Below are 243,793 nucleotides of genomic sequence, written 5' to 3'. Positions count from 1 at the left end.
TGCAGTGAGGGAGTGGGACTTGGTTTCTTTTTGCGTGGGAAACGGGGCAGCGAGGTACCGGGTCTGTTACCCGACACACCGGGCAGTCCCAGCCCAGCCAGAGGAGCAGCCACCGGATCTCAGTGGGTTTCTGCAGGGGAGGAGAGAGGAACAGAGGGGAAAAAACAGAGCTGTTTCTAAAAGGGGAGGGGCACACTCTTTTATAGAAACTCCTTCATCAAGGGGATGCCCCTGATCCTCCGCTGCCCCCCAGCTAGATCCCACCGTGCGGCACTGGCAGCAACCTCCGAATCATGCAACGAATTGGGGTTTGCGCTGCGGCGGCGCCCGCTGCCCTGGAAGGGGCTCCCGCTCCTCCGCCAGCGCCTGCTCCGCCGGTGCGGCGTGTGCTGCTGGGGTGAGAGGGAGGCGGGAGGACGGCGTCCGGGCGGGGCGGCCCCGGCGGTGTCACAGCTCTAGGGGCCGCGGCGCCGCTTCTCCGCCGCCGGGCGCGGTGGCGCGTGCCTGTTATCCCAGCTGTGCTGAGGGAGGCAGAGCCTGTCGGATCGCTTGAGTCCAGGGTTCGAGACCCGCAGAGCGGCGCTGAGGCTGCCGGAGCTGTATTCGGTGTTGAAACCCCGGAGGGGTGGGGCCGGGGGCACCAGTGTAGTAATTGAGTATTGATAATCGGAGTCCTGACGCAGAGAAACGCTTGCGGACCTGGGCAACACAAAGAGACGCGGGCTCACTTTTGCGCCGTTCGGGGCTTATTTTGACACCCGCGCCCCATCTTTTGCCCCCCCCTCCCCCTCCCTCACGCTACCGCCTCCTGCCGGCCCGCGGCGGCGCCGCCACCCCGCACCCCCCTCCCTCCCGGCTCCGTGTCTCTGCGCATGCGCGGGGAGCGGCGGAGCGGAGAGAATTGGCGCGGGGCGCGACCCGTAGCGGGCGGCGGCGCAGGCGCGGTGGCCGGTAGCGCTGTGAGTCCCACCGGGAGGCGGCGGCACCATGAAGTCCCGCTTCAGCACCATCGACATCCGAGCGGTGCTGGCCGAGCTCCGGCACAGGTACTGCTCCCCTCGGCGGGGCCCTGTCCGCAGCGCCTCATTCCCCTCAGCGGGCCCGGCCCTGTCCTGTCCCCGCCACTGCAGGGCCTGTGGTGCTGCCTGAGCGGCCCCGGCGCATCTTCTGCCACAGGGCACCGAGTGCCCCACGCCTCCCCCGCCACGGCAGGCCCGCTGCCCCCCCCAGGCTCTCTCCGGGCAGCAAGGAGCGCTGTTTCCCCACAGTGTGCCCGGGGAAGGTGCTGTGGCCTGTCAGCTGCCCTCGCACTCTGACAGCCTCACAGCTGTGCCCTGTGGAGCTCTCGTACCCTCCTGGTGCCCAGGGCAACCTGCGTATTCAGCCCCACACTGAGGAAAATAACGAGACTGACCCTCCAGACCGTTTTGGTGCTTGCACAGGGAATACTGGTGCTGGCCAAGGGCTCCCTGAGCAGTGCAGAGGTCAGCCCGGAGGAGCAAAATGTTCCAATACATTTTATATCCTTGCCCCAAAAAGGGGTGTTTGCAGGAGCCAGAACCCTCCACCCTCAGCTGTGTTCTTCTTCAACTTATTGCACCTTATCCATTAACAGCAATTTCTCCACCTTTTGGTTTTTCAGCTTCCAGCTCATTCCATTAATCTTCCTTCGTTGCCTCCTCAGTTCCTGCCTGGCAATTTATCATAGCGTGCGCTTCTGTATATTTTGATTGACGCTGAGGTTTTTTTCAGCCAGTTCTATGGTTTGTCTATCGTGTTCTCCATGTATTTTCTTTTTGACAGCTTATTGGGAATGAGAGTCAACAATGTTTATGATGTGGATAACAAGACATATCTTATCCGCCTTCAAAAGTAAGAACTTTAAATTTCTTCATGCTGTTGCCGTACATATGAGACTAGATTTTGTTGTATGTATGTAATTTCTATTGATAGGTGTTTGACTTTCCTGACTGTTTTTCAGTGAAATTCTATTGTTCTTGTCCTGGTGGACAGCAGGGTGACCATGAGCCAGCACTGGGCCCTTGTGGCCAGGAAGCCAATGGTACCTGGGGTGGGTTAGAAGGGGGTGGTCAGTAGGTCAGAGAGGTTCTCCTGCCCCTCTGCTCTGCCCTGGGGAGACCACACCTGGAATATTGTGTCCAGTTGTGGCCCCTCAGTTCCAGCAGGACAGGGAACTGCTGGAGAGAGTCCAGCGCAGCCACCAAGATGCTGAAGGGAGTGGAGCATCTCCCGTGTGAGGAAAGGCTGAGGGAGCTGGGGCTCTGGAGCTGGACAAGAGGAGACTGAGGGGTGACCTTATTAATGTTTATAAATATATAAAGGGTGAGTGCCACGAGGATGGAGCCAGGCTCTTCTTGGTGGCAAACAATGATAGGACAAGGGGTAATGGGATCAACCTGGAACACAAGAGGTTCCACTTAAATATGAGAAGAAACTTGTTTGGGGTGAGGGTGGCAGAGCCTGGCCCAGGCTGCCCAGGGGGGTTGTGGAGTCTCCTTCTGTGCAGACATTCCAACCCGCCTGGACATGTTCCTGTGTAACCTCATCTGGGTGTTCCTGCTCCAGCAGGGGGATTGCACTGGATGATCTTTTGAGGTCCCTTCCAATCCCAAACATACTGTGATACTGTGAAATGCAATAATTTTTACCCAAGATGTTCTCAAGAGAGAGCATATGTAGTGTGAAATCCTGCAGAAAATATACAAAAGGCCAAAGGTGTTAGTGTAAAAACGCACAATCGTCATTGTTTCTTTTTGTGGGGAGGGAAGAGTTGGAGGAATGAAGAGCAACATTTAGGAAGTGGCACTGGTGCCCGGGCCACATGGGAGGCGGGGCTCATGTCACATTGCTGACCTGACCAGTTTGGGCAACAGTATTTTTTGTAGATAGCGCACTGCTGGTTTATGGTGTTTTGCTCTGGTCCCAGTGCAAACCGGTGTGTGTGAGGGGTGGCCGCTCACGTGCCCAGCGCTGAGTCCTTGTTTTGTTAACAGACCGGACTGCAAGGCCACGCTGCTGCTCGAATCCGGTATCCGCATCCACACGACCGAGTTTGAGTGGCCGAAAAACATGATGCCATCTAGCTTTGCAATGAAGGTAATCTAACCTGCGATTTCTTTTGAATGAGGTGGCTGGATATCAGAAAACAACGTTCATGTTCTGTCTCTGGAGAGAGAAGAAAATAGTGGAAGGATTTGAGACAGAAGAAAGTAGTGGAAGGATTTGCCTGGTGGATCCTGATCAAGTGGGTGACTAAAGACAAGGGAAAAGCAAGTGTGGTCCAGGAGTGACATCACTGAAGTTCAGTGCCCAAAACAATGAAAATGTGAATTTATGAAGACTGATATTAATATGCTGGATGTTTTCTGCCTCACCCAGATCTTTTGGAATTTTACTTCAGCAAAATCCTTGTCATTGCAGTTGGATTGTCCAGAGTTTTAGGCTCTGGATGGAGCACCTTATGTTAATAGGGTTCTCCTGTTCAGTCTTCTGGCCTTTGAGGGTTCAGATCTCGCTCCACCCTGCTCAGTTGCGTTCTGCGGGTAGATCTGCAGGGATCCAGCCCCAGTGGTGACTCACACGGGTCTGTTTAGCCCAGCACCTCTGGATTTCACCTCAGTGAAATGACTCAGCAGAGATTCTCCAGGATGGCTTTCCACGTCATATATGGATGCAGGATAATCCTGCTTCTCTTTATAGAAGAAACCCTTTGAATTTTAACTAGCTGCTTACTTGTTGAGCTAAATAAATACCAGTTTTTAATGGCAAAAATGGCTTAACCGTAAGAACTTTTAGCAATTATATTACCTATTAATTTTAAGGTATTATTTTGCTAAGAGCTGCCACACCTCTGTGTTACCAAGATCTGCGTTTTTACCCTCATGGTGTTTGTATTACATAAGAAGTGATCAGTGTAACAGGAGGGATCTATATCTAAGAATGTAATTCAGTATAAAATGTCACAAGCAGCTCTGTTTGCATCATCTCACAGACGTTTTCTCCATTACTGGCAGTGCCGTAAGCATTTAAAGACCAGAAGACTTGTCAGTGTGAAGCAGCTGGGCATAGACCGGATTGTGGATTTCCAGTTTGGAAGCGATGAAGCTGCTTATCACCTCATCGTTGAGCTGTACGACAGGGTGAGTGCAAAGCGTGTCCTCCGTAAGCAAACACCTGAGCACGGCCCTTGCTGATGCTCCCCTGTGCTATCTGCAGGGAAACATTGTCCTCACAGACCACGAATACATCATTTTAAACATTCTGAGGTTTCGCACGGACGAAGCGGACGATGTGAGATTTGCAGTTCGGGAACGATACCCTGTCGACAATGCAAAAGCAGCTGCACCTCTGCCAACCTTGGAAAGGTAATTGCTTTTAGATGGTGTGATATATATATTGGAATAAATCCAAATTGCTTGGAACTGTGAAAGGCAGCTTGTCTTCGGGTAGGCTTTTCACATATTACAGGCCATTTTGCGCTGCTTTTTTTAAAACTGAAAATGTTTTTTAGCTTGCAAGCAATACAATGTAGTGTTAAACCCCATTCTTCTTTGGAATTACAAGTCTCCATTATATTTTGTAGGTTAACTGAAATAATATCAAATGCACCCAAAGGGGAACAACTGAAGAGGGTTCTTAACCCACATCTTCGTAAGTAATTGTGTTTTGGGAGAAAATAAAGTGAGGTCAATACGCATTATGATTAGATGGTGCTGAAAATTTGAACAGCTTCAAGCAGTCTTTGTTTTGATGTTGTTCATGACAATCTGCTTTTCTGTATGTTTGAAGAACAACCAAAACCGTGAGCCTTTGAAAGCAGAGTAGAATTTTTTGACTCTGAGCCAGATGCATGAAGATTGTGATCCTGCAGCGATGAGGACCTGAGAGTAGTAACACCAGGATGCTCGACATGGCCATCTGGGCGTGCTCTGGTAGCAAAACACCCTGTGCCTCCGTTTTTCTGACCACAGAAGGAAATTTGACTTGTGTGGCGTAGTCAGAACGATTTTGATTTATCCTCCTGATTTGGCGGTGCTGATCGAGCACAGGATTGCCTGGCAGGAGCCTCTGAACAGCTCAAAGCACGTGATTTGCAGACCTCAGTATTACTTTCCTCATTTCTTGATGCTCTTTTTTCTGCACCCATGTCCCTCTCTTTTTCCACCCCAGTCTCCTCCTAAATAAACCGCACTGCTAATTACTTTCCTCTGCTGGTCCAGTTTTGCTATATCCATACCCAAATTTGATAGTTCTGATGCCGTTATCTGATCTGGCTGCCCTGGCACGGTGGTCTGGCAGAGCTCCCCTCTGAAAGGTCCAGAGTTCTTCCCTTCAGCTCCCATGTGAATTTGGCTGTTTCTCACCCCACTTCTCCTTAACCATCTGTGAAACGCGACCATCCCTCCTGCCGCTTCCCTAATTTTTGTCACTTCTCATGCTGGTAACCATCGTGTCCAGTTCTGTGGCTCCTCAAACCCCATGTGGTTGCTTGACCTCGAGCCAGTGCCTGGTCAGCAGCCCTCTCATTAACCTGTGGCCCTAACGAGCACACTGATATTTTCCCAGAAGAGCCTCAATCCCAGCAGTTTTACGTATTAGAGATTTCCCATGACTGATCAGCAGGCAACTTTATAGCTTGGGTTGGTTTTTCCTTCCACGCACTTATCAAATCTCCTTTCGAACCTGTAGGAACTTGTGGCATCCGTGGTTTTTGCGGTGAGGTGTTCAGCTTGCTTCATGTCACATGAAAAGTCACCTTTGTTTGTTCTGAAACTCGTCTCCTTAGTTTTACTTGGTGCCCTAGTACTGGATTTGCAGAGGTGAGCAGTTGCTGCCTATTTATCAACTCCACACCGCTTATTGTATAAGTTTTGGTGATTTTTAGGCTGAGCAGCCTACTGCACAGCGCACAAGCCTTTCCTCGTACAGAATCCCTTCCAAGCCTGTGATGACACTTGTTGCCCTTCTCTGAGCCTTTTCTAGCTCTCCCTGTTTTGTAAGTAAAAGTGTACAGAACGTTCGCCCCATGGATTTATACCGTGGCATGATTTCCCTTGTCTGTTCGCTATTCCTTTCCTACTAATTCCCAACGCGCAGTTCGACTCTTTTCTGTTTGTTGACAATAGAGCTGGTGTTTCCACAGGACCATCTGTTTTTAGGTCTTGCTCCGAAACAGAGATGATCAGGTGGAAATACACACAAGCAGGGTAGTCTTTCCTCACGTAGATCATTTAATGTTGTTTTACAGGGAGTTTATGTGTTAATTCTTGATCTAATCACTCACTATCGCTCGTTTTTCTCCAGTTTTTCACAGCTGGCTGTTGTCTTTGTTCCTTAGACAAATTGTGTTTCACCTGGCGGCTTTGCCCTTTGTTCACCCTTCCCGGGTCCGGTAGGTGTATGTTGGTCAGTGCAGGTCCCTGGAGAGCTCAGCTTTCCTCCCCTCGCTCCAAACTGACAGTTCATGTCTCCTCCGTTACCCATTTTACCCGTTTTTCAGCCACTTTCTAACCCAGACAGGGGTCATCCTGTTATCCAGTGGCCGCTTGTTTTCTCTCAGATCTTTGCTAAATGCTTTCTGCAAATCCAAGCAGACCGTATCTACGTGACCTCTCTTGTCACCATGCTTTTTAACTGCCTTGTAGAGTTATGATTCAAAATACAAACCTGCTGCATCTTTTATGTCTAGTGCAAACCTCTCTGCTCATTTTAGTCTTTAGGCTAAAAAGAATTTGTAGGTTTTTGGTTCCTTTTTAGTATGACCAGTGCATTAACCTCCTTGTGCCTGTTGCTGCTAAGGCAAGAGAGATGTTGCAAGCTACAGATTGCAGTTTGGCATCTCCATCCTTGAGTCCTTTTAGACACCTGGCTGAATACTGCGTGATCCCGAGGATTAACTGCTGCGTGTTTTGTCTGTTGAATCCATCACCTCTTCTGACAACTGGATTTGAGGCCGATTTTCTGACATATTGCCCACAGAGGAATATTCCAGCCAGAGCGTCCCTGTGCCCCTGCACTATGAATGAAACTCAAGACGTTAATTTAATTGTCCTGCAATGGTCATATCTGAGTGTTCCTTGTGCACTTTGATCACTTCTGGAACCTACTGATCCGAACAGGTTTCCTGCTTATGATGTATCAGGAAAACGCTTTATTATTAATCTTTATTTTTTTTTTTCTGATTTTCTCAAGATTAATTTTGGCCGGTGTTGCTGTGTTTTACGTTCACCTGCCAGGGTTTGGTCTCAAGGGGCACAACCTCAGATAACTTTTTGCTTTTAACAGTTTCTCTTTACCCACTGCTTAGTCATGCCAGCCTTTCTTGGATCTTTTTCAAGCTTCCTTGGTTGATGTAATCTTCCCTTTTGAGCTGAGGGTGCCCATAGATTTCTTGGGCCGTTGTTGTGCTAGCGTGGATCCAGGTAAACTTGAGTGTCAGCCTTGCAGCAGGACGTGACATCTGTCCCGCTGGGCTGGCACGATCGAAACCTGATTTAGCCGCTCTATGTCCAGCTCTCTTCGTGTTTCTGCTTCACGTGTTCCTAGTTAAACCTGGTTTTCCATGGCCCCATCTTGTTTCTTAGTCTTTAAGGATCTTTGTAGGAGCTTATATGTTTTCATCTGCTGCTTCTTGGCACCCTGTTCAGACGGGGCTGCATCTGCTTCTGTTGCCACTTGTTTCACGTGTGGCTTTGCCAGCTTTTTCCTGATGCTTTATCTGAAGCTGCAGAACTCATGTGTCTTCACCCCATCCCAAGCCAGGCAGTTTGGTTTCTTATGCTCTTCAGTTCAGAATCTTTCCTACCCCCTTTTAAATGTAAAGCTTTCATTCCATTTTAGCCAATGTGAAGCCCTTCCTGTATATCCCCACTCTGTCCTAGACCTTTCCCAGCTCCAGATGAACCTCAGCATCCTCAAGTTTTGGAAGAAGGGACCAGATGTGAGCTGAGACTCAGCTGCCCTGGGGACGGTCACCACGTGTGTCCCGAGCATCTGCTCCTCCTGCACCGGGACCACAACTCCCTGCCCATTCACTGCGGAGTCACAGCCATGGCTTGTTGATTTTCATGTGAATACAAGTTTCTTTGTGGATGTTTTCTACAGGTGATTCTTTTATTATTTTTTAACAGCTTATGGAGCCACCCTCATTGAGCATTGCCTTATAGAAGTCGGATTCTCTGGTTATGTCAAAATAGATCAGCATATGGAAAGTAAAGGTATGTAGGAAATAATATTTTAAAGGCTGCACTGTATATATTGTAATTTTTATGTCTGTGTAGTATTTTTTTCCAAAGAGATGAGTAATCCTTAAACCTATAGTACTGACTTATATACTGTAATATTTTTAGGTTGGGCACCAACCTTGTTCACATTAAAACTTTGGAATTTTGCTTGTATCACAATTAAAACCTCAGGCTCCTCTTATAGTCTAAATGGTTTTATAATGAGATACACCCTTAAACATCAGCTGAACTCTGGCCATGTAAGGGAATGTTCTACAAGAATCCTGTATAGAAGAGTGAGCATCAAACTCTTCCATTATCTATAGCAAACGTGGTGGGGATGTCATTGAGTAGCGGCTTTACATTTAGTGGGAAATTATGGATTTGGGTAGCAAAGTTAGAATAGATTTTTTTATAGTCTTATTTTTCTTGTGTGCTTGATATTTGCCATAAATCAAGAGGATATTTACTTCCTACTGCATTATGGTGCTGTAATAAATCACCTTTGTAACAAGCAAATAACTTCTCACAGCTACTAGTTTATGCTTTGCAGTCTGATTTTTTGCAAAGTGCAATTTTGTGGTCTCGTTTTCATGAAACTTAAATAGTTACGTCTTAGAAGTACCTATATAGATATTTTGTTAAGAAGTTCACCAAGCGTAAAATGTGCACTAGGGCTCCTGTTTAAAATGAACAGTAATTGCTGTAGTGAAGCACCAGGGGTAAAGAATACCTGCGATTTTATTTTTGAGACGTTCTAGAATCCTACTTCACATGGTTAAGTTGGCGCGTCATCGGAAGAGCAGTTGCCTTGGCCTTTTGTGGCTTTGCTGTTGCGTTGTGTTTATATAAAAATATCTTTCTGCTCTGGGTGTTTTAAAATACTCTTCTCCTCCCCCTTCTCTCTTTAGAAAATGTTGAAAAAGTGCTCACTGCTTTAGAGAAAGCAGAAGAATACATGACACTGACCGACGACTTCAGCGGGCAGGTGGGTCTCAGTTGGGCACCTCGGTTACCAGTCGTGCAGGAGTTGCAGGTTTAAACTGGCCGGCGGGTGTTGTTGGGCGCGTGTTTGCTCCTGGTTTTATCAGCTATGGGTTTTATTCTGTGAGCTTGGGCGCCAGGTAGCGACGAGGAGTATAAATTCCTTCCTTGCACTGGATGTGCAGCAATTGAATCATTTACAAGCAGATTATGTAGGTCCTGTGCACTCAGTCAATCACATCACTTCTGCCACAAGGTCTCCGTGCTATAATTAATTACTGTCTCACCCTGATGAGTGGGTCAGCACCTAAAACTTCCTGCCTTGCCAAGATAAGGGGCGTCCTTTTCAAACACAAATGCTGATAACGTATTTATATATCTTCTTTTAGGGTTATATTATCCAGAAAAGGGAGAAAAAGCCAAGCCTGGAACCAGACAAACCAGCAGAAGATATCTACACGTAAATACTTGAAGTCTTTATTTCTTTCTTACTAGACTGCGTAACATAAATTAGTTTTCAGGTGATAATATCAAATGTGTATTTTACAGATATGAGGAATTTCATCCTTTCTTGTTTTCTCAACATTCAAAATGTCCGTACTTGGAATTTGACTCATTCAATAAGGTACAGTGCTTTTGCTGATACTGTACTTAGAGCTTTAATTGACTGCTGCTAAAAAGAGTAACGAAAATGTAGTGCGGAAGTTGTTAATGAAAACATAGATTAATTTTATGGATAAATGTTTTATGTGGAAAAGGCCAATTAAAACAGGGCCTTTTGGTACTGCTGAGCAGTGTTGTCTTGGTTAACTCAGCTCGAGCCGAAATACGGCGCTGAGCGTGTCCTGAACGGCGGGGAAGGCGGCTCTTACCTTTCCTGGTCAAACATTTCATTAGTGGGGAGTTCAGATGCTGAGTTGTCACTGGAGCCAAACAGTCGTCACATTTATACGTTTCCAGTTACAACTTTGAAAGCTTCAGGCACCTGACTTAATATTTCCTGGAGTGGTGTCCTTCCTGGTCCTTGACTCCTCAACATCTGAAATCATGAACTGCACGTTTTTCCCGACCTGGATCTCCAGAGTTCCCGTTTCACTTTCCTACCCTGCTGCTCGGCTGAATCTCTGTCCTCTCCTTCCCAGCACTGACGATCTGAACAGCCCAAACCCTTCTTTAGCTTTAAGCAGCTGGAGCACCAGAGCAGTTCATAGACATACTTCCTAGATTTTTTTGTGGTTTGTTGACTTGCTGAAGCAGCAGGAATTCAGGGCTGACAGGTCTGCAATTGCAAGCATTTAATCTGAAAAGCGCATTGTGTCAAACAGCAGCTTCCCTTTCATAATTTCTTAGCTGTATTTTGGCCGCTTATTTAGTTGTGTGTAGCCCTGGTTTGTGGTGAGACGTATCCTTGAGTATCTTGCTGAACTCATCGCATGCGAAGGTAAAACGGAGGAAGCTACTGAGCCCCGTTTTAGCATCGGTCTCTTCTAGGGCTTTGCAGCCACCTTAAGCAGAACCTCTGCTTATTTCTGCTTTAAGTTAGTGCAGTTTGAACATCCTTAAAATTGATTTTCTCTTGCAGGCAGCAGACGAGTTCTACTCCAAGCTAGAGGGACAGAAAATAGATCTGAAAGCGTTGCAGCAGGTACGCGCTCGGCCCAGAGGGGAGCAGCTCGGGGGCCTCCCTGAGCTTCACATTTGGGTCTTGTAGCCTGGGGTGAGGGGGGTGTCACTTCTGCTTTGGTCAGGGGGTGGATTTCTAGATGTATGATGTAGCAGTTGGTTCTGCTTGGAATGCAAGTAGCATTAACAGTATTTTGGAGATTGCGTCTTATGCTGCTGTATTTTTCTGTGTTGGAGTGTTGTGTTGAATGTCTTGCAGTGATGAGGTGATAAGATGTCGTTTGCTTATGTATTTTTCCACCTTTCTTATTTTTGAAAGGAAAAACAAGCATTGAAGAAACTTGAAAACGTCCGTAGGGATCACGAGCACAGACTAGAAGCTCTTCAGCAAGCTCAGGTAAGGCTGAGATGATTTTTTATTATAGTTTTTTTAACTAAGAAGATACTTAATGTTTCTTGAGGAGTTGTACCTGCCCGTCCTGCTGGCTACAGCCAGTGTCAGACCCCAAAGCGAAGCTTCCCCTTGGCTGTGAGCGCCCTGTAGCCCCTTGGGGAGCCCAGGCCTGCCTGGTGGGTTCTGCTTCCTTCCAAATGCTTTGTACCTCGGCCAAAATTTGCTCATGCCATTGCCCTTTGTGATCACTTCCGTGTCATTCTTGGGTTTCATCCCAATATTAATTACTATTATTTTTGTAAACTATTGCTGACTATCTTTTTAGCTTCAATAGGCATAAACTTTTTTCTTTCCTTAAGGAAGCTGATAAGATAAAAGGAGAACTTATAGAAATGAACCTGGAGATCGTTGACCGAGCCATCCAGGTGGTCCGGAGCGCATTAGCCAACCAGATAGACTGGACTGAGATCGGGGCGATTGTTAAAGAAGCTCAAGCCCAGGGAGACCCCGTTGCGAGTGCAATCAAAGAGTTAAAGCTTCAGACGAATCATATCACGATGCTGCTGAGGTAAGGACGTTGCAAATCACTGTTCTTTGATCCAAAATTCACGAGATCCTGCTCCTTTTGATGCTGCCTGTGAAAGGCTGGTGGCTCAAGACTGAAGCAGTTGGGAGCCTCAAGTTTTGATGCTGGTTTTTGTGGAAGTGGCGATGAGCGAGCCGGCAGTGGGGCAGCGTGTGGAGTGTCGTTAGAAACCTGATCTGACGCTGTATCGGGATGTTAGAAAAAGGGAGAATTTATTTTCTATAGCTATGAACTTTTGGTTATGCGGCAAAGCTAATTTATGACTTTTTAGTTACCTGATTTTCAGAAGTGTTAATGTATAGAATAAGCTTGTTACCAGGAGTGAGTTCTGTGTTGGCAGCCGTGTCATCAGTCGCTCTCTCCGTCTGTTTTATACTGAGCAACAATCACTTTGCTGATCAAACCGCTCAGTCAGTGCACCCAGTGCTGCCTCAGTACAGAGCACTTGGCGATCTCTTTCCCTTTATGAAGAACATTGTTTTACGCTGCTCCACCACCTTTTGCTACACAGACTCAGTACAGCTATTTTGAGGAGGATTTAATGTCCTGGTGAGAAACAATCACAAATCCAGCGTGTGTGTGCTCAGAGTACCTCTTTGAAACCAGTTTTAAACCAGCACTTTGCGGTCGTGTTCACCGTGACTGTTCTTTTTTCATGTGGTGTTCACACATAGAATGTCTTGTGTTTCTTTTGCTTTAGGAAAGTAGATCTTTGGATTGTTCTTTATTGTAAGTCCTGATTTTTCTCTCGGTTGATAGCATGGATGTGTGTCTTTTGATAGAAGAAATTGCCTTGGAAAATGTCACTTCCTTGGATTGGAATGTTTGTGCTCTTTATCTTTTGCTTTCTTTTTCCCCAAAACTTTGGGTGACTCCAAGACATAAACCAGGTTGAATTTAAGGCATCTTGCAGCCTTTGTGAGAGAAGAGGAGTGCATGGAGTGAAAAATAACCAGTTCTCGTATCTTAATCGTATGATGTCGTGTGTTTTTAGGAACCCATATGTGTTATCTGAAGAGGAAGAGGAGGAGGAGGAGGCTGATGTAGAGAAGGAAGAAACGGAAGAACCAAAGGGGAAAAAGAAGAAGAATAAAAACAAGCAGTTGAAGAAACCTCAGAAAAACAAACCATCTTTAGTTGATGTTGATCTCGGTTTGTCTGCCTATGCCAACGCCAAAAAGTAAGTTTTACAGTGAACGTGGGTAGTAGAAGTTTCTGTATACTCGCAGTTATTGGTGATAACGGCATTGGAAGGGCTCTTTTTAAAAATCGAAGTTAGCAATTGAAATGGGCAGCTCGCCCTGAGCCCTGGGACCTGCATTTTCTTGATCCAGAGCCAGTGTCTCGCTGTTGCACAGCGGCTGCTCTCCAGCCGTCCCATTCCTTTAATTCTGAGTACGGTTCTGCACAGTGACACCTGGGACAAAGTGGCTGTTTCGCCGCACTTTAACCCAGGCACCGTGTTCTGTCTGAGGAGGGGACTTATTTCATCTGGCTCCTTTTCTTGCGGGAAGACTAAGCTGAAAATCTGGGCTAAAAATTAAAATCTCGAAACTGACTGCTTAACAGCAAATGTAGAGGACTGTGATAAGTATGTTCTAAAAATGAGTGGATCTGCTGGGATTTGAGATACAAACCACTTGTGTTTCGCAGGTACTACGATCACAAGAGACATGCAGCTAAGAAAACGCAGAAGACAGTAGAAGCTGCAGAAAAGGTACTTTTTCTTGGGTTTCGAAGGTATTTAAAAACAGAGTCCTTGTCACTGATAAGTGGAAAATCCTGTCTTTGTCTAGGTAGTCCTAGTGAGACGTGAAAGATACAACCAACCAACCAGGGCTGTTTCATTCTTGAGCTTTTAAGGAAAAAGCTCAGAGTAGTTTCCTACCAACTTCCCTGCTGTTCATTTAGCAGTTTTGTGGTTTCTCTGCTGGTGGATTCTGATCCTGGTTTGTGTCTAAACAGGCATTTAAATCGGCTGAGAAGAAGACGAAGCAGACGCTGCGGGAAGTTCAGACAGTTACCACCATTCAGAAAGCGAGGAAAGTCTATTGGCAAGTACAGTTTAATTGTCATTATTTAATATACTGCGAATGTGTGTGAATTTCGAGTGGCTGGAAATGTGGGCTTAGTAAAAAGAGGGAACTTCACTGTTATTAAAGCTTTCTGGCAGCTCTCTGAAATATTAACAGCAGATTAAAAAAAAAATCGCACAAAAAGCCTCAAGCCCAAAGGTTTTTATAGACCACTAACTGCATTGTTAAAACAAAATAAATAGGAGGCCGCTGGACTTTGTAGTGATTGTACTTGTTTCATCTCAAAATACCATTGGCAGTGATATTATATTTGTACCATGTTTTGTTTTTAAGCCTCAGACATATGGATGGGTGTGAAACTATTTGCAGTGTCTTTTGTAAGGACTTGATGCCAAGATGCTTGGTATAAATATACCTCTGTAATGTTCTGGTAGTTCCAGGCGTTTTTCACACTATGATGTAATTTGGCAGGTTTGAGAAGTTCCTGTGGTTCATTAGTTCTGAGAATTACCTTGTTATTGCTGGAAGAGATCAACAGCAGAATGAACTGATCGTAAAGCGCTATCTTAAACCAGGTCAGAGTCTCGTTAAGTGAATTATATCCCGTCTCCTTCCCGTCTCCTTCCCTTCTCGTTTTGTAAATGTAAAAGAGTGATATGGGAAGGTCTCTCAGCTTTATCATTGAGCTGGGTCTTAGGTAAAAGGGATCTTTGATGATGGTGAGTCCTGGAGAATGTGTGTATGTTGTCTGTAGGGTGCTGGGGGCTCTGCTGGGACAACTGGGACGGACTGAAAGGTTCCTGTATCCTCTTCCCATCCTGCTCCTCGCAGCCAAAACAGCCGTTTCCAAATCTTCTGCTTAGCTCGAGTGATCTCTGTAGTTAACACATATGGGACTGATTTGAGTGGCTTCTTTTCCAGGGGACATATATGTGCACGCCGATCTCCACGGAGCCACGAGCTGCGTGATCAAGAACCCATCAGGTACCTTGCGTGGGGCTGACGTGGGGACTCGTAGAAGCCTTGGGGACACGGCGCTGCTGAGCCCTGCGAGCCGCCTTCCCCTCGCAGTGGTGCCAGCTCCTGCAGACCTTTCCCTTAGGGAAAGCTCACACGCTGGATTACAGCGCGTGTGGAAGTTGCAGAACTTCATGTTGTGCGTGATCCGCGTTCCCTGACGCGTTGGGTGTTGTTTGTAGGTGAACCGATCCCTCCACGAACGCTGACGGAGGCTGGCACAATGGCCTTGTGTTACAGCGCGGCCTGGGACGCCCGCGTTGTCACCAGCGCTTGGTGGGTCTCCCACAACCAGGTGAGGACGCTCCTGCGTGAGCTTTGGGGACAGAACATCCGAAGGAATTGGTGTGTGACCGCAAGCGCGTGTGGGAACGGGTGGAGGCTGAGGGGAGACTTTTCTCCCAGGGCAGTGCTGGAGTCACCGTCCCTGGAGGGTTGGACAGATGGAGATGAGGTTCTCAGGGACATGGAGCAGGGACAGGGGTGGGTTATGGTTGGACTCAATCATCTTGAGGGTCTTTTCCAACCAAAATGATTCTGTGATTCTGTGATGCAGGCGAAACTTGTTCTCTGATACCGTTCCTTGCGGGTTCTCCCGCTCTGCTGCGCTTCGGGCGGAGGGGTTACCTCTGATACGCCACGGGCATGACAGAGGAAATGTTACAAGCTTGGGTTCTTACTAACAGAGACAAGGACTTTTATTGAAAAGGGAGTTTTACTTTTTTTCAGTGTTGCTTCTAGCTTGTGTATCAGTCTTGCTGCAGTCTTGCTGTGCTTCCAGCCAGCTCAGGTGTGACGGTGGGGAGATGACGGTAAACGGGAGGTCTCAGTACCTTTAGTGTTCTGATTTCCTGATTAACCCAGTTACTCACCCCGGGCTTGTGAAACGTAGTGCCAGGTGTGAGTGATTGAATTGAAACATCTCTTAGGAAAATGCCCTACAAAGGACAGAAAAGCCTTCAGGAACAGAGTCCTGCAAACCGCTCCCATGAGTTAAACGTGCAGCTTGCTGAGTGTTGCTTCTGTTCATGCCGTTATCACACAGTGCTGGCCTGTGACTGATACTCTTTATTGTATACCGTGATTATTTTAGGTTTCTAAAACGGCCCCTACAGGAGAATACCTCACTACGGGAAGCTTCATGATCCGAGGTGAGATGCGAAGGAGCGGTGTGAGTTTGTCATGAGGCATTTAATGTGAAGAAGCTGCGCTGTGCGGCGGCGGCAGCCGGCAGATCCCGCTCTGCTCCTCAAAACCTGGTCAGGGCGGCTTAGGGGGACCATGGGGCGGCTGCAGCAGCGTTCGAGCTGAGGCCCTGGCCAGGAGACCCTTAGCTAGACCGCTTTTGAGTTTCTCCTCTTCCGTTGTCATCCAAGAGACACCACAAGCCCCGGGGTAGTTTTTTCTTAGCCTGAAGCCTGTAATAAAAACGAATTTTGAAAACACATCATGTAACGTAGCTGTTAAACCTCCTCATGAGAATCTGCCTTTGTTTTTCAGGGAAGAAGAATTTTCTTCCACCTTCGTATCTGATGATGGGCTTCAGCTTCTTGTTCAAGGTACTGCTTTCTCTGCGCGGCTCCTGCTGGCTTCTCTAATTTGGTTTGAGCTGTAGGAGGCTTATTTTCTGCTTCTTGCTTATCAGTATATTCCAAATTACTTCTTTTCCCACTGGGACAAATCTAATAAAATGCTACTGGCTGAGAATTCCTCTGCTTTCATTTCCGTTTTCCCCCAGTTTGCACTGTCTTCATTTAAATCAGACAGACGCTGTGCACGTTCCTGCCTCTGGTAAATTTTTGTACCAGCTGTTTGAAGCATGTGGGTTGTGGGTCTCCTCACTGACTGTATGTTCTGGGTGGTCAGACCGGGGTTTAAATGTGCTGGTTTAGTTTTCTGGCCTTTTGAATGGCAGAAAGTGTTCAAAGGGAAAGAATAAACCTGAGTCGGGTGTTCTCTGAATGGGTGGCGAACATCCCTGGAGCTGGTAGGGGAAAGGGAGCTGGGGGTCCTGGGGACAGCAGGGTGACCATGAGCCAGCACTGGGCCCTTGTGGCCAGGAAGCCAATGGTACCTGGGGTGGGTTAGAAGGGGGTGGTCAGTAGGTCAGAGAGGTTCTCCTGCCCCTCTGCTCTGCCCTGGGGAGACCACACCTGGAATATTGTGTCCAGCTGTGGCCCCTCAGTTCCAGCAGGACAGGGAACTGCTGGAGAGAGTCCAGCGCAGCCACCAAGATGCTGGAGGGAGTGGAGCATCTCCCGTGTGAGGAAAGGCTGAGGGAGCTGGGGCTCTGGAGCTGGACAAGAGGAGACTGAGGGGGGACTCATTCCTGGTGATCAATATGGAAAGGGGCAGTGTCAGGAGGATGGAGCCAGGCTCTTCTCGGTGACAACCAATGATTGGACAAGGGGTAATGGGTGCAAACTGGAACACAGGAGGTTCCACTTAAATTTGAGAAGAAACTTGTTCCTGGTGAGGGTGGCAGAGCCTGGCCCAGGCTGCCCAGGGGGTTGTGGAGTCTCCTTCTGTGCAGACATTCCAACCCGCCTGGACACCTTCCTGTGTAACCTCATCTGGGTGTTCCTGCTCCATGGGGGGATTGCACTGGGTGAGCTTCCCAGGGCCCTTCCAGCCCCTGACATTCTGGGATTCTGTGGTACTGGCCTGACCTAAAGGCATCTCCATTTTTAGGTGGATGAGAGCTGCGTGTGGAGACATCGAGAAGAAAGGAAGATCAAAGTGCAGGACGAGGATCTGGAAACGGTTTCCAGCAGCGCCAGTGAGCTGGTGTCGGAGGAGGTGGAGCTGTTAGGTACGGTGGCTGTGACGGGGGCTGCGTGTCCTGCTGGCACACAGGACCATTCTGGGTTTAACATTTAGTCCCCTGCACCGTGTTCTGGGTTGGTTTGGTGTTTCTGATGTGAACTGTGTTTTCCTGACCCGTGTGCCCCAGAAGGAGGAGGCAGCAGCAGCGAGGAGGAAAAAAACGAGTGTCAGGAAGCACCAGAACGGGTGGAAACCATGTCTGAGAGTAACCGTGACGAGGGCGCTGCTGACCCTGACCAGGGCAGAGCAGACGAGCCTGTGCCGGAGGGCGACTCCGAAGAGGATGATGGAGAATCTGAAGATGAAGCGGAACATCCAGAGTCGAAAAACGAAGTGAAGGAGGAAGAGATAAAATACCCAGATACAACAATCGACCTGTCGCATCTTCAGTCTCAAAGGTAAGCGAGGAAGCAGCTGCGTTTATCAGCGGCGCGGGTGCTCCTGCGGATCTCCGCGCTGCCAAGACGAGGGCTGGGATGAGTTGCTGTTGCTTCTTTCGGTGCTCAGGCTGCCCCAGTTTTCTTGTCAGGGCTGTTCAGACCTGAGAAACTTGAGCTCTGAGTAGTTTCAGCGGGTGCTGAGTTACTGCTCGGCGTGCAGCTGCGAGGTGAGCTTGTGTCCCCCCATCCCTGGAAGGGCGGGATGGAGCGGGTGGACGCGGCCGCTCTGCAGGAGCAGCGCAGCGCGGGGAGCCGGACATCGGGGGTTCCTCTGGCGCATCCTGTTCCCGGGCTGTCGTTGTTACTGGTCTGTGTGTGCACATCAGAAAAACTGGCAGAGATCGTACTTGTTTTGTAAACCAAATCCCGGTGCTGCCGCCCTTTTGAATTCACCAAAACCGGGGATTTCAAGAACTAGAAAGCTGAAAACGGCGTGACCGAGTGAGCCAGTGTCCGGGCTGTGGTGGTACGTCCGTGGTTGAGCTTTCATGAGCTTCATTTTGATCTCCCCACAGATCCCTGCAGAAAATCATCCCCAAAGAGGAAGAGCCCAGCTTGGTAAGGTCCCAGCTCAGCTGTTTGGCACAGGGCGGTGCGCGCCCTGCCGCGTGATGTGCTCTAACTGCGTTTCCCTTCTCAGAGCGACAGCAAATCCCAGGGCCGGAGGCACCTGTCTGCCAAGGAGCGGAGGTGAGAACCGCTCCGTGTCTGGGCCTGGCCTTGTCTTACGCCTCCCAGTCCGTGCCCATTGTCCGTCGTGCGTCTCCGCTGTGGGGTGGCGGCTGTTCCCATCCTCTGGTTGTGAACAAACAGTTTCTTGTGCACTCGTGGACTCGCGGTTTTACTGAGGAGGGTTCATTTCCAGCGGACGTGCCGCAGGTTTCCCCGCAGCGGGGATGCGGGGTGGTAATGCTGGCAGGGGAGCCTCTCTTGTCACAACAGTGTGTCAAGTGATGGTTTTCCTTAGAGAAATGAAGAAAAAGAAGCAGCAAAACGACTCGGAGAACGTGGAGCCGCTTGAAGAGAAGCAGAAGGAGACGGAGACGCAGCCTCCCCCTGCTCCCAACGCCAACAAGGCTGCGCCGGCCCCTCCGCCCGTCAAGCGGGGCCAAAAGGTGGGCAGGGCCCAGGTTACTGCGGGTTGAGCCGCTGCCGTGTGAAGTGTGGACAGAAATAGCAGTTTTCTCTCAGAATTCTGTGGCTACCTGATCGTTTTAGACTCTTGGTGGTGAAACTGGAGTCTCTTGGTTACTGATGAACTGCTCCGAAAGAGGTTCGGGAGGCCTGGGAGGAATGAATGTGTGTGTGCGTTCGGCATCTTGGTGTTTGTGGACACAAAGTCCTGGTTGATAAAGCTGTTGATGTGTTTCTTCTGCAGAGTAAAATGAAGAAGATGAAGGAGAAGTACAAGGACCAGGACGAGGAGGACCGGGAGCTCATCATGAAGCTGCTGGGGGTGAGCGAGGGGAGGGAGCTCTGTCCCCGCGACACGGTCGCCTGTGTCGCTGGCTCTGAGCTCCGTGTGTACCCGCAGTCTGCAGGGTCAACCAAGGACGAGAAAGGGAAAAAGGGGAAAAAGGGGAAGACGAAAGAAGAGCCGGCGAAGAAGCAGCAGCAGAAACCCAAGGCCGTGCGCCGCGGTGCTGCGGGGGGCAAGGAGGCGCTGCCCGCGGGAGTGCTGCTGCACGACTCGCAGGAGCCGGCGCCGGAGGAGCCGCAGGACGAGAAGGTGAGCGGCACGCTGTCCTGTCCACACCTCTGTCCCTTCTCACTGTGCCCTGGCTGTCCTGGCGCTGCCGAACTCCCTTCTGCCGGGAGCCTGAGCAGCTTTCGTTGGTTTTGGGGCGCTGTGGCAAACACTGTGTCTGATCTGCCACTCTGGAAGCACGTTGGTGTCAAGAAGCAGCAAAACCCCTGCAGCCATTGTTGTGCATGCACACTGCCCTCCCAGCGCCGCCGCACCGGGGGCTTGGGGGAGAACCGAGGGTTAAGTCCAAACCTCCCACCCTCTGCAGCTGAACTGTACCCAGGTGCACTCCAGCTGTGCTGTGAATCAGTTTCTGAATCACAGCCCATCTCTCTCCGCCCAGCTTGGCGTGTGCTGAGCAAATTGGAGTGTTGAAAGAAATATTCTTCGCCCCACCCATGTGAAAGTGCTCTTCTTACTGTTGCTTTAAAACAGGTGAAGTGTGCTTGGCAGTGAGAATGTGCCTTTCCGTGTACTGCTGATAAAGGGACTTTTTCAAAGCAGTCGTGTGCTCATTTCAGCTCTGCTGTCTCCCTTGTTTGTGCAGGAGGAGCAGGACCAGGATCAGCCGGGAGTTGAGGTAAATGCTCGTGTTTGGTAAGGAAAAGGTTTTATTCCGTGTGACACAGGCTGTGCTGTTCACAGTCCCCTTCTTGCTACTTGAACCCAACTTTCTTCTTAAAAAACATGATTTCTTTTAATTCCCACCTTGTTTTACCATGTACAACCCCTGTAGAAACCAAGGGCTGCCAAAATGGAGGTTTGTCCCTTGTCTTTGTGTCTGGAGGCGTTTGCTCCCCCGGTGCCGGTGGCTCTGGGCTGGAAGATGCCACGATACGATGCAGCGCAAATCGCTCTTTGGTTTAGAAATGTATTTACATCTAAAATTACTTTGAAGTTACCCCTAATCACAGGCTGTGGTGTTCCCCAAGGCTGGAAATAAGTCCATTTATTTAGATCCTTTACGGAAGGATGATAAGGGGGAGAAGCCTTTGGGGACTGTGAAGATGTAACCGCAGCTGGGGACGCTGCGGAGCAGGGGAGGGTGCGGGACACGCTGCTTTGTCCCCGCTCAGGACAGCGAGGCGCTGCTGGGCTCCCTGACCGGGCAGCCGCACCCCGAGGACGTTCTGCTCTTCGCCGTTCCCATCTGCGCTCCCTACACCGCCATGAACAACTACAAGTAAGTCCGGGGCGCTGCGGGGGGCTCGGCGGCGCCGGCCCTGGCTCACACCACCTTTGCTTTCGAAAGGTATAAAGTCAAGCTCACTCCAGGCACCCAAAAGAAGGGCAAAGGTATGTGGTAAAGCACAAATCCTGCTCAGGCCCCTACCTGTTGAACCAGCACCTTTCCACGTCCCGTTTAAATCTTTCCCATGTTTTTCCAGCTGCAAAGATCGCCTTGCATAATTTTATGCAATCCAAAGAAGCTACTGCAAGAGAAAAAGACCTGTTCCGCAGTGTGAAGGTGACTTGTTCTTCTACTCCTTTCTGTTGTACTAACATAACAACAGCAGCAAAATGTCCCCGGGTACCGTTTGAGGGTAGATACTCCCAAAACCAAGTGTCCTGTAGTTTTTAGCAGTATTGTATTTGTCAGTACTGCTGAGACTGGAGAAATCTTTCCAAGTTGAGCCTCGGTGGTGTCGCTGACCCTCAGGTTTCTGTATTGTGTTGTTCTTGATCTAAAATACATCCGGCAAAAGCATCGGCTTCCAGAAAGTCCTCTAGTTTTGGGGAGGGAGGAGTTGCTCCCATCCCCGTGGAGCTGACGGAAGCTGCACAAAACAGCATTAAGTGGTTCATCAATACAACGGAAAGCTGACATCAGCCGTGTGTTGGCTGGGGAAGCCAGCAGAGAGAAAATGTTCGTAAATGCTTTTCTGCTGTGTTTAATTTCTCATTTTTCATGTTTGGCAGGACACCGATTTGTCAAGAAATATTCCCGGTAAAGTCAAAGTGTCTGCGCCTCATCTCCTCAACAGGAAAAAGAAGTGAGCGGGTGTTTGCGTTTCTCAGCCCCGGGATTGCGCGCAGTCGGAATCCAGCACCTGCAGCTGGGACGGACGGACGGACGGACGGACCCGCGCTGTTAATCTGACCGACCGGAGCTGCCGTGGCGGCCGGCAGGCCAGGACCGCTTCCTGCGTCGCGGTTTAGACGGACTCGTAGCAACTCCCCGCAAATGGCATCAAACCACGCGCGTAGCCCGCTGGCCCGTCCCGGCGCGCTGTCCCGGCGCGCTGTCCGTTCGGTGCCGGGGCCGAGCGCTCCCTCCCCAGCAAAACTCGCGTCGTTTCGTCCCAATACTTGTACCTTTCTTCAGCCGGGGCCTGGAGGGTGTGGTGGGAGAGTTTCGGTGCAAAATGCTGTATTTGAGTAAACGCAGAGTTCTATTTTCCCCAGCACAGCCTGAGTGCTGCGGTTGTGACCCTCACGGCTGGAGCTTGAGTCAGAATAAACCCAGCTCATCCCCACCCCGAGCCCGGCTCTGCCAGGCTGCACCTCCCCAAACTCAGCCTTACCAAAGAAACCGGCGCAGGAACTACAATGCAGAGATTCTTTGGTTTTACAAGTCAAAGATTTTATTTTTATTTTATTTTGAGGACAGCTTAAACATGATCTCACCCCTTTCCCCCAGCAGCACAGCCCGTCCTTGTCCCCAGTGTCACCTGCTGGGCTGTGGATGAGCTGAGGCCGCTTTTCGGGGTCCCTGGTGGCTCTGGCTGTTCCCGCCATACACGAGCTCCACAGGTGACAGACGCGGCCGCTAACGGCTCAAGCGCTTCCGTTCCCCCTCTCAGGGCAGAATATCTGCTGCCCAGGGTTCACCATTGAAGTTCCACAACACCGAGAGTTCCAAAACAACAAAGCTACGAACAAGCAGAGTGGCGGTGCCCTCACAGCTGCAGCGTTACAACACTGATCAACTCTGACAAGGTACAACTTCCAAACCCCATTTCTCTGACCTTAGAGCATTTGTGGCACAATGTTAAGCAGTTTATTAACGCTGTAGACTAAGCCAGGACTGCGATCTTGAGCCCAGACTAAAGCTGTGCTCCTCTCCTCTAGTCTGGGTGCTTCCTGCACAACCAGTAAGTCCTCAAGCCCTGTGCTGGGGCCTCCACCAGTATCTCCACACACACACACTCGCTCTTCTCTCGCGGTGTTGGCCCCTACGCCTACTTCAACGTGGCCAAACCCAGAACTAGTTTTTAGCTTAAGCACAGCATACATCTCCACTTGCATTAAATACATTTATTGCAAACATCTTTACACAAAAATAGGTTCTCTCTAGGCCATTCACATGCAACTTAAAGGCAAGAAGCACCTACCTACGACAATACAGCTATTTAACCTATACAAGTTGAATGGTTGCCACGCTGGGTACAATTATTACACCTGCTCAGGAGCCCGAGGTGTTGTTGCTTCCGAAACGCTGGTTGACGCTGTGCAGCAAGTGCTTGGGGAGGCAGTTCCAGGAACTCGCCAGCATCTCCTTGAAGCAAATGACGGCTTCGAGGCACAGCCTGCGGGAGAGGAAACGCCACACGGGTCACCTCCTTCCTACAGCTGCTTGGCGAGGGCTTGTTACCGTCAGCAGCGCCAAATTCCTGCTTCTGGAAGGAATCTTGTGCTACCTCGCGTAAGCAACTGCGGTTATTTCAGCGTTCTTTAGGGCAAGAAATATTTTCACTTCTTTTAAGAACATAGGTCTGGTGGCATAAGAAATATTTTCACTTCTTTTAAGAACATCATCAACAGGTCTGGTGGTATAAGAAATACTTTCACGTATTTTAAGAACATAAGAAACAGGTCTGGCGGTAAAGCCCTGCACTGCTTGTCTCAGGTGGGGGACACGATGGTCTAATGCTGAAGCCTGGAGTTCTTACCTTACGAGAGATCGCGGTTGTAGAGAAAACACGAGGATTTCATTACTGTGAGCCTGGGGAGTGGGGACAGAGAGAAGCGGTTTGGTTATGTGGATTCGCATCATTCCGGGAGGCAAAACTCACACAAACACACCCTGGAAAGGACCCAGTGGCCCAGTTTGGGAGACACTGACTGGGGGGAGCAGACTGGACGTAAATCACAAAGACTGAATGCAGAATCGCTCTCCACATTGTACAATGTGGGAAGTTACGGGCACTAGAGATGAATGAAAAGCGCCCCTTGTGCCGGGGGAGCCCCGGGGGCTTGTTCCCAGTCTGCCTGTGTCTTCGCAGCCCTGGGGACGTCCCGTCCTGGCCGCAGAGCCCCGCTCTGCTCAGCCCCTTCTCACCAGCCCCCTCTGGAGCAGCGCGTCGGGGGGTTCCCCAAAAACACCCCCAGGAGCAGCCCAGCGCAGAGCTAAAGGAGCTGGGACGTGAGACCTTGTTTTCCAGTAAAGCAGCAAAACATTTCCCCTTCGAGCTTTGTTCACGCAGCGCTGAGTCCTCACGGGGTCACCCCGCCGAGTGCAAACAAACAGGTGGCGCTCGCCGGAGCGATGAGACGCCTCCGGTGGGAAGGGAAATCAAAACACACTCACAGCTTTCGAATGGGCGAGTAAGTTGTTGGCGCAGCCCCCGAAGACGATCACCTCTCCCTCTTCGCTGGCGCAGGCCGTGTGCCACAACCTACCAACAGAAGGCAGCGCTGCGTTAAACCAAGAAAACCCACCCGGGCCAGTCACGCATGCTTGGGGTTTGTATCTAAGGTTAACACGTGCAAGTTTGTGCTTCCACTTGGGGACGGGATTAATCCAGCAGTTTACATTCACAGAAAGAAAACTGGTCAGCAAACCCCGGGCTGTGTGGGGCGTCCTGGCGCTGCTGTCGTCACCGCAAACCTCATTTTCATGTCCCACTTGTGTCAAACGCGGGTTTGTGCTGCTCTCCTCATGCCCAAGGTTACTCATGTAACCCCAACCCGAACTCTTCCCCAAACAAGCCGGAACTCACACGACACGAGTGTTTTCAACGCCACACACGTGCATCACAGCAACTTTGATGCTTTTAAATTGCAGCTCGTCAGCGCTAATTAACTCACAGGAAGACAAAAGCACCTCGGGCATGAGCAGGAACGCGCTGGGCCCAGCGCACCCCGATCAAACCAAAATCCCCCGGTTTCCTGCTGCTTCAAACATCGAGCTGACACACAACCAGGTGCTCAAAGCGTATGTTGTGCGCACGCTCTACACCCACAATTCTGGGGCAGAAGCCAGAATTTGTATTGTGTCCCTAAGGAAAACAAGCGCCGTATAGAGGAACGTGTGTCCTCTCCCTGACGGCCGCTGTGAAAAGCTTCCTCGCTATAAGTTTCCAAGAAAGTGTTGACCATACCTTGGTTTTTCAGAGTAGTTATGTTCAAACGGTATCCACTCATTCTTGCTGATACAGTAAATCCAGGCGTCACCTGAGAACAAGCAAAACCCCAAATACAAACAGCACTTCTGCCATGTTTGCTGCAATAAACACGGAATTCGGTGTAAAACAGTTATTTTCTGTTCTTAAATAAATCATGTGTTTTAGGAAAAACCTTATGAAACGTTGGGCTGCCTGTTGTGGTTTATGGGAGCCAAGTCAGAAGGGGAAAACGGAGAATTACAAAGCTCTCACTAATTGCAATACACATTAGATGTATTTTCAGAGCAGATGAATTTCTATAAACGCGTCTCCACACGCGCAGTGACTCCTGCTCTGTGAAACGAGCAGCTGACCGTACGGAGCTGCGTCACAAGAATCCAGAAAGAATTTAAGGCGAGCGGGCAGTAATTGAAGCTTCTGCGCACAACAAGAACACAAAGACAACACAAAATCCCTTTGGAATGACTCACTCAGCGGCTGCTTGTCCGTGGTGAATCCTCCGAAGAGAAAGAGGTGGTCGGAGGAGATGGGCGTTAGGGAATGCCAGGAGCGGCCCACGGGACACAGGCCCTGCGTGGTTCTGCGGGGCGAGAGAGCACCGGGAATTACACACGGGCTACGATGAAATCCCGCTGCTCTCTCCCGCTCTGGTTATTTTTTGGCTGCAGCTTCGCACTGCACATCACTCGTGACCCTACAGCGAGTTTATCTTGAGACACACTAGGAGAATTTTACTCGTATCAGTGCTTAAAAAAGCCGGACAGCAAGTCAGAACTGCTCGGGCCGCTCAGTTTGAGTTACCACATTTCACTAGAATGATTAGCGGCGATTTCCTATTGCGTTACAAACAAAAGAACTCGAGTGTTAATACCTACATTTCATTCCACTCCCACGTATCCAGATTCAGATAGTACAGGTCGTTCATCCTGGACTCCTACAAGAAAGAAAACACTTGAAATGCTGAAAATGATACTGAAATTGCATTACGCGGCTGAAACTCTGGGTCGGGCTTGGGACGCGCGGTGACGCCGCGCCGGGGCTCACCCTGTATCTGCCGCCGAACACGAAGCCCCGGTTCCCGACGGTAGCGCAGGCGTGAGCTGCTCGTGGCGACGGGGTTTTACCCTGGGAAAAGGAAACGCGAGGTACGACGGTAAGTTCATCGGATACATTCACCAAAACAATAAATGCCATTTCAGCAGAAACCTGTGGGCAGAAACTTGCTTTTTGTGGGGGAAGATGAGAAAACTCACTAGAAATGGGATTTTCTCCCTCTGAGTGTCAAGGTATCAATGTCGCTTTTAGAAGAGGGTTCTGTGACATGAGACCTTGGACTGCAAATGAGGCAATGACATAATAAATCATTAATATTTCTACAGAGTTACTTCTGAAATCTTTGGGATCTGTATGTTCTAAGACAAAGTGATTCTTTGGTAGCCTAAACAAGAAGTTACTTCTCTCAGATTTAATGTCCTCCAAGCCTGTGGCAATATCACTGTTCCTGAGTACGTCAGAGACACTCGCGTGGTTTATATTTGCAGTTCCGAGGGTTTAGTTTTGTTCTGACCGCAGTTCAGCACACAAGTGAAACGCACCAAACCCCGTCTGGGTTGGAAGGGACACTCAAGGCCATTTCATCAGCACCCTCTTCTAACTCGACACCAATTAAAGCAGTGAAGCCAGGCCTAGCAAAGTCAAGCTTATTTTCAGAGTGTGCTACAAGAGATAGGGCACACTGCACATATTTCTTAAGAGCTGTAACCTGATTAACTGACACAAGATGAATAATTACCGTAGTTATAGGCTGGCTCCAAGTAAAGGTTTCAGTGTCCAGAACATGCACGTGGTCATTCCACCCTCTAGGAAGACCTGAATTCTTTAAAAATATTAAACAAGCAACAACAAGTTTTAATAAGCACTCATTAATTATTAACGTTTCAATAGAAATTACTTCCAAGTTTACTTACCCAAAAAGAGGTTTCATCAAATTCAAAAGTTCCCCGTTGCTTCCCCTCAGGAAAATAACCATAGCCTCCAAAAAATATCAGCCTGAAACAAAACGTGCATCAAGATCTATTAGAAATGTTTTCACATCTGTCGCTACACACTGAAGTTCTGTAAAGGCCGCGCTCAAACAGCAGATAGGAAAACCAGGGGAGTTATTTTGCCTTCGTTACTTCCATCCGCGCTGCACGTTTCCCAGGTGTGGGGCCCCGTTTCTTGCCCAATCCACCCAACCACCCACGTTACATCCCTCTGCTGCTGTTGCCCGGGCCTCGGGCTTCCAGCTCTGCTCTGGTTCCAAACGCGTGAGGCGCGCGGGGCTGCTGCGCCTCGACCGCGGCCGCCGGAGCTCCCACCCCGCGGCCGCCGGGTCTGTTGCTGCCGTTTCCCACCTCCGCCCTCACCAAACCCTCTGCCCAAAGATTTCCCCGAGCCCAAAATGTCCAGACACCCAGTTGAGAAGCAAAGGGAAGGCGTCCCAGCGCGGACGGACACGGTGGAGACGCGTGCGAGGGGACACCGGCCGGGGAAGCTTTCCGTTTTTCTGGGGAAAGGTTTTCCTTTGTACTTGCTGCGTTTCATTTCTAAGCCTGGAGAACAGCTACCACGAGCAGTCACTCATCTGTTTTTACTGTTTGTTTGGTTTTTTTTAAATATAATTATCTTTATGTTTGGGTTTTAGCACTTACCAGAACTGAATGGTGTTGTTTTGCCAGAAATTTTTAGACTTGTAAACTAACAGAAAACAATCCACAGCACCTAACTAATCACCCACAACTCCAGCCTTGTACAGATTTACATCTAAACTGACACCACTGAGCTTTCTCTCCACATCAAGAACCTGAAAACAAGAACCATGGGCAATTAATTTCTTTATCTTTTGGAAGTGTCTGCGGCAAATTCTATAACACGGAGCCTTCCCTCCACGGAAGGGACAAAGCAGCACGTCTGTGGTGGTACAGACCAAAATCACTGTATGTGGCTCAAACGCAAGGACATATAGATCTTATTTCTGCTGATTAGTATCTCAGGGTGGGTGTCAGAGGATGGACCAGACTCTGTTCAGTGGTGCCCAGCGCCAGGGTGAGGGGCAACGGGCACAGACTGAAACACAGGAGGGTCCATGTGAACATGAGGAGAAACTTGTTTGCTGGGAGGTGCCAGAGCCTGGCCCAGGCTGCCCAGAGCGGGTGTGGAGTCTCCTGCTCTGAGACATTCAAACCCCCTGGACCCACTTGTGTGATCTGCTCTGTGACCCTGCGGGAGCAGGGGGGTTGGACTGGGGGATCTACAGAGGTCCCTTCAACCCAAAATGCTCTGTGGTTCTGCAGAAGCCAGGAACCCTCTGAGAAACCAGCCCTGGGGAGATGCTCCAAAAGCCCATTTTCTCCCTTGAAAGAACTCATTTTCATCCCCAAACTCCGCAGCAGCTGGGTACAAGAAGTTTGGGGAAGCAGGACACTCCCCAGCTACACGAGGGGCTTTTCTCAGTCTACCCTCCCGTGCCAGAGGCTGGAACACCCTCACCAGCCACCTCCCTGCCCAGCACGGGCAGGAGGGCGCAAGGCAACAGCAACGTTTTGCACGTCAGCTCGTTTGGCTTCAACACCTTCTCCCCCTGTTCCTCATCTTTTCCAAGGTTTGCGGTGCCAAGAGGCCTCCTGGCAGCTCTGGGACACCGTCCCAACATGTTACATCAGATAACAGCAATCCAGCGCGCACTCCTGGTTTTGTGCAACCAGCACAAACCGCGCTGGATCCAGCGCGTGCACCGCTCAAAAAGCCACAAGCAATTTTCAGAGTAAATGGCGATCAAAGAAACACAAGCTGCCCCACAATTTGTGGCCAAGGGATTGCGTTTCGTGTGATACGGGGAGTCCTAGAAAGGCTTCTGCGGAGAGTAATTCCCAATGGAATTGCCAAGAGGGTGATGCTGATACAAGTAACCATGGCGCAACGTCTCTATAACAATGTGCTGGTGGAAGGTTTGCCTGTAAGGAGCCCACGTGTCGGACTGTGAGTCACGCAGACACGTTGCAGCTCACATACACCCAAATCAGAGCGGGGTTTTTCACTCATCGACCGTTAGAGAACAGAACGCTTTTAAAAGGCTGAGAGGCATGACAACGACGGGACCGAGAGGGATTAAAAGCCAACACACACTCAAGGACAGCTGGGCCTTACTTGTTTTTGTAAACCCAGACGCCAAGTTTGTCCTTTGACGAAGGGGGAACCCCCTGACACTCCACTCTGGCCCACTGCAGCACTTTGTCCGTGGATCTGGAATTTAACATGTAGAACTGTAGAAAACAAAGAGATTGTTTTTACCCACACAGTTAGCTTCAAGCTTAAGTCTGACTGATATTAAAATATTAACTTTTAATCAGCATGTACCGGTACAGAAACACATTAAAAGCTTTTTCCCTAGTTGCACAGAGCACTGACAACGTTTGGAACAAAATGTGGATCCAAAGATCTGTTTGCAGACTCAAGCCCCAAACACTTTATACAAAAGTAACAAGGCTATCAACATGGAGTTTTACCATCCAAAAGCTGACATGGGATACAATGAAGGTGTGTAGAAAGTAGCAATTGTCTTACAATTTTAAAAAAATGGTTAAAAAAGGTGCTTTTTTTACAGTATCATCCCTTCTCTGCGCGTAACATCATTTTACATGGAGAGAAATAGCAGACACACATATATAAACTAACTGAAATGTACGAATACCACAGCAGGAAGGAAGCAAATCACACTTTAGAAATGCAGCTTGTTTCAAACTGTTTGCAAGCATCGCATCAAGCTACTTTCTAGTTCATATTTAAGATCGAGGCAAAAAAAAAACCCTGTTTAATTTGAACTACACTTCAGAACATCAGAAAAACATTACCAGAGATGAATACGATTTCAAATAACTACAGAGCAGTGGCAAATCAGCTCCTGATATCATCTCAGAGCTCTGCAAATCCCCATCTTTCAAAAGAAGCAAACTCAGCAGCACCTATGGTACAATTTAGAGGGTGAATTGCACAAGAATCACTGTAACCAAAATAAATAGCAGGTCCTGGTGCTTCTCCAGTGCTGTAAAGCTACCAGAGCACGTTGTGTGCAATGATTCAGAGCTGAGGGCTGGTCAGTTCTACAAAGGTCACGTTAGCTGACCTGTCACAGAGAAATGAATACACTGAACTGGGAAGGGTCAGGCAGATAATCCCCTACATGGAACAAAACCCAAGCGGGGATGTAATGTAACCAATACGAGGTAAGCACCATGTATTGTTAGTCAAAACTTCTTAGGCGAGCAAAAAAAGAACAGGGTGATGAGAAAGCCGGTCATCTGCTTTCAGTAACCAGAGATAGCGCCGGCAGATGAAAATATTCTGCTGCAGAAGCTGTGGAGGACGCAGCGAGCGGACACACTATTAGCAAAACCCTGTTATTAACACTGAAGCTCTGCAATGTCCAGTCATCCACAGGAAGATGTTTCTGTGGTTTGTTAGGATGATACATTTCTTGCTTTGGATGCATTGCAATTAACTGAAAAAGCCACCTCTAGTTTATAAAAAAACAGGAACAAAAGCTAATGAGGATAAACTCATTCGCGAGGAGGGTTTTACGTTCCAAGGACTCACCTTGTTGGTGTTGCCGCGGGCATGGTGCCCCCCGAACAGGTAAACCACCCTGTCCACGCACACGGCGCAGCTCCCGGACATGGAGGGCGGGATGTCACCCTCTGTTCTACTCTTCTTCCTACAAGCACAGTTTAAAACCGTTCATCTGAGAAAAACTAATGATGATTTCATCCGGAGTGGGATTTTCTAACGCTACCAGTATTTTTAATTAGAATAGGTCACCGTGGACCATTCAGTCACCAGCTGTTCACACCCTTGCAGGTTTAACAATTTACGACGAACGCAGTTTGACAGCGGGGTGGGGAAAAGGCAATTTAACGAACACGTGTTTTGTGGGGGAGGAATCCCGCCCGCCCAGTTTGGGAGTTTGTTATGCCCTTCACGTTCAAAATCCCAGAAAGATCCTCAGGCAAAGAGGATGCACCTGTCTAAACTGAAGGTTTCCAGTTTGCTACTGGGTTTGTAATGTTTCTAAACATCATAACCACAGAGATGAGCTTCCAGCCCAGGGCCAAGGCTCTCCTGCTATGCAACAGTTTGGTATGTGAGAACAAAGAGATCGGGAATTCTCTCTCTGTTCACAGACCCTCAGACTCGCTATTCCAATTTAAGATTTTATTTTTGTCCCCCAAAACCCCACCATTAAGTTAATTATTTACCGTACCATCTTCCAGTTTCCATGTTGTAGATCCATATTTCATCTCTAGGCAGATAGAAGTCATAAAATCCCCTGACTTGGGCATTCTGTGCAACAGGTCAGAAGGAAAAAGCAACATCAGAAGGACGCTTGACATACCGAATTACAGACTCCGGTGAATGTTTGCACCCCCTGAGACCTAATAATGGAATAAAGAGCAGCAGGAGCAGCGCCTGCTGCACCCCAGCCCCACTCACCTGCCCTGCAGCCCTTGCAGAGCAGGGATTTGCCTCTTTAACTTTGCTGGGGACCAGCCGAGCTCCCAGCAGACACAGACTGCGCTACAGGGACGTTAAACCTTTCCACAGCCCAAGCAGGTTATCTAGGGTGCAGAAATGAGTCCAAATTTCCTTTACAGTTCCCCCATCCCCTGCATGACACCACCATACAGGAAAGGTTTGTCTTGAGCTACCCATTTATTTACTGAAATCACTGACAATTCATCTTCATTCCTGTCAAAATTGTAAAACGACTTGGTTCTGCTGGCAGTAAACACATAACCCGGTGCGATAAATAACCAACCTGTGGTCATTAATTTGTAATATATAGTTGTGCTGATGATGTGATAAATAAAAGCACCATTTTACGGGGCGTGCATTTCAAACCAGACAGCATTTCCTTCTCCGACAACAGACACATGAGTCGACAAAGGCCAACAACAGCCTGCACCCCGCTCGAGTTATCTGTTTGCATTTAACACTCACCATTTATTTCAATATTTCAAAACTCCTAAATGTCACAGTCTAATTTGATAACTGGAGCTTTTGTTTTCTGGGAAGGGATAATTTGAGAGTCACACCCAAACTAATGGGACGTAATTACCAGCACCATGGGTGGCAGAAGGGCTAATGAGCAAGCACAGCGTACCTTGTAGCCTCCCCAGACGTACATGCAGCGCCCGTCGGTGACGGCCACGTGCCCGCTGCGCTCGGCAGGGCTGTCGTTCTCCAGCTGCTCGAACGCGTCCTCGGCCGGAGCCGGGAGCTCCTCATCCGCCTGCAGCTCTTCGTTGTCGTCGGCCATGGCGGTACGGCGCACAGAGCAACACGCAGCGGGGAGCTTGGAAACCACCGCAGGGAAAAAGAAAGAGAAGCTACACTCCGTTTCTTTCACAAGGATGTTTTAGCGGAAGAACTGATCCCATCAGCTGGGAAAGTTTTGGATGGGGGTTCCTCAGTTGCGTGCAATTTCTAATTATTTCACTTGCCAATTTAAGCCAAGGAATGAATTTGAAAGCTGTGCTTACAGTGTGGTTTTCACAAAAGTGAAAATTCCTGCATCTTTTCAGATCAGTCCCTTTGCGCTGCCTGAGCCAAAACCTCCCACAGCTGTTAAATGCAGGACACGTTACCTACGCTAAAAACAACCCACAAAACAGAGCCCCCTGCCCCAAATCCTGCTGGCGTGGAAAAGCCAAACCCCAGCGTGTCCCGGAAAGACAACAGCCCAGGGCTGCTGAGCGCCGTGTGGTGCGGGGTAGCTCCCTGGTACACGAGGCGCGCGGGGCTGGCGCTGGGGTCACTGGTGATCCAAAGCCCCAGCGGCGGGAGGAACCGATCCAGGAGGAGAGGCTGAAGTCAGCCCGGCCAGGTCGTGCCCGGAATGCAGCAAAAATCAAAGCCACCTTCCACTTCGGAGCTGCTCCCAAGTCCCCTTCTGCTTTAGCTTTTCTACGGTTGTGGGATGAAACTGTCAGCACACCAAGATTTTAAGACACAGATCAAAAAGCCAGGGCAGCTGGACACTCCAAGCGGTGGTTTTGTGCAACCGGGCGAAGCAACAGGAGTGAAAAAGACCTTAATGGGACTGTCAGACCCTGCGCTCACACCAGATCCTGGCACCTACCCCTCACCTGACAGGTTCTGGTTTAATTTGCATCACTCCAACAGCAGAGACACCACATCACCCTCGGCAGTCTATTTTTGCCCTTTAACTACGCTTTAAACTAGAAAGTCTTACTCACATTGCAGTGAGATAAAGTTAACCAGGTTTTTACTGACCTCTCCGCAATGAGAAGCGTTTTTAATTTTTTTAAACAAGCTAAGACACACTGGACAACTATTCCCCTTTTAGCCACTTTTCAGTCCTGCAGTGAAACACAAGATTCTGCAGTTCCCAGTTCTCCAGGGCAGTGGTGCAGTCACCATCCCTGGAGGGGCTGAAAATACACGGAGATCAGGTTCTCAGGGACAGGGGGCAGTGCGTTATGGTTGGACTCCATGATCCTGAGGGCTTTTTCCACCCAAAACGATCCTGTGACTCTACAGCCCTGCCCCGGCTGCCCACACGACACCCCGACCGCCCGGACGCGGCGTCCCCACCATTAACCTCACCTGTCGCGACATCCCCCCAACCCAGGGCCGCAACCCGCCCTCCCCAGGCCCGTTAACAGCCGCCCGGCCCTTCCCGCTTTCCCTCCAGGCTTCAGCCCCCGCACGCCGCGGCGCCCCAGCCCCCGCACCCGCGCTGCGGAGCCCCAGCCCCGGTCCTACCGCGGGGTTCGGGCCGGTCCGCACAGCCGCCCCCGCTCGCTGCTCACCTCAGCGGGGCCGCGCAGCGACAACATCCGCGGGCGGGCGGCGCTTCCGCCGGCGTCGCGCAGGCGCGTCCCGCCCCGCTGGGCCGGGAGGCGGCGGGGAGCGGGCGGGAGCGGGACCCGGGCAGGGAAACCGGGATCCCCGCCCCGGGTGCTGCCGGAGCTCACGGAGCCTGATCCCCGCGGGGACCCTGCGCCGTGTCCGCGGGACGGGGCCGCCGGTCCGGGAGGGAAAATGGCGGCGGTGCCGCCTCGCCCCCCTCAGCAAACGGGGGAACCAACGTTTCGGATAATTTGTGAAGAGAAAAACGCCGTTAACTAAGACATCACAATTCCTCAGTTAAACGAAACCCTCAGACAAAGCCCGGCACTCCTCGGTTAAATTAAGCCACCAAAGCGCTTAAGTTTACCACATACAGCTCTGCTACAATACCCAGTCACAAACCCGCCCTTTTTGAGGTAACTTTGCTCCAAAACCCCTTTCCCCGGTTAAGTAACTTTAGCAGATTGTAGGAACATCAAAAACTAGTCAAAATGGGTCTTGATTCAACTCTATAAAATTTTAATGACTGTGCTCCTGTTAACTAAATCTTTGGAACAGAAAAATAGCCAAGTACTACATAGCCTCTTTTTAAACAATAAATAAGCATTTTTTTTAAACAAGAATTAAATATAAACTTTACACATCCAAAATACCATATACAACCTATTTCAAAAAGGACTCATTGATTACAGAACCATAGTAAAACCGTATTACGAACTGTCAGCTTTCCTATACAAAGGGTAACGCTGCTCACGGCAGCTTTTTCCTCAAGCTGCAGGGTTAATATATTGATTTTCCTACTTTGAGTAAGAGTTCTGGCTCCATCACTTGACTAGACGGCCAGATGACAGAGTCTGGTAGAAACAAATAATCAGATTTGGTGGTGTTAGCAAATTAATTACCTTTCTCAAGCCTGACAAGTGTGAACCTTCCAGAGATAACGGTGTGGAACTCATTTTGTATTTTCAGAAAGGCCGATGTGATAAGGCTGTAGGAAGATTTTAGACTCAAGCCACATTTTCTCCAACTGAAAACATTTTGTACCATCTGTCACCTTCAAAAAAGAACAAGTTGTACGGACTGTCCCATTAAGACCACAACAGCAGAAGTTAACAATATATACAAATGAAGTTCTATCAGTTCTCTAGAATGCCGAAAACAAAAGAGACTCCCATAAGAGGGATTTCTTTGTTCTCAAACTTCACTTAGAAACTCAGCTTAACATACAGTTGTTCTGTAGCATTAGTAAAGTTCACTAACAAAACACTTTGCTTGTACGCTGTAAATAAAGCCAAGTGTTCAACAGTTTTGCTGCCGTTGTTCATGTGGAATTTAGTTGGCTTTGTCTTTCCGTTTCAGCTTTCTTCTCTTGCCGGTGGTTCACTGCAGCCCAGAAGGTTATTTTTTTGAGCACCTGCTCCAAAAGTTTGGACGGCAAACATGGTATTTGGTTCTCCAGGAGAGCGGCGTTTCTGCCAATGCAGTCAAGACACAACCTGAAGGAGGAGGAAAAAAATAAAGAAAAGTTAAGGAAATGGTCTATAACCTGAAGACCTGAGTGTACGAGCACAGTGTCGTAATGATTTACACCGGAGTCGTGGTGCCAATAACCTCGACTCACCTGAGGAGCGAATAAGGTTGAGTCTGAAATATCAACAAATCACTGCAGTGACCCTGATCAACAGAAGAAAAACAACCACCGTTAACACGACAAAGAGCTTCTCTCAGAAATACTGCTACTTTCTACATTAGCGCAGCATTTATTACCACACGCACAATTTAAAACTGAGAATAGTTAATAATTATTTATAAGTAATCTGAATAAATTCCTTTTTATGAGCCTAACAAGGGCAAGAAAAAACCCTCATCGATTATTCCCAAAGACCACCTAAGGTCACATCTCCCAACACCATACATGAATGAACCCAACTGTATCAACAGTATTTTATTTCAGTTTTAATTATTCTAATGCCAGGATTTCATTATTCAGTTACTGACCGTGTCCATGAAATGCAAGTCATCTTTGCTGCCCCCAAACACCATCACCTCTCCTTCTTTTCCCAGGCAGGCCGTGTGCCACAATCTAGAAATAAGATTACAAATGGAATTAGTGACCAGGTCCCAACAGGCAGTTGTGTGTTATCAGCGAAACAAACCTCAAAACAACATATTGAAGGGTTTCAGAAAAGCAGCAAGTTCGCTTGCATGTTCACCTCTTCACCTCACACAGACTCTCCTCCACTCTTCCTATTCAAGTTTCTTTTCAGAAGATATTTTTGCTATAAGGATACAAGCTCCTTTTAACTAAAATGCAAAGGTCACTTTTCTAACCCTGTGATTCCACAGCTTGTGCACAGCACCTTCAAAGTCTAATCCTGGCCTCACTACTTACCCAAGGACAATTATTACCATTTAAAATAAGGTATTTCACAAGTTGCTCTGTGAGCTGCAGAACAACGAAGCCCGTTGGTCATCGACCTTCTGTTCACATGGGAGGATGGAGAACAAGCACCGAGCGCAGCGGTTACCACAGTCTCTCTTTTCTCTCTGGCCATTTCTTTGCACAGAGTATGGTGGGACTTAATATCTCTGAGCTGCCTATTTATTTCTCAAATATTAATGAAATGGGTCAATCGATTCACAACGTACACGGGCAGGAGGGGCAGCCACACCAAGCACAGCGCACAACAATGTAACCCTCACTTCTCAGGAAACCAAGACAAATATTCTTTTAAAAGTCTTCAGAGGTGAAAAATAATACCTTAAAATATGCTATGACTAATTGCTTTAACAGTGTAAAAGGAGAGAGCAATGTGACTATCCATCTCATGAGAATTCAGCTCAATTATGACATTTCATGCAGAACAACATTTTTTGGTCATTATTTGACTCTTCTGTACTCTAGTTGTATATCTTTGTCTATTTTCAAGTGGAAAAGTTTTAGAAAACAAAATAACTATACAAGCAAAGCTTTAGTCAATAGCCAATAGCTTTTTTTTAAAAAAAATTATTGTACATGTTCCACTATTTCTTTAGTCCATAACTACAATTCTAATGGCTTTAAGGCCGTGGGGTTTTCAGTACCGACTCTCACCCTGGAGCTTCGGAACAAACGATCCCATTGCAGTGTTACGTTTCCCCTCGGGATTCCTGGGGAGCATTTTCTGTGTGTCAAGTACTTACATCCCGCCCACCAATTCTGTGCTGTGCACAGGAAAGCACGTGGTATAAAACCAAACCCTGGCTTGTAAAATCTTGCTTTAACAAAGATTCTGCTACTTCAGAGCTACACCTTGCTCGGTTTTTTATTATTGGTAGATTTTGCCATGATTTTTCTGCTGGTGTATCAGTGAACATCACAAGATGATCATCACCACACCCTTTACGTCCATTTAAAACAATCCACGCCACTACAACTTTCATGCAAAAACAATAAAAATAAATCAACATTCTCGCTTTCTTACTCCATTCACATCAGGAATTATTCACCGCTCTCCTCAGGCTAAACTGTAATCCCACCTTTTCTCCTCCTCGTACCTGTGCATAGATCTGTGCCTTATCTGCTTTAGGGAAAGTCTGGCCTGGCGTTGATGAGCGCGGAACCTTGGGGAGCCTTTCCTGCCTCCACTTGTTGCCATCCTAGCTCCCAACCTGGGGCTTTTTTTGTCTACAGGCTGCCAGAGTTTACTGTCCTCTCACAGCTGCTCTAACTTAGCACCTAAACATTCTAACAAAGCACGTTATTCAAATCATACAGATGCTGGATTGATGTCCCCACAGCTCTTCTAACTACAGCAACAATTACATGGGCATGAAAACAGCAGGAATGGAGCGGTTAAGCAGGCAATTTGTTCTGTTTTAATGTGGCATGCAGTACAACTGGTGGACAGAAAGAAGAAAAATATCGTCTAGCAAAACAGAATCACAGAATAACCTGGAAGACATTTCTTTAGAAATTACTAAAAATGCAGGAAATTATTCTCTACAGAATTTAAGGACAGAATCGATTTTGCAGAGCGTCAGGAAAATACACTAATGCATGTGTGATATACCATATAATATTATAAAATAGAAATAAGCACACATATCTATGCTTGCCAGAGCATTTTAAGTCCTGCTGTAAAGTCATATTAGCGATAGAACTGACTTAAAGCTTTCTCAGCTGCAGAGATACTGCAGTAATCCCGTGTGAGCACAATTACGCTACAACTAAGTACTTAACACTTAAACTAATTCAATATTTACACAGGCTTTTGGTACGGCTCCATTTACCCACGTTTCCAGGTCTTCCTGAAAAAGCTTACTGAAATGTGTATATATCTATATATCTATATATCTATATATCTATTTTGTTGTTGTTGTTTTTAAGGGAGGGAGGTGTTTTAGGTCAATGAAAGCCAACCAGGCTGCATCTTCAGATGGTGGAGAAGAACATGTTTGGACTTGAGGGACCTCTGAGAGTCTTGGCAGCAAAAATCTGTCTTTATAGGAGGGTCTGGGCTGTGTGTGCAGCGAATTTCGCAGTGTCGCCCTCAGGAACCCTCTTTGGCACAGCTTCCAAACATCCAGCTCTACCACCATCTCAGGCACAAACCTTAGTCCAGACTAACTGCAGAGTAAAGCTGAGCTGCAGCTCCCTAGGCTGGAGTTAAAGCCCTTCCTGATCCTTTTTCATGATGCACCAGTAAAAATAATGACACAAGGCGAGGCAGCTCGCTTCAGCAGGTAACTTTCATGAGACCTGCCGTGTAAGGAACTGAACACAAAGACAAACATGATCTTTGAATGCAAATTGTCATTTAAGGCAGTTGCTTCATGTATCAGTTCACGGATTGTAAAAGGAAAACACTCTGTGAAGCTACGGTCTGTTTGGACTTGAAAGAGTTTGAAATTTAAGACAGCCGAAAATTTGGTCTAATGGTGCTGTTGTATTTAAAGAGCCACCCTAGAATAGGGTAAAACAGCAAGAATATTAATTGAGGTGAAGATATTTCAGTAATAGCAACCAGAACATAAGGCAGGAAGCAGGCAAGTGCCAGACCAGAATTGGACACTACGCTAAAACTTACTATCTACAGCAAATCAATAGTATCTATGTTATAAATATAGAGAATGCTTCAAACACTGTTTAAAAATAGGAATAAGTCTGTGCTGTGTACAGCAAGCGCCTGTTTTCAACAGCACCTTCTGGTTCAGAACATGAAACTTGACATAATCTTGTATCTTTTTGTAGTCTTAAACTAGAGAGGGAAGGGGAACAGAACCTGGAAGAGACAAGTTGTTGCCAGTAGGAACAACATGTCCTAGAACTTGGTCCTTTTTGTTGGCAGTTAAGTCCTCAAAATAACAAAACTCCAGAGTCACTTAATGTGCTGTTTAGTACGAAATTAAGATTTGCAAAACCGTGATCGCAATTAGGTACTTCTGCTCAGGTAAAAACCCAGCCAAGCAAGGTCTTTTATTACACTGCTGAAGTCTGAACGGTCCATCAACATTTTCATGGTTGTCTCCCCTGTATTTCTAATAATGTTTGGACATTAATAAACTTTTCTTATTCTCATAGGTTATTAATTCCTCAAAAGTTACGTGATATATATTTTCTTATATAAAAGCAATTTGGCTGTAGAACAGCAGGTTAGCTGGACACCCAGATCCTTCATCACAAAAAGGTCTTTTAATGCAAGCAAGCATCAGCTATAACACATATAGAAAGTAATAGTGCTGTATCAAGTATGAAGGAATACAAGTTAGTAAAGCAAACTATTAAATACTGCATTAATTTTCTAAAAAAGCCCCTTATAATGTAGTTTAAAAATACTGATTGATAATTTAAAATTAGTTAATTTATTAAAATGCCTAAATTTCAGCAAACAGGAGCTATTTTGTGTACCTAGGCCTACTCTTGGGCAAATGGGTGAGTTGTTTCCAGCCATTTGTTGTAACGCTGTGAATCCAGCCATCACCTGCAATGTAACAACACACATTAGTCCTTGTTCTTGGGACAAAGTCTCACCTTTTTTATTCAGACAAAAAGCTCTGTGCTCTAAGAGCACATCACAGTAAGATAACAGTCATGTCACTGCTACATTCACTTGTATCTTGTCAACCTTCGTAATGTAACTTCACCATTCAGTCACACAGAGTTCACTGCATTAAAATCTGGACTTCAAATACACTTATTTTTTTCTTTTGGATATATTGAGAAAAATCACCCGCCCCCCCAGCAGAATATACCTGTCACACTCAAAACTATTTCCACTAATTTCACATCTTTTCATGAAAATAAGTTGCCTTTTCTAGAAAAGGAACTCAGTATAAGACTATCCTGCTTCCTAGTCAACATTTGGTAGCTGTGATTTGTTATTCATCCCACAATCCACATTATGTTGGCATTATCATTTGCATCTTCTTCCTGCACCCTTTGTTCATATCAAAACGCATGAGACTCTTGCCTTTACTCTCGCAGATGATAGTTTGAAGGTTTATTACCATACATCCGCACTGTACTACACAACGTGCTCTTATATTTTAATAGAAATAATAAGATATCTAGAGAAATATTCAAGCAGCATGAAAATTTTGCAACGAGATTCAGGTCTAAGTAGTTTGAGAACGACAAATGCGCACGCTACACGAGGTTAGTACTGAATTGCACCATAGAATCACAATCTCTGGATTACTTACTTAGAGGGACATTATCAGAACTTAGTCCACCAAAGAGAAAAAGTCTGTCATCTCCTATGGGAGTCAACGTGTGCCAGGATCGATCTTTCGGTTTCTCTCCGCTGATATTAATTCTTGATGAAACAAATAAACAAAACCAATTTGTCAAAGAATGCTGAAAATTAACCTGCCAGAAAATGTAACAGTTAATTTGCTTTGTCCTAGAACAAGCTTGGATATTTTCCCAGTGAAAACGCTGCACTTACACAACTTGGATTCACTTTGGAGCGGTGATCAAATCTAAACAAAGTAATTCCTGGCAGCAACTGTTCTCTGAACCATCAATTATGTAAATATCGAACAGCTGAAGGCACTGGGGACAGCAAAGAAAGGACTATACATTCAAATAAACTGTACAGAACGTGTATGTAAATGGACTCTGTTATTGGAGATAAAATGGAATGAATCCTGAGGGGCTACAGTCTCTCTGCTCCCAGGAAAACGATCTTCAATGGCACAGGGATTGTGGCTTTACCTTTTATCCAAAAGTTCTCTCTTCACCCATTGTGCCTTTTAACACTTTGAGATACACTTCAATAAAAAATTGAGTTTCCTATTCCAAAAATCTGCTCGTGTTAACAAAAAGAAGAGTTTTCTTCCAGATGTTATCTATGGGTTTCACTTTATCTGCACAGTTAGATATGCTTGAGGCGAGAATGTGAACAGCAAAGAACCTGAACATAAGGGATTATCTATAGTGGGTGTCTGAGGAGGATCCCGAGAGAAGGGACCTCCAGAGGGCACCAGCCCACCTACTATCCTGATACCAACTCAGCAGAGAGGCAACTCCTCGTGTAAAGCCCTTAACCACGTAGAATCCAGGACACCACACGCCCGGTACATCCTCCTTTTGGAAAGATGATGCAAAAAGCAGGTGCAAACACCTGTAAACTCTCTTGCAGGGTCAGAATCTTAGTCGGAGACTGTCCAGAGTGGGTCAGAAAGGAATGGCCAGTCCAGGTAGGCTGGATCTCAAATCAAGTTACTTTTTCTTCCCCTCCGCTTCACTAGTGAGTGTAATACACACAGAAGTGCTCAATCTGCAATATGCAGAGTGCAGAGAGTCACCTGCATTTCCTTTATAATCAGTGAAGAGAAACAGGTCCTTGGAAAGCACAATCTGTGATTCACGTTCCGAGTCTCCCCCGGCAGCAGCTGCGCCTGTTTCTCTTCACTGAGCGTTCCTGGGGTGAGGAATTGAGGCGGTTCGGTTACAGGAATTTCAGTACTGGTGACTGCAGTTCTGCAGCTGGAAGCAAAGACCGCAGCATCGCGCCTAATTAAACAGCGACTGCAAAACCGCCCCGCTAAATCTGGCGCCCAAGTTGAAGCCAAGTCACAATGTGTGAGTGCGGGCTCTGCACAACTCCTGTATAAGATGCTTCTGAAACTGGAAAAAGAGGCAGACTGTGCTGAGATACAATGGGCTTTGATGGTTAGAAAAATATACCAGGTACTGCCGGGTGATAACGTTTTAACCTTTCACACTACTGATACAAGAAGTTATCACAGTAACAGAAATAACATAACATTGGACATTTTTAATAAGAGGTCAGTGGAGCTCAGGGAAGGCAAGATAACTCCTGGGTAGTGGCTACCAAAATAAATACTGTGATCTCATATTAGAAGATATTCCTGGATTAATAGGTTAATATTAAGCAATTCCTTAAGGAATCGCATAGAGTCAAATAAGAAAAAGAATTTGACGTGACTGGTTAATGAGAAGCCACGAGGCTTTAAACAAAATCATCACTGCATTTGGAGTTTTTCTTTTAGGAGAGGATGCCCGAGAAGTTAATTTGGGTGCAGGACTGTCCACCCCAAGTCCTCTGTGCTGGGAGATCTGGACTTTACGGAACTTCAGACACCTGCGGGTGACTTGTCTTGGTCAGCAGCATTCAGCCCAACTTTTTAATCTGTATTAAACCCTCAAGTCTCATTTGGTGATCACTCGCATGGGCAACTTCTCTGCAGCTGCAGAGTGGCCCAGATAATTCTGTTCTCGAGATCAGAAAGGTCACATCCTGCCCAATTGTTAATTCATGATCAGAAATTTCAGTAGAAAGGAATCTGAAGCTACAGCGTAAGGAAAGGCTCCTCACAAGAAACACCGAGAGGAGAAAATAACTCAGTCAGACAGCAAACAAGTCAGAAGGAATTTCCCCACCTGTAAAATGCTGGAATGACTCCAGCGCTTTTTAGAGGCAGTTTGCAGTTGGAAATGGGTTGTCTGATTAGAACTGTTCAAAACTATTGCTGGAACTCAAAGGACAGAGAGTTATTTTCTTTACTTCACACTCTCAAGACATAACTTTATTGGTCCCAGCAGCATTTCTTTGCTATATACATTTCAGGTAAAACCAAACCAGCCTGTTTATCTACTCTGTCTTATTTCACAACGTTTATGTGTGGAATGCCCCATTTCTAATACAGCCACTACTCCTGATTTTAGGAGAGGAACCGTGTAGCCAAAAATAATTTTCCAAACAATCTGTGCAAGGACAGACTGTAAATTGGAATAAAAATGATATTGTCCTGAAAGACACGCTGGTTTTTGCTCCTCTTATAATTAGAAGATAAAAATCACACTACAGAGGTATTGTAAGTGTGTGCATGCTGGCAGGTGGCCTGGAAATACGAGATGGTTTGACCAGAGCAGATAATTAATAAATTGTTTGGAGAAAACATCATCTAGCCCTAGGAAAGTAGCCTTTTTTTTCCCTCCTGACAATGGCTCATCTAAATTCTGCCATCTGTGATAGTCTCCATTATATTTCTCAGGCTTCCATAAGTCACTTTAGTACCAGTGTTCAGGCTTTTGAAGCTTCCTCAAGTCCAGCCTTTAATTAATTACCACTCTAGATATGAATTAAGATGAACATTTGACTCCTGCAAGGTGCCACACAGCAGCAGACGCTCTGCAAAGACTCTTTTTATTCCTCATCTCTTCAATCTCATTTTCAGTCTCTCTTAAATCTCTCGTTTCAGTCTCTCAGAGACTCCTTGCAGAGGTGCTATGGACCAGCTGGATAGGAGGCTCCTACATGTATAATGATCAGAGTCAATACAAAGTCACGGGTGTGATTTAGTAGCTCAGGCGAGCTGTTCTTGGATTGCAATATATTAATAGAAACAACTGAGTATTGGAACAATCTTTAGCTTTTCGGAATGGCTCCATTTACTGTTATCATCCTCAGCCTAAGGACGCGTTTGTGTGTCCGTACGGAAAAATCAGCCTCTTCTATTCAGGTCAAGAACAGAAAATACTTTTACAAACTTCAAGATTAGCTTTACATATGCCAAACAAAAGGGGTCACTGGCTGACGAGGACGTGGACAAAACTTTGACACTGACAATTCTCCTTCAGGGCCTGAAGTTCCTCTCATTGACTTGTCATTCAACTGTCACAGGTCTTTTTAAAGGAACATAAAGCAACTGCTTATGCAACAACAACAAAGCAAGCAGCTAAAGCAATAATCTGAATAATGAATCCACTCAGAGGTAAAGTTCACAGTCTCAGGGGGACAACGCTATCATTTAGGTAAAGCATTGCTAATTATGAAACCCCCAGCAAAGAAAGAGGGGAATTAAACTGATTAGTTAATCCTAAGTGCTAATTAAAGAAATCTTCTAAGTGTTTTTGAGAGGATGCTGTGGGACTTCCTTGTCCATCGGGGTGGATGGAGGATTCTCTGCTCCCTCTCCTCGCTCTGAGCTCAGAGAACACACTTGGTGCGGGATCAAATCGGTCATGCTTTTCACTTGATTAAAAAAAGAAACACTTAATATGCTTATCTTGGAGGAGGAGGAGCTATTTCCTCATTCTGTACCACCATGAGCCAGATCCAGACAGTAAAAACAGTATTCGGAGAGACACCAAAACTAAAACTCCATATGGACAAATGTAGCCGGACTTGAAAATGAGGATGTTCAATCACTACCTGCTGTGTTTAAAATAGCATCATCAACGCTTGGGCGCAGAACAGAAAGAGCTTAGTAACCACCATCAAATTAAATTAAATTGAAACACAACCTAACAGCTGTTCAAATAGTCCCCAAACTCCCATTCTCCTCTCAGAAAAGCTACAAAATTAGCAGTGGAACTACAATGTGTTTCAATATACTACAGTGGACTTGTAAGTGTTATGAGAGAAACCCACCTTCCAGACCAGGTCCAAGTGTCTAAATTCAGGCAGTGCAAATCGTTCATCCTAGTTTGCTAAAACAAAGAAATAAAAGCCCAGTTGTGTTATATTAAGCAAACAATGAGCAAAATATTTCAGCAAGGCCCTTCCAGGACAGAATATTCCAAGTAACAATTATTTTGAAGAAAACTCCACCCATGTGCCTTAAAACAGCATTTCTTCTCAAAAACCCCATGCAACCCTCAGAAAATTACCTGTCGGGAATATTTACAGTAATGCAACTGCACTATGGGACCTATTTTAGCTTTTACTAGTGAAGAACTATGTGATATTCAGTTCCTGCCAATGTATTTCTTTTTCATGCATAGAATTCATGGTAGGTAATTGCAGAAGGTATAATTCTCTACGTCGAGTTTCCTCTCGTTATTTGTCTTTGCATTCTGATCAGAACTACGCATCCTCCTGCCTGGTCACTTACTCCTTGAAATACTCTCGTAGGTACTGGCCTGAGCACACGACATCCCACAACACGGTCATCACATCCGTGTTTTCGTCCCCTTTCCGGAAGGCAAACCCTTTCACAACGTCATTACTTGCAACAACAAGGTTTTATGACCCTTTAGCATTTGCCATAAAAACAATAAAATGTGTCAACAAGAACAATGGGAAATCAATACATTTGCGTATCTGCCTGTGTTCTGAGATGAAGAAAGCCATTGCCTTAGAAATATAAAGGGGGGAGAGAATATAAGAAAGAATTTCTTTGCTTTAGATTGCAGCAATATTTTCAATGCCTCGCGACACACTTGATGGATATTTGTGATTCCCCTGGGTGCTACAAAACAATTTCTGAGAAGTAGGGAAATATATCTTGCCTTACCTTCCAATTTCTTTTCTCCTAAGGTAGTCCCGAGATCTATTAGAATAAGCCTTTCTCCAGCTTGCAGATCCTTTGAGGCAGAAACTAGACTTGTCATTTAAGTCAGAATAGAGTAGTTTTACCCCTGAGAACTCAGCCAGTGAGTGAGTTTGAGACTTCCAGAGCTGTCCATCAGAGCTATGGAAAATCTCAGGGGGTATTTCAGGTTTTCAGGATAGCTGTGGCCTCCTCTTACCAAGCCCTTTTCTGTCCTAGGGGAGAGAACGGTAACGAGCATTTTGGAAACGCCTTCAGAGAGGCCAACAGGCCAAAGAACAGCAGAATGCGAAGGCTTTTGGGCATTGTCTGAGAAACTTTATCCCCGCAAGAGGGTGAATATAACAATAACGTGCGGTCCAGCTGACCGCTGGCGGAACAGATCTGTCTTGCATGACAAGTCTATTGAGTTTCCTGCTCCTTCAGGTGGCTTGGAACGGGATGAAGAACAGATTATACAAGCAGAAAGCAGAATGGAATTACTGACTGTCTTCTGCTGTACCAGTACACTCGTGGGTAGGGAGGGAAAAAGCAACATCCCGGCCTCTAGACCTGAAAATATGTAATCATCTTGGAATAACACAGTTCCATACAGAGGACTTCTATTAAAGAAAGGGAAGAAAGTCGCTGTTATGCTGGAAATTAAGGTTTCAAGAAGATGCTGTTCAAGACTTCCCCGCTGACTTTCCTTTCCTAGGCATTAGGTAGAAGATGGAGTAGTTCTCAGTTTCCTGGTCCCTGGGAAATCAATGTATTACAATCTTTACATTCTCATGATTCAACAGATTGACAGATGCGCAATTACATCAACCTCATTTTGAATTCAAAACACAGCATGAGTTGGACATTTATGTCTAAGATTCAGTCCTTTATCACAGCTTTAATAAATGAAAACGCCTTTCTACCCGACCCTTATTTGCAAAACTATAAAGCACACAGATTATTATATCATCACTTGCCACAGGCAAAGTTTTCGTGCAGTTCCTCATCTATTTCTAAATGCTACCTACTATATTTAATCATTCAGCTGACAGTCCTAAAATGATTCTTAATTGGCTTAAAAGCATCAAGCCTCATAAGAGGGTTTGCATTTCCCTTTGCGCTACTCCTTCAACATCCTACTTATCTGCAGCATGTTCATTTATTTGCAGCCCAGTAAACATTAACTTTGTCTCAGGATTAGCTTGCTTTCTAGCATGATCAAAGGTGTAAGGGTGATATATTTACAGCTCACTGCTGTTTCAGTCAACTCTATGCAGCTCTCCCATTTGAGATTTACAGTCGAGCAGCGATTACAGCTCAAATCTTTGTAAGAGAAGGACTGCGGCTCAGTGTATCTGCCGATCTTCAGCGCCAGAAAGGAGACCAGGAAATACAAACATGCATTAAGAGCTGCTGGAAAGACTTTGTTTTATTACTTCATCATTCCACTTTCCACTTAAATGACACAAGAGACTTGCATCAACTTTTGGACTAACTCTCCTTCCTTCCCACTGTCTCCCGTTTCTGTTGTTTCAGGGGCTTACCTGGAGGAACAGAATCCACATAACACTTCTGAGCCTGTTTGCAAATGATTCCTGGTACAACTGATTTTGATCATCATCACCATCATCTTCTTTTACCAGTTCTAGCTCCAAGTTTGGAAAAAGGTGCCCTTTCCTCCCAGAAAGATGAATAGCAGAAGCCTCATGACACTCCTGGCCCTTTCTGGTTCCTTGTAGAGCCTTTTCCCTGGGAAGATTTGTATTATGGTGAACTAGAAGGAGAAGGAGGAGCAGAGCAACCCCCTATTTGCTCCTTTATTTACGGAGAAAAGCAAGACTTCATCCTTTGGGGAGGAGTTACTCCCATTGTCAGGAAATTTAGGGTTTTTTCCCTGATGTCTTTAGCCTTCCCTTCCTGTTTCACGTCTTATGTTAATTCCTCAAGCCCCACTAAATGTTCCCCTAACTTTTGTAAGTTTCTATTTACTTCTAGGATAGAAAGCGAATCAATATTAATCACTAAAGTGAAAATTACACTTGCTGCTCTCCCACAAAATGAAACACATCTTTCCAAAAATTTCACTTTTCTCTGACATTGTTCCCAAGCGGTTTCACTGAAATTTAGCAAATGGTTATTGAGGAAACTGGAGCTACCTGAGGAAGAGAAAAACCTTTTCAGATCAGAGCCCTGGATTTCTGAATAGTCAAAGTTAAATAGAAGCCAGAGGGCACGTCCTCTCAGGGCACATCTAATCATGCGACAGCACAGGGGAGAAGTGACAAGCGAGCTACTAATAATTTCACTTGCAAAGGCCGGCTTGAGTTGTAAAACAGTTCATTTGCAACAGGCACAGCGCAACAACCCTCACTAGCTCAGACACAACGCCATGTGATTTTCTCTGTGCCACGTAGAGACAGCCCTGGCTAAACAAAAAAGCCAGAGGGAGCAAAGCTCTGAAGGCCAAGGAAGCATTCAGAAATAAAGGGTCGGCCAGAAGGTCCTGAGCTGCGTGTTTACTTCTTGACATCTGCATTCCTTTCCCTCGCACACCTGCGGGGCTGCTAAACGAGGAGCAGGACTCCGGTCAGCAAGAGTTCGTTTATGCAGCAGACACGAAAGAGCGAGTTCATAGCAGAGGTACAGGACTCGGCCTGGCACAGCTCACCCTGACACCCAAGATTCAAGTAACATTAGATACTTTTGCAATCTTTTCTAATAGCCCTTTATTTCCTTAGTTATTTCCAAACCTACAGCTCCGGCACAGCTACAGTGTGCGGTTCCCTCAGCCAGAGCTGGGGCTTTAGCAACAATTCTATGGGGTACGAGCCCGTAGGAAAGGCCGCATCACGCAGAATAAAGAGGATCGATCGTGGTGACTTTCTTTCCTGGTCGCTCTGAAGAGGTATTTAGGTAAAAACTGTTCCTGCAGCTGTGGGAGGCGATTCAACCTGAAAAACTGGCTGGACGTCGCGTGGCCACTGCGGACCTGCCTCTGTGTGTGTTGGTTTCTGTCTGAGCCAGCAGGAGCAAGCGTTTTGTAACACTGCAGCACAGCTTTTACAGCACGAAAAACAGGGGATAGGGAACACAGCGCAATTTTACACGGTTTTATTTGCAAGTACTTGGGAATGCAGGGCAGCTTTCCAAGATGAAGTTGGCGTATGTTCAGCGTAGGGCATCTCCAACCAACAGTTAATTCCTTCTCTTTCATATAACAAAACTATAGGAACACAGCAATGGGGGCTTTCAAAAGCTTCTTCGCTGTTACTTTTCATAGTCATAGAGATATAAAATCTAGTCTCATCCTTCAGCGGAATATGATTAAAGACTCTAAATTAGATGTAGGTAAAAAAAACCCTTAAATTTAAAAAAAATCTGGAGGAGTACACAGTAACCTGGGTTTTTTTAACTTGCTTTACAGAATCTGTTTCTCCCATTCCTGATAAACTGCAGCTCATACAGAGACCTTTAAAAGTATTATCTTCCCTCTGCTTTTGCAACAGTTTAAAAAGGGCTGGTACGCTTTCCAGCTGATAACAAAACTATCCTTGCAAACAATCTCCAAGGCACAGGGGAGCCTGCATTAGTTAAGACTACTTACTACCATCCTTGTGTTCAGACGTAAGACAGGAATATGGCTTTTGTATTGGATAGCTGCCTCGGGCTTAAATTCTTACATTAATCATTCAGCAGAGAAGAACTGATAAGAAAATCTCCTCTGACTAGTACTAAAAAAAATTCAGTGTGTTGCTGAGAGGTTTTAATATCTCCTTGCTGGTTGTGCCTTCACGTTTGTTAGGCTAAGATCTTTTTTTAAGTTAAAAAAAAGATAGGAAGAGTTAAGATTATACAGCAAGAATCTCACCTTGCTTTAAATATGCACTAAGTGCATCCTATACAGACAGTTCTTTGTTACCTAAGGGACAAGAGATTTAAGTTTCTCCCACAGTGTATTGAATAGCAGAGTCTTGGATCAACTATCAAGAGAGCAAATCCAAGCGGTGATAAAGAGCTTATACAGGATGCACAGAATGAAGCTGCTAACGGCAATGTGCCCGTGTGCTTCAGGTATTCTGTACCCAGGGCATCCTGACGCTGAGACTGCAAAACTGGCATTGAGAGGGCAGAGGAGAGGCTGAACGGGAGGGAAGGGGCTGCGCTGCCAGGTAACGCGCTGCACGGCCGGTACCAGCCTCAACGTACACAGGCTAATACCTTTGTATCCACACACCGTATTTCAGTCACTTACAGGCAAAAAATGACAGCAGTTTCAATTATTAAGCCAACTGCAATCTGTTATTTCCTACCCTTCATGTTGCAGCTGCAAATATAAAATCCTGTAACCCAACAGCTGTTGTGAACTTCACTTTCCCAGAAGGTGAACAGCAGGGTATGAGATGTGTATGTGAGTGACTGTTCTTACACATCTCCTCTTTCTTCAGCAGTGGGGGGAAGCACAAGCTAAAATCCCAGTTATATTTACTACTTGCTAGTGTTTCACCAAGTCAAAGCGGGGAAAAAAGCCAGCGGATTTGATGTATAAATCTGCTACGCGCTGGCAAACACACGGTGCCGACATCTCATCAACTATTTAAACCGGGTCTATCGGTAGGCTTGCTTTGGCTCCGCTCTCAAAGAACCATCTCCTAGAGATGTTCCGCACACATCAGCCACCTCTGCTGACCTATAAACATTTGCATTTACCATGCAGACATCTGGTTTTTCCCCATTTGGGCCAATGTTTCTTGTATCGTTATTACCACAGACAGAAAGACTCATCTTTTTGTAAGGTAGAGAGGGATGAAAAGAGGCATCCTGGATTCAATGCCCCTAACAAACAGGTTGGATATTTTTCTACTACAAAGTAATCCGCTACAAAAAAACATAGCTGCCAAGAAAATAATATTACTGCCAATAAAATGTTTTAATTCAACACTAACCAGCACTCGTCCTCCAAAGATGTAACCTTTATTTCCCAGCACAGCACACGTATGAGCTGCTCGAGGCTGAGGTGGATCTCCACCCTGAAAAAAACCAACGAAATAAGATCGTTCAGAACAGTCACCAAAGCACCAGCCAAGGAGAGCGGCAACACAGTAACACAGAGATCGCAAAGGTCAGGCCAACATGCATCAATATGCAGACAGAACTGCAATTCTAAAAGCAAATAATTTGTAGTCATGTCCAAGATTCCACAGACATTTGAAAATACACATAATTGCCAAGGACAGCTTTGAGTGGGTTCCCTCAGTAGCTAATATTTACTATCTTCCCTCTTGGTCTGATTTACCATTGCTTTACTTAGAGATAAATTAATTGAATTTCACTTAATTCCTAAGCATAGAATTACAGTAACGTGCAGGTTACTGTTGATATCTCTTGTGCAGCTCTATTCTCCAAAGTGTGAACCATCAGGAACAGGTACTAAAAATCTCTGGAAATCAGACATTAAAATGTAATGCTACTTCCAATAGCCACATGCCAAAAAGTCTTCCCTGTGTAAATGAGAAATAAAGACAGCAAAATTGGCTTTTACTTTTCAATGGTAATTTCAGGTTTTTTCCATTTAATTTTATAGGAATTCTAGAATATCCTATAAAGACCATAAAATGGTGTCAGACTACAATATACTCCTCCTACTGAGTTCTTACGTAAAATCACCAGGATTTATAAAGCCTTATACTTTACTATCATATTAATATCAATAAATAGAAGTGTGTGCATTATTAATTTACTGCAAAAGCAAGTATAAATGCTGTTTTAGAGGATGATTAAAATAACGTATTTGCTGAAAAATACCTGATCAGTTTACCCTAACAACATAGCATGACTGGGAGATACTTGTTTAATGGATGTTTTTAACATGAACCCTTGCAGAGAATAGAACTCTATACACACAACGCTCAACACAATGAGTGTACAACCCTCACATACTAAACACGTAATTTTACTTCAGAAAGGAAAACTGAAGGCCTAAACTCGCAATAGAGTGAGTTTATTACCCCTCCCCTGCCTTATTTAAAGGTGTGAAAGCTGAAGGGTGAACGCAGAGTCTGCATGTACAGATCGCTCTGGTTCTTGCGGCCCAGGATGTGATCCTTCACACTGACCCAGCAGCTTCAGGAAAGGGGCTGGAGGTGGAACAAGAAATCCCGGGGCAGTTTAATCTTTTTTATCTCTGATAGTTTATCTATGTTGCACATTAATTATATACAGATGCAGTCAAGCTAATGGGCTTCATATCAAAACACTTCAGTTTGTTAACCTCAGTTTGGCCCCGCTAAAACCAGTCCTGTGTTTGTACCACCTTCGTTAGGCATTAACCCAGCTGGCCTGGGTTAACGGCTGTGCTCCAGCCATGAAACTCTTCCAGAGCCAAAGCCCGGTCAAGGCCTACAAGGATACCCCAAAATCAGTGTAATTGCCATCATCCAGTTCTGCAGGAGCCAACGTGCTGTGTGAGGAGCCACCAAAACACCCCCGCACCCGGCTACTCAGCACCACTCTGCCGTGCCCACTAAATGCTTCTCTGGAGAAGCCCAGTGCCGTGTCTACCCAGTAACAGAGACACTCATTTTGTATTCCCAGCAGTTGTCTTAAAGCTTGAGCACAAAGCTTTATCTCAAAACTATCCCCTCGATACAGAATACTGTATCATCTTCTAAAGCATTCAGATTTCTAGTGCCTCTCTGAAGCTTATGGGATTTTTTGCATCAGAACCACATTACAGAAAAACCACCCGTCTAAGAACACCCTGTGGGGAAACAAATTCATATCAGTTCTGAATCTTCCACACTGCAGACGCACTGAGCATCCTCCTGTTTAACATTATAAGCAATACTAAGCGTATTCAAATTACTTTTCCCAATATCAATTTCTAGAGCACAATAACGCTTCAAAATGCAGTAAAATCACAACTGTGTCAAAAGATAAGGCTAAAAACCACTCACCCTAATTGCTGGTTGAGACCAAGTTTGTGTGGTTGTATCAAAAACATGAACATCGTTATGCCATCCCCAGAATATCTGTCCTTCCTAGAAAAGAAGTTCAAAGATTAAGCTTGTTTTATTTGAAAATCTTCGTGCTATTGAATGATACAACCCCAGAAGTGATCTATCAAAAGAGAAAATACAGACTTTTATTAAAAGAAACATATGCTAATATTTTTAATAACGAGGCAGCAGCTCAGGTCTAGTTGAAGGTCAGCAGCATTTAGGAATGGACAGGAATTAATTTCTGTCACTAAATGCCTTAATTAGTCTCCTCTCTATTAGCTGTAAGAAATCATTATGAGAAACTATCGAATGCAGGCATCTTAAAGCAATGGCATTTGCTCTGGATAACAAATCAAAGCAATTCGCTGGCAGTATTTGTCAGTTAGACTTGTGAAGTTATAAATTGTCTACTGTTACTTCGAGGAAATAAATTCTACAGTTTTCTGTGAGTTTCATATTTAAAATATGCCTTCAAATTTAAAATACTGCCTTTGTTCCTGCTTTGACAGCATTTGGTTTCATTGTGCTCAAAGACTAGTGCTGGGTGCTTGGAACACCCTGAGCACCCAGCGCTCCCAACATGCAGTATCTGAAATTTCAGATTCAAGCAGAAGATTTTGATTTGCGTTTCTGCTAAATGCTACAAATAAAAGAAAATCCTAACAGATTTTCTTGCTTACTGAGTATAGTATAAAAGGTCGTGTTTTGACAATCAGGAAGGACAAATCCCTCTGAATTGTGACAAATCTCTTACCCAAAATGCATCATGGACATCAAAACAATCACTCAGTTCATTGTGCTTCCTACAGCCATAGCCACCAAAATATATTAGCCTACAAGAACAACAAAAAATAAGTTCAGTGACCTGCTTTGGAAATAACATTCAAATGAATAAGCCGTAACAATTAATTTCAAATTTTAGTTTACCTACAGTACTATTAACAATATAAACAGCTCAAAATATTTCATATTGCACCTGATTATGTAGCAAACCTTACCAATATTAATGTAATTACTGTTACGCTCCTCAACAAGCCTGACAGGAATCCACAGAAGGAGGGAGGTTCAAGATCCCTCCAAGTCCCTGTTCTCTGTTTCTCCGTCTACAAGCTTCTCACAGTCACATCTCCACGCACGAGTCTCAGAATGACACAGAACACACAGGACAGTGAAATGCCTCCACTTCTGCTACGATTCCTACCCTTTTCCATTGAAATTCCTATTTCTTAGCCTTCTGTATACATTTTTTTTCACAACAAATGCTCCCAAAGTTCAGCCCAGGGACTGCTTGGGACCTACAATGTCTTTCTCAAGCTTATAAAGAGATTTTTTTTACTGAACATATCGCATTGCAAGTATCGTTACACACCTCCCAGCCTAATATTCCACCCATGAAATGGCCATCCATAAGTAAGGCTTCCTAAAGTTTTGTTTAACTTCAACATTTGAGGAGATTTGGCATAGTTGTTAGTGATCTCGGGAGAAGGCAATTTAGGAAATGATGGGATGGTGAAGGTCACTCCAGACTGACATTCCTAGGGAAACAGAGTTACGGAAAGCATTGTGCAACACACCAACACATCCTGATCTGCAAACTCACAGCTTGTAAACCGTTACGGTAAACTCCTGCCAAGGTGCATAGCTTGTCCCCAAATACTTGTGTTAAATGGAACAGTTACCCTCTGCCACCTGAAATAGGTCATTTCTCAGTATGTGCATTACATGATACTCAGAATAATTTAGTTCTGAATAGTGTTAACAGCTACAGAGTTGTCCAAATATCTGTAATTTCATATGTCTTGCAGTTAGGTTAGAATTACAAAGCCAAGATATAGTACTGAGAGGCGTTATGCAGTATATGCAAAACCTCTTTAGATGCAGAGTCCAGAAACGGAGAAATCGTTTACATTGTATAGTGTTCACTGTATATCTCAGAGTCATCTTGGTTGGAAAAGACCCTCAAGATGATGGAGTCCAACCGTTAACCTAGTGCTGCCAACTCCACCTCTAACCCATGCCCCTGAGAACCTCATCTCTGCGTCTTTTAAACATATTCTTATTTACGACGACTTCTATAACAAATCACTGACGCGTCACTTTGACCACATATGCCACAATATCCAGACACTTTCCATAATAAACACAAAATCTCAAGTATTCATTTTATCTAAGTATTTTTTCTAAATACACTCGGGAACTTTTACAACACAAATATCCAGGCTGACTTGGTTCTTAGTAAACAAAGATACTCACTAAAATGCCTTTGTCATTGTCAGCATTTGTAGGCTATTCAAACCCTTGAAAATATACTAAATATATTTTATTGCATGTGATAATGCAATGCTTACATAATGTAACAAAAACTTGTAATTTTTACGCTGATTTTTACCATGTGTTTCAATTAAAACCATAAGTAATAGATGCATAATAATATTTATCTCAAGTCTCAAAGCATTTCACAAACTTTCACTAAATTTCCCAACCCTTTCCTCACGTGCGTTTATACTCACCATTCATTCAGCTCACATGTGAGAAAACTCGGGTAGAAAGTTGTTAGGAGAGTTACACAAAATCCCACAGCAAGTCAAGCTAAGAATTAGAGTTTCCTGAATCCCAAACCTGTGTTCTCTTCACTTTCTAGTACTTCCTCTCTGCAATTAACACATATTAAATATGTTTAATGTGTTACCTGTCCTTATACACCCAGCAGGAAAGCTTGTCACGTGGTGTAGGAGGTTGACCTTTAAAATTTGTAATTTTTTTCCACCTATAGGTTCCATTTTTTGTTCGCAAATTAACATAATACAGCTTAAAAGAAAAGAATTACAACATTTTCAGTATAAATGATGTCGAAGAATCCAGCACAAATCACCAGCAAAAAGAACAGCCCACCACCCTCAGAACACACTAGTGACAGTAGTGGAGTTTACAATATGCAGCAACGTATGGGAAGAATGTGATACACACCAACAACACAAAAAGTTCTGTTCTACTGGCAGAGGTGTCAGTAGCTTTGCCTAAACTAACTAGGAAACCATGTAAAAACCAAGCAGGCTTGTGAACCCTAAACTGAGATGTGGTTACGGGCTCCATTTCAGTGAGTTTCTAATCAGGACTGAGCTCAGGCTTCATTTAAACGAAACGATAAACCAGCTCACTTCCTCTCCTTTGCCACTCCAGCCCTCAATTAGAAGGAAAACTGACATCTATATTTTAATTTTATGCACGAAAGGTAATCACTATCAAAGAGCAAAAGACTTCTGAGATCAGTTTGAATTACAGCTGGCAACATATTAGAAAGAAATAGGCAATTGGGAAAGCACTGGCAGTTTCCAGAAATAAATGGAGTTTTATGCAACTGGTCTCATTCTGAAGCTACAACTCAGTGACAAATACCAGGAAAAGAATATCCAGAGCTGAACATTGAAACAAAAACTAAAGGTTTTTGTCAGTTTAAAAATGAACTTTTTCTACAAATATAAACTTCTCAATTCAAACACAAAGCACACCAGACAAAACAGTAAGGTCAGCGTTGTTCTTCATTCAAATACAATGTGTGATGAAAGAAAATACTACAATACCCGATTGCTGTATCCTTTATCATCAAATCCACCAAAAATGTACAGCTTCCCGTTGATGCTCGCCCCGCAGCTCCCCGACATGGAGGTCGGTAACTCTCCTTCCATTAGGTGCATCGTCCTGCAATTTAGCACATACGTTAAGTCTTAAAATGCGCTTTCAAACCTGCTAAAAATAACAAAACCAAACCAGATGTAGAAATAATTTTTAGACTTAAAGCTAAAAATACAGTTTTGGCCATAACTAGCACTGATATATGAAGTCAGGCTCCTGTGGTGGAAGAGAACTTTCAAATGAATCTTGTGCATACGTTTATAAAACATCTCAATCTCTCGGAAGGTGAAGCCCATATTAAAAGAGCATTAGCAGAGCTGAAACGTTAATTATTCAAAACCTGGAAATGCTGTTAACGCCAACAACTCCTAAAATGAAAATGTGGTATTGCTATCATTTTACAAATGGAAAACTGAGGCAGAAGTAGAAATAAAGGTCAGAAGTACTAATTTTAGTCCCCAATATGCCACTCCTAAAGCTGTATCTTGCACTGCATTTAGCATAATTTTTAAAAATCTTCAATAATGCCAGTTTTAGCCATGAGATCTCTGTTGTTCAGCAGCAGTTCCTGGCCTTTTCCTTGCTGTTCTCACTTAAAAAACAAGGAACCCCCTGTGATGCCAACTGTAATATCACGAAATCTCAAGCACTACACAACTAGCTGATGAAATGATTTCTGCCGAAGCCACGAGGCTGAGCGCTGGGCCAAGCACCCACATCAAACTCAGCTTCCCTAGGCTCTCAAATTCTAGTTCTCTCCGCTAGGTCCAGTATCACCACACAGTCAATTCAATTTATTCCATCTACATCAGCCACCTTCACTGTCTACTGCTGAAGAAAAGGATTCTCACAGCTTTGAGTTCTGACGCTTGACCTTATCCCAACCGAAAAGAACTAGAGGCAGCCGTTCAAAGGAAAAGCTCTTTATGTGCTAAATCACAAGATGTCAATGGTAGGTGTGTGGTCCCTGTGGAAAAGGCGCTGGTTCCGGACACCTTTGTCCCGGCTGGTGCCCCAGGCCAGCCCACCTTCCCTGGCCCTGCTCTGGACAGGACAACGGCCTGGGCTGTAAACCAAATGAGATCAGAACGGATCCAGGTTAAAAATAACCCTGCAAAGAAACAAAAGTTATATTTAACCCAGGTCACTTTTCCTGATCCAATTTCCTGTGTGATCATATAAACAGCTACGCCAGTATAACCAACATAGGGACATCGGGATGAAAAACAAGAGAGTTGCTTTGGCCAATACTTTCAACAACAGAAGAAGGACAGCAACCCACAGTCTGAGTGAGGGTACATTTTTTTTATGTTTTAGGGTTTTATTTAAAAAAACTTGCTAGGACTTCACACTAAGCATACGCAAAAACGTTGTTTTCAAAGCCAGTGACTTGACCGCACAGATGTGGAATTTCACCCCTGCTGTAAAACGCTTTCCCGGTCCAGCCCTCCCCTTCTTCCTCCATTTCAAATTGCTCTCACTACGGGGATGTAACGAACCTCTTGAATATGGGTATGTGAGAAACATATAAACACGTGGGAGACTAGAAAGGCAGCTGGCAGAAAACACATCTAGGCCCAAATGGATACGACTTTACCAAACTGACCTTATTTATTGTAATGGGAACCACTGGAAAACTTTAAAAAGCGGTGTTGTTATCTCTCCCCACATCCAATACGTGAATGCAATGAATGCAAAATGTAAATGTTAAATTGCTAGTGATGTGCAAGATATGGTTAGTTATGAGTTAGTTATGAGTTTAAATATTCATTTAAACATAAAAGTTGATGTATGGAGAATGAAGCCAAAACAAATGTCCAAACAAAACACACTTGTTTTAACCACAGAGCCTGAAGCCGACCATTTCAAACAGCCTCTTGAAAAAAACAATTATACTTAAGGAATTAATGTGTTTCCTAGAGTTAATTTGTAAGTACATATGTCTGTTCTTCAGTCTTTACATGAAACATCTGCTATTTAAACCTCAGGGAACACGACCAGTAAGTAACTCATGTAACCAAAGTCTTCTCACCACAGCTAATTGCAGTCTATGCAAGGATTAACTTCATACATAAAATAAATAGGAATTATGCAACTTACCACAACCCGCTATCCATTTCATAGATCCAGAGCTCATCATTAGGCAAATAAACTTCATTTTCTTCAATTGACTGAAACCGAAAAATAATTGCAAATGTTAAATCAATTATGCATTATACACCATACGTTTTAAAACTAAATACCAAACCATGTTACTTAGCAACACGGAATAATCTTAAGGAGATGATCTACCAGAGCATAAGTCATATCCCAACATTATTGTTCTGATCATTATGTTTAAACAGGCAGCTCAATAATGCTAATACTTTACATTTTATACCAGAAGTTTAAAAAAATATGATTTTTCATGTTTTGAAGCTATTAAAAAGACTCTGTTAGGCATTTCCTGATGTCATTGAGCTTGGCTGATTGTCTTTAGTCACTCATTTGAAGGGTGAAGATGATAAAAAAATGTTTGTTGTATCAGAAGTAGGGATAGAAGTGTTCCAGTATTCAAAAAGCAATGAATATAATACAATAGCCAATTTCTAAAATTAAGAAGATAGCACAGGCAAACAATTAAGTCATTAGGAAACACACAGAACTGCTACTAACAAGAAGCACAATGGTATCATAACATGATCATGGATTTAAAAAACCCCCAAATCTTAAGAGAGACTGTCAAAGGTGCTTCCCCCCTCTATTAAAATGCTGTTAATAAAGGAAGTATTTGCTTCCGTCACTGGTGTGATCACTTTGAGCAAATTTTGCTGTACTGTGAGCCTTCACACCTCCAAATACAGAACAAAGATGAGCAGCAAAGTATTAATGCTCTTCTTTGGGGCTTTCTGCAGCTTTAAGGAAAAATGGTTCTCCTTCACCTGAAGGGTTTTCTCCTTAATCCATAAGCCCTTTTCATCTTTTCCAGAAACCGAGATTTTGCCAGGTTGTGCAGATGGGTAAAGAACCCAAAAACTAAACAGGAAGTCAGAAAAAAGTACTAATTTTAAAAATAAAGCACTGCATTCCTCAGGTCTGCTCATTAAAGGCAGAGATTTACCAACCTAATGGGTTGCCAGGAAAGATGCGTAAAAGCATAAACTGACCAGATCTGGAGCTTCTGAATGGAAACTTGTTATGTTTTGCTTTAGGAGATACTTTTAATGAGGTGGCAATTCTTGGCATAATGGAAAAATACAGAGAAAAGTAGAACTGCAAAGCACAAAAAGAACAGTTACTTGCAGCAACTGAAGAAACTTGAAAGAACACGATGTCAGATATAAAAGATCTTAACCTATGCCATAAGGTGAAGGAGAAAATTAATTCCTCTGTGAAAAATAGATCAGTAAAGACTCCCAAACAGAGGCCGTACATGGAAGAAAAAGAAATTGGGAAATAACAACGAGGAAGAATAACAAACAGGAGAAGGAAGGCCGAAAGAATGCAATTGCAGCACTCAGGCTGAGTAACAATTACATCATCAATTGTTGTCTTAGCATTAGACAGAAATGAAAGACTGAGGTAACAGGCAGTCAGTAAATTACAAAAAAAAAGATCAAAATGAAATGAACACGAGCAAAAGAAGTTAAAAACAAAACCGAAAGTTAATAATTAACAGTTCAGTTACTGATATTGATGACTTGCCTTTAAATGATACTTTACATTTACCTTCTCATTTTGAAGGGTGCCGAGCAGGCACGTACACCCTGTGCTGGGGACAGTTTATCCTGCCGGGCGCCTTTCGCAAGGTGGGCTCTGCCGGCCGCTTTCGCAAAGCACAGAGGTTTACTCAGTTTAATCCACATGCAACAGTGATCAGAGCCTGAGCGTTTGCTACAGAACCAGCCCTGAGCAAATACACTGACGCCAAAAATAAGTTAGCAGGGCGGTAGTCCACCAGTGTGTAAAATGTAAACGTGTAAAATGATTTACCTGTCTACAGAGCTGCTTAAAGAGTAACAAGGATTTTGATGATACTCTCCATAAATAAATACATAAAACTACTAAAAATTTTTGCAAAGTTGATCTGCTAAACTGAATATACATTGTCCTTTCTGAATGTGTCATGAACCCAGGAGCCCTTATTAGAAAACCTTTGAAAACACTGTGCTAGCCTGTCCAACCTTCGTTTCTAAAGACCAAAGCATAAGAACTACTGACTGTTATCAGTGATTTAGGTATTGCATAGTTATATTATGGACTTTAAGGCCAGAAAATGACACTAAATCTTCCTGTATGTCACAGGCGGCTCACATTATTTAAATACATGCTTATTCTACAGCTGACTAACTTCTTGATACTACAAAATATGTATTCAAAGCCTTACATGACTTGCAGTCACAAGAAACACTGCCTATCAAAGAGCCCCCAAAGGGAAGAAAAGCTGTGGGAGCAGTTTGCAGGTCCCAAGGGCTCCCCAATTCCATTCCAGTTTGGTACTGGGCAAGCCCGGCCATGCAGGAGGCTGGAAAGAGCCTGTCAGAAGAACCCCGGCAGTGAAACCGGCTGCCTGGCTTCCTACCGCAGCCAGGGCTTGTATTTCAACACACAGTATCTGTATTTTCAGTATTTCTGCAGTCACCAGCAGCACAACCTTTTCCAGGTCAAATGAATCAAGCTCAGGAGCAGAACTCAAATACCGCAAGCTGCCCAGCTCTATTCTGCCTTTTAAGTCCAATGTTTTTAGTTATAAAAAGAGCATTCCCGTTTCCAGAAAACAAACTATAATGTGAAGAGACAACCAGCCACCAGTACCTGAGAGCTCTGGAAATGTCCTTCCCACCGCTACTGCACGCACTTATAACATACAATGTGTTTGCAAATTGAAAGCCAGGAGTTCCCGAATAGGCTTGAATACAGAAGGACAAGCTTCGCACATGTCAAAGCTTACCTTAGTCATTGAAAAAGACAGAACATGATATATCATAGAGTCATATTGGTTGGAAAAGACCCTCAAGATCAACCAGTCCAACTGTTAACTCAACACTGTCAAGTCCACCTCTACCCCATGTCCCTGAGAACCTCATCTGTCTGTCCAGCCCTCCAGGGATGGTGACTCCAGCACTGCCCTGGGCAGCCTGTTCCAATGCCCCACAGCCCTTTGGGGAAGAAACTGTTCCCACATCCAACCTCAACCTCCCCTGGCGCAACTTGAGGCCATTTCCTCTGCTCCTGGCGCTTGTTACCTGGAAAAAAAGAGACCGACCCCACCTCCTTTCAGATAGAAATATGTTTTCAACCCAATCAAGACCAGCAGTAATACCAAGCACAGCGACTTTCACATTTTAAGGCCAAAATGCACAGACACTGTGGATAAAATGAAACAGCTGTAGAACCATTAATTTAGTATCATTCATAGCTCTGGATGAATTCAGTACAAGAGATAAGAGTCACAAGGATTTACTTATGCCAGAACTAGAACTGATCTTTCAATGGAAAAAAAATAAAGCAGATGTGCTCTCTTTTGAAGTGACAGAACCACTTTGAGGGAGGAAAACACATTGCACGCAACACACAGCTACTAATAAGCAAAAAATGCAGCGACTCAGGAACTAGCACGTGAATTACACCCCAGAAAAACTGCAAATTATAGTTGTCACCCCACAGAGGAAGGGAGACAAGAGCAGCATTCCTAGAACACAGGGGAACCACTCGTTTGTTGGAAAGGGGAAACAAACCGGCTCCACCGGCCCTTCCACCACACGCGCAGTGTGATGGAGGCAGCTGAGAACAGAAAAGGGGGCGGCCATGGGTTAAGGGGCATGTATGCTTAGAGGGGACAGCAAACAGCCGCTCACCCCGTCCCTTCACGCCCGTCACCTCAGCACCGCCCCGACCCCGCTCCGCCATTTAAAACGCCCGCCCCTGCCCCGCCAGCCAATCAGCGCCCGCGCTGAGGTGACCCGCGCTGCGCTCCGGGCCGCCGAGGGGCTGCACCAGCTGAGGGGGCGGTTGGGGCAAGACATGGCGGCGGGGGAGGCCCCTCGCTCCGCTTCCCGCCCGCCCTGGGGCCCCTCAGCCCGGCTCTCCCCCCTGCCAGCGCGCCGCTCCGCTTCTCGCGTCCCTCCTCCCGCCCCCCTCGGCTTCTCTCCCCGGCTCGTCCTCACCCCCAGCGCCCTCCGGCCGCCTCCTCCCGCCTTACCACGTATCCCCCCCACACGTAGAGAAAGTTCCCGTCCACCACGGCGCAGTGGCCGCTGCGCTCCTCGGCCACGCAGAACTGCTCCGCGGAGTCTGCCGCCATCTTGGGAGGAGGAGGAGGAGGAAGCGGCTCGCCTGCCTCAGTGCTCGCGTCCCGCCACCGCCTCCTCCGGGAGAGGCTGCGGCTCTCCGCCGGGCGCTCCCCTCAGGCGGACGGGAAGCGAGGAGGGTCCAAAGTGTGGGGCGTCACCCTCCCCTCAGCGCAGGGGCCATGGCGGGCGCTGCCGCAGCGCTCTCCCCGCCGCGTGCGGGGCCCGGGGGTCGCTCCGCGGCCGGAGCCGCCGGGCGGGGTTTGGGGGTGGTGCGGTGCCCCCGGGCCTCCCGCTGCCCCCGGCGCTGCAGCCGCACGGAGGCGGCGTGTGGGTGCAGCGCCTTGCTACGTTCGTCCGTGCGCTGCTGCGGGAAGGGGCCCTGGGAGGGCGGGCAGAGTTCCGCCGTGGGTCAGGACACTGAGGCACAGTGAGCGTTACGGTGTGAGGTTTAAGGCCTAATAAACCACGTAAAGCCTGTGGATGAAAGGTGGGAAAAAAATCACTGAGAATAAAACTCCTAAACACAACCCCAGTGCAAGAATGGAAGGACGAGCTGGGTCTGTAGAGAGATCTACATGGGAGGTGCTGTAAGAACCACAGCAGAACTCTCTGGGGGGTGAGATAAGTTATGCTCCTGCCAGAAACAGCAGCTATGAAATAGCTGGTATTAATTAAAACGCTTGTACAGGGCTTCAAACTGTTGACGCCAGAGAAAATTACCCTGTAATTGCTGTCCCCGAGCCCCCAGCCTGGGAGCAGAAGAAGCAAGGAGCTACAGGGAATACTCAAGTAGATCCCAGAGGTGCAGGTGACTCACCTCCCATCATGTCCCAAACGACACACTTCTTATTATTCGAGGGATCTCCCCTCCCTGTTAACCACACCATTATATAGTTTTCCTCTGTGTTGGCCTGTCCTTAAACAGGAGGCTGGGAAAAGCAATAGCCTCTTACACTCTTAGAGCAACAACCTGTCGAGTTCCAGCTGAACTGTGGATTCAAAATAAAACAAGTACAACTCTTAAGAAAGAGTGGTAAAGTAGAGCTTGTGAGAAATGAGCCCTTTAACGTCTTGTGGAAGGACCCCAAAAAGTGATTGTAAAGATTTTCTTGTGAAAGCAGGACATGTATTAATATTTCGTCTATGGGATCCAGAAGTGAAGATGTTAACCATTCCTGTCAATAACTGCTAATATTAAAATAAAGAAATGTAATGATGGTTAATGGTTAAAACATAGGAATAAGCATTTGGAAGAGTTAAGAAAACCATGGGTGACAGATAAACTCTGTTTATAGATCTATAGGTCAGGCAGAGCTACAGTGCGATGTCTGAAGCTCAGGAACAGTGCAAAGTCAGCAGCCCATGGTTTTGCCAGTGGAGCAGTGATAGACATCAAAACGAGATATTATACTTGTTGCGCTCAGTGTTACAACACAATGCCATCGAGTCACCTTTTGCCGTCTAACCAGAAACCATTAGGCTGCTCTCAAGCCACATGTGCTGGGACCGTAGCTGAGATGTCCAACAAAGCCATGGCAGACGGTGGGGACGAAGAGCTGGGCACGGCTTCCAGAGCCCAAAACAGATGGTTCGGTGGAACAGAAAGTCTACAGCTCATGCTGGAACACTTTTATATCTCTGGTGGGAGGCTCCAGGCAACCTAACAGAGCCTCGAACACAGCAAGATGCTGTAGGAGTGTGCTTTATATTCCCATTTTGGTCAGATCTTAAAAGAAGTTTCTTTTTAGATGAGAGGTACATTTCTTCTCCAGGTGTTCCTTCCTTCTTTGTGGGAGACATGTGCTCAATGTCAAATTCAGATTTTCTTGAAAGGAGAATAAACAATAATCTTAGCAAATAAACTTATGTAAGGATTTGGTTCATAATTTGCACCTAGCTGCATGCCTGAAATGAAAAATAGATCATATTTCCTGCCAAAATAGCTGAGACCTGTCAGATGGCAGCTTTTCATCTAAAGAGAGCAGACGCAGCTTCACCCATGAGCTCGCTCCCAGTTGAGGAGGAGTGGTTATAAATTATGCAGTTGCGAATGGACTATAGAAAACAGGCTGATATTTTTTATCCATCTTTATATCCTCGCAGTCTTTTGATCCAGGAATGTTCTTTCAGAGTTGCTTTGTGAGCCTTCTGTGGAATCAAGCTGCACTTCGAGAGATGGAGCTGAGTGCTCGAATGCAACATCATGGCATTTTTCATCCGGAGAGAAGGCAGCAGCCCCACGAGACTGGAACCGTATGAGGCGCAGCGTATTTATTTATTGTGCTTTATATCGGGATGTGATATGTCACAACAAAATGCTCATGGCCAAAGGAAAAATCACGTACAGCAGTGGTTCCCTGGATTTGTATAAAAACAGCCATGGAGACCATCATAAGCTCATTGGCCAAGACAGAGTCAATTGGAAGGGATCTGCATCTGGCAGTGCTGGCACAGGAGTAGATGAACTGAGGAATTAAGACTTTACCAGGCACTAAACTAAGAGTTTACTATGCGCTAAAGTAAGAGTTTACCAGGCAATAAACTCTCAGGCAACTAAGAGCTGTCCTGGGAAACTGGGCACCCGGGTAGGCCGGTCACTGTCAGTGTAAGAGCATAAGGGCTCCGGGTGCCAGTGCACCCGTCCAGCTGGAAAAGAGTCCTACAAAGCGCTGGTTAAAGCCAGGGCAGAGTTATAAAAGATATTATACAACCAAGCAACCAACTGCAAAACTACGGCAGGCTGCTAACTGCCCGATCCAGGGCTGGTGAACCTTGGGAGAGAGATCAACGACTGAGAAGAAATAAAGAATGGGAGAGCAGTGTCCTGTGGCATCCAACAGACTGAAGGTGTCACTGGGTGACAACAAGGCTCAGTCACAGGAGTACCAGCGAGACCGGTTCACAGCTGATGATGTTTGATGGATGTTTTATGGCAGGTAAAACTGGAGCTGGAGAGACTCTGGACTATGAGAGATGCAGTGGAACCTTCACAAGGGTAGGAAGAGGGCAGAAGTATCAGGAACTACATTGCCTGTAAGGTGATAAAATCATACGCTGGTAATTCTGCTGGATATCTCAGCAGCAAGAGTATTTGGTGTCCTTAGCATTACCTTTTTTCTTGTGAAACTCACGGAAAAACTGCGCCTTAGCTGTGGTGTCAGCAGGTCACAAAGTGGTGCCGTTCCCGGGTGGGTGATGCTGCAGCCATCGCTTCTTCCAGAGGCCGAGCCGAGGGGCACCTCAGCCCCGCGGTTCTCCTCACGGAGCCCCGAGGGGCGCGGCGGGGCCGACCCGGAGCCTCCGCCCTCCCCGGGGCCGGGCGGGGGCGGTGCGGAGCCGTTTGGCGCCAACCGCCCGTCATGGAGCCGGAGCGGCTGCGGCGCCGCCTGAGCTCCGCGTTCCGGCTGCGCGGGCTCCTGCTCAGGGCGTGAGTACCGGGGGTGGCGGCGGGACACGCTGCCCGGGACGGGACACGCTGCCCGGGACGGGACACGCTGCCCGGGGCGGGACACGCTGCTCGGGGCGGGTCCCCGCTCCGGCCGCGATGGGGGGCTGCTCATATCCCCAGCCCATCTCCTGCTTTCGGGGTCTCGCCGTGTGGGAGGTGGTCAGGGACAGGTCCGCACCCCCCGCGTCGCCTCCTCGGGGATGCGGTGGTTTCTTTCCCTCCGCTTCCTCGTCCGCACGCTCAGGCGCTTGGAGTCTCCACACCCCTGTTGATTTGTCTGTCCTGCTGCTGTGGGCCTCTGACATCCATCTCCACACATGCAGCACCTGCCGTGGGTTTAGGTGGCACCAAAACCTGCCCCGATGTCCCTTTGGCCCCCTCCTTGGTGTTTTGTCTTTTTTCTTTTTCTTTCAATCTGCCACTGTCCTTTTACAACTCTGGCACCTCTTTCCCAAGTTGCACTTTCCCGTTCTGTGTTCGGCATCTCTTAGTAGGGGAAGAAGTGGTATTTCCAGAGGTAGATAATAATGTGTGTTGGTTAGAAATTGCAAGGGCAAAGCAAAGTGATTTTGCTTGCTGTGGAAGGTGTCATGATTTATAAGAGTGCCTGGGGCTCTGTTGCTCTTATTTTTCCTTTCCAGATCATGCGTTAATATTTGTTCCATTTTGTCCCTGGCATGGATGGGATGTGATTATTTTGGATGTGATTATTTTGGACAACATCCTGGCAATTTCATTAGTGAGGAGGCAAGTTCAGAGCTCTTGACTCCCACAGTTAAATGAACCGAGACGTTCTGAAGGTCGGGCTGGTAACCAAAATGCCAGTTTGGATTGGCTGACAGATGACATTAAGAAGCAAATAGTCATCTTTAACTGCGAGACTGTAGTCTAAGGATGAGGAAAGAAGCAGATTTCTAATTCTTGTGTTATTTGGAATTTAAATAATTCCAGTCTCAGAGATACTGATGAACTGTAGCAGGTGATGCGGGGGCTGTAGAGGTGGATGTGGCTGGAGCTGGTGGTGTGTGAGGGAAGCGGAGGAGCTGGGTGTGCTCAGCCTGCAGAAAAGAGAGTGAAGATGATCCAGCTGCCTAATGAGGACTTACCGAGACGGACCCAGAGCACAGAAGGAATGCCCTTGTCCAGTTCTACTCCGCTCGGTTCAAAAGACATTAAGAAAAAGGAGAGGGTCTAGAGGAGGAACACCGAGATAATCCAGGTCTGGGAGCCTCAGCACAGGACAGACATGGACCTGCTGGAGAGGGGCCAGAGGAGCCACAGGAATGATCAGAGGCTGGACCAGCTCTGCTGGGAGGACAGGCTGAGAGAGTTGGGGTGTTCAGCTGGAGAACAGAAGCTCTGGGGAGAACTTAGTGTGGCCTCTCCATACTTAAAAGAGACCGATAAAACAGATGGGGACAGACTTTTCAGCAGAGCCTGTTGTGATAGGACAAGGGGTGATGGTTTTAAACTAAAGGAGGGAGATTCAGGCTGGACATGAGGAAGAAATTGTCCCTGAGGGTGGTGAGAGCCTGTCCCAGGTTGGGCAGAGAGGTGGTAGATGAACCATCCCTGGAGACATCCCAGGCCAGGCTGGACGGGGTCTGAGCAACCTGAGCTGGTGAAGATGTCCCTGTCATGGCAGGGGGCACAGGGTGAGCTTTGAAGGTCCCTTCCAACCCAAACCGTCCTATGATTCTATGATTAGAGTATTGGAGAACTTGATGTGGAAAAAACGTGAAGGATTTGGGTTTATTGAGCCTCAAGAAGGGAAGATTCAGGAGGATCTAATCCCAGCCTTCCTAAAAGGTGGTTATAACAAAGACAGAGGTACTTTGTTCTCAAGGGTGCACAGTGAGGTGGCAAGAGGCAATGCGCACCAGCTTAAAATAAAATCTGTAAGAACAATTAAAGTTTGGAGTAGATTGACTAGAGAAGTGGTGGTATCTCCCTTACTGGAAATACTTGAGACTGGGCTCAGTGAGGCTCTGGACAGTGTGATCTAAGGCCTTGCTTCCAGCAGAAAGTTGGATCACATGGTCTCCAGAGGTCCCTTCCAACCTGGACTTTCCTACAATCCTATAGAAAAATTGTTGACGAGGAGAGTAGTTAAGCACCAGATGTTGAGAATTTGACTGAACAGTGCTGTGAAAAATGTGACCAGCCAGAGCTCTTGGGGCAGAAAACTGGACCAGGAGACTTCATGGGTCCCTTCTGACATGAGTCTGTCTATGATTGCATGAAGATGACGTTCTCTGTATCTGCTTCTTATCCTCAGTGCTTTCAATTGTGATTTTTTTTTCTTTGACTAAAACTAGTGCATTACTAATAATTTCTACTTTTTAAACCACAAGCTGTTTAGTGATTATGGGCACATCTGCCAGAATTGGCATAGTTCGTATAAACTGTATTGAACATTAATTGCTTTTTGAGCTGATGTTCTTCATTGGAACTAGGGATGCTCTGAAGTATCTTACCGAAGCTTTTCAGTCCATCAGTGAAGCAGAACTTGACGACACAATTGAAAATGTCATCGATGCCGTTGAAAAACAGCCTTGTAAGTAATCAATTTATTTTTCCTAAGCTTGCTAAGTTTATCTCGTGCTTATAATGTTATTTAGACAAAGACAGAGTTACTAGCAGCATATACACTAAGCTATCGTTCTAGTCTACTGGGTTGATCAAGATAAATGTACTTGTTGACTTTTTGTTTTGTTAAATACTGCAGTTTGTACAAAAAGTTGGCAGCCTGGTACCTCCTGATTGTTCCGAGAGTAGTGAAATTTTTCAATGCTGATTACTAAAAGCACCTCGCTGAGTTTGTATGAGCATCTTTGCATCTGAAACTATCCTTTAAAAGATGAAAATAAATGAGATAAATAATGATAAATTAATTCACTTGTTATTTAGTAGTCCAGGTCCAGAAAAGGGTTCAAATCGATATAAAAATGTGATGTAAAATAAGCACTAGGCCTTAGATGAGTTCAGGAAACCTTCCCAGCCTATCCTGTTTATATTGAATTAAATCAAGGGTGGGGACATGCTCGCCTTGTCGCTTTACTAGAGCACAGACTACGGAAGTTTTGGCTTTGTGTTCTTATTCTGGCTGCGGGATAACAGGTCACAGCTCATCAGCCAGGCAGGAAAAGCAGAGCTGGTCCTGATGTACCGTAAAGCCTGATGGTTCAAATTAATGCATCCACATTTTTGAACGAATCTGAATCTGTGCAGAAGCTCTAGGGCCAATGTAGCACGTGCAGTCCGTGCACTCGCCCACACTGGTCTTTGTCCAGGGTGGAATTTTGTGCTATAAATCCCATATTGTCCTGTTAACATCCGTGAGTTGTTTGAGGTTTGCGACAGAGATGCGATTCAGACCCTCTGGTCTCTCCTGTGGGTCCTGCTCGCACCCTTAGTGCCACTTTTGCTCTGACTTAAGGAATTGCCATTTTAAGTCCCGTTTCCTGAGCAGGGAACTCGAGGGCAGGATTTGACGTGCTGGTTTCTGTGCCAGGAGCTCAGCAGTTTGGCTTGGAAACGCTGACCAAGCCCTTTGTGAATCTGCATTCATCGGTCTTCCCTTTACATTCAGCCAAACATTAGTGTTTAGAAATATTATTTAAGTTAAATGATCAGTTTATATCCATGAAGACAACAATGTGCCTATCTCCAAAATTATGTTGAACTGTTTGAATACTTATTTATGACAGCAATCTGTGTGATAATGTTCTGGAACAAAATTAACCTCCAAAATGTGAAAACTGAGATCTAACACATTTGTAGTATATTTGGCAGCTTTGCATAAACTAAAATTGTCTTGTTCTCCATGTTTAGGGAATTAATGGTGGGCACAGTATGTGTGTGGGTTATTTTTTGCTGGAAATTTATCCTCCTGGTAAGAATATTAAGAAAACATTGTGTGTCATTAGCTCACTGAAAATATGCTTATTTGTGTAATATATTCCTCTGAGAAGACTGAACCATTTCTCATATAATATTTGAGACCTCCTCGCTTTCTTACTTCCCTCTTTCCATCGGCTGCAGTTTTAATACTTTGAAATTTTCTTTTCAGTGTCATCTGACATGATTGAACAATGCACAGTGGAAGCAGCGGTCCAGGAGTGTAGCCAGGCGGCAGATGAAACCATGTGCGGTGACATTATTGCTTTATTTGGGGTTTACGGGAGTTGGTGTTCATTCCCTTAATTCTTCCTGGGAAATAAATGTCAGGCATTTTCTGCAGCGCTACACATTATTCATCAATGATTTGGATGAGGGAACAGAGTGACTGTCAGCAAGTTTGCTGATGACACCAAGCTGGGAGGAGTGGTGACACTGGAAGCTGTGCTGCCATCAGAGACCTGGACAGGCTGGAGAGCTGGGCAGGGAAAATGTAATGAAATATAACAAGGGCAAGCGTAGAGTCTTGAATCTGGGCAGGAACAACCTCAGGTTCCAGTGTCAGTTGGGGAATGACCTATTAGAGAGCAGTGTAGGGGAAAGGGACCTGGGGGTCCTGGGGACAGCAGGGTGACCATGAGCCAGCACTGGGCCCTTGTGGCCAGGAAGCCAATGGTACCTGGGGTGGGTTAGAAGGGGGTGGTCAGTAGGTCAGAGAGGTTCTCCTGCCCCTCTGCTCTGCCCTGGGGAGACCACACCTGGAATATTGTGTCCAGCTGTGGCCCCTCAGTTCCAGCAGGACAGGGAACTGCTGCAGAGAGTCCAGCGCAGCCACCAAGATGCTGAAGGGAGTGGAGCATCTCCCGTGTGAGGAAAGGCTGAGGGAGCTGGGGCTCTGGAGCTGGACAAGAGGACACTGAGGGGGGACTCATTCCTGGGGATCAATATGGAAAGGGGGAGTGTCAGGAGGATGGAGCCAGGCTCTTCTGGTGACAACCAGTGACAGGACAAGGGGCAATGGGTGCAAACTGGAACACAGGAGGTTCCACTTAAATTTGAGAAGAAACTTGTTCATGGTGAGGGTGGCAGAGCCTGGCCCAGGCTGCCCAGGGGGTTGTGGAGTCTCCTTCTGTGCAGACATTCCAACCCGCCTGGACACCTTCCTGTGTAACCTCATCTGGGTGTTCCTGCTCCATGGGGGGATTGCACTGGGTGAGCTTTCCAGGGCCCTTCAACCCCTGACATTCTGGGATTCTGTGCTTTTGTCTTGCTGCTGCTGTCTCTGAAGGCTGGTAATGTTCCTTCTTAGGAAAATTGTTCTCATGGATCGGCCTCCAGGGGATCCTAAATATAATGCTGACATTCTGGGATTAAAATGCTATGGTTATATGTTACGTGTGATACTGGTTGAATATTAACCAGTAAAATAAACCAGTGCAGGGAGAATGTGTTAATTCTGTTCATTTCTTTATTTCATTTTCTCTAGTTTAAAATTATCTAAGGTTTTATAAAATACTTATTTTCTGAAAGCACATGGAAAAGTTTTTCTCCATGGTGCTTGTTTCTGCTGTTTTGTGTAGTGGATTTTCACTCTCAGATAACAAAATGAAGAGCAATTAGTTGAGTTTCTGAGAACTTTAGTTGTGATTGTGAGGAATGCATTTCCTTTAGTGTTTACCTTGTGTATTGACATCGTATTGCAAAGAGAGAAAATAAATGGTTTGCTGGGCATGTCCGTTAGATACTGTGATCCCACAGTTTCTCACTGTATAGGAAAGTTGTTTTATACTTTTCTCCTTCTCGTTGGAACCTTTATGATGCAGATGGCTTGAGTGTGACTTTTCTTTGTGTTGCTTTATATACTTCATGTATTTTTCACTCCAGAAGTGAAATCTGTGTGCGCAGATTCTCAGCACAGAGTCTTCTTGAATTATGCTCCAGAAAGCTTGAAAGTTTGGTCTAAAATGCTCTGAAGCCCAAGACATCAGTGTCTAATCAGCAATGACGGTTGTCCTGTGCTCGTGAGCCCTAGTGGAGGTTCATGGGGTAATTTTATCTACTGTGGTGGATTTGATCCACTTGCACTAAGAGAGGCATCAGATGAGAGAGCCAAACCAGGAAATTCAATTAAATTAAATTAAACCTATTCACATTAACCGTGCAAAGGCTGTTCTGTTGTCAGAAAAGACAGCAGAGGATGGTAAGGGGAGATGTATCCCTCTCTCATGTCTGAACAATCTTCTGAAGAGTGTCCTTTTTTGAAGTATTAATAGAAGATGTGGTAGTATCCAATATGTAGAGTGTTGTGGGAGAAATGGTGATAGTGAACAAAGCAAACATAATGATATTCAACAAGTTTTCTTACTGTTTGTTTCATCTGCTTCATATAACGTCGTACATATATTCTTATTTCAGAGAAAATGTTTTCAACATTATCGGAGCCTTCGATATTCCACGTTACGTTTATAATTCAGAAAGAAAGAAGTTTCTACCGTAAGTCTTACCTGTTTTAACTTTCAACCACTTCTTGTTTTAAGAAAAAAAAGTCCTCTATTTCCGTATAGTTAAAAGCCTGTTTTCTGGTCTTTCCCTCTTGGATCTGCTCATCTCGAGCTTGAGTGAGAAAGTGAGGCAATCGTATTCCTTAGTCTCTAAAGAGCCCATCAGGCTCTGTGATAAATGCCGGCTCATAAATCCAATGATCCATGGGGTGATGCTTAGTCCGGTAGGATGCAGCAGAAATGGGGACCCGTATCTGCAACTCCCCGAAGCTCTGGAGGGTTTCTAAGAGCTGCCAAAGCTAAAACAGAAAAATGAGGAGCAACTGATGATCCCCCCAGGTGGGAGAAGGGAAGAAGGAGTTGAAGGAATTGGTTGTAAATGCTTTGCTAGCTAAAGCTTTAAGAGCAAGCAGCCCAGGCTGCTGAGCCAGAAGGAGCCCGTGCTTTTAGAAAGCTTGAACCCCATGAAGATGATCTGCTAACCAAGAGGAAGAAAATCCTCCTGTTCATGGCCGCTTAAAACACACAACTGCTCTTGTAAAAACTGGTTTCAGCAGAATCCCGTTCGGGTGGAAGGATAAATCTAAAGGATGTAAATCTAAATGGATGTAGCCTTCAAAATGCAGAGAGACAGGAGGAATCTTCTTCATTGAGTAAATAAATTATGCAATAGTGGTTTAGCTTTTGCAGCCTCCTACAACTTTTAGATCAATACGTCGTTTTTTGTGTCTGGAATGTACCTTTTGGAATCCTGATTGTGTTCAACTTCTTGCAGGCTGTCCATGACCAACTTCCCCGTGCCCAGTTTATTTGGAACTGCCAGAGATAAAGCGGAGCTGTTCCGTGAACGCTACTCCATCTTGCAACAGGTCAGAAGAAGTTTTGCTTTGTGTGGTAAAATACACAAACAAAATGCTGGTTTTTATGTTCTTGGGTGTGCAGCTGTGCTGTGTGTTGAGGTGCTTTCGTGAGGTACGGTTGAAGTACAGTCTGAATAAAAATGGGATCTGTACGAAGGTTTAGCAGCTTCTCTGTCACCACACAGCATCATGGGTTTGTGTGTTAATGCATTTTAGCATCATGTTGTAAGAGGGGATTATGTATTTTTACGTGTGTCTTGCTCTTTTCCGTCCTGTAGTCTGGCTCCACGCTACGTTTGATTAGCGTGTCATTGTATGTCATGCTTGTTGAGATAATGCAAACCCAAAGCCCCGGGAAGCTCTTGTTCAAGCTCTCCTTGAAGCTTTGAAATTCGCTTTTGCTTTAGTTCATTTAATAATTTTCCAGTTTTCAAAACGGTGAGAGCCAGCCCCCCCTTGTCATCTCTTGGTGACACACGTGTCTTGTCTTCTGTTGGAAGCAGCTTCAGAACAGGGTTTCCCAACAGGACGTGCTCTGTGTTGCCGGCAGCTGTGGGTCGTGGCTCCGGACCGGGCTGTGCTCACAGCTCCTGGGACTCAGCCCCTCGGCTCTCGCCGTCCGATTGTCCCTCAGCACAGGCTCACAACCCTCTTCTTCCCGTCCTTCCCCTTGCTTGATTAGTTGGGTCCAGCCCCATTTCACCCCCAGCCTCCGTGGTGCATCGCGGCGGGAGCAGCGGTGGGACGGGGAGCCAGACGACTTGGTAGTTGTTTTCCAGGTGTCTGCACTACCTGCAGCGGCAGATCCACGGTGGTACAGGGAATTAGCTAATTAACACTTAAAGACTTAGAGAGCTAACCCTTAACATCACAATTGCCTTGCTTAGCTTTGTGTAACTTATTATGTGAGAAACAGGAGTTCGCTGATGACTTCACAGGCCTTGCAAAGATAAAAAACCTTGGGTGCATCCTTGGGTGAACCAGATAACAGAAACTTGGGCACAGGACGGGAGATACGCCAGTTCTAACCAACCCATCAGTTTGAGTCCCAGCCAATTCAGCACACCAGGCCAGAAGCAAAAGTGTACAGCAAAGAAGAGCCCGGTTCACGATCACTGTGCAGGGGCAACCAGGAAGGGCTGGACGTGGAGACTATGGAAGGGATTTCCTAGAACTCATTACAATAAGAACCGCCTTCTCGGGGACAGGTTATGAATATGTACAGGCGTTCCTAGAACTTTCATGAATATATAACACTTTGCAGCATTTAACCAAGCTCACAGCTACTGGAAACTTGCACACATCTTATGTGGAATTATTCCCCCGTGTGTCCAGTGCTGTAAGTACGTATCTTCTTTACAATCTCATAGGCTGTAAGGTCATTTCCGCGCCTCAACAGCACAGATCCCACTGGGTGCTCCAGGTTCTGTGCAGCCCTGAGGTGTGAGCGAAGCTTTTTGTCTGTGCCAATGTGATCCACTCGTCCTTTGGGCCGTGCGGTAGTTACACACACAGATAAGCAGCAACAACTGTCTGTCTACCAAGGGCTTTGCTGCCCCTAGGAGCACGTGTACTGCAATTTGGGAACATCTACCCTGCAAGAGCAGTTAACCATTAACGGAAGAAGCTTTAGTTCGTACAGTGACCAGGATTAGTGAAATCTGCTGGAACTGGCGCACTCACACAAAACAGTTTCTGTGAACAGCAGCTGGAGTTGTCACAGAATCACAGTGGTTGGGCTTGAAGGGACCTCTGCAGATCCCCCAGTCCACCCCCCTGCTCCCGCAGGGTCACAGAGCAGATCACACAGGTGGGTCCAGGGGGTTTGAATGTCTCAGAGCAGGAGACTCCACACCCGCTCTGGGCAGCCTGGGCCAGGCTCTGGCACCTCCCAGCAAACAAGTTTCTCCTCATGTTCACATGGACCCTCCTGTGTTTCAGTCTGTGCCCGTTGCCCCTCACCCTGGCGCTGGGCACCACTGAACAGAGTCTGGTCCATCCTCTGACACCCACCCTGAGATATTGATCCCATTGATCAGATCCCTCTCAGCTTCTCTTCTCCAGCTGCACAGCCCCAGCTCTCTGTCTTTCCTCATAAAAAGGCAAAATAAGTGCAAACTTCTACAATGCATTTTCTTCACGCTCTCAGTGGTTTATGTGTTCATGTAGCTTACTCCTGTAATTAAAAAAAAAAATAAGCTTACTTTTAATAGGCCCAGCCCTGAAGAGGAGCCTTCTCTTTTCCTCGTAGTCAGCATTTAACACAGTTCACCTTTCCTTGCTCACTCACCGCTTCCTTCCAGGTTGTCAGAAATAGCTTATTTTAGAAGCATTACAGATACTTCACTTTTTGGGCTTCGTTTTGTTGTCCAGTATTATTGAATATCTATTTCTGAGAAGCGAATTCTTGTCAAACGAACCGATTAAGCTTAACAAATTAAACATTGCTGGATATTATAGACTAAGAGAACTTTAAACAGTGCTTTCTTAGTGGTAGTCATGAACTGGCTTTTTGACAGTGCTCATTTATTTTTAAACTGAATTGCTTCAATTTTGGTCTCTGCAGAGGACTCACAGACATGAGCTGTTCTCTCCTCCCGCAGTCGTTGCTCACCCTAATGACAGCACGAGCAAATTCCAGGTAAAAACATCTGATTTACTTTGCTTGCACAGGGAACTGTGCTTGTGTCACTCTTTAACGAAGCAGGAGTTCTGCAGTGCCATCTTAACCTTACATCCCATACGGGTAGTCAATGGAAATGAGTTATTTTTGATCCTTTTTAGCTTATGTGTCAAAAATGCAGTTATTTGGCTCAGATCAGCAGGATGACCAAGTCACTCAAAAGCTGGTACGAAGTGCAAGAGAAACGTGTCTTCAACGTCTGCTGTTCAGCTTATTACACTTTGCCTCCCTCTGCATGGGGATATTTCCCCTGCTTCTTTCTTTCATAAGAAATCACTAAATTCACAAACTCACAACTGAACAAGGTCATAACTTTAGTGTCTTCTGTTCCCATCTCAGCTTTCTCATGTTAAATACTCTCCCTATATTATGTAGTTATTATATATTGTTGAAAAAAGCCGAATGCGTGTGTGTGGCTGGGTACCCAATAGCAGCTGTGTGGGTGCAGGCTGGTCCCGCTGAGGCTCCAATTACTACAATTGACATTCTTAGGCAAGAGCAGAAATTGCCGCTTGTTCTTTTCAGTTTTAAGCCACTTGTAAGCAAAATAATCACAAGAAATATTTCCTTGCTAAGCAGTTCTTGATGCTAGCGGCCATTATTGGAAATCTTTTCCTAAATTGTGCTGTTCAGAAATGTGTCCCTGATGTTCATAATGAGCCTCAATTCTCTCCTAGTTCGTTTGTGTATTTATGTAAACACAGGTGCTGTTGGTGCTTTGTCTTGGTTGCTGGAGAAGAGATATATGGAGAGTTTGATTTAATTTTTATTTCATTTTTTGCCTTTGGATACAGCTTAAAACAATAGAAACTCTATTGGGCAATACAGCTAAAGTGGGAGAAGTGATTGTGCTTGGGATGATAACCCAGCTCAAGGAGGTAAGTTGCTTTTTATTGTGGGTGTCTGGGTCACTGTTCATTCTGTGTTATAATACATTAGAAAATGAGAAGGCTTAAATGTCTCACCGCTTTCTCCTGCCACGTGAGTCAGAGGCAGAACCCACGTCAACGTCAGTGGTGCAAGATCCGTCCCTTAAGAAGAGACTTTTCCATGAGCAGTTGATGCTGGTGTGTGAGGGAAAATGCCTTTGTCTTCTCACTATGGAATTTTGTGGCACTTTATGTCAGCAGCCAGAACCGCTGACGTTTTTTAGGCATTTCCCTTCTCGAAATGCTGGTGCTTCTATTTGGACTTGCCATGGATTTGGGCTGTGATTGCAGGGGAGGCCGCACCAGAAATCCAAACTGCAGCAGCTGCAAGAGAAGGCGCTGAGATACACCTACTGTAAACTACAGAGTTTTCGGTTCTGCCAGTGTGTTCTAACCTTACGATGTTAATAACGGCTAAATGATTTCTAAGTGCTGACTGATGCTTCTGCTTGAAGCATTTATGTGTTTGGGTGTATTTTGCTTTATTCATCAATCCTGTTTTTTAGGGGAAGTTTTTCCTAGAAGACCCTACAGGAGTCGTCCAGCTGGACCTTAGTAAAGCAATATCCTTTTTCCGTGATGAAGCAATTTCCTATGGACCTGGAGAATTTGAAATTGAACAAGAAGCCCATTCTGACCATTGAAAAATACGTATTGAGAACTGCAGCTCTTTTTCCTTCTTTCAAATGGGTTGCTGCAGCTCAGTGCCCTTTCACCTTTAGGCCAAGGTCAGTGTTCCTGCTTGGAGAAGCAGATGTGTCCCTGTTTGGGGGCTGTTTGCCTGGCTCGTAAAGCAGCCTCTGAATTTTCAGTAGTGTCAAAGTGTATCATACCAGCTGCAAAGCAAACATGGGCTAAAGAACTAGTTTAAGAGCCCTAATCTAAGAAATATATATTTCTTAACCTTTCCGCACCAGTTCCACAGTGGTTTATACACTGAATCGTGCTTTGTTCTGGCAGAAGGTAAAGCAGACTATTTTTCTTACCTTGTAATAAATTATTCTGTTAACGGCTGTTGCTGCAGTTACATGTTGATGAGGTTTGAGCGTGAGCTGAGTTTGCGACTGAGATTTTTGGCCATAAAGCTCCTGTGTTACACCCTGGGGTCTGTAGGCACAGCAAAACTTGCCCTTTTTAGTGGTGTCGGTGGGACGTGAGTATCTGTAGCAGCTTTGAGGCCTGGCCTTAGTCAGCCTGGCTCCAGCGCACGCGAGGAGACGTGACTAGATTAGGAAGACAGACTAGAACAGCCCAACAGGATGATTTCACAGGCTGAAAACGCTGCTTTCTGTTGGCAAAGCTTTGGTCCTTCAGAGGCTTTGGTGAGTCTTCTCATTAAGACGATGGAAGGGCTTGTTTTAGCACAACACGGACGTGTTTTGGCGAAATGACGGGCGTTTCAGTTTGTAGGTTGTTACTCTGTGCAAAATACACTATCCCAGTCTATTTTCTTATAATGTATTCTAGGTCTAAAATTTGTAAGGTAAACCAATAGAAGTCAAGATCAAGAATCACAAGTATCACAGAGCTGTAGAATCACTTTGGTCAGAAAAGACCTTTAAGACCATCAACCCCAACCATTAACAATGTTGATATCCAGCTGCTTGAAGGATGATGCCTGATCTCAACGGAAAATGGGGCTTTTGTCTGGAAAGCTTTTAATAACGTTCCACACAAAATTTGGGTTCGATGCTGGCACTTCCCCTTCGTATGAAATTTCAGAGCCTCTATTATGCAGAATATTTAAACTGCTTTTAACTTCATGATGCCAAGGAGCACGTATATTCATTAATGGGAGCTTCAGCGTAGGTGAAACTATGACATTTGTCCACATCCAAGTTGAAATCAAAGAAATAAGTACAAGAAGGGAGATGAACAGGGACTTTATGCTGACAGGATCCAGGGATTAAGCTGGGGGGTTGATTTTTTGCGCTGCTCTTCTGTTATTCTGAATACAGTGTAGTGAAAAAAAATCTCTGAAACTGAGTCCACGGGGCACGGAAGGGACTCGGTTTTATCACTAAAAGTGATTCGTTTCAGCTGCAGCGTCTCCAGAAAAGGTGCAGTTTGATGGACACTTCTAGGGCAGGGCGGCAAAAATCATTCCTGTTCACCTGCATTCTTATTGGGTTGAGAAGGTTCTTCACGTGGCCGTGCAGCACATCTATTCAAAGTAGTGACCGGGTGAAAAAACAACAGTTGTTTTGTCGCTCAGCCTGTTTTTCAGCCATACATCTCTGGTTTGGTTCGGCGCTGTCACAGGGAGGGGTGGATGGACCGGCTGCCAACCGCCTGACTGATGTCTAGGATGTGATGTTGGTGGAAATAACAAAAGGTTATTCTGTTGTTTAAAAATCCCTCAGGTTGGTACGAAGATGAAGTTTTTCACGTGAACGCTTTTGGATTTCCGCCTACTGAGCCTTCTGCCACCACGAGGTATAAAACTGGCTTTCCGCAGCCTTGCTCTGTGCTTTGTTGTGCGTTTCTAAGTAAGCACGTTATTATTTTATCATTTCTGTGACATTAAAGCATGCTGTTCTTCCCCCTCTCCAAATGCTTCAAAATAAATACAGTTTTAAGGAAGCAATTCTGGGCCTTGCTGGTCTCCTTGGACCAGGACTAAAGCTTGTAGCATCAGCAGGAAAACCCTTCCAAAGGCCCTTGGGTTCTGCATGTTGATAACAATTGAGATCTAAACCCTTCTCAGTTGCAAAACCAGATAACTTCTACATGGGAATAAGAAATGCCGTGTTGCTCTAAGCATGGATTTGGGAAAGAACCCGGGATAAATGTTACCCTGAGACGAGCTGTTAAATTATGGAAAGGCAGCACCCCTGCTTTATATCTGAGTGACTGCTGTTTATTTGTTTCTCCATGAAGTTCCAGGTGGTTATTGATACCATCTGAGCCACTTATCATAATAAAAATAATAATTAAAATGGCTCTAAGTGAGTCATAATCAAAACTACTAACGATTCGGGAAGAAAACAGGACTAACGTGAGTATTTTACTGATGTAGAGCCTTCTATGGGAATGTGAACTTCTTTGGAGGGCCTTCTTCAGCCTCGGTGAAGGCTTCTGCAAAACTGAAGCAGCTGGAGGATGAAAATGAAGATGCCATGTTTGTGTTTCTTTCTGACGTCTGGCTGGACCAAGCAGAAGTACTGGAAAAGCTGCACACGATGCTTTCGGGTAGGTCAGAGCCGCTTTGACTCCAAGCCATGGGTTTTGAGGGATTTTTCCCATTTTTCTTAGTGCTCCGCAGCGCTGACGGGTGGAACAAGGCAGCGTGATGGCTCTGTGGCCTCCGGGGACACCGTGGTGAGATAATTTCCTGCAGAAAACTCATGGCCTTTGTTGAGAATGAGTTTTATGCTGGTTTAGCTCTGTGAACTCCTCGTGGTGGACTGTGAACTGGCTGAAGGGAAGAAGCCAGAGAGTCGTGGTCAATGGGCAGAGTCCAGTTAGGCCTGTATCCAGTGCAGTGCCTCAGGGGGCAGTGCTGGGGCCCATGTTATTCAATATATTCATCAATGATTTGGATGAGGGAATAGAGTGACTGTCAGCAAGTTTGCTGGTGACACCAAGCTGGGAGGAGTGGTGACACTGGAAGCTGTGCTGCCATCAGAGACCTGGACAGGCTGGAGAGTTGGGCAGGGAAAAATTTAATGAAATAGAACAAGGGTGAGTGTACAGTCTTGAATCTGGGCAGGAACAACCCCAGGTTCCAGTGTAAGTTGGGAATGACCTATTAGAGAGCAGTGTAGGGGAAAGGGACCTGGGGGTCCTGGGGACAGCAGGGTGACCATGAGCCAGCACTGGGCCCTTGTGGCCAGGAAGGCCAATGGTACCTGGGGTGGGTTAGAAGGGGGTGGTCAGTAGGTCAGAGAGGTTCTCCTGCCCCTCTGCTCTGCCCTGGGGAGACCACACCTGGAATATTGTGTCCAGTTGTGGCCCCTCAGTTCCAGCAGGACAGGGAACTGCTGCAGAGAGTCCAGCGCAGCCACCAAGATGCTGAAGGGAGTGGAGCATCTCCCGTGTGAGGAAAGGCTGAGGGAGCTGGGGCTCTGGAGCTGGACAAGAGGACACTGAGGGGGGACTCATTCCTGGGGATCAATATGGAAAGGGGGAGTGTCAGGAGGATGGAGCCAGGCTCTTCTGGTGACAACCAGGGACAGGACAAGGGGTAATGGGTTCAAACTGGAACACAGGAGGTTCCACTTAAATTTGAGAAGAAACTTGTTCCTGGTGAGGGTGGCAGAGCCTGGCCCAGGCTGCCCAGGGGGTTGTGGAGTCTCCTTCTGTGCAGACATTCCAACCCGCCTGGACATGTTCCTGTGTAACCTCATCTGGGTGTTCCTGCTCCATGGGGGGATTGCACTGGATCAGCTTTGAGGTCCCTTTCCATCCCTGCCATTCTGGTGCGGTCATCCTGTCCAGGGACGCTGGCCGGTGAACAGCTGACAGGAATACAGTGGGTTTTGTGCCTTGTTTTAAAACTATTCCTTTAAATGAAAAAAGCAACAACTTTCAAGATTCCTGTTATGACTGGATTGTGCATTTTTGATGAGTTTCCATTTTGAGAGAGCTAGAATAAACCCACCTGCTGCATTTTTGGTAGCATCCTGCCGATCCCAAGCCCAAAGTGAATTCTCACTCTAATCTTAGTGACAGCTATTTGCATTTCATTGTTGCTATCGTATTTCATTTGGATCTTCCTCTAGCAGTTTAAAAAATTGGATTGTATTATATTTTTGCAAGCTGGCACTTCCTTTTCATAAATCACTTAGTACTAATATTGTTTTGGACAGCAGCCATTCTGTGCGCCGTGACAAGAATGTTTCCCTTGCTTGTCAAAACTCTTCCTAGGCTTAGTTTATAAAACCTTCTCACTTCATCGGAGATCAGCCATCCCTCGAATGCTTTCTTGTTCTACCAGTGAAAGAATGCCAGTTATTCTTAAAATATGAACTGTTCTTCCGTGCATTATTACATGAGTAATGCTGACAACATTTGGAGAGCACGTATCTGCAATATATGTGAATTGTTGGTTTCTATTCCAGAGCAGTTTTGGAACAGCTTGTCCTGTCTGTCTCAGGTAGAATGGGAGCGCGAGAGCGGTGGCTGCTTTAAGAATTAAATGTAAAAGTTAAGAGTGGGAAACTGCTACTCGCTTAAAGAAAATTGGCCACAAATTACCACCCTCGTGCAGAAGTTACGAAAGCGGTTCGTTATCTCGATCCAAGTTGAAGCAAACCGAGCTCGACCTGAGATTGCGTGTGCTGATTAATAAAGGGACTTTGGTCAGTGAGGTTAAGAAACCGAACTCAGCTGGCAAAGATCGACTATTTTGAGACTGTTTTTTAATAGGCAAGTGACAAGCTTCATAATTATAGACTAAAAATTATAGTGGAATAGCAAGGAAAAATAAAACCACATTGATGAGCCATTTCACAGTATCACAGTATGTTTGGGATTGGAAGGGACCTCAAAATCTCACCCAGTGCAATCCCCCCATGGAGCAGGAACACCCAGATGAGGTTACACAGGAAGGTGTCCAGGCGGGTTGGAATGTCTGCACAGAAGGAGACTCCACAACCCCCTGGGCAGCCTGGGCCAGGCTCTGCCACCCTCACCAGGAACAAGTTTCTTCTCATATTTAAGCGGAACCTCTTGTGTTCCAGCTTGATCCCATTACCCCTTGTCCTATCATTGTTTGCCACCGAGAAGAGCCTGGCTCCATCCTCCTGACACTCACCCTTTATATATTTATAAACATTAATGAGGTCACCCCTTAGTCTCGTCTTCTCCAAACTAAAGAGCCCCAGCTCCCTCAGCCTTTCCTCACACGGGAGATGCTCCACTCCCTTAATCATCTTTGTTGCCCTACGCTGGACCCTCTCCAGCAGTTCCCTGTCCTGCTGGAACTGAGGGGCCACAGCTGGACACAATATTCCAGGTGTGGTCTCCCCAGGGCAGAGTAGAGGGGCAGGAGAACCTCTCTGACCTACTGACCACCCCCTTCTAACCCACCCCAGGTACCATTGGCCTTCCTGGCCACAAGGGCCCAGTGCTGGCTCATGGTCACCCTGCTGTCCCCAGGACCCCCAGGTCCCTTTCCCCTACACTGCTCTCTAATATGTAATTTCCCAACCTATACTGGAACCTGGGGTTGTTCCTGCCCAGATGCAGGACTCTACACTTTCCCTTGTTAAATTTCATCAGGTTATTCCCCGCCCAACTCTCCAGCCTGTCCAGGTCTCTGATGGCAGCACAGCCTCTGGCGTGTCAGCCACTCCTCCCAGCTTGGTGTCATCAGCAAACTTGCTGATAGTGCACTCTATTCCCTCGTCTAAATCGTTAATGAATATATTGAATAATATTGGCCCCAGCACTGCCCCCTGAGGCACTGCACTGGATACTGGCCTCCAACTGGACTCCGCACCATTGACTACCACTCTCTGGCTTCTCTCCTTAAGCCAGTTTGCAACCCACCTCACTACTCTATTGTCCAGACCACACCTCCTCAACTGAGCTGTGAGGATGCTGTGGGAGACTGTGTCAAAGGCTTTACTGAAGTCAAGGTATAAACAATTCACTCCTGTTTACCAAGTGGATTGAAAAATAGCGAAGTGGATCCAAGTCTGGTGCTGCACGGTAGGAAAATGGAGAGTGGCCTCAAAAGCCTGAGCAGACGTTTTTATTTGCCTCTTAGGGATGGGACTCGGGTTTGGTTTTCCACTCTTTGCTATAGAGCACATGCCTCTGGGTGATTAGTGATATTGTGAGACTCATCAGATCCTTAAATGCCCAGGAAATTCCAGTTACTGTTGCTTTATAATGGCCAAAAAGCGAATTAAATGAAAGAGGTTAATAGTAATCCATTACTACCTACTCCCTATTTTTCTCTCTAAGGAAAGAGCGCATTTTTAAATGGTATTATTTCTTCTAATTGTATTTTGTGTAATTACGTGACTGGGCCAGTATTTAGTTGGATACACAGAAAAAATGTTGTTGGAACTGGGTGTGGAAATAAGTGGCATTTGTACATCACTGCCATCCTTTTTAAGCTAAAAAAAGCCTGTATCGAGCAAATAGTTCAGGTGTATTCATAGCAGCAGAGCTTGAAATGCTGTTTCAGTTTTTGCCCTTGGTTTTGTGGACAGGAGTGGGGGAATGGATGTTACACTCGATGATACATACTCACTGATACTCTTATTTTCCCAGGTTATTCCTCTGCACCCCCAACCTGCTTTTTCTTTTGTGGGAATTTTTCATCTGCACCCTATGGCAAAAATCACGTTCAGTCACTGAAAGGTAGGGAGGTGTTTGTAGAGTTGGACATGTGCCCTAAATTAAAACGATGGCAAAACAAATCAAGAGGGCAGAAAAAAACCCCTTATTTTCTAAGTGACACGTTTTAATGTATTGAAATATAGAGGTGATTCATATAATGTGTTTATTGTCTAACCAGGTGTTGTATCATCATCTTTATTCTGACTCTAGGTTCTTTGAAGGCTCTTGCAGATGTTATCTGTGAACATCCCAGCATTCACAAAAGGTACCCAGGGAAACGTGTTTATTTTGTGAAACCTTCGCTTTAATGACTTTGACAAACTAACAGCTACTACGTTTCCTTGTTATTGTGAGCCAGCTGTGGTCAGATAGCAAGCAAGGCCTGTGAGTTTGTTTTGGTAGCAGCATAAGCTTTTGATTTTATCTAAAATACATCATGGAAACTGCTGTTGAGTGAGCAAAGGTGAAGCTGCCTCTCCATGGAACATTTTCCGCATGGATTAAACACGATGCCCCAAAAGTGCGGTTTGGGGGAGCCCTTTCTTCCTGGGAATTCCTGTTAAATCAGGAGGGTTCTACCCAAGCATCGCTGCTCTATAAACTCATGTTGAAGTCTTGACGCTGCTATTAGCACCTGTGGGCTACCCAGCCAATGTTTCCATACTCCTGGGATCCTTTCGTATTAAAGTGACGCGTTGTACTTTTTCCAGCAGCCGATTTGTGTTTGTTCCTGGCCCTGAAGACCCTGGTCCTGGTTCTATTTTACCCAGGTCAGTTTGCTTCACTTTCTCAGATTTTGGAGCTTTGAGTTAAGATGCTCTGCTGATACATCTATTGCTATTTATTTTAGGCCTCCCCTGGCTGACAATATTACTGAGGAGTTCAGACAGCTGGTGCCATTTTCAGTTTTCACCACAAATCCTTGCAGGTACCAGTACAACTTCAAGACGTTTTCAAAAATGTAAAAGTTCGGTAAAATTCATCTTGAATATTTCAAATTATTAGATTTCCTCACTCACATTAATTGTAACTTGTTTTAAATACATCAAGATGTAAATAAATTAGTGACGAAAGGAAGTATTGCTAAAAGTTTGATAGGGAGTGTGAGAATCCTGCTCAAAAGCATCATGTTTTTTCTGAATCTGGAGACAGTTATGGGACGATGGGAAAGTATTATTTTAATTGAAATGCGCTTTTTCATTTTGCCATGTTAGAGCTCACCTTTCTAATGCAGCTCCCTTTTAGTTTCACCTCAATTAATTTAACCTCATTAACGTTTCCCACTTAGGATTCAGTATTGCACCCAAGAAATAATCATCTTTCGGGAAGACTTGGTAAACAAAATGTGCAGAAACTGCGTCCGCTTCCCGAGCAGCAACATGGACATTCCCAACCACGTGAGTTGTGCTCGGCGCTTCTTGCTGGCATCGGGTTCTTCATCAGCACGTCTGTTTTTAGGATGCTCTGCTCCGCTTTCTCACGACACGTTGCTACAGTAACCGAGAGGGGTTGTGAGAAGGATCTATATATTTAGGATTATCACCTTCATTTACATCTTGAGAGTCAAATAACTGAAGCTGTGATGCTGATGGATGGCACTGAGTCATTCTCACTGTCCCACCACAGGTGCCCTTTCACGCAGAACTTCGTAACGCCAGCGACGAACGTTGTACCAAGAAACACTGATTCCTAAAGGCAAAGCTTAATATAAATTACTTTAAAAAAAAATATCCCATCAATTGACCATCTGCAGTAAAGCAGCGTGTCGCTTTTCCAAAAGATCTGCTGCTCCTGCCTTCTCACTTCCAGTTTTAATCCTGCTTCTGATACATCGCCACAGCTCCCTGAGTGACGATGCCGGCTAACGAATGCACAGCAGGACGTGATGGGAGTTACTGATGTAGCTGAACCAGAGCGACCCAGGCAGCACGGGCTCATTGCAGCGATGCATGGAGTCTGGCTCTGTTTATTTTATAGGGACTTTCAAAATTTGTTTGACTCAGAAGCTTCTTTTAGCTCTTTATTCCTTTGCTCCGTCACGACAGCGCTCGGTTTCTTTGTGAACACAGAGAGGCCGTTGCGGACACCGGTGCAGGTTGGTTTTGGGGTGGTTTGCACACGTGTATGTGTGCACAGCAAACTCTCGCTCCCCTGTGCTCACACGGGGCTCGGAAAGGAAGGAATCATGAAGAAAATGTCGAATTGTGCGTGACAACGCTTCCTGCACATGAGAGTATTGGGTTGCTTTTGCATACTTTGCTTTTTATCCACCTGTCACTAGTTTTTTAATTCAGCCATCAGTGTAAAACGACGAACGAGAGAGGGGAATTTCTTTAGTAACATTACATTGAATTAACAGTGGCTTCAGGCTTCATACAGCATTGTTGGAATAACCGGGCTGATGCTCGGTACATCGTTTTCTTTCAACACCAGACCCTTTCCCTAAGTCGCCGTGGTGATTTTGGCTCTTTGGGGAAAACGGAGCCTAATGGCAGCTCCGTGATGGGCTGGAGATGAGAAAAACTTTAGTGCGGCTTAAGAAGAGAGTTTAGGAACTTCAATACCCTGCGGGGAGTTTACCAGATGAAAAAGCAATGGCAAGGGGGTGTCTGGAGGAGGGCAGCTCACAGAACAGCCAAAATCATCAAAATCATTTGGGAATCAAGTGATTTCCCCAGTTCAGGGAAAAGACCGTATGTAAGTGTGAATCTCGTGGTTATCTGGTGTTTTGAGGAAAGCCCCGAGGGGAAAGAAAGCACAAAATATAAGTTATGATAGTGTTGGAACTCGCTGGGTTGGAGAACTCAGCAGATTCTCTCTGCTGGAGAATCTGATTGATGAAATAGTTTTGACATCTTCAAATACTGCCTGATCTGCTTTAGTATTAAAAAGACCCCACAACACAACAAGCAAACCAGCTTGTAGGGGAGTTGCTGATTTAGTCTAGAAATTGTTAATAATCAGAGGGCGATACGCAGAAGGTTCAAAGCTTCTTTATTAACATTTGCGTCGGCAGGAATGAGTTTGCCTTGAGAAAACGGTTCCAACGCGCTATTGACGTTTCTCTTGCAGTTTGTAAAGACGATCTTATCGCAAGCGCACCTGGCGCCGCTGCCGCTGTACGTCAGCCCCGTGTACTGGGCCTACGACCACTCCCTGCGGGTCTACCCCGTGCCAGACGTGCTGCTCATCGCAGACAAACACGACCCCTTCACCGTCACCAACGCCGACTGCCTGTGCATAAACCCTGTAAGGTTTCCTCGTGCTTCGTCAAAATAAGCAGGGGGTGCAGTCAGATCCAGGTGCGTCTCTTACTATTTCTAAGGTATTTTTACTTACACAAGCGCGGTATATACGTTTTTCTTTACAGGGTTCATTTCCAAGGAGTGGATTTTCATTCAAGGTATTTTACCCGTCCAACAAGACAGTTGAAGACAGGTAAATATTTCAGTTTTTCATTTAATAGGAAGTATCTTTATTCGCTGCCTTTCTAAATATCAGGAGGAACACGAAAAATTGAGTGAATGTTCTAGCAGTTTGACGTAACTTATGCTTCGTACTAAACCAGTGTAAGAAATGCAACTGTCTAGAACTACAATAATAAATCTAGAAATTAGTCAAGAGCAATGATGACGAGCATGATCCAAAAGTAAAAGGAAAGATGGACTATACTACATGATTTCCAATAATTGAGACCCAGTTGGGAAACAGGTTTGTTTCTGGGGATGATGCTTGTTACAGAGATTAATTACACTTAGTAATAATTCATTTTGTGATCATTATCAAGCCCAAAAGCCGCTTTCCTGCTTTGATTTCGTGTATTTTAAATCGGTGCTTATTCATCTCACCTGTGGTTGTCCAATGACTGGAAAAAACTGATAACAGATTGACCCGTGTAACCTTTACTTGAGTATAGAAAATATACCATGAGATGCTTTAGCTCTTTAAATAGCTTCAAACATGATCAGGCCTTTCATAAATCAAGAAATAGAATGATGTGTTGTCTTTTAAAAACCGAAATGTTGGTTTTGTTTGGTATTTTCAGCAAACTTCAGGGGCTCTGAATTTCTGCAAAACCGGAGTGAGCCTTTGTGAACCCCCCGCCCCGCTTGTTTTACATGGATCGATTTTGTGGTGTATTACGGACTGTTTAGAATAAATGTCAAAGCCAAAAATGGTGTATTTTGTGTACAGACTTTCACGGGAAAGGTACTGTTGCTGGTTTAGATACCTAATGTAGAGTCACAGTGAAGATTAATTGGCAAAGCATAATAAAAGAACACAACCGGAGGAACCAGATGGGTGTATCAAACAGGAAATATTTAAAAAAGAGGTTAAAGACAGGGAGAGTTTGTCTTTCACCGTGCGGATAGCTAGTAATCTATGGGAAATACTGGCAATGTGGGCTGGGGTTTTTGTTTTGGGCGGGAAGGGTTTAGAGGAGGTTTGTGAGGTGTTCCTGCGGGCAGTGTACCTGTGTGGACAGAGTTACACAACGAAATTAGGAAAAACCTGCTCTAGCCACTTGTGGGCACGGAGACCAGGGGAGCAGACTGTTGGTACCCAAAGTGCCCAGATCTGGTGTAGGATGGGGGGTTCTCATTTTGGTTGTATGTGTTGTTTTTGACAGCCCTACGTGTTGTGCCAGCACTGACACGACTGTGGCTCGGGGGTCCAGACAGCAGTGGGTACGGGCCCAGGAGGAGCCGCTGTGGGTGGACACTGGTCCAAAAGGATCTAAAGCCAAACCGCAGCAGTGTGCCGGCACTTGAGAACGTGCTCCTGCCCTCAGCCCTGAGGGGAAGGCCGTGCCAGCTCCCAGATGTGGCCGGGGGGACAGCAGGAGCCTTGCAGAGGGGAGATGGTGGAGAACCGCTCCCCTGGCTGACAGAGCAGAGAGCTCAGAGACAGCGTGAAGCGCTCAGTGAGGGCAGAGCGGCGGGCACGCCGGTGGAGGACGGGGACCTGAGAGCACCACTGTGGGACTTACTGCCATGTTGGTGTCTCCACAGCAACTGACCAGGGCAAGTTCTATTCAATATATTCATCAATGACTTGGATGAGGGAACAGAGGGACTGTCAGCAAGTTTGCTGGTGACACCAGCTGGGAGGAGTGGTGACACTGGAAGCTGTGCTGCCATCAGAGACCTGGACAGGCTGGAGAGCTGGGCAGGGAAAAATGTAATGAAATATAACAAGGGCAAGTGTAGAGTCTTGAATCTGGGCAGGAACAACCCCAGGTTCCAGTGTAAGTTGGGGAATGACCTATTAGAGAGCAGTGTAGGGGAAAGGGACCTGGGGGTCCTGGGGACAGCAGGGTGACCATGAGCCAGCACTGGGCCCTTGTGGCCAGGAAGCCAATGGTACCTGGGGTGGGTTAGAAGGGGGTGGTCAGTAGGTCAGAGAGGTTCTCCTGCCCCTCTGCTCTGCCCTGGGGAGACCACACCTGGAATATTGTGTCCAGCTGTGGCCCCTCAGTTCCAGCAGGACAGGGAACTGCTGGAGAGAGTCCAGCGCAGCCACCAAGATGCTGGAGGGAGTGGAGCATCTCCCGTGTGAGGAAAGGCTGAGGGAGCTGGGGCTCTGGAGCTGGACAAGAGGACACTGAGGGGGGACTCATTCCTGGGGATCAATATGGAAAGGGGGAGTGTCAGGAGGATGGAGCCAGGCTCTTCTGGTGACAACCAGTGACAGGACAAGGGGCAATGGGTGCAAACTGGAACACAGGAGGTTCCACTTAAATTTGAGAAGAAACTTGTTCCTGGTGAGGGTGGCAGAGCCTGGCCCAGGCTGCCCAGGGGGTTGTGGAGTCTCCTTCTGTGCAGACATTCCAACCCGCCTGGACACCTTCCTGTGTAACCTCATCTGGGTGTTCCTGCTCCATGGGGGGATTGCACTGGATGAGCTTTCCAGGGCCCTTCAACCCCTGACATTCTGTCATTCTGTGACCCGAGGTCCGCCGCCGCCATCTTGTTTACTATCACCATAGCAACGAGCGCGGCCGGGCGGGAGCCGCCATCTTGTTTGGCGTCTCCACAGCAACGAGCGCGGCCGGGCCGGAGCCATGGCGGGCCCGGGGCGGCTGGAGGAGCTGGAGCTCAGCGCCGAGGAGGCCGAGCGGCTCCAACGCGCCTTCCGCGACGAAAAGTTCCGTGCGCTGTTCGCCGAGTACGCGGCGGAGCTAACCGACCCGGAGCAGCGGCGGCTGTACGAGGAGGAGGTGGCGGCGCTGGAGCGGGAGCGCGGTGTGGAGGTTCGCTTCGTCCATCCCACACCGGGCTACGTGCTCCGCACCAGCCAGGCCGGCTCCCGCCGCTGCTACCTCAACATCTGCAGCAACCCGCACATCGGGGAGCCGCGGGCGCGCCCGGAGCCCGGCGGCCACCGCTGGTCGCTGCCCTACAGCCTGGCGCCGGGCCGCGAAGAGCTGGGCCGCGGCGGACACCGCCGCCTGGTCTACGACGTGGTTTTCCACCCGGCCGCGCTCCGCCTGGCCGCCCGCAGCGCCCGGTTCCGCCGCCTGCTCAGCGACACGGCGCTGGAGGCCGTGGAGCGGCACTGCTCCGCGCAGCTGGACCGCGCCAACGCCGCCGTGCTCCGCCGCGCCAAGTACAAGGGCGTCCCGCAGGCGCCCGTCATCCGCACCCCGCTGCCCGGCGGCGCCCCCGCACCGCCCGCCGACCGGGACTCCCCGCTGCCGCCCTTCCCCGCCGCCCGCGACTCCCCACTGCCGCCCTTCCCCGCCCCGCCGCCGCCCGCCGCCCGGGACTCCCCGCTGCCGCCCGCCGGCCCCACCACGCCGCGCTGGAGCATCCGCCACCGCTCGTACGTGGACCTGCAGGACTATCGCTGCTCCCGCGACTCGGCGCCCAGCCCGGTGCCGCGGGAGCTGGTGGTGACGGTGGAGCTGCCGCTGCTGCGCTCCGCGGCGCAGGCCGAGCTGGAGATCCGCGGCCGGGAGCTGCGGCTCGACTCGCAGCGTCCCGCCTACCGCCTGCGCCTCCGCCTCCCCTACGACGTGGACGAGAGCGGCGGGCGCGCCGCCTTCAACAAGGCCCAGCGGCAGCTGCAGGTCACGCTGCCCGTGCTGCAGCGGCCCGGCCCGCGGGAGCACACGGGAACGGGCGGGGAGCGGCCGGAGGAGCCCGGGGCGGAGGGTGCGGCCGAGCCCGGTGCCGAGGATCCGGCCGAGCCCGGTGCCGAGGATCCGGCCGAGCCCGGTGCCGAGGATCCGGCCGAGCCCGGTGCCGAGGATCCCGCCGAGCGCGGGGCGGAGGGTCCGACCGAGCCCGGTGCCGAGGATCCCGCCGAGCCCTGGGCGGAGGAACCCGTCGATCCCGGTGCGGAGGGTCCGGCCGAGCCCGGGGCGGCTGAGCCGGACTGTGGGGCGGCTCCTCCCCCGGTTCCCGCCGAGCCGCCCCCACCCCGCTCCGGCGCCGCTTCCCCCGTTCCGAGCGCCAGCCCCGAGCCGGCCATGCCCAGCGGGGCCGCCCCTCCGTCCCCCCCCGAGAGCCCGGCCACAGGGGGCAGCCCCGGCGAGGTGACTGTTGGCCGGGGCTCCAGCAGCCCCGGGGCCGCCGTGTGCCCGCCGTTCCAGTGCCGGCAGGACGAGGCGTCGCTCACCCTGCTCCTCCATGTGCCCGGCATCCAGCCCCACAGCCTCAGCGGGGACGTGGGCACCAACCACTACAGCCTGCGCTTCTCCACTGACACCGGCACCTTCACCCTGTTCCTACAGTTCCCTCCCGCCAACAGGCTGCTGTCCCCCGAGACCTGCGTGAGCGTGTCTGCCCACAACGCGGCCATCGCGCTGGCCAAGGCCCCTGGCGGCGCGGGGCCCTGGGAGAAGTTCTGCTTCGGCCTCGACGCCTCCGCTCTGCAGGTAAACGGCTTGGAAACGGCTCCCCGGCTTGTGCTGCTCGGATCCCTGCGCGAGTGGTGGCTCAGGGAGGTGTCAGGTTATCGGTCTGAGTTTGGAAGGAGTTTCTAGTGATGGAAACCGCTTCCCGAAAGGGAAGGTGAATGACCTGGTTAGCGCTGGTCTCACAGGAGCATCACAGAGCTGACGCCTTCATCGTAGAATCGTTTCAGTTGGAAGAGACCCTCAGGGTCATCGAGTCCAACCATAAACCGAGTCTAGCACTAGACCATGCCCCTAAGAACCTCGTCTAAACGCCTTTTAAACCCCTCCAGGGATGGTGACTCCACCACTGCCCTGGGCAGCCTGTTCCAATCCTGACAATCCTTTCTGGGAAGAAATTGTTCTGATATCCAGTCTAAACCTTCCCTGGTGTAACTTGAGCCCATTTCCTCTTGGCCCATCATTTGCTACTTGGGAGAAGAGACCAACACCCCCTGGCTCCAACCTCCCTTGAGGTAGTTGCAGAGAGCGAGGTCTCCTAGCAGCCTTTAGGACCATGTAAATCGCTCATTCACATGAAGAAAGGAGATGTTTATAACACACCAGAGTACACACGTGTGTGCGGTGTCAGGGAATGCAGACGTGTGCGTGGCGTGCTGCTGTGGCTGGATTTGGGGACAGAATTCCCACGCAGAGCTGGAGGAACAGCCGTTAGTTCAGCCAGCAAACAGCAGCTGTGAACTGCTGCCTCTTGCCATTTTGCTGGGCTAGTTCTTCATCTTTGTGCCGGTCTGAATATGATTCTAGTTGAGAGGTTTTATTATTTTAAGGGCCTTTGGGCAGCGATGTTTCCGGGATGGCACATCTGATCGCTGCCGGTGTCCCCGCAAAGGGACACTCCACACGTTTTGTGGAGAAATACATTTAAGCTCAGAGTTTCAAACAGCTTAACACGAGCAGGGATTAAGGCTGCACAATTCTCATGTAACCTTCCAGCCCCGTGGTTTTGAGTCTTTATTTTAGAATAAACCCCTTTGCAGACTGGGTGACCAGGGGAGCGCAAGTCCAAAGAACTGGCGGGCTCACAGTATTTCCACTGGGACGGCGGCTTGGAGTATCTTAATTACTCCGTCCCCGCAATTAGAAAACACTGCATGATTCTGAAAGATATTTATGCAATTAGTGGATGTGCAGCCGAATCGTCACGGTTTGTTTCCCATAGAGCAGGCTGCTTACCTTTCCTGTGATAGTGTTGGGTAAGTACCAAAGATGATGAATCTATTGAGAACCGCCCACATTGAACTGTTTCCAGGGTATTTCCTTCGCTTTTTCTGGATCGTGAGCCTGCACGTTTCTGCAAATGGGACCACAAAATATTTGGCATTATTGTTAATTGGTGTGATCAAATACCGGTACAGATGTGACATTAAATAATGTGACATGGTGCAAACTACTGCCTGTTTTCTAGATAGGTACAGATGCTTTTTCTGGTAGTCTGAACAGAGTATGAATCTCTTTCATCATGTGCTGTGGCGTGTGTGCGTTTGCTGCTTGTTTTATGGTTCGCAGGCCTAAATGCAGATTTTAACCATAGCATCATGGAATGTAGAATAGGAAACAACAGCTTTCTGTGGCTCTGTGTGGGGATATGGCTGGAAATTCCGTTTGGGAACAGGAAATTCTGCTGCAGTATCTTTCACACTGTGATGGATGGACGTTTCCACACACTTTGATCTCTGTGGTGACTGAAAGTGTTTGGTATGCGCCTTCATTATTATGATTGAGGGAACATCTTTTGATTGCAAGTTGTTAAAGGCCATCCAGTAATGAGTTTGGTTAATGTTACCGTTTTGTGAGTTAAAAACAATCTTTGAATGTGCTGAATTTATTCCATATTGCAAAATCTTTTGGGTGGGGTCGGAGGATGAGGAGCAGACTGGCCGTTAGTCATAGGCCTCCCAGCCATTCATTCACATATTTTTCTGTTTGCTGCGTTCACTCAGGGTGAAGTGAGAAAAATTAATGTTTAATTAGAGCTGCTGTTGCATGCTGCCTTGTGTCCATTAACTATTTCCTCGTGGTGGCTTCTCTTGGTTTCTTCCACTTCCCTGCTGGTGTTTTCCCGCTTTGGGTCTCGTTCTGTACATCAGAGCTACGGCTCCAGCTCTGAGATCTGCAAGAAGTTCCATCTGGAGTGTTTTGGGAACGCACCCACCCTGTTCAATCACTTTGGGGAGCTGCGATGGTCCCGTTACCGCACCGGCCCCTTGTCTGCTTGGAAATGGGTCTGATACCGGTATTGGCAGAAGAATGAGTCGGCTTGTCCTTAGGAAACCATCCTTGAAACACGCTTTCAAGGGCTGGTTTTCCTTTTGTCGAGTCAGATACATTTGAATCCCTGTGTCGAGAGATGATCTATTTAGAGCTCAGTTTCCATAGATGCTGAGCAGCCTGAATTCCCACCCCAGCAAGCGCTTATTTTCAGCGAGTCTCTCCAGCACAACTTTAACTGTGTCATCGCAAGGATTCCTTTGTCTGGGAGCTCTCGGTGTTGCTTTGATTTACCGCTTTCCCATACAATAGCCGGCTCTTTGCCAACTCTCAGCCCTAACTTACCAGCGGCTGCAGCCATCGCGTCTCTTTCCTATGAGTAGTTTTGCTCCTTGGCTAAACTGTAACGTGCACAGATTTGTTACGCTGACCAGAAAATCTATAAAAATAAAGATGCTGTAACTTCGGACTTTGTGGGCCGGGGTCACATATTTCAAGCATTTTAAAATTCCCTGTTGTCGCTGCACCGGAGGCCACACAGCGCTGACTTTTCTGCCTCGAAGGACCAGCTGTGAGCTGCTCCGTTACTCGCTTCATCCACTAACGCCTGAGACATTATTCATTCCGTTTGGTTAAATACTGGGAGCTCAGGCCTGGGAAACTCCTGCATGAGAGAATTCCCCTTCGTTCGGAGACAACACAGCCTGGGGAGTCAATGATGAAAATAGAGCGGCTGAGGGCGAAATAATCATCAATAAAATTTGTAAGCCTGCCAGGCAAGGTTTCCAAGAACAGCGCGTCCCAGCGTGTCCTGGCTGTGGAAATCACGGCTTTGTGAAGCGGCGTCTTCGAGTGTTTGATCTCCTGGGGTTAAATGCTCCGTTCTTAACAGAAATAAACCCCGGTTTCCTGGTGGGTGTATCTGAACCGCTGAGACTTGGAGCCTCGGTTGTACCGGCATGTAAAACGTTTGGGGATAATGAATTCTGCCGGCCGTTTGGGGTCATGCGTGCTCGTTTTCATGTCAGTTAGAGGAAAGGTTGGTGGGAGTAATAATTCCCTTTCATGCGGATCCACACCCTTCCTGCCCTTCTCAGCGCACTGGATGATGTTTTTCGCTCTCCGGGGTTGTTGGGTTGCCCATCCCTTTTGTATTATAACAAAACCCCGCGTTCTGTCATGGAGAATATTAAGATTTAAAAACATAAACCCTTCCAGAGAACAGCAGGGAGCAATGTTTGCTTTACTATGCATTGAGATGATGCTTTTTTTAACGTTTACATTGTACTAAACATTCCTGGTTGGTTCATGGTTTGAGCTCAGCCTGAGTTGCGCTGTTTGTGAGGATCGCTTAACACAGGGAGTTTTAGTTGTCTTTACGACACAGGGGCTGGCTGGCTTTGTAATTAATCCCTCCATTCATTATCTCATTGAATATTTGGCGTGTATGTGCTGTCCGGTCTGTCTTGAGAAGGCAGGGTTACAATTTTCAACTTCCAAGCTACTATAAAGAGTTAATATCGTAGTTAGGGGTCACTGTGCCAGAAACGAGGCCCGTTGTGCTTCATCCTACAGCAGTTTATTTCTGGTCCCGTTAATTCTGCGCTCAGGACTCTCGGCGAGTGTTTTGGGAGGTCAGAAGAGGACAGAAAAGGAGAACACAACAAACTTATTGTCTGATATTTATTTTTTGGAGTAATCTCTTTCCCAAACTACTTTAAGAAACATAATTAGTTTGCGTCTGCTATACAACAAACGGATTTCTCAATAGCCTTTGACTGGTAGATGTGTTATGGGAATAACGTACTTAAAAAACCAGTTATGTCAGGAAACATTATTAAGCTCATGAAAGCTTCTCTTGAGCTGTTTAATCTTTGCAGTCGTGAAAACCTTATAAAAGCTTTCACCCCCAGTACAGGTACAGTACAAATAACTCTGGATGGTAACTATCTATAAAGTGATAGAGAACAAACTATTAATATTTGAGCGTCAAGGGCATCGTGGGGACAGGAACCACAGAATCACATAATGTGAGGGGTTGAAGGGCCCTGGAAAGCTCATCCAGTGCAATCCCCCATGGAGCAGGAACACCCAGATGAGGTGACACAGGAAGGTGTCCAGGCGGGTTGGAATGTCTGCAGAGAAGGAGACTCCACAACCCCCTGGGCAGCCTGGGCCAGGCTCTGCCACCCTCACCAGGAACAAGTTTCTTCTCAAATTTAAGTGGAACCTCCTGTGTTCCAGTTTGCACCCATTGCCCCTTGTCCTGCCACTGGTTGTCACCCAGAAGAGCCTGGCTCCATCCTCCTGACACTCCCCCTTTCCATATTGATCCCCATGAATGAGTCCCCCCTCAGTGTCCTCTTGTCCAGCTCCAGAGCCCCAGCTCCCTCAGCCTTTCCTCACACGGGAGATGCTCCACTCCCTCCAGCATCTTGGTGGCTGCGCTGGACTCTCTCCAGCAGTTCCCTGTCCTGCTGGAACTGAGGGGCCACAACTGGACACAAGATTCCAGGTGTGGTCTCCCCAGGGCAGAGCAGAGGGGCAGGAGAACCTCTCTGACCTACTGACCACCCCCTTCTAACCCACCCCAGGTACCATTGGCTTCCTGGCCACAAGGGCCCAGTGCTGGCTCATGGTCACCCTGCTGTCCCCAGGACCCCCAGGTCCCTTTCCCCTACACTGCTCTCCAACAGGTCATTCCCCAACCAGAGTCATTCCTGCTATCGTTTGTGTTCATTTGCTTTCAGTTCAGTCACAGGGAAAAACCAGTGCGGACCAAACAGCAGATGACAGTATGTGTGGGGAAAAACAAATTTACTTCTAAGTTGCTAAGAGAGTATCATAAATACCAGAAAATAGACTCTTTGAACGGAAGGATTATTTCCCAGGGTCACTGCAATCATCTGCAGATGCTTGTCCTTTGCTGCTCTTCCAAGCCAGAGCAAACAGGCTTTAAAATAAATTCCTGAATCGTGTTTTTGCCAAGGTCTGTGCTTTGATAACATCTGTAGCAACATAAACGCCTCGGTGTCTACTCACGGTGAATGCAAAGGCTGAGTTACAGCGGCTGGCTGGGCAGGCTCATGATAATCATTATATTGATAACGAACAGCGCCGCTTGTGCGGTACCGTGATTTATGGCAGCCCACTGGGTAGCGCGGTGCTGAAATTTTAAATGCTTGCTTGAAATGTAAGTGTAGAACTCTGGGAATGCGGCGTTGGCGTGAAACCTGGTCTGATTGGTTTGTAATAATTAGTCAAAACGATGGGAACATCATGGCGAGCGGTTGCTTTGTATCCTCCTGTAAAATATCCTCTGGTCACTTCAGACAAAGTGATCTAAGGATGCGATTTGCCATGTTTAGACCTAACAGAAAGCTTTCCATTACCTGTTGGCTTTTCAAGCATCTCCTCTCCCCATTCACAGAATGACAGAATGTGAGGGGTTGGAAGGGCCCTGGAAAGCTCACCCAGTGCAATCCCCCCATGGAGCAGGAACACCCAGATGAGGTTACACAGGAAGGTGTCCAGGCGGGTTGGAATGTCTGCACAGAAGGAGACTCCACAACCCCCTGGGCAGCCTGGGCCAGGCTCTGCCACCCTCACCAGGAACAAGTTTCTTCTCAAATTTAAGTGGAACCTCTTCTGTTCCAGTTTGCACCCATTGCCCCTTGTCCTGTCCCTGGTTGTCACCAGAAGAGCCTGGCTCCATCCTCCTGACACTCCCCCTTTCCATACTGATCCCCAGGAATGAGTCCCCCCTCAGTCTCCTCTTGTCCAGCTCCAGAGCCCCAGCTCCCTCAGCCTTTCCTCACACGGGAGATGCTCCACTCCCTCCAGCATCTTGGTGGCTGCGCTGGACTCTCTGCAGCAGTTCCCTGTCCTGCTGGAACTGAGGGGCCACAGCTGGACACAAGATTCCAGGTGTGGTCTCCCCAGGGCAGAGCAGAGGGGCAGGAGAACCTCTCTGACCTACTGACCACCCCCTTCTAACCCACCCCAGGTACCATTGGCTTCCTGGCCACAAGGGCCCAGTGCTGGCTCATGGTCACCCTGCTGTCCCCAGGACCCCCAGCTCCCTTTCCCCTACACTGCTCTCTAATAGGTCATTCCCCAACTTACACTGGAACCTGGGGTTGTTCCTGCCCAGATTCAAGACTCTACACTTGCCCTTGTTATATTTCATTACATTTTTCCCCGCCCAGCTCTCCAGCCTGTCCAGGTCTCTGATGGCAGCACAGCTTCCAGTGTCACCACTCCTCCCAGCTTGGTGTCACCAGCAAACTTGCTGACAGTCACTCTATTCCCTCATCCAAATCATTGATGAATATATTGAATAACACTGGCCCCAGCACTGCCCCCTGAGGCACTGCACTGGATACAGGCCTAACTGGACTCTGCCCCATTGACCACGACTCTCTGGCTTCTTCCCTTCAGCCAGGTCACAGTCACCTCACTACCTGATGGTCCAGACCGCACTCCCTCAGTTGAGCTGTGAGGATGCCGTGGGAGACTGGGTCAAAGGCTTTAGTGAAGTCAAGGTAGACCACATCCACCGCTCTGCCATCATCCATCCACCTTGTTATGTCCTTATAAAAGTCAATGAGGTTGGTCAAGCACGACTTCCCCTTGCTGAAGCCATGCTGACTGCCCATAATGACCCTCTTACCCTTGATCTGCCTTGAGATGGCACCAAGGAGAAGCTGTTCCATCACTTTCCCAGGGAAAATTCCTGTCCTGTGGTTTCTTTTGTGGTTCTGCTGCTTATGAACACGAGCAGGGTCAGGGACCAACTTTGTCAAGAGCAGAAGTGCGCACTAAGAGAATCCTTTTGCAAAAGGCTTATGCTTTATGTAGACAAAATAATTTCAGCAGAAAAAGAATTGTTTTTCTCATTTTATATGGGAAAAAGGCGGCAAAGAGACTTGCTCATAGTCTCACTAGTCTGGGAGAGAGTATTGGAGGAAGATTGCTGAGCCCTACAACTCATAGTGGTTCTTTTCCCACGTGGGTTTTGGAGATCCTGGAGGAGGAAAAGCAGCAACACACGTGCCTTCTTTTTTTCTTCTGCTTTTTCTCTTTTTTCTTCAATCACTTTTCATATGATGATTTCCAATTATTTAAACGGTGAAGAAATAGGACGCTCTTTTATTTTTCCCGTACAGATTTTTCTTGTTTCGTTTTTAGGACGATGGTTGCATTTCGTCCCTCGCCCAGCGGCATCTGGTCGTGCATGGGGCCACATCCCCAGGGGGCCCAAAATGTGCAGAGTTGCCTTTTTGCTTCTCAATCCGCCAGACGTCAGTGAGAACTGAATTTTGCTTCTATTGGGATGCCAAGAGGGTAGAACCGGACCGAGAAATTCAGGAGTATGACTTAAAGTAGAAGGTTTGCAACTTTTCCCTGCTATGTCCCATTAAACAGTTAGTTGTTAATCAAGAAAAGTAATTTGTGAACATCATAATCCTCTAGGTTAGAGCATTTTATTGTGCCAGCGCCTGTCCTTTCGCACAGCGGATGATTGAGGAAGAATACGAGGGCAGGGCAAGCTCTGTAATTCTTATGAAATGGCCCCTCCAGGATATCTTTTAGGACCTTTAATTACCTGTGGCTGATTTAAATCTTTCAACCTGTAGCAACATGTTTCGCGGCGTTTGTGAAACTGCTTATTAACAGCCTCAAAACACGTCCGGTCTTTAACCCGGACACCTCTCTACTGCTTCCAACGGGGGTTTACGCTTCTCTCAATGGATGTGACGTGGATATTGTCTTGTGTGCTTTGTAGCTTTTGCTTTACAAAGTCTGATCTTTGAGGGTTCAAAGATCCTGCGGTGACAGCGCGAGGAGACGCTGAGCTGTTGGTGCAAATCATTCCTCGGGGGGAGTCAAAGTCCATACATGAGAGCAAATCCATTTATCTATGTGTGATGCAGGTCTGTGCTTCAAATTGAAATCGCCTAAAATCGAGGCGCGAGTGTGGTGTGAAACTTCTGTTGCGAATCAGTGACCTGGCTTTGCGCTGAGTTCCGTGCTCCCTGAAGAAAAGCACTAAAAGCACATAACCTGCTCTTTCTCTTCTGCAGGAAAGACTGTTTGTCAGTGAGGAAAACGTTGATGGATTCCTAGGCAGGGTTTTCTGCCCTTCCTCTTGCTCCCAATCAGCGCTGGAAAGTCAGCCGTTAATTGAAGTGCTCCATGTTGCTGAGGACAGAATGCAGATGAGGTTGCAGGTGAGGATCTCCCCGGCGCTTGTACGAACTGCCGACTGATTGGTGTTCTCCAGCGAGATCGTATCAAACCCGACCAAAACACCTTTGTTCCCGTTTTGTCTTGATGCAACAGGGAAAGCGGTGGAGTGGGGGGGTATTTGCACGTCTAAATGTCAGTTTTTAGAAACATAAGTTCGCGTTTGTGCCATTTAACGTGACCGTGGGACTGAAACCTCCTGTATGTTGTTGGGAAGATGGAGAAGTGCGATATGTTAAAGGTGGTGCTTCCTCCGTGCAGGAATCCGGCATGGCATGGTGTTAAAAGAGAAAAACAGAGTAAATAACTACCTAGTATCCCTCCTTCAGCCCCCAAGTGCCTTCAGGTCAGAGCTGGTGACCACGTGCTGCACAACCATGGCAGATGTCATCAGAACAAAACCAGAATAAAGAACTGAGACGTCTCTGACCTTCAAATACTCAAAAGTTTGGCTTTGTATATGGTTAAATCGCACCGTCTTTTGCACAAACACTTCTCCAGGTCCAGAGCGAACTGACCCAGAGGGATTTGGGGGATTTTGGGTGCTGGGAGCGGGAATTGGAGAGGGATCCCAGGCCGGCTGTGTCCGAGGGCTGGCGCAGGGTACAGTGACCTCCCTTCGCAAAATCGGAGATGGACGGGTGAAGAAAGCAAAACGTTAGTTTTGTAAAGAGGATTTCTCAGTAGACACTGCGTTAGAAATTAATTTAAAACTGTTCTTAAAGGAAGATAACACACCGGGACAATGAGGTTACTTCTGTGGCCCTAAACTGAGACTGTACATACAGTAAATGTGTAGAGGGAAAGCAAGTAGAGGTGAAACAGCGACTTGTGCAACTGTGCTGGAGTTCACCCTGAAGACACCAGCCCCAGCATTGCTTAACTCGTGTCGCTGGTGTGGATTGTACGTAAAAGTGTAACATTTGGTTGTCGGAGGGCAAACGTGGATGTTCTGGTACCTGAGAAAGGGAGGCTGAGGTGTCTTAAGTCACTTGCACGTTCGTGTGGGAGGATCTCCCAGTGCTGAGGAGGGTTTACCGGCGTGTCTTTTGGTTCTGGCTGGAGGGAGCGGTGGTTTTGGGGTCAGAGGGGTTGGGGGTGTGAGAGCGGCTCAGCCTTTGGATCCATGAGCCCAGCTGAGATGCCCCCCCGATGCTGACCATCCACTGCCAGGGACGCACGAGTTACCAGCTGGTTCTTGCTAAAACTGACAGTAAATTGGGAAAGTGCTCTTTAGACAGCACCGGGTCTCACCCTTCATCCCAACTCAAACCGCAAGTCCTGCATTAACTCCCTGAGGCCGAGTGAAGGATACAGCTCGCTCCCCAGTTTCGCACACGACAGGGCGGTGATTTCCGTGTCTGCGGGGTTGGAACACATTCATTGCAAGGAGAGTTCAGATCCCTGGCCCGATTTTGTTCCAGCAAACAGCCTGGGTGCGGCGACTCCCGCTGTTAATCGCGACCGAGGTCGGCGCCGTTTCCTACGGCACAGGAAACCTCGGGAGCCAAAGGGGGTCAGGAAAACCTCAGCACGGCGCTGACTCGGCTTTCGGGGGGTGGCTGTGGGAGGAACAAGCACCTTGGCCGGACTTTCCGGCAGTTCTGCACGCCCAGACCGTTTCAGCTGTAAAACAAAGCGTTTCTTTTCTCCACAGCCGCAGGAAGCAGCAGCGTGTTCTGGACAGGGTGGAAAACAAGAACAACTCAGCAGCTCAGGAGGGGATCTCGCTGGAAAGACAAACGGTGACAACCCGCAAGCAAACGCAGAAACAAACCGTCCGGCGGCTGACGCAGACAAAGGAGAACACGCTACAGAACCCAGCAGAACTTCCACATCTCCCACAACAGCTGAAACAATAGGAAAAGTGGGTTGTAGTTCACAGCATTGTTTGCAGCCTGAACCTCCTGACACCAGTTCAGTGGTTCCTGGAGAACGTGGGAGAAAGGAACCAGATTTGGAAGGTGTTGCCGCAGAATCAGAACGGGCAGGAGGGGACGGGGATGGGGACGGGGATGGGGATGGGGACGGGGATGGGGACGGGGATGGGGACGGGGACGGGGATGGGGACGGGGATGGGGACGGGGGGGTCCTGCGGGAGCTGAGCCCGCGGGACGGGAGCGTGAGGGTCCTCGGGGATCACACCACGCGCTGCCCGCTCGCCTTCCAGAACCCGCTGCTCTATGAATTAGACTAGTTTGAATTCTTTTAGGCTTTCCTTCTGTTGTTTGATTCTCACTGCGACTTCCACGCGCTGGTTTGTGACTTCAGGGCTAAGAGCAGAACACGGGTTCCCACCAAAATTGTTGTTTACAGAGTCTTTACGTTGTTAATAATTTTTGAAGTTAATAGCTCAAGAGTTTTCTCATTCTATGTATAGGCTGAAATAGTTTTACTTACAAGGAAGATGCAGCTGAAGGTGAATTTGAGCACCTGCAAGAAAACGCATCGTTATTATTTACATGAATTTCTTAGTCTCTTGCTACATGACAGGGAGGTTTTGTATTTATCCGTCTTCTAATGGCTCCCTGGGGAATTGCTGTTGAGTCCACCTAGAAATGAGCAGCATTCATCATTTCTCAAACCCTTCATTTTGTGAGAACTGCAGGATTAGACTCGCACTGATTTTTAGCAATCAAATGAAATTTCTAATTACAGGGAGAAGTTCTAATTAGTCTCCCAGAAATAATCAGCATTTATACCGTGTGTTCCATCCTAGCACATCCCCTCAGAACACGGCACCCAAACATACCCCAGTCTGTCAACCGAACAAATTCAATTGCACCATGGAAACATCCTCTCTTGTTACACGACTGCTTTAAGTATTTAGAATTTGTAAAACGGACTCACTTGATCCAGATTAAATGCACTTGTCAAAACCAGTTTCCCCCATGAGCTCGGACGTGCTGCTTGCTGGGTCATCTCTAAAGTGCGGTAACCAAAAGAACATACCTAATAATAAACAGCTTTCGGTTCCCTTTCTGCTTTTGAAATGACTTCTGTTTGCTTTTGAGTTGAAGAAGAGGAATGAGCTTTAGAACAAAGTTAAACGTGGCTTGTTTCACAGCTGCTCTGGAATGACGTTACTACGTTAAACACGGGGTGCGCAGCATAAGCCGTAATTCTGGAAGTTCAGCTGCCAAAAGCATCCGCCCGACCCAGGAGGAGCACGGGGGGTTTTCTGGGTGCAGTTGAACCCGTTGGGCTCTGCCGGGGGCTCCTCGTGGGCACAGACGTGGTGAAACTCGGCAAACGGAGCACGCGGCAAAGCTGGTTCAGTTCAGGTACCCTGGGGAATAAACAGCATCTTATCGCGGTCAAAATAAACCTGCGTACGACTTGGAGCGCTTCGCAAATCTCAGCTCTCTCTCGGGTTAATATTTAACTGGTATATTCACAACCCACAAAGCAGGTGACAAACGGAAACCCTTGCGACGCGCCCCCCGCCCCGTTCTTCAGCGTTGCAGCCGGAGTCCTCAGAGCACCGACCCCATTTTCTCTAATTAAAATAATGCCTTTCCCCCCCCCCCAAATCTCAGCACAAACGCCACCTCTTAATATTGCACGTCATCTGAGCGCAGCGTTTTCTTTCTCTAACATACTTCGTTCTACGAAAAGCTTCTTATGCGTTACTGCTGCCAGTTGTGCTTCAAAGTGACGTGCAACCGATGTGTCGTACCCTTAGACTTAATGTGATGCTAATTAACGACTCCGCTCTCTCCCGGTTGCGGTTTCAGCTCCAGTTCAGCCCGTTCCCGTTACACGGTATTTTTTACTGCTCACTTTACACAGCTGAGGAATTTGAAAGCGAAACTTTTTTATTTGGATCCAAACAAAAGAGGCGCCGTGCGGGCATTTCTTACTCTATTCTGCCCCCAATTAGTATCATTAAAAACGTAATGAAGTTAAGTGCACACTAAGGGGTGATGGCAGGCGTTCAGTCCTCCGGATTAAAGACAAAATACACATCCCGTCCCCCCAGGTCCCGACTTTCTCTTGAGCAACACAAGGTGACATCATCTTTACATGAGAATCAAGGACTTCTCCGGTATTACAAAACAACGGAATTTTATTTCGGCAGAACTAAAAAAAAAAAAAAAATCGTATATATATCTACATTGCAGTAAAAACAATGATTCTTTTTCTTTCCTTCATATCAACGCATCGCAACCAAACCGGGACACCGTTCTCAGGCATGAGGTGAGGCCGGGAGGTGCCGGAGCGCGGGAGGGCTCGGTCCCCTCCCTTCTCCTCACCACCCCCATGGGGGCAAAACCCCCCGCCAGAAAGAATGCACTTAGATACCAGTTTTGTCCTCCTCCCGCTTGGTGCAGGGGCTGCGACGCTGCTCCGAGCGCTCCGGCAGCAGCGAGGAACCCGCTTCCAGAACGTGGTTGCCGAACACGAAAGATTACTAGTTCGGGACACCTTTTACGAGAATGTTTATTCATATTAAAGCAGAAACCAACTCATAAATGCTCTTTATACACGTGTGTGCCTGTAAAAGGCGGTACGGAACAACTCAAAAAGGAAAAGGCTGCAGAGTGATCCTCACTGAAGTCTGCGGTAACTTTTACAGAGTTCGTGGTCCCTAATATCTCCCCACCCGCCGTTTTTGACGTGAGGGGACAGGGGTGCCATGGAGTACCTCTTACTGACACTCATGGTTTCGGGAAACAGGTACTGTTGGTTGCTGTTCAAGAGAGAGTCGATTTTGGCACTCTGGGTGGCCGGCCTGCAGGTCTTCTTGTGGTGCATGCCGCAGTCCCCCGTGTGAAAAACCCTGGGGATTTCGGGAACCAGCACTTTCCAGAACTTTGGAAGACATGAGACAGTCAAGTGCTGCAGAGTCCAGTCCCAGTTGTAATCATCATAGGTGCAGAAGGCGTCCGTGCACTCGATGAGCTTCTGGTAGGTGTCTCTGCCGAAGGCCATGCCCATGTTGTGCTCGGTGGACTTCCACGTCTTCATCTCCACCTTGTCGGCGCGGCCGGCGAAGCCGCCGCGGACCGGGCTGTAGGTGCCCAAGGACACGACCTGACACTCGGGGCAGTCGCGCTCGCGCAGGGCCCAGAGCTTCTTGAGGACGTGGTAGAAGTCGGGCGCCAGGTAGTGATCCTCCTCCAGGAACAGGACGGGCCCCGCGTGCTCCCGCAGCGCCCGCACGCGCTCCCACACGAAGTGCAGCTTCCACCACCAGTGGTGCTTGGTCTGGGAGAAGCGCGCCTCGCGGTAGTGCCCGAACGAGTCGGGGAACTCGGCGTTGATGCAGCCCAGGCGCAGCGCGGCCGCCCTGCCCACGTCGCGGGGGCAGTCGCGGGGGTCGTGGCCCGGGAACTCGCGGGGGTAGAGCTGGATGCTGAACGGGAAGAAGATCTGCAGCACCGGGCAGAAATCCACGGCGGCCGCCAGCCGGTTCAGCTCCTCGCTCCACAGGTCGTGGCTCAGCACCAGCAGCACGTTCTCCACTCCCGCCGCCCGCCGCAGCGACTCCAGCAGCAGCCGCAGGTGCTCGGCCCGGTCGTGCACTTGCACCACCAGCACCGCGTCGGCGGCGGGGCCGGAGCGCCCCGGGAAGCGCCCGGCGTTCCGCACCGGCTGGTCGAAGTTGAGGCGGTAAACGAGCGAGCGGTAACTCAGCGTCCCGTTCTCCGTGAGAACCGGCAGCGCCGGCGATGCGGCCGAGGCGTTCGCGGCGGGGCGGCGCGGCGGCGCTTCGCTGACCCGCGGCGGCTCCCCGGTGCTCCCGGGACCGCCCCGCTGCTGCTGCTGCTGCTGCTGCTGCTGCCGCCTCCGCCCGCCGCCGCCGCTTCCCCACAACGCCAGCGCGCAAACCGCCAGCGCCAGCGCCAGCACCAACACCTTCCGCTTGTAGATCCGCAGCCGCATCCTTCCCGGCGGCGGCGGCCGCCGCTCCCGCCGCTCCCGCCGCCGCCGCCGCGACTGCGCCCACCGGCAGCGCGCGCGCCGCCACCGCCCCACGCGCACACGTCGCCACGCGCCATTGGGCGCCGCTGGCACCGCCCCCGCCGCTCGATTGGCCGCCGTGGCCGTCACTCAGCGCCGCTTCCGCCGGGGGGGGCCCGGCAGGCGCTGCCGCCATTAGCGGGGCGGCTGAGGAGAAGCGGGAGCGGGTCCTCCAGCGTTCGGCAGGAGCGACGCGCGATGAGCCCAGTAACCCCAGATTTGCCAGAGTAAAGCCCCGAATCAGCCCAGAAGTGCGAGATAAGAGAAGAAAATAATTCCGGGGTTGGGAGAATCGCGTGAAATCGTTCTAGATTGGAAAGAATGAGGTGATAAAATCGTTCTGGCACTGCGCGAAGATCATAAAATAATTTTAGGAGTGCAAGAATGAGAAAATCATCCCAGATTTGCAAGAATAACAACTCTAGGATTGCAAGAACATGATGAGGGAATAATTCTGGGTTTGCAACTCCAGATTTTAAAGATCATTAAATCCTTCTAGAGTGGCAAGAGCAAGAAACCCATTCTGGGGTTGCAGGAATAAGGTGAATTAATTCTAGAACTAGATTTGCAAGAGCAATAATATACAGAAGAAGAAATTTATTCTAGAATGGCAAGAATACAAGAAACCTATAGAATTGCAAGAACAACACATTAAGGAAAAAAAATCACTCTAGAATGGCAAGTATACAGGAAAATAATCCTAGGATAGCAAGAATAAGGTAATATAATTATAGAATTGCAGTAATGGTAATTCGAGAATGTAAGAATCATTCTAAAATTAGACTAATAATCTAAAATGAACTGATAATTGTAAAATTAGAAGAATAGTCTCTAGCAATTCCACAGTCACAGGTAACGGCAGGAGTTGCTGCTGTGAGCACCCTCGGCGGGCACGGACCGGCCGTGACACCGGTGACAACGGCGGTGACGACTGTGCCGCAGCCTGGGCCTTCCCAAGGGTCACCCACCCACATCAATACTAACTTCTGTAATTTGAAGTCATTTTTGCCCCCAAATGCAGCTCATGCTCTGCAGAGCCAGGCTTAACATCCCGCAGGGCTGTGGGTGTCCCTCCGGTGGGGTGACGGTGTCCCCACGGCACACGGGGAGGGTCACACTGCGGTGACACAAAGCTCAGGAGAATCGGGGCGATTGAAGATCTCTCGGGCACAAGATGAACAGAAGGGGCGGGAGCTGGTTTGTTTGGATGCATTTTTAGTGACATTTCATAGAATCACAGGATGGTTTGGGTTGAAGGGACATTCCAAGCCCATCCAGTGCCCCCCCTGCCATGACAGGGACATCTTCACCAGCTCAGGTTGCTCAGAGCCCCGTCCAGCCTGGCCTGGGATGTCTCCAGGGATGGTTCATCTACCACCTCTCTGGCCAACCTGGGCCAGGCTCTCACCACCCTCAGGGCAACAATTTCTTCCTCATGTCCAGCCTGAATCTCCCTCCTTTAGTTTAAAACCATCACCCCTTGTCCCATCGCATCAGGCCCCGCTCAAAAGCCTGTCCTGAAATGAGATACAAGTTTCTTTTGAGAACGATGTTTTGGTTCCGTTTTCTCTCCCCAAAGCCCCACGCAGCACGTGGGTCACGCGCACTCCTGTGCTGGCAGCACCAGAAAACAGCCCCAAAAACCGAACTCACCGAGCGCCTCGGGGCTGCCCGTGGGATGAACCCGCAACCACAGCCCTTCCGCCCCCTCGAGACAGCACAGAGAGAGCTTGTTTGTGGGGACTGTTCTCTTAATCTCCTACTCCACCTAAAAGGTATTGTTCCAAGTGAGTCACCTTCGGGCTGCTGCAATCAGGGCGAGATCTGTCCCAGTACAGCAGCAGGAACGATTTGAAGCATCCCCGGGTCAGCTCTGCAGAGCCGTGCTCAGGCAGACAGCCACGCTTGGTTTCCTCCTTCGCAAGTTCTCTGTCGTTGGAAGAGCAACATCTAAGGAATGATTCATCCCAAACTTCCTGTAGTTGCTTAAAAGTTACTGTTTTACAAACAGCGTGTGAAAAGAACAGTCAGGTTATTTTGACATTCGCAAAGTTTTAATGACGGGAATATAGGTTCCTCTGCCGCAGGAAAGGGCCCTTCAGCAGGCGTGCGTCAGGATTTACTTCTGCTGCAAACATCTGAGATTAATAAAGAGTTTCAGATTGATAATGTAAAAAATGTACCGGAATGTTGTGCGAAACCTGTGAGCCAAGTCTGTTCTTCCAAAGCCCGTCAGGCTGCTCCTCCCACCGTGTGTCACATCTGGCCGTCTTCCGAACCTCAATCTGCATCAGTTCTGCACTCAGGAACTACAAAAGTCATTTTCCCGTTGAAACTACATCTAATTGGCACAGCGGTGTGTTTTTCTCTAACCCGAAGTGATGCACGATGTGTAGTTCGCCCTTGGGCAGGCAATACCGCTTCAAAAGTACCCGTGCAGCACGTTCCTCCGCGCCACCACAGGGCACGGGATGCCTGAAGACTTCTCAAGAGACTTTTGTTCCACTTTTCCAACCAAAGTGACTCTATCACACCCCGGCCAGGGACCAGCTGACAAGACGTGAAATGAGGGTGTGGATACACTCGATATTGCGGTACCTTCCCCAGGAAAAAGGCCGGGAGCTAATCCTTAGAATGCACTGGATGAAAAACACATTTTCCAGAGAAAACACAATTCACATGTACATAGAAAGGTTTCAAAATTTAATAATTTGACACACAGTGAACAATTCAGGAATCTTTAAAAGGTGAGAGTTAAGAAACAAAGTTGAGGTCATATTTAGAAAAAAAAAAGACACTTCTTGTATAACAAAGAGATAAAACCAAACACATTTGCTCTGGTAAAAAACCAGCAGCGCTGGTCCCTGCTTGAAGTGAGAATGCGACAGCGCGACTGTTTCAAAAGCACCACCTGGAATTACACGAGCAGTTTTGAATTGCACACAGTGTAATTTCTTCTCCCAGCAGCCGACCCCGTTGTTCTACAGTAAACATGGCAGAAGAGCCCAGGCCGGTGATAAAGCCGGCGCGGTTGTTTGGTGCAGGCAGAGTTCAGAGCCTCGGGCAGGAGCGGGCAAAGCACTTTGATGCACGCTCACCTTCCAAACCGCTTACGCCACGAAACAAAGAAAACTGTCATGATATTCTAAACAAAGTCAAGGTAATAGAAAAAAGAAAGCAAAATACATTCTAAGGATGATTCATTCAAGCTAAGCAACACTTTTTATTCCAACCAAAGAGAGATTTGGGTGGTGGAGGAACAGAGCGAGGCCACAGTGTCCCTCAGCATGAGACTGACGTTTGCTGTTGGCAGCACGAGTGGGTAACACACAGAAAACGGTTTCAGGCTCCTCGGTGACCGGGCAGAGCTTTTGTGGCCGTGAACAGTCACCCGTGACTCTGCAGGTACCTGTCGAGGAACTGGGAGTAGCAGTCCAGGGAGCAGAAGTAGCAGATGACGGGCGCTTCTGTACCTCCCATGTTATCCACCAGGACCACGGTGTGCGCGACGTGGTGCAGGTTCATGGTCACCGTGATCTGAATGAAGCTGCTCAGACAGGCGCTGCCGCACTGGCACGTTTTAGCCACCTCCAGATCCTCGCAGAGGTGAGAGGGAAGGAGATGGCAACCATAAGGGATTCTGTTGAACAAGAGGAGCAAGTGTGAATTCACTACAAAATTAACCGGTGTCGCTCAAACACAGTGATGTGCCATATGCACCAGCTGGAAGAAAAAGCTTTTCTGAGATCACAGGCAAGATAAACCTGAAATTTTGCCACTCGAAGTATCGGACTGGTTAGGAATTAAACGCCACTTTCTAAGACAGTCACTAAAAACATGCAGTGATTTTACTGACCCCTAAGTACCAAGGACCTGAACTCCAGAAGACACTGCAGCAAGAACCAGGTAGTTCACACAAATCGTGTCAGCCTGTATGACAGCGACAGAGAATTAGAGAATTAAAAAGAAGATTAAGAAAAATGAGACAACTGGGCACGTATCTGCTCATCCCTCACATTAGCCAGAAGATCACCGTATTTCATTCTGGCCTGACAGTGTCTACAATTTACTGCTTGCTCTCTAATGTGAAGAAGTGGTAGCGGTGTAAAAACACCGTATCCAGAGGAAGGAGATGCAGTGAGCCTTTTCCTACCTCGCAGGAAATAAATTAAGGTTCTCCCATCATGTCAATAACGACATTCAGTGACAAGAACAAGAATTGCTGCTTCTTAAATTTGCAGCGGAGCGGCATTGTGTTTGGGGCACCAAATAAATCATTTCCCTGGGGCGCTCTGTGGAGCTGAGCGCTCGGGGTGGGTATCAGCGGTGCCCGGTGCCGCTCAGCCGCGCGGAACAGGTCTCACTGACTCACATCCTGACTACACCTACGTATTCCCAGTTCCTTCTCCACACCATCATCCACACAGCCGAGATTCCCGTGGGTTTTTTTTCCACCACCTCGATTTCAGGACATCCTTTTTTCCCCATCAGGACAAGCACAATCACAGCTCCGGTACCTGCCCAGAATGCCACTACGAACACTGATTTCCAGACATTTGCTTTCACGTCTTCCCTCCTGTTTTGTTCCTTTCTCGAGGTTTTCACAGCCCGTCATCACTCCTTTCTCACTCTTTGTTAATTCTCACCTCCAGGATGTCAGACAGGATGCCTGTTGCCCACTTCTTAAACGTTTTCTTTTCAGTTTAAGATAATCTGACTAATGCTGCCTCCTGATCATCACAGACCAGTGGGCACAGGGACTGTTTCCATCGCCCCTTGTCTCACTGAGGCTCCTGGAGCAGAAAAAGCCTCTTCTGTCTGATGCCAATTTTTAAAGCCCACTACATGGGGCCAGGGGCTGGGTTAATCACCAGGTATCCTTAGGTACTGTGGTAATATAACTCAGCACCAAAATCTGACAGTGTCGAGGGATTATATTCCCTAGAAAAATAAGCATGCCTTAATGTTTATGTCAGAACCACTGCAATTTAGATAAAGTTGGGAAAGAAGGCACGTGGAGTTTAATTACTCCAATAAATCAGCAAGGTCAGAAGTGGAGCAGATTTGAAGCAAAACATCGAGCTCAGCTCATTTCCAGGGTGTGTCCCGCATTCCTGCAGACACCTTCAGCACCAACTTCTGAGCGATTAGCATGGATTTATGGGGCGCTCCCCACCCCCAAGGCAGGAATGGGCATAAAACGTCAATTAGGAACACTTCAAGTCCGTCTCTCACCCCCTTTCTGACTCTTTTCCATCTTCTTGCTCCCTTTCCACGCAAAAGTAGCAGCAACTGGTACCAGAAGGATCCCAGGCATGGGGAAAGGGGAGAAAACTGGTAACGAACAGCAGCCTGGCAAAGTTGATGATAATTTTAAATGATCAACTTAAAATCACCTCAGAACTGGGCTTCTCTGCCTAAGACAGAATGCTCTCACTCCAACATCAAAGGAAATTGAGGGCTGAAGGAAAACCCAAGGTAGGGAGAAGCCTGGAGTGGGTAACACCAACCCCAGCGTGATATTCGCCCTCTGAGAAGCCACCTCGTGGTATTTTCTGACATTGCTGAGCTCGTGGAAGGTCCTGCCTAAAGCAGAGGCAGACAGATCTGTGTCTAACTAGGAGCTGGGTGGCAGCAGGAAACCTTCTGCCAACACACTAATCTCGCATGTGAAGAGGTAGTGACAAGCTAATGCGTATTACACGCAGTTTAATGCACTTTAATGGGAGCAAAAGGCAAAGGGCAACCACGTTTGAAAGCAATTTCCAAGCTAGAGCGCAACACAAAACATGATCCATGCCACAAAATCTACTGGAAACTCCTCAATACAAAGTGGTTCAGGGTAGGACAACTGATTAACTTTTCCTACGGCTGGGCAAAAATATTCTGTTACGGTGCCCGTTTTGTGCACAAACACCATTTTAATCTATAGCTTTGCCTAAACGCTTCCAAGTCACCAATTTCCTCCATTACCCTGTATAACAAAAGTATGATTTTAGAAATGGAATATAAAGCAACTTTAACCTTACGACTTTTAATAGGTGAAGAGCAATTACCACCGACAGGAAAAAACCAAACAGGTCAGGAAAGTTTAGACTGGAGAGGTGTGAAAAGGAGCAGGTGCAGTGTGTGCCCATGGGGCTGCTCTTACCTGTAATTGATGGTGGCTCTTGCAGCACATTCTAACAAAGTCAATGGTATTTTCAGTTGTACGCTGGGAACAAGCGGGTTGGGCTGTTCAAAAGGATTCCCAAAGAGATCCAAGTTCTCCAGACAGAGTTTCCTAAAATCACTGGGCAGGAAAGGCAGTTTGTTTCGAGCTGCTGAGAGAAAGCGCAGATGATCTAACTGGCCAATCTTGAATGGCAACCTAATCAGCTCATTGTCATCGAGCTTTAAATTAACGAGTTGTCGCAGCTGGCAAAACTGAATTGGAAGCGCTTTGATTTTGTTTTGACTGAGGTCCAAGAACTGAAGAGATTCCTGAAGGGTGGATCTGCACAGAGCCCCACTGAACGACTCCAGGTGATTGTCGTGCAAGATCAGCTCCTGAAGACAGGTCAGGTCACCAATAGTGGCCGGCAGCTGCTTAATATGATTATGACTTAGGTCGAGTTTTCGGAGTTTCTTCAAACAAAGCACCCGCGTGTCGATCCGAGCGAGTTTGCAGTACGAGGCTTGGAGGTGCTCGAGGGAGTACGGAAAGTTTTTGGTGAGAGGATAGTCCCTTCTTGAAGTTATGATCAGTTTGGTCTTGGGTTTCTCAACTTCCGAGGTCTTTGCTGGTACCAGAGCTGAGAGCGGGAGGGCTCCAATGTCGGTCCCCTGGTGAGCCAGTCTCACAGCTGAAAGGAAAGTCTTTAAATTGCTGGCATTTGCCTACAGGAAAACACAAACGCGGAATTAGAAGTACATTACTCTTGTGCTCATTGGTACGGACACTTTTGGAAGTGTTTTGTATGTGTATCAGGAGATGGAACTCAGCGGGGCAATGAAATGGGAAAGAACTTATTGATGTGCTGTTTACAGTACTGAAGAGCAAACGGCGTGCGATGTGAATGAGAAGTTAGGAGCTCTCTGAACAATCCAGATCAAACAAACTGCATCGCTTTGCTCAGGAAAGGAACAAAGCGCTGAATTCACAGCTGAGAGTGAAGCACAGAAAAAGAAGAGCCTGATGCACTGTGATCACCTGCAATGTGATAAAGGGAGAGTTTATAAAAACACACACGGGGACACTGGAGATCTGAAACTCGAGGCAATTGTTTCTGAACGTTGCAAGGAAGAAAAAGGTTGGAAGCTGAGGTTAAATTCAACACAAAGGTAGGTGGAAAGCCTCAAGGCAGGTTAAGCGAGTGCTGCTGCTCACACGCAGCTCTTTGGTTGTGCCAGCATCAAACAGGAGGATAATTACTTGCAGTCCCGCAAACAACTAATTCTGCGTTAGGTGGGATACAATATAATGGCAATAAGGACAAAGAGTCGGATCAATGGACTATCAGATGACCTGTATTTTAAATAAAGGTCAGGAAAGCCGTGATACCTTTGTTGTACTGATATAATTAAGTTTCATGAAAACCAGGGTGACCAACTGTTTCTCTTCTAAACAGAGCAATGACCTTGGAGACTTCTGGATGCTGATGTCATATCAATAAAGGTCAAACATATTAGACTGCATCAGGAACCTGAAATGATCGTTCTCCTTAAGCATCCCATGCTCATCTTTCAGCTCGTGATGTGATGCCCCATAACTGCAGGCAGATTTCTCATGTTTCCGAGGGTAATAAATAGCTAATTAAATTTGGGAGCAAGGAGAAAAAGTCCTCCAGATCTGTGAGGACCAAGTAAAATACATAACTCTGCATTAGAACTGAGTTACAGGCAATATTTCTTTGATCTCAAAGCATGAGATGATACCCGATTCTTGTAGCCAAAAAACTAAGTTGAGGGGCTGTTCACGTGACTTCAAAATGAAAATACTTTGTATTCTGGATCCTTCCTCCACAATCCCTTAGTAAAAGCAATGTGGTATCTGTAAACCCTACAGTTGAGAAACCTTGAGCGTGTTGTGAAAAATACTAAGACACATGTAAGAAAAAGACAGCGAAGGATTAGTTGGAACTGTTCAGGACATAATTTTCTGCCCCAAGTCTGAACTCTCAACCACAGAAAAAATGTTGGGAAAACAGGTTAATCTGCATGAATGCCTTCTAAATTCCGTGTTTCAGAACTAAATGAGCGATGACAAGGCAATCGGGGTTCACACGCATTTCAGACCTTGTGTGCGATGCAGCAGGCACGGGCTTGTTGCAGGAAAACAAAAGCCCACAGTGACTTTATTATTTTTGCTGCAGGGCTGGATGCTCCACACTGATGTTTCTCAACCTAATTTCTGATGTGGCCGAATGCAGCGAGTCACAGCGCCCGGCAGAGCACAGAGTGGGCAGCTGCACGCAATCGCTACATTCATACCTGCGAATTTCTCTTCTACAAAGCTTTTGTCCATCCTTGAGTTAAGAAACCTTTCTGTAATGAAATTATCAAAGACGAGCAGAAGCACTACAGAAAAAAAATATCAATAATCTCAAATTGGGTTTCCAGATTTGAGGCATTTAAGAGGAATATATATTATTACTGGCTTTGGAAGAATTTAGTGGATTTGTTCCTGGAGCCTTATGTTAAAAATAGGGAGTGAGGATCAACTCTGGTTGTTATTTTAATTCCTGTTTCATTAGATTCAGTTGAGACTTTCTCTTCAGTCTAACAACACTGTGGACTATCATCTCATACAGAAAACAAGCTGCAGTTTTTAACTAAATTACCACCCACACTGAATGTCTGTCACACGGTTTCCTCACAGGTCCTATCGAGGGTCTAAATTACATCTTGTAGCACCAAGACACAGAGCTTTCCTCTCTAATTCGATACTACTTGTAGATCCTCTTACAACAGGTCTGCTGTTGTGCCTTTGTTCCAAGACAAACTATGTGACTTCTCATACTTCTGCAGAGATGCTCAGAGTAAAGAATGTGGATATTTTGGATCTAAGACACGTGAGTTTTCCTTTTTACAAGATACAGAGCACAGTTGCTTCCAAAAAGAAGCAAGATACAGAGCACGTTTGCCTCCCCCCCCAATAAGTGCTTTTTCTTTCTTGCTGGGTCACATTTGTTTTCTTTTCATTAAGCCTCTGTTCTGAGCACAGATTAATTGCCCTTGTTTCTCAATTCCTCTTCTACAAGGCTACAAAAGATTAATTGAACAGGCACAGAAAAAAAAGCGATCTACAAACTGAACGCCGATGTGTGATGTTTTTTTTGGTGAGTTTAGCATTATTAAAAACACTTTACAGCTTCCAAATATCATACGAGTTCTACATACAAGTCCTGCCACCAGCTAAGCACCAAGGTGAGATGGTGCCTGTGCCGCTGCTCCATGCTGTGTGTTTCCAGCTTTGAAATGCACAGTGAGCATGCAGCCTGTTCACTGAGACATGAATATCTTCTCGTTTTTTATTAGAAAGACCATAAGCAATGACCTGTTTACACAGGAAGGTGTCCAGGCGGGTTGGAATGTCTGCAGAGAAGGAGACTCCACAACCCCCTGGGCAGCCTGGGCCAGGCTCTGCCACCCTCACCATGGAGAAGTTTCTTCTCGTATTTAAGTGGAACCTCCTGCGTTCCAGTTTATATCCATAATTCACTGGAATCAGCAAGATGTTGCGTCAGAGAGATGAAAAAAAATTCATTGCTTTCTCAATAAAAGATGAAGAACTACGGAAAAAATGGGAGTTGAAGGGAGACTCAGAGCTCAGCCAAGCTCACAAAAACAAGTGGGTTTCCCTGTTTTGCTGAGGACACACAGAGCCACGCTCCTTCGCGCTGCCGCCCGTGCCAAAGCTCCACCAGGTCAAACGAGGCTTAAGCGCAGGCTTAGAGCGCGGATTAGCCGGACAGACCCCGAGCAGCCAGCCTGGGGACCCGATGGACACGGTGTCCCCTCCCCCACGTCCCCCGGACCCACCTTGCTGAGGCACACATCCACGGCGGGCTCCCGCAGCCGCACGGTGGCCTTGCCCTCCTCCACGAACCGCGTGAAGAACCGCTCGATGTTCTCCTGCACCTACGAGACACAGCGGCTGCTCAGCACCCGCGGCGGGACGAGGGGACCCGGCTCCTCCAACCCCGCCCCGGGGAGCCCCCACCTTGTACCGAGCGCCGCTCCGGTCCCGCGCCGTGCACACCATGAGGTAGACGCCGCCGCCCCGCGCCCGCCCGGGCGGGCGGCCGAGCGACAGGAGGGCCCGGGTGGCGCGGCCGCGGCCCCGCAGCCCGCAGGTGGGCAGGAGCCGGCTGATCACCTCCACCTCGCACTGCAGCCGCATCGCCGGCCCGCCCGCCCCGCCGAACCGCGGCCCCGCTCCCGGGCGGCACCGCCCCGGGGCTTCCCGGCACCGCCCCCGGGGCTTCCCGCGCTCCCCGCGCACAGGCGCCCGATGCAACGCCTGGCTGGCAGGATCCCGCCCGCCGGCCTCCGCTGCCGGAGAGCGCGGGTGCGGGGCCGCCACGGGGAAGCGACCGCAGGGCGGGAAGGGAAGGCGGCGGTACCGGCAGCACCGGCAGCCGCGGGCAGCCCGAGAGACCGACCCACAGCGCCACCGCCCCCTGGAGGAGGTGGCTGCGCTCGGCCGCTCTCGGCAACACTCGGCTCCGCTCGGTAACACTCGGCCCCTACTCGGCTCCGCTCGGCAACACTCGGCTCCGCTCGGCCCCTACTCGGCTCCGCTCGGCCCCTACTCGGCTCCGCTCGGCCCCTACTCGGCCCCGCTCGGCCCCTACTCGGCCCCGCTCGGCCCCTACTCGGCCCCGCTCGGCTGCAAGGCTCGAAGGCGGCGGCGTGTGTGAACACATAACAACATCAGGAACAGAGGTCACGGGCGTTGAGAAACAAATTTTGGGTGAAAAGCCACGTGTGTTCATCGTGACCGTGCAGTTGCTATTTGCTTGATACAGACAGCAGAGTCACCCTTCGCCGTCCGCCTACTCCGATGACAGTGGCTCACACTCCATAACTGACAAGAGAATGCAGGGCCTTATGGAAAACTTGGTACCAAAATAAGAGGGAGAAATTCAATAAAGGGAGAAAGAAAAAAAATAAAGCATTCATAACATAAAAGTGGGTTGGTAGAGGTAGAGCAGGTGGGGAATCTCCATTTGACAGCGACATTTCGGTATCTCTGAAGAGTTTGTAAGCGTAGATGCAGTAGAAATTGGAATAAAACCATTGACGGGTTTTCAGCGCATTAACCAGAATTAGGAGAAAAACAAACAAACAACAGTATGGGGTTTCCACGTTTATTTCTTTTAGTCCAGGGCTTAGACTTTATAATACACTCTAATTTTTAAAACTTCCCGCCCGTTCCCCCCCCCCCAACCCCGACTTGGAGCATGCGCACACAGCACAGGTGCCAGCGGCCGCCAGCAGGGGGCGGTGCGCGCAGGGTCCCTGTTGCCTTCAGCGACGGGTTGTTAGGGCGTGGTGGCGCCTGGGTCCGTCAGGGGCGGTGCGCGCAGGGTCCGCGGTGCGGTTTGCGCGGGGCTGTCATGAGGTGGTGCCGCCTGGGTCCGGCAGGGGCGGTGCGCGTAGGGTCCGCGGTGCGGTTTGCGCGGGGCTGTCATGAGGTGGTGCCGCCTGGGTCCAGCGGGGGGCGGTGCGCGTAGGGTCCGCGGTGCGGTTTGTGCGGGGCTGTCATGAGGCGGTGGCGCCTGGGTCCGTCAGGGGCGGTGCGCGCAGGGTCCGCGGTGCGGTTTGCGCGGGGCTGTCGGGAGGCCGTGTCGCCTGGGTCCGTCAGGGGCGGTGCGCGCAGGGTCCGCGGTGCGGTTTGCGCGGGGCTGTCGGGAGGCCGTGTCGCCTGGGTCCGTCAGGGGCGGTGCGCGCAGGGTCCGCGGTGCGGTTTGCGCGGCGTTTCCACCAACCGCCAGCAGGAGGCGGTAGTGCGCTGGAGGGCTTGGGGACTTCAGGAGGCAAAAAGCGAGCGCGGTAGCAGCGGGGGGCGCCAAAAAGAGCCCGCGTCTCTCTGTGTTGCCCAGGCTACGCTGCAGTGGCTATTCACAGGCGCGATCCCGCTACTGACCGGCACGGGAGCTTTGACCTGCTCCGTCTCCGACCTGGGCCGGTTCACCCCTCCTTAGTCAACCTGGTGTCCCCCGGCTCCCCGGGACTCACCATATTGATGCCGGCCTTAGCGCGGACGCCCGCTCGGCATAGCGCACGGCAGCCCAGAACTCCTGGGCTCAAGCGATCCGGCGGGCTCAGCCTCCCGAGTAGCTGGGACTACAGGCACGCGCCACCGCGCCCGGCGCTCACACCCGCGGCCCCGCCGCCCCTAGTGCCGCCTCCCCGCTGACGTCACCGCGCAGGGCGGGGGAGCGCGGCCGCTGCGCGCAGGCGCGGCGCGGGGCAGGCCGGGAGGAGCCGCGGCGTTGATTAGCGCAGGCGCCGGCCGCCATCTTTCCTCTGTGAGCGGAACGAGTGAGGAGCAGCATGGGGCACCAGCAGCTCTACTGGAGCCACCCCAGGAAGTTCGGCCAGGGCTCCCGCTCCTGGTCAGTGCGCGGCCCCGGGGCCGCCCGGGTGGTCCTCGAGCTCTATGGGCCGCCCCGCTCTGTCTCTCCCCACCCCCCCACCCCGCCATTTCCCGCCCTGACCGGCCTCGCTCTTCTCCCCCTCACAGCCGCGTGTGCTCCAACCGCCACGGCCTCATCCGCAAATACGGGCTGAACATGTGCCGGCAGTGCTTCCGCCAGTACGCCAAGGACATCGGCTTCATCAAGGTGAGCGCTGGGGGGGCGAGCCACCATCCTGGGGGCAGTTTTGGGCCTCTCGGGACGAGAACGGCCTTGAGGTGCTGGAGCGAGTGGAGAGAAGGGAACGGAGCTGGTGAGGGGCTGGAGCACAAGTGTGATGGAGCGGCTGAGGGACCTGGGGGGTTCAGCTGGAGAACAGGAGCTGAGGGGAGACCTTCTGATCTCTGAACTGCCTGAAAGGAGCTTGGAGCCAGGGGGGGCCGGGCTCTGCTCCCCAGGAACAAGCGCCAGGAGCAGAGGAAACGGCCTCAAGTTGCGCCAGGGGAGGTTGAGGTTGGATGTGGGGAACAATTTCTTCCCCAAAGGGCTGTGGGGCATTGGAACAGGCTGCCCAGGGCAGTGCTGGAGTCACCAGCCCTGGACGGGGTTGAGCAAACATATAAATGAGTTTCTTAGGGGCTTGGGGTGGTGCCAGGGGTGGGTTGTGTTTGGACTCAAAATGTCTTTTCCAGCCAAAACTATTGTGTGGTTCTATTCTAAACACCAGCACCGGGACTCTGGGAGGGATGCTGGTGCTGTTTCCTGCTGACTCTTCTCTCCTTTCTCACTCTTTTGCAGCTGGACTGAGCGCTGGGAGGATGAGGCTGTTCACCAGAAGCTCCCGGGGCTTCCCTGAGCCTCCCTGACTCATCCGCAGCCTCTTGGCACAGCCCTACTTAATAAATAGTCTCCCTGTCCAACTGATGTGTGCACATTTGCTCTTCTTGCTGATGTAAAAATTCTGATGTTACGTGGGTGTCACACTTTGTGTTCCAGCCTTCCTTAGGAGGTCTAGTGCTTCAGGGGATGGGAAGCTGTGGGGAAAACTACAATTAATCCCAAAATCTGAGAGGGTGAGGGCATCTGGAGCCCATGGCAGCCTTTGGACAGGTGTTTGCTGGGCTGGAGCTGTGTGTGGTGTGCTGGGTAGTGTGAACTTTCTCCTTTGTGAGTAGAAATGTATTAATCTGGTGTTTTATGAGATTTCCAGCTGCTTACAGGTGCTGGTTTAGTGGGACTGAAGAGAGTTGGGCAGGAGAAACACCAGGTGTGCCGAATACTTGCAGTTGGGTCTTCTAGTTGTCTCTACAGGGTTTAAAAGTGTTGGGGTGCTGGCCAGGCTGGTTTTGGGAAGTTACACTGTCCTGGATGAGACTCCTGACCTTGGGAGTGTTTTGTTCATGTAGGAGTGGCAGGTGGGCTGATCCCTTCCAGCTGAGTGCTCTGTGCCTACTTTGGGAATCCCTAATAGGCTTTTCATCTCGCTGGTTATTAAATAAGATGGGGTAGTAAGGAGGGGATGGGGTGATAAAGCTTTTCTCCTGAGGTGAGAATTGTCACATCAGAGAAGGGAACAGGGCTGGAGCACAAGTGTGATGGAGCGGCTGAGGGACCTGGGGGTTCAGCTGGAGAACAGGAGCTGAGGGGAGACCTTCTGATCTCTGAACTGCCTGAAAGGAGCTTGGAGCCAGGGGGGTCGGGCTCTGCTCCCCAGGAACAAGCGCCAGGAGCAGAGGAAACGGCCTCAAGTTGCACCAGGGGAGGTTGAGGTTGGATGTGGGAACAATTTCTTCCCCAAAGGGCTGTGGGGCATTGGAACAGGCTGCCCAGGGCAGTGCTGGAGTCACCAGCCCTGGAGGGCTGGACAGACGGACATGAGGTTCTCAGGACACGGGGCAGTGCTGGGGTGGGTTATGGTTGGACTCAATGTCTTTCCCACCAAAGCGATTCTGCGATCCTTGTTGAGTCGCTCACTGAAGCGCAGTTGTACTTGCCTGTTACGGAGCCTTTTCTCACGGTGACATAACCAGAGATGTGGATCCTGTGGCCTGAGCTCAGCACCGAGCTGCAGGAGCAGATCCCTGAGATCCCAGGTGTCCTTTGCTGCGCTCCAGCGTGCTGCTGCGGCCGGTCAGCTGGCAACAGTGCTTTAGGAATTACCTGATTTGATGAAATGTGGAAAAATAAGTGGTAAGTAACACAAAACAAGTGTGAAAACGTTATTTTTGTCCGGAGAGCTGCAGCTTCATTGCCGGGGGGCTAAGCCCAGAGCTGTAACAGCTATGGGGAAGGAACAGCACTAAATATGATCAATTAATAGCTGAAGCCTGATACAAAAATTAAAGTTTAACTGCGTGGGGCTGTCTTGCTCAGAGGATTCCCATCTTCCCTTTGCCTTGAGGCAACGATGTTGAACTGAGCAGATTTCTACAAGAATTTCTACATGCTGGTAATACACAAATTCTCAAAATCCCATGCGGACGGTCATTCATGAACGGCTGACCAGCTGTGACGTGCTGTGGCCTGGCAGGATGACAGCAAGTGGCTCCTTTGGCTGCTCCCGTGACCAAAAGCAGCCCCGTGTTGCACCCACGGCTGCAGATTTGGGGTCACTTGGGGAGTTCGGCAGGTCCAGGTTTGGTGCTGGGCTGGGGAAGGGTCAGCTTTGCAGCTCTATTTGAGTGAGAAATGGTTAAATCCCTGGTTCTGATCCAAAAACTTCAGAGTACAAGTGGGTTGCTGCATTAAATCCATTATAATAATAATATTTAGTTCCTCTGGTGGTTGTTTTTGGGTGTGTTTTTAATCCCAGTTGCCACCGGTGTGCGCAAGGCGGTGAGTCCTGTGGGGTGTGTTTGTTTGACTTTAGTGTGGTTCCGAAAAATTGGGAAACACTAATTGCTTTTCTAACCAATTACTGAATCTCTTGTATCAGCTGGGAGCACTTGATTAAGCTGTTGCTTGAGCTTTACTGACAAGGCTTTGCAAATGGCAGCACTATCGGAATTATTTGGACACTCGGACGTGTGAAGAGACATCCCAGTCGGGTAGGGATTTGTGAGTATTTGTCCTTTTTTCCTGGAAAAAAGCTCCTTTCTGATGATAAAATAGCTTTGGGGCATTTTCTCTGCCCCATGGATGCTGTTGCAGGGTGGTGAACTGTGTGTTACCAATGTGATGAATAATGATAACAATAAAAACTCCTCTGTACCAAATAGCTAGGGATCGCGATTGAAAAGCAGCTTCATACTTGAAAATAACGTGAAAAGATGGTTTTGAGTGACTTTGTACGCATTAAAAATACCTGAATTGTCACCTTGTAATTTGGTAAACGCTTTAGATGTTCTTGCCGTCTTCCTATTCTATTGCTCCCGTCTTTCTAGCGGGAAAGTGGTGGAGAACAAACTGTGATGCTTTGCTGCCTTAACTAGGTATTTATTGCCCAATATACAATGAAGACTAGATGCCAAACCCCTGAATTTCCTGAGCTCACCATGAAAATTGAGTTTTGTTTCTTCCTAAAGTTGACGGTTACAGACCCTGAAGGTGCACACATGTGAAGCTCAAGCATATTTGGAAGCAAAATGATTTATAAAGAGCTGCTGATTCCCCTAAAGAACAGGTAAAATCAAAATAGTCTTTGAGGACTTTGCATCAATAGTGAACAACTAATGCATGTTTTCCTGTAGGGAAATAATGTTGTCTGTTTGGAGCCCAGTAAAGGATCGTGATGCTTTAACTTTCAAAGACATGAAACTCTAATTGCTCAAATAACGTTTATAGGAGATTTCGACTGCTGGAAAAAAAAATAACCAAACAAACCCCACCATTAAATTGCACTGGATTATGCACCAAATAAAATTTACAATTGTCAGTAGCTCCAGGAGGAGTTTGCAAAGCTTCGGGTAAAACGTTGGCTTTTAAACTCATCCTCAGGCTGGAAAAATGAAGCTGTTTGTGTTGAGGTGGGAAAAACATGTAATTCCTTCAGGGCGGCTGTGGCAGGAGGGTTTCTGGGGGAGCCTGTGCCTCGAAGAGACCCTCCTGCTTCCAGAACTGGGCTCTGACATGCTGAAATCTGGTTTATCGCAGCAGGAGGCTGCTGGGGACCGTCTTCAGGCTGTTTGCCTCCTTGCGGCGTCTGTGGGTGAGGGTCGGGCCCAGCGAGGTGGGTCCTCATCCTCTAGGTCAGGATCTCTTTGGTGACAGTGACAGAGCCCAGGGAATGGCAGAAGATGTGCCAGGGAGGGTCAGTTGGACATGAGGAAAAGGTTCTTCCCCCAGAGGTGCTGGACACTGAACAGGCTCCCCAGGGAGGTGTCACAGCCCCAAATCTGACAGTGTTCAAGAAGAGACTGGACAATGTCCTCAGACACACGGGGTGACCTGTGGGGTGTCCTGTGCAGGGACAGGAGTTGGACTCCATGATCCTTGTGGGTCCTTTCCAGCTCAGGACATTGTATGATTCTATGGTTTGGCTCCTCACCCTTCTGCGTCCAGCTCCTCTGCCATGGGGTTCAGCTCCTGGAGCAGTTGTACCCTCAATGAGGTCCAGAGCTTTCAGTTGGTGGCTCTTCAGCGCATTTTTAGACCCATTATCCCTGTTCCCCGTCCCAGGACACGGTGACTCCTCACGTTTCTGCCCCTGGCTGGGGAGGCAGGAGGGATGGGACCCTGGTCGACAGGCAGATCCTCAATGACCACAAACAGACCCAACTGAGCTGTAAAACAGGGCCTCCACTGAAGCCCCTTGAGTTGATCTGCTGGGAGCAGTGGGACTGTGATCAGAGCCTCCCCTGAGCTTAGAAACACCCTGGGATGGAGCCTCCCTGCTCCCTGGGGAGTGATTTTCTCCTGGGTAGATCTGTGAGTGAGCCCTTGGTCCTCTGGACAAACAATGATTTCTGCTGGGTACCCTGGAGTGGGAGAGGCCTCTGGTCTTGTGAGTGCGTGCAGGCTGGGCATCATCACTCCTGTGTGGTTGTATGGAAATAATATCCCCAACTGGTCTATTGAACCTGCAGTTTATTAAATGTTGCTGGAGTGCTGAATAATTTTGGATAAATCCTGTTTCTACTTGGTTTCTTTGCTAAGCAGTTCTGCCTAGAATAAAGTCTGTTTGGAGCTTATTGTCTGCCTAAACTGACTTTTGGGGTGCTTCTGTGGTGGCTCCTCAGTGGGGAAACTGGGAAAAGGCTTTTTGCACTGAGATGTGCTGGGACAGGAGCGTGTCCAGGGATGTGCATATTCCCAATATAGACGTTCCTGAATTCCTCCAAGGATCAAGTTCCACCTGGGACAGCTTGGAGGCTGCTCCAACACGTGCCAGCTGCAGGCGACGCTTGGAGCAGAGTGTGCTGAGCTTAAACCTGTTTGTTACTCCAGCCCCAAGCTGAGGGAAAGGGACCTGGGAGTTTTGGGGAGAAAGAGGGTGTTTGGCTGTGGTTGCTTTGAGCAGGACCAGGGTGGGAGGTGGCAGCTTTCTGAGCATCCTGGGCTCTCACGTCTGCCAGACATGGGTGAGGTGGCATGGGGGTCAGCCAGGAGAGGGGTGTCTGGTCATAGCACAGTTTGGGTTGAAGGACCTTCCCAGCTCCCCCAGTGCCCCCCCTGCCATGAGCAGGGACATCTTCACCAGCTCAGGTTGCTCAGAGCCCCGTCCAGCCTGGCCTGGGATGTCTCCAGGGATGGTTCATCTACCACCTCTCTGGGCAACCTGGGCCAGGCTCTCACCAACCTCAGGGCCAACAATTTCTTCCTCAAGTCTGGCCTGAATCTTCCTCTAGTTTAAAACTACCACCCCTTGTCCTGTCATAATGGGTCCAGCTGTGGGTCCAGTTACTGCCCACATGAAGATGCTGTGGGTTGTTCCTCTGTGACGTGACAGTGGGTCACCCCACTCCAGCTCTGCAGGTCACAGGTGCTGGCACTTGGTGGCGTTCTGCTGTAATACCAGCCTGGCTTTGTCTGGGAATCACCTGGGGTGGGTCTTACCCCCACTGTCCGTCCACCTACCCCGGGGTCTGCTCTGGGGAGATGTTTTGCAGCTGAGCACAGATTTCCAGCTCCAAAAGGGTGGAGGTTTCTGCTGTCCCGGACACTTGTGGCTTCGGTGTGCAGGGCTGAGCGGTGTGTGCTTAAAACCCAGCGCAGCAGTCTGTGTCGGACTGCAGGTGGCGCAGTCTGTCCATGGTTTCCACATCGTTCTGAGGGTTTGAGCAAGAAACCGTCCTGCAGCGCGGTGCTGCCTGGGCTGCTGTGGCCTGAAATATGTGTTTTTTTTCTTAGTAAGCCATAGCATGCAGGGAGTTTATATTGTGGATGCGCTGTGCTTGCTTGCTTTATTATATTAAATATAACAAGGGCAAGTGTATCTTGTATCTGGGCAGGAACAACCCCAGGTTCCAGTATAAGTTGGGGAATGACCTATTAGAGAGCAGTGTAGGGGAAAGGGACCTGGGGGTGCTGGGGACAGCAGGGTGACCATGAGCCAGCACTGGGCCCTTGTGGCCAGGAAGCCAATGGTACCTGGGGTGGGTTAGAAGGGGGTGGTCAGTAGGTCAGAGAGGTTCTCCTGCCCCTCTGCTCTGCCCTGGGGAGACCACACCTGGAATATTGTGTCCAGCTGTGGCCCCTCAGTTCCAGCAGGACAGGGAACTGCTGGAGAGAGTCCAGCGCAGCCACCAAGATGCTGAAGGGAGTGGAGCATCTCCCGTGTGAGGAAAGGCTGAGGGAGCTGGGGCTCTGGAGCTGGACAAGAGGAGACTGAGGGGGGACTCATTCCTGGGGATCAATATGGAAAGGGGGAGTGTCAGGAGGATGGAGCCAGGCTCTTCTGGTGACAACCAGTGACAGGACAAGGGGCAATGGGTTCAAACTGGAACACAGGAGGTTCCACTTAAATTTGAGAAGAAACTTGTTCCTGGTGAGGGTGGCAGAGCCTGGCCCAGGCTGCCCAGGGGGTTGTGGAGTCTCCTTCTGTGCAGACATTCCAACCCGCCTGGACACCTTCCTGTGTAACCTCATCTGGGTGTTCCTGCTCCATGGGGGGATTGCACTGGGTGAGCTTTCCAGGGCCCTTCCAGCCCCTGACATTCTGAGAAATCTCTGTGGTTTGGATCCTCACTACTGCACCGGTGCTGGACGGCAGGATTGGGGCACAGCCTCCGGCTCCTGCTGGGGTGACCGTGGTGGCGTTGCAGGTGTGACCAAATTTCCAGTTCTTGCCTTTCCTTCTGGTGCGTGTGTTGTTTTTTCTTTTTTCTTTCATTTTTTAACTCGGCTTCGCTCTCATGCTCTGGTCCTGCTGTGCTGTCGTTTTGCAGAGACAGCTTAGAAACACACCTAAACCAGGAAAGTGCTGTTTATCCTTGGTCATGTCATCCCTGGCTCTCTCCAACTTAATGCTGAGCTCCTCTGCTGCATTATAACACCACCCAGAGGCATCCCCATCCAGACCGGCACCATAAACACTCCTCAACTTGAGGGCATTTATTCATAAATGTATTTTGGAAAAGTGTGACTTGTATTTTTGTGTCAATGTGGCTCAAAGAGACGCTGAGTGCTCAGATGGTGCGTTCTGCATCGCTCCTGCACGCACATCCAGGTGTCGCTCTGCCGGCACGGCAGATTTTGGTAAAACACGTGAGATTTCTCACCTCTGATTTCTGCAGGTGGCCAACACCAAACAGGCTGGTTCCGCAGTGATGCTCACACATCGAAGGCCCCTGGCTTTCAGTTTCATTTGCTCCCTTGGCAAAACCATCCGCTAAACCTGCCCCGTCCCGCTGCCCGAATGAGCCCCCCAGGCACAGGGACGCGGGACCAGCCGCGTTTCTGCTCTGAGCATTTAATAATACAACAAGATGAGCACCCAGGGAAGCCCATGCAGATGGGGTTTGGCGGGCTGGGTGCTGAGCACAAGTGCTTCTAAATAAACCATTTTCAAAGCCCAGCATTAGGCACCAGTGGCTCTCCAATCCGCGCCGCTTGTTAGGAGTGCGCGCTCGCCGCAGACAATGTTTATTTATGGCGTGTAAAGTCTATTTCAATCGAATAATTTCCATAACTGAATATTTATGCCAACATCCACTGAATGCTCCTTGACTAAACTGAAAACTATTTATTTGGTTATAAATGTTTACTTGTTTAGTGTTGAAACTGTTTTAAACAAACTTAAAAATGAAACTGATGTCTTCCCCATTAGCAGGATTTCCACTGTGTTCTAGACACCAGCTTGCTGAGCAATGTATAATATTTATTATAATTTCAGCTCAAATAGCCTCTGTATATTTATACCCCGTAATGGCAGCGATGCTCAGAGTGCAAGTATTCTTAAATATCTTCATCTTACGAGGTCTGATCGGTTACAATGGCACTTTATTGCATCAAATGCTCAGTGTTAAATAACATTGTGCTGAGTAAACTCCAGGTCGCTGCCTCATTGTTGACACTGGAGTCCAGGAGACTCTTGTAATTAGGACAAGCCTGGAAGTGTGAGAGTTTGGGAAATGAATTTATTGCGTCTGCAGCTTGCGAAGCAGATGATTTTATACACCTCAAAGGGAAATGCGAATGTGTTCTGTGCATTTTCCCATGGGATGGGTGGCACCAGGGCTGTTGCAGGAGCTACAGCCACCTTGGCACCTTGTGCCGCTAATCACACGGCGGCTGAAAATCGTCCAGAGGCAAAACATCACCCACCCTGTGCTCGCGTGTGTATCTGCATGAATCTCTGATTTTCCAGGTGAGCTCTTGTCAGGTTGAAAAACCCTTGTTGGGACCTGTTTGGGCTGTTTTGGGGGTCGCACCGTGTTGTTCCTCACTTTTTTTTGAGCGGTAGGGGAGGTTGATGGCACTGGGGTGGAAATTGGGTCACAGAATCACAGAATGGACTGGGTTGGAAAAGCCCTCAGAGATCATCCAGTCCAACCCTTGGTCCAACTCCAGCCCATTGACTAGATCATGGCACTAAGTGTCATGTCCAATCTCAGTTTAAAACCCTCCAGGGCTGGTGAGTCCAGCACCTCCCTGGGCAGCCATTCCAATGCCTGACCACTCTCTCTGCACAGAATTGCTTTCTCATCTCCAGCCTCAATTTCCCCTGGCAGAGTTGAAGCCCATGGCCCCTTGTCCTATTGCTGATGCCTGGGAGAAGAGCCCAATCCCCACCTGGCTAGAACTGCCCTTCAGGTAGTTCTAGAGAGTGCTGAGCTCAGCTCTAAGCCTCCTCTTCTCTAGACTAAACAAGCCCAGCTCCCTCAGCCTCTCCCTATAGGGCTTGTGTTCAAGTCCCTTCCCCAGTCGTGTTGCTCTTCTCTGGACCCGCTCCAGCACTTCAGTCTCTTTCCTGAGCTGAGGGCCCAGAACTGAACACAATACTCAGGTGTGGCCTCCCCAATGCAGAGTACAGGGGAAGGATCACTGCCCTTGTCCTGCTGACCACGCTGGTTTGGATACAGGACAGGACACCATTGGCCTTCTTGGCCACCTGGGCACACTGTTGGCTCATGTTGAGCTTCCTGTCCATTAGTCCCCCCAGGTCCCTTTCTGCCTGACTGCTCTGCAGCCACTCTGTGCCCAGCCTGGAGCGCTGCAGGGGGTTGTTGTGGCCAAAGGGCAGGACCCGGCACTTGGCCTTGTTGAACTGAATCCCATTGGAATCAGCCCATTTTTCCAGTCTATCCAGATCCCTCTGCAGGGATCCCTTGGGGTTGGTTGCCTTTGCAGAGGAGTTGCAACCAGGTCAGGGCTGCGATTTTGAAAGAAAAAAAAAAAATAGGCTTGTTGGGGTGCCTCCGTGACATGGTGGCTTAAAGTCAATATTTCATCAGAATGAAGGCTGCAAGGACAGCGTGTGCTTGTGTTGGCGAATAAAACAACTCCAAAAACCACTGGTGTGGTGCATCCCCCAAGTCCTCTGCCCGGAGGGGCTTGTGGGTGGGCTCTGCATGTGGAGATCGGGGCCAGAACATGGGGTTTTTGGATGCGATCTGGCAAAGAACGCGGCTGAAGTGCTGCCTGGAGTCACAGCGCGGTGCTTTGCTGATCCAGCTCGGCCTCCTCGCTCCTCTCCGTCCCCCTCCTCCCGCACCCGCAGGAACGCTGCGGAACTGGGATTTCGTGCAGAAAACGTGAGAATTTTAACTAGGATTTCACATATGCCGTAGAAATCCCCTCCTAACCAAGCACCTGGGGTCCTAACGTGCCTGCAGTGCCTTCTGACGGCTTAATTACTTTTTGCTTCTCCCCTGCGATGGTGGGAAGAGCAGCTCCTTTGCTCAGAACAGCAGATGAAACCCAGCGGCCAGTCCCTGCCGGGGGGCTCAGCTTTGCTCGCCACCACTTTTTGTTTACCTGATTTTCTTGACGATCTAGGAACACAACTATATACTTATATAGTATATAGTTTATCACCTCTTTCACTGCTTATACTCTAGGTAAGCACTATATACAAACCCTGGCAAATAAATGGTCTGTGGCTGAGAAGAGCAGAAAATCCTCCGGAGTTATGCCCCGAGTTTATGGCGTCTTGTCTGCAGCACCGATGTGCTCACAGTAAAACTCGGTTATGTTTCCCCTGCTGTTTCCTTGTGTTTGATGGCAGATGTCACGGTGGCTGGTGACACAAAATCGATGCCCGGGTGCTGGTCCCAGGGCTGTAGCTCAGGGATTTGGGCTCCGATGGCTCGTCCTTCTTAAGACTTTGCTGGGATAAAGTGGGTCCAGTGAGTCTGGACATTCTCAGGCAAACAAAAAATATTCACTGAGTCATTCAGAGCTCACAATGAGTTTTGTAGGGATATGGGACATTTCTGCATTGTTGAGGTTGCGTTTGAATGACTATGCTGACATTCACCGTACGCAGGGTGATACGTGAAGTTATTGTTAATGTTTCCTCTGATACGAGCACATTTAGTAGTGGGAACATTCTAGGATCACCCACATGCAGAAATATACCCGTCCCTTTGAGCTGGTGGTCGGGTTTGAAGCCCACGTTGGACGATTAGTATAAACACGTGGTTTAAGATTCAGCCTTTGCTTCCAAAACTCAATTATCCCTCTGCAGTGAGATGGTGATCGCTGAAACACCAGCCAAAACGGAGCGGTGAGGGGCACATTAAATTCTCCTCTCTTTTGATTACTGGGTGTAAAGCTGTATTCAACAGCAGGGTTGAATAGAGTAAAGCACATTCATATATTATTATCTGAGAGCTGAATGGGCAGTGTTGTAATATATAAATTAGCATGCTGCAGGCAGGATTTTCCAGGGGAGATGTGTGGTTTTCCATTGCTGGAGGGGATGGGGAGCAGGGTGAGGTGCTGGAGCCATCGGCGATGAACTGATCCCAAATGGACCTTGTTTCCCACAGCGCTTACAGGGTCTGGTCCCCGTGCAATGGCCATGATGCCAATTACAGGAGCTAATGAAGAGAGGGGAGTTGGGCACTGTTTGCTTTCGTTCCCCAAATGCCAGAGCTCCTGAAGCATGTTCTGGCATTTAAAACAAATGACTGCAGAGGAGTCTTATCGGTACAGGGTTTGACGCGGCTCACAAAGTCCCATCTGCGCTGCCAGGCGGCTGCTCCCGTGTGTCCCTTCTGCAAAAAACACCGGGATTTGTTTTCAGCAGACTCGGGATGCGGGATCCTCGTGGGGATGGTGTGGAAATGGACCATCACTCACACAAACCTTAAGGCACTTTCTGCTGGCTCGCTCGTCCCTGGCGAGAGGCTCAGACTTTGCTCTCATATGTGGTTAAACCCCTGGTGTTTCTCCAAAGCCAGATTGAAATGTGGCTGCCAGATGGGTTTGCAATGTTTTTCATTTCAGCTGTCCAGACGTAGTCCTCTCCGGAGGAACCTCAGCAGACTTTTCCTCTGGCTGTGCCTTTTGCCAGTGCTGGAAAGACTTTCCCTCCCTGGATGACATCTGGAAGATGCAATGACTTTTGGTCTCTTCCCTCAAGTAACAAGTGATAGGATGAGAGGAAACAGCATCGAGTTGCACCAGGGGAGGTTTAGATTGGATATTAGGAAATATTTGTTCATGGAAAGGGCTGTGGGGCATTGGAACAGGCTGCCCAGGGCAGTGCTGGAGTCACCATCCCTGGAGGGCTGGACAGACGGAGATGAGGTTCTCAGGGACATGGGGCAGTGCCAGGGGTGGGTTAATGATTGGATGCGATGATCTTGAGGGTCTCTTCCAATCAAAACGATTCCATGATTCTTTGCTGGTGCTTTGGGTTCTTTCCGCCTGCAGACACTTGCTCCAGCATCATGGTCCAGGTGCTGCAGGGGAACCTCCCATCTCCATTTGCCTTCAGTTCCCTCAGGGGCGCGCTGCCCTTCACTGTTCTCCAGCACAGTGACCCCAGCCGGGCAATAAACCAGATCGCTGGATGAATATGGGCTTAAAAACTGAAATCAGCACTTTGCTCTGTCTCCCATCTGCCTTGGGATATTTTGGGGTCAGCCAAAATCTTCAGCCCAAATCCCCCATCCATCCCTGCCCTAGAACTTGCCTGTGGTCCCTGCTGCACCCACACCAGCCTTGGTGAGTCTTTGAAATTTGATATTTATACCTTTGATACTCATATCTTTGCTACCAAGGGGAAAAGATACTTTAAGTGACTTCAGGTGAGCAGCCTGGTGTGCAGAGAGGTTGTCCCAAAAGTACCGAGGGGCGGGTGGAAGGGACGGTGCGATTCCTCCCTCCCTGCGGGCTGGCTCGGGCTGTGGGTGTCTGTCCTGCTGCAACACCAAAAATTACCCTTTCTGGCTTGAGAACTGATCAAAGCGTTGGCTGAAAACTCAGTTCCTGGGGTAAGGAATGGAGGACTCACAAATAACCCTTGAATCTTTTATTACAGAGCGGCATCGTTTTATCTTATCCCTGCCAGTGCTGTATTTCAAAATATGTATCAAAAAGATGATGTGTCTCTCCTTTTCTGCCTTAAAGGGTGTCTGCTCTCCTTCTGTGGGACTGCGGGTCCAAAATCCTTGCAGAACACTTTCATAGTGGGGCTGCACTTGGGGTTCCCCATTTGCTTTCCCCTTTACAGGTGACAGTGCCCTGGATTGCGCTGTGAAGACCAGACCCCCCCCAAACCTCTGCCCTGAGCTAGAGTGGTGGAAAAGGGAATAACAGATAGAAAATGTAAAAGGAAACATTATTTCTTTGGTGTTTTTAACTCCCAGAGGACTATAATCAGGATGAGAAGGGCTTTGAGCATCGAGAAGGCATAAAATGAGCAGTTTTGGGGCTCAGAAATGGGACTGTGAGCTGTGACATGTGGCTTTTGAGGACCTAAGCTGGCTAAAGCTGAGGCATCTCATTTTATCTATAGTTATGTGAGCGCAGGCATGTGTGTATTTTTTCCTCTACCTCCTCTCTAGGCCAATGCTAAGGACGTGATCATGGCCAAAATTCTCTGGTGACAGTGGCTGGGGTGACCGGCTGAGCAGCAAAAGCGTTCGCTCCGAGTCTCTTTGGCGCAGATTGAGCTGTTCAGAATGTCTGTCTGCAGGGGGTAACTTCTAATTACTTCAAAATAAACACGCATTTCTGGCTTTTTGGCTTCGGTGAGTGGATTTTTCCTTTGCAGAGGGATGAAGCAAACCCAGTAAATAACGCTCTGCGGCGGTGGGAGCTGGATGGCTGCAACTGGAAAGGTCTCGGTGCGTCTGGAGGGAATGGAATAGATTGATTTATGATTTTAACAAGCATGGCTGGGTAGGGAATCATGCCTATATGGTTCTAAAGTCATGAGGAGATATTAATCAAAATTAAGGCTGCTCTAAGAAGGTATCCGAGCCAGTGGTCTGGTTCCTGGCTAATTGATTACACAACTAAAGCATCGTTGTCCCTACAGAGACAGGCAAAGGACAGCTTGGATTGGGAGGGCTCGGGGTTTAATGCCAGATGGGGAAGCAGAGGGTTGGAACAAAGGGCGTAATGAGGAATAATAGGAATCGGTTAGAGGGACTGCACGCTTGTCCCCATTGATTAGGCTGTGTGTGAAGGGAGAAAGTGATTAATAGAAACACATAAATGAGAAGCAGCAGTGACATTTCTGGAGCTGCAGCCTGAAATCACACGCTGCCAAAGGTCGGAGCTGCCTGGACAAGTAGCAACCGTTGGCTCTGGAAAAGTGGTGGTTTTGGGGCAATAACCCGGCCATGTGCCGCTGGGGCTGAGCGTGTCAAAGGCCACATCGGCAGTGGTGCCACCATCCCAGGCTGCTTCCTCGCCTTATCCATGCATTAATTGTCATTCTGATGGAAAATGCCTTAAAACGGCTGTGGGGGCTGGTGCTGATGGGGCTGCTTCCAACCCGGCTGGTGCTCCCTGGGAGTTTTCCAAACCCAGTTTTCTGCTTGTCTGCACAAGGTGGTTGTGTTCGAGGGTGAAAACCAGGCTCAAAACCTCTCATTTTAGGAAAAAGCATGTCTGGACCTCCTTGCCCTGCCTCCGCATGTCCCCAGATCCATTGTCTCCAGCTGGATCCGAGGACTTTGGTGGCTTTTCTTTGAGGTGGCCTGTTGGCAGCGGTGGCTGCGGGAGGAACAGATGTGGAAGGACAGCTGGAAATGCTCCGTTTCTGCCACTTCTGACAGCATCACTTGCACAAGGTGATACAGGTTCTCCTTGAGGTAGATCTTGCCTTTGCACATGAAGCAAAGAAACCGTGTGTCCAAGTGCAGACCTGGGTGCTTAAACACCAGCTCGATGCGACTGGCAGCTCTGCAGGCACATTTGCAGCTTCCCCAGTTGTTTGCTTTGGTTTTATTCCTCATGCAGCACCATGTAGAGTTGTCTGTGCCTGATGTAAACAGGACAGTGTCTGTCAGTGATTTATCCAGCTTTTTCCTATTTTGGATCTTACACTATTCCATACGGAGACATGGCTCTGTTTGGTGGGTCTGGTGATTTTTGCCTCTCAAAAAGCAACGTTCTCACTGACTTTAAAGTTATCTCCCCATTTTCCCTTCCTGTTCAATCACAGCTCAGGCATAACTCAATGAGATCAATAGTGACAGGCATGAAAATAAGAGAAGGATGGATCCTCTGTGTGTATCGCAGAGAGAAATGCTGCATTTGCTCTATTTCCTGCAGCTCAGCTTCCAGCTCAGGTGTCCATCTTCCCAAGGAGATAACGCTGCATACTTCAGCCTTTCTCTGTAAGAAAGCTGCCCTGACACCAGCTCCATCAAAGCTGATGATGCAGTAGATTTATGTGTCCCCAAACGAGCTCCAGTGCCCATCCTCACTCACGGTTCTTTTCTGTTGGATAATGCAGAAGACCAGGGATGCTCCAGCTCCATCTCTATCTGCGTTTCTCTCCAGATTATGGGGAAATCTCGTGGTACTTTGGAGCAGCTCTCTGGGTGTCACCATCATCTGCTTGTCCTCGGGTGAGGTGGTGGATTGATGGCATGCAGCCTTCTGCACACCCCAAAATTCAGCCCCAAGCCTGGAGCTGCAGCCAGAGGTATGTAAATCTGCAAAATGCTTCATCATCCAGTGCCTTGTACCAGGGTCTCGAGCAGTTCCTCCCTGCGGAGGATGATCTTGCCTGCAGAAACATCCTGCTCAGCAAGTGGCTCATTACCACCGTCAGAACTTTATAGGAATAAGTTCTTGTCAGGGCATGAGAAATACAGTTTGGAAACAAAACTCATTTTAAAGCATCCATAACTTTTCAGAGCAAAGGCACAAGAGAGACATAGGGATCGTTTAGGAGCCAAGAACGGGACAGATGGTGACCACCTCGGGATCAGTCCAAGAGGGACACAGTGGGGTTGAGCCACCACTTGCTGCAGTCCCATCAATCAGCTTGGTGCAACGCACCAAATTCAAGGAAATGACCACGTAGCTGAGCGTGGTTTGATACCTGCAGCCCCTCATTCTCACGCTCTCCTTGCTCCCAAGGAGTTACCCACCTGACAAAGGCACTGGGGTAATTCTCCTCGTTAGAATAAATTATGAGGATCACAGCCAGCTGCTCATTTAATGCCAAAATCACAGGGAGAGGAGACTGGCCACTTTGGTCCTCACTGACCTTGAAAACCAAGCTGGCAAATGAAACCTTCCATTTCTTATAGCTCTGCAGGATTAGTGGGATGAGGTCAGCCTGTAGCACTAATTCACTTTGCTCTTAACTCATTTCATTACATTACAGGAGAGCATCACACTCGGTGAGTGTAATCTTCAATGCTATTCTCCTCTTGTCTTTGCTTTTGTCATAAATTAAATAAGCTACTGTCATTTTCCAACTATAAAGATTGATTTTTTTTTTTTTTTTTAACTGTACTGGGGCAAGCGATGATAATTTATACATCTTAAAGTTGTACACTTGGTTGTATCTCTAGCTGGTTATTTTGTTAGACCTCGAAATGGCTGCTTTTTCTGTGTAGCTCATTCCAGTACCTAAAGGGGACCTACAGGAAAGCTGGAGAGGGACTTTTGGCAAGGGTGTGTGGTGACAGGACAAGGGGTGATGGCTTTAAACTGAAAGAGGGAAGATTTAGATTAGAGATAAGGATTAAATTCTTCACCATGAAGGTGGCACTGGGATAGGCTGCCCAGAGAAGCTGTGGATGCCCCATCCCTGGAGGTGTTCAAGCCCAGGCTGGATGGGTCTTTGAGCAACATGGTCTGGTGGAAGGTGTCCCTGCCCGTGGCAGGGGGTTGGACTAGATGGTCTTCAAACCCAAACCATTCCATGATCGAAATAATCCAAGCTGAAGCAGAAACCATCTTCCAAACCGAAAGTTGAAGTTGGGTACGTGTGACACAAAGATTCCCTGGCAGCATTTAAAGCATGACAATAATCAAAAAAGATGTGCCTTGGATTTAAAGCCTGGCTGTTGGTTTTAAAATTGAGCTTTTCCATGAGGTTGGCATTGAAAGCTGTTCCTGGTTGTGAATGACGGGCTCTGGGATCCACCTCTCCTCTGAGGTACCACTGTGGTGCCTCCTAAACCAGGCTGAGGTGGCCCCAGCGCTGTCATCTTTTGGCCAAGGAAACTAGCATTGTGCTAGATTAGTGGCTGTGAACTTGTGTGGCTGGCCGCCTATGACAAACTGTGTGTCATGAAGCTATTTCCTTCTTTCTGAACATGCAGTAACATCAGTTCTTGTCTTTTCATGTTATACATGCATATAGCTGAGGGACATGTGCTGGTCCAGGACTTGCTCTGTCTTAGTGTGTTGGGGAAAGACAATTAACTCATAATCTCATGCCCAGTGGGTGCAAACCCCCCTCTGGCAGGATGGCAGCTGAGAAATACAAGAACTACAAAGGACTACAAGTGGGAATATTTTGTTTTCATAAGTAAAATAGAAGGTAGAATCACTGATTGGAAGAGTGGAGCTTTTAGACTTGGCCTAGCTGAGAGCTGAGGGTGAGTTGGCTTAGTGAAGATGAAAAGCCAGCTGGCTGAAAGTCACTGTGGAATGAAAGAAAGAGGAGCCCAAACTAAAAATGATGTGTTTCCAGGAGACAAAGCAGGTGGGACTTTTTGGGGAGGATGCTAAGGAGTAAGGGCAGTTCATCAAAGAAATCTTTGTTGGTCTTAGTCAAAAAAGAGGCGTATAGGAGGTAGACAATAAGCCTGATTACTAAAAATCAACAGAAAAGAATGATGAAAACAAATGGTGATGAAATTTGAAAAACTGAGACACAAACCAAGGGACAACATGAGAAGTGGTCACCAGGTGCAATGGAAGCAATGTAGGTTGGAGGTGGTCCCACCATGTTGGTATCAGCTTGGGATGTGCAGGGAAACCAGACTGGACAACTGATGCGGAACTAAGCTACCTAAATAAATGCTCTGAGGAAACCAGAATGGCCGTCAGTGAGGGACAATCCTGGTTTCACCATCCAGCAGGAGCGACCAGCAGCAGAAATATGGGGTGGGAAGGACCATGGGGCAGAGCTGGGGAAGGGGGCTTGGGTTGAGCGCCCTAACGGGTGTGGAAGCCCCACACACTGTACTGGGTGTAAAACCAGGAATTACATCTTTAGGTTTGCTCCTCAGAGCTGGTTTTATTTATACATTTGTAAGAAAGGAAGAAGATCCCGGGGTAGATGGCTGGTGGGACTGGGACCTCTTCATCACGGAAAGGTTTTAAGACCAGTCAGACACGGATCTCATGGGAATGACCCGATGAAGTTGATTATGGCCAGGGAAGTGGATGAGCTCAGTAACTTCTCGATCACCTTCACCACTGTGGATCTCTATTTTTTGTCTTTTCAACATTTATAGCATAACACTCTTCAAAAGGCTAAATTCCCCTACCCTGCACTCAATTCATTCCCCAACAACGCTTTAAAACATCATGTTACGGTATCATCAAGCCGCTGTGCTTTTAGAAACAATTATTTGATCGCTCCGCCAGCGCCTCGTCACAGCCGTCCTAAAGACCAATGAAACTTTATTGTGTTTAGAGATTCCATACGTGGTACCGGCGGCTGTCGTCGCTGGGCTGGGAGGTGGAAAAGCACATCAGCATCTCGGCGTGAGGACATCAGCATCTCCTCGTCACGAAGCCCGTCCTCCGATTTGGGGAGTGCAAATTGCATTTTAACAGATATAACCTACAGAAAGGAAAAAGAAAATATTATCAACAAAGGGAAAGAAGATTAACGACTCGCCTGGAGGCAACGTTTGAAGATTGTACAGATACGGCTGTACCTGCTACAGACGGTACTTCAGTTACAGCGGGGAGATGCGGCTCATGATACACCAAATAAAACGGCCCCGTTTTTCATTGTACCTCAGCGGCGATGCTCTTTTTTTATTTCGTTATTTTTTTAAGGTGGTCCATCTGTGAACTGGATGCTTCTGGAACCAAAGCTGCTTTCAGCACCCACTGAGGACTCGTTTACCTCTATTTTTGTTCAAAGTTCTTTGGCAGAGGGGAAGTCGCACCGTTCCTTCACAGCTGATATATTTGAGCTGCTTCCAAGCGTGGCTGCGAGCTGGCATTGATCTCGCCTTGCTTTGGGCTTGGCTTTGGATCGAAACCCTCAAAAGTCAGAAGTGGGTGATGTATTTGACGTTTCTGGCTGGTTTAGTGCTCGTGCTACCAACCATCATAGACCAGGAGGGGCTTTGCCAGTGATTGTGCCATTTTTTCAGCTGGGTTAGGACAGGAATAATTAAATTTTCTAGCAAAAATGGTGTATAAGTGTGAATGATGGAGCAGAGCTTTGGCTGGTGGGTTAAAGCCACCTGGGGTCTATGCTGGTTCTGCAAGGCAAGCGATTTCCATACAAAACCAAAAAGGATGATTTAGGTGAAAATCTGTAAGCCCAAAACGATGAGCTCATTGCAAACACCCACACACGCTCCTGGTGATCCTGGGTGTTTCAACCTCATTTAACACGGTCACCCATGAAATGTGTGTGCAGGGGATGGCACTTCGGGGGTCTCTCCGTCCTCCCAGGTCCTGGAGCCGACTGCAAGGACAGACATTTGCTCTCTCTTTGGTAGCTTGGGCCATGTTTTCTAGCTTGGATTCCGAAGAAAAAGAAACAAATGCAATTGCTGAGTTTTGAATGAACTCTCTAACTTGCTGTCCAATCCCTACCCTATTTGATAGAAGAGCGGAGCTCATCAGAGGCATTAAATTTCCCCATTTTATGAGGACAGGAGAGAGACCTTTCAATATTAATAACACTCCTCCGTGGCAGAGGATGTCGTTTGTGCAAAGCTTTTATTAGGCAGAGAAACCTCACGGAAGAGCAAGGGCCACAAAGAACAGAGAAAATAGTAGTTTTTCAATGTTTTTCAACTCAAAGCTATGCAAGGGATGAGCTCAGCCAATGTCGAGTTAAATGGGGAAACTTCTGCTCCTCCAGGCTTTTTGGGGACGGACACCTCTGGCAGGGACCTGGTGCTGTCCCATGTCTGCAGAGACCAGCCCTGGGATTAGTGGAAACCTGGGTGTTCATTAGCTTTTGGGGATAAGCATCTTGGTGGTGTCTCCTTGGCATTTTGTGCATTGCTGCCGATTAACAGAGCCCTTTGCTCTCTGCAGAGCCCGGGATGCTCCGTTTTGCGCATCTCCTGTATCTAAAAGCCCAGTTTTCACAGGTGTCCTGCTAGGACGTGGCTTACAAGATTTGTACGTGTCCCATTAGAGTTTCAGCGGCTGCTCAGGGACCAACAAAACATCGTGTCAATGAGACTCACCTGCATCCCCAGCATGACCATGAGCCAGCACTGGGCCCTTGTGGCCAGGAAGCCAATGGTACCTGGGGTGGGTTAGAAGGGGGTGGTCAGTAGGTCAGAGAGGTTCTCCTGCCCCTCTGCTCTGCCCTGGGGAGACCACACCTGGAATATTGTGTCCAGTTGTGGCCCCTCAGTTCCAGCAGGACAGGGAACTGCTGGAGAGAGTCCAGCGCAGCCACCAAGATGCTGGAGGGAGTGGAGCATCTCCCGTGTGAGGAAAGGCTGAGGGAGCTGGGGCTCCGGAGCTGGACAAGAGGAGACTGAGGGGGGACTCATTCCTGGGGATCAATATGGAAAGGGGGAGTGTCAGGAGGATGGAGCCAGGCTCTTCTCAGTGACAACCAGTGACAGGACAAGGGGCAATGGGTTCAAACTGGAACACAGGAGGTTCCACTGAAAGATGAGAAGAAACTTGTTCCTGGTGAGGGTGGCAGAGCCTGGCCCAGGCTGCCCAGGGGGGTTGTGGAGTCTCCTTCTGTGCAGACATTCCAACCCGCCTGGACACCTTCCTGTGTAACCTCATCTGGGTGTTCCTGCTCCATGGGGGGATTGCACTGGATGAGCTTTCCAGGGCCCTTCCAACCCCTGACATTCTGGGATTCTGTGAGAGCAGTTTTAATCTTGACTTTGTCTTCTCGTGCTTTGTTGTATTTCAAGACGGCTGCTTTTCTGTCATTATTTTGCGATTTTCTTGGAGGGCAGCCATTTCATCCTAACACCAGCTAGCTGCTGCCAGCAAAGGAATATCCAACAATTCGCTTTTAAATAGCTCTCTCTTAAAAGTTAGTGGCCAGCAGACAGGTGTGGGTGGTTGTCGGGGTTATTCGGCGCTGGTTTCCACGCTTTGACTCTGTTGTTTGAAGGGGTCTAATTCAGCAACACCTGCTACCACTACAGAAATAAAGGGGTATTTTTCTTTATTTCTCTCTTTCTTTGAAAAACCCCTTCTCCTCCAGACACAAACTTCCCCACGAGCCCTTGTTATGTTTCCAGCAGGAGCCCTACAATGCCGTATTCTCTGGAAGACAGAGTCTGGGCAGCTATTTAAGCTAATTATGTAAAACTGCTTTTTACAGCCTCTTGAAAGAGTTACTCCGGGATAGAAACTCATGGGAAGCATGAGGTGGAAAGGGAGGTGGCAGCTCAGGACCATCCTGTTGGACGTGACCTTGGAACAGAAGGAGCAAAAATAGGATTTGAAAGCAAAACGGTCATTTTTTTATACGTTACTAGTGATGAGCTGGGGGCACAGGGGTGCAGAAAGTGATGCAATACCCCCTAAATCAAAATCCACATCTCAGAACCATTCTCGTGTCCTGCACCGGACCCTGAGAGTGGGTTTTGGCAGAAAGGGGTTTTAGCACATCCAATAACACTGTTGTAGTTTGACACTGGGTGACACGATGCTGGCAAAGGGGACTACAAGCTCCAGAAGAAATAAGAAAATCGGGGGTATTTAAGGATGCTAAATCCTTGAGCTTGTCACCGTCTTGTCATGCCCCCCAGGGACTGGGGACGGCTGTGCCTGCAACCGATGTAGAATATTTTCTTGATCTTGGAAAGCCAGCTTGTTCCATGCAAACCGCAGCAACGCAACAGAATTACTGGCTTAGCCCCGGGCAATCGACGGATTGACAAACCGGCCTTTTATGTCCACAGCCTGCTTTGGAAGGAATATTAAAGCTGCGACGTCCATAAAACACCAAGTCTGCAGCTGCAGAAGGAGTCAGAGTGGGAGTGATTGCAATTTCGCTCTATTTCTTCCCGAGAGCTGCCCATAGAGGGCGAATAAAAGTGATGCTCCAACAACTGCATCTTCCTATGAACAGGTTGAGAACTACCCTAACCTGCACATTTTGGGGCAGAAAACCAAGGCATGTCATGGTGTGGGTTCCCATGGAGCTCCCACAGCCTTGTTGGAAATGTGCAGAAAAGACTAAATATGCTCTGATAAAGGGTATTGCAAAGAGCAGGGGTGTCAATGAGGGCTAAGGAATCAGCGCCCTGCATCCCAGGTGGACGAGGGATAAGGCTGGTGCTGAGCAAGCTGGTGTTAATGAGGGTAAATAATTGAGATTGCCTGCCCGGGCAGTGGTGGAGGGTGATGTGTGTGTATGCACCAGCTCGACAGATATTTCCCTGTGGTGTATTTTACTCCCTATCTCAGCCATTTCTCTCTGCTCCTGCCTGTGAGAGGCTGTAGGTACATTAACCCTACCAGGGGTCCATTCTCCTCGCTGCGTAAAAAGTCCCTTTGCTGCCTGTGGTGACAATAACTGGGATGCAGCTGTCCCTGAGCATCCTCACGGGCACGGAAAGAGACTGTTGTTATGTCTCATAATCGCTCGCCACAGCCTGCCGAAATTCATTTCACCTATGAAAATCTAATTATAGGAAGCGGCTCTTTCCATTGTTAACGGCTGCAGGGGCTCGTAGTACGGGGTAAACTCCGGCTGATGTCTTGAGGAAAAGAAAATGCTTCTGGAGCATTTCTCTGTGGGAATGTGCCCATTAGAGAGATGGTTTTTGCTGTGCTCTTGCCCTCGCTTCCTAAGCCCTCCCTGCCAAAAAGCCCAGCCCTGTGTGGTGAATCCTGACGGAGCGATGGGAGGATTAGTGCCCTGAAAAGCCCCTTCGAATCCGAAAAGCAATAATTCCTCATATAGGCATAGGTCAAAGTGAAATTTCTTCAGCAAAACTCGTTGTGCTTCAGCGGGAGAGGGGGATGGAGAACGGGATGGGGTGAGCCGTGGAGAAAATCAGGGCATGGCGCTCACAGGGGAGGAGAAGGAGGCAGCTGAGCCATCTTGGGAGCCCTGACAGAGGCTGTGACTGTTTATACAGCCAAATTTACAGCTATTCTATGCAGAAGTATATATAAAAAAATAATCCCTTTATAGCAAAGTATCAGCCAGAGGATGACATTTATAGAGAGAAATGGCAAAGGGAATTTCAGGTGGTCTCTGACAGCTCTTACTGAAACGATCCATTCCCACTTGACTACATATCTTTTCCCTATTTTTCTGCATTTTACCTCATTGGTTGTGCTGTGAGAGCCCAGCTCTTCCGTGACAACTCTGGGAGCTGGGAACTTCCAGTGCTTTTTGTAACCTAAACTTATATTTGGGTGTTACAGGGGTTTAAATCCCTTGAGGTTTTCTTAATGCTGATCTTCAGTTCACTTTGATTAACATTTCTAATGACCTGTAATGCACAAGTCAAGCTTGGCAAAGATGCACAATCACCTCCTGATATTTTCTGTTTCCTTGTAGTAATTTTGCCATCACTGAGTTTCCTACATGGTGTGTGTCCCCTCCTCCTGTCTCTACATTTTTTTAGGCTGTTGGGTAACCAGGCAGGAGATAAAAGTAGATTTATCTGTTGAAAGTGGAAACACGATTAAAAAATGTCAACTGAGCCACGGGGAGAGGTAAAGGTAAAGCAGCACTGGCAGCTCTCTCCCCACTTCTCCCAGGAATGTATTAAACTTAATGAAAATAAGTTGGTGAAATGGAGTTAAAGTTGCATACAGAGGGTCCTGGGGACAGCAGGGTGACCATGAGCCAGCACTGGGCCCTTGTGGCCAGGAAGCCAATGGTACCTGGGGTGGGTTAGAAGGGGGTGGTCAGTAGGTCAGAGAGGTTCTCCTGCCCCTCTGCTCTGCCCTGGGGAGACCACACCTGGAATATTGTGTCCAGCTGTGGCCCCTCAGTTCCAGCAGGACAGGGAACTGCTGGAGAGAGTCCAGCGCAGCCACCAAGATGCTGAAGGGAGTGGAGCATCTCCCGTGTGAGGAAAGGCTGAGGGAGCTGGGGCTCTGGAGCTGGACAAGAGGAGACTGAGGGGGGACTCATTCCTGGGGATCAATATGGAAAGGGGGAGTGTCAGGAGGATGGAGCCAGGCTCTTCTTGGTGACAACCAGTAACAGGACAAGGGGCAATGGGTACAAACTGGAACACAGGAGGTTCCACTTAAACATGAGAAGCAACTTGTTGGGGGTGAGGGTGGCAGAGCCTGGCCCAGGCTGCCCAGGGGGTTGTGGAGTCTCCTTCTGTGCAGACATTCCAACCCGCCTGGACACCTTCCTGTGTAACCTCATCTGGGTGTTCCTGCTCCATGGGGGATTGCACTGGATGAGCTTTCCAGGTCCCTTCCAACCCCTCACATTCTGGGATTCAGAGCATTTTCTTGCTCTCTGTTTGCTGTGATCTCTGCTCGATTGAAAATCCATCCGGGGTGCAGGTGTCCTGGTGGTCCTTGGGTCTCCCCAGCTCCTGCTACACATTGCTGGTGCGTGGATGGAACCTGCATTAAACAATTCAGCCCTGAATAGGAAACCTGAACAATTTTGGTACAGCCCTGGCATCTCAGTTTTGTGGAATTTTTAGTTTGAGAAAGAGCATCCTCTCCATTGCATAAGCTGCCGTGTGACAGGACCGGGGGTACCCTGGCTCTCCGGGGGCTGACAATGCCCATCGGGGACACCGAGCTGCTCACCTCTGCTTTTAATATCTCCCCCCCATTAACACAACCCTGTCCCTGCAGCTCTGTTGGCAGGGATTATAAGGTGATAATGAGCTCAAAACGCTTCTGCCAGGGTTTTAACAGCTCTGACACATTTCTCTCTGTCCTGCCATAAACAGCCAAAATGGGAAACATGTTTGGGCTGGCAGTGGTGACGTTGGTGACAAGGACCATGGGCCCATGGGGTGTCTCCTGCAGCAAGAGAGCGTTTGGCATCTCCTGGGATGCCAAATCACAGTCAGGTCTTTTTTCTAAGGGTTTTGGGCCTTTTTTGAAGGGTTTTTGAATTAGTTTAATCCTGCAGACACATGCGAAAGGGCTTCCTGGAGGAGGCAGTAGGTGTGATGGATGTCAATGGACCTGTTGAGGAGCTTATTCTGCTCAGCACCACGGGGAAAGACAATCTGGAAATCCTCCAGATGGTACTCGCCATCTTCTCTGCAGACATTTCTTGGTTTGGCTGAAGGTTTTGGGCAAAAGCCTTTCTGGAGAGAGCCAGCGGAGCTGAGCAGATGCCATTTCCATTGCCCAACCCACAGCCATCAGAGGATGGAGTTTGGCCCCTGAGCTGCTCAGGAAAGACATAAATGCTTCAATAAATAAATCAAGACTAGCTATAACGACACATTCGGCTCTTCATATTGGGCTGGGATATTTAAACACACCATTTTGTAAGAGAAAAAAGTGAATCTCTGCCCAACCGCTGCCACCCAAATATTCTTAAGGGTGCGTGGGGAAGCATGGACACTTGGAGGCTTTTGTTCCAAGCACTTCTCTATTTACCCTAAATATATATTTCTACAGGTTATATTTCTGTGAGCGATCTGTGGTCCTGTTGACATCCTCCTCTTCAATTTTAATTTCCCACCCCTGTGTTTCCCATCACCAGCTCAGCACCAGGGACGGTGCAGCTGCCCTGATGCTCAACCCAAAAATCTCTGAGTCGCCTCCTCCTCCATGTGAGTAACTTCTCCGCACTTGAGCTTCCCAAACACAAGCCTCTTATTCCAAATTTCAAAGCATTTTGAAGCTTTCAACCCGTTGCTGTCTGTAAACAAGAGTTTTCCCCTGACGTTGCAGTGCAGAGTGCAGCTCTTATGGGGATGTGGAAAAAAGAAGCCGTGGTTATAATTTTGGCTGATGGAGAGCAGAGAGCCTGGGGATGCTCATGGTTTTAGGAGATGGAGACGTGTCCTGGGGATGCTGCCTGTGGGATTTAGTGACCAAATCCTCCCCTCTGCATTGAGCCTGCCTGTGGATGTGGGGTCTGAGGGATGTGGGCTTGAGCGACGCAAAATAAAAAGCCACAAAGGATGGATGTGGTGGAAACGTGGACATGGAGTTGCTGTTTCCCTGTGTGAACTCACCATAGTGATGCTCCAGGGTATCGCACACAGTGAAATCCTGCTCTGTACTAGAGGAGAGAGCAGGATTTGTCCCTCGAGGACAGGGGAAACTGAGGAAAGCCGGGTGTCCTTCCTCCTGGGGCAGGGAAGGTTCTTTTAGAGTAACCCAAGGACCTGCAATAAATGTGAAAATCAATGGATTGTAAAAGAAATGATCCTTGTGGGTGCTTTCGAACTCAGGACATTCTATGATTCTGTGATTCTATGATACTTTTCATGCCTGATGCTACAGAAGAGTAACGAGGCTGCTTGTTCTCAGCTGCCCCTTTTCAACTCCTCGGCTTGTTAGCTTTTTTTTTAAATCCCATGTATATTTATCCCTTTGGCTGAAATAGAATATTAAAGAGATATTCCCTTTCGCTCAATGAGATGATAATAAATTTAATAGATGTCAGTTTATTGAAATTCAAAGGGAATTCTAATAGTGCTTGGTCTGGGAGATGTGCTCCCCTGCAAGGGACCCGTGGGGCTGTGATGGGTTGTATTTGGGCTGTGCCCAGGGTGAAATTCAGTACCTGTTTGACCCGGGCACGATGCGGTGGGCAGCGTGGGCACCTCTGGATGCTGCATCCCAGCTGCTATGGGGGGGGGGGGGTTGTCTGGATTTTGGAGGTAAGGATGTCAGTAGATGGAGCTGTTTATTAATGTTTCCCAGTGATTTATGGTGCAGAAGGATGTTTTGCTGCTGCGTGGAGGCTTCAGGCATTACGGCCCTTGGGAAGGGTCCCTGTCCTGTCCGTGTCTCACCGTGATGCATGTGGTTGTCCAAGTGTGGGGTGAAGGCTGCACCCCCCTGCCCAGCTTCCCAGGAAAGCAGATTATTCATCTCTGCTGTCAAGGATGTGCTGGTGGCCAAGAGCAGGACCTTCCCCCTGGTGACGCCTGAGCTGGACGCAGAAGTTGGATGTCCCAGGGGTGGGCCATAGGGCTGGCTGTGCCACCAACCCTCCACTGGCACCACAGTGAAAATGAAACACCTGTGCAGCACCTGGCGCTTCATCTCCTCTGTGCTGCACGCTGCTGAGGCCAAACCTCGAATCCTGGGGTCAGTATTGAACCCCTCACTTCAGGAAAGGCCTTGAGGTGCTGGAGCGAGTTGAGAGGAGGGAACGGAGCTGGTGAGGGGCTGGAGCACAAGTGTGATGGAGCGGCTGAGGGACCTGGGGGTTCAGCTGGAGAACAGGAGCTGAGGGGAGACCTTCTGATCTCTGAACTGCCTGAAAGGAGCTTGGAGCCAGGGGGGGTCGGGCTCTGCTCCCCAGGAACAAGCGAGTTTGTCCTTCTCCCTGCTACCAGAAGGATGCCACCCCAAATCCAAACACTAGCCCAAAGTGTGCTGCTCCATCCACCCATGTGCTTTCCGTAAACACTCTCTGGAGTGGGTAACTGGGAGATGGTCCACACACATGCCACTTTCAGTCCTGTCCTTTATAACATTTTCTGCCAGATCTCAGTTTTCTAGTGTTCTAGTGCAGCTTTTAGGTCAAATCCTTGTCTGGAGTTCAATGGGATAGTGAGGTTTAAGTGGTTAGGAGAGAAATCTACTTGACTTCCAGGGTATAGCATGAAGATCTGAAACTGATGGTGCCAGTTCAGACCATGCATCTCACCCAACATCCCGCTTTGGTACCCAGCGTCTCGGTCTAATGGCAGCTGAACATGGACAACCAGGGGAAGAGAAGAAGAATGTACCCACCTCTGCTTCATCTGCTACTGGTCTCTGGGTCGGGCACCCCCTTTCAAGATCATCCTCAGTGACAGACATGGGACACCCCAAGGCTGCAGACGTCCGATGGCAGCAGAGCCATCCTCACATCCTCCAGGTCTGTACTCTGTGAAATTACCCCCGCCTGCCTCAACGCTAATTTTAATTATAAAGAAACGAGCCATGAACTGTTGAAAATACTAATTTGCAGTATGAACACCTGAGAGGCTGCAGTGGGTATCTGCCAATATATTAATTTCATCTTAAATTCCAACAGGCTGAAAATCCGCTTATGGATAACATAAAGAAATATGTTGAGATATGAGTAAAGCAGCTGGAGAACAAGAGGAAACCCCATTTTAGTAGGGCTGGCAGGAGGTCCCGATCCTGCCCTCCTGCCTTCATTGAGCTCACGTGGAGAGAATCCCTTTGAAAAAGCAGAAAGTTGGGAAACTGGGAAAGGAAAACCTTAGATGATACAACAAAATAAAAACCAGGCAAAATCAAGAGGAACAACTCTGCTTTCACTTTTGCATGATCATGTTTTATTATCTGCAGGCAGCACAGCACTTAACTCCTGCTTATTTTTAAGGGCTTGAGTATTTTCTTTGGAATATCAACGAACTTTGACCCTGGCCAAGAAAACATTAAGAGTGGCTTGCATTTAAATATTTAAATAACGACATGGAAACCACAGAGCCTACGGGTGACCCTGAGCTGGCAGTGAGGGCTGGCACTGCGTGATGCTATAAAACTGCCTTTAGAGTCTGAGGAAATATACTTCATGCTAATAATTTATATTAAGTAATCACCTGCCTGATGTTATAATCTAATATAACGCTATCTGCGTTAGCTAAGGCTGCGGTGGGTCGGAGGCAGAGAGCTCACCGATGGGATGTGCTGGTGGTGGGGGACCTGGCCTCGCACCTGCTCTGCAACCAGAAAGGGCAAAGGCACCTTAAGGAAAAGGAGCTTTCCCAGTTTAGAGGCGTATTTGGTTTATTTTGAGATTGTTTTTTTTCCAGCCGAAGCGTTGGAGAGCCCTTTAGAGCCACAGGGTTTGCTTTTGCTGGAAAGCGTCGTGACTGTGGAGCAGGGGAGAGACGTGGGTGTTGCAGAATACACACAAAGGGACTGAATTAATTTTCTTGGAAACGGCACTTTGTGCCATTTTGCCTGTGTCACACTGGCTGTCCTGCAGATGGTTGTGATAGCGAGTGATGGGGCTGCAACGACCGCGCTGGTGTGTGCGAGTCTCTTCTTGTGCACTGCCGGGCATGGCTGGATGCAGAACTGACATCTCCTTTCCATCACTTGCCTATTCAAAGACCGCATGGAAAACGATGACGTGGTTTTGCTGCGTAACATCAGCGCAAGTGTCATTTCGCTGTCCCCGTGGACAGGCTGGTTCCCAAAGAGGTTTCTCTAAGTACGTGGCAGACGTGCAGCGCGCGTTGCGGGATGACGTCCTGGGAAATGTGAGACGGTACGTGTCCTGCTGCATTCAGCAGGTTACGGACCAGATATTAAAACTTCAGCAAACCATGGAATTATTTCTAACAGGATTCATCCGATGTTGGGCACAAGGTGCCAGTGTGGGACCCCCACTCCTGCACACTCAGTGGTTTTGCTCATGGCTGCGTTGCAGTCTTTGAGTGCTGGGCTGATCATTGCAAGGGCTTTTTTGGGTGCTCCTCCGAGCCGAGAGGGTCCCTCCACATCACCTCCCACCCCCCCGTCTTTGCCCAGCTGGGGTGGACCCCCTGCTCCAGCAGACATGGAGTGGTGGGGTCATCTTCTCCCACCCCCCGAGCAGGGATGGCGAGATGTGTTTCCATGGAGCAGCTGAACTGGAGATGAATGTTCCCCTGAGCACCGATAAAGTGCTGGGGTTGCTGTAGCAACATGTTTGGAGGTTTAAAAAAAGGCAAAAAAACCCCAAAAAAGTGGGTGGAGAGGAAGTTTTTAGGAGAAAAGCGTTGCCCAGGTACCTGAGATGGGTTCAGCATGGGGATTGCAGTGAAATCGCTGTGACGGTGAGTGGTGGGACATAGGGATTTGGAGAAACGGCCCGAGCTCACCGGTCCCTGTGTCCATCAAATGAAATGGCTTTTCCATCCATTTCCCACCATCTGAATAACAAGAGCGCGGTTTTGATCTGCATGCAGCTAATTCGTTCCAAAGCTGGAGGTAAATTTGTTCCCTGACCCAGCGCTGATGTCGGGTTTAGTGAAATAGTCAGACCCAGGGAACAGCCCCTGATGCTTATTTTGGTACATTGCTAAAATAATTCCTGCGGCCACCCTGTTCGGGAGATCTCAGACATAAGGATGCAGGTTCATGCACATGGAGCTTTTGTTGGGATTTTGTAGGTGTTTTTTTATTTAGCAATGTTGTGAACAGGACACAGCGGTGATTTATGAATGGTGATGTTTGTGGGTGTTTTCTTGCTTGGCGGGGCTCAGCATCACTGGTAGGAACTGGAGCAGTACTGGGCATTTCCCAAACTGCACAACCGTGAAACGATCCAAAGAAATCCCTTTCCCGGAGCTGGAAAAGCAAAGCTGCTTTCTGTCATCTTCAGCCTGAAAGGCAGGTTTTATGGTGAATGCCGTGGGGTTTTTTCACTTCCAGTCCCAGGAGCCCAGTCCTAAATTCCCCGCTCATTTATCTGCGTTTTTCCTAATTCCTCCTGAACGCTTCCCTCTTAAAGTACGTAATGGCAGTTAAGAAATAACTCGTACCGGAGGGTTTTTTGCTCCCAGCTGAATAATGTTGCATAACTAAAGTGATCCCCAGCAGGGCTGGAGCTTATTTTTCAGACTTGGATGAACTTTTTGGGCAGGTGCTGAACATTCCTGTCGCTGTTTGGGGATGCAGCTGGGTGGGATGGCAATGGGTGAGGACCACCCGGACTTGGCGTCCATGGCAGAAGGGCTGAAGGTGCCATGTCTCCCCATGGAAGGGGATCCCCCAACACCCCATGGAAACTCAACATTCCTCCTGCGCCCTTCTCTTTTACAAGGTATTTTTCAATAATGATTCCTCCTTGTGCAGCAGTGGTGATACTGGAAAGCACATAAAATACATCTTCCACCTCTGTTCAACAAGCTTTCCTTCCTCTCTAACTGTTCAGTATCTAATAATAACATGCTATTGAAGTTGTTTTGCCTTTGTATTTTTTGCTTTGTGGAATAGCCTCACTCTTTGCATGATATATATCTTAATAGCACCTTGAATAAAGCAGAATGCTGCTAATTCCATATTATGGGATTATTATGAACTCATATGAATTAATGATGCTTATAAATATAGTCCCATTGAAATCCCTGACACTGCATATTAACCTGGTAACCGAGCCATAAAATGCAATGCATATTGAAAATCAGTGGCCTGCACTTTCAGTGCTTTCAAAATAGCCAGTCTTTGTGCGATAAAGATGGTGTAAAAGGGTTCTGAAAATCCTGGGAGAAAGTATGAGCGCCTGTATGATGAGGGCAATGAATTTATACGGGAGCGCTGTCATTTGGCTCAACAGTTTGGGTGGATATCACAATATGTAGAGCTCTTTTAATCAGAATTTAACTCCCTGTTCTGTTCAGCCAATATTTTGCCCATTGGGAAGATCCCAAAGTGTTTGGGGCACTGGCAGAGTTTGAGCCTGGGTGCGGGGGGATCTCTGGCTATTAGTGGATATTGCAATTTTCTCCTGCAAATTAAATATTTGCAAGAGACAATTCCCCCTGGTTTCACCCTTTGCACTATTTTGCTGCAAGAGTCAATAAAACCAATCCATTCCTACACACCGCCTGGTTTCGCAGTGTGCTGAGCCACCTTGAATTTTAGGGCGGGTTGGGTTTTTTGTGCTTTTGTTTTCAAAGAGTCTCCATCCGCACATGCCATTCGTTCTCTGCTTATTCCGTACTGACCCCCATTTCTAGACCTGGCTGCTGAAACCCACAGTTACACGCTCTGCTCACCGTGCAAGCACATAAACCTGGCACTTATACACCTACCAGCTAATTAAGCACCTAAATGAGGGGTTTGTACATGCTGTTTAGGTAATCCCTGTTCTACATCGCTGAAGGGATTGGACACTTTCAACGCGTGATGTCACATAAACCAATGACTGAAAGGCTGGGGCTGGTGGCAAGGAAATGCATCCATGTCAGGATGAGGGAACCACGAGGATGTACGTGGCATTTGGCTTGAGCCAGGTGTCCACTGCGGAAAAGATGAGCTGGGAAATCTCATGTACTATCACAGGGCTTCATTCGAGCTGCTCTGGGTGCAGTATGAAGCTGTCACTGTCACATCCAGGACCACAGCGATTCGGAGGAAGCATGCTTTGGGAACACAAAATTCAGCCTCCCTCCCTCCCTGAGTGATGGAATGTCCTGGCACGTTATATTTCATTAATATAACACTTACTATGTCTGTACGTGTAGGATACATAACGGTGCAATAGTGTTTGATGGGCAAGAGGAGCACATCACCCGCTCCCCAGGGAGCTTCAGTGCTCTCCCACCTTCCTGACAAAATTACAGCACAGCATCTCCTGTATTTACATCTTTAATTACTATCCCTTATGCTAATTATGTTTCTTCTTGCTGTCGCTGTTCAGAGCTTCAGCCTTGGCGTGCCGGCGTGAAATGTTATAAAGATAGATTAGATGCAACCAAAATATTGCCATGAATATTCATCCCTTTCCATTTTGGAATGATTTCTCGGTGGCTCCATTTGCACATCGCGCTTGTTTTGGTTTTGGGCAACTGAGTTTGTGGACAGGATTGTCAGTCTAAACAGAACCTTTTGCAGAATTTTTGCGGAAAGCAAATTGGTTTTTTGGTTGTTTTCACAGACAAGATAAAAATGCCCAGAAATTTGCTGTGAGAGCCACTGCTGACGATGGGTTTGGGATGGGTGGATGGGGACATCTGTGCTCCTGTGCATGCATGGAAATGGCCTTGCAGAAGGTGGGGACCATTGACTGTCATTATGGGTGCTGAGCCTTTGGTCCCCTTAGTCCCATGAGCTGGATCTGTCAGTCTGGCAGCTTTGATCTCCCTCATAATTACTACAATATTAGTGCTTATAAGCAGAGGAGTCAGTTTTGTAGTTACATTTCAGGTTGAAGTGGAGCAATGAAAAAGGTTAAAAGTTTCCTTTAAAGCTTGTTGTTTAAAAATAATCTAAAAGAGGAAAAAAGTCTGGCTTGCTTGTGGTTTTTTTTTTTTTTTTAAATTATTTTTATTTTCTGAGTTTATTGCCTTTTTCTTCATTGGTTTCCGTTTCTCTCCCCAGTGTCCCTGGTCCCCATGTCCTTGGAAGGAATAAAAGGAAACATGGGGTAAAAACATTCACCATTTCTCCTGCGACCTCCTTGACAAAACATAACGATTTTTAACACCAAAGCAGCAGCCTGTGGAGCCCAAAATGATGTTTTCACATATTTCACGAAAACTGGCCTTTTTTGACCATGCTTTGTTCACTTTTCCTGTGTCAAACCTGCAGCCAGTACTTGACACCTCGGGCCTCACCAGCTGATCCAAACAATTTTCAAGAAAGCAGCAACGAAAGTCCTTGGTATTGCTCATTCTGGAAAAGAAAGTGCTGAGTCCAGATTTGCCCGCCTAGCAAATGAAATTGCGTTCTCTGCTTGTCTGTAACCCCAGCTGAAGTGGGTGCAGGACACAGAGGGGATGCTTCAATGAGAGAAATAAAACAAAACTGTCTTGGTTCATCCAGGCTCAATCACAACTTTAATTTTTGTGTCAGTGGTGATGGGTCACAACACGCCCAAAGTGCCCCAAAAGCCCTTTGTCTCCAGCCTAAGGCTGGCTGTTCGTGCAGATTTAACTAATCAAGGCGACAGTATTTTTGGGTTTGATCTATTTATGCTGGTGTCTGGTGGTGGCCTGGCTGGCCCTGTCACTCAGCCACTGCAGACAGCTTTTCAATGTGGGGCTTGTTTTGACCCATCGCCTGGACCAAGGCAATGCCTTCTGGAGAGCAGAAGAGGTCCTGAGGTTAATTCCAGCTTGCTGCAAATAGAGCTGATAGCAGCTCTCAAACCTTCCTCTGATCTGTCTAGAAGGAAAAGGCCTTAAAAATACAATTTGTGGTGAATGAGTGTATTTATGCAGGTATTTTGAACTTGGCTGTCTTCTGGGTCCTGGCTATCTGTGACACACTGAATGTGCTGCTGGGGTCTCCCTCCTGAGCAACTACTGAAACTAGACTTGGGCGCTTTCTAAAAACCAGTTTTATTATTTAATGTTTTATTCTTTTAATGAGAACTAACCCCGTTATTTAATCCTGCTGCCTTTATCATCTCACATAGAAGATTACCCACCCTTGTCCTGGGGAACCCCTAAACAGGTCTGCAACATTGCCAAGACCCATTTGCTATCTGCAGATGCACAGGTCCTCCTGCTTTCTACCTGGGTCCCTCATCTAACCCATCGTGTCAGGAGCCAAAGGGCGGGGGAAGAAGAGTCACCCAAATGGGGACAGATCCTGACACGTGCAGGGTGTCCTGCTGCTGGAACCACCTCCATAGAGGATGCAGGTCCCAGCTTGGAGATGCAACTGGGAGGGAGCCTGGGGAAGGGGTGTGGGATGCAGATGGAGCCTGGAGAATGGGGTTTGGGATGCAGATGGAGCCTGGGGAAGGGATTTTGGGATGCAGATGGAGCGTGGGGAAGGGATTTATGATGCAGATGGAGCTGGGGTGTGATGTGGGCGCATGCCTGAGGTAATTTGGGAGGCAGGTAGGACCACACTATTGGCATCTGGCTCTGGACCAGGCTGGTCCTGGTTGAAGGGGTCTGCTGGAGGTGGGGGCTACCACATCTACCCATTGCACATGGGCACAGCTGCTCTGCATGCTCCATATCATTAATTTCTCATTTTCTTGCTTTTTTTTTCTACCCCCCTGTCTTGTTTTCAAAGTTGGCATTTATTTTAAATGAAGTGAGCTTCTTTTCAAACAAATCCTAGCCATGGATGCTATAATTAACAGGATATAGTAATTTTTCTTCAAGCATAATTGGAAGGTTTACCATTTAGGGATAATACTTAAAACTACCCTATTTTATGGCTCATTTGCCAGAAAATGCTTGTGAAGCTTACAGCTTTATCAAACCTTATCAATGGGTAAAGAATGTCAAAGGAGGGTGTTTCTGCTATCTGGTGTTGCTGCTGCTGTGAAAGCTTCTGATTTTACTGACTTCTGTTAATTGAACAGCCTTCCCTGAGTGTTTGGTGATAAAAAGCTGCTAAAAACTGACACAAAGAGGCTGAGGATTTCCATCCTTTGCTTTGGGGCTGGTTTTAGGCTGGGGTAATTTTGGGTGGGTGTCCTGGATGGCCCTGCCTGCCCTAAGCCGTGCTCTGCCCAGCCCCAAGAGGTGATTTAGCCCTCAACACAGCTGAAGCAATCCCATTAAGATGCCCATGGTATATTATCCTGATTAGCTGCTCAGCTAACTGGCCAGTCTTGTTTTCCCTTTCTAATGAGCATAAATTGAATAAACTTGGTGAATTCTCTTAGTGTGGCTTCTCCTACTTTTGCTAAAGGCATAAAGGTATCTTCATCTCTCTTCTTCCTCCTCACTGAGCTGCAGGAGAAGAGGGGCTGTTGGTGGCAGCAAAAATCCAGCAACACTGGCCCAGTAGGTATGTGACAAAAGGACCTTCTGGCTGCTTGGGGCAAGTTGTGGTTTAGCATCCCGGGATCAGGTTTGCTTGTGTCTCAGTAGAGCAGAAACAAGCCTTGAGGCTCTGTTTGCTCATGGAGGCCATTTATAGAATAATTTGGGTTGAAGGGACGTTCCCAGCTCCCCCAGTGCCCCCCCTGCCATGACAGGGACATCTTCAGCAGCTCAGGTTGCTCAGAGCCCCGTCCAGCCTGGCCTGGGATGTCTCCAGGGATGGTTCATCTACCACCTCTCTGGCCAACCTGGGCCAGGCTCTCACCATAGTCATTGTTTGCAATGGATGTTTTTGTGCACCAAGATAACTGTTCCTGGACCATCTTGGGCACCGTGGTCCTGCCGTGCCCTGGTGAGTGCTGAGCAGGTTGGCTCCTGCAGGGTCTGTTTGCTGAAAAGGCATTTCTGTCCTCAGAAGTTTTTCTTGGAAAGTGATCGGAGTTGTATTACCTTTTAATCATTTTGTTTGTTTGTTTTTGATGCTTTTCTGGCTTCAGTAGAGGTTTATGAAGAGCTGTGGCCTTGGCGAAGATCAATAGATAGCCTGTTAAACAAAGATTCAAAATTTACTGTTTGGATTATTTCAGGGGGGAAAAGAATTTGAAATATTTAGTATTGAGCTACGTTTCATAATAAGAAGGGAGAAAGCCCGCATCTCAAACAAAATGTGAAACTTTTTTTTCTCTTGGATTGCCTGAAGCCTTTAATTAAAACCCTGAAGAATTATATTTCTACAGCTTAGTAAAAAAGCCTGAAATATTGGAGCAGAGGGTGGGAGGCTGCAGTTCTCTGCTATTGCAGCACAACTGCAGCTGCTGACTTTCCTTAATGCACTGAGAGCCACACAAAAACCAGGCAGATGTTCTCCCCCTCTCCTACCCATCTCTGCAAAGATCTTCTAGACTTTCTCCTTTTGATCATTAGAAACTGCGTCTCTGTTTCCAGCCTAGAATGTGTTTGTGCTCAGCTTATCCTGATATTTTCCCCTTGATGACATCGTCTTTCAGCCTAAATAGTTGGGTTTTTTTCCCTTTTTCTTTGCTGGCTGCCCTTGGCAAGGAACACAAACCTGAGGATCCCCTCTGGGTCCCAACCTTCCTCCTGACCATCCCTTGTGCTCCAGGTCAAGTGCATCTCATTTTGGCTGCGTGGTCTGGGTTGCACAGCATCCTTGATAGGCCAAGGGATGAAGGAGATTCAGGCTGGATGTGAGGAAGAAATTGTTGTCCCTGAGGGTGGTGAGAGCCTGGCCCAGGTTGGCCAGGGAAGTGGTGGATGAACCATCCCTGGAGACATCCCAGGCCAGGCTGGACGGGGCTCTGAGCAACCTGAGCTGGTGAAGATGTCCCTGCTCGTGGCAGGGGTGGCACTGGGGGAGCTGGGAAGGGCCCTTCAAGTCATACCACTCTGATTCTGTGATCCCAGATCAGTTCTTGCCAGCACTTTGTACAATGCCCATTTCCACCAGAGCTGTTCAGTTCCAGCAGGACAGGGAACTGCTGGAGAGAGTCCAGCGCAACCACCAAGATGCTGAAGGGAGTGGAGCATCTCCCGTGTGAGGAAAGGCTGAGGGAGCTGGGGCTCTGGAGCTGGACAAGAGGAGACTGAGGGGTGACCTCATTAATGTTTACAGATATATAAAGGGTGAGTGTCAGGAGGATGGAGCCAGGCTCTTCTCGGTGACAACCAATGATAGGACAAGGGGCAATGGGTTCAAACTGGAACGCAAGACGTTCCACTTAAATTTGAGAAGAAACTTTTCCTCAGTGAGGGTATCAGAACACTGGACCAGGCTGCCCAGGGAGGTTGTGGAGTCTCCTTCTCTGCAGACATTCCAACCTGCCTGGACACCTTCCTGTGTGACCTCACCTGGGTGTTCCTGCTCCATGTGGGGATTGCACTGGATGAGCTTTCCAGGGCCCTTCCGATCCCTGACATTCTGGGATTCTGTTGGAAATCTCCCGCAGTTCAGGTCACAAAAGCATTTACCTTTTACCTGGGCTGCCTAATGCCTGTACTCTGGTTCCTTGTCTAAGATTTGGTCTTTAGCATGACTCCTTTCTCTCCCCTATGCCCAAACACTTCAGATTTTCATAGTCTGTGACCTTGGGTTATCTTTGGTCCCTCTAGCAGGTAGCTGGGGGACCTCAGCTACCTGCAGAATCTACCCCAAAAGGCACTGACTTATGTTTTATGAGTTGCATGTGCATCCTACTGCAGAGGGTTTAGACCATTAGGTTTGGGACTCATTCTTACAGGGTTTAGAAACACACTTCTGGTACCAACAATATGGCTTGAGCACCACCTTGTTGGGGCTTTTAGAAAATGGAGACAGACCGGAGGACTCTCCAACACCAAAATTCCATCTCTGATACCTGAAAAAACACCTTTGCACAGGGACTAAGTGGTGCTTCAGACCTTGTGTTGGCCCTTTGCATGGGCAAAGCCCATCTTGAGTGGATTTTTTGACTTGTGCCTGTTTATTAGCTCAACAGGAGAAAAGTATTGCCAAGAATATGGAGAGGAGGCGGTGGAGCAATCCTGCTTTATCTCTCTAGAAATGATGAAGCCAGGAATATTTGATTCTTCTTGATGGTTTAAATTTACAAAAGTGAACAATAATTTTGCAGCCCCTGAGAGTGAAATGTGAGGGGAAACAAACCTCTCTTATTGACTTTTTTTTAGCTGGAGCAGTGCAGGGAATGTTACTTAGAGCTCCACCACGCTGAACTCTAATCCCTGTAGATGTCTTTGTTGATGCATAAGCTGTGACCTGAAATATTGACTTTATAAAGTAATTGAATCCAAGAATCATGTTTCAGATGAAAAGCACTTGACAAATGACTATAGGAAGGAGCTGAGCCCAAAGGCCTGAGCGTGACTGTAATGGGATTTACTCCACTCGACTCCTGTCAGTCTCTCTGGAGGAAAGTCCACACTGGGCAGCCCTGGTCTGGGCTTGGGGTGAATTACGGAGCAAGAAGAGGTAAGTCTCAATTTTCTTTTCATTTTTTTTCCAGAGGAAGAAGAATGACAAATCCTTCTGGTCCTATGAGAGAGGTGGAAACAGAGCACCATGTAGAATAATAGAATAGTTTGGGTTGAGGGGGCGTTCCCAGCTCCCCCAGTGCCCCCCCTGCCATGAGCAGGGACATCTTCAGCAGCTCAGGTTGCTCAGAGCCCTGTCCGGCCTGGCCTGGGATGTCTCCAGGGATGGTTCATCCACCACCTCTCTGGCCAACCTGGGACAGGCTCTCACCATAGTCATTGTTTGCAGTGGATGTTTTTGTGCACCAAGATAACTGTTCCTGAGCCATCTTGGGCACCGTGGTCCTGCTGTGCCCTGGTGAGTGGTGAGCAGGTTGGCGCTTGCAGTGCCACCCCTGCCACCCTCAGGGCCAACAATTTCTTCCTCATGTCCAGCCTCAATCTCCCTCCTTTAGTTTAAAACCATCACCCCTTGTACTATTGCAACAGGCCCTGCTAAAAAGTCTCTCCTCATCTTTCTTATCAGCCTCTTTTAAGTACTGAAGCTTGAGCAGGGGATGGGTGAACATTTTGGTATGGGGGACCTGCTTGGTCTTTGCTGATGCTAAACTTGCTCTCTGATGTGCCTTGATTTCCTTTCATCCGTGGGTGATGATATCTAGTTTCTGTCCTAAACCTGAGTTTCAGAGGAAGCCCTGGCTGCAAACCTTTGCTTTGCTTTTATGTGTAGCCCTGCTCATCTTATCTCACCTTCTCCTGCTGCTCAGGGCAGAGCAGCTACTGGAAGGAGAGGATGGGGAACCAAGTGGGGAGACGCTGCAAAGCCAAAGGACCACAGTGAGGCTCTGGTATGGGCCAGGTATCACCTCAGGGCCATTTCCCTGGAGCTCAGGGATGTCTGGGGCTGAGGGTCGTGAACATGAGATGCTGGAGGAGAACTTGTGCAGTTCTTGGTGAGAAATGATTTTGCACCCAACGCTGTGGCCCAATGAGAGTTCTCTCATTTCTCTGCTCTTCAAAACGAATTTCCCTCATTGATTTAAGAGGGCATAATTATATCATTATTTCAAATGGCTCAATTTAAACAAGGCCTTATTTCTGAGTTATAAATTGTTACCTTGCTCATCTTGCAATGACTGTTTTTCTTACAAGTACGTTAACCTCTCTGCTTTCTTTACTCAACCATTTTGCATAATGTTATAATAAGCATTTAAATAACTGTAAAGGTTCCATCAGTTCTTGCTTTCATATCTTGCTGTCACCATGGCAACTGGCTGTACTTCTCTGTCTATTTTACCTTTTTTAGATTTGAGTTTCTCAGTCCAGTCGCTTTAAGATTGAGTTGGATTCTCCACTCATTTGCCCGCAATGCTGAAGCGCTGCCCGGGCTGTGGTTTTGCTGCTGTGCTATGAGGATTATTTTGACTGTTGGCTATTAGTGAGGATACTTTGAGCTGGGAGACAGAAATGCATTTTTCAGTTTGTGCAGTGCACTGGAGGATGGTGAAATGCGTACTGGTAATTACTGCGATTCGGAATACCGGGCTGAAATCGGGGTGGCTTTAGTTGAGTTCAACAAAACTTCGCTTTGCAAAGTGCTCTTATTCCAGCGCTACCATGACGGGATGACACACGAAGTCCCTTGCAGAAAAGTAGCGTGATGATATTTTTGTCAAGGCGCTTATTTAAAGTGAATCTTAATAGCTTATAACTCCATAAAAAAAAAAATAATCTTACAACATCTTAATGCGGGATAGTATATATAAATCTGACAGACCCAGACCATGGGCTGTGTAAACAAATGGCAAAATTTAATGCAAATTGCTAAAATGAACCTGGGAAGGACTAATTCAATGGGACGATCTGCCATTGGCGTGAAGTTCCAGCTTGTCCGGGGACATAATCTTTCCTGGCAAAGCGGGAGTGAACAGAAGGTAGCGGTGAAGGCTCGTGGTTCACGCCAATCTGCATTTCCATCTGGAAGTAGGTGCTCTCGATGATAATAGAATGGCAAATGAAAGAATTCCAGGGAGGCTGCTCATTTTTTCTCTTCTTTCCTCCCTTAAATACAACACGCTGACGTGCTGCCACTTGGGAGCGGCGCAATAGGGATGTGACACAGATGGAGCACGAGGCAAAATAAAACCCGAAACAAATGGAACAACAAAAGCTGCTGGCGTTTTATTGCTATTTATTTCTAAGGCTGCTCAGAAACGTTCAGTTGGAGGCTTATGATGACTCACAAGATGACATGGTTGGTTTTGTCCAGGACTTGTAAAAGTGTGTGTGAGATCATGGTGTCCAAGGAGGGATTTCTGGAGGGTTTTTGGGTTTAGATCCCGGTGTTGCAGGAACAGGAGGGCAGGGGTTTTGCAGGGAGCCTGATGCTTTGCCCTGGCTCACCTGGTTGAAACAAATGCTGTGTGGCCTTTATGTGGCAGAAAAGGTGAAAAGTAGCTGCCCTGTCTCATTTGCACTTTGCAAATGAACTCATGAAGAGTTTATTTGCCTTGGTTTGGGGAAAGGTCTCCACAAGCAGCAACGCAGGGAAGGCTAAGGTGCAATTATCCTGTATGATAGGAAGAAGCAAACTCTGGGGTTTCCTTATTTATTAGACTTCTGTCTAATTATTGAATCAATTATTGAAATTATTGAATCAAATAAGAGGAACCATCCCACCAGAGGAAGGAATCACTGGTGGAAGAAAAGAACAAAAAAATCATTAAAGCAGCTAAAGCTGAGTGGGTCCATTCAGATTTTTGACCATTTTCCGCTGACTACCAAAAGCAACAAGGAACTCTTGTCTGGTGCTTTTCTTCTCTGATTTTAGCCCCGGCTGTGCTGGAGCCTCTGGTTAATGGGCCCTGGGGTGCCTTGTGGTGTCAGGGGCTTGTTTGGAGACAGCTGTGCTATTCAGAAAATGTATTTTTATCTGAAAGGGGGAATGTGAAGAAACACCATGGTCCCGGGTCCTGGGACACACCTGGCTCGGGCCATCAGCATCTGATGGAAGAAAGGGGCTGTGGGTGAGGCTGAAACAAGCAAAATTGCGAAGAAAAACTTATTGTCAAGGAGTCCCAAGGAGGCAAGTGCCTGAATCAGCCAGTCCACATCACTCTGTTTCTCAGCTAAAATCAGATTGGTTGATTTAGTTGACTAGGAAACCCTATAAACACTTTTCAAAGCAAATTTAAGAGGATCTCTGCACTCATGACCATGCCTGTTCCCATCCTTGCAAGAAGAAATGGATTCCGAAGGCACTCATGCAGCACTTCCACCAACATTTTATCGGTGTGGGGGGAGAGCTTTGGGGCTGAGAAGAGCATCCCAAAAGTTTGTAGGTGTTCTGGCTGCTGGGACAACATTCCCTTGCCCAACAACAGCAAACATGCAGCAAAAGGCCAGTATAAATATACAGTGCAAGTGTTTTTCTTGCTCTTTTTATTCTGCAGGCAGCTGGTGCATTAGTTCCTGAGCATTTGTACTTTATCTTTATGCCTCTGCAAAGTGGGAGACATTTGAAAACTCTTGCTCATATCTGATATGGTATTTGGAGCAAAAGGAGAACGTGTCTTCAGTCACTTTTAAATTTTTGTTTTTAAATTTATCCATATTCAAGTGTTATCTCTTGCATGTCAGTGCCTAAAAAGGACGGAGCGAAGTGACAGAGGAGGGATGCCATGAGACTTTTCATGCTTATCATTAGCAGCGTGTGGTGTATGAGGGACGTGTGTTTGCTGGAGGTTCGCGTCCGCCAATGTGCTCTATGCCTTCCCTTGCAGGAATCCCATTTCCTTGCGTGAAGGCAGGAATCAAAGCACAGGCTGAATTAATAGAGATGGACACTTGAATGTATTATGTGATTCCCCTCGGAAATCCTTGGTGTGCCTGGTTAATTCGTCTACCCCGGCATAAGCTGACAGAGCAGCTTTGAAACACGCCGTTCGGTAGTTTGCTCCACACCGGGCCGTCATGTGTAATATGTATAATTGTAATTGCATAATTTATTAAATCAAATGGCTTTATGCATTTCACAGCAGTGACATGCAATGAGCTAGATTGCTTCTGCTCACTTGAAGGCTGCTTTTAAAACAAGTACAAAAGAAGTGCTGGTGGTTTGGGCTGGACCTAAAGCCCAGTGATGCTCTTGCACATGGAAACCTTCCTGAGCTCAGTTTGCTGGGGCTCACACTGAACAAAACACACATGGGGTGTCCCTGCCTTGTACCTTCTTGCTGCAGAATCCGTACTGGTTTTCTGTAGAAAACTTAAGATGTGATGAACCTTTTTACCCTGTTAAAAGCTTTTGACTTTTTCTGGGGGGAAAGTAAATCTGGAGAAGTGAGGAACACAAATTGTAACAGCTGAAAATGCGATCAGAATTTAAGGAAAATATCTTCCCATTTTTTTACCATTAAATAATGGTAACACTAAAAATTTAGTGTCTGAATTTCTTCTATTTCTTTCTGGGGAAGAAAAAGCCCCTTCCTGCCATCTACTCTAAGTGTCACCGCTTCTCTTGTTGCAGACTTGTAGCCTGCCTGTTTGGGAAGCTTTAGATTTCTCTTATGGAGCTTTTACCCTTTTCATCATGTTCTGCCTTTTGATGTGAAGTTGTCAGAGCGCTACAGAGGTCTGGGTCCCCTCACACAATATAGGTGACAAATACTTTATATATCTGTAGCAGGCTGTTGAGGGCTGAGATTACCACCTGAAGTTGTCTATTTGAAGGGAGCTGCACGCTAAAAATATAGAATTTTAGAGGTTTGATGGAGGAGAATGAGCTTGCAAAGAGGTTTGAACCTGTCGGTGCTTCTGGCTGGGTACCCGTGGCTCAGGGGTTTTACTTCTTTCCTGCAATTCAAAATCTTTATCCCACAGCTCCCCATTGGCAGAGTTTTAATGCTATTGAGTTACCGCTCCCTTCGAGCTGTTGTTTCTGTAGGGGAGTGAGGGATTGTATGAAAATGCTGATGGGAAAATCATTAAATTTGTTTTAATGAATTAGAGCTGTAAAGTCATTTAAATAACGTACGAAATTGCTGATCAGCAAATCAAGCTAGTTAGTGCTTTTGCCTGTGTTGTATGAGTTGCAGAGACACTAACAAGGTTCATTTGCTGATCTGCAGATCTACACGGTGCCTAAGTGGCTGCGCTGTATAAATTAGGAGCACGGAATCATTAAAACAAACATGTCATTCTTCTGGTAGTGCTTTCATTAATAAAACAAAAGCCTCAGATGGGGAAATGGTTAAGTCGGTTCTCTCTGTAGGTTTGCAAAGCGGTTAGGATGCAAATAATTAGCCTAAGTATAGACTGTGAGCCGTGCTGCGGGCAGTTCTTTGCTGAGCACGTTTTCAGATGTTGAATTCTTGGAGGAGAGAAAAAAACCACTTTTTACCAACATTTCAGGAAGATTCCTTTTTGACCTCAGAGCCGACTCGGAAAGCTCTGTCTTGTCATCACGTACCTTCTGAGAGGAGGCTGTAGCAGACAGTTGTTTCATTAATCATCGCCAGCATGCTTTGTGTAAGAAATATCAGTTCCCTGGAGGTGTCCACCCTTTTCAGTCTGTGCTTGGCCAGTCTCTCAAGCACCTTTAGTATTCAAACCACTCTCTGATGGCAGTGATTGCCCTTCTTGGAGCTGTGGCTTCAGCAGCCATGCTTGGGAATGGTGGGGAATTGTAACGTGGGATCCACTCCCTGCGCTTAGGGATGCGGAGATGAGGTTCTTAGGGACATGGTTTAGTGGTGGATTTGGCAGTGTTGGGTTAATGGTTGGACTTGATGATCTTAAAGGTCTTTTCCAAACAAAATGATTCTGTGATTGGAGGGTGTTCTGGGAGGAATTAGTGTTATAAATTGCAGATCCAGGCTCAACCTGCTTCAGAGGAGCCCAACAAGGGGCAGGTCTGGGCTGGGGCTGGTGAGTGTCTCCCCAGGGGCTTCCAACCTCCCCATCTAAAACACTGCCGCATTTGGTTCCTTGACCTCATGTTTCCACCAGGAAGGGAGGGAAGACCCCATTTGCCTGGGACTGCATTATTTGGGGAAGAAGAGGGAGATTCAAATGACTTGCTTTCCTTGGAGTGGTCACTAATGAGTAATCCTCAGTGACTTCCCTTACAGTCCACTTGCATTTGGCTGAAAACTTTGACTCAGGTAAAGAAAGGATTTTCCCTCTGTTTTTCATTAGTTCAATGAAAATGCCCTCTTCAGTGGATGCAATCCTCCCTTATTAGTGTCTTAATTTTTACTGCCATTACTTTAAATCTTCCTGAAATTCAGCCTAGAAACCAGCTTTGGAGTGCACGTCCAGGACAAGCACTGTGCAGAAGAAACAGGCATTTGAGTTACTGGGGTTCTTGAGAATGGGTTGAACTTTGCATCCAGGGAGGAGATGCCATCAAGGGTACTTGGAAACTGGTGCCAAATCTAGCAGTGATGATTAACCAGTTCTTTCCTTGAAATGAAATTACCATTGCTGTATTCATAGAATCTCACTTCTTTGTTTTTCCCCACAATGAAGAAGCCTCCTAGCTTCTCGTGGAGACAAAAATGAGTCTCTGTGCTTTGGAGCTCATTTTGAAACTCAAGTTACAGTGGCTGCTGTTCAGCAACTTGCTTGAAAAGTTTAATATCGATGTTTTTTAAAGATAGATGCATGCTTAAGTAATTGGACCTATGGAAATGCTTAATTCAGTATGTTAATGCCATGACCCAGCTACCAGGACTATAATTATGCTGTTTTTTTTTTTTTTTCCTTGAGACTGATGCTAAGCTCATGTATCATTATCATTTTTTTTTTTGTAGCAAATGATACCAATCCTTTGCAGTTATGTTGAACTTTATAGGAAATATTCCAGCAGGAAACTTTGTGGTTATGCATTTATAACGGAAATTTCTGGTTAGAGAGTTAGTTCTGTCCGTGACCTCTGCTAAATGCCTTTTTAAGCTGTCCATCTTGCAGGCATTACTGCAAACCCTGCTCTTGAGGTCACTATCTTGGCTTGAAGAGAACACTTTAACCTGTATCTTGGGATGAAATAGCTTCTCCATGTCGACCTTTTGTTCCGTGATCACTCTCAATGTGCTGCGGAGGGTTATGCTCTTCTCTGTGTGTCAGCTGGAAGCATGAAGCTGCATGGCTTTTATGAGATCTGTCACTGTCCCCCAAACACAGAATCATAGAATATCCTGAGCTGAAGGGACCCACAAGGATCATCAAGTTCAACCGCTGTCCTTGCACAGGACAACCCCAAAATTCACACCATATGCCTGAGAGTGTTGTCCAGTTGCTTCTTGAACACCATCTCCATGGTGTGAGGTCCCTGCAGACCTTCTCCCACTTTGCCCCCATCCTGTATTTGGTGTGGGGTCTCATGGAAGCAGATGTTTTGGGAGGCGAGGCTGGTTTTGGGGATGATTTGCCCTGTCCCCACTGTTACCTTGCTGCCTTCCCCCCATCCTTCCCTTTGCTGGCTGCAGGTAGGATCTGAGTTTTCCGCTTTTGGACTCTGATCCTACTGGCATCAAAATGGACCTTTAATTATCTGGAGTCAGATCACCCTCTTTGCTCTCATTACCATGGCTGCATTTACCCTTAGACCTTCAGAGATTTAATTGCATCAATCATCTCAGATCTTTCTGCTGAGTATAACACGGCATTTCCTCAGTGCATTCCTCTGCTGCTAAAAAGGTCTCTCCAAGTCTGACAGTGGTGGGAGCAATTTGTCACTGTTTGGCCCAGGTAAGCTGAGCATATTCTCCCTAAGCATTTGCTTTTCCTCCTAATTTCACATTGAACATTGCTCTGGGTTTTTCTTGGCTTGCCGCTCCAGCAGCTTCTGAATCCGGGAAGACCAGTCCTGAGGATTATTAAACACGCTGGACCGAGCACCGGAGCAGTGCCTGGCTTGCATTTTCAGCTCTGCTCTGAACAGGGGATGTCTTTGGAGATAAAAGTTATGTTTACAGTCAGCTGCTAATTAGTGGTAGCAGAGTAATTATGTAACTGATGAAACAGGACTGCAATTTATGATTTGCAGGCTTTTTGCATCATAAGCATGGAGCTCAAAAGGCGCCCGAAATGGGGAGTGTAGTTTTGTTCCACTTAGGTTGTTTTGATGTGGTACGTTGTATGTACTTGGCGGGGGGGGGAGGTGTGGAAGAAGATCTGGGATTCTGGTAGTTTTATCATGGAGTCATAGAAGCATTTTGGTTGGAAAAGACCCTCAAGATCATAAAGTCCAACCATAACCCCCGTGGCACTGCCCCATGTCCTGAGAACCTCATGTCCGTCCGTCCAGCCCTCCAGGGCTGGTGACTCCAGCACTGCCCTGGGCAGCCTGTTCCAATGCCCCACAGCCCTTTGGGGAAGAAATTGTTCCCACATCCAACCTCAACCTCCCCTGGCACAACTTGAGGCCGTTTCCTCTGTATTATCAGTTTTTGGTGTGGGACTGCAGAATTGGGGTGGGTACGGGAACGACGGGGAATAGCGGAGCAGCTCTGTCTGCCTCTGCAGCAGCTTCAATCTCTCCCTCATGTTTTCCTCCCATTACCTGAAGATGAATGTCCCCACAGTGTAATCTCTGTTCCAAGCCTCCAACTCACTCCTGAACTATCACTTTCCACAGCTGTTTTTTTGTAGCTTTTCTGCTGAATCCAAATGAGCTCCCTCTTCATCTGGGGAGATCACTGTGCAAAGAGGGTTCCTTTTTGAATACAGCCAGGGATCTTCCACCCAGACCCAAGGAAACAATCATGGTGAGTAGGGTGGTGGGGATGGCTTTGTTGTGCTCCTTGCATGTGTTTCAGTGCCTGCTGTCTGTGTGCTGTGAGAGGAGAAAGTTCAGCCTCCTCCTTCACATTCTGCATCCAGCCCTGCCAGCGCATCCTTCTCTGTCAGCTCCTTTCTTCTGGAGCCTGCAGATAGCTGGAGAGCAATGGCAGCACTTGTGTTTCAATGCTTTTTGCATTTCTTCCAGGTCTGTGTGCAGCTCTGGATGTCACTGAGACGTGGCACAGCTTTCCCTAACCATCTGGGCTGCTTTCTTTGGGCATGGGATGAGGGTGCCTGCTGTGGCTGTGGAGTTTCCAACGAGTGGATGTCAAGATCTGCTTTGCCTCTGATGTGAAGTGCTGGCACGCATACTGCTGTTCGTGGGGCTGTCTGTGCTCACCATAAATCGAATCCCCATGAGGTGGCCTTTGGTTCAGCTCAGCCAAGAGTCCTCTGACTGTGACAGCACTTCTCCTACAGCCTTTAATAGCTTTTTAACTTTTTCAGTTATAATGGGCACCATTAAATCATTTCCCAGTCAGCTCCGTACAGTGGTACCTGAGAAACCACCATTATTTCCTGTTGTAGATATAGGGAACATCTGCACATACATCTGCAGGGTTACTATCGGTAAGTGTTGAGTTCTTAATGGGGATGGTCAGACACAGCAGGGCACAATGATGTCCTGGATGCTGGAGTGGCTGTGGTGGCCTTCGAAGCAATGTAGGAGGAGCTGGCTGAGACAACAACTGAGAATAAAATATGTAAAGACCAAAATACTCGGTAGAGTCAGTAACGAGAGCTGGAGTTTTATACCTTTGCGGGTTGGCTTGTAAATCTGACTGTCTTGGAGTGGAAATCATAAGTGGGGGGATGCTCCAGAGAAACATGGCATTGCATTCGCATGGGAACAATCAGGCATGGAGACCAGGGCTTCTTCCAGCCTTGGGAGCCCAGAAATTTTGGAAAACGGTGGTGACCCTGGTGCAGAGACTATGGGACAGGTACTCATATTGCAAGGAACAAGCAGCCTTCAAGAGTGTTGGTGTAGTGATGGTGCAAGGGGGGATGGGAAGGTTGAATTAATCTCTCTGTGTAGAAAGCCTGATGAGAAACCAACCTCTGCTTCCTGAGGGCTTTTTGGGGTGGTCTGCCTGGATCTCAAGGGCTTCCAGTCCAGGAGCACCAGCAAGAAGTAAGGGGGTGGTGGATGGATTGTTCTCTTTGTTCTAAATGTTGTGTCTCTTTGTGGTGGAAACGTGAAAAGCCCCAAAGTCACTCCGGGCATGCGTTCAAGAGAAGTTTCTGGGAGAGGACTCTTTCCAGTGATGTAAAAAGCTGCAGTTTGCTCCAAACATTAAGTATTATAAATGTGGCTGATGTAATTCCATTTCAAAAAGCCTTGGAGGCTTGCAATAATAAACAGAGCTTTTTAGTACCAGGTTATTGATGCAAAATAGTTTAGCGAACTGAGTTGCTGAAGTGCAAATGCCATGTATTATTCATTAGATGCTTTCTTTCCACAAATCACTGCTCTTCATGGCATAATGTCCCCCGCTCCCGGTAGCATCGCTCTTTGGGAAACTCTTTGGTGTGAGCCAAAACGTGGAGATGCAGACCCATCCATCAGGGCAAGCAGTTGGCTGTGTTGTTGTCTTCCAAATGGAGTTAATAATGGGCAAAGAGGTTTAATTAATGCTTCAGAGTAATGCGTCTGTTTATAAAGAAATAATGTACTATAAAATTAGGCAATGCATAGTGAAATGTATCTCTTAATGGTGAGGCTGGCATTTTAAGTGATCAGTAAATCACTTAAATATTAAGACCTCCTTGAACAGGAATAATAAAGCAAGAGATTTGGAAATGGGAGATACCAATACTTACAATTATCCACTAAATAAAACATTTTTATAGTGATCATAGAGTTAATCACCTTACAGAGCAGACAGGTGATAGGGACAGTGGAAGATATGTGGCATTATTGCCTGCAGAAAAAGGGATTTCAAATGCATTTTTAAGGCCAGCATCAACAAGGAGAAAATATAAATGTTTTCTGAACTCTTTATCTATTCTTTTGATGAATAAATGCAAGCAGCCATCGTTACATAGAAGAGCTCATGATCAAAAATATGATAGACTAAGAATATTCCCCAGACAGTGCTAACACAGTTTCATGGCAGAACAGAGTGATGATCTATGAATGTTGTTTTCAAACTCCTGCTTTAAATATCTGAAAGTATTATCAATTACCTCAGTATTTTTAAAAGCAAGTTGGGCAAAAATACAGAATTACTACTTTACAACCTTAATAGAATGAGTTTTGCAGCACTTCTGTTCAATGATGGGAAGGATACAGGAGGAGACTCCCAGGTCTCCAATGCAAGAAGTTTTGGCAGATTTCGAAGGTGAAATGAGATTTTAATGAACTGAATGAGATCCAAATGATAGGGATAATTTTCAAGTTAAATACACAGAAACTAATGGTCTGTAGGAGATACAAACTGTTTGCATAAGAACCCACACAGATTTTTGTCCCAAGCTGTGAAATTATCACAACAACTTCGAAGAACTGTGGAAAAGGATCATGGAAAGGAGTGTCCCAGATGGTTGGAGACTCTTGATAGGCAATATCCAAATGGATAGCATGTGGAGATGTGTGTGTCTTTGAGTAAGTGTCCCTCTTATTGTCTATGTGAATCTGTGACTTCTGACCAGAGTGTGTCCCCTTTACCAGTGCAACTGCAGAAATGGTCCACAGTGTCATTCAATTCATGAAAAAGAGGTTTTTTTTTTTTTCTTAGAGTATTAGGATTTTCTCACTTAAAAAAAGGCAGCAGCAGGCACCTCAAATATTTTTTTTAATTAATTCAAGCACAGAAAATAAGGAAATATACTTGTATAAGATACTCTTTGTCAACGGAAGTGATTGCTGAATTTGTTGAGTGGAGAGTTAGCTCTTTGTTAAGAATTCAGAGATGTCTCTGAAGATGAGAAGTAGATGGTCCAATCGCACATGCTGCTTTCATCACTTGGTATTTTATCATTTCTCTATGTGAAAAAATAAGCAGAATGTCTAAGCAACTTTATGTAAAGAGAAGGAAAAGATGATGTGATGGATCCCATCTTTGGGTGCTGGGCTGCTGATTTCCAGATCTGCCTAAGGTTTTGGATTTAAAACCAAACCAAAACCAATCAAACAAAAATGAGAGAGAGAGAAGAAAATGAAAAAGGAACAGATGATCAAGAATGCAGAAAACTCAGCCCAGGCATCCTGGCTGGTCTCTGAAATGCATTGAAACAACATATCTTCTGGAATATCTTTCATATTTTGTGCTTAAGTGTTTAATGTTGGAATCAATACAGAAACGGTTTAGTAGCAGCTGTGTTTAGTTGCCAAGTCTTAACTTGATCTACTTTTATGGGACAAAAATTATTTTGAAATTAATTTCCTCCCTCAGTTAGCACTTGGAAATGTTTCTAAAATGAAGAAAAATGTAGCTTCAAAAGGCCTTTTGTGAGAAGTATGCTTGAACATTAAGAATTTCACAATAAACAACAGTTTTCCTAAAAGATTTTCGAGAATAACTATTTTGCGCTTCTTGGGACTGAGCCTTGTGCCTATTGCAGCGCTGCTGGGCCCATGAAACCCACGAGTTTTGAGATGAACTGGCACGTATTTCATCCCAGATTCTCTTCATGGCAGATTAAGCCAAGTTAAAATAGCAACTGACCCTTAGAAGCTGTGGAAAAGACGCTTCAGATCAGAAGAAGTAATTTATTCTGATTAGTGCTGACTGCTTGTCAAACACCAGCCTAACTATTCCCCATCTTCTGCCCCACAAGGTCAGAGAGCTTGACCTAAACTCCTCCTGGATTCATCTTAGATAACAGAGAGGGATGAAGAGCCGTTCGTAGGAACGGGGACTCGAAGAAGTTCTATTTCATGGTCACTTGGGTAATTTGCAGCTGGATTTCTTCTTGACCTTTCTGCCCTGTGTTGTTAACAGCAAAGAGGTCTTGTCTCCCCCGATCATTTTAATCTGAAGAAAGCTGCCAGGTAGTGTTGAAAACACATTGGGCTCTATTTTCTGTGCAAACAAACCAAATTTGTGATGAATATTTAGCATCCTCGACCTTTTGATCTTGATCATTAGAAAAGCGAGTGGTGGGAGCTGCGTCCTCCATGGAGAGGAACACCTCGGGGTCGGCATCTTCTTACCGTGAATGGATGCACCAAGAGGACGCTCCTTGGCGCCTATACAGCACGTCAGGTGTATTTATATTTTTAAATATCAATTTTTCTCCCTTCAGGAGGACAAACTTCCCCTGGACAGGTACAAGTGGATGGAGAAGCTGCTAGGGCCCGGCCAACCCCTGCCAAAGCCTCTGCAAACCTTCTTAGGACACACTGATACCAAAATGACAAATTCCTGGGAGGACACTTAGCAGGGGAAGAACATGTTCACCTTTCAATTATCAAAGTTGCAATTTTTATTGAGGTCCGAGAGCAGGAATCCTGCCCTTCCCAACCTCTCCTGCACCCAGGGAGGGAATCCTGATTGAACTATGACCAGGAGAACTTCGTGGGGCAGAGATCAGGTGTATTAATGGCAACGTGATCAGCTGGCATTTAATTTACACTTGGATAGCAAGCAGAAAACTAGTTTCCAAGAAATTTTGCTGCTTCAAATATTTGCCTTCTGAAATGAAAGGGAGTAAAAGTTACATTTTGCGATACAAATTCCAGAAACTCATTTGCTTTAGAAGGACCGAACAGCTTTATTTCAAAGTGATTTTTGTTTTTTCCTTAGGAAATGCAGTTAATTTAAAAAAAATTGTTCATAGGAGAAATTGAATAATTTTGGAAATGATGGAATAGGGTATGTCAATGTCATTGAAGTGCTTTGCCTAAATAAAATATTACTGACATTAGTGAGGTTTTGAAAATATTAAGACTTGGTTGAAAATGCTCACTGTTTGTCCTAGCACTTTGAAAAATTTCCAGGCAGACCTAATTCAAATTATAAGTGTATTTTTTCCTGATTTCTTTTCATTAGTGTCTCAATCCTTTAATTGCAGTTGAAGGGAGTGTATAAAGTGGTCCATTTTGCATTAAAATAGTCCACAATATGTGATTTCCTCATCTGTGTTATGGATGTTGATCTTCAAAGGTTCTCTCAATCTGCAGGTCTCCCTGCAAAAGCAATTTCTGTCCTTTATGCCTTTTCACAAATTATGTGAAAGCATTAATTCAATTTACATCCTGACATCCACAGGTCTCTTTTCCCAGGTCTGATATTGGGGTTGAAAGCTGCAAGGTGGGGATTTTCCTAACAAAAAGCAAGTTTTGTGTGACTATGCTCAGCAGAAGACTGTGTCTTCAGCATCAGGTACCGTATAACCAATGACTCCAACCTGGAGAGCCCAGTCCTGTGAAAATGCCCTTTTTCTTCCTCCAGAAAACACCGGCATCTCTCAAAGCTGGGAAACCATAGAATCACAGGACAGTTTGGGTTGAAGGGACCTTCCCAGTGCCACCCCTCCAGGAGCAGGGACATCTTCACCAGCTCAGGCTGCTCAGAGCTTACAAAGAAGTCTTAAATACATATATTTATATATATATATATTTTTTTTTTTTCTTCTGAAACTCTGAGAACAAACAAATACTAAATTCTACCCCCCACTGTCTTAATTTGGGGTTTTAAGCTAAAATAAATTAGTATTTTTCTGTATGTCTATAGAGAAGGACGGCGTTTTCACCTTTATCATTGCTCCCTTCCCAGTTCCCCCTGCTCCTGCCCCGGCATCTCCCACAGAGAAAAAGTTAAAAAGTGGGAAAAAAATACCAACCCTGTAACTTAAAATCACGCAAAATTTTCCAGCAACAAACATATTTCCAGGAAAGAACTGTTTGGAAATAATAACTTTGTTTGGTAGGAAATATTTAGGGCTGTCTCTGGCTGCAGGTGGAAGTGGTGACTTCATTCAAGTGACTTCATTCAATGCCTGGAGGAATTCCAACCCCCCTGGACACCTTCCTGTGTAACCTCATCTGGGTGTTCCTGCTCCATGGGGGGATTGCACTGGATGAGCTTTCCAGGGCCCTGCCAACCCCTGACATTCTGGGGTTCTGTGTTTGTGCTGTGGCATCACTATATATCAATATATCAAATATATATCAAATATTGGATGTTGGAGAAAGTTGGTACTGGAGCCTCTTTTGTGGCTGAGAGGAGAAAAGTATTTAAGGGACTGTGCCCTCTAGGATGCTGCTCTGATGGGGTTTTGAAACAAAGGACCATTTTAGGGTAGGAAAACTGGTCTTGTGTTTAGTGGGAGCAGAAGTTTTTGGAGCTGAGATGGAAAGAAATGTGCGCGAACGGAAATTTATTTAAATACGGTTTTACACTCATTTCATAATAGTAGCATTTTATCTTTTTTACATTGATTTATGGGCACTGAAGCGGAACAGAGGAGTTGGAAGAAAGCAATTAATGAATAAAGAAAAAAAGCCCTGCACAAATGCTTCAAGATAAAAAAAAAAGGAAAAAAAAATTAAAAGGAGAGAGAAATTTTCCAAAAGCTGAAGAAAAGGGGATAATTGATGGTTCCATTTTAACTCAATGTTATTTCTGGATCTCTTTTTTTTTTTTTTTTTTTTTTTTTTTATAATGTGTTATTTACTGCGTAGTTTAGAGCTGACAGAAAATAAACAGCATTTGCAATATAATGTCGTTACCACCATGATGCACTTGCTCATCCTACTTGGCTGTCAAGTTCCAGCTCCAACCCACATCAGTCAACGTCGGCTGCAATGGAGTCTGTTTTTAATAAGCACGGTGCTATAATTACCTTATTGCAAAGTTAAAGCCAAATGACACTTATGATGAAGGTTTCATGGCTAAACAGTAAAGCCAGTGAAGCATTTGCAAACCAACTGTCAGAGAGGAAATAGCTGTTGGAGGATTTGTTTCTTTATTGCTCGATGAGGGTCACTTCATTTGTACTTGGAAAATTTGTCACGACACAAAGGGTAGAAAAGGGAGACAAAACTCTGAAGAAAAGGGGAAATTCTGCCCAGGCTGGATATGGTGGGTGGCTGCTGAAAGGGGCAGGTGGGGGGATATTTTACGGGAACCCAAAGGATTGATCAAATTAGGTGCTGGATGTGCTGCTCTGTCACATTTTGAGTTATGCTGATGGGAAGTGGCTCCCAATTTCATCACAAATTTCCCGGTATTTGATGTTTCCTATCCCAGGCTCTTCTGTTGCATGGGGCAATTGTGGGGTAAACTGCTTTCATTGAAATCAAACTCCTACCTTTTACAGCTGCTGAAAACAGTTTGGAAGGGTGAAAGCATTTCATTTGGTTTTCCAGAGAAAAATGGAACTACTTCATGAAATAAAGCTTCCTTCAAGAAAAAAAAAATTACATTTTCCAGGGAACTTCATGAGAAATTGCCTATTAATTGTATCCACTATAAACTGCACTACTTAAATCATCTTCCAGTTGCAAATTTTAGCTGTGCTCCCCATTCATAAGCTGTTAATCTGCTGGAACTAAAAAGGCTTTGCCTTGATGAGCTGCATCTTCTTGATGTTAAATTAAAGAGGGATTTTTGCCTTTGACACCAAAATGTCTGTAGTTAGGTTTGAATCTCTCGCTCACATTTACCTATAACTAAAGGGGGGCTGGTGTTAACACACCTGCAAGCACACAGCATTATGAAGATTGACTCTCAGTTCAGTTAATATCAGGAATTACTTTTCTTTTTGTTTTCCCTCTGCTTTTTTGTTTATTTTTTTTTAAATTATCACTGAATTCAGGAGTTTTCACTCCTTTGTTGGCTGGAGACCACTGGAGCACCCCAGGCTACCCAGGGAAGTGGTTGAATCCCCATTCCTGGAGGGGTTTAAAAGATGCAGAGATGAAGTTCTCGGGGACATGGTTTAGTGACAGTGTTGGGTTAACGGTCAGACTCGGTGGTCTTGAGGGTCTTTTCCAACTAAAATGATTCTATGATTCCTTCTCCTGCTTTGGGGATACGTGTGTTGTTTGCTCTGCAGCTTTTCCTTCCCTGGCGTTTCCAAAACACCTCTTTCATAGGAAGGCAACTCCTCAGCCACCAGCCCAAGAAGGAAGCTTGAAGGTTGGTGTTTTCAGGCCCCTTCGTGGGTCATGGCCCCAGGTTTTGTAGCAGCTCCCCCGGCTGCTGTGGGAAGACAGTGGAGTGGGAAAGGGGATGTTTGGGCAGAAGGTGGAGGGATGCAGACCAGCAGGTCTTTCCTGTCCCTCCTGCAGCAGGTTGAAAGTGTTGGCTGAGGTCAACGTGTCCACCTTGGTTTGATGTGGCCATGGCCTCGGTGTGGGCTTTGGGATGATGTAAGCCAATTTCCCGTGATTTAGGGTGGACAAGAGCTGACTGCTCACCCAGTTTTCTGTAGCTTCTCTAGCCTTCTTGCTGCCAAATGGCATCTGGTAAAACCCTCATGGGGATAATTGTGTCTGGGGAAAAAAATAAGGGACTTTGGTAATCTTGGGGCTGGTGCAGAGATGCTTTTCATTGAGCTTTTTGCTGTTCAATTTAATGTGTAATTTCTCTGCCCAAAGAACCTATTGGCTCAGCTCTTAAGATAATTACTGGATTTCACATTGAAAACCCTTCATACAAATATTTAAAAATACAAAAGAACAAAGGCAAAATAGCTTCACGTTATTAATCAATGAGAGTAGAAGGGCGTATTGTTATGAAAATACAGCACCCACTCCTCCAGCTTTTACAGAGCACCAGATGGTATAACATTTGTGAAGACAAATCTTCAACAAACAGCCTGGATTAACCATTTAACACTCCCATCTCTGGTTCCGATTTTCTCAATAGGCAGGAGAAGGCTGGGCAGGAACCGGTTTTTGGATGAGCATCAGGAACAGGCTGAAGGTGTCCTTGACTTAATGCAAGTGACTTTCTGTTACTCTCGGATTTATGTTCTCTGCTGTTGGCATGCCCAGCTTGGTGTTTCAGGAGATATAGGGGGTTGTTAGAGAGATATTAGACCGAGACCAGCATATATCACAGGCTACTTTCACTATCGTGTGTATTGTATGTATGTTTGCAATGCAAAAAGCAGTGACTCCGCTGTGCATCTACTGCTGCTATAAATTGGATTCCACTCCAAAGTGAATGAGAAGAGATATAAAGGATAAGCAAACATGCATTTGTAGCAGTAGAATTGCTCTGGCCCGAGGCTGACCCCTGCTCCCAGCACAAATGAACAGATTTCTCGTTATGTAGCTGCATAAAGACCTGCCTGACCTACAGTGATGCCTGAGTGCTTCCTCTGCTGTATCCATTTTTTGGTCCAGCACGGTAGGTGAGACAGAGCAGGCTGCACTGCTGTTGCTAGTCACATCCCAGGTCTCTTTTATAACCCTTTGACTTGGTGGTTTTACACAAGAAGGCTGTTGAATGTTATAGTGCCGATGCAGTTCTGCAGTTCCGCGTAATTAAAGGGACAGAAGAGTTTCCACCTGGCAAGTCCCGTTGAGCTCAGAGCCTCGCAGACCCTCAGCAGTGACCCTCTGCCAAAAACAAGTTATAATCTGAAGAGGCAGACACCAAAAGCAAGGAAGTGTCCACCAGATTTGCTAAATCCACCTCTCTCATGGGCCAACATTTTGCCTTATTCGCAGCCCTCTGCCTGCTCTTGATAAAACCAGCAACTTTTCTTAACCATGTTTATAGAAAAAATAAACTCTCATTTTCATTTACTGTTCTCAGTCGCAGTTCAAAAAGCCAGAAATATGGAGACAGAAATACAGAAAATCACTGTCCCAGAAACAAACCTGACAGGCAACGGAAAAGGGGACAATCCATTTTCCTCTCCAGCTATTCACAGTATAAATGAGAAACTGTATTTATTCTTTCATTTCTCGAGGGGACTTCCCCAAGTTATTAGAATCTGCCTTATTAAATAATTGAGAAGGCTTGTCATAAAGTGACTTCTCCCTCCCTATCTATCATTGAGATGTGCAGAAAATGACATGTCAAGGAACATTTGCTAGGAAAGCTTCAGGGACCATTAACTCTTGTCACCGCTTAAGTGATTAAGGAACCAGAAACAGTGATACTCTTCCCCAGTTGGTTTGTAAGTATCTACATACCAGGTCTTCCACCCTCCTCTCGTAATGGAGCTTGGTGCCTGGACAGGACAAAGACAACCCTCCACCATCTTGCTGGAGGACCATGAGAGCCTGTCACTAACCATCAGGGTCACACAGCACCCTAACTCCCTGGCGACACAATGTGCTCTGGCCAAATCCGTTTTCAGCCCGCCACATTTTGAGATGTTGTCCATCCTCACCATCTGACCAAGAGCACCATGATATCATTTGGTTTTGATACACTTTCCATGGTCTATGAACATCTGGGTTTCCCCTCATTAATTTTGAACCACCCTGCCTTTACTTATCTTGATGTATGATGATGTCTGAGATCCTACGTCTCTCTTAGAATCGCAGAGCGGTTTGGGTTGAAGGGACCTTCCCAGCTCCCCAGTGCCCCCCCTGCCATGACAGGGACATCTTCACCAGCTCAGGTTGCTCAGAGCCCCGTCCAGCCTGGCCTGGGATGTCTTCAGGGATGGTTCATCCACCACCTCTCTGCCCAACCAGAGCCAGTATTTCACCACCCCCATTGTAAACAATTTCTCTTCTACCACAAAGCAGCCTGGCATTGATATCTTGCCATCCACCCTGACATAGCACTTGATAAATCCCAGCTCAGTCAAACAGAAAACCCCCCTGCAGAGCCAGAACAAGATTTGCACCTTTTCCACCATGATATTTCATAAGCAGCTTTCCTTGCCCAAGAATTGAAGCTGAGGAGAACAGGACAGGAAGGACAGAAGGTTGGGACTGAAACTGCCACCACAGGAAGATAATCATGAGGATAACCTGAGGTTTTAATATCATTATTTGTTGAGTTTTCCAACATCAGCCAAGCATAAAGAACCAGCGATGGCATTTTTAACTCCCACCCTTGAGAAGACAGAGGCTGCTTAAACACCCATTTCCTTCCTTCCTACAAGGACATCAGTTGGCCCAGAGACACCTGTATCAGCTGCAGCACCATACTCTAGTCAGCCAGAACAGCATTTTTGTGTTAGTCAAACAAGTAGGTGCTCAGGATCATAAGTTTCCTCCAGTGAAGTCCATGGCATCTAAACATTCCACATGTTCCAAACCAAGAATCTCTGGAGCTCCATAACTGGAAGAAGCCTCATGTGGGATGTGTGACTGCCTCAACCTGAGGTCCTCCCCCAGTGCTGACGGACTGAAATCACATCTCGATGTGCTTTGTGTTGCTTCAGAGAGGCCAAGGCACTGTGTGCTCAGCTGGGAATAAACCACACTGGCAAAGGAAACAACTGGTTAATACAAGAGACCGGCATGAAAAATATGACGAAATTGAAATGCTAACATCTTCATGGGAGTCTTGTCCGCAGGACTAGCCTAGAAAAGCCTGGTCCTTCTAGTTGGACTTCACCAGAGTCGCACTGATTGCACAGTCGCAGCTTGTAGGACAAGTGACTGAATTTGGGAACTGGCTATAATTTTCAGGAATATGTCGTGCAAGGGGGATGATTTGACATATCTTTATCCAACACACTCATCCAAAGGGGAAGCATGCTGTGTGGTGCTGGAGCATCCCGGTATTTCATCTCTCGTTGTTGTGATTGTAGATTCTAGGTCAAAGTGAACGCTGAGCTCCTAAATGAGTATTTGTAAGTGTAGGCTCGTAGAAGGCGAGCAGTGCTCTTATATCTTTACACCCAAGTCTTCTCCCAGTGAATTGCTAGGTTGTGGATAAGATTGTAGACATATTGTACTCAGACTAAAATATATCTTTTTTGTTTTTAAAAGACTCAACCTAGAAACAATTTTAGAGTCTGAAGGGGAAGGTCATTGCCTATCTCTTACACTTATAAAATATTAGCCCTTGCAATTGGATGATGAGCAAGAGCCAAGTCTCGTGTTTTCACCTCTGCTGGCACAGCTCCTGTAAACTGCTCTCTCCCCAAATATGCCTTGGTTCTCCATAATTCACAGTGTTGTCAGCTCTGGTTCCACATCTCAACATGAGATGCTGACACTCCGTTCTCTGTTTCCAGCAGCTTTTTCTACCCATGCTCGGGGGAAACTGTCCCCTGTAGACCATTTATTTGATGAATTTAGTCTTTCTTTCCATGTGTGAATTATCCAGAGAGATACTTAGATATTTTGATAAAGATGTTTACTTTTTCAGTTGTGACGATGAATGCCATGAAGAGACTGATGTCAAGCAATTCTGAGGCATCAATTCTTGCTTCAGCTGATGATCCCAGAGGTCTGTTCGTGGTGCTCAGACACCCGAAGACTCATGAGGCTGTGCTGGGCCCTCAATGGTTGGATGTAAGTCCCAGAAAAACACCTGCAGAAATGTCTGTGTTTCAGGAATCTTTCACCAAACACTTGTTTGCACAGTTGCTAGGGATGTGATTGATGTATTTTGCCACCAGGATGGGCATCTTTTTATAGCTTTAGAATACAGGTCAGTAGGGTCAAAATCTGATTCCTGATGGGCTGTGGTGGAATCTGTGCCCTTTGTCTGTGGGCAGCCCCCTGCTCCAAACAACTCTCCCCTGTATTGTGGAAAGAGCCATTTCAGGGCATTTTTTTGTGCTGTCCGGAGGAATGTGCATCCAATTCCCATCTCAGGTTCCCATGGCTGGTACAATACTTGTTATCCAATTATTTTTAATGAAAAAACAATTTGTTCCTTAGCCTCCTTACTACTGGAAGCAGAATGAGCTGAGAACAGCTAAACATAGTCTCAACTTGTTATCGCTCAGTCCTTGCCTCTTACCATTAATTGGCTGGGAACAGATTTCCCACTCAGCTAATTATTTCTAATTGTGTTGCTCTCATTAACTTGCTGTTTTGCTACTGGCTACAAATAGGCCTGATATGGCTGATGAGAAGAACCTCCACCTGGGCTCTATCTATGGGTGCAGCCACAATCAAGACCAGCAGCTGGTCCCAGGGTGCATTTTCTCCCCCAGGACCATGTGGAGGGGATGTGTGCCCTTGGCTACTTATGCTGATCCTGTGGTCAGGTTACCCCACCAAAAAACAGGTAGGGTGTGATGACCAGGTTTTTTCTTTCTGGGAGGTATTCCCAGACTATAGTTGTCCTTTTTTGCTTGTACCTTTTTCCTCTCCTCCGTCCATGCTTGATTTGCAATATAATCATTAGGGGAGCCTCTCACGGGCAACAGAAGACAAAGTCTGTGATATGGTGTCTATGCTAAAGCATTGCTGGATGGCTTCTTGTGGAATATCAGTTTTGTATCTGCTGTTGGAGGAGAAGTCATTGGGCTGGGAAGCATCCTTAATTGTACCTTGTGTGTGGCATTTCTCTGCTGGGGTGCAGCTCTTGTAGGCTGTGGGGACACTCAAGATGGAACTGCCTATGTTCGCTTAAAAGTGTGGGTCTGAACCCAAGATGACCTCCCTGCCCTTCCCCAGGCACATTAACCTCGGCATGATCTGGGGATGGTCTTTAGAAATTATTTTATTTGCATCCCATCTGCTCATGGACTATCAGGCCCTGACTGTGTAGCTGTCCCCTTGTCTAAATATCTCCATTTCTTCTGCCATCAGTCTCCCTTTTTGGCCTTGCCTGCCTTGCAGAAAAGCTGATGGTCTTCCTCTTATTTCCTAGTTGGGATCTTCTGTCATCTTGGGTGGGTTTGGTGAAAGTCAGAACTTCTCCGGGCTCCAAGGGAAGCTGCTTGTGTAGCTGGGACAAGCTGTAGCCAGCATGGGGGTAGCCCTGGAATCACAGCATCACAGAGTGGTTGGGGTCGCAGGAACCTCTGTAGATCCCCCAGTCCAGCCCCCCTGCTCCCGCAGGGTCACAGAGCAGATCACACAGGTGGGTCCAGGGGGTTTGAATGTCTCAGAGAAGGAGACTCCACACCCGCTCTGGGCAGCCTGGGCCAGGCTCTGGCACCTCCCAGCAAACAAGTTTCTCCTCATGTTCACATGGACCCTCCTGTGTTTCAGTCTGTGCCCATTGCCCCTCATCCTATGGACTAAGCTCTGCACTTATTTTCCCGACCTGAACCAGCCTCTTTGAGGCTGTTTTTCCTGTAGAAGCTACCAGAGCCTGGAAATATCCGGTGCGCAGATCGTGTTGCCTGGTTGCTGGGTTGGGTAGCGATTGAGGATGCTGATGCACAGAGTATTTAGGTCTCTCCCTTGGAACATCAAACCATTGCATGCAACAGTGAAGCGTGCACATTAGGTGTCATTGCCTTGCTATCAGCTTGTTTATGCTCTGTGCAGGAATGTGGCAGGCTTGGAAAAGGACAAGCAGGCTGTCAGTGAGCCTAAGTAAGCTCTTTCTGACACTTCACTGTGATTTGGTTGTAACTTAAAAGTCATGGGTGTTTTCATTTGTTGGGTAATGGAGAATACTGTTTTCTGTGCCTAATAGACATCTCTAGATGTCACAAAAGAGAAATTATAAGGAAGAGGCAGAGTACAAATGGCTGTGTTGTGTAGGTGCTTTTCTGTGTGTAATGATGCTCCCCTTCCAATGTTCCATAGCTGCATAAGAGAGGAGTGAGAAAGATATTTAAGATGTAAAGTTATGGAGACTCTTATTTATTCATCTATCTCCTGGAGTGCATCACGATCACAAATTCTTGTAATATGATGAGATTTTAAAGCTCTGAGCAAGTGCCTCTCTCGTGGAAAATACTATTGCAAAACATGAAATAATATTTTCATAATTATGGTGCCTCAGGAACATCTGACAGCTGCTGTTTTGTCCTTATCATTTCTGCATTTTTCTCTTTATTGAGTGGAACGCGACAGTTCTGGGATGGGGAGAAGACCCTGTTATTACCTCACAGCAGTGTTTTACTGGCTTCTGCTGCATAATGTCCTGAGAGCATGGAGAAGGACGTGAAAATCCCAGCCAGTTCCTGTCTGAAGACCCAAGCTGTTCCTCATTCAGAGAGCTACTGCAGCCCACTACAGTTTCTCCTGTGGATGTAAAGAATCAATACACTGTGGTGGTATAATTATTAGCTACCTTGCTCAGGTTGTTTTTCATAGTTATTTCCTAACACAGAAAAAAGGCCAAGATGAACAGAAATGCTTAACTTCAGTGATCATAGGAGTATCAGTGATTTTCTGAAGGACGTTCTTCATGGCAAATGGAAGCTGTCTTGCATGCACTCCATCACTGTGACACCTTATTTTGGTACTTAGCTTCCACGAGTGTCTGGGTAAGTGACCTGGTACTCCAAGTGCATTTAGCTTGTTCTTTTACAGTTGTATGTTGTGAGGTTCATTTGAAACCCTTTGAAATCTGTTGGAGACCATCCAACAGAGGTGTATTGATTTGAATCCTGTCTTCTGACAAAAAGGAAGGATGCTTTATGTATTGTGGCAAGGTTTTGGAAGTGGGGAGGGGTACAGAGGTGGCTTCTGTGAGAAGCTGCTAGAAACTTCCCATGTGTTTGATAGAGCCAATGCCAGTTGGCTCGAAGATGGACCTGTCACTGGCCAAGGCTGAACCCATCAGCAATGTTGGCAGCACCTCTGATAACATATTAAGGAAGGAGGAGAAAAAACCTGTGCAATTGCAACTTCAACTGGAGAGAGGAGTGAGGATATGTAAGAAACAACTCTGCAGACACCAAAGTTGGTGAAGAAGGAGGGGCAGGAGGTGTTCCATGCACTGGAGCAGATTCCCTTGCAGCCCATGGTGAGGCCAGATCTCCATCTGCAGCCCAGGGAGGACCCCACACTAGAGCAGGTGGATGCCCAAAGGAGTTTGGGGAGTGGGCAAAGTGCTTTCATTTCTTCTCTGCTTTTCCCATTTTGTCAACTAAAGATGACCTCTGGAAGGCGCAGGGTGTCCATGCTCTCCTCAGTCAGCTATCAGCTGTCCAGAGCTGCTACATCTCTGAAATCAATAGCACAATATGGATTTATGCCTACTTCTTCAAACTGATAGTTTACATGCACTAAAAATAACCTATATATTGCTAGGGCTTCCAATTAATGTGTTTCTCGGAGCTCTCTGTTCACCCTTTTCTCATCACTTCTGTTTTCTACATCCATATCTAATGGGTCCTCACATGTCATTGCTCTCCAGAGGACAAATAACTGTGCATCTCCTCCCATGGCTCAGCTCTTTCATTTCTTAGTCTAGATCAATGGATCAAGGCTTTGCAGTTATCTGTATTAGATAATGCACACCGAATGAATCATTGTATGATTGTGTGGAAAGAGCAAACTGCGTAAAACTCCAGTTCCTATGGCTCTTGCTGGGAACTGATCTGTCTGTCCTGAGCTCGGACTTGTTTGTATTACATGGTTGAATTCACGGCCTTCTCTCCGCTTTGCAGCTCTGTTGCTCTCTGCCACCCAAATCTCTGCTTGTACCTTCACCATCACAAATTAGCAGCTCTGTAAGTGTCCACCTGGGGACAAGGTGTCTGAGAGTTTAATCTCTTCTTCAGGGTGCTTCACAGGCACTATCTTCCTTCCACAGACACAGTTCTTCCCCAACTCTCCCCTTTTCTCTCTGCAACTCACTCTCCCCCTTATTATAATAAAATAATCAAATCCTCAAAAAACTCCTCAAATCCATTAGCCTGTTGGCTTCTGTTACTGATTCATTACTGTTTTCCCTGAAACCTACAGCTATTTTGCCTTATTTGCAAATGATTTACCACTTCTGTAGATGTGACTTGAGTCTCTCTATGCAGCCCAAATATCTGAACTCTGCCTATTGTACTTTTGAACAAGAAGCACTAAACCCCCATCTTTTTCTCATACAAAGTGCAACACAATTTAACAAACTGCTTGACACCGTGCTGGAATATAAATTCGCTTTTAATAGCAATTTAAAAAGTGGCAATCGGACTTCACACTGCTGCAAGTTAAATCCTGTTTGCATCAGAAAGGAGGCAGGCAAACTTGCAGCCAAAACCAGAAGTCATTAGCTGCTAAGAAATTACTGCTTGGCCATGATGACTGTTCTTTAAAGAAAATCAAGCAAACACTTGGTTGCTTTTCTAATCCAGCTTCTTTTTAATTTTCAACTATAATGAAGTGCACTTTATTCGTTTGCTGAAAATAAGTGAGAACAACAGCAAATCACTTACACCCCCATGTGTGACTGCATTTAGCTGCTAGTTTGTTAAATGACTGAGGCAAAAGGTCTTTGGTTCTGGAAGAAACCTGTGTTTATTGTGAAGTTTCCCATGGAGAAGGTGGACCATCTCATGGTAAAAACAGGAGTTAGGTGTCAGGGCTAAGTGAGGTTGTTCTTGCATGAGCTTGCACAGGTAGGCAGAGATGTTGGCAAAATGGATGCAGAAGAGCTTTCTTGGTCTCTGGTGTCTTTATATGCTGCCTACACCAATAGCTTTGGCTGTGGATGAGAGGAAATGGCCTCAAACTCCGCCAGTGGAGGTTTAGATTGGATATTGGGGAAAGGTTTGTTGGGCGTTGGAACAGGCTGCCCAGGGCAGTGGTGGAGTCATCATCCCTGGAGGGGTTGAACGGACGTGGAGATGAGGTTCTCAGGAACATGGGGTAGTGACAGTGTTGGGTTAATTATCTTGGGGGTGTCTTGCAACTATATGATTCTATGGCTCTCTGGCTGTAACCCCAACTTGACTTGGTATGTTGGAGCTACAGTGGCCCTGGGATATCTCAGGAGTGTCTTGGAAGCAGGAGCCTGGCAGGTCCATGCACCCAACCAAGCCCTGGCAGGAGCATCAGTTGAGATGCTGGATGTGAACTGAGGACCAAGCTGAGTGTTGGGAGCACAAACAGCAAGAGCCAGCAACAGTGTGGGGACAAAGAGGAGAAAAAGTAAACCTGTGACTGCTGTAGGGACTTCAGCTTCTCTGCCTTTTTACTGCAGTAGCCCTAAAATCTCCACCTTAATGTGTGACACACGTACACAACTCTTCTGGGCATTATATGCTTATGGAAGTAATATAAGACTCCTGTGGAACAGCTCTCAAGTACAAACTTTCTCCATCTTGTGTTTTCTGGTCAATTCTTCGGCTTAAAAATCCTAAATGCTTAAGAAATGCTTCACTTTCTGTAGAAGCATCAAGATGTGGTCTCAAGTGTTGTGTCTGGGTCTTTCATCACAGCTTGCCAGCTTCCATATTTAAAATGGCCTCGTCTAAAAAGGAGCTTTTCATTTTCAAAGTGTGTGGTTTCTTTTAGCCAAGGAGGTAATTATGTTTGTCTTGTAGTCATTCAGAAGCTCAGGTGTCAACTAAACCAGGATTTCATCAGGAAATTTCTGTCCAGTGTTGTATTGATTCATGAGCATTTGCTGCAATTATAGAGAAACAGATAGCAATTATCTACCTGAGCTGTAAGAGAAACAGGAGTGTACTAAAAATAAGTAACTTGACAAGAAAGAAGCACAGTTATAAGTGTTTGGTGGAAATTAATACATAGCATTTTCTGTTGCAGCACTGAATTTGTTCCGTGTGCTGTGAGACCATGTCATAGGCAAAAGGGAGCAGGTGGGTAAAATTGATGTGGAGAAGAAAGTGAGGCAAGGACAAATCATCGAGTAACCTGGGCTCCTCCTCTTCTCTTGCATTTCTGCTTCATGTCATTTCTGCTGGTACAGAGAGACAGTACAACAATTGCAATTTTTGGTAAATTAAAGATGTATCTGATTCTCGGTGATTACAGGAAGCCATTAATGGCACACAAATCCTAACTACATTGCAGGGCATAGCAGATAAACTTGGCTAAGCCATCATTTTCCTGCCATGCTTTTGGTTGTAAAAGGATTTCACAAACATTTGCTGTTTCTCATTTATTCCTTTTGGTTTTGTGGATCTTGCTAGGGGCAGAGGAGGTGGGGAGGAGCAATAGCTCATCACACCTGGTGTGACTGAGCAACAGCTTCATGTTCTGCTGGCTGTAAACCACCCCAGCCTAAACCTCCTTCCTTGGATGACTTTTCTAGCAGAACAGTGCCATTATGGATATGTTGGCTTGGATAAGGTGAAGTCCGCAGGGCTGCTTGGAAGGAGAGCTTTCATGACAGATTAGGCCATCAGCGCATTCAGGACAGGGAATTGTCTTCAATCGGTCATGGGTAATGGGCTATATCTGAGCATACTTCTAAGACAAAGAGCTCTTATGTCGCTTGCAATGACTAGTCCCAGGTAACACATAATGCATCTGCGTGCCGAGCCGGACCAAGGGGCTGGCAGCAAGACGTTAACCTGTTGCTTGGAAAAATCGTATGCAATAATTTTGTTCTTTAGATTCATATCTTTGTTGTTTAGGGATTACTTCCTCATATAGACAGGGTCTTGTTTACGTGAGTGCATCGTTTTCCTGGATGCCTGCAGCCCTTTCTCTGGCTGATGGGCAGAGAATGAAGATCAGAAATGGGTTTGGAGGAGCTCTTTACCACTTACTAGCCCTCTCAGGCTATGTGCTTCAATGATTTTATTTTAGTTTCTTTGCTCTTTTAGTAGGCAAATTCTTTGCATTATTGATTTGCTTGATTTGGCTCTTTAGATATGGGTTCTTTATAATATAGAGTCATGCAGCTGCAGTTTTAAAATAATGGAATAGTTTTGCCTTTACAGTAATTTCATTAGATTTTGGATTCATGTTTGGGATGTGACAAGCCTCCTGCTACCTGTGTTGGTTTAGATAATCATTCCTGTGCTAGAGGACAACACAGAGGTCCTGATCTCTCACACAGCAGAAACAGCGTTATCTTTCTCCACTTCATAGAAGGGAGAGCACCTGCCTTTCCCCTGTTACTGGAAATATATTGCTCTGAGCACAGAGGGGAAGCACCGGGAAGCTTCTTGCTGACATATCTTGCCCAGAATGTGGAAAGGTCAGAAAGTAAGGAAGATCATAGAATCATAGAACAGTTTGGGTTGAAGGGACCTCCCCAGCTCCCCCAGTGCCACCCCTGCCATGGCAGAGACATCTTCACCAGCTCAGGTTGCTCAGAGCCCCGTCCAGCCTGGCCTGGGATGTCTCCAGGGATGGTTCATCCACCACCTCTCTGGCCAACCTGGGCCAGGCTTTCACCACCCTCAGGGACAACAATTTCTTCCTCATGTCCAGCCTCAATCTCCCTCCTTTAGTTTAAAACCATCACCCCTTGTCCTATCACAACAGGCCCTGCTATAAAAGTCTGTCCCCATCTCTCTTATCAGCCCCTTTTAAGTAGGAAAGGCTGCACTAATGTCTACCTGGAGCTTCTCTTCTCCAGCTGAACACCCCAACTCTCTCAGCCTGTCCTCCCAGCAGAGCTGTTCCAGCATCGGATCATTTCTGTGGCCCTCCATCACTGCCATTGATCAGAGGAGCTCTCATACTCAAGTCCCCAAGATGTTGCACAGTCCTGGGCATCAGTCCTCACCAGGGAGCTGCCTGGGGGTCCATTTTCCCCCTAAACTCCAACTCCAGGGGCAAGTACTGTGCTTACTTACAGCAGGTCCAGCTACATGTGACAGAAGTGAACTGGAAATGTGTGCAACCACCTGCCTCCCATGTCCCAATTGCCCCAAGGAGACCTGTGCCTGGAGAAGAGGAACTATTGAGGAACCACTGACCTGGAAGAGAAGAGCTTCTAGTCCCTAACCACACGTTGGTGTGCACCAAGTAATTTTTTGGCAGGACGTGGTGGTGAAGCAGTGTCTCTGCACATACAGAGTCTCTGTTAAATCTCACTGGGGTTTTTGCTCCCAGCTTTCTGACTTAGAGGTGCTCCTGCTCGAGTGTCGTTGGACAGGAATAGCTGTTGTGTCCTGGCACTTGAGATTTGTGCATACGGGGGGTGCTGCTTAATAAACCTTCATGTGCATCAGATTCACCTGAACATTAGCTGAAGGGCAATCTCATGGGTTGTGTTTTGGAAGGAGGGAGGACAGGGAAGGGTTCTCCTGCTGTTCAGTCTCTCCAGTCACCTCTTCTTTATGTCTCTAATCTGCCTTGTTCTCCCCTACAAGCATTCAAACAAACAAACACAATGACAGCAGCTCTCTGTTAAAGTCCAGACAAGCTGGAGTAATTTTTTTTTCCCCCGCAATTTGTTATTCCTGTTATTTTTGCCTTTTAGTGGCCCCAGCTGGTTTTTGGGATTGAGGATTGCCTTTGATTCAAAGCTTTAATTAGTTCTCCCCAGGACCAGGGTAGGATCACTGTGGACCTGTGGTTTGTGGTCACCCCATTGCCGTTGCCAGCCCTCGATGGCGTGTCCTCCAGCCCACATTGCATGACTGTGCCTGTAGCAAGAACGTCAGCTCAGGTCTTACATCAGAGAAAAAGAGAAGTCCTGTAGAAAGACCATTTATTGTTACATTAATGATCTTAAATTCTTCTCTGTTCTTCTTAAATTCTTTTCCGTTCTTCCTCAATTCTTCTCCGTTAACTCTCAACGGTGATGCATTCCCACTTTCTGGAGATGAAACCTTCCAAGTGGGGGATGTTACTCATCCAGTGCTGCTTTTTGGGGCAAGTTCTAGGCTGGGCTTCCCAGCGAAGTGGTTCCCCTGCTCTCTCATGAGTGACAGTGCTAAAGGCATGAACGCTTGCCAAGTTTTGTTGCTTAAATAAAGCTTTGCCTGGGTCACTTGGGAGCAAAGCTGAATGTTCAGGTCCAGGGAATCCACTTCCCTTCTCTCTCAAAAAAGGTTGGATTAACCTTCAGTACATTCTTCAAAGAAGTTCTCCAAGAAGGTTTTTATTTCTTTCTGCCTCACGGTTCTTGCAGTAAGTGATGATTTTGACGCATGAGGATCTTATGCTTTGGACTGAGATGGGTGAACGTGAATGATATCCAAAAACCAGGTGTGGACACCTGAACTTTGCAACCCTCCTTTGCTCCACACATTTCTGAACACCCAATATGATGCATCATGTGTTGCCTCTGAGAAATGAGGTGCTGAATTTGTGTGTTGGTGGCTAAGCTTGGCAAATCATGCAGAACCAAATGAGTCTGGCTCAGATGCACAAAAGCAGGAGCTCTGAACCGTTGTGGGGAGCTTGAAATTGCGCGGAGTCTTAAAATTACCCACAGTGTGTTGCTGGTGATGTTGGAGCATTGTAGTACATGTGGGCTCCACCTTTGTTTACTGGCTGCATGTGCTACCATAATATACACATTTAATAACATGGTGAGCAAACTTTTTATGTATTTGTATGTATCTGAATGACTTATTGCATTGGTCTCCTAGGGTTGTCTCTGATTAGCAAACTTGTGCATGCTCTTCTGTTGGTTGGAAATAGCTGCCTCATAGGTTTGATAATTTGTGTGTGCTCATTTGTTATTTGAAAGTAGCTGCCAGCTATGTTTGATGAATAATTTTCTGCCTGCTGGTTGGTAGCCTGCTGCTCTTTTTGCATAGCTGGTAATTTGCCCTTTCAGGTAAGGTATTGAACGTGTTGGTCATGTGGTCCTGCTAGGAGGTGCAAAGTGTATTAAGGAGAAGGGAGAGTAAAGGAGGAAAAGAAAAACCACATTTTCCCTGAAATTCTACTCTATTGAGACCACACAATTCACTCCTCTCTGAGATACGTGAAAACTAAGTGCAGGTGCATCGCTCATGAACTGTGTAGGTCTGGACAACTTGATACTGGGCTGCAAAAATATGGGATAAAGTCAGGTTGAAATGGGATAATAATTGTTGTGTGTTTGCTTTGGAGCCTGCTGGAGCTGGGGAAGGTGATTCTTCCATGGTGTGTAGCTATGGGGTCTGTGGTTTTGGGGTGCACCCCGCTGCTGGGCGTTGCTTGACTGTGCAGGCGAGATGTGGGGACCAGTGCCAGCCATGGCATGCTTGCTTGCCACTCCAGTTTGCCCAAGGAATTAATGGGTCACTTCAACCATTTTAATAACCGTGAGTTTCTTGCAGCTGGTGGCTTGTGGGATGCTTGGCAGCCACCCACTCTGCACCCCAACAGTAATTCACCATCGTCAAAACCCCAAACTTGTGTTCTCGGTGCTGAGCAACCTTTATTAAACAAATCAACCAGTTCAAGTAATAATTTAAAAGTTCTGTTCAAACATGATATTTTGATCCGATCGCAGCTTCCCTGTAAAATTAAGGATTTAATGCTCCCATTCCAGCTAAATGGACTTTATGGTGTTCAGGCTGAAAAGACTGCACGGTGGATTAGAAAGCCATTGTGAAAAGTGTCATTGAAAACCTGTAATTTTCCTGTCTCTCCCTCTTACTTCAATGATCCATTTTCATGCCAAATTTCAGGAGACAAATGCATTAGTTCAGCTGGGCTGGTAGGGCTTTGCTCTTGGTACGTGTCTGCAGCCTTTGGGGCCCGGCACAGGAGCTTTAAGGTGGAAAATGTGCACTTGGGAGTCTGCAAAAAAGGAAAATCATTGCTCAACATACGACAGGTGCTTTTAGGTATTGAGAATTTACGACTAGTATCAGATGAAGTAATGTTTTTTTATGCTAACATGTCTAATTGCGTATTACCCAAAGGCTTGTGTAATTTATTTGAAGGTTTAACTGACACTAAGCATTTGTCTTGTATGGCTCTAACAATCCACATGCTTTTGGCAGATCTTCCACTGTCTATAAAAATACCTAATAATCCATTAACTGGTCAACTTAAAAGCCAGCCTGTGAGAATATTATTGAGTTCTTTATTACTAGATTTAATGTTATGAATACTCACCTTGCATAATATGATTGATGCTGCTTGTCTGCTCCTGCTGAACCCAACCATAAGATGCCCATAAGCTCGGGGCTGCGTTTGGGTGGTCATTCACTTGGCGTGTTTGCTAAGAGATATATTAAGTTATAGACACTTAAACTCAGATTAAAGACAGTGGTCTGACTCACGGTGTAGTCATTAAGGCTCCATATGACATCCCTTTATAGCCCTGTTAATATCACTATAGCCATATTCTGATGTGGTTTTTCTACTGTTAGTTTTTAGTGGTAAGCCCCAGTATTTGTCCTCTGTCCTCTCTGGGATAATGTCTCTTTTGGCTATGTGGTCTTACCTGATAGATAATTTAGGAAAGATTAGGAGTGCTTGTAAATTAGTAAAGGCTGGGATTTTTCATAGGAGCCACTCAAATAGCAGTGCCCATGGCTTGATTGCTGATAGATGCCGACTTTTGACAGTTAAAGTTGGAGAAAAGCCTTTTGGTGAGAGCTGGGGGATTTCTGATGTATCAGTTTGGAAATAAACATGAATAAATTTTGAATGAAAAGTAGATGAAAGTTTCTATTCACCAAAAAGCTGAAAAAAAAATTCCTGCTGAAAATGAAAAGTTGGGACATGAGGCTGATCCTCCTCTCCCAATTTCTTCTACTTCTGTGCTCTCCAATAACTCCGCTTTCTGATTTACAAACAAATATTGGTCATCCCAAGAGCTGATGCACCCGGGGTTTTGTTTTTACAGACCCTCTGCTTCAAGCAGAGCACATTCACAACTGCACTGTGTCAGCGTCCCATGAACAAACTGAGAATATTTATGCCATGAGGATCAAGAAGGTGACACTGATAAATGGCACTGAAGATGAAAATTACTTGCGATGGCCAAGTAACCGCACTTTTCTGCACATTGGCTGCAACCTCTGCAGAACCTGCTGTGCCAAGGTGGAGCTGTAAACTTTACAAAGCCACTAATGCACCTTTGAAGACTGTGAACCTCTGGTTAAATGCCATTTTATATTGCTTTTCCAAGAATAACCCACACCGAGGCAGCAATAGCCCCCAACCCACCCAGGCAGCGCTTCCCCTGCAAGTGCAGCATCCCCCAGCTGGGATTTTTTGGGGGTAAAAACCCAAATTGCAAATTTTCTGGCATGGAGAATTTGCTAATCAGCTTGCTAAGTCTTGAGTGCTCATAGCTGGGTGAAAAAGCAGGGAAATGGGACATGATCTTAAGGTCTTTCTTGGGCACATCGTCTGACTGCTGCCAGAACATCCTTTCCTCATTGCTTGAATTCAGCTTGAAATTCGGGCTCTGGAGTGATTTTGCAAATAGGTTAGTGAAAAATCTATATGTTAGGATAATGCTGAATATAATGAATGACTTCTTAATAGCTAGGAAATAAAGCTATAGCTAGCTAAATAAAGCTTTGTGGCTCTGGACTCTTGCCTTATTCTACGTGGGCTTTTAAAATAAACCATAAATTCCTTGAGTTTTACTATTGAGCTACTTAACTATTCAAGTAGGAAAACTGAAATATTGTAATATATATTGCATTGTAAGAAAATGAATGCCTGAGCTTTCTTTATAGTTGAAGCAGGACCAACTATGGCAGGCTACGTTTTTCGAAAAGGGGGAAAATATTAATTTGTTATTTAACTCAGCATCAAATGCACCGTGAGCAGCTTCTCGTGGTCATTGCTATAATTTCTGCTCTACAAAGAGTGCCAGGCAGGCTTGAGAAACAGCTGAGCCCCTTCTCAAACTTTTATTCATCCAGTGTTGTAAAACAACTTCATCCCCATGCGTCTCACAGTTTTACTGCACCTGGATTTTGAAATCACCATTTCCATTTTCAAGGACTGTGTTATATACGATTTGGTTTTGAAGTAAGATATTTACATGAGGTGAAGAATTAACCTCCTGTGATGTTAATCTGTGCAAACTTCTCTGAAGAACAGAGGTACAAGGTAAGGGCCTTAAATGTCCAGCACATTTAATCCCTGCCCAGCCACTTTTGGTGGAACATATCAGTTTGTTTTGGTACTGTTGTATTTCTTTCCATGGTGAGATGACGTAGGGATGGAAATGCAAAGGGAATTTGGATCTGATGTTTGAGTTTGGGTATGGTTAAAGAGCTATTATTATTATATATATATTTTGTTTTTCCCTAGGATATAACAGAAAGAAAAGTGCTTGATAATGATGAGAGCTGAACTTGTTCAGTTTGATGTAAGGAAGAGGGTCTGTTCCTTTGGGGTCCCAGTGCATGAGCCAGTTTTAATCTTTGGATTTGATTCAGGGTCACTGCAATCAGGGGACAGGCAGACATCTATTTCCTGGGTATTTTGAAATGGTTAATAGATATATTGCTCTCCTTATAACACGGACATTTTATACTTTGTTTAATTATTTTTTCCCAGCTGAGGCAGCAAGGGCAGGTTGCTGCGGGGCTTGCAGCTTCAGCTTTTGTGGAGTGGTCCCCTGACCATCACAGGTTGGTGAACATGACTTTATTTTGTTACTGTGAAAGTTTGGACCAATCACTATATTTTTCCTCAGACCAAATTGTCCTGGTTTGGGAAAGGAGGGCATTATATTTTTCATATGTGTGTGTATATATATATTCTTTCCTGTGTGTCTAAGCGAACCCTCAGTCATCAGAGCAGCAGGGCTGGACCGAAGGCCACACCACAGCTTGGGCATTAGCAAGTCCTGGGTGTTTTATCCTGAGAAACAGGTCAAGAGGGGAAAAATAAGAATGTATAGAGCTGTGTCATGCAAGAATCTGATACTGAAACTATGCTGCAAGGTTAATGCAAAGTTGTGTCCCATTAACCCACCTCGGGCACTGTGCAGCTTCTACAGGAACCTCATTGAACGTCCAGAAGAATTCGAGTTTCTTTGCTGTGTGAAGGGCTTCCCGGTGCCGCTGCAAAGGGAATCAGCTTGGTAAAGAACTATGGCTTCATCAAGATTAGACGCTCAATGGCATTTTAATGTAACTTCATGTCTAATGATGTTACTCCTTCATTTAGACAGGAGTGACATGGCACATTCCAGCAGGTGGAAGCTGAAGTTAGATAAATTGAACCTGGATTTGGGTGGCAACAGTTAAAAAGTGGGAGTAATTAATCATGTAGATCAGTATAAAAGTGGTAAATGCATGGTTACCTGGAGCCTTAAAATCACAATGGGACATGTGTTGACTTTCTGAATGATGCGGTTGTTGAGGGATTTGGCAGCATTTGTGTCCTCAGGGAAGAACTTCCCACACCAGGAGTATTGTGGGACAATATCCATGAGGCATCTGGCCTGTGCAGGGTCTCTGGATGGGTTTATTGCTGAGTCTGTGTCCTGGGAGTCCACCAAAAAATATCACAAAGCTGGCAAATTCCTGCTGTTTTCTAATTCTTCTGTTGCAAACAGTGATTTCAAAATTACGTATTTGTATAAGGGAGAAAAAATGAATGGAACACGCAGTTGTCTCTTGTTTTCTGCCCACAGCCAACCACCCCAAGAACTGTTCCACGTCTGAGCTGCAAAGTGGGTCACAGAGAAACTTCAAAAATCTGGAAACGATTCTGAATTGTGCCTGTATTTGCCTGACCTGATTTTTTTCCTTGTATGTAAAAACGTTTAATTAAATGTATTTCGAGGCCCTGAGCCACACAACTGCTGTTGTCATTTAATTGCCTCAAATAAACGCTCCTTTTGTGAGTGTTGCTGATGAGCGATTTGCTCTGTGGCACTTGTAGCTCCAGCAGACAACTCCAGCGAGCTGTTGGTTGGTAATGTTTGCCTCTGTTTTTTTCTATCTTTTTTTTAATTGTTCCTCTCAAACCACTGTCACCGGGTGTATGGAGAACAGCCCAGATACATATGCACAGTGCCTGAGATCAGAGCTCCCAGCTGAACTATTGCTGTGCATTAAGAGCTGTGTAAACAGCTTTCTGGGTTTTACACCAAGGTAAATATTAATCGTTTTGCATGAACCGATGATGGAAAAACCCAGGGTAAACAGCAATATTAATAAACCTTAACAGTTTGAAGCAGCGAGGCGGCAGGCAGAGCGGTTCCAGGACTCCTTCCCTTCCCCTTTACGCTGGGGGTGATGTGGGATTTTGGGTGGTAGTTGTGGGTGGGCAGATTTGGGCATCATCTGGACAGCCCCACAACTCTGATTACCCAAACTCCAGTGGGAACTGTGGATTTGCTGCATCAGATGGAGACAAAGTGGTGGGAAATGCTTGCAGTGGGATGGAGAAGACTCCCTAGGTGAGGTTGAGAGCCAGGAGAAGTGTTTTCCAGCAGCTTTGCCCACTGGGCCACTTGTTGTCCTCTCCTTGCCAAGTGTGTCCTCAGCATCCCCTGGCCTATGGCAGCACCACATCAGTTCTCTGACTGATGTTTGCAGTAGACAATCCCCCTTCCCAACTCAATCCCACCTTAAATGCCTCCCAGAAGAAGGTAAGATAAAGCCATCTGGGCTGATTTAAGGACCACTCCCACCAAGGTCAGCTCCTAGTTGAATTCCCTACCACCAGAACCCCAAGTAGAAGACTTGTCAGAAACCAAAGCCCTACTCAAGCTCATAGAACACGAGCATGTGCTGCACTTGGCCATGAGCTTCTGTGACAAGTTTGGTGAGAACACGGACAGCATCGCTGTGATGAAAACCAAACTCAAAACTCATTGTACATCTTGTCAGGGAAGAAAGGTGACCTGGTTTTGGTTTTGCTGCTCCATAACTAAGGGATAAGTCCCTGACAAGCTGGTGTGTCTGATGCTGATGTCTATCTGTCAGGACAGGGCTTGTGCCACCCGAAGAGGGAACACAAACTAGTTATGAGGCTGGCTGGATGAACTGAACTGTCTGAGAAAATCCTGGATAAATAGCTCTATAACGCTCCACTTTTACTGATAGCTGGTTCACATAATGGTTTCATTTAAAACTTAGATCAAACAATGATTTCCTCTGCTCAGGGCATGATCATGAAATATGGATCATTTGGCTATATTGCTGTGAAATTCTTTACATCATCAGTGTAAAAACGTCCCTGAATTCTTTTGAATGTCCTTGTTTCCTCCTCCAGACACATCCCTCCATTTAATTTTGGTGTGACGCCGTGCCTGCTCTATTGGGAATTCATTTCTGGGTCAATCCTTTCCAACCTTTCAGTGCATTAATCGTCATGATGTAGCTTTGATTAAACTGCGAAGTGTTCTCTTCCTAATTTAGCTTTACAAATTAATAAGGGGATGACCAATTGCGCACAGTCTGCTGATGATTTGCTGCTGTCACTCTTGGGGGTGGGTAGGGTGACAGTCCCTGTCCCAAAATGAGGATGAAAAGGATGTGAAATTTGATAAGTCCTGACTTGCTGGAGTATTTGGGCTTGGAAACCACTGGCTACAGCTCCTTCATTTTTATACTGGACTAAAAAAAGTCCCTTATATGAGCATTTGGGGTATATTGTATTTTCCTTAGGAGTGCACAGAGATTCTGGCCCTGCATCTCCCTCATCTGCTCTGCAAAGTGATTGATTTTAAATAGTGTTTCCTCGATACATGTATATTTTTACTTTAAAAATACAGCAGTTCAAGTCTGTGGTCCAGGCTTAAAATGAAGGCTGAAGTTTTACAAAGTGGCTAAAATACTGTTTCCCAGAACAAGGCAATAATGTCTGTGCATGCAGACCCCAGTTTCAGGGGCTCTGTATGAAAGAAGTGTGAGATTGAAGTAAAAATTAATAATGGCTGACCAGCATTAATTTTACACTGATGTTGAGACTGGGATCCTTGGGGGAAGAAGAGAGGGGCTTGGCAGAAAGTTTCCATCCGGATCAGCAGCTTTCCTTCCGAGTCAGTGCCGATCAGCCCGGCAGGATGCTCACAAAGGATGTCCTGTGATTATACGACTGGAAACATATTAATTAAGTGGTGCAGCCTGGGTTGCTAAGTGAATTTAAAATGTATGTAAATAATTTTTCAAGTCTTGTGCGCCCTGGGCAGAAATGAGGTATGCGGAACATGAAAACTTTGCATTTTCTTTTTTTTTGGATTAAAATGTTTCTAGTTGCTTATGTGAGAAACCTTTTTTTTTGCTGCTGTGACTGAAGGTGAGCCAGAGCGGCTTCCTCATCGCTGGAACTTGATAACACGGGGCTATCAATAAGCCTTATGGAATTAGCATTTCACTGATAGTGCTGCACAATGCCTTTTAATGAGGACTTTCAAGTCTTCCAGCTCAGGGTCTCCGCCTTGCCTGTTCCTTAGCAACAGAGGGGATTGGCAGGCAGAAGGGTTTTGATGTGTTCTTATATAAAGGATTTACAATGCTGGAAATTGCATGCAAAAAAATTAGGATAATTGTGTTTTGTTGTTTTGGCACAAAGTTCAAAGATAAACAAACAACCTTTGGGCCCCCAGAAGCTTCTTGTGTTCTTGTTCCTTCCTCTGTTGTCACGGAGAAGTTCTCCACCAAGTCTGGAGTTTAAATTGAATAGACTTTTGTCTGTTTTCTAGAAATTAACACACGAGAGCAGAAAAAGCAGCGCTCATTGATCTGCATTAGAAAGGAGAATTAACGAGCTGTTGTGCCAAAATGTATGGCAAGATGGTGCTCTGCAGTGCTGTTGTAAAGCTGCAGGTTCATGGTGGCGGCATCTTCCCAGCAAGCTGTAGCCACCAGGCCACCCCGTGTCTCTATCCAGGTGGGTCCCTCATGTCTGGGGAAGTGGCACGAGATGCCACCTCACCAAAATCCTGCAATGAAGCATCTCCTTCACCCCCGAGTTTCTCTCTCTCTGAATCTCTTTGGTGGTTTCCCCATCTCTGGTCACAGACAGGGCTGCATCTGCCTCCTGACTCCTCACACCTGCTCAGATTTTAATAGCATTTATATTTTTGACGTATAGCTGAGGCCATCCTTCGGGGAGAGTCACTGTGAACTCCTGCTTAAATGCTGGCTGAAAAGAGAATGGTATTTTTATATCCATCTTGCTCAGTTTAGGTGTTCATGTAAAGGAAAGCCCTGGGAATGGCAAGGTGCTCCAGGGAAGGTTTGGATTGGATATTAGGAAAAAATTATTCACAGAAAGGGCTGTTGGGCATTGGAACAAGCTGCCCATGGCAGTGCTGGAGTCACCATCCCTGGAGGGTTGGACAGACGTGGAGATGAGGTCCTCAGGACATGGGTTAGTGCTAGAGTTAGGTTATGGTTGGACTCAATGATCCTAAGGGTCTTTTCCAACTGAAATTATTCTATTCTATTCTATTCTATTCTATTCTATTCTATTCTATTCTATTCTATTCTATTCTATTCTATTCTATTCTGTTCTGTTCTGTTCTGTTCTGTTCTGTTCTAATCTATCCTATCCTATCCTATCCTATCCTATCCTATCCTATCCTATCCTATCCTATCCTATCCTATCCTATCCTATCCTTTCTCTGCTTCTCATGTCTGTTTGGTCTCCTTTGCTCCTGCTTTGGCCCCTGCCCACTGCTTGGTGCTATCAAATATTGATGCTGTCAGATATTGGTGCTGTTCATCAATCCTTCTCTTTCTGTTTTCTGGGTGCTATCCTGAGTACAGGACCACACCTTTTGCACCCTGAAAGCTGCTGTCAGAGCCAGGATCAGCATTGTGAAGACACCCTTCACCAGGGAGCGCCCATGTCCTTCCCAAGGGATGCTGCCCTTCAGTCCCCCTGAGCTCCTGCAATACATCAGAGCCTGCTGCAAAGCCCATGATGACAATTAGACTTTCCTTTAACGAGCTTTGGTGTGTGCTGCCTTCCCTCACATCTCCTTGGTCTGCATTGGAAACAGAAGTGCCTTTTCCTCCCCTGTCCTGAGGGCGTGAGCCAGAACTGCTCCACCGAATCCCGAACCTGGACCCTCATACTTGAAGAAAACACAGTGCGAACTGTAGGAAACCCCCTGCACTGTTCTCTGGACGTGGCTGTTTTATGCGGGATGCTCTGTATTTTACAAGGGACCAAGTTGGCTTTAGGGCTGACCAGGGGACAGGTGCCTGTCTGGATTTTGCTGCAGATGCAGAAACAGAGCTGTTGGTCCTCCTGGTCTCATTCCAGCTTGTCTTGTGCAACCACCTAAATTATTTAAAAAAAACCCACCAAAAGCAGGGACAGTAAGAAAACTTCTGCAAATGCATCCTGGCAATTTTTATAGAATCATTTTGTTGGAAGAGACTCTCAGGATCATCTTGTCCAACCATAACCTAAATCTGGCACTACCCTCTGTCCTTGAGAACCTCATCTCTGCATCTGTCCAACCCTCCAGGGATGGTGACTCCAGCACTGCCCTGGGCAGCCTGTTCCAATGCCCCACAGCCCTTTCTGGGAAGAAATTTTTTCCCAATATCCAATCTAAACATCCCTGGTGCAATTTGAGGCTGTTTCCTCTCATCCTAGCAGAGTTCAAACTTTGTTTTTTATTCTGTGCCTAGATGAAGATGTCAAGCCCTATGCACCAGCAGAAGGCTCTTGGTACCTGTTAACCCCACAGGTTTTACAGCCTTCACCCCCTCCTGCTGCAAGGGCTGAGCTTCTCCCAAATAAGACACTCCTCCTCCTTTAGCACTTACTCAAAGCAGGTGATGCCCAGCTTAACTCTGCATGGAATAATCTACAATGTTAATTTGAAAGAGTGAAGACTTATTTAGTTCTTACAGTTTGTTTTCTGGGGACATTTTGGCCTGCTGAGGCATGGATGAACTGATCCATGCTGATAATTCCCTCCATCCATATAGCTCCGGTCTGCACTATCAGAAGGTGTTTCTGCAGCCAGTATTTAGCTATCAAATACCTGGACCCTGCTGCCTGGTGCACCTCGGGCAGGCACTCCTGGGGTCCCCCCCAGCCCCCTGTTTGCCCTGTGCCATAGCAATCCTGTGGATAAGAATTTGCTGTACCTGTTACCTGCTTCTGCCAGTGGGTTGTGCCACTCCACTGCGTGATGTGTGCGGCCAGAGCTGCAAACACCTCCCAGCTCCGGCTGATGCAGTTCCCTGCTCTCTGCTGATCCATCTCAATTCTGTTGTTCATGGGGAACTTGCATCTCAAACAATCTTACGGTCTGAGTTACTGTTTCTAGACGTGAAGTGCAGTGGTCTTATTTGTGCTGCTGAACCTGGGAAATTCAGGGGCTGGTACAACTTGGCTTGTACTCAGCGATGGTTTGACACTGGGTCCGTGTTGTGGTGTTGACTCACTGTGTGTCTTGGGTGACAGAATAGGAGTGAGATGCAATGAACAGGAGAAAATTGTCCCTCCTTTCGCTCGCCAGGTTTAAAATCCTGATGAGCTATGCAGCGGAAATGAAAGTCGTGTTGCTGTGTGTGGTCTTTGTCTCCTCTGCCCTGGAGTAATTCTGAACTGGTTCTGCTGAAGTCACAGAATCACAGAATCCCAGAATGTCAGGGGCTGGAAGGGCCCTGGAAAGCTCATCCAGTGCAATCCCCCCATGGAGCAGGAACACCCAGATGAGGTTACACAGGAAGGTGTCCAGGCGGGTTGGAATGTCTGCACAGAAGGAGACTCCACAATCTCCCTGGGCAGCCTGGGCCAGGCTCTGCCACCCTCACCAGGAACAAGTTTCTTCTCAAATTTAAGTGGAACGACTTGTGTTCCAGTTTGCACCCATTGCCCCTTGTCCTGTCACTGGTTGTCACCAGAAGAGCCTGGCTCCATCCTCCTGACACTCCCCCTTTCCATCTTGATCCCCAGGAATGAGTCCCCCCTCAGTGTCCTCTTGTCCAGCTCCAGAGCCCCAGCTCCCTCAGCCTTTCCTCACACGGGAGATGCTCCACTCCCTTCAGCATCTTGGTGGCTGCGCTGGACTCTCTCCAGCAGTTCCCTGTCCTGCTGGAACTGAGGGGCCACAGCTGGACACAATATTCCAGGTGTGGTCTCCCCAGGGCAGAGCAGAGGGGCAGGAGAACCTCTCTGACCTACTGACCACCCCCTTCTAACCCACCCCAGGTACCACTGGCTTCCTGGCCACAAGGGCCCAGTGCTGGCTCATGGTCACCCTGCTGTCCCCAGGACCCCCAGGTCCCTTTCCCCTACGCTGCTCTCTAATAGGTCATTCCCCAGCTGGAAATATATTAATATTTGAGAGTCCTGAGGAAGACGACATCACCCAGTTTGCACCACCTACTTGAAACAAGAGCTGGAAAAGGCAGAGGTAGATAATGAAGTGTTAAAGGATGTATGGATAGATGAATCTTGTGCAGGAATAGAATGACTTGAGTAACTTGCTATATTGCTGGTGCTTTTGATTACTGTGTCCATAATTAAAGACGACTATTTCTACATTGGAAAGAGTGTGAAGAAGTTCCACGAGGATGATGAAAGGATTTAGGAACATACATGAGAGTCTTCCTGTTTCTTCTTCTTTCAAAGGTATCAACTCATGTGGATTTGAACACTGGGAAACTGTCATTATATGTCAGTCCGCTCAGGCAGTGCCCCCTTTTGTTCAGAATATTGATTATTAACCCTTCATTTTTTGTCTCTTCACATAATTGAAATTTGAAGGAATTTTGTAGGTGGTGTTTATTTTTTCTCAAAGGCTCTAGTGACTGCCTTTTATTTGAAAAGATCAAACGTTTGAAGAGTGATAGCAATTTGAATGTAAAAGCTGCGAGCTAGTCTCCAGTTTTATAGTCAATTAGTGTACTGAAATAGTGCAGCACATTGCTGTATGCAATATATATGTGTACATACAAGGTTGATGATTGGAGATGCTTGAACAACCCGGTCCCCACCCTTCTACTTTTTTCTTCTTGTCCCTCTCTAAATATCACTGAATTTTATCTATAAAGAGGGTCTCTGGAGCTGGCGAGCCCCTGTTTAGTGAGGATGTTGCTACACCTGTGCACTGCGAAGGCTGAAATTTGGAAACCTGACTGCATATTCCATATATTTGAAAAGAAAGCAGCATGTATTTTGTTTGATAAGGAACCGGATGGTACGCTATTTGCCATTTGTAATGCATCTAGATGAAATGCGTTCTCTGACATTTCCTTCACTAAACTCAGTGGCTTAATATTCAGCAATCTACCCTTCATTATGTTAAATGCCTTTTAAAAAGTAACCAGAGTGCTATTCGGTGAAGGCCCACTGGCATACAAAATGGCTCCATCCCCATAAAAATGCAAATTAACTCTCTGGAAGTGTAGGTCTAGCTCGTTTGTATAGAAAATAAAACAGGGCTTCGAACAGAGCCCAGAGGAACTCTGCTAACAACAAGATGTTCGGTGACATCAGCAGCCTGATATGTTACCACAAAAGAGAATTTCTCAGCTCTTTCCCCAATTTTCTTTGTTGTTTTTTAACCCTGAATTCCCACCAAAAGTCAAATGAGGACACCCTAATCTCCTGATGGCTCTCTGATTTTCTGGCACCTTCATAACTGGTGTGATGCCATGGAAAATAAAGGGTTTTTTTGCTGTCTCGATCAGCCAAAAGTATCCGTACTGGTTGTAACACGCAGAGTTTATTTGTTCTTAAATGTGATTATCACTTCTGGAAGGCAAGTATCTATTCCTTCCTGCAGGTGAGAAAAAAATCAAAGGGCTTTGCAAGAGCCTGACCATTTCCCAAGGATCTCACTTGGGAAACTGGTGGCTCGGAAGGGCCAACATCAAAACACTCAGTTTGCATGGTTTGCACAGCACTGCAGTGAGACATGTTTTTTCCGATTTCTGCAAAAATGAGACTTTTCCATTTATCTGGGGTGATTTGCTGGTGCCAGACTTTCTTTATTACAGAAACCTGGGTTTCCCATGGAGGAGGAGTTGAGCTGAATTTCAAAGCCTTGTGATGCGCCAGAGATTCCCCACAAATGTGGGATGTGGCTCGTATAGGGGCTGCACGAGGAGCCATTGCTCCTGCTGAGATGGCTTGTAGATGTGAAATATGGTGTTGAATCAAATGAAGCATATCTCAGAAATAACCGCTGTATGAAAATTCACGGAACTGCAGTTTTATTCATTTTATTAATTCCTGCTATTTTGCTTCCTTTGTTTTTTCAGTGAGGTTTTTGTTCCTTATTCATAGCACATGGCCAAGCCCAGTCTTTGCCCATGGGTCTCATCCTTCGCACAGCGTGACCGGGTCACCATCCCCATCTGTGCCAAGTGAACATTCCCAAGGACTGGAGAACATCTGAACTTTGGGAGCTTTCCTGCTGAGATGCCATTGCCTCAATTTGTTCATTTGTTGAATATGCATATTCCATTTACATACTTTGTCTCATTGAAATAGAGGCACCATGGGGCTTTGCTTCTGCTCCCTATGAACAGCAGGGTGTTCCTACCACTACAGCAGGAGGTAGGAGAAAGACACTAAAAGAAAATACTTTACTGTACATGCAGGTGCCCATTGCCTTGCTGAAACTGGTGTGTATTTGCACAGGACACCAAAGGATGCCCAGCACAGGTCGCATTCAGCCCAAGTCACATCCACAACAGTCTTGGTACCAGAAAATCGCAGCTGCAAATGATGCTGAAAGTCACACTTAGCAAAATCTCTGGACCATACCATAGTAATCCAGCTATTTTGGTATTCTGCATAAATCCTCTCCTTTGGTGCTAGGAAAAGCTGGTTTACTAGTCTTGGGTTTAATGGGTTTAGCAGCCTCAAGCCTATGGATGCTACTTCCAGCATTTAGCTATGTTGTGGGCAGGCCCAGATTCCTATTGCTGCTTCCCTTTTATAGCCTTTTTTACCCTGGTTTTGGTGTAGTTTTCTGCTAATATTCAACACCCTATGACAGGGGTTTTACTCTGGTCATAACTGTTTAACACACACACACACACACAACCTTTTATTCTTGCTTATTTTGTACTCAGGCTCAGTCAGGCAGGAGCCACCATGCCAAGGTGTCTACCATAGTAATTACCTGGGCTGCATTCCAGCTTTGGATCTTATTTCTGGAAACGCTTTGAGAATCACGATATCCACAGGGTAGTTGCACTGTGTCTTCGCAGCCGGATTGTGCCCAGTGCTCTAAGGCCCCATGGTCCCATCTCAATGACGTTGGGTAGCACTGATGCTCTGGTGCAGCTCCCTGGGTTGGGGACCAGGGTGCTCTGCAGGGAGGGAGTTTGGCCATTGGTGAGGACTTGCTGCTGGTGGTGTTGAGTTTGTTCTTCTGTCTTCACTCCAGCAAAGAGCCAAGTGATGACAATGAATTTTCTCACTGAGCTGTTGTCTTCAGAGCGCCTTGACTAGGCCGTGCGGTCCATGGCGTTTCTCAAACATTTCATTTTCTTTCATCTGCTTTTATTTGCTTGAGGTGGATACTGCTGGGCATTTCAAATTGCTTTTTAAGGTGTTGTTTCACTTCAGTGGTGCTTGTTTTAGCTGGTTGATTTGGATGGTATCACATGCAGACCCGGTCTGATTCCCCCACAGTGAATCCTGGTCACAGCGGTGCAGCCCTTGATGAGCAGGGACAGCAGAAGTGGACAGAAGGGCGTCAGGAGTCAGAATGTCCAAATTTCTTGTATTTATGATGTAGAACACGATAATCTTCTCATGCTGTTAGCCAGGATCCAACTGGAGCCTTCTATTTAGAGAATTGTTTTGTTCAGTCTTTGCTCCCATTGCTTTTCATCTGTGCCAGGGATGTTCTTTGAGATCCATACATGTCACAAAACTGCCCACTGCTTGTTTGACTTTCATCATAAATGAAACTGCACAGCAAGTGCCTGGTCCATTATTTCAGGGCTTTTTTCTGATGTTTGGTTCAATGCCATTTTCAGAGCTTTCTGAGTATAATAAGTAACCAAAAGCCCTAACACTCAGCAGGTTTCTGTGTCCAGTATCACAGCAGATAACAAATGTGTTCCAAAAGGTTAGGTTGGGTCTATTTTTCCTTCACAAAGCCAGTGTTGTTTTCTAAATATGTGTTTAATCCTGGTGCTGCCTTTTTCATCGCGTTCACATCTGCCTTTGCAAACAGGAACGTACAACACAAACCCAGAGAGAGAGCAGCCCTTTGCAGGTTTTCTTATAGATGGAGCTAAATTCTGAAATTTGTTTATAACTGAAAAAAAGTGAAGAAATTTAAATGCAAGATGCAGTACCTGAAGCTGGACATGCTGAAACTGTGGGGTGTAACATGGTTCCCACATTCTGCTCTGTGGCTCTGCTGCTATTAATGAGGTTTCGGCCCCACTGAACTTGATTGAGGCTGGACATGAGGAAGAAATTGTTGTCCCTGAGGGTGGTGAGAGCCTGGCCCAGGTTGGCCAGAGAGGTGGTGGATAAACCATCCCTGGAGACATCCCAGGCCAGGCTGGATGGGGCTCTGAGCAACCTGAGCTGGTGAAGATGTCCCTGCTCATGGCAGGGGGGGCATTGGGGGAGCTGGGAACGTCCCTCCAGCCCAAAGCTGTGATTCTGTGATTGTGTTGCATGGGAAAGGCTGATCCCAAAGGGATTAAATCCATATAAAACAAGTCCTCATGAGCTATTATTTTCTGTGCAATACTTGTTTACTCCAAATGCGTTACACCCGCATGCTTGCACCAGCCACCAGCTGTGTAGTTTAATAGCAGGAAGGAGAAAAAGTGCCGAGGGTGAGACTTATATCAAATAGTCCTTTTTGAGCTGTATGTGTTTATTAGTGCATTGAGTGAGGTTGTGCCAGAGACACCTCTCAGGACGAAGGGCTCGTTGCACCTGTTGATGTGGAGACCTGTGAGCAAGTTGATCCTTCAAGAACTCACGGCTCCTGCGAGCTCTGCTGGAATCGCATCCCCAGGCACATTAAAGATGTAGTTAATCAGAACAACGAATTTCACAGCAAGGTAGAGTCTGCAAGGCCAAACGAGGTACAAATATTAATTCCAGCCCTGTCAGTCAATAAGAGGGTGGGGAATTGCACCATGAGCCAAGAACAAAGTTGGTTGCGTTGCCTTTACAAAACAGGAGCTTGATCTGCGTGAAGAAATAGGATCACAGCCTATCAAGTTTTTTCTGAGATACTTTGAACAAAGTAATTGAGCAGGAAAACCTCTCAGGCCTTCATTTCTCAAAATATTAAAATTGTAATGTAAATTATCTTATGCCTGGAGCAAAAAACTTATAAAATGTCAGGGTTGTCATGGTTTTAAACACACAGGAAGTCAATCCTTTGTCAACTCATATTGGAATTTTAGTCAGCCAGATAAACTGTTCCTTCACACAGACGTACACACATAGACACACACATAGAGCTTTTTTTAAAAAAATAATGAACCTGCTCCTCAAATGGTATTGCAGAGGCCTGCAGTTCCTCACTTTTAGAAACATCTGCAAAAGGAGTCAGCTAGTATCTCCAGAGCAAATCCACCTGGGTGTGGGGAACTTATTTATGTAAAAAGATTTGACTGTATAAAATGATTTCTGCTGGTGCATCCATTTCTACATTTGTCTTGGTGTAACTAATGGATACAGCCGCAGACCGTGATGGAGGAACATTAAAGAAGTGCAGACTGGCTTGATCCAAATAATAGATCTTTAAAAAAAAAACCCAGTCGTGAGCAAATCTTTGAATACAGAATTTGTCTTGGGGCGGATTGTGATTCAAATGATGCATCCCAAGCAGAAAAAAAACCCCACATCCACCTCTTCCCGAAGATGCTTTGGGCGGGGGCTCAAAGGCTTTGGTCCAGTTTGGTGCTGCTACAGCCGATGGTCATTCACTGTATCCCAAGATAAAACAGGGGAAACGGGATGTGCTGTGTCTGGGTGCAGCTGGGATGCGGTTTCCAAGGGTTAGCCCTGGGGTAGCTCAGGGGCGTTTTCCACTTCATCCTGTGTCTGGAACAGCAGTAGCTATTAAATATTACTGTAGATTTACAAATATGTTATCTCTGCTGATAGTTTGCCTGGGATCTGATTCATCACTGTGCAGATAGATTTATTAGATGTGAAAGCATCCCTTACACTTAGCATGGGATACTTTGCAGTTTGTTCATCATCATGGGTAATTTTTTGGGACTAATTATCTGTTCAGGTCTGAAAAAAAGATGCGTACAAACAACTTAGTGTGTACACACAAGTCAGTCCTTCAAGGGTGCAATAAATGTGGGAGGAGATATTATTCTCAAATATAATTTTGCAAGATTATTTTCCTAGCTCTGCTGGAAATTAAGGAAAAGGTAGATGAGATCACTGGGACTCTTAACCAGCACCTGTTTAGTAAGGACACAGTAATGATGTAATTAATGAGGGTGGCTTATATCTCATCATCTAGATGAAGGACACTTTGATGTCTTGTCTGTGTTGCTGCTCTGGGGTCTCCAACAAGACGTGGTGAAAAGACACGTGCAAAGGTGGTTCCTTCCAGCTTAGTGTTGTACCAACAGCTATGGATGCTTATACAGAAGACGTTACTAGGAACCCAAATCATTTTGGTTTTATGGGGCACACTGCTTTACAGCTGGATTAAATCAAATTCACACGGAGCATAAGCAGCTCATTTTCCCCAAGCTCCTGGCCAGGCTTCCCATTTCAAGCCAAGGAGCATTCCTGCAAGGTACAGGATGGTTTGTCTTCCTTGTGCTCAGCTTCTTATTGTGCTGGGTTTTTGCTTCCAAACTGCAATATCATTAATATCTAACTGACCGCATTGAAATGTCTTTGTTGTGTAGGGGTCCAAATAAAGCTGGATTTGCTCTCATGTGTAACTTCTCCTCAGATGAAATTCTGCATCCTGAGGTCCTTGTCTCTTGTTTGCAATGCATCACAGCAGGGTTTGCCATTGTATTGTGCTTGTTTGTTTACAGTATCCCATCCACAGTAATCAAGGGTCTGATTTAATCTCCCTTTCTTTGTGTTGCTGATTAAAAGGGAGCATAAGAGAGAGAGACAGCAGCACATGATGTCATTTGTGCAAAATGACATCTTTATCACAAAATTATGTTAATTCAGTTATACTTAAGACCAACTACGTTGACATTTTCTTGTGCATCTCAGACAGATGCAGTTGCCTTTTGAAATGTTATCTCTCACTGCTGACCATGGAGGAAGTCAACTGGTTTAGTTTAAAAGTCTACCTTTATGTGTCTAAGGTGACATAAGATTAACCCCATCCTTAAACTACAGGTGCTTTAGCACTGGGTTGTTGTCCCAGCATCGTTCTGCCCAAGGCAGCTCCAGATCCAGGGTGTCAGACCCAGAGCAAATGCAACCCAAACCATCCTGCCATGACGCCTCCTCTGCCAACACGGGCAGTTCAAACCTTCGAAGCTGCTACGTAAATCCATCCCTTACCATAAAACTGTGTGAGATGACAACATAAATCACTCGATGTTTCCTAAGCTGGATGATCCCGAGCAGGACAGCGCTGACCTGTGCTCAACATGCCTGTGTTGATGCATTATTGAGCCAGTCATAATTATTGTGTCAAAAAAAAGCCAATTTGTACTTGGGCAGATTGACATCTGGTTTTAGGTGGCAGCAGTCTTCAGCAATTGAAATGATTGTTCTTAGTGTGCATTGTCACAAAAAAACATTCTTGCTGATACCACTGAAGTGACATATTCACTCCAGAGCTAAACAGATGTTGTCAGGTCCGAGCTGACAAGTCATTTTCCTCTTTCAGGAAGAAATCTCATTATCTCCAGCGATAAAACAGATGGTTGCCCAAACAGCTTCTGGAGGGCTGCTCTGGGGAGAGGGTGTCGTGCTGTACCCCTGAGGGTGCTGAGAATGGAGCTGAAGAGGCAGTGACTGGGCAGAGGTGAGTCCAAACCCTTCCTTGCAGGGAGGAGGCAGATCAAAAGTGACTTAAGGGTACGTGAAAACAAGTAACACACAGGAGGACGCTAGGGTAGAACAGTCGGTCCCCATGAATCCATGTTCTAGAGAACAAGTGTGATGGGAGCGGCTGAGGGACCTGGGGGTTCAGGTGGAGAACAGGAGCTGAGGGGAGACCTTCTGATCTCTGAACTGCCTGAAAGAAGCTTGGAGCCAAGGGGGGTCGGGCTCTGCTCCCCAGGAACAAGCACCAGGAGCAGAGGAAACGGCCTCAAGTTGCGCCAGGGGAGGTTGAGGTTGGATCTGGGAACAATTTCTTCCCCAAAGGGCTGTGGGACATTGGAACAGGCTGCCCAGGGCAGTGCTGGAGTCACCATCCCTGGAGGGTTGGACAGACGGACATGAGGTTCTCAGGGACATGGGGCAGTGCCAGGGGTGGGTTGGGTTGGACTTGATGATCTTGAGGGTCTGTTCCAACCAAAATGATTCCATAGTTCTATGATTCTATGATCCAGTCCTGCTCTCTAACTGGGTGTGGGTGCAAACTGGAAAGCAAGGAGAAGCGTGTGTTGCTGCTCCAAGCTGGTGGCTTTGCCTATTTCTGCAAGGAGAGAATCCTTCCTCGTCTGTGGCTCCGCTGCTCTTTGGGAACCTCATTTGGAGCAAGATTATCCCTGGTTTGTACACCCAGTGCTGCAGTCCCTTTGAAGGACACCAGGAAAGGCTGTGGCATGATGTGACCAGGACCACATCCTCCTGCACTCCTTGTCCTTCTCAGTTCATCCTTTAGCAGTTTTTAGTGGCAAAGCAGCGAAGTGGAAGAACAAACATAAGGTCTACAGTGAAATCCTCCATCCAAGGCTGCATATTCCCCCACTTAACAGTCAGAATATTTTAGCTTCAGTCTCTCGAGGAGGAAATTTGGAAAAATGTCAGGCTCTTTTAATCACAATCAAGCTGCTATTTAAAGAATATTTTCTTTTGTGAATTGCTCACAAGATTTCATTGAAATGTCTATCAGAAATTGTTCTTGTTGTATTTCTCAAACATATTTGTTGTTTGTGTACTTTTTTCCTTAAAAAAAAAAAAAGACCTCCCCCTCCATCAGTCTGTTTGCAAAGTTTGTGAAACTGAAAGAATTTCAGATTTTTTGACTCTTTTTTTTTGCAATTATGACCATGCAATGATGGAGAAAACAGCAACTCTAGCGACTCTTTCATCACCTGGGGAAGTCAGTTCTCCAAGAACTGAAATGGATATTGCTGAACACAGTGGGGGCTTTTGAGTTTTCTAAAGCATCCAAAGCATAGAGAATTACTGCAAATTGTACTCAGTCTACTTGAATTTCTCCCTAATCCAGTCTTCCTAGATATTTGCACTTCTTTTTTTAGCACTTTTTGAGTGTCAATCTAGTTTTAAGGATAAATATGCTGGATTGTTGTAGTTGGTGTTCATTTTAAGGCTAGGAAAAAAAAAATCAGCTTAAATTATAATTAAAATTCACCGAGTTTCCTTTTTGCTTTAATTAAACCCACCTCCAGGTTTTTATACCTAAGTTAGTTGCGCATCTCCCTGCAGTTGTCAGGAAAATTGGGAGGACTTCTATAAAATTGGACATGTTAATTATATAAACGTAAGATGCCGGAATGATCCTCTGTTCTCAATACAGGTAAGTACTGACAGATCTGCACCGAGCAGTTGGTAAGTGCTAAGAGTTCATTATTGACACTCTCTGTATTTGTTCTAAAATATCAAAGCTTATTCTTAAACACACCACTGCAAGTCCATACATGGCAAAATAATAAAAATGAGACAATAATCTGCAAAAGGTTTTTAGTTTAACAAATTTAAAGGAGCAGCTTCTCAGATAGTGCCAGTTGCTGTTGGGGCAATATCTATATTTCATTAGGTATTATTCAATGTTAGAGAAGAAAGTCAAGAACAGGGAGTGATTTATTCGATTTGCCACTGATGAGGATTTAGATATTTTGATGTCTGATGCATTTACAACAACACAGTCACTTATATGCTGAAATGTGTGATTTAAACCCAGCAAAATAACATATGAGGACATAGCTGGTGAGAGTGAAAGGGCTGTAAGGTGCAGAGAGCTTTCAGTATCACCATCAGCTTTCTCACTTGAGAAGCAATAAATCCAGGAGTAATGTCTTTTGGGTTGGACTACTTACAGTTTTTCACCATTTTCTTTCTCCTGACTCTCTCTTTGGATGTAACAGGGAATTAAGCATGTGAAAGCAAGGAAAAGTGCGTCATGAGAGTGCAAAAATCACGTTTATCACTTCAGTGAGAAAAGAGCAGCCTGCAAGCAGAGAAAATGACAGTGAATAAGCTTGTGGAATAAACCAGTTATGTGTCATGTCAGGAGCAGACTCATGTCCCGAGCAGACTCAAAGCGTGGGCTTCTAGCTTTAAAAGATGGTATGCTTTTCTTTAGTATTATTATTAATTCATATTCTTATACACAGGGAAAAAGACACACAGGGGAAATCTATATTCTTGTGATAAAAGACCAAAAAAAGAAATAGAAGTGCTGTTACTCCATTTTCTTGATGTATATGATGATCACGAGCAAAGGATATAAACCAGCACCCACTGGCTGTGCCCATAGGGACATACATTTTGTGCTACCAGGAAAAACTGGTACTAAAGTGCTTTTGTGCCTAAAACACAGGTGCATAATGTCTCTGAATCCGCCCACTGGGAAAGTATATGTTGGTTTCAGGGTTTTCATCCCTGATTGGGGTTTGTTCTGCCTGCAGGGATGGGTGTTCCCAGTTGTTTCTCATCATCCTGGGTGTGAGCTGGGTGGGTGTGTTCCCCTGCCAGGGTGGGTTATCTGTCCCTGGGGGGTGGCAGGAGGGGCAAATTAGGCAACTTTCTGGAGCAAATGATGTCTGCTTAGGCTTTGCTGCATCTTGGGGAGCTTCAGAGATGCTGGGAATCAAACCTACAAGCAAGAATCTCCCCTGCAGAGACATGGGGTAGGAAAACTTGGACTTACAAACCTTTAACATTTCTATTGTGGCTGAGACAGTTGTTTAGTGCTTTTTTGCTTTAAATGTTCCTGGGGAGGTGGTGGATGAACCATCCCTGGAGACATCCCAGGCCAGGCTGGACGGGGCTCTGAGCAACCTGATCTGGTGAAGATGTCCCTGCTCATGGCAGGGGGGACACTGGGTGAGCTCTGAAGGTCCCTTCCCACCCAAACTATTCCATGATTCCCTGTCCTCACTAATATTCTGATACACCCACTTTTAATTTTGAGGTTCCTCATAAAGAGATGTTCCAGGTGTCTGCTTTGGTGGTCTTGGAGATACCTGTGGACTCTGAGCAGAGGTGTTTGATGCTGAGGGTTAAACCCCACATCCCATGGTGGTACCTCTGTGCTTCATGGGCTGGTGTGAACCCAAGCCTCTGGGTGTGGATCTATTATTGTAGAAAGGAGAAAAGGCCCTTTCTGTGACCAGGTTTTAATTGTGGGTACCAAACCATGTTTTCCCTGAATTTCAGAGCTCTGAACATAGACCAGGGTCTGATTGTGACTATAACTTTATTTCTTGAATTTTCTTGAACCCGTTAGTCTGGGGATCATGATGTCTTGTGGCTATATATTGTGATAGCTTATTTTGGGAACTGCTTATGTTCAAGTTTTTGCAAGTTGTCTGAAGGCTTCTTTTCAAGTGTTGCTTCAAGCAGAAGTACAAGCTATCAATATACAGGTTAAACACGAACAAGTGTAATACTACCTTGAATATGCCATATCTTGTGAAAAAGGATTTGATATGCGCATTCAAGAGGATCTATTTTTCTAGCATTTGTGTTTTATGTCCTTTTGTAACAGAGGGCTGCAATAACAGACTTGAATAAGAGCCGATTTCCTGGCCAAACAAAACTCAGCAATTTTTCTCAACATTGCTGTTTACCTGAGGATGAGATAAAATTAGATTTTCAATTCCTATATGAACTTTCTGTATCTCTTTAATTGTATCTTGCAAGAATTTGGGTATTGCCTAAATGCAAAACTGGCAGGAGGTCCTGCCAATTGGTATGGTAGGAGCTCCCCTTCTACTGGGAAGAGCTGTTTGTTCTCAGCATTACTTTGGCCACCAGAGCCCATGCCTTGGCCAGCTCTGAAATTGTTCTTTTGTTTTGCTAGTGATGATCTCTGCCTACTCCTCCTTCATCGCTTTTCATCTTGACAGTCGCAAAGCACTTGATAAAGGACGTCAAGCAAGGCACACAGATGACAGGGAGCTGATTAGAGACAGCTAACATGGCTTTACAAAGGGCAGATCTGGTGGCCTTCTACACTTGAGTGACTGCGTTTGTGGATAAGGGAAGAAAAAGTGATGTATTTTATCTTGACTCCTTTAAGGCCTTTGACATGGCCCCACACAACATCCTTGTTGCTAAATCGGAGAGATATGGATGGACTCTTTGATAAGGAACTGGCTTGATGGCCACATCCATAGAGTTGCAGTCAACATGTCAACAGGGTTCGTTACCCAGTGTGCGTGCAAATGAGCCAAATTCTGCACACAGAGATGGGGTATTGATTTTATTACAGAATTGTACAAGTCTGAATGCTGTATTGAACTAGCATACCAGCAATACAGAATTCTCAGTCATTTATACAGAAGCCTGTAACCCTCAGGGCAGTCCTGTAGGGCTGGTTGTTTACAGTACTTGCATGCAAGTTATCTAACACTATTCTTACTTTGCCTGCTCTCTTCTCCTGGGGGTGGGTAGCCTTCAATGAGGAGGCGTGTTTTTGTATTAAAATGATATTAGAATGAGCAAAGTTAACTTTAGGTTAAGCACGTCCACAAAATTAGGTAATAATCACTAGATTATTCCTGTGCTGAGTCTGGGATGGGTTTTACTGTCCTTATTCACAGCTGGGAAGACCCAGGCAGGGTGTTTGAACATCGTTAGCAGCTCCCAAAATTTCCTTGTTGCCAGAATAAAGATAGCAGGGTTTGCCTTCTGCTCTAATGTAATTCCACGCAAAATATTCCCCAAACCAGCCCCAACGATTTTGGTGGAAAATGCATTGTACAGAACAGCGAGAATGAAAGAGGGGCCTCAGTAACAGAAGTTCTGTTTCTTGCTAAGTTGCACTTTTGAAGATTTGTAATGTTTGTCTGTCAGACTGACTCCAGCTGCTGTGGCAAATGTGTGTCCCCCGGGTGGGACCAGGTAGGATGGTGGCCAGTCCTGGGTGATGCTGAATTATGGAGATGAATTGATGATTCGCAGGGAGGTGTTTGCTGCAGCTGCTGGATTGTTTGGCTGGGCTATTGCTGGATATATTATTGGATATATTACTGGATAATGAGGGGAAGGGGTTCTAGAGAGACAGTGATAGCAGAAGGTGGAGGAAATTTTATAGGAAACCACACATTATTTTTTTTCCTTGCAATTAAGTATGCAGAGAAAATGTTTGTTTGCAAAACAACAAACAAAACTCTCCTGGGACAGAACAAAGGGCAGAGCACATCTCGGACAACATAACCCTAAACTGGCATAGGTGATGGGGCAAATGCTACTGCGGGACTTTTTCAACCCATTTTTAAGGTATTTTCTGCAGAAGCTGGTTGCAGATGCAGGTCTGGGTCAGTGTACCTGGGAGGGGGTGGAAATGGCTTTTCTTGTCTGAAATGTGAAGCAGCATCTCTCCTACTAATTCGTTTCTGACAGGTATGGCTCCAGAAATGCCCTTATCACGTGGCTTTCCCTGTACTTGAGATTAACTTCTTGTTTGGCTGGATAAGATTTGAGGCTCTAAGTGTGAGATTATAAAATCGCTTGGCCTTGGAGATATTCCCTAGCTGGAGTCAGCAGCTTACTCAAATCCTCTTTTGAGATCAGCTGCAACTACTTTCCCTCCACTCCACCCACTCCACGATGCCTATTTGTGCGAGGTTTTTATTCCGTGTACGATAGCAACCTTGCCGCAAAAAAAACCCCAGTGTTTTATCAGCTGTGCTTATCAAATAGATGCTTTCTTTACGAAGGCTTCAGTGTTTCATGCCAGATACGAAGTGCTTTTATTTTTTTGATTATTTTCTTTTTCTGTTTTCTTCCCACATCAAAGGTCTGGTAATTCAGCAGATCACTGCCAGCAGCAGGCTGCTCCATTATACATGACACCCTCCTATGCTCACAGCGTGCTCTCTTCACAAGTGCTCTTCAACCTTCCCAAACAAGGGCACTCATCCCTTTCTAAAGCAGACCCTTATTCTTGGATCAGATCCTCCTTTGAAATAGTTGTGTGCTGGATCTGGCAACGTTTCGATGTGTGGGGGCTGTATTTCTGTCTTGTAGGCGGCATATTTAATAAGCCGAGTGTCTCTCAGGCTCAGCAAAACAATTTCAGCTTCCTTGCACCTCAGCATAATGGCTTTGAATAGGTTTTGGCTGACGGATGGGATAATTCTGGTGTTTTTGTGGCTGCTTTGGGTTTGTAGATAATTCTGCTCTCTTCCACTTGCTTTCTCCCACCCCGTCTCACCTTTGCAGATCCTGATTTAACCCATCGAACTGATCATTAAACAAATATCTGGGTTGTATTGGGATCAGCTGAGGTGTAGGTGTTTCATGCCAAACTTGAGATGCAGCTGTGGCTATAAGAGTTTCTACCACTTTTACATGATTGATCCATGAGGGTTGATAATTTTTCATTAATTGAAGGGGAGATAATGGAAATTTAGTGTCCCAGACTGAAGCTGTGTAGAGAGCAGAGCCTCAGCTTTGCAAAAGGTTTTTTGGAGAGCAGAGGAAGTGTTGAAATTTGGCTGCTTTGTCAATAGAAAAGAAAAGCTAAAAGACTTTACAGCAGTGGAAGAGCAACAATTTATCACAGAAAAATGTCTGGTTTACGGTATGTCTTTTATCACTGATCCATTTTTCAAATGTCTTATTATGAAATGTTTATTTTATATACGCCACTTAAAAATGAGAAATCAGAAGATGAGACACCGATCCTTTTGAAGGTGATATTTATGGTTTTGCATTTGTAGACCAACATGCAATTAATATTGGACTGATTCTGTCTTTGTAGAAAAAACATTTTCTGCTGGGGAAAAAAGCATCAGAGGGTCAGATCCCTTTCTGAGGGGGAGGGTGACGGCAGGGCTGGCTGGACCACAGCTGGATGTGTTGGAGGGACCAGATGTTTTCTCATCCAGATGTGCAGCCAGTGCATTTTGCGGTGCTCTGCAGAAATGTTGCTGGCTGTTAAAAACAGCTGATGTGATTTCGGCAGGTGCTGGTCCCAGGCTGAACAGCTCTGCCCTTGTCCTAAGTATGTGACAGTGGCTCTTGCTCTGCTCTGGCCTAGTCGTGCTGGTCCCAGAGCTGATATAGGTCTGTCTCCTTCTTGGATCAATTCCCCCCAAAAAAAGATCTGAGGAAAAGTTTCTTGCACATCCCCAGTTTGCACCTTCTATTTTGCAAAGAAATTGGCTTTGGAGGTGTGTGGTAAAACCCCAAGAGACCTGGAGGTAGCTCTGGCTTTGAAAAGCAGTCTAGGCTGCAAGCTTTGAAGAGAAACAAAAAGTAGCTCTTGTGTTGCTAAGTTAATTAGGCGTAGCGCTCCCCAAGTACATCTGTGCGCTGTCGATGGCATTGACTATATGATGCCATCAGCAATTTCAGCTCTTTCAATACTGAAATGAACTGGTGCTGGCTAGCCAGAGGAGGGCTGAGCTGCAATGCCATCATGGGGGAGGCACACTTAGAGCAGAGCGGGCAATAAATTATAGTATCCTGCTTCCATGAGCGGCTGTGCGCTATTAAGCTGCTAATTTTAGTCTGACTTGATAAGAGGACAGTGGTGCTGACTGCTGCGTTCCTGGATTTCAAGCTTAAGTACTTTCCATTAACAAAGATGAGGATATATTGACTTGAACTGGGAGAAGAAGGATCTTCTGCTCATTTAATTGGCTCCTTAGGCTCCCCCTCCATGGGCTGCTCTGCTACGGGGGGATTATTGTCTCTGCTTGGCTCCTTAAGACTCCTGAATTCCTAAAGAATTCCCAGTCCCCCTAATTGCAATGTATAGTGGAACATGTCCTTTTTTTGCCGTAGAGCACCAGCCAGTGTTTCACACACACTCTAGTGGTGATGAACCCTAATTATTGCCACAGTCAGCTGTACAAATGGGTGTTTTGCTTTGTTCTGTTGGAGAAGGAACTTAATTACAGAGCCGTGAATGTTGTGCTCACCAGTGCCAGCATGTCCTACGTGGAAATAAGAGATTCATTAGGAAAGCTGCTTTGTGGTACAGGCAACATTCCCTTTCCTATGCCTGTGTGTTAAGTTGTTGAGCCACAGAAATGTTAACCTATTATGAAAATCAAATCTTAAAATTTGACTCCAATTTCCCATGCAAGGACGACTGAAAATTCAGAAAACAAGCTCAGTCTTGGCAGGTTTATAATACAATACACACTCTTTGTCAACTCATTTAATATGTGATTATGATTATCAGCTCTAATAATAATGACCAAACAAGCAATTAATGAGGCTGAGCTTGGCATGGGCTTAAGACGGAAATGCAATGTGAGTAATCTGAGTCTTGAAAATCAGAATTGTTTCCCTCTAATTTCTCTTCAATAGTAGTTAAATGAAGTGCTTGAGAGGTTGTATGTGAAGCTGGAATGCTGTGGTGCTTCCACAGCCTGTGTTGCACCCATAAGCACAGTGGGACCCTGGCAACAAACCAAAACGAAGGGTGGAGGGAATATCTGTAGCTCCCTTGATTTCTGGTGGGCAGCACCAAATGGAGAATTGGTCATCAAAAGTTTCGGCAGGGAGTTTTTTTTTCCTGTTTATGATATCTCTCAGGGATGCAGACGGTGACAATTTCAATAGGAGGGGAGATATGCTCAGCTTTCTCTGGCATGAAGTTATGGTACCTGTCCTTTTAAAACTTATGTCGAAAACCAATTTAAAATTATTCTATCAGACCACTTCCTGCATTTTTACCCTTTCCCTGATTTTTCTCCAAATCTGGGCAGTATTTGGGATACTGATATAACACAACCATGGCTGATCACACTCATCAGCTGTACCTGGATCCCAAATGGGCTCCCACGCATGTGCAAGCATCCCTGGACCAGGCAGGTTCCCAGATTCTCCCCATCCTGTGGGAATCCTGGGCTTGCAGGGTCTTCTCTTGGTGGTCCATGTCAGCCCGTGGGGTTGAGTTTTCCTCCTGGGAGTGTTCGCATCTTGTTGGTGATGCTATGGAGATTTCTACCTTGGCTACAGGAAAGTTGGTGGGATTGCGACTTGGGTAATAACCGTGATAATAAAAATTCTGTCTTGCCACCGGCATCTCATAGAATCACAGAATGTCCTGAGCTGGAAAGGACCCACCAGGATCATCATGTCCAACTTTTGTGCTTGCACAGGACACCTCACAGGTCACACTGTGTGTCTGAGGACGTTGTCCAGTCTCTTGTTGAACACTGTCAGGTTGGGGCTGTGACACCTCTCTGGGGAGCCTGTTCAGTGTCCAGCACCTCTGGGTGAAGAACGAACCTTTTCCCTCTGCTGCAGTGGGACTCTGAACATCCTGATGGAGAACTGGATCCCATTGCTAATCACAGCTTGGGTGATTAGTGGGGGCTCAGGAATATGGAAGATTTGTGCATCACCCTAGGAGGAACAGATTTTTCTGATACTTGACTCTTTGAACTGGACCAAAAAATGTTATAACATCAGGCATCTACCTGTTGTTCCACATTTCTCAGTTTGGACCCAGCCAACATCTGGCAGCACAGCTGTAGGAAGCTGGTGGGAAGGTGCTGGTGTGTTAGAGGGAAACAGCTCAGGGCTGCAGCCACATGGCACTGAGGGGGAGCTTAATTAGTGAAACAAAAATGAGTAATCATGCAAAAATATCAGGCCATCCTTGAGAGTTGTTGTTAGCGGAGTTCTATGAAGAGGGGATGGTTGGAAAGCAAAACTGCCTTTTGAGGTTTGCAACCAAATCTGTGCTCAGCAGCTCCAGCAGCAAGGCCAGGTTGGGTATTAACAGGAGCAGCCCAAATTATTGCAGTCTCTCCTCAGACTCATATTAGAAATGAGCTGAGATGTGTTGGTGCTTGATATGGAACAAAAGGCATGTGGGATCTTCAGGCATATTATTGACTCTAAGTGCAATTTGCTCTCACTGGCACACATCTAATTTATATGTTTTTAAAGAAAATCTTTAAAAACGTTATTTGTCATGCTTTTGGTCTTGCCAGAACCTGCTGGAAAGTAATGCATCCCTGCGACAACGGAGCTCTGATGGTGTATCCCATTAATTCATCATTCCCCAATTGCATCCTGATGATGTATTATGTTAATACATCATCAGAAATGCAGCCTGCTGATCACTGGAGCTTTAATGATGTATTTGTGTGAACTCTGATCAAAAGGCCACCCTAATGTTGATGTATTACTTAACAGCATAACCAGCCCTGTTTGGCACAAGTGTGTTGTATAAAGCAGAGAACCTGGGTTTCCTAGTGTGGGCTGGAGGCAGGAGATGCTGCTTTGGTTCCTGTGGACGTAGGTGAAGTGAGGACAAATGTGAGAATAAAGCTGCTCTCAAGTTCCGCTGTTCACAAGCTGATTTAGGTACTTGTACCAGCTGAACTGAAGCACAAGGCCTTAAATGCCTCTTGTGTTTGCTTGAACTGGGTATAAGATGTGGGATAATAAGTAGAGGCTGTTTTTCTTGTGACCTGGAAAACAACAAAGGAAACCCCGTTAATCTTGTGTTTACGTGCTCAGTGGTCCTTCAATCAGATGGTGTAGGAGGTGTTCAGTACTGTAAAATATTTAATTCAGTGTGCTAAAATGGCTTTCCCTGTGTTATTCTGATGGGAAGGCAGGACAGGGAATATATCCCCTGATATTTAACTCCCAGTATCCCGGGCTCAGACCATGACCAGGTACTCATTTTGCTTGGAAGGGGATCATGAAGGTCCTCCATGACAAATCTTGATTACGGGACAGTTTTGGTTTTGTTACCACTGCAGAATGATGCTTTGGATTTAGCAGGTTTTTATTGCTGAATGGGAAAGTCCATGGTGGGCAAGAAAAAAGAGCAGAGGAGATCTTTCCCTGAAGAAAGGAGTCTAATGGACTATTTTTTTTCCCCGGCTTTGAGTGAAACCCAGTGTAATAGGGGATGACTATACTTCCAAGGTGCACGGCTTATATAGTCTCTTTTGCCATGGGTTGTAGCATGCTGGGCAAGAAGTGTATGACAACACGTATAAGCCAAGCCTTAGTCTTGGCTCTGAGCTGGCTCTATGATGTTAAACTCCTGGCTTCTGGCCACAGACCTGTGATTGTGTGCCCGGTCCCTTGGCTAACACAACCCCTTGGAGGGGAAGAAACCTCCCATCACCCATTCCTGACTCTGAAAGGACATGTCTGTCTGTCCAGCAGTGGGACATCCTACTTGACTTTACCTTGTCCTCTCTCTTGGGACAATGTGTTCCAAGGCATCCATGAGCTCCTGAGCATCTTGCCTGATTCTGCCTTCAGCTGGAAAAGCTTTCAGGGAAGTTCAGTTCCTTTTGCTGCAAATATTCTGCATTTCACAGGACACACCAGCCATCGCATTGAATCTCAGCACCTTCACCCTAATGCTGTTTTACCCTTCCTAGAAGAGCATCTTGGATGAAAAGCGCAGTTTGCTGAAAGACAAATTTCTGTTCATAATGGAGCAGTCCCAGAACATAAAGACTATTTTTTAAAAGTAATTCTTCCCTGAGACCCAGAGGGTTGGAGGAGAGGGTTTCTGTGTCTTCCCGCTGCATGTACTAGACAGAGGAATGTTAATCCCAAGAGCAATGGGGAATGTTGTCTGGCACGGGAGTTACTGCCAGGGACCTGCAGGTCTGTGCAAAGAGGCAGCTCTGACACAACCCATCACGCCAGCGCTCCAGCAGGGCTGGCCTTGGAAGATGCTTCTCTCACCCAGCCCAAGCTTTCACCTTCCTTTGGTTTCAGCTCCATCTCTTATCTTTGCCATGGGTCGCTCCTTGGGATAACCCACCACCCAAGAGCTGTCACCAGCAGCTGCCCCACAGCTAGTGAGGGGTGTCCCTTAGTGTGTGATGAGTGAAGTGTCACATCTGGAGAGTGAGGGGTTTTGGGGTCCAACCCACATCAGTGCACCCAGCCAAGTGATGGGGGTGCCTTCAGGGATTATATAGAGTGTTTGCCCTGGATTCAGCTGGTTTGCTATCAGAATTTTCACTTTGCAAGGCCAGAAGCCATCCTTGCAAACCCCAATGCTTTTCCATTTCGGGAAAGCTTTTTAGTTTTTGGAGATTATCTTCTTAACTCTTTGCTACCTGAGAGCTCACAGCAGAGAGATTTTTCTTGTAGGCTCAAGGCCAGGTAGTAATGCCGCTGTAAAATAGAAGCAACAGTGGCAGCAGCGGTGAGAAATCTTTCTTATTTGATTTTGATTGAGTGCACTGTTGGTGAGGCACTACGATGATCAGAGTCAGATCTATATTTCAACATTTCTGGAGAGTTCATGCCCCTGCCTCCTGTTGCGTGCTGTAAATAACCTTGTTTTAGAGTGACAGTGCTTCTCATTTCTCATGTTTCGCGTCTCCCTGGGTGAGGATGTGTGTGTGACTCTGTGCTGAGCTCTCTGCTCTGAGCAGGCCCTGGAAAACTTGGGACGTGGGGTGGAAATGGGACATGTGTCACACACGGATCCAAAAAAGACGAGTGCATGCAGACCCCTCCGCTGGGAACCTGCTTTATCTGCCCCTGCTTGAGTTGGACAAGATGATCCCAAGATGTCCCTTCCAACCTCAGTGATCCCATGTGAACTTCATTAAACAGTTATAAATATTAACAGTATAAGAATTAGAAATTTTAAACCAGAGACACGCAAGCTTGGAATGTTGCTATAAATGTAGACGCCTAAGTGGCAACTTCTGTCTGGACTTGAGTAGATCTTGAATGAATCCTGCAGGAAATAAAGGGCTGTGGCTGATCTATGGGTAAATGTTGACCGGTCTCCACTCTTTAGCAAGTGATATATTAATTTAGCAACTAAGCTTTAGCAAGGGGTGACAGGATGGAGCATCTCTTTTTCTTGAGGAAGGTTAAGTGACTTCAGCAGGCCAGGGGCTTCTCAAAATGCAAGGTGCATTGCTGATTTTTGTGATGATCTCTATAAAAAAGAAGCCCCTACCAATATTATAGAGGATATAATGCACTGAAGGCTCAGGCAATATAGTTAGTGTAGTGTAACCTGGTACCAAACATGGGCTGAGGTATGATAGCAGTCTACGTGCATGTTCTTTCTTTGCAGAAAAAATAAAAATGATATTATTTAATTCTCTCAGTGCAGAATAAGCTCAACTGTTTGGGGTTTGAGTGTTGTTTATTTATTTATTTTTTTTAAAATCCATTTTAGTTTTTAAGATATAAGTAGGATATCGAGGCTTGAAGCTCAAAACATTCAGCATGTGGTAGCATGTATTACAATATAACGTCATGACAGGCTAATTGCTGATAATCGCTATAAACTGGTGATGATGGATGAGGCAGAGAAAAGGGATAGAGACAATGACCTTGGAGCTTTCAAAAGTAAAAAGACTCAAGGGCTCAATTATCCCTTTCCCTGCGTTCCCTCTGGTACCTCAATATGCACTGGTGCCGTTGTAAATTAAGGCAGAATTTGGCTCTTTCTCAAAGCACATATTGTACGTTTGCATATTTTGGGCTGTCCTTAGGGAGTTTCAGTACTCAGCACCATGTGTCCATAGCCTCCAGCTCAGCAGAGTGATCCCATCGTAACAAATCCGAAGAGCAGAGAACTGCACCAGTGGCCTTATGGCACAAAATACGTCGATATTGTGTGAAGTTGGAATATACACTGAATCAATCCAGATATTCCCATATCAGCAAAGCTAGCCAGTGTCCTTTCTGGGCATGTGGAGGTTACAGTCACTAGGACTATTTCAGGTGCATTAGCTTGGGGTTTATTGTTAGCGAATGCTCCATGGATCTAATAGCAGTATTTTATACGTCTTGGAGAAGAATTAAAGAAAAAAGTCTGTTCTTTTTATTTTATTTTATTTTTTAAAAAAATTTTAATAGTGATGTAGTCCCAGAAAGAGGATTTTTGACAAGTAAATAATGAAGACACAAAAATAATTTTATCTTTTTTTTTCAGCTTAGTAATAGTTAAGTAGCTATGGCAAAACTGGTGCTCAGCATCTGTTCCAGTTTTTCATCAGTATATGCATATATTTCTCAGATATTTGTGCCAGGAATGGTCCCAGGAACCCATGCAAGCCTATGACCTGTGTTACTGAAATCAACTGGTGTCTCGATTTGCTTGAATGCTTTGATGGCAGGAATTCTCTTGACAGGAAAGGAAAACATGGGAGTTAAGATTCTGCATCTTGTCCTGAAAACGGTGCCTTTTAATTTGGAGAATTCAAGTTGACAAATGGATCTGTACCACGAGAGCTGCTGTGATTGCTTCTAGAAATGCTTTCCCGGGGCGTACGGCACCTGCTAAGTGAGAGCCTCCCGGAGCACAGTTTGATCTAATTGTGATGGGGATGATTATGAAAAGCATCCATTACTGAGATTGCACGAGTCCTGTCAAAATAGGGATCCATTATGCTGGGAATGATGCACCAGGTACTGCTATTTTAGCAAGCTCATTAGGAAATACAAACAGATAAAAGGTAGAGGGTGGGAGAAATGTATAGTGTGAGTGAATCTAGGGCTGAGGAAAGAAATTGCTTTTATACTTAGGTGTCTTTGCTGTATGGTGAAACTTAGACGGTGCTTTAAAGTCCTCGAAGCAGGACTTGAGTAAGAAATGTGTTTAACTTTGTACTAGCTGTTCACGTAATGGTGATTCTGATCTTTAAACGTTAAATCCCAGGTTTCCTGGTAAAGACAGCATGAAAAGCTAGATGTTCCTTGTAGGAGCATATGTTTATTTTACTCTTTCCGGAACGACGTGCTCCAAATAGGGACAAATACCTTTCTGATTGGAAAAAAATATCTCAAGATAATATTTATAGAGTCAATTCACAAAATGTACGTATTAATAGAGACAAAAACCCCTTATATTTTAAAGTGTGTGACAGTCTTGAAATAAAGCATAGGTTAAAGCAAAGGGTGTAGTACAGACTATGCCATAATCATGATGAACCTGATGGATAACAGAAATTGTGTTTGAGCTGTGAATCGGGGAAGCTTTTGGGCTTAAATAATGAAACAGGGATGTGCGGGAAGAAGCACCAGCAAACTGTGTGAGTCTGAAGTTTTCTCGTGTCATTGGCAGTGACTTCAGAATGAAGCAGAGGAGAAAACCAACGCCACCCCAGTGATCATCCCGCTGCTTATCAGGCTCAATGTCAAATAAACGTCACCAAGATTTAAAGCCTCAGTGATAAGGCTCCAATTGGAAATGCATTTCTATTATGCATTTATAGCAATGCGATATTGCCTGTTAACCAAACGGAATTTAAAACACTCGAACCATTGTGAGGTGCAATTCTCCTGGTCTAATACTAATTTTCATTGATCACTTTTATGACACAATCATCGTCTTTGGGAGGTTCAGCTTTTGCTGCAAACTTGAGGCCACCATAATTTGGGAATATAATGACCTGTGAATCACTAATGAGAAAGTCTGAGCATCTCTGCGTGCAATCGTTTAAAACCAGCCTGGGCAGGAGTTGTTTATCAGCTCTTCTTGGCTATAAGGATGATTTGCTGTAGTCGGAACTGGGCTACAAAATATTTATGGGATCTAATATTGAGGTGAGCTGCATTCATGGCAATGGAATCAAGACTTTCAAATGTGAATAGAGGTGGTGTGAACACAGCTGTATCTGAAAGGGCATTTTTCTTTTGTTTTGTTTTCTCTTCCAGGAAGAGATTTGCTATGAATCATAAACAACAATTGTATATCAAATACCATAGTCAAAATGGAAGAGGTTTAAATCCTGGAGTGCATGTGACAGTTTTACTGGGACACATATAGGTCAGCCAGTCATCCTGTATAAACTGACTGTAATTAAGAAATTAATAGAAATACTAATAGAAAAAACATCTTTACCAGTAGCTTTGAAGAAAGTTTGTCCACATATCTGATTGGTAGCACTTAATGCTTTCTTTCCATGTTTATAGATAAAATCAGGGTGGCAGTTGTAGCGATATAGAAGTTAACCTCATTAATGGACACCATAATTTCTTGTAACAGCCTTAAAATTTAAATGCTGCTGTTTACCTCTGCCTGTGGCTGCTGTAATGAGGATAAGAAACGTCCACACTAAGATTTCTCTGCTGTCACCCTTTCAGGCATAAATATGTGATGTGAACTTTTACCAGCTGGGATGGTTATTCTGGTGAATCATTAAATTTCCTTTCTCTGGAGTTATTAAAAGAGGAAAAAAATCTTCTCTGGCTGCAGTGAATGAGTGACAACTTCTGGGTGACAGGGGAAAAGCAAAAGGCCACATCTTTGCTGGTGGATGCTGGCAGAGCTTCTTGGGTCCTGCACTGATTTCCATCGACAGAGTGTCTGGCCCAGTGGCCATGAAAAGTTCAACATGAACATTGGGTGAGTTAGGAGATAATAACGGAATAATTTTTCAGCAAGGTGCCGGAGAGAAAAGCACATGGTATACTTGAAACAACCTTTCCCTTAATTAATCCTCTAAGTGATGCCAGACTGTATGATGCATGTCCCATTCTTTGGGATTCATAAGCAGCTACCATTACGTTTTCATCACTTATGACTTGGCAAATCTACAGCAAAATGAAAACATTAAGGAAAAAAAATTACAGCTTAAAACAGTGATATTTACAAAAACGATAATTGCTTACATGCAGCCTAAGGTGGAGGCGTTACAGTGGCTGCTTTTAATCAATCTTGATGTATCTATGGGACTATCTTGCTGTGACCACGACTAATTATACACACCAATCATGCATTCCTTTTCCTTATAAACAAGTTAGAGCAAGAAGATGCTGATACAGAGTTCAGCCTGACGTTTCCCAGGGGCTCCGAGTCTGTCAAATTAGCAGGACAGAGATATCTGATCTGGTGCTAAGAGTTGCCTGAGACTCCTACTTTTTATCCATGGCATCTTCACTTCAGTGGGCATCTTCATGGACCAGGTACTCACATCTTTAGTTTTCACCTTCTGTGCCCTGATTTGTTCCCCTGTGGGTTTGCCCTTTGTTTTCTGTGCTTAGGCTTTGGATCTTGAGCTCCTTAATGCAGACATTTGTATCTAATATCTACCATTTAAATATTATCAGGGTGAGTGTGGATATACCTTTATCTGCAATTTAAATATTATGCATATACTATTTTTTTTTTTCTTCTCCAAGACCAGGATTTGAAGCACAAAATTTATCAGTGAAGAGTGATAGGATGGAATTCACTTGATCATTATCTGTGTAGGGCTGGTTTGCTGAAATAAGGTCTGGGATTATGAGCAGTGTCTTGTGTACGTGTGCAGCACCACGGGTTGTAATACACACCAATGAGCACAGGGATCAGAGCTTGCTGCTCAGGTAGACTCTATCACCTCAAAAAAGGATGGAATACATCAAGATCACTTTTAGGACTAAGCTAATTTAGATATTTTTTTTTTCCTTCAAATACCTTGGAGGAAAAAAAGAAGGCAGCATTGATTTCACATAATCCTTTCATACAGCAGATAAAATAGTTCTTTGTTTTGGGCAGATTGAAAAACTACTGATAAAGGATCAAGAATACTGATGTTAGCAAGTGGCCAAAGGATAAATCCTTGCCTGCAGTGTTTTAGCAGCAGGAGCTGTTCACCCAGATGTTGCAGATGTTTCAAGGAGCTTCTGCTGTCTGTACCAGGCTCCTGCACCCTGGGATGGGGCTCTAAAATATCTGGTGAGCTTGTGGATGCTCAGCCTGTTCTGACCCTGAGCTGAACAACCATTTCAGCTGGGAGCTGGGCTGGAGATACGGTTGTGGGTTGTCTGTCTGTAGGACTATCCAGCGCAAAATGCCTCAAGCAGAGGCTGTTTTCTGCAGGTAGGATGGAAACCAGCAGCATCTCCACCCTGAGCTCCTGGGGGCCAAGGGAGGAGGAAAGTGCCTTGAACATGGGGAAAAAGGAGGAGAAGAAAACAAATCATCACCAACAGAGACTGGATTTGGGTTCTGTTCAGAGATTTGAGTCCTCCTCCTGTTACATTTTCTTTTTTTGATCTGGAAGTGTTTACTAAGACACTTCAGTAAAAATTTACTAAATTCAAGTTCAATTTTCTAATAGTTTCCAAGGGCATCCTTCAGCAAATTTTCTGTTCTCCAGAAACAGCTTTTCTACTTTTAGATAGCAAGTAAGCAAATAATAATAATTTAATTTCAAAGAATCAGTAAGCATAGAGAAATCATGATCTGATTAATCTAAACTATTCAGTGCTGTGAGAACTTTTTTTCCCACGTCGAATGCAAATCCTTGGTAAGATAGAGTCGGAATGCTCGAATGGATCTAGAAATTGCAAAATAAGAGTACAGGCAAGCAAAACAATTACATGTCCGTGGATTGAAATCCCTTCCCTCCCTGATGAATAAACCACATGATTTAAAATAACAGAGGGAAGGCACTACCAGTCTAGCTTTTCAGCTGGATCTCTTTTCTCAAGAAAGATGCTGATTTGTGCCGCCTGAGAATATGGGGAAGAAGGGAACACAAGTGGAATTTTCATAAGCTTTCCCATAAGTACCCCAGTTTGTCTCCATCTTCATTTTGGAAGCACAGGGGATTCGCCTTTGAGTCTTGTATTTGGGGGTCTGTGGGCTGAAACATCAGCTACTCAAAGAGAAGGTACCAATTCAGCTGCTTCTTTCTTTCTAAGGATGTTTGTATTTATATACTCTTAGGCAGAGTTATTTATACATTAGACCACAACAGCTAAAAATGTTCTTTCTGTTTCTCCGTTTGCCAGGACTAGTGTGATCCTATAGAATAATGATTGGTTGCAGGGTCTCACTGAGAAATCCTGGATTTTTCAATAAAATGGAGGGAGAGAACTCCTAAGGGAAATCCTAGATTCAAGAAGAGGTCACTGTTTCTCAGATGGGACAGGAGAGGATAAATGTACTCAGAAACCCTCTTAGTATAGACTGTAGGGCAATATAGTTGCCTGTTTTAATATATCTGCAACTGTGGAAGGTTTAAGATGATGTTTAATAAGGGATTTCCTCCATTCTTTGTTTAATGGAGCCCATTGAGAACAGTCTATGTGAACTGTTCAAGGGAACCCTTGGAAATTGTCATGAGAAGATGGGAAAAAACCAAAGCCAGGATGGCAAGTATGTTTAGGTATTGAAGCTCAGTGTGGGAGGAAAAAAAGCTGGTTTCTACCTAAACTCAAATATTCACTTTATTTGCTGGAAACATGGAAGGAAAAATATATTGGTGCTTTCTTATGGATGTGACTTGAAAACTGTGTTTTATCATTGAAACATCTGTGGAGATAGTGCTGTGAATTTCTCTTTGCTGTCACTTTTATTCTGTCAAAATGTGCCTCTGTAAGTGGGAGCTCTGGTGAGTTTGAGATGTTGAAGGAGTTAAAGTGAGTTCCCTCTTGCAGACGGGGCTGCGCATCCTGCACAACTTAACCACATGGAGACATGGGGCTGTCCTGTGTTCTCTCTCATGAGGAGCTTCCATTGTTTTGCAAGCACAAGGCAATCCTAGGAGTTTGTGCATGAAGCTGTTTCAACATCTGAGAAGGAAGGAAGGAAAGCCTTGCTTTCTATACCCTATGGCTGGAAACCTTCCCTTGAATCTACTGGAGATTTGGATCAGGTTTGTTGTGGATCGCCCTCCCTCTCCTATGTTCTGTGTTGCTTGGGATTTTTGAACATCAAATCTTTACAGGGAGGATGGGTGAAGACATAACTGCACATAGTGCAAGATGTGAAAAGGCCTGGGTGGTGGAGCTTGTATGTGCTTATAAAGCTATATGGGAGATGGACTTTCCACCAGCCATAGTGGGTTAGAAAAGGACCAGGCTGCAGGATGCAACAGAGGAAGGGACAGAGAAACCAGATGATATCCACCAAGGGTAAGTTATAAAGACATGAGGAAGAAATTGTTGCTCCTGAGGGTGGTGAGAGCCTGGCCCAGGTTGGCCAGAGAGGTGGTAGATGAACCATCCCTGGAGACATCCCAGGCCAGGCTGGACGGGGCTCTGAGCAACCTGAGCTGGTGAAGATGTCCCTGCTCATGGCAGGGGTGTTGCTGGGGGAGCTTTGAAGGTCCCTTCCCACCCAAACCATTCTGTGATTCTATGATAAAGGTTCAAAAGAAGAAGATGGCCAAGAGCGCGATAATAACAAGCAGACATGCTCTATGTGAAGAACATCTCGCTCACCAATGTCCTCGCTCCAACCCAGGAGCTCACACCCAGCATGAGACACATCTCAGGCAGGACAGGCAGTGGTGCTAATTAGGGTGGTGTGTTTTATGGTGGTACTATTAAGCAGGGTTATTTATACCATCATACTTTACACTTTATCACTTGCCGATTTCAAAGCGTTCTCATTTCGGGTAATGAAGTTTAATGTTTTCGCACCCCGTGATGTCCCATTATTCTGCAGAGATATCGATGTTGGTAAGGTACGGTGAGCTGACAGTTTTATTCATTGACTAGTGTTAAATACTCATATTCTGTATGGAGCTATTATGTGTGTTGTACTTTAGATAATGGACTGTAAATAATAACAAAATCTAGTCACTGGATGCCCTTATAGGTGACATTAAGTTTCATGAAGAAATATGTTGAAGCCGTGCAGAAATAATTTCCATAAGACAGCCTTAATTTTCAGCCTCAGTTTCTAAATATTGCCTATTAAGTTCCGTGGCCTCTGGAGATTTCATTTTTAGCCAATGATGAAAAATTAAATTTCTTTTTAAGAATATCAGTTCACCAAATAAACCCACACAGTGTTTTTATGTTACCCTGGGAGCCTTGGAGCGGTGCCTGGGGCTCTTGCCTGGTTCCCTCATCCCTGAACAACAGAAAAGCAGAAACTTTTCCCACTAACACAGAGAGGTGGTGGATGAACCATCCCTGGAGACATCCCAGGCCAGGCTGGACGGGGCTCTGAGCAACCTGAGCTGGTGAAGATGTCCCTGCTCATGGCAGGGGTGGCACTGGGGGAGCTCTGAACATCCCTTCAACCCCAACTATTCTGTAATTCTTTGTCCATGTGGTGCAGCAAACCTGTCATGGGGCAAAGACTCTGAGTTGAGGGGGGCCAAGCTGCATGGAGAAGCTGCAGGTGCTCTCTGAAGGGCTATTTCTTGAAACATGACAGTGGAAGATCTCAATGAGTGTTAGCTTTCCAAGAAATGCTATCCTACAGGTCATTCTGAGGTAGGTTAGTCCTCTTACTGCAAGACACCCTGGAAAAGGAAATGATCTGTTGTGTTATGCAGGTAAGGAAAATCCTGACCTTGCTGACTCGATTGCAAAATTCCTTCCAGATTTGCTTGCTTCAGGATTTAAAAGATTTAATATGTAAAAAAATATTATATATAATATATTGTTCAAATTGTAGGACAATTCCCAGTACAGGAGAAGAACATGATCACTGACCAACATACCTGAAGGCTGTGAGGTTGTGTCCTGAAATGCTATGGCCATCTATGTCCTTAACCCAAGCAGTTCCAGTATAAGCTGGGGAATGAACTATTGGAGAGTAGCGTAGTGGAAAGGGACCTGGGAGTCCTGGGGACAGCAGGATGACCATGAGCCAGCACTGGGCCCTTGTGGCCAGGAAGCCAATGGTACCTGGGGTGGGTTAGAAGGGGGTGGTCAGTAGGTCAGAGGGGTTCTCCTGCCCCTCTGCTCTGCCCTGGGGAGACCACACCTGGAATATCGTGTCCAGTTGTGGCCCCTCAGTTCCAGCAGGACAGGGAACTGCTGGAGAGAGTCCAGCGCAGCCACCAAGATGCTGAAGGGAGTGGAGCATCTCCCGTGTGAGGAAAGGCTGAGGGAGCTGGGGCTCTGGAGCTGGACAAGAGGAGACTGAGGGGGGACTCATTCCTGGGGATCAATATGGAAAGGGGGAGTGTCAGGAGGATGGAGCCAGGCTCTTCTCGGTGACACCCAATGACAGGACAAGGGGTAATGGGTTCAAACAGGAACACAGGAGGTTCCACTTAAATTTGAGAAGAAACTTCTCCATGGTGAGGGTGGCAGAGCCTGGCCCAGGCTGCCCAGGGAGGTTGTGGAGTCTCCATCTCTGCAGACATTCCAACCCACCTGGACACCTTCCTGTGTAACCTCATCTGGGTGTTCCTGCTCCATGGGGGGATTGCACTGGATGAGCTTTCCAAGTCCCTTCCATTCCCTGACATTCTGTGATCCTGTGCTTAAGGACAGGGGACTCTTCCCAATGGTCAGGTGTGTCCGTCTTGCCTCTGCCGAAGGTCAAACGGTGTGAACAGTGATTCGTTTTACTGTGGCTGGCTGGCTTCAATGCCTCCGTATAAAATTCATATACATAATCACTTCATATACATTCTCAGAAGTGAATGCCTGAGATTTGCCTCATTAAAATCCAAACAGCACCAGTAAAATGGAGTCTACCAATGTACCAGATTTGCACATTGAAAAGTAGGATGTAATCAGATTTTTCCAATCATTTATGAGCAATAAATATTCAGGAGTTTAGAATAAGTCCTTTTCTGCTTTTTGACTGCAGATTCTGGGGAAAAAGGTTTTATTACTATATTGGGGAACAGGTCTTGCTAATGCTGAGGACACCACTTGCATGAATGAAGCTGGCAGGGTTTGGTGCAAATGGCATTGGCTGCACAGTGTCAATCTGCAGCAGCCCTGGGATTTAATGCATCCCTCTTGCACAACGGACTCGCTGTTGCAGCTGCAATAGCCTCTTGCAGCATTTTGCTGGTGAGTTTGTGTCCCGAGAGTGTTTCCTGCAGCTCAGCTTAATGTTCAAAGCCTCGAGGAAGGTCTCACTAGGGAATAGTGGAGAATAGCTTTTCTGCAGCAGAGCCGCCAAAGTGGTTTTGTTCCGAGCGCTTTGTTACAGTGGTTCCTAAGTAGGGATGAATATTACTCAGTCTGAAGAGCTTTGCAGTTTGGAGCGCAAGACGGTTTAAAATTGGGCCCCAATTTATATGGAATGGCTTTATTTCTGCAGTAACGGTTTCTCCTAGGATGAGAGTGTTTATGGCCTTTCCCTTTGGAATCGTTGTCGCTTAGACTTGACTGTCTAGACAGCTCAGTTTTCAGGCGTGTTCACCGGGCTGTGCCTCTACAGCAGATAATAATACGTCAAAGCCGTAATATTGCCAGCTAAGGCAGGCTCTGCAGGGTGATGTGGCTCTGGTGGCTCTTTTCTTGGGAGGGAAAGTGAAGAAAGTCCTGTTCTGCTACTGCTGCCCAGGAAAGGAAGGTCCATGATCTGCTGTTCCTCCGGGTTGTGTATCAGATTTGTGGAGAGCCCTCGGGGTGTACCCAGGGGTCTTTGGCTCCCAGATCCATCACTTTGGCAGATGCATGCTTCATTAGCCCAAAGTGGAAGAATATCAAGAGCATTTGCAGAAAGGAAAAGAGCCTGGGAGCTTTTGGTTGCCTACTTAAAATAACATATTCTTGAAAATACATTTCCTTTTTTGGAGAAATAGCTGGTGATCATTCTACATAAATACTACGATAACAGTTGTCCTCAAGGAAATGGAATAGGCTTTTCCTACCAGTTTGTAATTCCAGATCAGGTGGAAGATCTTGACCAGCTTGATCTTGTTTTATGTGTCCTTCAAGGACATCCAAGAGGCATGGGGTGAATTACCATGCATGGCAAGTGGTCAGGCCGAACACTGCTGCGAATAAAGTTGTGGGTGGTGTTTTCCTGTGCCTTTGAGTCTTGTAGTCTGTGCTTTTGCTCCCTTTGACGGCTTGGTGAGAAATCAGAATGTTGCAGAAGCATAATTAATTTCAAGTAGATGCCCGCTGGGCCCTTCTGCACAGTCTTTGTGATTTTTAGGGAGTATTCAAGTAACCATTTTTAGGTCGTATTAAAGACATATGAAAGTGAAGAGCTGATGATACTACATAAGTGAAATTTAAAAGAAGGCTCCTATTTTGTAGTCTACTTGCACTTGAATTACTTGTAGATACAAAGTTAAAATACCTGCCCCAGGATTTCACAAAAATGACTAGTTGAATTTGGCACTTGCACCTTGCAAGCCTCTCAGGAAGCACAAAAATGTCCCTGAAGCTTTGGATGCTGGTAGGGGACTTTCTTGTCTGGAGAGGATTACAGGTTGGGTGAAACATATAGGGCTCCTGCTGGTATGTAAAAAGTAGGTGCCACCGAGTTATAACCCCTTTTTAGGCAGTGGAAACTGGAGAGTAATATCAGATCCTGTTTCTGGTTAGATTTACAGTGCAAATATAATACACAGTGTATATCTATTCACATGTGGTGTGTAGGGCTGATGGGCAGCTATTGGTCCCGTGGTTATTGTGAACCTGGTGGTTGCCCATGGAGGGATTCCGAGGCAATTCATGGGAATGTCCCTCCCTTCTGGATCGCTGACTCCAATATATCTGCCAAGGAGCCTGTGTCACATAATCCTTTTCAGAAAAATGCCAGGCTCTGTAGTTTAAGACTCTACTACTCTTCTCAGAAAGACCACTGCTTTAACAGTTAGAAACTTTCTTTTAATTTCAGTTAATTTGTCCCATTTGTTTTTATTCCAGAATCACTCTATACTTTATATTTCTTTTTTCCTGTTAGTGGTGTTTTGAAGCCGTTGAGACTGTTTGTTTTATAATCAAAAGCAACAGAAACATTGGTGGTGGCTTATAGTTAAAATAAGGCGAATTGGGGCATCTCAATAAACAATATCTCATTAGGTGCAGAATCAGGTATTCAACTAAAATATAACACTTTTTTTTGGTCTGGGACAAAGGCATTTGAGTTGCTCAGGTCTGTCTTGGCCAGTGCTCCCCTGTTCACAGGGTAGAAGTCGAGGGGATAATCCTGATGCTTAATGATGCTGCCAAAATCTCTTTCAGAGGTTTCTTAAAGTTCAAGTATTTCTCAAAGAAATCTTTTGTTTGATTCAAGTTGCCAGCAGAGACAATGCTGTCACCCAGCTATAAAGCTTCTGCCCATTTTGGGAAATACATTGACTATATGATATAAATAAATCAATTTCAAACAATCATCAGACTCGCAGTGATTACAAAAACCCAGCCATCTTCTCCCACGCGTCCCCTGGGATCTCCAGTGTCTGGCATCAGACACTTGCCCCAAGTAGAGAAGCTCTCAACCTACAAACCAAAAGTGAACCCGAATGAGACAATTAACTTCTTATGTGATCAAGATTCGGCTGTGAGATTTGCCAGCTTCTCCGGGGATTGAAAAGCTGACAGCTGAATGAATGCAGCAGTGGGGATGAGCATGGACATGTTGGACTTGACCTAAAGCAGGACATTCCTGCATGGGTCTTGTTAGAGTATCCCAAAGCGACAGGTTTATTTTATTTTTAATTTTTTTCAAGCTCATTAGGGGATACAAAGTCCCAGAGAATCTGCAGCTGTAGTTCAGGATGACTTTCAGACCTAAACCCCACAAAGTAAATAATTCTGGCTGTATCAGTGCTTTGGTGGCTTTTATTGCTTGTCCAGGTTTCAAATACTGCACCACACTAAAATTGTCACTTGCTTTGACAGTTGGTAAGACTAACAGAGGGGAGAAAAAGAGTATATAAATCTTTACTCTTTCAAGAATTCAATTTTGGACTTGACTTCACTCCTGAAAGTAGCCTGTGGAACGAGTCAAATAGTGTACTTACATGTAGTAAAGTTTATGGTTTAAGAACAGTAATTTATCTGTGGTCACTTAGAAGAGGTTTTTATGGTATCTTCAGTTAAAGGATCTAAAATATGGCCTTTTTCACATCTCCACGGGCAGACTACAAAGCATGCTGGCCTGTTTCAGAGGTTGCTCCCCCTTTATCTCCCAAGGCACTGCATAGGACAGACCTTCACCTTTTCCAAGGATGCCTACTGCTTGCTGAGGTCTCATCTGCCACCAGCAGCTTCAGCAGGGAGGCAGGCCAGTCTCATCGAATCAGACAACAATTTTGCTTGGAAAAGACCTTTAAAAGTTAAAGATGGATGGAGCGAGTCTGAGGTGAGATGTCTACAGGATGTCTCTGTATCTTGATAGGAAACGGTTGTACCTGCCCATGCAGTAGGGTGTCTACAGCCAGGAGTCAAATTGTACAGTCAATTGTAAAACTCCATTGCACTCCCTTCTCTGTGGTTGAATTGGTCAAAAAAATGCTTTGACAACCTATATGCATATTTTCTTCCTCTTTCCTTGTGCCTGCAAGGGTGAGCAGGGCAGAGGAGGTGTTTTAGAAGATGCCCTCCTCCATGCCTCATTCAGTAAATGGATGTATTTCAATATACTCTTTGAAGGTAGAAGACAGATTTTATTCTAATAAGGAGCACTAGAAGATATCTAGCAATGCAAAGCCCAGTTTTCACAGAACGTCTGCTTCAGGCTCTGTGCAGTTGGTACTGTGAGCTCTTTGCTGGACACGAGGCTTCCCAGGCAGGGCACCCTTGTGCTGAGGCTCCCATCACGCTTTCCTCTGCAGTGTGTGAGCGCTGTGATGCTTATTGGGAACAGACTGACTTGAAAGTGAGCAGATTTCTGATTTTGAAGGACAAAACTTATTTTTTTCAAGACTTCAGGGTTGTAACTAGTGATGTCCCTGGCAGACTTGTGGCTGCTTTCCCGTTCGTGTTGGCAATGGCTTTGCCAGGGACTTCATGGGCAGTAGGAATTGCAGGATTTGAGCACAGTTGTCATGTTGGGTAAGTGTCAGAGGGATTTGATGGGTCCATGATGATGATGTTGAATATATTTGCAGCACAGAATAGTGGTGTGTAGTGCCTCCCCTACAAACACCTGAAGCCCACCCAAGACACTGTGCATCAGTCTCAACGTTCAGCATCTGTTCTCTCCCACCCATCTGGTACCCCACTGAGCTTTTGGGGCATCTTCTGTCTGTGTCGGGCACCTTGCTCTAGTTTCTTATGCCTAAAATCAGCTTTGCATTGAAGGAAGGGTGAGTTTCAGGCCCTGGATCTTTAAATATCCTCCAGAGCTATAGTTGTGAGACATTAACAGAAGTCAGCCAGTTAATTGCAGGAGTCTGAGTTGGATTAACACTTAGGTACCAGAGATGCTCTGGGTTGTCCTTGCTGACCCTCTTGGCACCCTGCACAGATAGAAGACACTTTTGCCCTTTGTGGGTGGGGACCTGGGGTGCAAAAGATGCATCTCTTTATTAGCCTGGTCATCCCAAGGAATTCAGCACCTCAAATGAGGCACTGACACACAAACTAATGGACCTATTTAAGCTTACCCGGTGTTAATTCTTTTGACAATTACTGATTAAAAAAAAAAAAAAAAAAACAACAAACTAGAGGGAGGGCCTTTTCCTGCTCCAAATCCTGGGCCAGACCCTCAGCGTAAGGCTTCCAGGTTAATTAGGTGAAGCAGAAAGAGTTCAGCAGATCCAAGAGAGCCAGAGTGAGTCCAGTCCCCAGATTACTGGGTGCACAGGATACGAGCACAGTGATGAGGAAGAAACAAACCCCCTGGTTTTCCCAGAAAATGAACCCATTTTGACACGATCCCTGAGAGATCTCTGAGCTCTGGGCTAAACAAGAGCAGCAATGAGGTCAAGAAATAGAGGGAGAAGATGCTGCAGCTTCCTCCCCACTTGCTCAGGAATGTGCTGAATTGCTCAGTCCTGGCCATGGCCACAGCAAATCTTTAAGAACCAAGAGCTTCAAAACTCACACCAACAGCAAGACTTCGCTCCTTTTTGGTTTTGTAGTGGTTGTACAAGGATTACGAGGATCTGCATTTTGGACTTGTTGCTGTTATGCAAGCAGAGAGCTTTCTGAGCACACTTACTGGAGCAAAACTGCTGTCTTCAGCATGGTAATGGGTTGTTCTTCAGTTCTTTTAAATGGTCCTGGCTTTCTATATTTCTGTATTAACAGTTTTTTTCTAACTATATGTCACACTTCAGCACTTGATGTGAGTATGTGGAGCAGGGAGCCTCACCACATAAAATATTAACAAATTGCTGAATACTCTTAATTGGTGGCTAGGACCAAGTTGCAGTGTAGTTCTTGAATCCTGACAGCTCCTGGAGGATTGCGATGGCCAGATGAACTTGCAGAGCCCAGCTACAGCATCTGCAACCACTAATGACTGATTGTCCCAGCACACCGTACTCCTTTGCAACCCACTTGACAGATATTCTGCTTATTCCTGATGAGTGTTTAATATCTTGTTTCATGCAGCCCACCACAGGTGTCTGATTTCATAGGGATAACAAGGATTTGGGCATCTTAAAAGAATTGTTCTGGGAATCCAACATAGCGATAGAGCTCTGTGGGTAAGTGTTTGGGTCTGTCCTGTGAGGAAGGAAAGCTGTGTCTGTCCTGGCAATTCAGGGGGCAGCTCTGCCTTGGTTTCTTATTTATCCAAACACTGGAAAGCTTTATGGGCACAGCTGCCAAATGTGTTGGACCAGTGGGCTGCTGTCAGGTGTTCTGTGATCTCTTATGCACCTGCATCACCCAACTTTTAACTGAAAACCATTGGAAGCCTCAGTCAAAGCCTGAATGCAGAGCTGCTGCCTCTGACTGAAGTTGTTCCTGAGCCTTAGATGAAAATAACCCAGTGTTGCTGCCCTGGGTGTAGATCAGGAGGGACCCTTGCTGCTGATTTCCACCTACATGCTGCCAATTAGTTTGAATTTCTGTAGAGACTTTCAAAAATTGATCCACTAATTTGTGAGCTGTGGTGACGTCTTGGTGCCTATGGGCCCCAGGGATGTGGGAGAATCATCTCACACGAGCAGCCTGCCCCAGAACACTGATGATCCCCCTTCCAGACTGAGGTGATGGTTTAACCACTGGGGAAAACAGGGAAACTACATGTCTAGAAGGCATGTCTGGGAAAACGGAAACCTGGATTTCAAACTTTAACCATTTACGTGCGAGAAGGGCTGTACTTAAAGTGTGAGCAGAGATCTGAACTGTCAAGTTTGCTGTTGCTTTACAGCAAGTTGCCCCACTTGGTTCTCTGCTGAGAAAACTGCTGGTACAAGGCAGGTTACTGCTTTGTAGGCATTAGGAAGTCTGGGGGCAGATGGGTGCATTGGTTTTAAGCGGCATTCCCGTGTATTTGAAGGTATTCTTGGAAATAATAGAGTGTGCTGGAGGCAGCAAATCTTGCTGGCCAACCTATTGCCTCTTGCAGTTCCTCAGAGGCAGCCAGGATGGTGTTGGTGGTTGGTGGGGGTTGTATCAGATTAGATGCATGTGAAATGTCCCCCTTAGTGCTGAGCTGACACTGCTGGGAACTGCAGGAAGGCTCACGGTGCATCTGCCACCTCAGTAGTGCATACAGGGCCCTGCTATTCCCCAGACACATTCCGTTCCTCGATCTTTAAAGATTATGATTGAAAACATTGATAGGAGGCTCATGAGTTGTTCCCGATGGTCTCCTTGTTGTGGAAGGCTGTTTTTTCAGGAGTGCTCAGCACTCACGTCAATTCGAGTATGTGGATGGAAGGAGCCACAATCCTAGAGTAGGACCTAAATTATCAGGGATGCCCACATAAGCATCTAGGAGCTATTTTTGAAAAGGTGGACTCTGCATTGGGCCACAAGTAAATTCAGAAGCACAGGAGAAGGTGTGTATGAGAAGAACTGTTAAATCTGTAGTTGGTGAGGGCTTGTGATATCCTGACCCTTTGCTGAAATTCAGGCTCCTCTTTTAGTTCAATATCCAGGACCATGAGCTCACTCACCTCTGAACAGTGCTTCACAAAAACGCTGTTTGCACCATGTCGTGCTGAGCATGGGCAGTGGTGCGTGCCTGAGCCTCTCTGTTCCACCGATGCAGTTAATGTTCCCCTGCCCAAGCTGAACCAAAGAGAAAATATAAATTGTTCCTATCCAAGCGTAGCTGGAGCCTGGAGTTGAGACTTCATCCATCACATTAGCACTGGAAACAGGACTTGCTCTCTTCCCGTGCAGGCAGATATGCTGAGAAGTGATACAAATGTACTGCGAGCCTTGGCATTAGCTGAGGATGAGGGAGGTTGATGAATATGACTAATGCTGGAGGTCAGGAAGCTCCGTACATGGATCCTGACAGCTGAACCCATCCCAAATGGCTGCCATGTGTCAGAGAGAACAAAGAAGTTCATCCCATCCATTTTGTTGCTCTTGGGTGTGGGGTGGGCATCAGTACTTTAGGAAGAGCAGGGGCATTGTACAGTGATCTGAGAGCTTATAGAATCATCAAATGGTTTGGATTGAAGGGACCTTCAAAGCTCCCCCAGTGCCCCCCCTGCCATGAGCAGGGACATCTTCACCAGCTCAGGTTGCTCAGAGCCCCGTCCAGCCTGGCCTGGGATGTCTCCAGGGATGGTTCATCCACCACCTCTCTGGGCAACCTGGGCCAGGCTCTCACCACCCTGAGGGGCAAGAGTTTCTTCCTGAATTTCCCTTCCTTTAGCTTAAAACCATCATCCCTTGTCCTATCACAACAGGCCCATCTTGCTGGAAGTCAGTGGGAGAGGGAATTTTGTATGTGGTTTGGATGTGTTTGTGATGGGAAGCAGCCCTTTTACACTGCATTCTCCAAATGTTTGAGTGATCCCAAAAGAACACTTAGAGAAGGGGAAGGGAGAAAGGATCCATGGAGACTGAGGGGAAACTCAAGTCTGGCACAGCTGGTTCTGGAGATTAATGGAGGTACAAAGCCCTGGTCAGAGGGAAAAACAGATATGTGAAGGGAGAGGAGTAGAAAAGCAAAGCAAGGAAGATGTGGTGAGAGAAAAGAAGTCCTGCTGTGTGTCACGTGTTTCTTGCCCTGGTTTCCCTGGTCAATAGGCAGCTCACGAGGGTAATGTCTTCCTGGCACGCCTGGCCACGCTGTGTGATTTTGAGGCACATGCAGAGCACATCTTCTGGTCAGCTCCTCCTGCCTCCTCTGCTTGCTCCCAAAGCCTTTGACAGGCACGGGTCTTCTTCTGGGACACTGCCTGCCACCACAGAGCAGATTATTATTTCACTGATACCTGTTTTGGATGATTCTCTCAGCATTTGCTGTGGCTCACGGGCTTTGCAAATGTTGCTTTCCCATCTCTGTAGCGAGAGATTTGCTGAAGTGGCTGCAAAACACACAGTTAAAATGGTCCACGCTCCTAACAAGCTGTGGCTGTCAGGACACAAAAGTGGCCTATTTTTTGGTATATTTGTGGTCATCCAAAGTGAACGCCCGCCTGCCCAGGCTGCTGCCTGTGTGGATTCCTTAAACCAGTGAGCACAGTGTCCTCATTTCTGTTACCAGAACTCTGGTGGAAATTAGGGGACAACTGACCCCACGCCACAGCAGCCATGGGAAGGATGCTGGGGAACATGAAGGATTTCCTAGGAAAAACATCCAGAGAGGCAGCAGAGATGCCAGCAGAAGGAAGGAAGGACTCAAGGAAAGCAGGACATGATCAAAACTTGTCAAGAAATAATATTGAGGAAAGCCAGGACCAAAACAGAGGCAGCAGAACTGTTCAGGAGTGTTACCTTTTATGTGGCTTGGAGCAGAGAGTTGAAATTTAGGTTTTGGCTGCCATAGGCAGTGGTTTAATCCCTCTGTTCCTGAGCTAGAGCCACTGGCAGGCTGGGTCAGGAATACTTCGACACTTCTTCAAAGCACTTTCCAAACCCTGGCTGTGATGCGATGCAAGCATAAAGGTAGGGGGATAATTATTCAGCTGCCTATCTAATCTGTTTGATCTCCCCAGTCTAATCTCCATTATCTTCAAAAACAGGCTTTTGATGCAGCCTGTGATCAGAAGCCATGCACAGAAAGCAGGAAAGTAGGGCAGCTGGCCATTTTCAAAGCAAAGCTACAGTCTGTTCCTTGACTGCGTTCTGATCAGAAAGAGGCTTTTTCCAACTACAAATGGACTTTTTTTTTCTTCTTTCCCCTCATAACAAACAGCTTTTTTGCTCAAGTTGTGATGGCTGTTCAAAAGGCTTCTGCATTAGGAGTCCTGGGATGGAGGGAGAGTCTCTGGGGACTGCCTGCAAAAACTGTTTGGTGTTGGCTTAAGAGGGTTTTTCTCCTTTGCACTGCATTTTTTAAAATGCAGGGTAAAACAGTTTGATCAATTATTATGATAATGACACAAGAGTGGAATTATGAGTGTAATTATAATTACCATTTTTATGCACAGTTAATTAATCATAAAATACTACATTATAGATTTTTTTTTTTCTATTTAATGAAATTCATTATAGAGGCCCCTGAAGCCCTAAATTTAATGTTAAACAAATTAAACCTATGTCTGGGGTTAGGGCTATTAGCACAAATGTGGCCTTGAATTGCTAACACAGGACTCAGTGAGCCAAAGGGTGGTGTTGGAGCAGCAGTTCCTGACCAGATACCTGCTGCATGTTCAGAGGAGTTGGCTTTTGGCTACCCTGGTATTTACTCTGGGTACCTCAAATGTTTACCTTGGTATTTACTCTGGGCAGCTCATGTCCAAGACATTGAAAAAGCTGAGTTCATTAGCCTTTAGGCCCAAAATTTAGAGGACAGTATGTGCTTGGTGGAGAAAAGTTGTTTTTCTTGAAGAACTGGTACAGACATTCCTGGAGGGTAAACCATCCTGCATCTTATCGGGGATAAATTCTTATCTGTGGTCCAGGTTTCAGCTTTCACATCAGGATGTAAAGCAAAGAGAATGAGAGTATGTGGGCATGGTTAGCCTGCCTTGCCAAACACTTTTGCAAGTAGATATTGAACTTTATCACTGCCACGTATCAAAGACTTTGTGAAGGAATCACCTGGAGCATCCTAGCAGTGTAGAAAAGCCCAATATTTTGAGTTGCACTGCTTTGAAAGAAGAAAGTTTGAGTTTTAGGATGGGGAGGTCAGCTGGGTATGGTCACAACCAGCAGCAGCTCCATGCTCGTCTTCTCTCCAAAGAGCTGCACTGATTTGAGGCAGGTTGTACGTCATGCCTCATGCTATAGAAAATCATTTGGACGTCCTTTGTCTTTGTAACTTAGTCCCCTTGAGGCAGGTCCCAGTGCGTGGGAGAATTCCTGCAGCATTTTGCTCCAGTGTAGCTCTGAGTCTGAGAGATTAAAGTTTGGTTTGTTTGTTTTTTCTTCTATTTTTTCTCTCTTCTTTTCTTCTTTTGTTTTGCTTTAGGGCAATCATCCCATATTGCATCAATGTGAGTGTGGCCTTGTTCTGTTACAGCTCTTTGCTGGAGTAGACCTGGCATCTGGGTGGCTCCATCACAGACTTTTGCAGAGAGCTAAGCAGCAGAAATGCCAAGAAGCAGTGAATTTGATCAGAAAAATACTTTGTAGTTAGGAGATAGATGGAGAAGAAGGACAGAGGCCACTTGTATATAGGCACAGATATTATAATATTGTTTTCCAATCTGGGCTACTTACCTATTTGCCTTTATCATGTAGACCCAGCTCACTTGTCCTGTCCTTGTCCTGTTTATAACAAACGGTGGGACACATCATCCATGTCTGCTGAGTCCCATTCAGTTGGTTTCATCCCTGTGTGCTGTGAAAGGCTCTCAGAACCGTGTATGTTCAGAGATACTGTTTGTATTTGTTTTTACCAGTGTCTGTGTAATGGAAAGAGCTCTTCAAGGCATTAAATTAGCAATTTTCTCACAGGTACGCTGAGTGCTGATTGTTATGGTTGTTTTTATTGATGTCTGATCTGGAAACAGATTGCAGGTTTTGTTGTTTTTAATATAATGTGACATGTCTCAGCATGCAGCCATGGTAATGCAATATAACAAGAAATGGGATTACTCGGAATGTACAGGCATTGGTTATTGCCCTTTGGCTGGAAAAATGGCTGCTGTTTTTGAAATTTTTTTTTTAGTTATTAATCAGGAAATCTAATTCAAACCTTTGATAAATTCCGTGTTTGTAATTACATCATTGTTAATGCAACACGTGACAGTACCATATTGAGTTGTATTGTGTGGGCATATCTTAAATTCAGGTTGTTCCTGTCTTGGGAGTCTGATAGTGCTGGGTGATATAATCAGAGTCACCTCGAGGTTTTATCTCAGCACCATTTTGTCCACTTAAGAGTTTTTGGGCAGCAAAATCAAATGGTGGTGGCAGAACAGATTATGAGCTGGAAGTGAGGATGGTCCTTGGGATGTCTGGGAACTGGGAAGGGTCAGTGGTTATCGGGGTGCCTGCAAGGGGTCTGGGGAGCAAAGAGGATGGCAGCAACTAGGGAATGGCCAAAGGAAGAGATGTTGGGGAGGAATAGGGTGTGGGGAGAGACCTGGGAAAGCATCTGTGAAGCTTTGAAAGACCAGCAGGTTCTCAGGTTTGCCACTGGCACCCTCTGAAAAAGGGGAAAGTGGTGTGTGTACAGCCACGTGGGATGCTCTGCTGTTGTTAAGCCAGCACGCACAATTATTGATCTTACACTGGGCTCCCGTGGGCTACAAAAGAAAACCAGAGTTGTGTGTTAGAATATGACATTTCCTAGTTCTATTGAATCCTTTATTTTCCTTCTTTTTCATTGTGTCAGAGGTGATGCACTGATTTCTTATTGGAAAGGAGAGGTGGGAAGTGCTGAGCTTGTGCTGTTGAGTCCAGTGGTGAAACCCTAATATTTTCCAACCCATCACAAGAAGCTGGCCTTGGAGAAGGATAACTGGCATCTTCTCAGGGCAGCAGTGTTGTCTGTAGTGTCCTGACTGTCCACATCCAGGATGGGCTTAGCCTGGACCTTGTTTGTGTGATGGGACCAGGTGAGCACACAGAAACCTCCAACAGAACTTTGTCTGTACATAAAAATACATATATATCGAAGACATGGGTGGTGTGTGCCTGAGGCTGGCTTTGCAAGATCCTAGCAGATCCTTAGTTTGTTAAACTCCAATTTTATTGAACAGAAGGACATGGAAAAGGGAGCAAACAGACTTGCTGTGCTGCTCCGGGAATTCTGCCTTTAATGTAGCCCTTGATAGGGATGCTGGGGGAGATCAAGTCCTGTCTGTGCATGCTGAGTTAGTTGTCTATATTGTTGCAATAAGAATTTTTGACTTTTTAAAGTGAATAATGCAATACTACAGAAAAACTTAGAAGACTTAGAAGAAAGAACCCTGATCTCCAAGGTTCAGGTATCCATAGCCTATGCAGAGTAGGTACCATCAGAGTAAATGCAGCAGCCACTGCTGCTGACCACGTTTCATGGAGTGCTCGGCTTGTAA

At 46.5% G+C, this 243,793-nt stretch overlaps 8 protein-coding genes and 3 long non-coding RNA genes across 15 annotated transcripts; 7 read left to right on the top strand and 4 right to left on the bottom strand.

Annotated features, from left to right (window-relative positions):
• The first annotated feature begins 884 nt into the window (after positions 1–884).
• Positions 885–22,304, top strand: NEMF (nuclear export mediator factor). 2 transcript variants are annotated; one of them, XM_005505153.3, is made up of 33 exons: positions 885–1,046; positions 1,804–1,872; positions 3,015–3,117; positions 4,035–4,160; positions 4,237–4,385; positions 4,604–4,671; positions 8,151–8,237; positions 9,155–9,231; positions 9,617–9,687; positions 9,777–9,852; positions 10,810–10,872; positions 11,170–11,247; positions 11,604–11,812; positions 12,825–13,010; positions 13,484–13,547; positions 13,796–13,884; positions 14,338–14,441; positions 14,788–14,850; positions 15,066–15,178; positions 15,977–16,034; positions 16,384–16,442; positions 17,575–17,695; positions 17,837–18,107; positions 18,665–18,707; positions 18,790–18,839; positions 19,117–19,264; positions 19,528–19,605; positions 19,684–19,878; positions 20,444–20,476; positions 20,973–21,079; positions 21,149–21,192; positions 21,285–21,364; positions 21,817–22,304. In XM_005505153.3, exons 1-33 carry the CDS (start codon positions 988–990, stop codon positions 21,892–21,894), a joined length of 3,219 nt encoding a protein of 1,072 aa, XP_005505210.2. In that variant the 5' UTR covers positions 885–987; the 3' UTR covers positions 21,895–22,304. The 2 variants fall into 2 exon arrangements, with proteins under 2 accessions (XP_005505210.2, XP_005505211.2); XM_005505154.3 differs by having other exon boundaries at positions 889–1,046; positions 17,840–18,107.
• A 154-nt stretch (positions 22,305–22,458) lies between these two features.
• KLHDC2 (kelch domain containing 2) lies at positions 22,459–34,266 on the bottom strand. 2 transcript variants are annotated; one of them, XM_065063029.1, is made up of 14 exons: positions 34,115–34,266; positions 32,443–32,634; positions 31,543–31,622; positions 30,879–30,996; positions 29,433–29,548; positions 27,212–27,293; positions 27,037–27,120; positions 26,289–26,369; positions 26,120–26,178; positions 25,715–25,824; positions 25,221–25,293; positions 24,428–24,515; positions 23,790–23,842; positions 22,459–23,426 (listed from the first exon to the last, which is right to left on the bottom strand). In XM_065063029.1, the coding sequence occupies exons 1-14, from the start codon at positions 34,139–34,141 to the stop codon at positions 23,303–23,305; spliced, it is 1,287 nt and encodes a 428-aa protein (XP_064919101.1). In that variant the 5' UTR covers positions 34,142–34,266; the 3' UTR covers positions 22,459–23,302. The 2 variants fall into 2 exon arrangements, with proteins under 2 accessions (XP_064919101.1, XP_064919102.1); XM_065063030.1 differs by having other exon boundaries at positions 34,068–34,184.
• A 384-nt stretch (positions 34,267–34,650) lies between these two features.
• Positions 34,651–63,164, bottom strand: KLHDC1 (kelch domain containing 1). Its single transcript, XM_065063034.1, has 13 exons — positions 62,733–63,164; positions 58,652–58,722; positions 56,500–56,617; positions 55,608–55,726; positions 53,673–53,751; positions 52,874–52,957; positions 50,864–50,947; positions 45,038–45,096; positions 40,839–40,951; positions 40,045–40,117; positions 36,153–36,237; positions 35,776–35,828; positions 34,651–35,650 (listed from the first exon to the last, which is right to left on the bottom strand). The coding sequence occupies exons 1-13, from the start codon at positions 62,832–62,834 to the stop codon at positions 35,476–35,478; spliced, it is 1,215 nt and encodes a 404-aa protein (XP_064919106.1). The 5' UTR covers positions 62,835–63,164; the 3' UTR covers positions 34,651–35,475.
• A 1,955-nt stretch (positions 63,165–65,119) lies between these two features.
• Positions 65,120–88,615, top strand: POLE2 (DNA polymerase epsilon 2, accessory subunit). 3 transcript variants are annotated; one of them, XM_021291253.2, is made up of 19 exons: positions 65,120–65,759; positions 68,728–68,828; positions 70,344–70,419; positions 72,587–72,664; positions 73,448–73,541; positions 76,099–76,173; positions 77,010–77,093; positions 77,651–77,707; positions 78,059–78,107; positions 79,508–79,580; positions 80,164–80,336; positions 84,372–84,461; positions 84,651–84,705; positions 85,151–85,210; positions 85,291–85,368; positions 85,729–85,837; positions 87,513–87,689; positions 87,811–87,878; positions 88,486–88,615. In XM_021291253.2, the coding sequence occupies exons 1-19, from the start codon at positions 65,746–65,748 to the stop codon at positions 88,502–88,504; spliced, it is 1,530 nt and encodes a 509-aa protein (XP_021146928.2). In that variant the 5' UTR covers positions 65,120–65,745; the 3' UTR covers positions 88,505–88,615. The 3 variants fall into 3 exon arrangements, with proteins under 3 accessions (XP_021146928.2, XP_013223338.2, XP_005505207.2); XM_013367884.3 differs by lacking the exon at positions 65,120–65,759 and adding an exon at positions 66,104–66,250 and having other exon boundaries at positions 85,154–85,210; XM_005505150.3 differs by lacking the exon at positions 65,120–65,759 and adding an exon at positions 66,104–66,250.
• A 1,435-nt stretch (positions 88,616–90,050) lies between these two features.
• DNAAF2 (dynein axonemal assembly factor 2) lies at positions 90,051–103,814 on the top strand. The gene is made up of 3 exons (XM_065063028.1): positions 90,051–92,322; positions 100,659–100,805; positions 102,479–103,814. Exons 1-3 carry the CDS (start codon positions 90,505–90,507, stop codon positions 103,016–103,018), a joined length of 2,505 nt encoding a protein of 834 aa, XP_064919100.1. The 5' UTR covers positions 90,051–90,504; the 3' UTR covers positions 103,019–103,814.
• Positions 103,815–104,872: 1,058 nt separating this feature from the next.
• MGAT2 (alpha-1,6-mannosyl-glycoprotein 2-beta-N-acetylglucosaminyltransferase) lies at positions 104,873–106,801 on the bottom strand. The gene has a single exon (XM_005505163.3). It carries the CDS (start codon positions 106,708–106,710, stop codon positions 105,373–105,375), a length of 1,338 nt encoding a protein of 445 aa, XP_005505220.2. The 5' UTR covers positions 106,711–106,801; the 3' UTR covers positions 104,873–105,372.
• Positions 106,802–109,470: 2,669 nt separating this feature from the next.
• On the bottom strand, positions 109,471–117,307 carry LRR1 (leucine rich repeat protein 1). Its single transcript, XM_065063033.1, has 4 exons — positions 116,993–117,307; positions 116,812–116,910; positions 112,940–113,667; positions 109,471–110,428 (listed from the first exon to the last, which is right to left on the bottom strand). The coding sequence occupies exons 1-4, from the start codon at positions 117,170–117,172 to the stop codon at positions 110,176–110,178; spliced, it is 1,260 nt and encodes a 419-aa protein (XP_064919105.1). The 5' UTR covers positions 117,173–117,307; the 3' UTR covers positions 109,471–110,175.
• LOC135579499 (uncharacterized) lies at positions 117,232–119,015 on the top strand. Its single transcript, XR_010472667.1, has 2 exons — positions 117,232–118,323; positions 118,470–119,015. It is a non-coding gene; the product is annotated as an uncharacterized LOC135579499 (long non-coding RNA).
• A 178-nt stretch (positions 119,016–119,193) lies between these two features.
• On the top strand, positions 119,194–120,334 carry RPS29 (ribosomal protein S29). Its single transcript, XM_065063035.1, has 3 exons — positions 119,194–119,393; positions 119,522–119,621; positions 120,213–120,334. The coding sequence occupies exons 1-3, from the start codon at positions 119,332–119,334 to the stop codon at positions 120,219–120,221; spliced, it is 171 nt and encodes a 56-aa protein (XP_064919107.1). The 5' UTR covers positions 119,194–119,331; the 3' UTR covers positions 120,222–120,334.
• A 34,522-nt stretch (positions 120,335–154,856) lies between these two features.
• On the top strand, positions 154,857–171,946 carry LOC110363830 (uncharacterized). Its single transcript, XR_002422165.2, has 4 exons — positions 154,857–154,973; positions 157,831–157,994; positions 166,638–166,767; positions 166,989–171,946. It is a non-coding gene; the product is annotated as an uncharacterized LOC110363830 (long non-coding RNA).
• Positions 171,947–179,805: 7,859 nt separating this feature from the next.
• Positions 179,806–194,220, top strand: LOC110363829 (uncharacterized). The gene is made up of 3 exons (XR_002422164.2): positions 179,806–179,958; positions 192,978–193,051; positions 194,062–194,220. It is a non-coding gene; the product is annotated as an uncharacterized LOC110363829 (long non-coding RNA).
• Positions 194,221–243,793: the final 49,573 nt, after the last annotated feature.

The sequence above is a fragment of the Columba livia genome, chromosome 5, assembly GCF_036013475.1.
Source record: "Columba livia isolate bColLiv1 breed racing homer chromosome 5, bColLiv1.pat.W.v2, whole genome shotgun sequence".
Taxonomy (NCBI): domain Eukaryota; kingdom Metazoa; phylum Chordata; class Aves; order Columbiformes; family Columbidae; genus Columba; species Columba livia.
Note: the sequence above shows the minus strand (reverse complement) of the source record. Positions and strands in the feature narration are given on the sequence as shown.

What these genes read in the sequence shown, in the direction of transcription:
- NEMF (XM_005505153.3), top strand. Translation starts at nt 988, where the DNA reads ATGAAGTCCCGCTTCAGCACCATCGACATCCGAGCGGTGCTGGCCGAG. An exon ending in TCGTTGAGCTGTACGACAGG is followed by an intron (nt 4,161 to 4,236) that starts GTGAGTGCAAAG and finishes TGCTATCTGCAG; the next exon opens with GGAAACATTGTCCTCACAGA. An exon ending in GGTTCTTAACCCACATCTTC is followed by an intron (nt 4,672 to 8,150) that starts GTAAGTAATTGT and finishes ATTTTTTAACAG; the next exon opens with CTTATGGAGCCACCCTCATT.
- KLHDC2 (XM_065063029.1), bottom strand. Translation starts at nt 34,141, where the DNA reads ATGTTGTCGCTGCGCGGCCCCGCTGAG. An exon ending in ACGTGGGAGTGGAATGAAAT is followed by an intron (nt 25,825 to 26,119) that starts GTAGGTATTAAC and finishes CTCGCCCCGCAG; the next exon opens with AACCACGCAGGGCCTGTGTC. An exon ending in AACTACTCTGAAAAACCAAG is followed by an intron (nt 24,516 to 25,220) that starts GTATGGTCAACA and finishes TTCTGTTGGTAG; the next exon opens with GTTGTGGCACACGGCCTGCG.
- KLHDC1 (XM_065063034.1), bottom strand. Translation starts at nt 62,834, where the DNA reads ATGGCGGCAGACTCCGCGGAGCAGTTCTGCGTGGCCGAGGAGCGCAGC. An exon ending in ATGTCCATGATGCATTTTGG is followed by an intron (nt 52,958 to 53,672) that starts GTAAGAGATTTG and finishes CTTCTTTTCTAG; the next exon opens with GAAGGACAGATATTCTGGGG. An exon ending in TCTTTGGAGGACGAGTGCTG is followed by an intron (nt 45,097 to 50,863) that starts GTTAGTGTTGAA and finishes TCTTTGTTTTAG; the next exon opens with CAAACTAGGATGAACGATTT.
- POLE2 (XM_005505150.3), top strand. Translation starts at nt 66,183, where the DNA reads ATGGAGCCGGAGCGGCTGCGGCGCCGCCTGAGCTCCGCGTTCCGGCTG. An exon ending in CGCGGGCTCCTGCTCAGGGC is followed by an intron (nt 66,251 to 68,727) that starts GTGAGTACCGGG and finishes CATTGGAACTAG; the next exon opens with GGATGCTCTGAAGTATCTTA. An exon ending in GTGCTTTGTTCTGGCAGAAG is followed by an intron (nt 78,108 to 79,507) that starts GTAAAGCAGACT and finishes AAAATCCCTCAG; the next exon opens with GTTGGTACGAAGATGAAGTT.
- DNAAF2 (XM_065063028.1), top strand. Translation starts at nt 90,505, where the DNA reads ATGGCGGGCCCGGGGCGGCTGGAGGAGCTGGAGCTCAGCGCCGAGGAG. An exon ending in TCGACGCCTCCGCTCTGCAG is followed by an intron (nt 92,323 to 100,658) that starts GTAAACGGCTTG and finishes TCTCTTCTGCAG; the next exon opens with GAAAGACTGTTTGTCAGTGA. An exon ending in GAATGCAGATGAGGTTGCAG is followed by an intron (nt 100,806 to 102,478) that starts GTGAGGATCTCC and finishes TTTTCTCCACAG; the next exon opens with CCGCAGGAAGCAGCAGCGTG.
- MGAT2 (XM_005505163.3), bottom strand. Translation starts at nt 106,710, where the DNA reads ATGCGGCTGCGGATCTACAAGCGGAAGGTGTTGGTGCTGGCGCTGGCG.
- LRR1 (XM_065063033.1), bottom strand. Translation starts at nt 117,172, where the DNA reads ATGCGGCTGCAGTGCGAGGTGGAGGTGATCAGCCGGCTCCTGCCCACC. An exon ending in GGAGCGGCGCTCGGTACAAG is followed by an intron (nt 116,911 to 116,992) that starts GTGGGGGCTCCC and finishes TGTGTCTCGTAG; the next exon opens with GTGCAGGAGAACATCGAGCG. An exon ending in AGAGCCACCATCAATTACAG is followed by an intron (nt 110,429 to 112,939) that starts GTAAGAGCAGCC and finishes CTTGTTCAACAG; the next exon opens with AATCCCTTATGGTTGCCATC.
- RPS29 (XM_065063035.1), top strand. Translation starts at nt 119,332, where the DNA reads ATGGGGCACCAGCAGCTCTACTGGAGCCACCCCAGGAAGTTCGGCCAG. An exon ending in GGCCAGGGCTCCCGCTCCTG is followed by an intron (nt 119,394 to 119,521) that starts GTCAGTGCGCGG and finishes TCCCCCTCACAG; the next exon opens with CCGCGTGTGCTCCAACCGCC.